General features: G+C 41.7%; 1 protein-coding gene across 7 annotated transcripts; it reads right to left on the reverse strand.

Annotated features, from left to right (window-relative positions):
* Positions 1-11,919: 11,919 nt before the first annotated feature.
* CBLB (Cbl proto-oncogene B) lies at positions 11,920-221,757 on the reverse strand. Of its 7 annotated transcripts, none has more exons than XM_054045325.1 (19): positions 221,500-221,757; positions 220,345-220,524; positions 208,506-208,756; positions 124,403-124,549; positions 99,486-99,642; positions 92,814-92,935; positions 89,913-90,050; positions 88,174-88,261; positions 83,722-83,853; positions 78,622-78,825; positions 61,636-61,821; positions 52,826-53,191; positions 47,295-47,389; positions 34,559-34,702; positions 30,142-30,230; positions 29,902-30,033; positions 27,584-27,724; positions 23,198-23,317; positions 11,920-14,953 (listed from the first exon to the last, which is right to left on the reverse strand). In XM_054045325.1, exons 2-19 carry the CDS (start codon positions 220,510-220,512, stop codon positions 14,691-14,693), a joined length of 2,943 nt encoding a protein of 980 aa, XP_053901300.1. In that variant the 5' UTR covers positions 220,513-220,524; positions 221,500-221,757; the 3' UTR covers positions 11,920-14,690. The 7 variants fall into 7 exon arrangements, with proteins under 7 accessions (XP_053901300.1, XP_053901325.1, XP_053901333.1 ...); XM_054045350.1 differs by having other exon boundaries at positions 221,405-221,598; XM_054045358.1 differs by lacking the exon at positions 221,500-221,757 and adding an exon at positions 221,172-221,357.
* Positions 221,758-288,358: the final 66,601 nt, after the last annotated feature.

Raw genomic sequence — 288,358 nt, forward strand, 5'->3', positions numbered from 1 at the left:
CCAGGCATCCCTGCCTGGCAGTCCTACTCTCAGGAGATCCACCCTATTGCAACAACCTTCTTGCTGGATCAGCCTGACCAAACTGGATCTGCCTCTTTTTCCTAAGGACCCTCCCCCCCACCCATCTGCTTGTCGGAGTCCCTGGCTTTAGTCAGTTCTCACCAATGTTCCTGTCAAAGCTCCCATCCAAATTCAGCAATCTCCATTGGGTTTCCTGAAGCTCTCTCCCAAGCAACTCTTACCTGCTGTTTCCTGTGTCTCTCAACTCTCACCTGCAGCTCCAGTGTGTCTAACTCCAGGTCTCTGACTTTTCCTAAAGGGAAGGAGAATGGAAATGGGTGCCCTCTCAAGCCTAATTGGAGGGGTAGGGAAGGGGTCAACTAACCAGTCACAGGAGCACTGGCCTTTTCCCTTTTAACGGACCAGCGTCATCCTGTGACAACCCATATATTATGGGATGTTTCTCTTTCTCTCTCTCAAATCAGGTATTAAGGAACCCTCTGAAAATAGACTTCAGACCTGATGGACCAATATTCAATCTATTATGGCAATACTACGGGGTCCCACTCAGTGGGCACTGGGGGAAATGCTCCTCAACAGTGTTTTTGAGGGAAGACTGGTACAATTTCACATCATTTTAGAGTCCAATATAATTAGCAAAGTCCTTTTTTCTCCCCGTTGCTCTTTGCCCCACATCAGCTTTTCACCTTACATTTCCCCACCATTCTGCACAGCAGCCCCACACTTGCCCTGTTCAACTTGACTCTTCTGTTCCTCCCTGTGGTCTAACAAGCCCTTTGTAAAGTGCATTTATGTCTGCTGCTGAGAGGAATGCTGACCTAGGGCAGTAGGAGCAAGGACAAAAGCTAATGGACAAGACTGCCACTGGTTTAGGTACTTAAAATTTCAAGAAGAGAAGCGACAAAAAAAAAAAAAAAAAAGGAGGAGGAGGAGAACAGCTATGGAGGAAAGGGAAGGAGAAAAATATGAGACAACCTTTTGAAGAAAGGCCATGCCCCTCAGCACAGTCAATTTGGACTGCGAGTACAATAGGGTAAGCGTCATTAGCATCACCTATCTATTCAACACTTCACTGGTGATCATAATAGCATAATCTACAATAGTTTGACTTTCGTTTGAACTAAGTTGATCTAATTTACATTGTGTGGAGATGAGATGTTTTGCTGAAGTTAATGAGAGAATTTGGACTGAAATCAGTACGTGATGTGCCAAGGTTTGGTCCATCACTTCTATGCTGCACGGTGACCAGGTGCTACAGAGCAGTGGTTTTCAACCTGTGGTCCGCAGATCCTTGGAGGGACGCAGATTCTGTCTAAGGGGTCCATGAAAGGTTGTCGTTACCATAGAACAGTGGTTTTCAACCTGTGGTCTACGGATGCCTCGGGGGCCACAGACTATGTCTATGATTTCCAAAGGGGTTCTCACCTCCATTCAACATTTGTTAGGGGTACACCAATGAAAAAAGTTTAAAATCACTGCTATAGAGTTTTAAATAATCTAGAATAAGGAACAAGTATTCTACAGATTTCTATAACCACCACTTTGCACAAAATATACAACCCAACCTCCAATATCAAGAGTACAAGTAAATTGTAGTTACACTTTATATTGTGTAGTTACATTTCAATTACAGTGTAATTCAAAGGTGGCTGTGCCTCCCACTAACTACCACCAATTAACATAACCAGAAGTTTAGCTACATGATTGAATTGTAGCCTATTGGATAGAGCACCAGGCAGAGACTCAGGAGATTGGAGTTCCATTCCTGGCTTTGCCACTGGCTTGCCAACTGACCTTGGGCAAGTCACTTCACCCCATAAGTGCCTCAGTTTCCCCATATGTAAAATGGGGATAATAGTACTAACATCTTTTGTGAAGTGCTTTGAGACTTATGGATGAAAATCGCTACATAAAAATTAGGTATTATCATCATCTCTATGGTGTTATTCTGAATACATACATTTTAAAAATCCAAGATTATCAAAAGTGATCTGTGATTTTGGGTGCTCTACTAGATACACCTTAAAGGAGGCTGAGTGCTCAGCAAATCAGGCCTCAGATTGAGTGTCCAAAAACAGAGGCACCCAAAATCATCAGTGTTGGCCAAAATGCATGAGCATTAGTGACATTGTATTTACACTAATTTTTCTCAGTTATGTAGTTAGCTTTCTCTAATCATGAGCTAGTGGGTAATGATAGGTATCAAAAAAGCAATCCCACAGCATGAGTACAATGTTATTGCTTTGCAATTACAATCATTGCCCTGAAAATGAAACCTAGATTTCTATACAGAGGGGGGGAAAAAATCTTCCATTTGAAGTTTTGCATGGAGGAGGAGGAGGAAATGGTTAACAGTGGCATACAGTACAATATATGGGATAGGCAAATCCTTGATAAATTGTGTGAGCAATGTGTCTTGATAAAGCTAAATGATGTCCCTCTGACACCTAAGATTCCAGATCCAAATACAGTGCCACCACACTAACCCATATGCTGTTCTGAAGTGGGGGTCTCAATGTTTAGATTTCATAGGTTCTACAAAACTATAGCGTGTTTAGGTTATAAGACAATTGACAAACTAAGGAGCAAAATACATTTTGTCATGTGTTACCATGGTTTGCTTCCTTATCATTCACTCATCATTCATTTAATCATTCATTTGTGGGATTCAGTAAATTGCAGGTTTTCCAGTGATTAAGTTAAAAATATCACTACATTTTATGAATATTTCCTAATCCTAGCTAAATATTTTATCTGGAACAAATAAAAAGCTGTTGCCTTTCTGTACTGTGGCTTGGAGTTAATATGATTCAAATATCCCCTTTTAATTATGTTTTTAATTAGCTACTCATTTAATTGCTTGCATTAAAAATTATTTACATTTCCCATTTACCGCCATTGAAAAAAAAATTCATACCAGGCTTTGTGCTACATTTCCTATTAACATCTTTACTATTTTTTCAGGAGGGAACATTTGCTTCATCTTTCTTCATTTTTATTCCTTTTCTCTCACTCTTTGCAGCTTCCGCTGTCTCCCCGCCCCCATTTCCTCTGATTTACAGTTTTGTGTTTTGTTTTTTTAAGGGTTTTTCCCCCCAGTCATTGGCTTACCACCCAGAGATGGATAATGTCTGGTTGAAACACTGTAATTGCTATGTCAAAAAGACAGCACGGGTAAGCTGGTATGATTTCAGTAACTGACTAGAGAGCAGAAGATTTGTCAGCTGTTGATTAATCAAGGAGGAAAAAAACAGCTGGAGAGCACTTCTCTTTCAAACCCACCCACCACCCTATTCCACAGATGTATAGATAAAATCCATTTGATTTTAACAGCTTTTTTCCTTCCATTAAAAGAGTTTGAGATAGTTTCCAAAAAGTGAAAAGTGATTGATAAAGCCTTGCCACTAGAACAAGAATGGCACTCACAAAATCAACACACTTCCAGCTCACTCGCCTTTCCCTTACAAAAAAATATGTGATGACAATCAACGATGCAGCCCCCACACCCGAAGGCACACCTTTCAATAATCCAAATAGGGAGGAGAACCTGAAACTCCCTGTGGTCTACTGGGAACTGCGTCACTGCCATTGATTTTACATGGAAAATGCCCAGATACCACAGCAACAGGCAACAATATGAAACCCTCAGATAGACAGATTGTTTAAATATGAACTGCAACCCCACCAAAACAAGAAAAAAATGTTTTATAGTCAGTCATTCGCCTTTCCCTGCAAATTCAATACTAATTATTAATGGGAAACGTTACATTTAGCTGTTAGTACACAGAAAAGGTGGGAGCACTGAGGGCCAGATCCCAAATGTATTTAGGTCCTAAATAGCTTTGAGGGTCTGGACCCAATTTCTTATCATTAGGGTTAGAGAGAAGTTATAAAGACCTGTGTAGGACACCCTCACTCATGCTGAGCAGTATCTTACTCCTCTAGTAATTCCATTGAAACCCATGGAACTCTCAGAGGAGTATGGTATTACTCTTTGTGTCCACCATGACAATTCCTGGTCCTTGGAATCCCTTATGGCTACAGCCAATAGAAGTCTAACATTTTGACGCTGCTGCAAAATTAGATGCTGAACTAAAGTCAGGAACATTTTTGATGATCTTTTCACCATTTTTTGCCCTCTCCCCAAACCAGCTGTAGCTTACCAAATATAAACTTGTCCCATCCTCACAGTTCTGTTTATCTTCTGGAAAAAGAGGCTTCCCTTCCCCAGGAAGCCCCTTGTGTCCCAGGCTGCCTGCAGTCCTCAGGCTTTATAAATCCAGTTCCTTCTGATACCCTGGCAGCCCTATTTTCCCTGAGCAGGGCAGTCCCCTACAGGAGCTGTTCTCTCTTTTACTCTGTTACTTACCTGATTATTTACTGCAGCTGGAGGGCCTTCCCCTCCCTGCAGGCTTGATTCTGGCAGGTGTTAGGGGGGCTGGAGTGATTTAATTCCCTGTCTCCAGGGCAGAAAATTAACTTTCCTACTCTGGCTCAACCTGCAGTCTGTCTACCCTATCATGGAAAACTAGTGTAGTTGGTAGAGCACAGGATACAACACGCTCAGTACTGTCTCACTCTACTAAGCAAGGGCCCAGTGCATGTTCTGCATTACCGGAAGTGTTTGAGGGTATGGCTTCTGGAATGCTTTGTAGCCATCCAGCTTGGATCTGACAAAGACCTAGGTGAATATGGCAAGGGCCAGAAAAAGCGAAGGAAGATCACAACTGCAGATTTCAATAATAAAAGGAGTCACCTAGGACTACAAGAGTATTGCACTCTTGGGATGCTCTTTGGCAGATGCGATCCACCAACAGATAGATCAACCTCAGTTTCCTTCCCTTACCAGTTATCAGGTCCATCTTTCCCAGACTGAGCCTCAGCCAGCTCATTCAAGTCCCTGTCTCAGCTAGGTCCTGGGAAAAAGAACCAGCAACAGCAGATCTGGTTAAAAGCAGAGAGAACTTAAGAGTCAACTTAGAGTAAATAACTTAACCACAAATAACTTGCACAACGAGGTGACCCAAGAACAAGGAGGATCCTAAAAGTTTCACCACCCATTGGCAAAATAATCCAGAAGTTATATATTACCTTCTGTGACATTGCACCCCATAATGCTTTATAGAAATATGCTTGAGTGTAAATGTGACATAACTGGAATATGTTTTATGCTAGATATGCCATGTAACATATCTTTGCAAAGGTTATGATCTACTGAATATATTCATTCTATTTGTATGCATGTATCATTTTTATATCTGAAGTTATGAGCGTTGGCTTTGTGCTTGTATTTAAAGTATTTGCTGTAGAAAGCACATAAAGCAAATTTCGTCAATGTAGTGTGAAGGGGCTATTCAAGTAATTGGGAATACTTAACTAGAAATGGACTTTGTGAGATGCCAATCCACATCAGAGCTTTCTTGGGAACGTTCAAACTAACATGTAAAAACAATGGCATCTGCCTGCAAAAAACTGAATCATTCATAGAGATGAGACTTGCCCAGGTGGCTACAGACTCCATCTTGTTGCTGTTATTTTGCACAGGAGAACAAAGGGGTTTCTGCCCACAAGAGAAAGAATATAAAAAGCCCTGGAAACCCCCCAATTTGTCTTCAGCTGACTCCGAAGATAGCCTCTCCATCCCAAATAGATGCCTGATCGAAACTGGAACAAAGGACAGTAACTACAGGGGTGTGAGTGATTGCTGGACCCAGACTAGGAAGGAGTCTAGTCTGTGAAAGAAGCTTATTGGAACATCTCTGAGGGTGAGATTTACCTGCATTTAGTTTTCTACTGTATTAGGCTTAGACTTGCATGTTTTTTATTTTGCTTGGTAATTTACTTTGTTCTATTACTTGGAACCACTTAATCCTTAATAAAATCACTTTTTGCTTATTAATTAACCCAGAGCAAGTAATACATACCTGGGGGAGCAAACGGCTGTGCATCTCTCTCTATCATTGTTATAGAGGGTAAACAATTTATGAGTTTACCCTGTATAAGCTTTATACAGAGCAAAACAGATTTATTTGGCGTTTGGATCCCATTGGGAACTGGGTGTCTGGGTGCTAGAGACAGGAGCACTTCTTAAACTGTTTTCAGTTAAGTCTGCAGCTTGTGGGGGACGTGGTTCAGACCTGGGTCTGTGTTTGTAGCAGGCTAGCGTGTCTGGCTCAACAAGACGGGGTACTGAAATCCCAAGTTGCCAGGGAAAACGGGCTAAGAGGTAGTCTCAGCACATCAGGTGGCAGTCCCAAGGGGGTCTCTGTGACCCAACCCATCACACCTTCCCTCTAAGAGAACTTTGAAGCCTTGTTGTATCCACCAATCCCTGACATCAGACCTCTGAAATCAACTCTTTTGCGCTAACCAGTCAGGATAAGCACCCACCTCAGTCTAATGATTTCATTTCAAATTAATGAGGCAGCATGACCTAGTGGATAGATCACTGGACTAAGACTTGGGTTCCATTCCTGGCCTGCTGGGTGACCTGGGGCAAGTCACACCACCTCTGTGCCTCAGTTTCCCCATCTGTAAAATGGGGATAATGGTACTGATCCTCCTTTGCCAAGCGCTTTGAGATGTACTGATACAAGTGCTATATGAGAGCTAGGTATTACTATTAATTGATCTGCTTTATGAAATTAAGCTTTTCTTCCTCTCCTCCTCCAACACTGGAAGTAATGAGCTCCAAACAGGTCTTGAAATATAGTAAAAGGTCAGATTTACATGTGATCCCTCCACCCAACCTCCCTGCAGTTCAGGAAACTATAAACCATGTTTGCAAGGCAAGCGCCATACTCTCTAATGCAGAAACTGGCCATCTCAAACAGGAGGGCTGTTATTGGGATTCTCCATTAGCTGTTTTGAGCATCCCAGAAATGTTTTAATTACCTGCCCCAAACAAGAAAAGACCTCATCCCTGCCTGGAAGAGCTTACAGCTCAAACTCAGCATGACACCTCCCGAGAGTTATAAATGGGGTGGGGATGAGGGTGACAGCAATAAAATGAGGGGGGTTACTCAATTAGACACATACACCTTTTGATTACTGTATTTTTTTTTCTAAGCAGGAGAGATTTGAAGGAGGTGACAGAGGAGTCCTGACAAACAGTTCCAGGGGGGTATTCTAAACATAAAGGGGAGCATGAAAGGAGGCCCAGAGGTGATGAGAATAGCGCGGCTGGTGTCATGGGCAGACGGAATTGGGAGGAAAAAGGGAAAGGATCAGAAATGTGGACAGGTGTTGTGTGGTCTTGAAGACCAGCACCGGACGTTACATATGGGGTAATAGTCAATGGAGTGTCTCAAAGGTCATGAGAGCAAGGGGTCTTAAAAAGGGTTTTGCCAGCAACATTTTGGGTGGTCTGAAGCAGAACAAGAGTGGTAGCAAAGAGACCCAAAGAGGAGGAGGCTGCAGTATTTGAGGAGAATGAATCAACAGGTGACCCCAGCCTGAACATGGGGGAAGGAGCGGGAAGTGTCAAATATAACCCCCAGCTTATGGGCCTGCGTAATAGGGAAGATTGTGGTGTTAACAGCCATAGTAAGGAATGTAGGTAGCAGAGGGAGTTGGGGGACACTATTTTGCCCTGATTGAGTTTGAGATGATGGTGAATGCTCCGAGAAGAAGTGTCTGAAAGGCAAAATTTATGCAAAGTTGAATTACAGGAGCAGATCTAGGGCAAAGAGGTATATTTGGACACCTGATGATACAAGCACTTCCCAATCCTGGGAGTTTGGAATATTTAACCAGCAGATGAAAAATAAGCCTTCCTTATTGCACTTTTATTCTGAGGATAAAGAGTTACAGGACAATCTGAAGATGGTGAAATCATCATTTCCAGCGTCTTCCTCCCAATCATTATACAGATGGACAGAGAAGGGCAAGCATATGCATCTTCTGTAGGGTGACCAGACAGCAAGTGTGAAAAATCGGGACAGGAGGTGGGAGGTAATAGGCACCTATATAAGACAAAGCCCCAAATATCGGGACTGTCCCGGTAAAACCAGGACAGCTGATCACCCTAATCTCCCATTCTATCTGGGGAGAAAACTTGGCCCTTGGCATTGACCCGGACTACTATAGAAGCTTGATTACTACGCACACTCCGTTCAGCTGTCCAGATGGAACAGATGTTTAACAAAGGGAAATACAGCAGCCTAGTTTTTTACTCCAAGTCTAATTCTTTAGCAGGCATTGGTTGATTCTCTTCCCTCCCTTCCATTTCATTAGATTAACATACACACAACCTACACACAAATCAATAAACTGAGCTTTTTACCAGGAGGATTCCCTCCAATACACTATCAGGCTCCTGGTTATTTTGCTAGGATTTTCAGGTATTCTACCACTTAGCATTTTTGTCTGACGCTTTTAATGCCATGACATTCTGTTGCACAGCAGACATCTCTTCAAAGAAGATCTCTTTGAGGGAAGATGCACTAATTCAGGATTGGAGCATTTATGCCAGATATTCTCTAAGAAGTTCCAGATACTCAGGCATTTCAAAACAGTTCATGATGAAACATTTATACTTGAAAATATGCCCATTGCAACAGCTATATTTTGTATGCATGTGAGCGAGACAGGCCTAGGGACCTTAATACAGGATTCTCCTTCTTCTGTGTGAATACCTTCTCTCCCACAGGCTGCTAGTTACCAAAGCAGTTATCTCAAACAGAAAAGGCCGACTGATTTATCTGAAACCAATGCCAATGTAGTTACATTGGCTGGTTCCTATATGGTAGCTGTGGGAAGTTCAAAGTCTCATTTAGGGTGATGATTTTTTTTTTTTTTTTTTTTTTTTTAAAGTAGGCCTAGGAAGAAACAGCCTCCTGCATACAATCTCATAGCCCTGAAATTCCTTCCGTCCTGCAGGGAAGGAGTGGGATTATTTATTAGTTTTTGAATAGGAACTCAATGAAATTCACCTTAAGGGGCAGGAAATATCCCTTGAAGGCAAGTGTAATTTTTAAAGCTCCAGGATAGCACATTTTATTTCCAAACCTAAATAATGCAGGATTGCAGTCATTTCATCGTAGGGGAAAGTGGATCCAGTCACTTCATCCAGAATAAACTGACTGGGTTTCCAACCTCAAAATCTACCTAAAAGATTCCAAGTGGCCTCAATTGCTCACACTTATCAGAGGCAAAACAGAGGAAGTGACAGAAAATGAAAACATGAAAAAACACTTCACTAAAAATATAAACCAAACAGGCTAATATCTTTGATATTGTATTAATATGGCCAGTGAACTACAGCATCCTCACCTCTGAAAATGGCTGAGCACGTGCAGGTGGAACCATTGAAATCTCAGCATTCCAGGCCTCAGAGTACCTGTGTAACTGGCAAAGTGGCAAATGTTGAGTTAATGGAGATAAATCACATTTTCCTCTCCAGAGTGTATCTTCTATAACATTTTCAGAATTTGAATGCTATGTAAAGGGGAAATCCAGCTCACCTATGTGCACAGGCTATTTTTTTCAAATGGGACCTGTGTAGTAAAGCAAGCAGGATTTGATGCTAAAATTTTATTACAGCAACAATAGTGGTCTCTGGTGCACTTTTGCTCAGCAAAAATCCAGTTACCTCATTGTGATAAAGTACTTTGTTTTTGGCATTATAGCTTCTTCACTTTGGAATTTCATTAGCACCTCAGCAAACAGAATAATAATAATGATGCTTAAATAAACCACTAAGTATTTATGATTCAATAGCCTTCTACTGTAAAGATATGTTCATTCTGCAGTGCTTTTAAGTTGTAAAATGTCATTTTAGGTTGTGGGATTTTTTTTTTAATTTATTAGCTGAATTTGGAAAGTGAAATAACTGGAATGTAGTTGATACACTAGCAATGGGGGTGGTTTTAAATACTTTTGATTCACCGTATTTTAATACCATTTCACTTGTCTTTCTGGCTTTAAGACAGTGCCCAACCTCTATAAAGTGTAATCTAGGATAACTATGTTCTTCTGAAGCCACAAGCAGCAATATTCAGGATCAGAGCCAAACCATTGAAAATCAAAGACAAACTTGGCATTCTGTTAACATTAATTTTATAAAATATCTTACAAGAACAGATAAAGTACTTGAGGTTACATAATAACCAGAATTGAAAAAGAATGTTGAATAAAATATAAATTAATTGAACACATCACTATGTTTATCACGTTAGACAAGTTTATAAAAGGCATTTTCTGATAAAATAGTTACTTGGAAGAAAACCCTTCAAAACGGAAACTATTGCAGTCCTTTTCAGGAAATTATTCCTAGAAGCACTAAATTCCAGGTCAACAAGCAGTACCTGAATCTGTTTAAAATACACCATTCATCTGCTTCCAAATTTGTCCAAATTCAAATGGTTACCAGTTCAGAATAATCAGTGCAAAGTAAAGCTTCAAGCTGAAATTATGAGAGGAAATGATTCGGATACAAAAATCTAAATTCACATTATGAAAAAGTCTTTGCCAGATGTGCACTTGGATTATGAAACATTGACCCATTTGATCAGTGGCCATTTTAGGTTTCCATTCTAGCCAACCCATTAATTGGTTAATCACATGGAATTCATTTATTTCAGCGCAGTTTCAGTTTTTAACCTATCATCTTTGGAAAGGATCCATGCTGCTGATGTTCATTAGTATTGCTCACCTTCTGATTCAGCATATCTGGTTAAAATGCAGCAATTTTGCATCAAGGAAATAAATGCAGATATTGGCATGATGGTCTTACAGAGGCTATTGTAGAAAATAGATCCATAAGCCCCACTTTTACATGCACACAAGCATTTGAGCAACTTCATTCATTCGAGTATACCCACTACAGTCAGTCGTGTGCTTAAAGTTACATATGTTCACAGGCATTTGCAAGATTAAACCTTTATTTTTTAAATTGTTAAAGACATTTTAGGGAACCAAATTATTGTCAGATTTACCACTCTTAAGCCCATCAAGTCCTGTGCAGTAAACATCAACAGTCTAGCAAGGCAATTTCACTCAATTTGGCTTTAAAGCTATTAACTGAAACCGGTCTGAGGCATCTCATGTTCCATTATGTAAGAGTGTCTGATTTGCTTTATCGTCTAAAAATCATAGAATCATAGACTTTAAGGTCAGAAGGGACCATTATGATCATCTATTCTGACCTCCTGCATAATGCAGGCCACAGAATCTCACCCACCCACTCCTGTAACAAACCCCTGACTTATATCTGAGCCACTGAAGTCCTCAAATCATGGTTTAAAGACTTCAGGGTGTAGAGAATCCTCCAGCAAGTGACCCGTGCCCCACGCTACAGAGGAAGGCAAAAAAAAAAAACCACAGGGCCTCTGCCAATCTGAATGGAATTTTTAGTCTGTAAAGCCACTACCTATGCTATTACATTATAAAGGTTTTTAAACACACGTACAAAAAACAAGTCATACCAAACAGGCTGGGAATGGTATTCAAAAAACTAGAAAGAGCTTGTGTAGAAATAATTTTAAAATATTTTACATGACTGTTCATCTTGCTTCTTAATTGAAACACGGTGGTGTCATTTATTCTAAGATCCTGAATAAAATTTAGAAAATGAGAGCATCTGTGCCAGTTTTATCCAATATGATTGGAAATTCCAACACATGATCTGCAGACTGTTTGCTTCTCTGCGCAATGCATTTTTTCCATCGTTGCTATTACTGGCAGTTATGTTAGAGCTATAATTAAGCAATTCTAATAAAATTGCAACATTTACCTTAACAGCATGTATCATTTTGAATTAACATTCTAGCATTTCAGCCAAATATAATCAATATGATGCAAGAAAGAAACCAATTAAAAGAGCTGAAAACAGTGTACTTTGCAACAAAAAAAAAAGGGGGGGGGGGATTTACTTAAACAGAGAGCACTGAGTAAAACTTCAGCCAGAAGCTTTTATTATTCCTACCCAAAGAATGAACACAAAGGAAGCTGCAAATGCCCTTTTCTAGTACATGAAATCATTTGCTTAGATTGAAATAGAACAGAAACTCATCCCTGTAGCTCAAATACCTCTGATCATCTTGTTTCACTGGACCAAAATAGATTAATGATGGCCATCTTGCCATGCTTTGTGATCCTGAAAAGGAATGATTTCTTTAAAAAAAAAAAAAGAAAAAAAGAATAAGCTGTTAATGAAATGGAGGTCTAGATATGATAATGGTAATTTCCACTTGGTTTTCTCAGTGACTTTGAATTCCTTACTTGAGATGTTTGGTTGTCCTTAAATCTTTAAAATAAATCCATGTGGTGGGGCAGTTGCCCTACCCCCATGCGAGAGGGGATTAAAGTAGACCAGAGCAGCTGCACAGGCCAGCAGCCAATCAGGGACGGGCCTACTCAAAGCCAATCAGGGCTAGGCTAGGCCCTATAAAAAGGCTGCCTAGGAGAGGAGCAGGGAGTCTCTCCTAGGCCTTCAAAGGGTGAAGGTCTGTCTCCTGCATGAGGAAACTAGTACCTGGGACAGCGCAATGCTGGGCAGGCTCAGGGGAGCCGAAAGGACCTCCAGCCCGGTGTCTGCCAGGCTGCAAGCCCTGAGGGAAGGGCCTAGCCGGTGCAAAGGGGCCGAAGGGGAAGCGGCCCAGGGAGAGAGATACACAGGGGGAGAGGAGGAGGGCAGGAAGGCTGCCACCAAAGGGTCCCTGGGTTAGGACCCAGTGTAGAGAGCAGGCCTGGGTCCCCCTCTTGCACGTACACCCAGCCATTGGACGTGGCAGTAGCGAACTGCACCGGACCCCTGACGCAAGGGGTTAGACTTTGGGGTGTGGTTGTCCACTGTGGCTGGCGTGCAGAGAAAGACTGCTGTTAACTCTTTTCCCTTCCCCCTTGCCCCCCTCCCCAGAAGGGGGTGAGGATGGACTAAGGGGCACTGCCGGAGGGCAGTGGCCTGAAACAGACGTCACCGAGCAGGGAGCAACGCAGGTCCAGACACCAGCAGCGAACAGACGACGGATGCAACACTACCAGCAGAGGGCGCTCCCCATGGACTGAGCTAATACCCAGAGCGACCAGTGGGAGGCGCCACGGTGTTGAGTCCCAACCTCCTCACAATCCATTTGTCGCTCAGATCTGATCTAAGTGGTGTAACTTTTACAATTTGCCATGAGTAAAGAAGAAAACCGAAAGATAAAAAGGAAATAAATATATACCGCAACCGAAGTTTATCACAACTTGCAAGATTATGTACTGGCCATATTTTAAAATACTGAAACTACTCTACCCTCCACATGGTTCATCTGCTCAACAGTAAGAGGAGGGGGAAAAAGAGTGAATTTCAGTGTTTTACACAAACAGGAAAGCAGCAATATGAGAATTACTGTGGAAGGTCTGGACTCAATTTGAGAGTCTAGCAAGAACAAAAAATAAAGGACTTGATTTGGCTTGCATCAATCTGTGCTTTAAATTTAAAAAAAAGGCAGACTAAGGTAACACTGTTCCACCCATGGCAAACAGATTTAAGATGTTTCCATCGATGCAGGAATAGTGAATGAGTGAATTTGGGGTATGAAACATATAGTCTAATGCAATAGGGTGAACAGAGATTACTAAAGAGCTTTGTAAAAAGTATTCCTACAGTAGCATTAGGACTTAACAGTGCATCAAAGATTTAAAGTTCCCATATCAATATGAACTGGTCCCTAAAGTCATGATGAACCAGAGGACAATCACTCAAACAGGAAATTAACTATCATCCACTCTGCAGACGATAGGACTGAAATTTACCTGATCATTAATATAATTCAGCGAGATTCCCCATTATTCACCACGCCTAAGGATACTTAAGGCGTGAACAACAGGTGCCCTTGGTATGTAACTTAAGTACAACATCAACATCTGCATTCAAATTTTTAAAAGTTGTCATGTCATGTTCTTTCGTTTCATTACTGCATGTGTGTTTTTTTTTTTTTTTTTTTAAACTGGAAACTACATGGATCAAGACCTTGAAGACAATAGGTCACAAAATCCATAATAAAAAGAAAAGCTGCCCAACGTCACTGTCAAAATACCTTTAAAAAGGCAGTTCATAGACAAAAAATAATGCATTATACATTCAGATTTTTTTCCTCTCTCAATAACAAAGCAATCTCAGAAGAAAACGCTCAGTAGTGAAGGCCACATACTTTTTTTTTTTTTTTTTTTTTGCATTTGTTTGATAAATTGAAATGCAAAAACCATTAAAGCCTCTTATAAAAGGAGAAATGGAAATACAGAGCTTCTGGAAAAAACGATTTAGTTGATGGGGCGGTCAGCATGGAAAATGTTGCAAATGCTACAGCTGAGCTGACCACCGTACAAGGGAATCTAAACAGGAACAAAGTACAGGTGTCCACTTGCCAACTTGTAAACAAGAAAAAAGCATTTCACAGATTCAAAGTTCAAGGGAAGTAAACTTCTTAAAATAATTTTGTCAGTTCAACCCTGATTTTAAAAGTATGGCTAGCAAAAATACAGAAGCCTCAGCCCATCTATGAGTCTTGATCAGAGTAGCCATCTTCCTCTGATAAACTACTGGAAACAGACCCTCTTCTAAGGATGACAAGAGAAGAAAACTTCTCTCTCAAATTCTCTTGCTCTCAGTTCCACACACACACACACACACACACACACACACACATCCATGGAATTCATCTGCTGCAGGGACTTGCACGCTGCTATAGATTGAGACGTGGGGAGACTGGTGGAGGAAAGCAGGCAAATTCTCTTAAAATACTACGAGCCACATCAACATTATTCTGGGCTATTTCAAGTGCCCTCTTCACTTCTTCAAAAGAAAAGCCCTCTCCCATAAGTTTTGCAATTTTTGCATCCACATTTTCCAAGGAGGTGTCAGAGTTGTATGCTTTCCTGTGGTGGATTTCTGGTGCAGTCCTGCGAGGAAGTGGTTTAGGGGGTCGGGCTGGTGCTTGTGAACCATCTGTTTAAAAAAAACACCAGAGAGACAATCACTACAAACTGGTTTAAACATGATGTAACAAGGCAGTGCTCAGTAGTTCAGGCCTCAAGTTAAGGGAGAACTCAAAACCAAGTTTTATGAAGCGTATTAAGAGGACTGTTTTAATGAATTCCTTTCTTCAGCTTTGAAATTCTGGTGGAAACTGTATTAGAACATTTGCCAGAAGTGTTCACAACTAAATAGTGCAGCCTTGTGTTAATAATGCAGTAACAATCTGAAAGTGGAAGTGACTAGTCTAGTGGTTCTCAAACTTTTGTACTGGTGACCCCTTTCACATAGCAAGCCTCTGAGTGCGACCCCCCCTATAAATTAAAAATACTTTTAAATATATTTAACATCATTATAAATGCTGGAGGCAAAAGCAGATTTTGGGGTGGAGGCTGACCGCTCGCAACTCCCTATGTAATAGCCTCGTGACCCCCTGAGGGGTCCTGACCCCCAGTTTGAGAACCCCTGGATTAGTCTATATTTGTATTGTCCAAACTAGGCAAAAAAGTATAAAAACAGCATAAGTGGTAAAAATTAAATCTGAATTTTAATTGTCATTTACTCTCAACAATGAGATTTTATTAATATCACCAAGAAGGATTTAGTCAGTTTTATTCAGGAAATTGCACAAATCAGTAAACTATGTAAAAGAACACTCTCACCAAATAAACCTGAAGAGGAGAAACTAGCACTCATTTGTACATCATGAGAACATATTTCAGTCATTTGTAGTTTATTTCATGCATGTCAAGGGTGCTTGCTACATAGGAAAATCATTATTTCCTCATTCTGTCCCCCCCAAAAAATTAATAGGTCCAATAAATTTCAGTGGTGAGAAAAAGATCCCTAATTTTTTCTCCCCAAATATCACAGTTCACACATTTCAGATGTTGGCTGGGTATGCTACAGCCTGTCTGCAGTGCTTCATAGGAATGTTAACCTTCACAGTTAACACTGCCGCTAAGAATCATGATGTGCTGATGCAAAGAGCTAATAACTACAGCTTCTAATCTTCTCAGAGTCAAGGGGTTAGGACTCAAGTAAACTTGGTACTTTGCCCAAACCCCTTTATCCTTGCTGAGGCTACACTAAGAAGCTTGAATACAAGATGGCATACAGCAAAAATGCTTTGAGTGGAACATTTGTGGTGTTTTTTTTAGGCTTTCAATCCTTTGAAAAGAATTCTGAAAAGTTCTACTGACAATAAATAGTGCTCCAATGATATGTAATTAGAGAAAGCTTATGGCAATAACATTTTCCAGTTTATTTATACTGGTGGCAATAGCATTTTGTTTTTTTCAAATCTTCCAGCTATATCTTGTAATGCAAAGGAGCATAATAATTTCATTATCAAAGTTATACCGCTATTCAATTTTATACAGAGAGAATATCTGGATTGTAATCCCACAGAGCACGTTAAACATCTTCAACGGATCAACCTAGTCATTTATGTTGATCTTTCAAGATGCATTTCCTGACTCAGTTTTAATGCTAACAAGCTTTTCTGAACGCATCAGTATGGGAAATCTATTGTTAAGTCAGACAAGCTCCAGGAAATATTTTTCTAGAAAGATGGTGGGGTTAATGTAACAAATAGATGAGAGTAATTTTATTCAGATTTCACATTAAAAGACTGGGTTTAATCTTGTGCTGGAAACATTGCTTATTTTCTACACAACATGCTGATGAGAAAAACAGCAGATAGGATTATTTTGTCTTTATAAAGGACACTGAAGATGAAAAGTGCTATATAAATGCTAATGATAAAAAGACAATACAAGGCAGGATTGATCTTACTGGAGAAAGGGGTGTGAAATACTTGTAGGATTAGGTGATTAGCAATATTTCAAGAAATTTAGTTACCAGTAAGAGAGAGGAATAAGTAAAATCAAGAATTCAGACTTATTTTACAAAACTCAGTTTACAGTATTATTGAAGAATACGGCCCATAATTAAAATCAAAGTATGTACAATACTAGAAAGTTGCAAGACAAATAATGTAACATATGTAAATCTGAGGCAAAAAATATGATTATCAAAGCAATTTTAGAAAGACTATTATGGAAGAAAAGTATCTAAAGAACAAAATACAATTAAATTTGATACCGTTTTGGGGGCGGGGGTCTGAGTGGTGTGAGAGAGAGAGAGACAGAGAGACAGACTAGTTCTGGCAGCTCCAATCTGAACCCAAACCTGGAGGTTTTTTCTTGACTAAAAACTTCATGTTGCCTAAAACCTGCTGAAGTAATCATGTCATTTAGGCAGACCATTTTTAATTCTTTTTGAAGATTTGCAACACATGCGTTTTCTTCTCACTCCACCAATGTCTCTATAGCACAGGTCTTTTTAAATCTCCAGCCCTCACTCTCTTCGTAACTCAATTCCCTGTTTTTTTAAAATGCTGACATGTCTCTCAATATCTTCACATCCATATAAAATTTTAGTGGAATATGAGTATCCTGTTAGATTCTGAGCTTAAAAATACTAAGCTTAAACTGCACTTCCATCTGGACACAGAGAGTCAGAGGCATTTAAACAGGCCTTTCTTTCCTGCCACACACACTGATGTGTCAGCCACCTTGGATTCTTAAAAAAAAAAAAAAAATCTCTAGCTGAATTTTCAGTTAATTGAAATATACGAATATACAATTAACTGTTTCAGCCTCTGAGCAGGCAGCCTCAATCATGGACACTTCTGTTTCCATGCTGCCTTCAACCCTTAGGAAACTAGCTAATCCCAAAGCAGATAACGCCTGGGGACTGGCTAATTTAATAAACGACTATGGTTCACTAGCAGAAGGTGAGGGGGAGAAGTCTGTGCCGGGGAGAAAGAGGCCTCCTAGGCTGCTAAGAGGCAGGGATAAATCAGGACTCTTGCTGCCCGGGTAATGATGCCAAATAGCTTCATTTCCCCCTGCAGTGAGCCACCCCTTCTGTTCCCTTCCTACTTTTTAAACATGTCCCATCAGCTGCTGCTACCAGTCTAGGAAGCAGCAGGGATAAGCGGCACCATGCAAGCACGCCTGCTGGTGGGTGAGAGTGAGGAAGCAGGCTTGTCATGTGAGGGTCTCTGTGGAGTGGAGGAAGGCAGACAAGTCTATTTGGGGGAGAGGAAAAAACACCTTCAAAGGGATATTAGAGAGCCAAGGGGATCTCGCATTTTGAGGAGCTCAAGGAGCCCGAGTGAAGAACTTCAGTGCCTCACTGTAGGATGCTAAGAACGTGTAAATCTTCCTCAGAGCCCTAAAGCCTGGGGCTCTACAAGGCATTTCAGTGCTCATGCAGATGCTTGCAGACAAGATGAGTCTGAACTATATTTAAATCAACGTTTAAGTATGTAACAATAGCAAAAATGCACTGAGCCAGATGAATTTTTCCTCTCATTTATAAATAATGTAAAGAGGGCAAAGCATGATTTTACATTTATATTTATTAGCGCACCCCGGAGCAATGTGGACAATGACATGACAGTGCATTAAAAAGGCCAGATCATAGGCAGGGCTCTGAAAGGCACACAGCTTTAAACCCATTTCGCACAGAGCATATAAGTGAAATGCTAAGGAGATACAATAAATGTATACACAAGGGGCCTGATTCTCCTCTACCTTGCACCTTGGGTAGTCATTTACATTTGAGCAAAGTGAGTGCAGAAGTCAGACTGCTCCATTCACTCATACCAGTTGTAGCATGTTACACCCACTTTCCACAGGTGTAACTGACTGCACAAAGGTCCAAGGCAGTGGAAATCGCAGCTGAGTAAAAGAAGAAGAGGTGATGGGTGGGGGTGTGAGTGTGAGAGAAAGAGAGAGTGTGTGTGTGTTTGTTCTAGAATTAGCGATTTCTCCCCTCTCATTATTTTTACCTGAATTCCCTCAGAATGTATACCATCACATAATGTTTGTGATATATATATTGTTCCTCTGGAACAATGAAAAAGTGAAAAATTGAGAGGCATTTTTAAAATTTTCAGTGCTAAATAAATTGCTGTGTTTGGTACTTAGATACCACAGTGATAGGTGTCAGAGACAAACAACATATACTATATTTCACCATATGCAACCTACTTTCTTGATATTAAAGAATTCTAAAGGGCTGTCATTCAAAATATACCTGATCGATACATTTTCCCTTAGAAGTCAGCAATTAAGCTGAACGTTATAGTGAAGCAGGTATTATTCCCATTTTATAAATAGATAGCCTGAGGCACAGAGAGGTTAAGTGCCAAGGTGTACAGTGAGTCAGTGGCAGTGCTAGGAATAGAATTTACTCTAATGAGTGGACTACATTCACTTCCTTTCTAACACAGATCCAACAGCAATCCTAAAACAGGTTTGGAATGAACAACTGCTGGCTATTAGAAATGAATGGTTAAGGAATAACTCAAACACTAAGTTATATTCTCCATACAAGGTTGTCTTTTGGAAACCTGAAGTAAATGGAATCCGTTCATTCTGAAACTTATTAATTCCAAAGGATGGAATTACAACCACTACAAAGACAACTTTCCAATTATAGCATAGCATGATTTAACAAACAGTTGTCATTTAATTCAAATTAAATTGAAAACTTTTATGTACATAGCATGCTGGATTAGTATATTTATAGCAGAGGTTAAAGCATATGGATATTTTAGAAGATGGTTATGCAAAACATCTAAGTAATGAAGTATTTACTAAGCAATATCAAGAAAACTATTTGAAATCTTAAATAGCAAGCATCTTGCAATCATTTTGCAGAATTAAAAACTTCTCTACATCAGCTTCCTTTGTGGAGGGCTTTCAAATACACCAGGTCCCATGAAAAAAAGCATATCCATTAAAAGACTATGCAGAAATGTAAATTACCGTGTGAAAAGCAAGCAAGCAAGTCCTTTTTAAGTGAGCTTTAAAGAAAAGTCTTAGAAATAATATAAAAGTCACTACCTTCTATTTTGAATGGATGAAGCAACCATTGTGTTTTTATATTGGCACAGAGGGAAAATTGTGGTGTTGTAGCTGCGTCAATCCCAGGATATTAGAGAGACAAGGTGGGTGAGGTAATATCTTCTTCAGAAGAGCTCTGTGTAAGTTCAAAAGCTTGTCTCACTAACCAACAGAAGTTTGTCCAATAAAAGGTAATACCTGACCTACCTTGTCTCTCTAATACCTTTAAGATAATCAGCTTGTTTAATATGTATATTAAAACAGCACCTAGAAGCCCTTTAGTCAGAATCAGGGCCCCATTCTGCTCGACAGAAAGACAACAGCCCTGTCCTGAAGATTTTATAAACACAAGCGCTATAAATGTTTTCAATGCTATTTAAATAGCGAGCACCAGCATTCTGTTAGGGGAATTGTAGTCTTGAAAACGTTATCATTTATTTGAGACATCAAACTGAGGTTCTAAACAGTGGTGATCATTAAAGATCCCCCTGGCACTTTTCATGCTTAATCCTGCCTGTAGTTTCAATTGGAAAGTGTTCTTCACTTCCTGATCTATATTGCAGTATACTGGTGTAACATACAGTTAAAGGAACAATGTCAACTTTACCGTTTATATTATTAAAAAAACACAAAAACAAAAAAAACCCAGACACCACACTTTGGTTGGAAAATCTATCACCTACTGTTGTTGCAAGTAGCACCTACAATTACTAAAACTGACAGACAAGAGGGAAAAAAAATCATGTTTTTCAATGTGTTTACTTTGTGCATTTGAGAATAGTTTACAATTTCACTGTTTGCCCTGAACAGTTCATCATGGTCCAATCTTAATAGCTACATGCACACAACTCAGTGAAACTACTCACATGATTAGCTCAGGCCTCTGTTGGCCAGTTTCCCCTGATTGTACGGGCTTTCATGCAGCAAAAGGAGAGAAAATACACTTGTAAAGAACAGGAAAACTGACTGCAAATAGGCTAAGGACTCAGGGATTGGGGTAATAATGAAACTACTTTTACTTTATTTCTTTTTAACTGACTAGGTTTATAGTTGACAGTGTCCCTTTAAATAGCTGTGGTCTTGTACTGCAAAGGTGAGTACATTCATTGGTGTATTAAGTGATTTCTACTGTACATAAAAGGATAGACTCAAAGGACTAGGAGGGACCTCGAGAGGTCATCTAGTCCAGTCCCCTGCACTCATGGCAGGACTATTATCTAGACTCTCCCTGATGGGTGATTGTCTAACCTGTTCTTAAAAATCTCTAACGATGGAGATTTCCACAACCTTCTCCTATGCAATTTATTCCAGTGTTTAACCTCCCCAACAGCAAGTTTTTCCTAATGTCCAACCTAAACCTCCCTTGCTGCAATTTAAGCCCATTGCTTCTTGTCCTATCCTCAGTGGTTAACCAAAAAAAAGTCACCCTCCTACTTGTAACAACCTTTTATGTACTTGAAAACTTATCACATTCACTCAGTCTTTTCTTCTCCAGACTAAACAAACCCAGTTTTTTCAATCTTCCCTCTTAGGTCATGTTTTCTAGACCTTTAATCATTTTGTTGCTCTTCTCTGGACTCTCTCCAATTTGTCCACATCTTTTCTGAAATGTGGCACCCAGAACTGGGCACAATACTCCAGTTAAGGCCTAATTAGCGCAGAGTAGTGTCTTGCTTACAACACTCTTGCTAATACATCCCAGAATGAGGTTTGCTTTTTTTGAAACTGTGTTACGCTGTTGACTCATATTTAGCTTGTGGTCCACTATGACCCCAGATCCCTTTTCGCAGTACTCCTTCCTAGGCAGTCATTTCCCATTTTGTATGTGTGCAAATGATTGTTCCTTCCTAAGTGAAGTACTTCGCATTTGACCTTATTGAATTTCATCCTATTTACTTCAGATCATTTAAGCAGTTTGTCCAGTTCATTTTGAATTTCAATCCTATCCTCCAAAGCACTTGAACCGCCTCCCAGCTTGGTATCATCCGCAAACTTTTAAGTGTATTCTCTATGCCATTATCAAAATCATTGATGAAGATATTGAATAGAACCTGCGGGAACCCACTTGATATGCCCTTCCAGCTTGACTGTGAACCACTGATGATTACTCTCTGGGAACAATTTTCCAACCAGTTATACACCCACTTTAAAGTAGCTCCTTATAGACTTTCAATCTGTCATTGGATCTGTGTGGGGGCAAGGGTCCAGCCAGGTGAATCCAATTGCAGGATTGGATACATTATAACTAGACCGGGGTCGGCAATGTTTGGCTTGCCAGGGTAAGCACCTGGAGGGCCGGGCCATTTATTTACCTGCTGACGCGGCAGGTTCGGCCGATCGCGGCCCCCACTGGCTGCGGCTTGCCGTCCCGGGCCAATGGGGGCGGTGAGAAGCTGCGACCAGCACATCGCTTGCCCGCGCCGCTTCTCGCTGCCCCCATTGGCCCACGACGGCAAACCGCGGCCAGTGGGGGCCGTGATCGGCTGAACCTGCCACGTCAGCAGGTAAATAAACTGGCCCGGCCCACCAGGGTGCTTACCCTGGCGAGCCGCGTGCCGAACGTTGCCGACCCCTGAACTAGACTGTGAAACATTTGAGGTTCCTCCTCGATCAGAGATGTTATATATTATGGCCATCTTTTCAATTTGTTACATTATGTTGACTAGGCTGTTACAAACTGGATATGGCATTTTAGTTGCTTTTGGGTTTCCTGTGTATTTTTAAAATGTTTTACAGTGCCCAGAGCCATGGAAGTCACATTGGTACATATCTGAGAGAACAATATAGAGGTTTAAGTTATATTTTGTCCACAGAGCAATACAAGGAGAATAAAATTGGAACCAAGAGGCACAGTGGCCCCTGCATGACTTCTGACCTCTTGTGATCTCCAAAAGAACAGGGAAAATCCCTTATCTTAAAAAAAGAAGAGAAAAAAAAAGGGATACCAGAATTCACATAAGCATTTAATGTCTATGGCTAGGATTAAAAGGACTCACCTTTAAAAGGGAAAAGAATTTTCCTTTTAGTCTACCCAACCCTACAGATCATAAGATGGACCAGCCACTCTGGGATTTTATGTCCTTTCAGAAGATCCATCTCCATTGTTCCTCTGATGGTTACCTATCTGTTTTTTGTAGGAAGAGAATTGCCAGCTCTTGTTGTGAATAACAGCAGCCTTTCCTCACAAACAGGATAGCGATGCATGCGCACTGGCTGATGTCTGCCAGTTTGTATGAGCTAAGATTACTTGCTTTCTTAGGCCGGTACTTTGTCTAAGCATGGTTTTTCTTCTTACCTGAGGAGGATGGAAGCGGATCGTAGTCCTGGGATGTTCTATTAGTTTTGACATTTTCCACTGTTACTCTTCGAGCAGGAGGCAAAGGAATTACACTAGTAGCCGGATCAAAAAAGAGATCTATAAAAACGAGAGGATACTTAAAGTTAAAAATGTCTGCAAGGTTCATGCACATGGGGCCAGATTAGAGCTGTATGAACAAGAAGCTTCAGGAGAGAAGGGATTGTGAATGCAAACAGGAGTGTTCCTGACACTGAGAGACACACGCATTCATGCAGTGGGGATGTAACTATGCCTAGAGATAACCAGGGGAGGTGGTTAACTTAATATAGTCTCCCTCCCTAACACATATTAAAGAAACTAGTGATGGGGTAAGCAAGCTTTGTGTCTGTCTTTGCTAATTACTGAAGGCAGATTAAAAAGTCAAAGCAGAAAATTAGAACATTCTCTCTTCTCCATTTTTAGGCCCCTATTGAAGGCAGTACTTCAGCAAGTGCTTAACTTTAAGCAATGCTTAAGAGCTGTCTTGAACAGGTTGCTTTCCTCAACTGACTCTTCAATCCATTTACCACAGTGGATGCAGGGATATGTATGTTTTTTTGTGGTGATCAAGTCCTGGCTGTACACTCATTAGATCTGTTGCATGGCTGTGAAATCACCTGAAGGCTTGTACTGTCACCAATCATAAGGCTTTGGAAATCAGTGTCTAAAGAAATATTAAAAAAAAGAACGAAATATCAATCTACACAAGCATGTGTCTCCGTGTAGTCAAAGGCACTTATAAGATTAATGAACAGTGACAGTACAGATCATAGCTAATACGTATATATGGAAAATGTTAAGTGACCATAAAATGTACTTTCCAGATTTTATGTGAACATTTATAAATTATATTAAATTATTGTTATGTTATTTCCAAATAATTTTCCACATAACCTTGTGACTTGCAGATAACATTCGTTTATCTTCAGTACTCAATTTTAGAGTAATTTCTGTCCCTGCAATTCACAAGCATGAACCTTTGATTCTTGTAACTTGCGAAATCATCCATATGCAGTGGCTTATTTGACAAGATGGATGGTGAATTGAACTGTGTCAAGAAAAGTACAGAGTACTAGCACATTATTCAACATTCAGATCTTGACAGATAGCAGAAAACGTCAGAAAGTGTCTCTTGGGTTCATCTAATTACTCTCAGGTACTTGTACTGCAACACATTTACTTGAAGCTTTTAGTTGAGGGGTATTTTTTAAATGAGCTTGCCATTTCAGAAGAGTAGTTAAAAGACGAAAACACTGTATTTTTATGCTTTGTTATTTTTTGCAATGTGTTATGGTAAATCTGCCATATTTCATTGTGATTGATACTACTCCTTGCAATAGTGTGATGTAAACTTGATTTCTAAATGTTTCAGATAATGTTTTTTTGCCCCCCCCCGTGTTTTTTTTTTTTTTTTTTGCTGATCAAAAGGAATACAACATTTAAACAAACAAAAAGTGCAACAACCCATTTGTAGTATGTAGCGATGTTAGAAGTATTGAAAATACTATTTTACCTGACTGTTTGGTAGACCCTGTAAATAACTTTTTTGCTAAAGCATGTCTACACCTCTAGAGCCATGTCTCTTTCAATGTGATATTTCATAGAGAAACATTTAAATATCCAAATACATACATGACTTTTGGGCTGACCCTTACAGTGACAGTTCATGCCCCAGACAGCTCACAGTCTAGCTTTTTGTTCTGTGTTTGTACAGCGTGTAGCACAACAGGGTCCTAGTCCATGCCTGGGGCCCCTAGGCACTACTGCAATACAAATAAATGACAACACTATAATCATCAATGCCAAGATTTTTCAAACATGTGTTCTCTTAGGCTCCTCATTCAATATTTGGGCACCTAAATTGACATTGGGTACAACAGGAGCTGCTGTGAGCTCTACCCTTTTGAAAAATCCGGTGAGTTTAAGTGCCTGGATTTAGAAGTCTAATTTTGCTACCTATGTTTGAAAACGTTGGCTCACTAACTACTGTCCCTGGGAGACAAAACACTACAGAGGATCGTTCCAAAAACAACAAAAAGTTCCAAAACCCAGTTCAGGTTGCTAAGTGACAACGTCCTTTACGTATGACAACAGTAACAAAACCCGAGCCAGAGGTTCCCCAACTCACCCACCTTTGGAGATTTATGTCCTAGGCATGCCTCCCATTGGCACAAGGGAAGGGGAATCTGGATGGTGCAGAGAGTGCGGGTGGGGGGCATTAAATCTCCACGTGACCAGCACGTGTTGGGAGAAGGCTCATGTGCTCCACTTGTAATCCCGCTGCCAGAAGCAGCACTAGTGCATGTGTGAGGTGGCTCTGCCTTCTCCCCGTGTGCACATGCGCATGCTGGGGGCAAAGACACATGTGTGGTAGTGTTGCTACCATGCTGACTCCCAGCACAGCCAGAGGGTGTGCGTGTGCATTTGTGAATGAGACACCGTGTGAGTGGCGAAAGGGAAGTGAGTTCACACAAGGATCTGCTGTTCCTGTGGGAGCTGGCCTGCATCAGGTTCTTTGGCCCTGCTGAAAGCTTCAGTGCACCCCCCACAGGAGGTGCATACCCCACAGTTTGAAAACTAATGACCTAAGCACTTAAATGTAAGGAATGAATAGTTAAGGACATAATAAACCCTACACTGTCCACATAATGAATAAGTTATTGTAAAGGAATCCACATTTAACACAACACAACTACCACAACTCTGAACCATGGATTCTTATTGCGTATTCTATTTTATCATCTTGATTTTGGAATTTAACTATTTTCTTTTAAGTGATGTAGTTAAGTGGGAAATATTATCCAAATTTAAGGTGCCAAATTATAGTAGAATTTTTCAGTAAAGTATTTCTATAATTGCTGTTCCTGGAGAATAATGTGTCTAAGGAAAGGAAAAGTACATTTGTTGATTTATGGTAAAAATTATGCACTTATATCGACTCGCAGTGGAGGCAGATCAATGTGTATTATCAATGTGGACACATAACATGTTTCTTTTTCAAACAGATTTTTCATTGAGTTTATATTTTGGGATTACCGGTAAAAGAACAGTATTCTGAATCAGGGCTAAGGGTGTGGGGTTGTGTTAAAAATAAAATAAAGTTTAACTAATTATCTATCTTGGCAGGATGGTGGAGATGGGGTCCAAGAGTACCTCTTAATTTGTGAGCCTATTAGACAAGAGAAGGACAACCAAAAACCTCTCTGACAGGAAAGCAAACCATCTTTCGGGATCATTTCTGCCACCCACTAGCATCACGGCTAATTTGTCTGGAGCCTCAGCCAGTTGCTCTCAATGTAACAACCAATGCCATCCATGCGCTGGGAAAGCAAAGACTACACACCAGCAGGGTGTGATGAAAACAAGACAGAACTGCCTGTCAACTGCATACTGCTGACACCACTGCCCAAAATCCTTACTGTATCCCTCAGGAGCTGCTGAAAGAAGAGACGTGACAATACAGAGCCTTGCAGATCACCACAAAACAGAATCCTTAGGGTAGGTAGATAACTGGCCAAAAACATCCTCTGAAACCTCCCAAAGAAGAAAGAAGGGAACCCCTCAACAGCTATAGTATGTACCCCAGCCCACAAGTAAGTCCACAATCATTTTGGGAGCAATCTATATCAGAGGCAGCAAACAGAACCAACTTAATCAGCATGGAGCCCCAACTACTGTACATTAACAGGAGGAAACCAATCAAGACAGTAGCACAGTTTCTGTGCCATATGCAGGCTGAAAACCGGACTGAAAGACAGACAATGATTTGGGGATATGAATTTCATGAACAAAAATGGGATGAGCTGCAGTTCCTTGCAATCGGGGGGGGGGGGGGGGGAGGAGGGGGGGTTACAATTTATATAGTTTAGAAGAAAGATTTGACAGTGACAGTTCTATCAACTATAAGTTGTTGTTCTTTGCCCTTCTTTTCTGGTGTTGTCCCCAGTCAAAAACAATTTAGTCTTCTATATTGTATAGTCCTATAGAAACTAATACTCTGTGGTGATATGACAAATGATGAACACTGGCAACACAGAACTCAATGAAAAACTTGGCACTTCAAAATAACTATTCCTATTAGAAAAATGTTATTTACCAAAATGTCATGTCTAGTATGAAAATATTGATTTTATCTATTACATGGGGAAAAGAAAAGTAGAGACTATTTTATATTCTCTGAGATGTTTCATCTCTATAGTTTTAAAAACTAACCTCTCCAGTTTTTAGACAGTTAGCTATGGGCAAAGGTATTTCTAACAGGCAATGACAACTTTATCAGCTCATATAAGCTTCTGCTGTAAATGAAAATACATTAAAAAACTTGGTTTGCTTGGCAACTCTTACCCGAAGGAGGAAGGAACAGTTCATGTCCTGAAGAGGGTCTGTTTCCTGAGCCCAGAGGTTTGGAATGCTCAGTGAGGCTGTGCCGAGCGGGAGGTGGAGGTGGAGGAAGTGATGGTGGGGAGTTGTCAAATGCATCTTCGCCTGCATTTAAAGAGCAAAACTTCATTAAGAATAGTACAAAAAAAAAGACTGAAGCTTAAAATTGATTTTCCATGGCTGCTAACAGAGGCTCTCACTCCTAGGGTTTTCCAGAAGTTCAGTGACTCCAATAATGAAATTGTAAGACTGGCTCTTATTATGCACAACTGAATGCTTTAAATGACCTTTTAGTGTACTCAGTTTGGGATTTTTTTTATTTTTTTTAAAAGATTTACTCTAGGTTATAAAATAATCAGCGTGTTGGTGGCCAGTCTGTAGATGTTGCACCTGAGTGAAATAAAAGAGCACACTGAAAATTACTGTAGGATGATCGCTACGTACTAGTAGCTCAGTGAAATAAAATTAAAAAAAAAAATGTTCTAACCATGCTGGATTTGACGTATACTGTATGTCACCTTATACAGGGATAAGCAGATCTGGCCTAAGAGGCCAAGAAGTGCAGTCCTGGGGATTCATGGGAAACCTCACCCTCTACATTATGAGAGAGGAGCAGGCAGGTGTAAATTCAAGGCTGTCAAGGGGTGCAATTCCCACCCCTCCCCTTTGTGCTGCTCTCTGCACTCTCTGTTACTGCACTATTAAATTGGAGCGTGAGCTAAGACACCTTATAATGCATAGTGGGTTAGCATACTGAAATCAAAGAGTGAAAGCAATCAGAAAAAAAAAAATGGGTGGCATGCATAGTGGAGCCAACACTTCACAACTGAGCTCTGGGTAGGCTATATAACAGAGGTGGGCAAACTACGGCCCATGAGACCATTCTGCTCGGCCCCTGAGCTCCTGGCCCAAGAGGCTCGCCCCCGGCCCCTCCCCCACTGTCCTCCATCCCCCACAGCCTCAGCTCACTGCGCCGCAGGCTGCAAGCTCCTGGGGTAATGCAGCTGCAGAGCCCGGCCTGACCCAGTGCTCTGTGCTGCGCGGTGTATGGCCGGCACGGCTGCCTGCCCTGGTGCAGCCACGCCACCAGCCACCGGTGCTCCAGGCAGCGCAGTAAGGGGGTGGGGATTGGATAGAGGGCAGGGGAGTTCAGGGGGTGGTCAGGGGCTGGGGGTATGGATAGGGGTGGGGTCAGTCAGACGGTGGGGAACAGGGAGGTTGAATGGGGGTGGCGGGGGTGGTCAGGGAGAAGGGGTGGTTGGATGGTGCAGGGGTCGGGGGGGCAGTCAGGAAGGAGAAGGGGGGTTGGACGGGGTGGTGGGGGCAGTCAGGGGTGGGGGTTCTGGGGGTGGTCGGGGACAGACAGCGGGGGGGGGGCAGGAGTCCCGGGGGAGGGCGTCAGGGGGCGCGAAGCGGGGGGGGAGTCAGATAGGGGGCAGGGGCCAGGCCTCCCCTAACCAGCCCTCCATACAATTTCTGAAACCTGATGCAGCCCTCAAACCAAAAAGTTTGCCTGCCCCTCCTATAGAAGGTGGCAGAGGGCAAGCATAAGACTCCCAGCATGGCTGAGAGGGTGGCTTGGTTAGTGTCTGCTGAACTGGAGAAGTTGACGGGCTCTAGGAGAGGGAACTGGGGACTAGGATTGGGAATGGCAACATTTGATGATTCTGGACACTGATCGTACTCTGCCTTAGACCTTAGTCTCTTGATGTAAAGGAAACAAACTCCAGATTTATTATCTCCAATGGTGCTATTAGTCACTCCCTTTTATATAATAAAATGAAAACTCAAATTAGCACATAAAAAGTCAGCCCCTTCCCCAAATTTAGAGAACTTGAAATTTGACTAATTCCAATATTAAGTGACTAAAATCTGATTTTTAGAGTAAAAGGTTTCTCTACTGTTTACCATCAGAAGACGAATTTAAACTGCCATTGCATCTGTTTCTGGCATGACACTAAATCCTGACACAACCATGGTAAACTTTCCCATTTTGCAGGGAACGGGTGAGCACCTACTATGATGGGATCAGTCTTCACCAACTGACTAATGTTGGGATTTGGATGTTAATGGGTAAAGGCGAAAGAGCTCAGTGCCTGGACTGAGACAGGCACTGACTGCAGATCACTGCATAATTACACTCACTTGTTTTCTTCAAATAATCTAGCCCACATCATTTGAAACTCTTAATAAACTTATGAATTTATTTATTTTGTTTTGCAATAAGCTTGGTATTTGGTTGATTTTAACTATTAAAGATTTAACAGCGAAAGATCTGCTACCTAAAGGGGGCACCAGAAGATCATAATCGGAGGGCGTCCTGTTGAGCAAAGAGCTGTGTTTTGGGTTGTCTCTGGTAGGAGGCCGTGCAGGCGGTAAAGATACTGGAGCAGTGGATGCATCAAAGGCGTCTCCTGAATAACAAAGCAACAACAAGAAGTTAATGCTTTCTTATGGCACCTCTAATTGTGTCAGACTGGTTGTCTTCTTCTAGAGTTAAAAACAACTAAATAAAAACATACCTAACTCCGGGGTTTTGGATTTCTTCATCTCTGAAGCAGCATTGTGTGTTCCATTCATTATACCAGCACACTGACCATTCTCACACACCCTTAAAGCAGAGATCAAAGGAAGAAATCAACCAACCACCCAAGTTTTCATCCCCCAAATCACAAAATGAATGCTACAGCACTACATAGACTACATCAAAACAAACGGAGGAATGCAAGTAGTAACAACTCTAAGCACTCATATAGTGTTTTTCACTTTCAAAGCATATTAAACACAGTAACAGATTAATCCTTACAACAGCCTTCTGAGAAACTACTCTATTCTGCTGATGGGGAAACTGAGGCACAGAAATTAAGTAATTTACGTACGTCTCCATCGCAAAATAGTGGAAGAGCTGGGATTAGACTTTAGCTGGCTCTCAACCCAAAGCTCAGTCTACTAGAATATGCTACTTCTCCATATTGTAAAGTTAAGTATGTAAATTCATCCTAATTTTATTACTGAAATCAAACAGTAAATATATTGGAAATAAAACCCTTTAAACAAGAACAAACCCATGGAAATAGTGCATGTCCGTAATATTCCTAGTCAAACTCTTAAAATAAAAGAATTAACTCTGCCCAAAACAATTTAGTGGGTCTCCATTAGATCCTCTGTTGTCAAAAAAGTGGTGTATTGCTTTGTCTTTTATATTCAATTTTATCCTTTCCTCCAAAGGGAAACAAATTGTTCTGTACAAAGAAGCCTAAGTGTCAAATTGGTTGCTAAAACTTCCCAGAACTAGCAATCCTGGTGATTCAGGCAGTAAAGTACAAAGCTACGGAAAATCCTGGCATAAAAATACAAATTATCCTTAGTGGATAATATATGATAACTCTGCTAAAAGGCTCAGGATACTAACAGGAAACCAATAGTGAATGATGTGCTATTTGAACAAGTGTTAAAAACCAACAGGGGAATGGAGGCACCTCAACTCTATGACAAGAACTGCAAAGTTTGTATAGGTAGGAATGATCAAAATAAGCTTCTTCAGTTAGGGGAAGGCTATAGGTCACATTACATACACCATTCTCACAAATCATTGACCCTTTCAAGATAGAGAGATCTAGAGTTTCGTCATTAACAGGAATGTAAATAAATCTATACATGCTGGCCATATGGAAGGGATGGATGAATAAAGCATGTGCAGTTATTTAAAGCATATAAACAGGAAAAAGGAAATGGAATTGTGTGTGGTCCCAGGAGCTATAAATAGGAATAATGAAATGAAAATAAAGAATAATTATTTTCCTGACTATCTGAAGAAAAACCTTCCTATTGGTGAGACCTATTATATTGTGGAACAGTCTTCCAATGGAAGCAGAGAACAAAACATTGCGTGAGTCCCTTGAAGCTAGACTGATTAAGTCACTTGAAAATATACTGTATGGAATAATCCACCCTTGACTCCTTATCAAGGAGGAAAAACGACTTGCCACAGACAACAAAAAGTGTCCTAACACAACTCCCTGCCAATGAGGAAGTCTTCAGTGTGACCAGGCCATAACAGCGTATCCTTTGCACTAGAAATACAAGGCAAGCAAGTATTAAACACCTCACATCCTACATCCCAGCTACTTTTTTTTCCTTCTTTAAGGAAATCTTTTTGGAGAAACATTATAAACAGAATGATACAATTGTGTTATATTAGTAGGGGCCTAATTAGACTGTTATACTGAGATACTCGTCTTTTCTCTCCTTTCCTTTCCACAACAGACACAAATCTGGCAATAAAATAAAGTCAGCTACAAAACAAATCAATTGACTAAAGCAATCCATTTGGTATATTATAGTATGACTTTTGGAAGTGTACTATAATACTAGTACAGTGGCACAAAGTCTTAAATTAAACATGTATTCAAAAAGTGCAGAATGGGACGCTGGAATTCAATAGCCACAGAACTACATGACATCCACAACAACAACTGCAGTCTCTATCTCCTTTAAAGTATCTGGGCTCAATCCAGAATTTTAATGAAGTCATCCCAAGATTATTTTGGCCCCTTATGAAGTCCTTGTCACTGCCAGAAAACTACGCATTCTCATGAGGCAGCCAGCCAGAGTGTAAAATCTCCAATTTAACTTCAAAATGGAGAGGCCAATAGGCATACCCATGCTTACCAAACATTTGTGATGCGTTTTGAAGGTGAAAACGGGAATTTGGTACGACTCCATAAAAAGTTACAAACTCTTTCAGCAAGTAAAATGTATACTAGTTACACAGCTGAATAAATTCATTCATTTATGAAAAACACACTGAAAAAGCTCCTAATAGAGCTTGCTGAAAAACAAGAGCTGAGAAGGGGTGCCAAAAATTTTTTTATGAAAACAAAAAATCATTTTTAATTTTTCTAATTTTTGTGAAAAAAATGAAATTTTCAGACACTGAAAAAGATTTCAGTTTTTGTATTTTCAACAGCAACAAAAATTAAAGGAAGAGCGATTTTCCACAAAAATTGTCATTTCTACAGAATAAGTCCTTTTTTGAATGAAAAACCTTTTTTGAATGAAAAATATTGCCTAGCTCCAGTTCTTAAGTATATGCTGTTGGTCGGAATCAAGGTTGTTTGTGAAACATATAATTTTGAATGTTTACACTTCAGCACTGACATTAGCTAACAGCAGAAAGTTAATGTAACATTTGGAATATTTATATAAATTCATTCAACAGGTCATTTCCGTACTTTCTTAAGTGTCACAGGTTTTTATTTTAGGCCTCACTTCCTTGTTATGTATGTAATTTGTACAAGGGTTATTACATGAAATCATTGCAGCAACTCTAACGATCAATTAAGGACGTTTTCTGTGTGGGATGTCCGGGATTAGCGCTAAGCTAGCACTATTGGTCCAAAGGACCCATGACCTGCTGAAGGTAATCTCTCTTATGGCTCAACAAGGCTAAAAACAAATGGCCAGATGGAATGATGGGAAAGTCAGCTTTGAAATGTATAACTGTTATGGTTTGCGAAAGACTGAACAACATTCTCAGCCCCACTCCACTCCTTTTGTGCCACACAGGAGGTACTAAGGGAGTGGAAACTTCCTATAATTCTCTATCTGGGGACTTCCCCTAGTGTAGGAGCCCTAACCAGCTGTAGAGCCAATGGAGTTTATTCCTATGCAGCACTCTCCTTCTTTCCTGCAGGTTCACGTTTCATCCATTCTTCCTCCATTCATATAGGCAACTCATCTCTCTACTACATGGCTGACTTTGTGGAGAGGTTCCCAAGTGGGACAAACAAAACCAAACCCCTGATAAATAGGCCCATACATGTAAAGTCTTAAAATCCTGTCTGTCCCATAAAGTCAATTCTATTAACATTGAATGTCTATTAAAAAAATCAAAACATCTTTCCCCAGAAGAATAGGTGGGAGTTTAAGGGTACATGAATAGAAAACACTCAAAGACTAGTGGAACATTCACATCTATGCACAGAAGGTCGTGTCTGCATTTCTGTTAATAACAATAGACTATATTTCTAGGAATTTATAACTTCGACAGATGAAGTAGTCAGAACCTGACCTTTCCACCACACTGGGCTGAATCTCTTATTAAATGTGTAAAATCAGACCTTAATTGGTTAAGTCTGGAATGAGGAGGAAGTTGAGTTTTATTGCATTGACATCACATTCTGAAAGGAAAAAAAGTTCTAATGTATCAATGAATTTTAGGCTGCAGAAGAGTCAGAATTTAGTAGATCAATAATTGATTTGAAGATAGTACTTTTGACCTACAAGACTACTAGTAATTGGTCCCTTCTGATATTTCAGCCTCTCTCCTGATTATTATCTTCATTCCGCACACTCAGATTAGCTTTATGAGTCAGGGACCAAGAGGTTCGCCATGAGCCACACAGCCTTCATCTGCAATTTCTCTTGACTCCAAATCTACTTGCCACAACCCATTAATGATTCAGAGACTGTGACAGTTCGGGGATATTATTTTAAGATCTATTTAAAGTGCAAGAGAGATATTAAGTCTGAATGAAAAATGTTTTCTCCCTGTGAAACACAAAGAAAGGTTTTCTGTGAAATGGGCTCTAAAAGTTTAAAGACGTTGCTATAACTGGTACACAGGAGACAAGGAGAGAGTGAAACCATGGGAAGTACTGCTGTATTTTGATAGTCACAGTGTATTGATTCAACTGTGTTCTGCATTTTGTTACTTAAATTCTGAACCACCGTGTTTTATGGCTTCTATTCTCCTTCAACTCCACCAGGGGAATAAAAGGGCATGAATAACCCAAGCATGAAAAGATTAGACATTCAGAAGGCAGGCAGCTTCACCATGATTATAACCAATTAGATTTTAGAAAACCTGTCAAAAGTTCATTCTAAAATGATTTTATTCTCCTCTCCAAAGCAGTGCAATGCTGCAAACTACCTTACCTAATATGAGGTTTTATATTATGACAGTGAGGTGGTTGGGAGCTCAGGGATACAGGATGGGATGAAGGAATCTTGTACTCATCATCTTCTTCTACATGTTCCCTTGATTTCTCAGCAAGGGAATTTGTTACAGGAATGACACACCTAAGAGAGGGTAAAAGAAACCCATGCCCAGCATCAGTTTATCTGTTGAAGAACCATGCTTGATCCAACACTAAAGACGACAATTTCTCGTAAATGTCACCAGTTTATAGTAACTGTAACACAGAGATATCCTGTCAGACTAAACAAAATTATGAGATTGTTTTTCCCTTCTCATATCACCCATTCTTAAAACTGTACAGCGGAGCAGGCGGTCAGCCTTGGACAGCTGGAGAGCTACTTTGTCATCAAATGGAGTAGCAGAGAGCCATGCAGAATTAAATAGATTTAGAATACAAAACATCCATGTAAGAAGCTTAACCTGATTATATTTATCAAAGGAGCTAAATGAAGGTTACAGTAAGGCAACAGTATTTTGAAGGACTCAACGAGAGAGCTGACATTCACAGTATGCCGCCAGTTTTGTGAAGTCTGATTCTAGCAACGTTACTGCCCCCGTCACATGTTTGTCTGTGTTTTTCAGATTTAGTTTTTGAATGGTCATTTTATCTTTCCAGACAACTGCCCTCATTGTTACTAGGATGTGGAGCATTCTAGTATGTCTATGAAGATGTCATTTGTAGTTGAGGAGCTACAGGTTGGAAATCAGTGCTGGTGTGTGGCCTGACTTACAAGATTTGGCTGCAGATCCAAACTTTCCCAGAACTCAGGTTTTGATTCAGGCCACGCATGCTATTGAAGCAATAAAGAGACCTGCTTTTTCTGATCAGACTGAACATGTGCTACACTGGAGTTAACAATAAAAATACAGGCACTTCTAGGACCCCGTCCCTTTCATCTGTCACCCCCCTATTCTGATGCAGAAGGCCCCGACCCCAGCAAATCCAATTTAGTCATAATGAATTGTGGAGGAGAAGCACAGAAGTACTTTCTGGGGAGTGCACACTCCTTGTACTTGGCAAAACTCAGCTCAATGGAATCTCCTTTTACACTCATGTGGATGGGATTGGATCGGGTACGAATAAGCAGGAACACCGGCAGTGGGTCAGTAGCCACGCAAATCCAACAAGCCCCCTGCTAAAGGAAGAGGGATAAACACAAACAAAGCAATCGCTATTGCAGTGCTGGAGGTTGCAAAAGCAGTCAATTACCACCACTGCACAGCTTGGGAAAGAGGTTTCCTCCCATACAGTCAGTTCCATGTCCTTCTACCTGGCCTTGGTAACAAATATGCAATTGACTTTAAAAATACAAAAACAGAAAAAAAAAGTACTCTACTCATAAACTGAGTATAAACAAAATTATACACAAAATGTAATTCCCTCAGCTAGCAGCAACACATGGAAAGTGCCACTATGAAAAGATAAAATCTTTACAAATAAGGCTGATATTCTGTCCTTTGTTCTTGGTAAGCGATGACTAGACACGTTCCATCTCTAGCGAACAACAATTTTTTTTTGGTCTCCACTCCTTACTGTAAACCTATGTTTATAATGATTACATTACAAATCTAATAAAAGAAATTCACAAAACACCCTGAGTAGGAAATGGTAAAGCTTTATTACAGTTGTCATTTACTTCCAACATTAAATGAAATTATCATGGACAATGCTTGAGTCTTAAACTAATTGAATAATAATGGTAAGGAGTGAACTGCCTTAAAATAATCTGGATATCAGGTTATGAAATATCATGCATTCAATAATGGTTGTACCACTCATTCTGAAAAGGTGCACAATTAAATTAAGAGACCTAGAACAAATGCACATATGTTCCTGACCATTTTTATGCATTGTATCACTACATGGTCTACAAAATCTCAAATCTATTGACCTTAAAGGCACACTACAAGGCACATCTGTTTAATGGGGTACTGCGGGAGGGTTGAGAGTCACAGAGAGACTTAAGTTTGAAAGGGGAGTGGGCTTCTGGTCCAGCTGATTTTGTTATGGGAACAGAGCTGAACTGTACTCCCTATCAAGCCATGCCTGTGTCCCGTTTTCACACACCAAAAAAAAAAAAAAATGAAAAAACCCCCCACCAAACAAGAAGTATTGAAGCATCTGGCACATAGTGCACTTCTACTTGATGGAAAGTGGTGTTTTTCATCGTTTATACTAAATAGTGCCACATGACTACCAAACTCCAGATGCTACTTTAAAAGGGTAAGTGTGGCCACTATAGCAGGTCATGAGCCTGCAAAAGCCGAGAGAAAGCAAAAGGATTGCTGCACTAGAGTGATGTATGTGCTGCATTTGCTAAATATATTCAAAGTCTGGAGCTTCTTAGTTCTCAGCTATTCTTTCCTGCAATCATTAATATACTTTTGACTTTAAAAAACAATCTGTGAATGGCAGGAATCCAATTTATTTTGTGAACACAGTAACCGAGGGCAGATCTCTACTGAAAAACAGAAGAAGATTTATAGAACTAAGCTCTATAGGTGTCCGGACTGTAGTTTTCAACCACCTTCTGTAGAGGGAGCAAAAGGCCTTTTGTAAATAAAGCAGTGCAGGCTAAAATGACTTTTTCCAATCTTTGATTTCATATTCCTAGTTAAAATTGACAAGATGTTTGTGTCACTGCCCTGTGCCCACCACACAAGGGATAGAAAAATGTAACAGAAGGATCAGGAAAGGTCAGAATCCATAGAGAGGAAGTTCAAAGACCTGCACAAGAGGACTTCTCTCAGATTTGTGGATCAGTAGGTACTGCTACCTTGAAGCCCAAGTTCCTCTGAAGACTATTTTATATTTTTTAACCTTTAAAACCACTCTAAGTTAAACGCTTGCAACACCATGGTTTGAAAAAAAGATGTAATAGTTTGCTATTCTTTGTTTTATGAAATCATATTCGACTTCTGGTTTATACTCCACGTACTATAAATTAACCGAGAATACTATAGAAAGAACAGAAGGCTATTCTTGAGTAAAAAAACTGCCTGTTACTAAGCCTTCATTATTCTACTATTAGCATAACGCTATTCTAATGAGATAGGTATACAGAATCAAAGCAGGCAGATATTTCTATGGAATTCGTAATTGTTAGATAAAAATTATCTTGTGTTTCACTGACAGACTCTTATGCTCAGAGCTGGATTTTATAATATGGATATCTACTAACAACTTATTTTAAATTATCCAAGATTTATTTATTTGACACTTTAAGACAGGGCTTTGATTGCTTCCTTCAGGTATAGTTCTAGACATTGTTCAGAGATTTAATTACAAAACTGCTTAAATCAGATGTACACTCCATTGTAACCTGTGCTATGAAGTATGTAGAGTGCCTATATTTGGAAAGGTTATTTCTAAAATTTATTTTTGATACTTACATTTTGTTAAGATTACTACTACTTTGAAAGTTCTGGAAAGATTTGTGTACAGGTAAAGAGAAGCAAAGGAATCAAACAACAAAACCCACTGAAGTAATCTTTAGACCCACCCCGCCTGCCCCGCATTTGGCAATGTTTGTCATTTGAAAGGTTGAGTCAAATCCTTATCAATGGCGTCTCAATATTTTCTGGTTGTTTGAAAAGAAGCCAGCTGTCACTCTCTCTTTCATGAAGAGTATTGATGGCCAAAGGCAAATCAGGGAAAGCTATTAAATCAAAATAGGTTTTTGTCACTAGTTCTCAAGTCATTCTGAGGCTCTCTCAGTTTTACTGGAGGAACTCTGAGCACACTGACAGTTCACAATTATTTACATTGCAAGCCTTTTCTCACAGAGAAAAATCTGCTGTGATATACCACATATTACTAGCAGAAAGGCAAAAATGACTTAACTCACGTAAGTAAGGCAAGCATGATTTTGCTAGAAATTGGACAGCTTTTTGAGCAAAGATGTCTTATTGTATACATGATTTGAAAAATTACTTTCATAACTTTCTTCAATGCAAACTAGCCCATTAATCGAAATAGCTAAAAAAGAAAAAGCAGATTTTTGAGGGCATGCAAGTCATAGGAAAGGGTAAAAAAGTTCACACTAAATTCCACTTAACAAGGAACACTGAGGCATAAAAATAATGCAGTTCATTAGTGATCCATACAATAATATGGATTTTGAACTGTCCAATACCAACATAATTATTTTCGCACTTTGGGTCAGAATTCAGTCACAGATTGGAAAATCCAAATTAATGCAAGCCATGTGCTTCATGAAGGTGCTACCAGTGGGGTATGCATTTTACTTAATTATGAGGGGAATGTTCTTTTGCAATATAAAGTCAACTCAACATGTTCAAAGGGCATTAGACAAAACTTGCGATTCTGCAGGAAGATCAAGGACCTAAGATGAAGATGAATTAGCAGGACACGTAGAAATCATAAAGTTAACAGCAACCCAAATGATATGGTAGCACATCTAGTGAAAAAAAAAAAAAAATCACAGACAAGGGAAAATATAAACCCTTCTGCAACTATTAACAATTGTTTGCAACTGCAAAACATTGTTGTCAAGTTTTTCTGTACTTTTTTTAGAATACTTAAGACTACTGTATTCAAATATGGCAGAGGCAGGGAAAGTGAGACATATGGGAATATCATCCCAAAGCTGTAGGAAAGGTACAAATGGATGAGGGATATACAAAATATATGAAATTTCAAAAGGGAGATAGTGCGACCTAGTGGATGAAGCACTGAATTGGATCTAAGGAGGCCTGGCTCCTATTCCTGGCTCTGCCAGATGACCATGGGCAATACATGTCGCTCCTCTGCGCCTTTGTTTCCCCATCTATAAAATGGGGATAGTGATACTGACCTCCTTTGTGAAGCACTACGAGATCTACCAATTAAAATGCTACATATGACAGCTATTATTATTGAGCAGCTTATTTTAATCACCTTTTTCTTTTAATGAATTAATCATAGCATTTTGGTCTCAACAAGTGTTTATTTTAACCTGTTTCTAAGACAATTAGCCACAAGTTTTTCAAAGAGCCTTGATTTGTTCATTTTGTGCCCCCCCAATATTTTTCATTACAACTAGACAGTTTAAAAATTCAATCAATTTGTTTTTAAAAAGGCTCTCTCTCGCAACAAATAGCAGTGGTGATTTTTATCTTAATGATACTTAATACTTGGTAAAAATATTTTCAAAATATTTCCTGAATTTCTATGTAAATTTACTTGGATATCTGACACTTCAGGGGGCGCACATTGAGCCCAACTTCTCCTTTACATATGGCAGTGGAAAGGGGTTTTCGTGTATATGAGATCAGGCTCCAAGAACAGTGAATTAAAATCCCCAGTTCAGGACCTTGCAAGATCTGGTTTCTAACTGGGAACAGAAAATAGTAAAAGGAAAGGATCTTAGTGTCTGTAGTCCTGACGCTGGAATTACTTTGGTGAAAATAATAGAAAAAACCCGCTTTTCTGTATCATGTGACCTCACTGCCAGCCATGGCTAAACAGAGGCCTGAGAATAGGAAAGATGGGGGATTTAGGTCGGACTGCAGCAGAACAGCTATGGGATGACAGAATATCTTTGACCAAACAGAAACAGTCTGACATATTTACGGGGGCTAATGGCTCTCAAATTTTAGAGAAAAAAAAAAATCTGTAAAAATATTCTCTCAACCATTTCAAGTTACATCAGGCTCAACATTATCCATGTTATATGCTTGAAAGCAATTTTTGTTGTTGCAAATATGGTCTGCGTTTCTTAAGCTGATTAGTTTTAAAAAGTGCAACACCAATGTCAACCTGGTTTCACATAATAATCTAGACCCAAGCTTGACAAAGTAAGATCTTTGATTGGGTCAATTTAAAATGGGACATATGTAGTTTTTGCTATTATGCACAGTGATAATTTTTCTGCCTTAACACCCATACCATGCGGCACAATTATAGTTGTTGTATGGATATCCAAAATTTTCTTAACATAAAACCTTCTACAGACCAAGGTAACGTTTTTAGTTTAAAATGTGTTTGGTTTTTATTTATTTTAAAAACCAAAGTGAGTCATCATGAAATAAACTAGAGCTGGGTGTGTATTTTCCATCAATTTTTTTTTTTTTTGGTGGAAAATATTTCTGCAAAAGGGAAATTATCTATGGTAATATTTCTATTTTCCATCAGTAGAACTGAAACAATATAGTTTCTGGTCAGATTAACCTAAACTGAAATGTTTCTGTTTGTCAAACCAAATTGACACATTTCATTTTGCATCAATTCAACATTAATTTTTGTCTGCCTGAGCTACTGCGGTGCCTCCGGGAAGCTGTAGTTTGGACGCTCATGCTCCCATTCGCCTCTGTCTATCAGACTCTCTGGTGAGACTACAACTCCCATGACACACCACAATCTCATTTCTGGCTGACCTGCAGTGGTGCATCATGGGAGATGTGGTCCAGCCAGGGAGCCCAGCCCATAGAAGAGAATGGGGCCCTGAGGCACCAGTGACAATTTCAGCAGAAACAGATTAATGTCAAACTAAGCCAAAACTAAACATTTTGACATTTCCAAATTTAGTCATTTATGAACTTTCTGTTCAGTATGAAAATAAATGCTGAAATATCACAATTTCCTCTGGAACAAAAATTTCAATTTTTAACTACCTCTGAAATGGTCACTCTACCAAATATTCTCTCTCACACAGTCTATGGGAATCAAACATTCAAATATTTGTATGTACTGTGCTGTGTTTATTTGAAACTATTATTGGAATATATATATGCCTGCATTTATTTCAATCATACAGATGTCCAGTTTCAATATTGAGATATCTAGCTATAAGCAAGCTTCCCTCTCTTTCCTATACTCAAACTCAAAAGCTCAAACAACAACGAAAATGGCTTGAGTATATTGTCCAAAATATATTCACCTTTGAACTTGGATTAAATACAAACAATTTCAACTCAAAGTGTGACTTTTCTAGAAAGTCGTGACCAAATGAAAATGTGTTATAATTAAGGCTGCAAGTTTGTCACAGAGGTCACAGAAGTCACGGATTCCGTGACTTTCTGTGACTTCCATGACTTCTGCAGCAGCCGGTACGCCTGGTCCGGTGGCCGCCTGAGCAGCTCAGGCAGCCCCTGGGCCAGTTGCACTGGCCGCTGCTGGGGCAAGTCTCAGACCACCGCGATCCCCTATCCCCCAAGCAACAGCAGCAGGAGTGTGGGTGTGGGAGGGGACTGGGGGTTGGGGCACAGGACAGGGTGAGGGCTCCGGGTGGTGCTTACCTCAGGGGGCTCCCCGGAAACTGCGACATCTCCCTCCCTGAGCTCCTACACAGAGGAGTGGCCAGGCAGCTCTGCACACTGCCTCCGCCTGCAGACACCACCCCCGCAGCTCCCAGGTGAAGGCAGCGCGTGACCTGTTCATGACTTTTACTAAAATATCCATGACTAAAATGTATCCTTAGTTACAGTGAAAGTGTCTCCTATCAATTGCAGCTTTATTATAACCTTTATGCTTTGGTAAAGAGTGGCAGAACAATGACATTCTGAGCTACATTCACCCTTAACGCTGTTCTCTTCCTGCTGTGTCTAAATATAACAGCAAATTGGGTTTACAAAGATTTCAAAAGACTCGGCAATGTCACATTCTACTGTTACAATTCTTTTTGTTTCAATAGGTGCCATGTTGACAGATGTGATTATTTTATTACACAACTACAGCTACGCTATTTCAGTGCCGAAGGAGGAACTACATATTGTAGGGGGCTGTGATGTGTCATTCCATATTCTTTATGAAAATATGCTTATGAAATTAATATGACATAACAGATATACTTTATGCAAGATGGGTCATATGAGATATCATTGGAAATGTTATGATTTACTGAATGTGATTATCCTATTTGTATGCCTGTATCATTTCTGTATCTGAAATTAGGAATATTGACTATGTATCTGTATTTCAACTATGCTACTTTGGGTGACACCCACTGCCAACCCTTCAACAATAGAAAAGCCGGACAGAGCAGATGGCCGTCAACAAGGACAATGGACTGTAAAAGAGCTTAGTCTTCCTGTGAACCTGTGGATCAGCCTGTGAAGAATAGCTACAAGGGCCCTACAGAGTCAAATGGTCTTGTCACCAGATATTAAAACATTACCGGGGACTTCTAACTTTCCACTGTTAAGGGAAGGGGGCAGGGGGTGTCAAACTAGGGAAACAAAGGACTCCTGGACTCCCGCCTTATGCAAATCCTATTTAAGGGTGAGGAGTGAGGTAATCCGGGCCATCAGTTCTCCCCTGCTATCCCACCCAAGATGACTGCTGGAAACAACTAAGACTGAACTGGGGGAAAGAACTGAGCCCAAGCTGGAAGGGCATCTGGCCTGTGAAGAAGATTATTAGAACCACATTTAGGGTGATTATTTACATGTAACCAGTTTCCTTTAGTGTATTAAGCTTAGTTTGCGCGGTCAGTTTTATTTTCTTAGTAATCTGCTTTGTTCTGTCTGCTACCACCTTAACTACTTAAAGTACACATTTATAGTTAATACATTTATTTCTGGTTTATAATATTACCCAGTTTATATGATTTCTAACTGGAGGGGGGCGAGAAATTGTGCATACCCTCTTCCACATTGAGGGAAGAGGCGACTATAAAAGACGGTTACTCACCTTTGTAACTATTGTTCTTCGAGATGTGTTGCTCATATCCATTCCAATTAGGTGTGCGCGCACGCACCGCATGCACAATCGTCGGAAGATTTTTACCCTAGCGACACTCGGTGGGTCGGCTGAGGCGCCCCCTGGAATGGCGCCCTTATGGCGCTGGATATATGCCCCTGCCAACCCAGCACCCCCTCAGTTCCTTCTTGCCGGCTACTCCGACAGCGGGGAAGGATGGCGGGTTTGGAATGGATATGAGCAACACATCTCAAAGAACTACAGTTACAAAGGTGAGTAACCGTCTTTTCTTCTTCAAGTGCTTGCTCATATGGATTCCAATTAGGCGACTCCCAAGCCTTACCTAGGTGGTGGGGTCGGAGTTAGAAGTCGGGGGATGGAGGACCACTGAACCAAATGCAGCATCGCCCCTGGACTGCTGCACTATGGCATAGTGGGAAGTGAAGGTATGTACTGATGACCAAGTTGCTGCCCTACACATCTCCTGTATGGGCACATGAGCCAGGAAGGCGGAGGACGAAGCTTGAGCCCGAGTAGAGTGGGCAGTGAGGGGGGTAGTTGGGACACCAGCCAAGTCATAGCACGCATGGATGCCTGATGTGATCCAAGACGAGATTTGCTGCGAGGAGACCAGAAGGCCCTTCATCCGGTCTGCCACCGCTACGAACAGCTGGGACGTCTTCCTAAAAGGTTTTGTTCGTTCGATGTAAAAGGCGAGAGCCCTACAAACGTCTAGGGAATGCAGCTGTTGCTCTCGTCACGAAGCGTGTGGCTTCGGAAAGACGACCAGGAGGAAGATGTCTTGGTTGACATGGAAGGCAGACACCACCTTAGGGAGGAAGGCGGGGAGTGGTTGCAGCTGTACCTTGTCCTTATGGAACACCGTATACGGTGGGTCCGATGTGAGGGCCCGAAGTTCCGACACTCGTCTCGCCGATGTGAAAGCGATGAGGAAAGCAGTTTTCCAGGAAAGGTACAGAAGCGAGCAGGTGGCCATCGGCTCAAAGGGGGCACCCATGAGTCTAGCTAGGACCAGATTGAGGTCCCACGTAGGGGCCAGATGATGAATTTGCGGGTACAGATGTTCCAAACCCTTGAGGAACCTGCTGACCATGGGATTGGAGAAAACCGAGCGCCTGTTTTCACCAGGGTGGAAGGCTGAAATTGCTGCTAGGTGTACTCTGATGGATTAGACAGGTAGGCCTTGCTATTTCAGGGACCAGAGATACTCTAGGATGGTAGGTACTGGCACTTCCAGAGGGACAGTATTGCTCAGGGCACACCAGCAGGAGACATGCTTCCATTTGGCCAGGTATGTGGACCTAGTGGAGGGCTTTCTGCTACCCAAGAGTACTTGCTGCACCGAACTGCAGCAACACAGCTCAGATTGAGTTAGCCATGCAGTATCCATGCTGAGAGATGGAGGGACTGCAGGTCCAGATGACATAACCTGCTGTGGTCCTAGGTGATCAGATCCGGCCACAATGGTAGAGAAATTGGTTTGGTTTCCGACAGATCGAGGAATGTGGTGTACCAATGTTGTCTGGGCCACGCCGGAGTGATCAAGATTAAGCGGGCCTTGTCTCTGCGTAACTTGAGAAGGACCTTGTGGACCAACGGAAACAAAGGAAAGGCACAGAGCAGGTGGTCTTTCCACGGTATCAGGAAAGCGTCCGACAGGGAGCCCAGGGAGCGTCCCTGGAGAGAGCAGAACACCTGGCACTTCTGATTCTCGCGAGAGGCAAAAAGGTCTATGTGGGGAAATCCCCACTTCTGGAAAACAGAATGGATAATGTCCGGACGTATCGACCATTCGTGAGGCAGGAAGGACCTGCTGAGGTGATCTGCCAAGGTGTTCTGGACTCCTGGGAGAAACGACGCCACCAGGTCGATTGAGTGGGCTATGCAATATTCCCAGAGGTGTATGGCTTCCTGACAGAGGAGGGACGACCACGCTCTGCCTTGCTTGTTGATGTAAAACATAGCCGTTGTGTTGTCTGTGAAGACTGTGACACAACGGCCCTGAAGGTATTCGCGGAATACCTGACACGCCAGGCGTACTGCTCTCAGTTCCCTTATGTTGACGTGCAGGGTTATTTCTAGTGCGGACCAAAGACCTTGTGTGTGAAGGTCTGCGAGATGAGCGCCCCAGCCCAGAGATGACGCGTCCGTGGTCAGGATTAGAGATGGCTGTGGGGCATGGAATGGCATCCCCCCGCAAACAAAGCTGGGGCTTAGCTACCAACCCAGAGACCCTCCGTGGGCACCGTGAGTACTGTGTCCAAACTGTCTCGGCCTGGACGGTACACTGACAAGAGCCAGGTCTGAAGCAGATGGAGGCATAGTCTGGCACATCTGGTCACGAAGGTGCACAAGGCCATACGGCCCAAAAGACCGAGACACGTGCATGCTGTCACGGTCGGGAAGCTTTGGAGGCCATGAATAATGGTCATCATGTGGTAGGCACGCCCTGGCGAGATTCGAGTCCAGGATCGCCCCAATGAAGTCTATTCTTTGGGTTGGCTCCAAAGTGGACTTTTCGGTGTTGAGCAGCAGGCCCAGTTGCCTGAACAAGTTCATGACGAACCGAACATGAGACCGCACCTGTAGCTCGGAATGACCCTGAATGAGCCAGTCGTTGAGGTACGGAAACACTTGGATCCGATGTCGGCAGAGCGGGGCTGCTACAACAGCCATACAAAACTTACTATTAACTACACTATAACTGTTAAAACTATTAAAAACTACACTAAACAACTATCTACAGTACACCGAGTAAGAGCTAGGGATGTGGAGATCAGCTATGCCGCGCTCCACAGTTCCAATGACTGTCACGGGCGCTGGGTCGGCAGGGGCATATATCCGGCACCATAAGGGCGCCACTCCCGGGGGCTCCTCAGCCAACCCACCAAGTGTTGCTAGGGTAAAAAATCTTCCAACGATCGTGCGTGCACACCTAATTGGAATCGATATGAGCAAGCACTCAAAGAAGAATATATCTTTCGGTCTGTACTCCAAGGGAGGTGGACATCTAAGTGCTGGAGCAAGTCCCTTAAGCTGAGTCTTCCCAGAGCTGATCTGCAACTGGGTGTGGCCCTGCCTGTGTGTGTGTTAGAGGAGGTTTTAAGAGCCTGGCTCAGCAATACAGGTAAAAGGAGGCCCAGGCTGGGAGAACAGGTAAACTCAGTGGTATCTCAGCACATCAGGTGACTTCCCAAGGGGTCCAACCCATCACAGGGGCCAAGTAACGTAGGATAATACAATTTATAAAGAAAAAAAAAATCCATAGAGTACAACTCGTTTACAAAAGATGGTTTAGAGTGCCGTAGAATCCATTGCTTCTGTAGAAAATCACAGCCTAACCAGAAGATTCACTTGTTGCCGAGAACAACATCTTGGCATCGAATAACAAATCATACAACTCAAAGCTCAAGAGTAGCTTACATCTTGAAATGACAACATTCATCAGGCCACATTCTGGCTAGTGCGAGGAAAGTGACATCTGTTGATCCCAACTAAATGGGTGCCCATACGGTACTCTGCAACAACAGCCATACTGTGGGATCATTGTCTGGCCAGCAGCAACCCCAGGTAAAGCAGCAGATGCAGGAACGAGCACAGAAAATATAAACACCATTGCTGGGTTGGGGGTGACTCACCCCCCCCCACCCTCTCTTTACCTCTAGACCTTGTCCTACATCTCCTCTAATGAATGACTTTCAGTAGCTTCTCTGTGGGCTTAGGAGGGGAACTGAAATAGGAATGACTAACTTCCATTCTGCACTCCCACTGCCAGGAGCCTATACACAATGCCTGCCAGAATTCATCCCATTTTACTATAAAATGTATGTGACATGTTAAATTAGCATTACAATTGCTCCCATTTAGTCAACACAATTTACCTTTGAAAAAGCCCATTCAAGTCCATGGGAAATGTATCCACTAGGAGAACTTAGTTAATTCTCTTTTTTACAGTGGTTCAGAATCAGTGCAATTGTCTATGTAATTAATGCATTTCTCTTATAATAGAACACCAGATAAAGATAACTTACTTCATACTAGGGAGGATGGAGGCAGCTGTGAGAGGGGGAGAAAGTCGAGGAGGGATATCATATTCTTCATTTCCTAGATGGCCATTTGAAAATACCTGAAAAATGGACAGAAATGTTACTCGGATATTGTTACTTATACAGCATCACAGGAATGTACTGCTTTACAAGTTCAGAAAGGTCTACTCGCCCACCCGCCAGGAGCCTGAAGTCTAAACTGATGGACACAGCGCAAACACTTGCTGCAGACTTGTGTTCCTGAATCTTAGCTTCCATTAAATTATACATAAAGACTGAAACATTAATCAAGTATTAAAACTCATGCAATGTTAACTTTGAGAACTGGCAGACTTAAAACAGCAATGCAGAGGTGTGAATGGCCTTGTTTATCCAAATGGGTTAAGCCTGAAACCTAAAGATGACAATTTAGATGTCAACTGGTGAAAGGGCAGTATATGGCCTCTCCAGAGCTCAATGGCATGGCATTTTCACATTGGCTGGCTACTCAGATTGAGTAACATGACACCAGCCATGAGACTGGACCCATGAGACTGGACCCATGAAACATTACTACCAAGCTCTAATCGGAACTGTAAATGTAAACCCAATACTCTCTTAAAATTTGACTCAAATTAAAGGGCTTTCAACAAGAGTCTAGCTGGATGTAAGGGTTGGTGCTTTCTGTGTGTGAATTTGGATGGGAAAATAGTCACTCTAAACAATATCATGGAATTCTAGAGCTCCTTGCACTGGATCATGTCAAAGCACTTTACCAGCACTTATTAAATTCCAACTTCACCCCTTTGAAGTATATATAATATCCACTTTACGAAATGGAGACACAGAGGTTAAACAGCTTGTCCAAGGTCACACAGCAAACAGACAGAAGAGGCAACGCATGTCTTTCAACTGTAGTGAGTTAAATCACATATCCATCCTCTCTCTCTTCATAATACAAGTTATATATTTTCCAAGCTAAAGAAAGTTAAATTACAGTAGAGCAGCTCAGAGTTAATAGACTGGTCTAAGAATCATTACTGAACCTCTTGATAAAACTGATTTACAGTGGAATCAAGAATATTTTTCTTAGGTCATTGCTAGGGCCACAGCTATCCAATGTCTTTAAATCTATAGCTGAACAGCTTTAAATCAGCATCTTCTACTTATGGAAAAGATTTCTCAGTTTTCATGAAAATCAGGTGAAGATTGTTAAGAGTAAAGAGGTTTTAGGGCAAGATACAAAGCCCACTCACCCCAATGGCCTTAGAATAGGGCCGTCAGTCAATAAAATCTCCAAGCTATATGTTTAAGTAATTTTAAATACAATTTTAATAAAAGTAGTAATATGTGCTGGCAATCAGTATTTTCAACTTGTGTGCCTTCCTGCAAATAAACACTGACAATACAAAAATGGTATTTTTTTCAGTTTTAAAAGGCAAAGCTATACAATGGTCAGGCAATAGATTTTAAGCTCCAGAGGCATTAAAAAGACTTATTAACTCGGGGTACATCTACACTAGGGGGGGGAGTCGATTTAAGATACGCAAATTCAGCTACGTGAATAGCGTAGCTGAATTCGACGTATCGCAGCCGACTTACCCTGCTGTGAGGACGGCGGCAAAATCGACTTCTGCGGCTTTCTGTCGACGGCGCTTACTCCCACCTCCGCTGGTGGAGTAAGAGCGCCAATTCGGGGATCGATTGTCGCGTCCCAACGGGACGCGATTAATCGATCCCCGAGAGGTCGATTTCTACCCGCCGATTCAGGCGGGTAGTGTAGACCTAGCCTCACATGAAAAAGGTAGTCTCTGATATCAGTAGGGAAGTCGAACATTCCACTCTGACGAAGGGCATGTTCATTGCCTTGATGCCTAATTTTAGAACCTACAGTTTTCAGGCATATACAGCGGGTGAAAACCAACTCCTCAGAAATAATATTTTCCTAATTAAAAATACAACATGTTTTCACCTGCTTGAAAAGCAAATGGAGTAATTCAAATAGCCTTTATTGGAGAAAGTCTCAAATTAGTAATTTTAAGTACTTGAGAAGTTCTCTATTTTACATGTGCAAAGATGATCTCCAGTAATTACTGGAAAATTATGCAAGTTCTCTTTATTCCTCTAAGGCATTCTATGACCATCTTAATTTTCAAATCCATTTTTTAACCTTTGAAACTAGTTGTTCAAGTACTACAATATAGGATTTTAGCTATTTGTTTTGTCTTGTTTTAAAAATAGAGTTAGCAAAGAATTAATGGATATACTCTGTTTTCATGAAAGTATTCCTCTGACCTGTCTTAAAGGACCGAGAAATTCAAGCTAAAAAACCTGAATACACAAATACCTGTTAATCAAAAAACAAAACCAAGCACTAAAAGGGAGGGCTCGATGTAAGTTAGGATACACACTTTTCCAGTTATATTGGCAATAACCACAAGGCCAAGTGACTTTAATTACCAAAGCATTGTATTTTGGGAATACAGTGTACCTAGTTTGTCATTTTAGTCTTAAACTGAGTTTAGAGACTAAAAATAAGAGGAAGGGTCAGAACTGTGCATTACTCACATAGATATAACACATTAAGAGCAAATGAAAAAACTTCATTAATGCTCAATTTCCTATTGTCACTTTACAAAATCAACTGTAATGTTAAGAAATCCCTTGAGGATGGATGTTTTGTGGGGTTTTTTTGGTACCATGTCAATTGTTTATTTTAATCCCACTTTTATTTGAGAGTGGTTTGCTGATGTGTGACTACAACAATAATGGAACAGTACGCAAAGATACAACATAAAAAAAAGACATTGCTTAAGGGACAAATTTTAAGCCAGTCCTCCACATTATTTATTATGTGCTGGCTCTGAACTTATTCATGTGTGAAACTGCATATACATACATGCCTCTGCACTTTACATGTACAAACATTTGCAATGTATATATTAAAAATTCTAACATCTACATGCACCATTATTAGAATTTGTACCTGCAAAACCCAGCAGCACAGATGCATGAAAGCACCCACATAATTTTCCACATGCACAAATTGAGGCCTAATGGCTGAAAGCCATATCCTAATATTCCAATGAACGAAAAGCTCTGCATAATGTATTAATTTTCCTGAAGGATGCAACTACACCTTTTGTGAAAGCTGTATTTTATGACCGACAACCACAATGATACTCATGTAATGCATAAACTTGGACTTCTGACAAGTTTTATGATGTGCTCTACATTGATGCTGGCCACAGAGATGCGATATGTTTGCTTTAGGTACCATGTACTAGCAATCAACTGGGTAAATCCCTAAGACTCTGTCTGATGTTCTATATTCACTGAAAGTATATTACCAAAAATAGTTTTTGCTGACTTGTGTGCATGCAAGTTTGCCATAGGAGTCATGGACATGCATCTGAGGGCAACATTTGACCCTTATGGAAGAGATATTCTATTATTTTGAAATATCTAAAAATAACCCTACATCAAACCATTATAGAGGACAAGACTCACAATCACACTGCAGCAAGAGAATTAACTTTCAATCATTACTAATATAGAAGAACAGCTCCAATATGGGATATTTACTCTTGTATAAGAGGCAAACTATATCTGACCTTCTACCTCCAATACCAGCTACTGGCCTTTAGATGGCCCTATACATAACTGTTCTCAGGAAAGATGCTAATAGTACAGTAAAATGTGTATCATTTCTTTTAGGAAGCTTGTAAGACAGTGAAAGGTAGTTAAAATAGAAGCACATTCTCCAACTTAACAACTATGCTGGATATTGTTTCCCGTTAAGATTCATTAAGATGTCAGCAGAGATTTCACTAGATTTTCACTGCTTTGGGTACTTTTTCTAGAGTGATTTTTGATCACATCAGAATATCTGCTATAATGTGGCTCTGCCTCACCCACCAATTTCATAACTTTCAATATCAGGACTCTAGTACTAAAAAGCAGCATTAGACATCTGTTCCATTTTCAAAATTAATCACATTTATTTGGACATATTATATGCAATTGTCCAGAGCTGCCATAATGGATTCTGAGCCTACTTGCAGTTTTGGAGGCAGAACTCACTGGCTCAAAATGCTAGTGGAGTTAAAAATAATTTGAACAGATTCGTGCCATACTTGTGGACAGGGGAAGTTGCCCATGCCACACCATACTACTCAGCCCGGCCCAGGAGAAAATCACACAGGCCTCTCCCTTCGTCGGGCCACAAGAAAGCCAGGGCCTCGAAGGGAAGTTGCAAATAGCATCATCCTCCATCTCCCAATCCCCTTCACCATAGAGAGCTGATGAGGCATCCTCTAAGCCTGGCTCCTTCGCATCAAAAATTGCTACCTCCAAGCTACCCATGTCTGCCCTACCAGCCACTGCTGGTTACTGCAGCTCCAACAGCAGGTACCCTGCATCTCCCTATTCAAGTCCACAGGAGTACAGAGAACCAGACAAAGATCCAGCTGCAAAAATGGATGTTATTGCAATTAACTGCAACAAGAACGAGCAGAGATACAATAGCTCAATTCTAGTTATGCTAATACTGCAACCTTATGGCTTTCCTTCAAAGAGGTTTACAGGAGTGATAATATCAAATTGAGGATTGCAGCACATGGAGTCGTGACTAAGGGCACTTTGGGTACGTCTACACTGTGATAAAATACCCGTGGCAAGGCGGCAGCTGGCCTGGATCAGTTGACTCGGGCTTGTGGGTAGAGGGCTGCAGGGCTATAAAATTGCAGTACAGATGCTAGGGCTTAGGGTGGAGCCTGGGCTCTGAGACCTTACAATAGGGGAGGGTCTTGGAGCTTGGTCTCCAGTCCGAGCATGTACACCGCAGTTTTATAGGTGCGCAGCCTGGGCCCTGCAAGCCCAAGTCAGCTGACCCAGGCTCTGAGACTAGATGCTGTGGGTTTTTTAATCACAATATCGATGTGCTCTTTTTACTGTAAAAAAAAGGCAATTTATACATTTGATTTATACATATATATATATATACACACACACACACACACACCCCGGTATACAAGGTATCTGACTTATAATTTGTTCTCCCTTTTTTTAAATGTATAAGCTATGACACGTGCATTTATTATTTACACATATTTTCGTGGTTTGCTGTGGTTACAGAGTCTGCATCTCATCTAAGACTGGAGCATTTACCAATAAATGCATATGTAACTTTAATATGGTATTTCCAAAGACAACATATAACTGAAGTCAGTAACAGCATCAACTCTAAGGATCATTTGCTAGAAGAATATAGCAAATCTAGAATAGTTTTTCCTGCGCTGCCATTTTTGTGATGGCTTCAAGTTAAAATTAAATCCTAACTGAACCTCATTTACTGCTTCTTTAAATTAGAGTTTAATGAGCCTCTCTTATTTACAGCCTATTAAGTATCGCCAGGAAAGCTTCAAATGAAGCAGATTGACATCAGCCAACATAAATGGCACTTTAACCAATGTGAGACTTCGCGTTGGATTAACACATAAAATTAGGCTTCACGCTTTGTGCCCTGCATCTCTTACCTTGGCACCTTCTAAAGGCAAATCATGGCGTCTATGTTTTCTCATAAATCCTGGGTCAGAACCCATTCGGTTGTGCCTTCCATTTATATTCGAACTTGCAGTGAGTCCTGGTTTGGGGGAACTGTCATTTAAGATTCGACATCCTATTAATGGACTTGTCCCAAACACATCTCTGGGGCACCAGGCTTCAAGTGGCACAGGCTGGTCTCTGGAAGGCACACTTTCAGGATGATGCAAATGTCTACTTATCCTGTTGTCCGGCGGGATAGGAGGGGGTCTCTCAGGTGGAGGCGGAGGAGGATCTCGCAAGGGAGGTGGTGGTGCAGGGAGGGGTTTATCCTGTTTCCTCACCATACATGGAGAAGACTAAACAAAACCAGAAATTAAAATAAATTAAGTCTATGGATGTACAACTCATGAAAATGTACCGCTTTACCTTTTTTGTCTAAGGGACAAACTTCAGGCAGAGGCTAAGTAGGCATTTGTTTAAGATGCGAGATCTTAAGGTGGCATCATAATAGTATTGGGACGCATCAATATGCCAATCCCAACCCCCCTCTGCTCCACCAGTGGGGTTCTTGATCAGCAACTCTCCCTTCAGAAAACATATTCCCATTTCCGCAGGGGTGGAGGGGATTGGGGGGAGGAAGGGCTGGCATCTCTGGGTGATGAAACTTCTCCAGAATCCTCCTTTGCTCTGGCTTCCACAATACCTTCTTTGAAGCACTGCTACAGGCCATGCAAAGGATTCTGGGACATATTTGGGAGCTCAAAATGTCTTCTGCAGAAAAAAAACACATTTTTGGAGTGGGGAATAACACAGTAAAATGGACTGGGTGGCGAGGGAGGGAGAAAAGGAGCATGGAGCAGCAGTGGTTAGGGACCAGGAGGCAGAATGGATAAGTCCCATTTTTGTTTAGGACACATATGCATCTATGGTCAACTCTGCTCTTTACATGTCATCTACTACTAGAACAAACTTGTTCAAGTCACTCAGGTGACATGCTCACTGTATACTTGCAGTTCACACACAGTACATTTCCTCTCTCAGAGCATTTCCTTGTTCAGATTTGAACAGCATTAGAAATTAAATGAAATATATTTTAAAACTGTTTGCAAAAATAATGAACCCAAGCATATTTTAAAAAGCAGGAAACTGGTCAAAGGAATATATCTAGGGAGTTATAATGCTTCTATAAGCGTAGTATATGAGAAAAAAAGGCATTTTCATAAGAATTAGATTATCAACACCACCTTGCAAAATTACGCTCCTCAAGTCATCTGAGGTGTCCACCCACACAAAAATCATTACTATTAATCATCATGGTAAAAGGTAAACAAATTTTGTGCCTGGATGGTATAGAATTTTGCAAGGCTGCATTGTTTTTCTGAAAGATATGCTCTAGGAATTATTTTGGCTAAGTTTTATAGCTTGTATTACAGTAGAACCTCAGACTTATGAACACCAGAATTATGAACTGACCAGTCAACCACACACCTCATTTTGAACCAGAAGAATGCAATCAGGTAGCAGCAAAGCCAAGAGACAGACACACATACACACGCACAAAAAAACAAATACAGTACAATACTGCATTAAACAAACTACTAAAAAAAATAAAGGGAAAGCAGAATTTTTCTTCTGCATAGTAAAGTTTCAAAGCTGCATTAAATCAATCTTCAGTTGTGAACTTTTGAAAGAATAACCTAACGTTTTGTTCAGAGTTATAAAACATTTCAGAGTTACGAACAACCTCCATTCCCAACGTGTTCGTAACTCTGATGTTCTCCTGTATAGAGCATGCCAGACTAGATCACAATGGTCCTTTCTGGCCGGGGGATCTAGGAATATTAACACTACAAGAAAAATAACCCACAATTTTGCTGAAAGGAAGAAAGCACTGCATTTAGCCTTACACTGCAGGTACTCCCTCAATGAATTTCTAGGGCAACAGTCTAACTCCTTTAATCACACTAAATACTAACTTATTCCACTAGTAGACCGCCACTGAAATAAGTGGAACTACTTCTCAGGTGCTATTCAACATGAGTAAAAGTGGCTAAATCTAGCTTCTACTTAATGAACTTTTCCAAGAAGGCTACAAGGTAGGGCTGGTCAAAAAATTTCTGTCAAAATTGTTTTTCAAAGAAAATTGGGTTTTTGATAAACATTTTTTGTGGTAAGGGTCTTTCTGTGAAAAATTGCAACTTTTCATTGCAAACCTGGAAATTCAGTGTTGGGTTTTTGTTTTTCAACTAAAAATCAACTTTTTTTCAAACAGCTTTACTGCGAAGTTTTTAACAAAATATAATTTTCTAGTAAATAGTGGTACACCTCTACCCAGATATAACGCTGTCCTCGGGAGCCAAAAAATCTTACTGCATTATAGGTGAAACCTTGTTATATCAAACTTGCTTTGATCCACCGGAGTGCGCTTTACCTGGTTATATCCGAATTCGTGTTATATCGGGGTAGAGGTGTATTTGGCGGAGGTAGCTGAAATTTTTTGATTTCACAGAAGAACAGTGGACTATATACAATATTGAAAAATACATTTTCTGTGTGGGGTGCAAAGAATTCAATATATACTCCAAAAGAAGGAGTAGTGTGTTTCTTTCCCTTTGTGCTACACTAAAGAGTAGGGCACTCCTCGACCCCTTGATCTGAGATTTTCAGTTAGTGTTCATTCGGCCCATGCATGGGCCTTATGCCTCCTTGTGACAGATACGTAGCGGTGCACAGGTGAATTGCCCTTAGTTCCTTCTCCACTCAAACATCCCGTTATGAAGAGTCTGAAGCAGAGGGGAAATAGGACAGGTAGTGGCGAACCCACAGGGGGACACATCTCAACGAACAATTATTGCACAAAATGAGTAACCTCTTCTTCTTTGAGTAGTGTCCCTATGGGTGTTCCACTTCAGGTGACTTCCAAACAGTAACCACAAATGGCAGAGGAAACTTCACAGTAGAGTTCAGAACTGCAGAACCAAGTGCCGCATCAAATGTGACAGCATGGCTCTGGGCATAATGATTTGAAAGAGTATATACTGAAGCCCATGTAGCGGCCCTACATATTTCAGATACTGGTACATTCTTCAGTAATGCCATAGGGCAGGGGTGGCCAAACTGTGGCTCGTGAACCACATGAAGCTCTTTTTTCATTGAAGTGCGGCTTGTGGAGCTCCCTAGCGCCCCCCCCCCCGCTTTCCTCCCCCCATTCCCACGTACCAGCCCGGGGGACTTTTGCCCAGAGATCCAGTCTTTTCTGGGCCTTGTCATATGGTATAGACTTAGACAAGTGCTGCCTACCCTACTACTGTTTCCTGCATCCAGGAAGTTAGGTTGAGGGTCAGGTTAAGTCAGAATCCTTAGGTGGAACATGCTTCTTCTTTCGTATGGCTTGGGTAGGTAGCAACAACTACAAATTTATATCTAAAGTTTGAGAACCAGCACACTGCCAGCAAAGGAACGAATGGGACATTCAGATATGATGTGCTCTATTGCTTGACCAGTCGCATACCCAGTGTTTGCCTCATTTTCCATTTAAAGAGGGTTTGTCCACATCTCCCATGAGATGTCCTGATGTAATTCAATCTGCCAGAGTCTGACATGAATCAAACCCCGGTGGTTCCTCAACAGGATGAGCAATGAGCTGTTTGTTTTGAGAGGTCGAATTGCTCCATGTGACTCTCCATTGAGCCTCAGCATCAAAGTTGGGTGAAAGGATCTTAATACGGTTCCATAGAGGGTTGCAGGATTTTAATCTCGTCTTTGGCGGTTCTGCAGGTCACAGTGCAGTGGGATTTCCGTATTTGCATTGACATGATTAAGAAAGCGAGATGTCTGAGCAGCTCTTCTAATCTGTGGAGGCTGGATGTGCGATAGGACCGGGAGCCAGTCAACTGGAGTAGATTTGAGTGTCTTCAACACTATGCACATAGCATTATTGAGTTGAGCGTCAAGGAGTTTAGTTTCACAGTGGTAGCTGTGTTAGTCTGTATCAGCAAAAACAATGATGAGTACTTGTGGCCCCTTAGAGGCTAACAAATTTATTTGGGCATAAGCTTTCGTGGGTTAAAGCCCACTTCATCAGATGCATGGAGTGAAAAATACAGTAGGAAGATATATATAGCAGTACATGATGGGAGTTGTCTTACCAAGTGGGACAATTATCAACAGGATGAAAAAACACTTTTGTAGTGGTAATCCGGGTGGCTCAATTCAAACAGTTAACAAGAACGTGTGAGTAACAGGAGGGGCAAATTGGCATGAGGAAATTAGGGGTTTTTTTTGTTTTTTTTTTCTTGTAGTCTTTATTCAGGCCTAATTGATGATGGTATATATCACACTAGTAGATGTGCAGGTGAACGAGTGCCTGATGGTGTGGCTGATGTGATTAGGTCCTATGATGGTGTCCCTTGAATAGATATGGAGTTTAGTGTGACTGCTATGAGACCACACTGCACAATATTCAGCTGCAGAACATACCAAGTTAATTGTTGCAGTTTGTAAGGTCCATGGACTGGAGCCCCATGATGTTCCGGTCAATTTTCTGATAAGCGCAACATGAGAACTGACCTTATCGCAAGTGTTCTTGAGGTGTTGTCAAAAGGTCAAACTCCAGTCCAGTATAATGTCAAGATACTTTGGATTAGCTTCATGGCTGACGCTCTCACTGCAGAACTGCACATCAAGTTTGGTATTAGCCATTTTATTGTTCAGATGGAAAGCAGTTACCATGGATCTCTTTTGGATTAGGCGTACATTTCCAGCATTGGAAATAATCAGCCATTGTGCTAAGATCTCGGGTTAGGGTGCAGCTGATGATATGGAGGCTTGTATGCTGAACTGCTAGGGCAATATAATCCGCATACATTAATTTATTTGACTCCGTCGCTGGTATATCCACAGTGTATAGATTAAAAAGTATTGGGGCCAGGACAGAGGCCTGAGGGATGCCCAAGTTAAAAGTTCTTGGTCTAGTGATCTGGCCATTGAGGTGTACCTTACAGCAGTGGTCCCCAGTCATTGCCGGGATCGTTCATTGGCAGAGAATGACACAGGAGACCTTGAAGAGGAGACCCTGCCTCCAGACAGTGTTGTATACTGAGGACAGATCAACAAGGGTCATTCCTGTCTTCAACCTGCATTGGAATCCTGATTCAATGTGGCTGGTAAGTGAAGCTATGGTGGTTTTACAAACATCCTAAAAATCGACAGGTAAGAAGTACATCCCATGTGGCCACCGCAAGGCTTTCACCCCCTGCTGGACAAAAGAATTCGAGTCTCTCCTGAGGGAATAAAAAAAAGAGCAGCAACCCAGATTAAGCCATTGCAGTGCTTGAGTCCTTGAATTCGGCAAGCCTAGAAAGGTGGAAAGACCACTGAAAGCCTTGATTTCACCCATTTGAGCCTTAAGGCATGGGATCCCAGGCAGTAACGCACAACTCAGCCAAGGTGACAGCAAATGCTGTTGCCTCATTTTCTTTCTAACAGCAAGACACTGACAGACAAGATTACACGCCAGGAGGTCCAGTGGGAACTCCACAGAAGATTTCAACAATGCCCAGAAGAATCCCCACTCTCCTCCCCATATTCTGTCGAGGAGATCAATGTTGCACTGTTGGAAACCATAACGCTTTTTACCCACCTGTTTACACGTGGGTGGAATAGTGGCAGGTGTCTGCCACACTGTCTTAGTCTGATCTAGGAGCTCCTCGCCGATGGGTGATGCCACCCTGGAGAGTGTTGCTGACTGCAAGGTAGTTGTGCTGCGAATCCTTGATCTCAGAGGAATTTGAAGAATGACAGCAATCCTTTTTATGAGGTCTTGAAATTGTTGAAAATAATCTACTATGGATAGTGGTGGAGGCATAATCACCTCGTCCGGAGATGAGGATAAAATATGTGTTTGAGGAGTGGCCTCCTTACCTGCCTTAGCTTCCTGCTCCTCAAATGTCTCCTCCTGTGGGGGAGCAGGTTGGGAAGGAAAGTGCTGTACAACTCTGGCCTCCCTGAGACAGTACCAGTGGTCTGGCAAATTGCTGTCAATAGGCAACACACGGGTCCCAGGGTAGCCATTGCAGTGGGGGAAGGGGCAATATGGAAGTGAAGGTGGCATGCAGTGGAGGTTCCACCACCCTTGATAATAAGCCTGATTTTCCCTATGACTTTCAGAGAATGGATTCCTGAAGGGATATGTTGGAGAATCCTCAAAAGAAATAGAGGATATTAACTGGAGGTCTCCTTCATTCTCCTCTATCTCATCTAAAGGAGGCGCACCCACAGAAAACAGCGAAGAGTCCTGTGGTACCAGATGAGGTAGTCCAGGGATCCAGTCTCAGTATCGAAAGAGACTCAGTACCCAGGAGTGGGTTCATCCATTATTAAGAGGTCCTTAGTACATCTCAACTCCTGCGGTACCAAATAGGGGACTGGCACTGATTTGGAAGCCGAGGCCACAGTCACCAAAGCTGATGATACCGCCGATAGTGGGCGTACCAAAGCAGGCACTGATGGTGTCTAGTGCCATTCCTTGCTCAGTGCAGAGGGTGCTGCATGCCTGGGTACCGACAGCTGAGCTGAATGCATGGGTACCGACATTTGGCTGGACTCAACGGTGCCAGTCACAAGTGTCTATGCTTGCCCTCCTTGCTGGTAAAAGGTAGCAAGGCCCTAACGAAGCCATCTCTCACCTCATGCTCTGGGATTTTACTGCCCCATTCATACCAGAGGGGTGTCCTTCAACTCAATAGTACCAAGTTGAGAGATTAAGTCTTCAGAGACTGTAGATCTCTCCAGGAACCTGGACTTTTTCTGAGCTGGCTCCTTAAAGTGACTGTCGGTGCTCCTCTTTTTGGAAGTCTTCCCTGAAGCCTCCAAAGTCTCACCTTTCTTAGGGGAAGTCTGCGCCGATGTAGAAGAGACATTGGATCTGTCAGGAGACAGATGTACCGAGGAGCGGGGAGTCCTCTTGATGTGACTCAGAAGCTGGCCAAAGAGAGCAATCCATCATTAGGGATCTAAGTTTAATCTCCGTGTTTTTCCTTACCCTGGACTTGAGGGCCAGGCAGAAGTTGCACTTCTGGGAGACGTGGGACTCCCCCAAGCAACGGACACACTTAAAGTGGCCATTTTAAAGAGGTATAGCCTCTCGGCAAAAGAGGCAACATTTGAAACCAAGCCAGGCATGTCCTGCCAGGAAAAAAAAAAAAAAATCCTCTCACAGCTTATCTAGCTAACTATAACAACTAACTATAAAAACTATCGTAACCACTATAGAAATATTAGAAAAGCCAAGGAGCGCTCAAGGAGAACACGCTAGGGCTGAGTCTCAGGCTGAGGCAGCTGAGAAGGAACATAGGATGGTTCGCCCTTGCACACCTATATAGCCTCAGTAACCAGCACAAGGAGGTATAGGACGCGTGCATGGGCTGAATGGACACTAACTAAAAATATGCACACCTGAAGTGGAGCCCACAGGGCCGTTACTCAAAGAAGTTTGTGCTACTGAGTGAATTTGAGCACTAGCTGTAAGACCATAGCCTCTTTAGCTCCAGTTTAAGTTAAATGACAGAGTTAATTAAAAATGCTAGGGATGAGGAAACATTTTTATATACCTCATTTGTTTTGGCTAAGTATTATGCTACTAGAATTAAATTTAATTTCAAAAGAAAGCTGAGCGTCAAGTGTAAAGGCAAAATATTGAGAAAATAAATAGTGTGTTTATCATTGGACTGCCATGCACACATACATGCTAATACAGATTTCAAAACATGCCTTCAACATTTAAGCGAATTCTTACATTTGTACACCAATTACAATAAAATGGTTCTCTCATAATAGAGAAAATTCAAGACACTTAAATCCAGTATTTTATATATATTTTCCTTCAGACTTTCAAATACATCATTTTTAAAACTGTTCTAAATCACCAGTTTTCTTCATACACAAATACGGTATGTATTCATTGTGTACACATTTATTATTTCCTTTTCTAAACCATTTGAAAAATGGATCCTAATTTATCACACCTTAAGTTTTTGATAGCTAGATATTTGCATATTTTTTTCTTGCTAGGACATTATGGAAAAGAGTGTAAATCATCATTTGATTACAGCATGCAATTTTAATGCAGATAATGATCTTTTAAATGTACTTTAGAGTACTTTCAGTTGCTGTTTAATGTTGCAAATCAGGGACTATTAGAGGGACTTGTTCCATCAGAGTATGTCAATACCATAGTTTTAAAATAGTGAAATATAAGCATGGGGCTAATCACATGTAATACTGCAATCAAAACAGCGAAATATAAGCTTGGAGCTAAGCCGGTGTGACACTGCCATCAAAGAAATCATGTTTGTGTCATTAGCTTAGGGTGACCAGACAGCAAGTGTGAAAAATCGGGACAGGGTGTGTGCGTGTGTGTGTGGGGGGGGTAATAGGAGCCCATATTAAAAAAGCCCCAAATACTGGGACTGTCCCTATAAAATTGGGACATCTGGTCACCCTACATTAGCTGACTCTGCAAGATGTCATATAGGGGGACGGCCATAGGCTCTGATCCCAGGTTCACTGAAGGCAACAAGTCTTTCCACTGATTTAAAGGAGGCTTTGATCAGGACCTTATTTAGTGAATTGGGACATGTTAGAATTACATAGGGACTTGGTAGAAGGCCTAGGGGATATTTTGGATGTAGCCAACTTTAAAAAAATGCACTAGCCAATCTCTAAAAAAATGCACCCTAAAACTAACAAGCATCATTTCTCATAATTCAGTTAGACAGAAACATGGTAAAATAAGATTTACCTTTGGTGAGCCAGTAGGGCTGACACAAGGTGACCGTGCTACCCCCTTCTGAATGAGATCCAGACGAGGAGGCACCGGTGGGAGACTAAGATGGGGAATTTGCAGGGGGTCTGGAGGTGGCTTTCTTCTCTGTGTAAGCGGAGAGGATCCTGGAGAAGTCACTGGTGAATTCTGTCTTTCATTGCACTTCAATACAAAAAAGAGCACATTACTAGTGTTTACCTGATCCCATTAAGATTACAGCTTTCATTGCTTGATTAAGGCATTTGATATTTGGAAGGTGCTCTAGTCATCTGCTAGAAGTGCTCACCACCCCGCTTCTCTTGATTAACTGACACTCACTTTGCAAGGACAGCGTTATTTAATGAACTGCTGCAATGTCATTCTTACTCCAACTTTTACTGAGACACAGTTTAAGTAAGATTATTGAAAGATTTAAAAATAGACACAAAGAAATTAAATTATGTATTATTGCAGTAGCAGAAAGAGAAAAGAGGTTTATATAGAGGAACAGGGATGGCAAGTTCACTACAGTACTTGTATTTTCCTCTTGGTACATGTTTATTTTATACGCAGCATTCCATTTAGGATTCTATTTATTATTTTTAAAAGCTATTCAATGAAGACTGAATCTTTCACTTACCACACTGCATCATAGGTCATTTTAAAATCACACTTCAATATAAAGCTGAATAAGTTCTTCTAAGCTTTCAGTAAACAAAATCTTCAAGCCAGGATGCATCAGAACAATCATTTCTGATTCATTTGATTTATAAATTTCCCTTGACCAAATTCAATTTATGTAAACCAATATTACATTTAGTATACTTTTTTTTAAATGTCCACAAGTGACAAATGTTAAGCTTATTTTTGTCTCAGCCACTGCTTCACAAAATACACATTGACATTGCAAATTAAGTAGTTCTCTTTTAAAAGGCTAATCTAAATATAGAAAAAGGAATGCAAATGTACCCTGTAATCTAAAAGATAAATCCAATTCCCAGGATTTCAATTCTCATATTAGGCCCTGTCTGTGCTACTAATATATTCAGTTTTGCAACTGTTTTTGAAACTCATCTAATTTATAACACGTTGCCAACTCTGTCCACATACAGTATCTATTCAAGGGACACCATCATAGGACATAACCACATCAGTCACACCATCCGGGGCTCTACCAATGTGATATATGCCATCATCTGCCTGCAATGCCCCTCTGCCATGTACCTTGGCCAAACTGGACAGTCTCTACGCAAAAGAATAAATGGACACAAATCTGACATCAGGAATCATAACATTCAAAAACTAGTAGGAGAACACTTCAATCTCTCTGGTCACTCAATAACAGATCTCAAAGTGGCAAGTCTTCAACAAAAAAACTTCGAAAACAGACTCCAACGTGAAGCTGCAGAACTGGAATTAATTTGCAAACTAGATACCATCAGATTAGGCCTGAATAAAGACTAGGAGTGGTTGGGTCATTACAAAACCTAAACTTAATTTCCCCAATACTAATTTCTTCCTACTGTTACTCTCACCTTCTTGTCAACTGTCTGTAATGGGCCACACTATCACCACTTCAAAAGTTATTTTTCCTCCCTTGGTATCCTGCTGGTTAACTGATTTATCTTATTAGACTGACCTCACACTTGGTAAAACAACCCCAATCCTTTCATGTATTTATACCTGCTCCTGTATTTTTCACTTCATGCATCTGATGAAGTGGGTTCTAGCCCATGAAAGCTTATGCTCAAATAAATGTGTTAGTCTCTAAGGTGCCACAAGGACTCCTCGTTGTTTTTGCTGATACAAACTAACATGGCTACCACTCTGAAACAGACATTTTAGTTATATCTATACAACATCTTTATTCAAAACACAAATGTGTGTAATGCTTGTAACAGCACACTCTGGAAGGAAGAGAGAGAATACTTGGGCGATATGCACACAGAGCAGCAGCACCTGGAGTTCTGGTGCACTTTGGAACTCGTACCACACAGAGAACCGGGAGCCCAAACGAGTTACAGACGCATAAATGAACACTCCCACCCCACGTCTACAATGAATACATAAAGACAAACACTTTTCAGCGTAGTCTGCTGGCAGAAGTGAAATACCAAATCGCTAAGACAGATCAATTAGCTGTAAAGTTGTTTTTCTGTGTTTTGTTTTCATCTAATCTGCTCTTAGGTAACAATCTTACACATGCTGAGATACTGACAAAGGCTAGATAACCTATCTTCCATCATGAACTCAGGACTTGTCTACTCTTGAAACCCTGCAGCGCCGAGACATGGTAGCTAGGTCAACGGAAGAATTCTTCCATTGACCTAGCACTGTCTACACTGGGGTTAGGTCAACTGAACTATAATGCTCCAGGGGTGTAGATTTTTCACACCTCTGAACAATGTAACTGGGTTGCCGTAACTTTTTAGTGTAGACAAGGCTTCAAGAACCTATTCAGGAAAGCACTTGAGTATGTGTTTAAGCTCATTAATTAAATGGGACTTGAGCACATGCTTAAAAATCATGCACGTAACTACACTCCTCACTTTGGAATCATAATTTAAAAAATCCATTTTACTAGAACAGAGGCATTCAATATTGCAGGAAACAAGTTTATTCTCAGTCTTTTTACCAGAAAATCCAGTGTTGTGTTAAAATTGAATTGTTTGGTAACTTCAAATAAAGTATTCAATTATTGTGTATTGACCCTTGTACATGGGGCAAGGGCTCTCCAATATTTGAACTGTCCAGGAGAGATCTGGGTAGTGCAGAACACATGCTTTTGGGGAAAATCAGGGACTGGGAGTGTTTTGGGTTCACCCTGAAGGTAGTAACCAAGGCTGTTGGGAGCCAGAGTGTGGCTGGTGTGTTGTTGACAGGCTGCTGGGGTCAGAGTGGCTGGATCAGGGCTGTAGCTATACACAGACACTCAGGGACTGACCTGCATGGTGTTTGTGAGAGGCCCAGGTTGGAAGCTACAACAACAAAGCATTGTGAGGCACTCAAGGTTGCAGGGCGGGTGGTGACACCCCTCACTGGTCTGGATGGCACCCTAGAATGTGACACCTGTATGCCTTGAGGCCATACTGGTCAGAACCACCATCTTCAGAATGCATCTCCAAGAACACTCATCACAGTTTCTCTTGTAATGGCCTTCTCTCACATGGTTCTACTCTGACAAGTGACTATGTAAAATGACTCCTCCTTATTTGCTCATTGTGGCCTCATTTGCATTGCACTTTTTTCACCCTCCGTATCTACCTGCAGCTCCACCAATGATAGGGACATCATTGCAGAAAGGTCACTGGAAGCTGATGGTGTTTTAACCACTGCCTCATGTAGATCAACTCTGAGCTGTGGTCCCAACACAACAGTTAATATGCCAGTAGTCAGTTAATACTAGCACTCATGCCTTTGCTACCACTGGGGAAGACTTTTACCGTGCTATCGTATCAACAGTTGGGGCGGAGGGAGAATGGTTAAGAAAGAATGACTAGCACACAGTTTGCCTAAATAAGTGAGAAGAGTGTTTGCTTCTGTTAGCCCTGTCAAACTTAGCACAGCTAAGAGGGAATGAACTGGTTATTCTACTTTCTGGCATACCATACTAAACAATTATGTTTAAGTTCTAAACAATTATACCTGTGGAAGCCTAATTTGAAGATAATAGGGTTGCACAAGCATCAATAAGATTTGGCCAGCAGAATCTTTATTGGAGGTGATGATACATAACAAAGGAAGAACCCAGCATGATTCTCAGATTTCGGTTTGTGCTTAAGAGTTAGGGGGGTGGGAAAAACACCTGAATTGTACATTGAGCAAATCCGAAGTTAAAATCAGTCACATATAAAAACTAAGGTTAGAATAAGTTTTCAGAGTTGCACTTTCAGTATACCATTACATTAACTTAGCTGAATAAACTTTTTAAATTTTTGTGTGAAAAGAACTCTAATATGAGAGTGATGAGCACTGTATCAAATGCCTAAACAGATGACAGCAGAAAATCTGTGTGCAGTGAATTATTTCTGATAGCAACATGACCTGGGTTTTGTACGTGCCACCTTACAGTCTATTATACTACATGAATCTTTTTCTAGTGCTTCTATGTGAAAGATTTTTTTTTTTTTTGAGCACACTATTGTGAATGCGCCTCAATTTTTTCTTGACTCATCAGCCCAACACTTTATTATCTTCAGAATTCAAGAGGTTTTTCCCATCTGTTATGTTATTCTCCCATTTCACTGTGTGATAAGCTTTAAGCTCCATATTTATTTGTTATGTGACTATTTCTACTCCATATGCCATGGCTGGTAACCCACAAGTGTCAAAGTATTAAGGAAGTTTGTTCTGACCCTTCAGGCTTTGGTCAGCCTGGCTGTTTGAAGTCTCTGAGTGGATAATCACTACCTGATGGTGGGAGGCGGAGCCGAGTTGAGCTAAACTAAGCAGGGAGACTTGGTATATAAAGTCATTTGCTAGGCCAGGGATCAGCAACCTTTGGCACGCGGCCCGCCAGGGCAAGCACCCTGGCGGGCCGGGCCAGTTTGTTTACCTGCCATGTCCACAGGTTCGGCTGATTGCGGCTCCCACTGGCAGCAGTTTGCCGCTCCAGACCAACGGGGGCTGCGGGAAGCAGCGCGGGACAAGGGATGTGCTGGCCGCCGCTTCCCGCAGCCTGCACTGGCCTGGAGCGGGGATGGAATCGTGATGATGACCTGCAATGGATGCACCATGTTTTCTCCCCTGCCTGAAACCAGAAGATACTTCCTGTGCAAGAAGTGCAAGGTGGTGACTGTGCTGGAGGAAAAGATTCTAGGTTTGAAGGGGCAAACAGAGAAACTGAAGAGTTCCAAGACAGCCAGGTTTGGGAAACATCAGTACGTCAGGTTCAAGGAAGAAAGGAGCCAGCCACCAAAGAGTCAGAAAGAGAGGATGTCAGAGTGGGCCTGGCAGTTTGTAAATCATACTGGCATTCCAAATGGCTGGGGACAGGCAAGATTGGACAGGCTGTGAGTACTAGAAAGAAGAGAAGCAGGAGAAATTCCACCTAGCTGGAAGTTTCCAGTCAATAACAAGTCCTCACATGGAAACTGTGGAAAATACTTCTCAAGATTCAGCTGTTTCAAGGAAATGGTGATATGTACAGAACACACCTCTCAATGGTAGCTCGGCCCAACCTATAAGGAAAGCAAGCGTACCCACAAAGCATTCTCCAGCCACGCAAGGAAGAGAGACCATCTTTGCTGGGGATTCAATACTCAGAAGAATCGAAAGAACATTCTACAAAGGACAGGTGGATAATAAGACAGTATGCTACCTTCCTGGAACCAAGACACGAAATGTCACTTGGATAGTATTCTGAAGCTGATGGGCCAGGATCCATTGGGGATGGTACATATAGGCACTAATGACATTGCATCATGGGATATCTCAGATAATAGGTGACTTCAGAGAACTGACCCCGGCACCGACTGTGGCGCCGTCGCTCCTTGCCCACGGGATCCCAGAAGAGCAGAGGGCAGTGGTCAGACCCCAGTACCAGCTGTCTTTTCATCCTTTTCGTCGTCGGATGAGGTGGTGGCAAGTACCTCGACCGCTCCGGTCTTAGAGGACACTAGGGTCTTTTGACTCACATTACACTGGTAAACATTTTTTTTAAATGGCAAGTTTTTTCAGGGCTTATATCTCAGCACTGGTTCACATGTCAACAGTGCCGGTGTGCTGCGCACTGAGAATGTGGTGCTTGAGGCTGGGTCAGGTACGGCGTGCTCGAACTGGGGCCGAAGAAGAAGTAGAACTCTGAAGCGCTGCTCTCTGTCCTTAAGGATTCTGGGGCAAAAACCCTTACAGATCGTACAGCGGTCTCTGAGATGCCCCTCACCCAGACACTTAAGGCACGACGAGTGTGGGTCACTACTTGGCATAACCTGCCACAGACCGATTATGGTTTAAAGCCCAGGGACAGAGGCATACCCTGGTGCCAGGGAAAAATGTTGGGAGGGAAGACCCCTTCCCCCAGAGGAAACCTATAAGAAAAAACTACACTAACTAACTACATACACAGGGATAGAGATGCTGCGAAGCACATGCTTGCCGAGGCAAGAGCGGTAGGGAGTTCCAGCTAGCTGTCATGGGCAGTAAGAAGGAACTGAGTGGGGGTCGGGTTGGCAGGGCCCTATATTGGGCACCATGAAGGCATGAGTCGAGGGGATGTCCAGGCCGACCCTACGGTTACTGCTAAGGGAAAAATCTTCCGGGTGTCAAACATGTTGCGTGCGCACACCTGATTGGAATGGACATGAACAAGCACTCGAAGAACTGACCATTTATTCCTAGCATTTGTTTCCTATCTTTTAATCAGTTACTGATCCATGAGAGGACCTTCCCTCTTATCTCATGACTGCTTATTTTGCTTAAGAGCCTTGGTGTCAGACCTGCCAAAGGCTTTCTGAAAGTCCAAGTACACTATATTTACTGGATCACTCTTCCCCCCATGCTTGCTGAAACCCTCAAAGAATTCTAATAGATTTGATTACTGTACTTGATTACTTTCCACACATACCTACATGGGGAACAAATCTTTAATAATGGGCTCTCCAATCTAGCAGAGAAAGGTATAACATGATCCAATGGCTGGAAGTTGAAGCTTGACAAATTTAAACTGGAAATAAAGTATACATTTTTAACAATTAGGGTAATTAACCACTGGAACAATTTACAGGGGTCATGGTGAATTCTCCATCACTGGCGATTTTTAAATCAAGATGGGATGTTGTTCCTAAAATATGTGCTCTAGGAATTATTTTGTGGAAGTTCTATGTCCTGTGGTAGACTGGAGGTAAGACTAGATGATCACAATGGTCCCTTCTGGCCTTGAAATTTATGCATCTATGGAAATCTTCATACCATCATTAAGTCTGCTAAAGGCTCTCATTGATTTTTACTTCAATTTCCTGGTTGAAAATAGCAGAAAAATTATTCAGCCTATCTGAAACTGTCATTGTTTATAGCCTTACTATTACCACCAAATACACGAGACCTCAGACTAAAGTGAGCTGGTGTTAGCCAGAAGTTGGATGATGAAGGAAAATCCAGGTGCTGCAAAAATACTGTTTCTCTTCCCTCCAAGGCAGCACTAAGTAAACATTACTACATGGTGCTAAGAAAAGGGAGACTGGAATGTTGGATAAGTCTCAAAGTTGAGGTCCTGACTATTTATAAATCAAAGATCCCAGGGTACTTTAGCCAGGACAGGCTGTGGCGCCAAGTGTTCTCACAAAATTCTAATTTCTGTAATTACATTAACAGTGTTCTCTGGCTATATGGCTGTTTGATGTTAAACTTTGTGACATTCCACTACAGAGATGGCTGCATTGCATTTGCATGTCAAGTAATTATAACTGTACATAGATATCCGTGCATTTTAAATAAAAGTTGATGGGTATGCAGACCAAGGCTATTGGTCATAGCATGAGTACATATATGAAGCTAGTAGATGAGCTTTTTCAAAATGCTTTCTTAAAAGTAGACACACAAAATCTGGAATTCCCATTGCCTTGTATGTTACTCACTGGAGATTTCGGTGTATATGTTACTCAGCGAAAGGAATAGAGGGAGTAATCAGCTTAGTCTAGGAAACAGTATATAAAATAACAAGTGATTAATAGACAAACAAGCACAAATAAATCTGGCAATGAAACTGCAGAAATCCTTACCCCTCAGAGGCCCTGCTGCAATATAGACCTGTGCAATAAATATTATATTAAGGAAAAGAGCAGACTCCTTTGTTACAATATGAGTTTCATCAATAAGGCACAAGTGCTGCAAAAGGAAAGCAGTTACAACTTAATTTGCAATAGTACTGCAGAATGATCTTTCAGGCTTGCAGTGAACCAAAACTGTGCTACTCGGTCAGATATGTTAATTAGCAGCAAAATGGGATGTCTATTCTCTCTTAGTGGATGCAAACCTAAGGCAAGAATAAGAATGCTACTATTACTGGCTACAACAACTCCTGAAGGATCTCGTTCTGATCCAATTGCTAAAGTAGGGTTACCATATCTCATAAATAAAAAAAGAGGACCCTCCACGGGCCATGGCCCCGCCCATTTCCCCACCCCTAGCCCCGCCCCAACTCCGCCCCTTCCCCCACCCTAACTCCGCCCCCTCCTCCCTCCCACTCCCAGCCAGGGGGAAAGGGCTGCCCCAGTGCTACCAGCATCACGGTTTCCCGGGCAGCCCCCAGACCCTGCGCCCCCAGCCGGCGCTTCCCCAGCGCAGCTGGTGCCCAGGAGGGGAAGCGCCCAGCTGGGGGCGCAGGGTCTGGAGGCTGCCCAGCAAACCGTGAAGCCGGTAGCGCTCGGGCTTTTGGCAGCCCCCATGCCTCCGGACCCTGTGCCCCCAGCCGGGCACTTCCCCTCCGGGGCTCCGGCGGCTCTGCGTAACTTACACTGTATAAGTTACACAGAGCCGAAGAGGAGCAGAGCCCCCGCAGCTGGAGGCTCTGCTCCTCTTAGGCTCTGTTTAAGAGCTGAGCTGCCCCAGCGCTACCGGCTTTGGGCAGCCCCCGTGCCTCCGGACCCTGCGCCGCCGGAGCCCGGGAGGGGAAGTGCCCGGCTGGGGGCGCAGGGTCCGGAGGCAAGGGGGCTGCCCGAAGCCGGTAGCTCTCGGGCAGCCCGGTTCTTAAACAGAGCCTCCAGCGGCTGGGGCTCTGTGTAACTGACACTGTGTCAGTTTCACACAGCCCCGGGGGCTGGAGGCTTTTCTCCTCTTTGGCTCTGTGTAACTGACACTGGGTCAGTTACACAGAGCCCCGGGGGCTGGAGGCTCCAGCCGCCCCCGCTCTGTTTAAGAGCTGGGCTGCCCGAGCGCTACCGGCTTCGGGCAGCCCCCGTGCCTCCAGATCCTGCGCCCCCAGCCGGGCACTTCCCCTCCTGGGCTCCGGCGGCACAGGGTCCGGAGGCACGGGGCTGCCCGAAGCCGGTAGCGCTCGGGCAGCCCGGCTCTTAAATAGAGACGCGGGGACTGGAGCCTCCAGCCGCCGGGGCTGTGTGTAACTGACACAGTGTCAGTTACACAGAGCCGGGCTGCCCGAGAGCTACTGGCTTCGGGCAGCCCCGTGCCTGGAGACCCTGCGCCGCCGGAGCCCGGGAGGGGAAGTGCCCGGCTGGGGGCGCAGGGTCTGGAGGCGGGGCTGCCCGAAGCTGGTAGCGCTCGGGCAGCCCGGCTCTTAAACAGAGCCTCCAGCGGCCGGGGCTCTGTGTAACTGACACTGTGTCAGTTACACAGAGCCCCGGGGGCTGGAGGCTTCAGCCGCCCCCGCTCTGTTTAAGAGCCGGGCTGCCCGAGCGCTACCGGCTTCGGGCAGCCCCGTGCCTCCAGACCCTGCGCCCCCAGCCGGGCACTTCCCCTCCCGGGCTCCGGCGGCGCAGGGTCTCCAGGCACGGGGCTGCCCGAAGCCGGGAGCGTTCAGGCAGCCGGGCTCTTAAACAGAGCCGCCATTTTCCCGGACATGTTCCGCTTTTTGGCAATTCCCCCCGGACGGGGGTTTGACTGCCGAAAAGCCGGACATGTCCGGGAAAAAGAGGACGTATGGTAACCCTAGCTAAAGCAGCTGCTTTTGAATCCAAGAGTCTTTTTTACAAATCCTAGCATGAGACACTTTTTTTAAAGCCTGAAAACATGATTGATTCAGTACAATTGTGAGGATCACAATGTACCGCAAGGAGCCACAATAATATTTTAAGAATTGCATCAAGAAATGTCCAAGACGTTCTGAGCAGATCTGCACCAGCACTGGACTTTTTGGGATTCCTAAATGAGTAAATTTCCTTGAATCTTCATTAACCTACTGGAAACTTGGCTTATTTAGAGCAGCTCATGTTGTTTTCATAAGGATGATTATGCCCCAGTTGCATTAATATCATCTGGAATTACTTCAAGGGTTGTATGAGGACTTAAAACTACATAGAAACAACACGGCTAGGTACACATTCGTCTACGTAAATAGGGCTGCCAATTTGATCTTTCCCAGTCAGTCCAACAAAATGCATTATTTATAATGTCTTCGGTTTAGTATATTAATTAAATTAACTCTAATCCAGAGTTTAAGGTCTGTTAATATCTAGCATTTCTGGTTAGAGATCACCTATATTTTGTAACTCTGAGCATTTCCTTCTTTCTGAATCTATAGCCATGTAGCCTTGGAATAGCACCACTAAAGTAGTTAACATCACCATTAATCTTAACTGGCTTGTGAACTTCAAAACCTACTGGTCACTATGTGAATCTAAACACTATTAAATGAGAAACAATAAAAATCAAACTCCGCCCCACCTCTTGAAGTAATTTAACTGTAAAAAGGACAGCTGGATCAGATTGTTCTATCTGCTCTGAGGTCTCATGTGAGCAAAACAAAACCGGCACAGAATGAGATCCAGCTGTCTACTACAGCCTGCCAGACCCATTCATTCATTTATTTATTTTTTTTTAAATAAAACCTTATAAAAGTTTTTAAAGTTGTGCAATTGATGTGCAGGTTAGCCAGCCTGCAGTAAATTAAAAACAAGTGGCACACATTTGGTTTATGCTACATCAGAAAGCAGAGAGGGTCTGCACACCTGAAATGCCCCTATTGAAATTTATTTTATTACCCCTTTCAAAGAGTATATTTGAATCCTGTGCCCCTGACTTTTTATGTCAGAAGACAGAATGGCCTGAGGGAGGGAAGGGGTAATTTAAAAAGTTAATCATCATTTAACTTTTATATAGCACTGTAAATTTCGATGGGGCTTTGCAGAATTAGGAAAAAAAAGCGAAGTCCCCATCCTAAAGTATTTACAGTCCAAGGTCATGATCCTGCAAACACAGGCTTAACTTTAAGTGCATGAGTAGAACCATGGAATTACTTACACACTTAAGTTAATATGTACGGCTCAGATTTTTAAAGGCATTTAGGCATCACTGTGCTTAGCGTCAGAATGCTCAGCTGACTTAGGAGCCGAAACCTCATTTTCAAAAGGTATTTAAGCACTTAGGAGTTTGAAGTTCATTGACAGTCCCTTTCGAAAATGAATTCTGGGCTCCTAAATAAGCTAGGGGTTGAAATGCTGAGCACAGCCAGGCCAAACTACCTTTTAAAATCTGGGCCTATGTGCCTCAAAGGTAGAAGGACTGAGGCCAAAATTAGACAAGACAGAAAATAAATAATAAATAAGACACAACCACCAAAAAAATGACAGAGGAAGGAGTGGAAGAAGGTTAATTACAAATACAAGTGGTGGGAGCCTTAAGGAGGGATAAATTGAGCCTGTTAGTCAGAGCCCACTGTAAGGGGCAGCACAATCAGGGCCGGCTCTAGGCACCAGCAAAACAAGCTGGTGCTTGGGGCGACACATTTTTAGGGGCGGCATTCTGGCGCGTGCCATGCCGCCCCTAAAAATGTGCCCCAGCCGCCCTAACTCACCTCCGCTGCTGCCGCTCGCGCGCCACTGCGCGTGAAACAGCTGATTCGCGCGCCGCGGCCGCTCGGGATCTCCCCCTCCCTCCCAGGTTTGAGAGCCTGGGAGGGAGGGGGAGCAGCGGCGCGCGAATCAGCTGTTTCGCACACCGCAGCCACTCGGGGTCTCCCCCTCCCTCCCAGGCTCTCAAACCTGGGAGGGAGGGGGAGACCCCGAGTGCCCGCGGCGCACGCGCTGCTTCTCCCTCTCCCTCCCTCCCAGGCTTGAGAGCCTGGGGGGAGAAGGCAGGGCTGGGGATTTGGGGAAGGGGCCGGGGGTGGCGTAAGAAAAAAACAGGGGGTGGGAATTGTTTTTGCTTGGGGTGGCAAAAATCCTAGAGCCGGCCCTGAGCACAATGCCTCCTGAAACTCCCCAGTTGCTCTCAGACACTGAACTATGAAGTCAAAGATTTTCCAGTTCTTTGGTATAATCTTTGGATCAAAACTACAATAAAATAAGCGAGTCATCAAGAAGGCACTGACCTGTGAGGAGGCAGGAAGTTAGCTAAGGTAAATGTTTGAGTCCATTTTTTTCCCCATTGTTTTCTCTTACACATTGTGTCAAAGTTGAAACTCTAGCATTATGGCAATACAACATTTCAGAACATAAATGTCACCTCAATTAAGATTGAATTAATAATGCACAAACAATAGTTTGCCATCAGTTCAAGGGGAAGTAAAAAACCCTCCAAATCCTTGAGAGCCAAGATCTTTAGGTCATGCATGATTCATTAAACACACACTTACTCATCCTCTGTACAGAGCCTGCTCTCATGACAAATTGCAGCTTTCAGTCTTGCTGACTTCTCGTAACTACTCGGAGGACAACAGTGTGAACCAAAGTCAGTTTTTGGTGCATTGAGACAACTATCAAATTAATTCTAGAGAACTGCAGATATCCCCAGACAAAGTAACTTTTCACATGGTTTTGGAGCAGAAAATGTGCCCACCGCATATTAATTTACTTTGACCTACTAAAATCTGCATGGAGCTCCTATTCTCTTAGTGCTTTCCCCTCTGTGGTTTACCATAACAGTAATGTTTTTATTCAGCTGATACAATTATCCTAGCATCTATAAATCTAAATTATTTTTTCCTAACCATAAACTCTATTTGGACTTTTTTCCTGTTTTGTTTTATTTTATTTTTCTCAGCCAGCCTGCAAATCAAGCCAGGTCTGGTGAAGATAATATGGCAGATAACTCATTTTTATTTCAACCATTGTGACAATGGAGTACTAAAGATTATTCCCAACTTCAAACCACCTATTGGAGATTCAAGTATCTTCTTTACAGGGATTATTTATTCTAAATGTAAAAAGAGAAACAGTGTTTTATGTTTACCCAGACCTGTATCATACACATTTATAAAGGTATATTTCCTGATATACATCTAAAGAAGATAAAGAAAGAAAGAAAAAAAAGGTCAGACAAAGTTTAATTACAACAAACAAAACACTGGTGAGAAAAGGAATGTTGCAAGCAGTGACTGATTTAGTTGTTCTGATTCCATGGAGGCTCCATAGCCTAGAGTCACAATGGACACAGCATTACCTCCCATCAGCATTTCGTAGCGATGCGATCTAATGATCTCAACACACCTTGGAAACATTAATGAATTAAGCTTCCTGGTGAGGCAGACAGACTAGATGAACACTAATTTTATTGGATCTTTCAGCAGACTTTAGTACAACTGATGCTGAGGATTCATTTGCAATACAGCAGATCCTCAATTTTATGAGCACCAATCTTACAAAAGACCAATTATATGAACCATTTTGATGTTGATGAACAAGTCAACATCCCTTCACATTCCATTGCCTTAAATGCATTGGAAATTACCTTGCAATGGTTCAAAGATTATGAAGAAAGTGATGTAAAACATCATATGGCTTATGCACCGCACCTGCTGTAATTTTGAGATGTTCAATTTTATAAACCTTTTCAAAATTATGAATTTCTCAATACCCAATTAGTTTGGAAAAATAGGAGCTCTACTGTACCTACCTAAGATGACTGGATCCACAGAAAAGTGAACTGTTTATTACACTCATTCCTTTAGGAAGACCAAGGTGGTTTGCGATAAGCAACTACTCTTCTTCCCCACAGAATCTCTACTGAGAGGTTCTGGGGGATTTTATCTTGCCACCTCCACCTGGTCAAAACATGTATGTCAAAGCTGCTAGGTCATGGTGAGCAATTCTGCGTTGCAGTATCATCAACATGCTGCTTCCTTACTGCACTATGATTCTGTGTTCTCTTTGCTTCCACACTGCTCAGCAGCAATAGGGCTTTGGAAGACAGATGACTTACCTTCAATACAGATAAGATGGAGCTGGCAATGGTGGTTGGAAAATATATCATGAGGGAATCACAAAGGCTATAATGACTATTTCCTCAGCTTAGAGGCCTTAGCAGATTCCCCAAAAACAGTTCCAAGTGTTTAACCATCTTTGGCTGGCCAGAGACTGCAGACTTTGTCACAGTACACTGGCCTTTCTTACCTCTAGGCTGAACAACTGCAATGTGCTCTATTCAGAGTTCCCAAAGGAGACCACTCAGGAGCTTCAGTTAATGATGAACGTGCCCACCCATCCTTTCTCAGAGCAGGATGATATGAGCATATAGCATCTGTGATTCATATTCTATGCTATCTCATAATATGCTGCCAAGTGCAATTCATGGGCTTCATCCTGGTGGCTTAGGACTGTGCTTAGCTCTAAGACTGCCTCTACTTCGATACAGCACCAGGATATTAGTGGTCAAACAGAATGCTCTTGCTGTTTACTCTCAGGGATGAATGCCAGGGGCAGTTGAGCCTTCCCAGTGGAGTGGACATATCTCTGGAAGTTGCCTCCGCCGGTGTGCCTGCCACAGCTCACATCTGGCCACTGCTAGGACATGCGGCAAGATAGTTTAAAAATAAAATAACTGCAGCGTTCTCAGCTAGGTGAGCTTTACTGGCCAGTGTGTGATTTAGGACACAGTCAATTTATTAGCTCTTCAGGGACGATGCGTTTGTGCTTTAATTTAATGGTGCATGAGTAGGGAGCTATGGAGAGGCAGCCCCTACAAATCCCTGTAATAAATGAACATGTGTGAATGAAGTAGTAAGAGCTAGATTTATGCTGCTGCATTTCATATTCACAATAAGTACCCTAAACTTGCAGGAGTCTGGATCAGCAATGTAGATTTGACTTAAAATCCCATATATTGGGAGGCCAACCAACAAATTGAAATAATAAGACAATAGAAAAAACACAATAGTGTTAGTTAAAGAAAGCAAGTATCCCAATGCAGCAATATTCTACAGCAGTAAGAAGAAAGTCATTACTACCTTATGTGATGTCCTGCAAAAAGCAAATGGATCATAGTGATTTTAAATTTCTAGGAGCAGACAGAAGGAATGGGTGGTCACAGTTCAGCCACAGAGATAGGAATAACAGTAAAATCAGTTTCAGTGCCTATAAGCTGCTCTTCAATTTTCTGGAAATACACATGATCTGTTCTGAGACACTTACCTTTAGAGTATGGGAAGGCACATGCATGGACTGGCTGAAAGAACTAAATGAATGAGTTTACCATCTCATCTCCACTGCACAAGCACCTCAAGTGACATTGTGCAATAGAGCCATGAGGGACAGAGCCATCATGTAGCCTCAAACACATTAAAAAGCACTTACTGAAACCAATAAAGAATGCAAAAAGAATAAAACCTATGTAATGCCACAGGGAAAAGTGTTTCTTCTAACAGGCTCAGAAGAAATGTTGAATATGAAAAGATTTGAAGAGAGAAGCAAACTTTTGAAAGAGCACTACCAAAAGGCTCTGTATAAACCCTGAAACTGTCCCCCCCTCCCATCCCCCAACCTTGCAGGGACCTTGGGACTCCCTCTCTCTTGCTCCGGAACTGTGTGGGTAACACTCCAGACCGTTCCTGTAGCAGCTGCATTGATAGATTGATACTGTATTGATAAAAGTGGTTGAACCATGTCCTGTCTCTGGCTTTGCAACCCAGGAAGACTTGGAGCAAGTGCAAAAACCACGGGGAAAAGGGTATTTGCACCCCTTAACTGGCACGGAATCCAAGCAGAGGCCTCAGTTGCAAGAACACCTTCCAGATCAAGAGGGAACACTGGGCTGAAATTCATCCAACTCACTTTACAATTCTGCATTTTCCACTTGAAATTTCAGGGGCAAACAAGAATGGAAAAAGGCTGGAGTCACTTTGGAAAGAATGTTTCCAGTCTTCAGAACTAAAATGATTAGCATCTAGCCTTTGCTGAATGTAAGGTAAGATTCATGGGCAGTCGGGAGGATGAATTTGAAAGCTTTTAAAATACTTTTAAAGCAACAGAGTGAAATGCTGAACACAGACTATTCAAATTAACTAATCTAGTTTATGCCTTGCTCTTCACTGTACTATATACTACTGTAGGGTACTTAATGGTTTGTGATTGTTTTTTAATCAATTTATCTCTGATAAAAGCTTATTGTATTATACCTGGTCATAAAAGTAATATTATGAAAGCCCATCAACTTAAGGCTACAAGTTCTTTAGTACCACATACAGCAGTTAGGGTATGGTTGGCAATAAAAAGGCAGAGAGGTGGTGGTGAATAGGTTCCCACCATCAGGCAGTTTTTCAACAGAGAGAGATAATGATGCTTCTGACACAAGAGGTCTGGAAGAGTACCAGAAATGGCAGATAAAATCCAAAACATACTGTATGTAAATGAGGACACTGATTGACATACAATCTGGGATAAAAGAATGGAGTGCTCTTTAATAAAAGCAAACACAATGATTGGGAAATGATAAATTAAGATGTTATAGGTTGAAGAAATAATTCCAAAATGAATATTTGATCTAGTATGTGGCCTTTGTACAAGGCTTTGTAAAAAAAAAAAAAAAAAGCCCATTTTAAAAGACAGTGATGCAAAAAAGATAGCATTCCATGAGAGTACCTGGACCACAGTATAGTAATAAAATCTGAATACTACCAATTTAAAATAAATTGGCATAAACGTTTAAATAAAAAAGCAGTAAGGTCCACAATATCCAGCCAATTATACCAAAAACAAGGAGTACAAAGGATTCCAACTAAGGTCAATGATTAAGGGTGAGAAGAGCCAAAGACAAACCGGCTACAAGTTGATATATTTTTTAAAAGCCTAATACCAAACCAGGGCCAGATTCTTAGCTGGTATAAACTGATGTAGCTCCGCTTTACTCAAACGAGTTAACCCAATTTACCAAATATGGTAAGGTGACCCATTTTCCCCATTCAATAGACAAGAATATTCTACTCTTGTTTCGATTCATTTTTATGGCTACAGTTTTTATGAAATGCATAGTGCTTCACCATCCTGACATCTATTCAGTAAACTACAAGAACTTTTAATGTGCAATTACACTGCTCACTGGTTACTACAGATTTACAAATGTATTTGACTCAGCATGATGCAATTGTTAAACATTTACCTTTCGTACTGAAGCCAACCGATTCATCATTAAAGATTCTTCTCTGTCATCATCATCGTCCAAGTCTAGCATGGGCATACTAAAACTATCTATAATACTGCAGCACCTGGAGTTTTCATCCCTTGGATCAAAAGGGTCTACAATTATTGGTTCAGTTCCTTTGATTTCACATCGGCAGAAAGGACAGCCCTGACCATCAGATTCCTGCACAAAAACAAAAGTATTCTTTTAGATAGAGGGTCATATCCTTGTTTATGCTAAGGTCCCTCTATTGGATTCTGTCAATGTGTAAAGAGGTCTTGGTGCAAATCAGAAACACGTCCACAGATATTTTACTGGACCAAGTAATTCATTCCTTCCTTCCACTACTGGCCTGAATTTTATACATACATACATACATTTTATTTAATTTTTATATATATATATAAAAATATATAAAAAACTAATATATTATATATATATTTATATTTATTATAACATGGTCATTATTGCAAATGAGTTTTTTTTTTTAAAGTTGACTTTTAAATAAAATAATCAAAACATAACAATTCTCTAAATTGTTAACTTAAAACCACCAAAATGCCAAATATAACACTTTGCCTTTTAGGCTTACATTTCAATGCTCATTCACAGATAGACATCAGAAAATCCAAAACCATAGTTCTCAGTGATGTTTGACTGCATTGTTAACAAACACATGAACAGAAGCTTTTCTGTTTGTTACCTCTGCAAGAAATTAGATCAAGAGCTTTTCATACACATGATTTTTGTGTGTCAGTCATCAAAATCTTTGATAAAACATCTCTAAGAAATGCCAAGGTAGTATGCCAAGTGGCTTTCAAAGAGCCAGATTCTGTTTGCCTTTCGCATTTGAGTAATCCCATAGACTTCACTGGTGAGTAAAGCAAGCAAGATTTGGCCCTTCAACTTTTTCAAACTCTAACGGACAAGATCACATTACAGAGTAGTAGTAAAAGTAACTTTAAAAAAAAATTGATTTTGACTGGCATGATGCGTATGTGACCACTACTGCATTGTATTAATTCAGATCTGCATCTGAACTGTAGAAGTTGAAACTAATTTGATTTAAATTCAGAAATTATGTCAAGGTTTCAGAGCTTCCTATCTATAATTTTGACACCTTTTATTTGTAACGTTAGATAAAGAGTTGGCTAAAGAGTGATAAGGGCATCAGTATTAACTCACCGCTTACAAAACACTATCCTGAAAGGCAAGAAAACTAGAGTGCTGCATCATGACTGCAGTAACTTTTTTCCCCAAGTGCTTCCATTTACAAGCTTAATGCTAAATTTCACTTCTGTATCTGAAGATCCAATACATTAATTACTATGGGGAGTAGGCATGTTACTCACTGACTAAGCAGAGTTATGTAAAGCAAGCATGGATACTTATCCTTTAATGCGAAATAAAAAATAAATAAAGACTTTCATCCTTGTCCTATTTTCTGAGATAGTATCCCACACATTCCTTGATTTATTGGGCTGACATCAGTACTAGGGCCCAAAATCCTAACCGATAGTTTAAACACAACTTCATTTCGAGGGAATCTCTTTTGTGGTTGGATCTATCATGCATTCCTTTTACTTTTCTAGACAACTAACATGTTGCAGAGCAGCCCCCCCATCCCCCTCCAAAAAAAGTTTAATTACTACTCTGTTTTCTCTACCTACCTACCAATGTCAGTAGTTTGCACAGCGGACTGTAGACCTACTATGTGCCCCACCTAGTCAGGGGATGCTTCCGGTCAAACTAGTTTCTCTTCGCCAAGCTAACTAAACAGTACAAAGTGTCAACATTTTTCATGTACAAAACTGCACATGACCATTGTGTTGCTGAATATGAGCAAAAACTTTTAATATTAATATACTGTACAAAGTAATACACGCGCATAGAATTTACAAATTCAACGTACAAACCCCTATTCAGGAAGATATTTAAGCACCTACCTTTAAAAGCACATGGAGTTCTCCTATTGAAATCAAAGGTCCTACTCATGAGCTTGAAGTTCAGGGTGTGCTTACATATCTTCCTGAACAGGGTCCTACAGACCTAAAATTGAACATTTTTCTGACTGCAGCCAATTATACTATAAAAATATATGCCACAAAACAAAACCGTTTTACATAAATGGTAATACCAGGAGACACAAGTATGGTGCATCTCAGAAATAATCAGCTAAGGAAACGGCCTTGAAATATGTAGCCTTTCACCTTCAGTAGGGTTACCATATCTCATAAATAAAAAAAGAGGACCCTCCACGGGCCCTGGCCCTGCCCATTTCCCCACCCCTAGCCCCGCCCCAACTCAGCCCCCTCCTCCCTTCCACTCCCAGCCAGGGGGAAAGGGCTGCCCCAGTGCTACCAGCTTCAGGATTTGCCGGGCAGCCCCCAGACCCTGCGCCCCCAGCCGGCGCTTCCCCAGTGCAGCTGGAGCCCGGGAGGGGAAGCGCCCAGCCGGGGGCGCAGGGTCTGGAGGCTGCCCGGCAAACCCTGAAGCCGGTAGCACTGGGGCTTTGGGCAGCCCCTATGCCTCCGGACCCTGTGCCCCCAGCCGGGCACTTCCCCTCCCGGGCTCCGGCGGCGCAGGGTCCGGAGGCAGGGGGCTGCCCGAAGCCGGTAGCGCTCGGGCAGCCCGGCTCTTAAACAGAGCCAAAGAGTCGGGGAGGAGCAGAGCCGCCATTTTCCCGGACATGTTCGGCTTTTTGGCAATTCCCCCCGGACGGGGGTTTGACTGCCGAAAAGCCGGACATGTCCGGGAAAAAGAGGACGTATGGTAACCCTACCTTCAGAACACTGGTTTCAATCGAATCCAATTTGTGTTGAATGTAAATTGTCATCTAAGTACCACTGGGCTCCCTTTGTGAAATAAGTTGAACTAATTACTTCTGATCGCATTTGTGGCCATATCACAAAAGAAACCATCACAATGGTCATCATTGTTGAAAGTCTGAGGAGAGATGCTATGAACTGCATGGAACTACAGTGGTTACCATTATACAGTCAACAGAAATATCTCCGTAGGCCTAGCATCCCTTGCATAGTTATACCATAGAAGTAGCCCTACAGAACAGGGTTGGTGCATGCTAAAATGGCAGTGCTTGTACTGTACTTGGCTTGTCAGAGAATTCCATTTTCCATGACTGCCAGTCTGCCCTCACCTTTTCCAAAATATTAAATCATGTCAAGTAACACAAAAATAAAATTACCATCAGCCGAGCTTTGCATGCTACAATAGTAAATGAAAACAAGAAGTGATATCTACAGGCATACACATGCCAAAATATACCTACCCATGCATAAACATGTATGTAGCTATGTTATTGCAAAAACTAAATATGCAGCTCCCATACTCTGCATAAGTTTAGACATGATGCAGAATAATGCAATTTTGTATACATATACACTCCTAACAGAACAGACTGTTACAATTCAGAAAAAATAGTTTTCTGGGGGGAAAGAATTGTTAATGACCCTTTTACAGTCTGTGTAATGTAAAAGTAATAAGCTAAATTAAAGATTCCCAAATAAAAGACTGTTGCAAACTGACTTCCACTGTATCATGTTTAGCATTCTATGAAGATTTGAAGTTGCTTATTCAATTTATTAAATAACACAGATGTTTCACTATGAGGGAAAAATGTATTGGAAATCTCTCCTGAGGCATGTCTAATGAGCCATTATGACAGCAATTAAACACTAACCCACTGGCAGCCTGTAACAACTGACATTGCTACAGTATGTTTCTTCATCTTCTCATTAATTATACAGGAGTTAAATCTGCAATGAAGTTTGATTAAATTGAAAATGTAATTGCTAATGGAAGAAAAACCCAGTGCTCATTTTTTCATTAAGAGTTGCCTTGCTAATGATTACACTGTAGCTGGGAATCTGAAAAAGATTTCTGATCAGATTTTGAGCCAGAAGGAGCTCCACTGAAGTTAGTGGGGGTATGCTGGCATAAAACCAATGAAAATGAGACGAATCAGCGCCTCTATTTCTATTCTTCTTATTCATTATTTGTATTACAGTTGCACCCCAAGACTGGCACCTCATTGTGGTACACAGTGTACAAACACATTAGGAGACAGCAAAACAGAGACAGAGGAAAGGTGAGGCAACTTGCTCAAAGTAGTAATACTGAAAAGATTCATTTTCAAAAGAACCATCAGGAGAAATCCTAAAGCTGTGATCTGTAATGAGGAATAACCTCTCTCTGCATTTTTAAAGGGTTTGCAACCCGCTCTCTCTGCAATTTTTTAAATCATCCTGTTTATTAAATATGCTGAACTAAAGGCACTAATGCTCTTTTTCCACAGAACTGATATAGCGTGGACAGGAGCTGGGCAGCCTTCCCCAAATTGTGCCACCACAAGCTCTTTCCAGCACATTCACTTCTGTAAGTGAGAGAATAATTTCACAGATGGCCAACAACTGTAATAAAAAACCGTGGAGGTGGGTTTTTGTGATGCTGGCACCGTCCACTGGGAAGTGGACCGAGATCATGAACTCATTTTTCACAGGCCAATCACTATCAGAAGGTAAACGTGTTGTTACTACCATCATGAGTGCAATCTGAACCAATGACCTAGTGGTTAAAAACTCTCAAACGCATTTTGTCCCCTCATTCAAGTGAGCTGATCACTAGGGAACACTATAAAGACCTCATGCATCACAAAACTCTGTACAGTCAATTATATAACTCCCAGCTGCTGCTTGCCCTCACCTTTCCGTCAGTTCACTTCATAAAGCAACCCACGTGGTTGAGTGGGCAACCAGGGGCCCAGCATTCATCTCCTCACTAGACCCTGATCTGGCAAAAGGTTTCTAATAGCAGCAATCAGCAAATGCAGTCACCAAGCCACGCAGCTCAGATGCTAAGGATTCCTGTATTAGCTTTCTCAGATGCAAGAATTAAGCCCATAAATTATACTGAGTTTACCATTTTAAAAGTGTATCACTGGTTGTGACCTCATTGAATGCCAGAAAAGGATGAGGTGAACAGGAAAGACACACTGAAAACAGCAAGGGGAATAATAAAACAATCCATCCTTATTGTCTGCTGCTTGAATTATGACTGTACCTGCCATGCTGTAAGACAAGAAGTGCACATGAGATGTCCACAAGGCTCAATCTTCACATCTTTATCATTCTCTGCACAGATTTTACACAGCTGGAAAGTGGAACCCATTTCACAGTACAATTCATATTGTTCCTGGAACAAGAGAAAGTCAAGGTCAGTGTCACTAGTATGATCAGTAAATAGTGAAATATGCTTAAATACTACTTATGGCAAGCACATTATACTGGACTTCCCACCTGGCTTACCTTTCTTAGTAGTACACAGCACTATTGTAACATCTATTTGACAGCCATATGCAGGTTACAGACAATCCAATTTTTTTTTTTTTGCTTCTTAAAAAATACATTTAATAGTCCTGTTCTTCTAATGCCATTTCTATAAACATTATCAATAAAATAAAACTTGTGTTTCTAAATTATCTCACTATTAGAAATATATTCAAATTATAAAAAAGGAACATTTATTAACTCCATCATCAACTTTTAGGACAACAAGTTACTTTGGAAAATTTAGGGGGGACGGGTCCAGAATCTAATAATAAGTTTCATTAATAAAATCAGAAACATGAAAAAAAAACTGGATTGCACAGCTCTGTTCCTGGCTCTCAAGTTTTATGTGTGTAAGTAGCTTTGACGTTGCTTTAACTCCATCATTCCACAGCTTGGAGTTTGGGAAGCTGTGACCTGGCTTCTCCACGTAATCAGTTATTACAGGGGGCTGTGCCTTTCTCGATCGTCATTTCAATGCCAAGGACAGGATACTGCCTTCCTTGTTTGTAATTTAGAAGAGGAAAATGAACAAGGGTCTGGAGGTCACAGGGGAGGATGAATAGGAGGTAAATTATGACTCACAGTAACAGTGATTTTTATGTAGTTTATTTTTAGTGTGAATCTAGTGCTGATGCAAACTGCTAGGCTGACAGCTGTGAGGAGCCAATTCCTTTATTTAGCCACAGAACTGATACAGTATGGTCAATGGAAACGTGAGCTTCCCCAATCTGCCCTCATGTGCCTCAACACACATACAGAGAGACCACCCCTTACAGACACGCTGAAAACAGCAAGGGGAATAATAACAAGGGGAATAGCGTAACAAGAGAAGCTCATTCTGCACATCTCATTCAGTCTTTAGCCTCCCCATAAGAGTGCCAACGTGGGTGCCATCTGCTATGGTGATTATGGGGATGTGCTCACCGTCTATTTGGGATGGAGATTGAACTTCATTTCTTGTATGCTGCTGAATAATAACTGATGGCACAGACTCGCTGAATGGCATTTACCTCATCCCCTCCCACCTGTCTATTTCAATTGGAAGCTCTTGGAGGAAGGAGTCTCTTTCTAGCACTGTGTATTTGTTCAGTAATCATCATAATAGGGCCCTGATCCCAGTAGAGGCCACTAGGAGCTACTGTAACACAAACAACTCAAGTTTATGGCTTCATGGTGAGTATTTGGGTAACGTGCGTACCAATTTTATAGCTGTGTGTGTCTGGAAGTATTATGTGTGCTCGCTGTGCTGTTGGGGCAGACAATGCTGCCTGACTGCCCAGGCAGCCAACTGTAACAAACTATAAACTGATGACTTGGGCAAGTGTGTATAGTGGGGAAGGATAGCTCAGTGGTTTGAGCCTTGGCCTGCTAAACCCAGGGTTGTGAGTTCAATCCTTGAGGGGGCCACTTAGGGATCTGGAGCAAAATCAGTACTTGGTCCTGCTAGTGAAGGCAGGGGGCTAGACTCGATGACCTTTCAAGGTCCCTTCCAGTTCTAGGCAATAGGATATCTCCATTAATTTAATGTTAATTTAATTTAGTTCTGGGAGATTTTTGCTGATTTGTGCAGGTGAATGAAAGGTGTGTGCTGAGGTGAGAGGCTACATGTATTTGGTGTTACTCTGTGTGTGTGATTGTGTTCATTTGTCGTGGTAGCGAAAGAGGGGTGTGTGCTGCAGTGATGGAGTGTGTGTTTGGGGTCATTTTGTGTGCTAGTTCAGATGATTTGTGTCTACAGGTATGCTGGGAGATGTGTTGCCCTGGGAGGTTTCTGTTTAGTTGTGCAGGAGGCGAATGAGGGGTGTGTGCTGCAGTAAGGGGCTATTGTGGGTCCTGGTTGTGTTGATTTGTGTGGGTGGCAAATAAAGGGGCATGCTGCAGTGAGCGGCTACTGTGTGGGGGTTGGTGTCTGGGGGTTGTGCTGGGGAATTTTGCATTGATTTGTGCAGGTGGGGAATGTGCTGTGGTGAGGGGCTGTGTTATATAGAGGGGTATGTTGTGTGGTTCTGTGGGTGGTTTTGGAGAACTATGGCAGTTGGGCCAGGTAAATTGGCTGTAAAGTGAGCATGGTGATTGGTTGAGTTACCTCTGATATCACAATGGTCTAGGACTCTCGGCATGGCATAGATACACGCTTTACTGCCGCTATACACAGCCTGGGTGTAATACTTAAGGTCAAAATGACTGTGAAATTAAAAATTGGATGATAACAGACCACAAAGCCCACTGATGATTAAACCTGGTGATATTCTGAACAAAACGCACTCAACCATGCTGGTAGCGTTTCCATCACTTCACACTGACTCAACGGACATTCTATCTTCAGAGTGATAAGACAGACAAGATAAGACAACCCTGGAATCTTTATATATAATAGATGAAACACAGATATAGTAAAAGATTCCAGAATTGAGAAAGGGTTTGAAGGTTGGCAGGCAAATTATTTACACTGTGATACAGTTTTTAGTACTAAGGAAAGAAGGTACACAAGTTTAGGAAAAATGGAATAAATTAAGGACCCAAGTCAGATGGCAATAAGGTACTGGGAAAAAGTAAAGAGCATGCCCCAGACTCTCAGCTGCTGCCAGTATGCACCAAGCACAGTTGTGGTGCTTCCCCACAGATGAGCCATGAGCAGCAACTTGCTCCTGGAGCCAGTTCTACATTACCTGTGTCATAGTTTCTAGTAACCCCAGCGGTGTTCTAACCTACACCAGTTAGGTATGCTTGAAGGGATCCCGGGTTCATGGACAACAGCAGCATTCCAGCCACATCCCCAGTACTGGAGAAGGTGACTGGGAGGTTCTAGAATAGAGCCAGCTATGCTGGATTTATGCCACCTAGGGATTCCCTCATACCAGGGGAATCAGCAGCAGTCAGTTAAACCAGCTTTCCAGCTGCCAGAGCCAAGCAATGCAGCTAGAATAAGAGGTGAGGATTTGCCCCTTTGACTTCAACATACATCAAGACTGACCTTTGGAGAAGAAAGGAACTATGCAGAAGAGCAGTAGGGGGTTCTTAAACGATCAAAAAGGGCAAGAATTTTGGGCCACGTGGCCTTTTCCTGCATGTAAAAACATCTACATAGCTCTAGGCTTCATTCTTTCAACATTAGTATAAAGAACACAGGGAGAAGAAGGGTGTCAGCCTTCTGGAAGCTTCCACACATTCCTCAGACAATCATTTTAGAAGGTCTCCTACTCAGGGATAGACATTTTAATAATGAATTCCCACTAATCCGACGTGTTGCAAATAACATTTTTCTTCCTGTAAATTCTGTAAACGTGGTACACAAACAGCATTTAGAACTGCCAAAGACCCAATAGGTCATCTGGGCCTTCCTCTGCAGTCAACGCAAGAATATTTCATCAAACATTGTATAAAGTTGTGTCTGGTCAATATAAGCGCTTTCCAGCTCTTCCACAACTTCCCCAGAGACTATCCCAAAGTTTATAGATGTCGCTGTCAGGAAGATTCTCCTAATAACTAGCCTATAATCTTCCTTTCCTTCTAATTGTGTACCATTGTACAAAGGGGTATAATTCCCTTTCCTCTAGTTTCAAATATCTGCAGACTGGTGTCACGCCATTGCTAAGCCAAACTATACATATATTTAGGTATTTTAAGTTTCCCAAATAAGTCATTCCCTTCAGCCTTTTAATAATGTGTTCCTTTCCCCTGAATTCCCTCCAGTTTGTACAGCACACACAGGGGAAAATAAGACACACACTAGGAAATGGTAACCTTCCGATAATACCCCATGTACTTTCTTTCTGCAAGCTCTATACAGTTGGATATTCTGACTTCAAAGTGACTTCCAAGCCTTACTTTACTTCCCAGCCCACACATCACTATTACACAATATTAAACTTCAGAACCCTTCAGCACACAATGTACAAAAATGTTCAGCAGCTGTGAAAATTTCCCCCTCCCAAAACATGGTTAAAACAAAACAACTTAAAAAAAAAAAAAAAAAAAAAAAAAAAAAAAAAAAAAAAGAGAGAGACATCTGAATTACCATTATCTTTAGATTTTAAGACTTGCCATCCAATTCTTTTTCAAACCCCTTTTTGGTCAACCACGTAATCTTAATAATGTTTCTCTAATATTTTAAATAAAAACTTATCACTGGCGGATAGGGCACCAAGCAAACAGGGAACAGAATTTGTAACATGCAACATACCTGTGTAACTTTTATGTGATCATGTGGAGTAGGTTCACATAATCCTGTCAGATCAGGATTATAACTTCGTCCATCTGGGTACAGATAGCTGAATTACACAAATTATTATTAAGATTTATATGCCCACAATTTTCATGGTTAAAGTAAATCTATGAAATTCTGGATAGCCAATAAGGAAATATCGGATACTGATTAAAATGTATCTTATCTCTCCTGAGCATACTCCCAATTTCTTTGAACAACTGGCAATTGATTAAACAGAATTGAATTATACTAAAATTATCCTTGGCACTATCTTAGGTCATCTTGAAACAGAATATGCTTAGTTGGGCCCGCATATCCACACAGAGTCTCAGTGATCTCAACACCATCTGAACAGTTCTAGTTGCTCAGTGTGATGCATGTAGCGGAGAATTCAGCACAATGGAACACAAATGATAGCAAGGGAAGAATATTGTATCTATGTTTATATTTAAGTAAATAATGAAATGAGACTATATTTAGAATGCATGGTGCATGGGCTTAAAATGAGAATAGCTAGGGATATTAAAATAGTAGGGTAAGGAAGAAAATTATTTTGATGTTAGTTAAGGTTCAATTGAGTTTCATACCGAAAGCAGGGATTCAACCTCATTGTGACATGAGTTATTTAAAACACACACCCACCCACACCTTTGAAAATCAGTTTAATCTCATCTGGGACCATATATTAAAATGGATAACTCATAATGATATCATTATTGCATGGTGCTACTAAAGGGCAGAGTTAAAGTTGCCTGGGTCTCCTGACCGGGTATTTCCATACCTTAACATATCTGGGTTTAAAACACTTGGATTTGGGATAATTACAACATTCCTGTAATGCACTCACCCTAAATGACTGATATGTATACTCAACCTTAAGTCTATTTTTCTGTTGTTCTTGTCTAGAAATGTTATAGTAGCAACAATAAAACACATCTTCTGTTTTACAAGACAGGAATCCTGATACTTTGCTCAGATAAAGCCACTTAGCATTCAACATTTTAAATTATCCTTTTAATTGAATTAATTGGGTGATGAAGTAGAGCAGCAAACTTAGATTTACTTTTAAAAGTAATCCAAAAGTGTAAAAACACACACCCCGCAAGAGTGATACAGATGCCTATTTGTGACACTCAGCACATAGAACCGATGTACTCTTAGAAAAGTTACAATTTTGCACAGAACTTTTACATTCCTGAGACCTTTATAAAAAGATCAAACTTCTCAGGGAAAACCCCAGAAAACCTGAAGTTTGGTGCGTGCGCAAACACACACACACACACACACACACACACACACACAAAATTAAAAACTTGGGACATTTCTGGCCTACAAGGCATAGGCAAAGCTATCAAATATATTTAATATCCATTGTCCAGTATTACACAGGAGCAATTAGCAGAACTAACTGCATGATCAGCTTACGCACTTGTGACTTTTATATTAAACAAACTTTAAATTATAACTCCCCAATCTCATTTCCCCCTGGAATTTATCTGCCATAAAATATGGTCAACTTTGGTTAACTGCATTACCTTGAAATAAGTGTCTTATAGATGAATAAAAATAATAGTCATGGATTTCCAAATGACTACAAAACAGCCATCTCATCTATTACTTCTAATACTTCAAAGCATCTTTTGATGCTTTAAATTATGAATTAGCAAAGCAATACATCAGTATTTTATAAAATGAAAGTTATCATTTGTACTCACAATCCCTCCCGGCTGCCATCAATTAGAGCTTGAAATAAAGGCTTATTGTGAGGTATAGTCTGCAAAATGTTTCCATCACCAGTTACGTATCCAATGGCCCACTGCCCCAGTCGAGTGCAACTCAGTCTGAAAATGTAGCTGGAGGACAATGGGTTACAAAGTCAATTCTAATAAAAATGCTTGGCAAAACAAATGGAAAGGAAAGGTGGTCTTGTGGTTAAGGCACTGGATTGGGATTCTGGGACTTAAAATTCACTTCAAAAAATCCCGATCAGCCCCAATGTTTATATAGCCTATTTTATTCTGAAGTACTGTACTCAGAAGAGCTTCTCTGATAACATATATACAGCATGACTGAAATTCAGCCACTTTTGTATAGAACAGGTGGCAGACAGGAGTACAAACCATGCATAGCACATTGCACAATAGAAGAGAAAGGAAAATTATAGGCAAGAATGCGGGAGCAAATTCTTGCTCTTACTAAAAAATATGGAATCTTCAATGTCAGACAGCAACTCAGTTTTTAATTGCTCAAACAGGAAAACCAGCCACAGAGAGGTGATCGGATTTGTACTGTGAAATATCACTGCTGAAAGTTGTACCTCCTCCACAATAAATATAAAATGTGAAATTCTGGCCTTATTGAAGTTAATGACAAAACACCCATTGACTTCAATGAGGCCAAGATTTCTGGAGGAGTAACTTGTTTCTATTTATTGGCTTTTGAACAAAAACTTAAGAATTGCCAGAACATTTTAAAGTGAACAAACAAGCAATTTCACTTTATATCAGCTATTTCTCTCTGGAAGGTTTAATATTTCACGTAAGTAACCTAACAAGTTCCCTAGTGATACTAATCAGAGAGAGAGAAGTTGGTCTTAAAATTAATTCTATGTAACACGGAACATTAAAGCAGTTTTGGATAAGATTTTCTTTTGAAGTCTTCAGTTCAAGATTGGATGCCTTTCTGGAAGATATGCTTTAGCTAATCACTAGTTATTGGACACTTTAAAGGGATAACAATTAAATTCTATGGCCTATGTGCTACGGAAGGTCAGACTAAATGATCTAATAATCCCTTTTGGCCTAAAAAAAAAAAATCTAGGAATCTAAGACCTTTTTTTTCTTTATAACCCCACAGTCATTATTTTTACTTCATTAATGATCAACTAAAACACACTGCTCTGAAAATCATCATGACATTTTTATTTGGGTTTTATCATACGTGCATGAGATCAGTATCATCTTGTTATCTAAACTGGTAAAGCAAGATTCCTTTACAGGCCAGGTAACAAGATATAATTTAGGTTTTGTTAAAAGAGACAATCCAATATTGGAAATTATTCTCCAATACATTCCCCTCATCCTGCCAATTTTCAGGAGATTTCTTTGGTCAGACATAAGTGTGCCCCTAAAGAGTTTGAAATCTAAACATTAGAACATGAAAGATGAGAAAAAGAAAGTGAAACTGGCTTATTTTGGCTGGGACAGTCCCTTTTTTAAGCCCTATCCCGGCTGTCCTGACCTTTTGGGCAAAAGCGGGCATTTGTCCCATTTGCTTATGCCAACTGATGATCAGTTCAGAAGAGCAAACAGGACAAATGCCCAGTTTTGTCAAAAAAGTGGTGTGGGGGGGGAGCGGCAATGCCAGCTTCGCAAGGGTGAGAGGAGAGGCCGGGCTCAGGCAGGGGTATGGCTTGAGCGAGCAGCGACACTAGTCCCAACCCCATGCGAGGGGCAGGCAGAGCTCGGCAATGATGCCAGCTGAGGGGTGGACGACGCAGGGCTCAGGCAAGGGGCTCAGGCCAGCCCGCTGTGTGGGGTGGAGGAAAGCGGGGAGCCTGGGCTAGCCCCATGCGGTGTCCCGTTTTTCCTTTGGGAAATATGGTCACTCCAAACTGGCTAGAAAACAACTGAACAAGAATGAAGTGAATCGTATTTGCATTTGCCAAAACTGAGTGAAGGGGAAAGCACAAATAGTACAAAGTATAAACATAAATAGTGAAAGTTAGCTCAGCTGAATAATTCAATAGGTACAGTAACACAAGTTATTTAAAATTACACACACACACACACACAAATTTGATCCTTTTTAACTTTGTCAATGTACAGCTCCTCTGATATCAGACAATTAGTGATGAGGCAAGTATGTGCTTTTCACACAACATATTGTAAGTAATACTGATTAAACTACAACAGTGGCACTGGAACACTTTTTACAGTGGGGGTTCTGAAAGCCAATGGTCCCCAAACATTTTACTTTGCACCCCCTTACCCATCCACGCCTCCTCTTCCCAGAGCTGGGGCCAGGACCAGGTTGTGGCTCCAGGAGCGTGGGGGGGATGCAGATGAGTAAGGGGGTGCAAAGTAAAAAGTTTTGGGGACCACTGGCTTTCAACACAACTTGTCATTTTAAACCCCAGATGCATGATCAGTCATTCCCCATGTTACTAACTCTCCTGATGTTATCCCAAGCCTCAAGATGTTGTTACTATTTATTTATATTAGATAGATCCATTTGGTGTTTCTTAAAGTGAGGGGAATTTCTCAGCATTTTCTCAAAGTAAGTTTCTACCCCTTGAGGGTGCAGAGAAAAAAAGCTTGAGGCTGACTCTTGTTTTTTGAGCATTCGGGGTGGCAAAACTGCATCCCATTACAAAAAAAAGGGCTTGAAGTTTGCTTCAGCTACAGTCTTTATATAGAAACTGCTACATATTAGAGATCATACAGCTTTACTTTGACAAACGGAAAAAAAAAGATGTTGGCTAATCAAGTTATGAATTCACTTCCCCAGAACCAGACAACAAATGGATGTGACCCAGGAATATGGATCCAGTATAATTACTTAGCTTTAGAGGCAGCAATTTTATTTGTAAAGCAGTAATCAGTGAAACCGCTTACCTCCCAGGTTTGGTGCTGTATTTCTGTAACCTTGCTTTGACTTCATCATATGTTAGGAATGCCATATACCCAGGGTGTGTCACAGCTAAGAAGTTCCAGTTCCTTAAGATTGAACCCCAAGGCTAAAAAGAACACACAAATATCCAGTTAGATAATTATAAGTATGTGTTAGAATAAAACTCAAGACTACTTGTGACAAAAACTGAAATTATTTCAGACCATTTCACTTAAAATGTACATATCTGATTCAATATAGCTGTTTAAGGCCCTGATCCTTCAAAGACTTTCACATGTGCTTAACTTTATGCATTGTGAGGAGTCCTTCAAAGTATCAAGTTAAGCACGTGTGTAAGATTTTTGTAGGATCAGTATCTCAGGGTTCAATGATGATAACATATGTAGTCGCAGTAAAGTTAAGTGTTATGACATAGTAAGTGTTTGCAGAATTGGGTCCCAAAATAGCATGGAAAGTCTCTCATGAAAGCTACACAGTTTGTATGAATGCACAGCAAAGAGGCATGTTACAGCTTTACTTTTTCATACAAGACCCTGCATTATTATACTAAAAGACTAAGTCTAGTGAAGCACTGATTGTTGAACTGTCATCCTTTTTATTATTCTACACTTCTTGATCCTGTCAGTTGTCATACTAGTATTATGGCCAGGGAATGAGATGAACAGTGACAGTGTTACTTTCAGGGTATTGATGAATTATCATTGCCACTTCACTTGAGTCACAATTACTTCAAAGAGCTGGCACTGAAGCACACCTGACATGCCACATTATTACCTCAATCAAAATAAAACATCTTTTATTTAGGTATTTCAGGTACAAACATAAAAATAGTGAGTGTTCAACAACCAACATTTTGAAAGACAATAGTGCCTCTAAGTGGCTAAAGGATTTGTGTGGGGGGGTGGGGTGGGGCATGTTGAGGAACAGAACAGAAGAGGGAAATCGGGATGAGACCGTCTATCTTGAGACTCTATTCAACTCTTTCTTATGCAAATTCCACTTACAGGTGACTTTTTTAGAAACATGCTGCTTGTGCTAAGAAAGTGGGGATAAAATGTGTCAGTTATGAAGGTTTTTGTCAGCCTCTCTCTGCCACAGAGTAACAATTCTTCAGATGAGCTCTCCAGTTCACAAGTCAAACAGCTCTTAACCACACTTAACCTCCCACTATTTAAAACAACAGAACGCAAACATTTTTATTTAGAACTTTTCATGTTGGATATTCCAAGATGAAACTGGATTTTTTAAATAGATGCCTAAGAAAGTTTAAATGCTTTCAATATGATTAATTTCTTTAAAAATAAATTTGCGCAAAATGGCACAGGCAAGAGAATTCCATAATCCAAATGCAATGCTGAGAAAAGTTCTTGCATTTTGTCAAACTTCAGTTTTCCTCCCTACATCCTTATTTTCAGTGAGAGCAGAATCCAGAAGTTGAATGCCATCATGCCTAACCAGGAGGAGAAAGTTAGTTGTAAAAAAATTAAGGGAAGAAGGATATGCAAATACCTTGTACTACAAAAAGACTATACTTCGTGGGACCAGCTTACATTGACAGAATAAAGGCTCTATTGTTTTAAAGCATCCAAAATGTAAAATACCAACTGTAGCGCTACATTTATAGTGACGCTCTTGCATGGGGAGAAAAAAAAAGCAACTTAACTTTTAACACTGTTGATACATATACAAATTAGTTAGAGAAGTATCTTAAAAATCTGGGGAAGTACATGTAGCATCTTGGCCAGATTCACGGCCAGCATAAATTGATTTCAATAAAATGACACAGATATACAATAGCTGAGAATCTCACCCCTCTAAGGCAAGAGTTCTCTCTGCTTCTTTTAAAAGGATTGTACTTAAATTAAAAATTAGCCAATCTTCTGTCCTTACATAAATTGGTCTTGCTGATCCGCTTTATCTAATAGTAAGCAAGGTAATGAACCATAGAGGCAATGCTCAGATAATATAGTAAACAGAAACTAATATAATCAGTTATTTGTTGGTATATGGATCAAAGAAAATAAATCCTATTTCAGACTGTCAGCCTCAACTCCGCAGTGTAACACAATCTACAAGACACCGCAGGGCCAGAACAAAATATATTTCTCAGCTCACTGCCTTCCGTTTTCATAATTATAGAGCAAAAAGGAATGTTTGTGTCAGATTTGTGTCAGATTTGTAAGCAGAGCAGGAAAAACAGGATAGCTTTCTTACAAAGAGTAATTGTATGTTACCCCAAACTATATTAATTTATGGTATAGTTAGTAGGAGTGTTCCTCTTAGAACCTCTTGTAGTCAAACCTCCAAACCAAGGTTTGGGTTTGTTTACTGTGATCCTAGGCACCCCTGTATTCACACCCTACACCGGGGCGGGCAAACTTTTTGGCCTGAGGATTGCATCGGGTTTCTGAAGTTGTACGGAGGGTTGGTTAGGGGAGGCTGTACCTCCCCAAACAGCCAGGCATGGCCCAGCCCCCGCCCCCTATCTGACTCCCCCTGCTTCTCACCCCCGACAGCCCTCCCGGGACTCCTGCCCCATCCAAACCCCCTTTTCCCTGATGGTCCCCCAAGGACCCCTGCCCCCTGACTGCCCCCCCGGGACCCCTGCCCCATATACCCCCCCTTCCCTGTCCCCTGACTGCCTCCGGAACCCCCGCCCCTGACTGCCTCCCGCCACCCAAACTAACCACGTCCCTTCCTGACTGCCCCCCGGCACCCTTACTCCCATTCAACCCCCGTTCCCTGCCCTATGACCACCCCAACCCCAACCCCTATCCACAACCACGCCCCCTGACCGCCACCACCCAGAACTCCTCTGCCCCCTTACCACACAGCCTAGAGCACCGGTGGCTGGCGGTGCTACAGCCACGCTGCCCAGCGGGAGCCAACCACGCCACTGCGCAGCAGAGAGCACCAGGTCAGGCTGGGCTCTGCAGTTGCGCTGCCCCAGGAGCTCACATCCCTGCCGCACAGAGCATTGCGCCAGCGGTGCAGCGAGCTGAGGCTGCGGGGAAAGGGCAACAGTGGGGAGGGGCCGGTGGCTAGCCTCCCAGGCCAGGAGCTCAGGGGCCGGGCAGGAGGGTCCCGTGGGCCAGATGTGGCCCGCAGGCCATAGTTTGCCCACCTCTGCCCTACACACTACTGCAGTATTTGTACAAAATATGTTTTGTGAGGTATTACATCAAAGCTAGTAACATGCTAGTTATCAATATCATTGTAAAATGAATGTGCTAACCATATATATGAAGTTATGAATTCTCTCTGTATGTTGTTACTGGAACATGTTTAAGACCTAACAGTTTAGCCTAGGGAAAGGTGATAAACACATCTGTACTAGATAAAGGAGTGTGGGTTTACCTCAATTTACATATTAGTCAAACAAAAGTACGACGCTAAACCTGCCTGAACTCGAGAGACAGAATTAACATGGCTCCTGCATCCTAGAGAGACTCAGAGCCTGAATCCCCAGGAAGCCTTCCTGACTTGTAAGACAAAGGCAATCCCTTAGGGAACAGAGAGAGAATCCTGTGACATCCTGTATCCCATGTTCACCATATTTATAAGGTTATGATATATTTTGTACAAAGTATGCCTTGTGAGGCATGTGAAAACTCAATCTACTGAATATTAGTATCCTGTTGAAATGTGTGTAACATTACTGCATATAAAATTATGAGATTTTGCTATATCATTGTTACTGAAAAATGTTGTAAGTTCGGGTAACAGTTTTCAGAGACACACTAGCAACCCCAGACAGGTATCAAAGTCAAGTGGACTATCGTTTACTTAAGCAGACATTCTTCAGCAACGGAGAGATGTAAACAAGAAATGTACATTTCACCCCAGATATGGTTCAGATCTCAAGTACACAGGGAACTGTTTGTCTACACCCCGGCAGGGGGTAATCCTCAAAGAAAGGAGGAGAGTATAAAAATAAGAGACAGTGACCTTTACGTAACCCCTCTCTTCCTCCCATCCCTCTGCTCATGACAATGACTCTCAAAGAACTGAACAAAGGGGGGGGGAGCGCGAAGGGAAGAGTGGTCCCAAACTGGAAAGAGATGCAGCATGTGAAATGTATTACAGCTGAGGGTGAGGTAACCCTTTTTTGCTTTTAAACCTATTAGCCTTGGTAAAGTTTAGAAATTAATTTGTGTGTTTATCCATTTGTTTCTTTTGTAAGCAATCCTGACTTATATGCATCTCTACCTGTAATCATGTAATATCTATATTTCTTATCATTAATAAACTTGTTTTAAAGTTTTATCTAAACCAGTGTAGTTTGGTTGAAGTGTTTGGAAATCTCGACTTCAGCTGGTGCATAATCATTACCCAGTGTTGGAATGATGGAGTTACTATGAGCTTATACTGTCCAGGAGGGTACTGAGCAGTGCAAGATGCACATTTCTGGGGAACTAGGCTTGGATTAAATATGTGGGTGTCACCCTGTGTGTAATTCATGAATGACTGGGACAGCATTCATGTAACACAGCTAGGAGTGATTTTACATGCTGGTGTCTGTATATGAGCAGGACAGGAGTGGCTGTTCTGGCAGCAAAGCAGTGTAAAAGGAACCCCAGGCTATAGAATTAAGGGGACACTACTATTCAATTGTCCAGCTTGTACCTTGGGGAATGTCTCAACTCCATCTTTATCCTTCACCTAAAAGACAAAGCCAGGTGATTCGATCTTTGGCTCCTGGCCTGGCCGGACAGTAAAAAGCTGCAAAGGAGACTATTGGTGAGAGAAACCATCTTGAACAAAGACAGTATCTGCTAGATGAAGTTTTAGACTTTTAGATGGGTTTTCACTTTTATTTGCTTGTAAGCATCTCTATCTTTATCTCTTTTACTTGGTATCACTTTATCCTTGCTCTTTTGTTGAACTTGTTTTACTAGAGGCCAATTCAGTGCCGTGTTTAAAGGGAAGAGTGTATTTAATAAATTGTGATGTGCTGATTAACAGAGCAGCAACCTTAATATATTCTGCAAATGCACAGCAGAAGGGCTGAGGATTGCAGAGAAACATCTCTGAGGAGCTCATGGGCTGGAATGCTCCAATTGTTACCTACTAGCAATGTTTGGGCCAGGAGAGCCTTGAGAGGTTTGCTGGTGAAAAAGACAGACTGGAGGGGCAAGTAGCTGACACAGTCTAGTTGCCAGCAAAACGCATTCTTAATGAGGCAGAAAGGTAACACAATGCCCCCACAGCTCTTGGTATCCCCAGGAGACTTTTACAGTTACCAACCTGAAAACCAGTTCAGCTTCAACAAAAAAGTTTCAGAATTTTCTACTGAACACAGAAGTTTTTGTTTGGAATAGAAACTTATTCAAACCAGGCAAAGCTTAGGTGTTTCAACCGAATTCTGCCATGAGTGTTTTGTCTAACTCAAACCCCAAACTCAAAAGCAAAGCTCAGAAAGTACAAAACCATATGGGCCAAAGACTCTCACAAATCCTTGAAATTCAAAATAGCTGAGTTTTGCACTAGCTCTAGCAAAGGCACCAGTAAAACAAAACAAAACACAAACCCTCAAAAAGCTTGAAATATATGATAAAAGATGCATTTGGTTATTTCTGTAAGGGGAATGCTTTGACTGTGTTTTGAGACTCTGAGTTTGGCCTCAGAATAGCTTAAACAGAGATGGGTTACACCTGAACAATTTTAACTTTGACTTTTATTGGTTCTGGCAATTTCACTTGGTGAAAATAAGAGATGATAAAGAAGCAAAAGCCCTGGATTCAACATACCCTACTATCATCCAACTTTTGCAAATGGTCCTAGCCCAAATCCCCAGAAATGAACATGCCAGAATATTGTGCGTGTTCAAAAACAACAGATCTGGATCCAAATTTCACAGTTTGAACACATCTTTAACAAAATAATTTTCACAAACAATGTACACTTCAGACAAAGAGAAAAACAGCCAATGCCTGAATAAGTGAGAGCCTTCATTTCCCAGAATTGCATCCTAATAATTACTCCTATATACAAAGGAGAGGCTAAAGTGAGGAAATTTAAGAATTAATATATCTATATGGATATTTTTATCCAGTCCTCAGAAAACTCAGACATTAGAATGGTGTCCACATTAAAGTACATAATGTAGAATGGATATACCATTCAAAAGTTGTATAGCATATGTACAAAATTAGTTGTATTAGTTTAGTTTAGACAGACAGTAAAACTCTCAGCAATTCTTCAGCAACTAAAATGACATTGCCAAACATGACTTGATCCTACTCCCATTCAACTCAATGGCAAAAATACTATTATTAACTTCAACAGGAGCAGAAACAGGCCCATATTTAGAATTGATATGATGTATATGCCACATTAATTATACATTTATATACACATTTTAGATTAGCAACCCAGGCCCACATTTTGAGAAATCTGAATGCAGGAAAAAATGCATGAGTTGCCACAACTGCATCAGAATTAGGGTAGCCATATCCACAAACTATGCACATATTGTTTCATGGGTGTATCTTTTATAATTTAGGCTTTGATACCAAAAAAACAAAAAATAAAGTTAGTTGCACGGTCTAATGTTTGAGTTATTCACGATTTTCCAACCATCTGACTTTTGTTGTCCATTTGGTGAATTACAGATCTAAGTTCTTCCATAATGCTGAATACTTTAAAAATCTTACCTGAAATAGTCTAGTGAAGATATCAAATTCAAAAATTGAAATGTAGTCATTGCAGGTCAAGTCAATGGTAGACTTAAGAGCCATTGCTTCCAAACCAGAGCTTATCTGATGAATCTCATGAAGGCACTGCCGGAACACTTTCCATGGCACTATAGTTCTGGGAGGGGGAGAGAAATGATTTAATAAGATGCCATATTGAAAACATTTTCTTATTTAGACAGCACAACTCAAGCCTGACATTAATTTAATTATGTTTGATTTTGCTACAAAAACTAAAGCTCAGTTTTCTGCAAGGATTCAATTGGGGGGAAGGGAGGGGGGACTGTGCACTCCTGCGGATCAAAGCAAATTCGATATAATGCAGTAAGATTTTTTGGCTCCCGAGGACAGCATTATATCGGGGTAGAGGTGTACAGCAAACCACCCCACATGATCCCAATCTTGACTTGAAGGAAACACCTCTGGAATGGACAGGAAGTTCTGTCTTCATGGTCCTGGGCCTCTGTGCAGACTAACGGGCATGCTACTTAGTGCTTACAGTGATTGCAGTTTTTGTAATTAAGGCTCATTTATACCAGCTCACTTTATACAGGCTAACAACCTTCAGATAATAACTGCTATGACATCATTACTCAAGGCTTAGTTCAGATCAGCGACCTAAGGAAGGGAAAGGTTCTTTAACTTATTGCCCACGAGTGTAGCTTGCTCTATTTGACTATACGGCTGTTCTCCCGACCCCCACCTCCTCCCAAAGAAATTGCTTTTATAAATGAGAAAATTGTTACAGAATTGAGTAGTAGTGACAAACAAAGGAAAAACTGCAGGATGATAGCAATGGTAATGGGTTATAACAGTTACATGGATATTAGAGTGCAGCTCTTACCATGTCTACATTTGCACAAATTTGAAAGCTCTTTCATAAATAATCCAAACTATACTTTTCTAAATCCAATTTAGTAGCTAACTTTGAAGCAATGTTTGAGACTTTATTCAATGATCTTGCTCTATTCTCCAGACTAGAAACAAGGTCTACCTGAGCATTTAAGGAAGGGATTTGGTACTTGAGGAATCAACAGTTCAAGATATTACTAGGCTGGGAGCCTGCTACTGGGGGTGGGGGGAAATCCTGCCTCCTTTCTGAAGAATGCAACAAGAACTGGGGGAAGGCACCCCTCAGCCCCAAGTCCTAGCAGCATGGAGAAAAAGGAGCCTGTTGATGAAAACTAATTCAACTGAGGATGAACAGGTGCTACCATTAAGGAGGAAGGACAGCTGAAATGCGCTGAAGGCCTCATTCGGCTAGACAGAGGCCGGCTGAGTGCTTTGACATATCCTGTCAGCCACTGGCAGTACCTACCCCTGCTTTTATTTGTAGCTCTGGAGCAGAGTGTGGCAGGCGTGGAAAGAGCAATTCAGAACGAAGACATGCTAAACTGATCCTCTTTAGTAGAGTTGCATTTTGTTCACCTCAGTTCCCCTCCCCATCCTTCTGTATCCCACGTCCCTTTGAACTCATCTGCCGACACAAACTGGCAGGTTCTTCTGCCAACCACTATCAATGAAGATGGTGAGATTTGGGACCCGACCCAGTGCCCATCACTTGGAGGTATGGAACCCTTTACAAGCCATGGCATACCATCTGTCAACAGCTACTGCTTCCTCTTCCCCCAGATGTCATTATAAAGGTTACTATCTAAATTCTGCGAGCCATTAAACCCCTTACTGACCTCAATGCCCAGTAGGAGTAGAGAAGGGCCTACTTTACAGAATCACATTCTAGATGATCTGTAGTTATTTGCAGGACTTCAAAATGTGTAAGATTTTGTGTTTTTAAAGCTAGTTTGTGTGCATATGGATGCTAAAAAAGTCTAAAGAGCCACAGCCACAATCCTCACACATGCTACAGATAAGCTTCTGCTCTTTACACTGTCTAACTTTAGAAAAGCCCCACAACATTTTTATTCCACAAATATTTTCACATCTCCTTTTCACATGTACAAAGTAATTCAGATTACTTAGTAATATGGAGTTGTATAAAAGAATGATAGTTATACACCTCTACCCCGATTGAACGCTGTCCTTGGGAGCCAAAAAATCTTACCGCGTTATAGGTGAAACCGCGTTGTATCGAACTTGCTTTGATCCGCCGGAGCACACAGCCCCGCCCCCCTGGAACGCTGCTTTACCGTTTTATATCCGAATTTGTGTTATATCAAGTCGCGTTATAGTGGGGTAGAGGTATATCTGATTGCTCTGCACTAAATAAATATTTGCCAATTCATCTAAATTTAAAAAAAGAGCTTTCAGCTGAAAAGCAGAATGTTGCGGACTTGAGTTCATATTTCTGCTGCAGGGAAAAATCCTAATCTGGCCTTTACTGTATTCATAAAAGCCTTTGGACCTGGAAATCTAAATGTCATTTTGATGCTTGTATTGAGAAAATCATAAATGATAATATATGATGAAGCTGAACAGATCTCATCAGATACGTTCATCTGTGTATGAAAAACAGGAAACCACAAAGAACTGAAGAGAGATACCACATCAGATGCCATTTAAAAAAAGAATGCACATCAAATTTTGCTCACGGTAAAGAAAGAACAAAATGTTGCCCTGACTTTAAAGTACAAAGATGGAAAACCTCTGTGCATCCGTGGTGTTAAAAACTACAGTTATGTATGAATTTAGGTGTCACAATTACAGGAATTAAACAGGTAATCATAAATTAGACTTCCTCTTTGATTCTCTCATTAAACTTTCTGAATGGTAACAGCATCAAGGTCATAGTACTAGAGTAACAAGGGTTAGAAGAGGAAATCCAAACCCTTAAAGCTAAAATTAATCTCATATGCAATTGTAATCTCAATACGATGCAAGCAAAAACTAGTGATATGACAGGATTGTCAGAACTCCCTCTTGGTTCTTCATCTGTGATAGTTTCATGAAGAAGAAATTATTGGATGTGACTGATGTACAGGACCTACCATTCTCTATTCACTTAATGCTATTACCCCTCACCTGATTAAAAAATAAAATAGATACAAAATTTTGAGGTCAGACACCTTTATGCACAATTCAGCTCATCTGCAACTCAGCTTATGACAGAAATGTTCACAGTAGAGTGAAATAACGTTTGAATTTTTTTGTGATAATCTTCCAGAACAGGTGTTTTTTTAAAAAAAAGGTTGTTCCTCATCTATAGTCCACTGAAATCCATCTGAGCCCTTTCCAGTTATTTCAATGAGTTTTGGATCTGGCCTGTTGTGCTTTGACCATCATTTACTGTCCCCAGGAAAGCTGAGAACAGTTTATTGTTGAAATATTCTCATTTCTGCTTCTGATAAAGTCACTATGCAGCTTTTGGCACTAACCAGCTTGGGACCAGCCTACCTGAGGGACTTCCTCTTTCCCAATGCCATACTGACAGCTGAGGACAACCGAAGTCCTTGATTTGGAGCCCTCCTTGTTTGCTAGCAGGGTGTTCTCTGTGAGGTCTACAGGACTATGGAACTTGTTCCTCTCTCTCCCCCCCCCCCCCCCCCCCAGCACTACTTTAGTCCAAAGTAGCCTGAATTTGGCAACCTCCCAGGCACACTGCAAAAGATGTGGATATGAGAGTATTTAGAAAAGGCTGAGAGTAAACTTCCCACAACAGTAAAGCGGTGGAAAGGAGCTTTGGTAGGTGGCTGTCAGATTGAGTTCCTGTTTGAATGATCATTTTAATGCTGTTGTGATTTCTCGTATATTATTACATGTTAGGGGCCTACAATTTTGTACAGGTGTCTTTATTATTTAAATCCAAACACATTACTTCAAATGCTGGTGTGGAAACTGAGGAAACTAATGCTGAGGTAAGGATTTATAGAGAACAGTATGTTTGTCAAGCCTCCTAAATAATGTTAGAGAAAGCTTGTTGCCTTTACAATAAAAGAAAACAGGATCCGGTGTACAACCAAATGTAGTCTGCCTCTTTTCTGCCTTGAATTGTACAAGGTATTTACAGCTAATGCTTTCCAGGCTCTTTGTCCTTGTTTTGTTTGTTGCATCATGCCACTAATGATGCCCAGCATTAGATGTTGGCAGGTATTTCTGCACATGCCTGATAAGATGAGGCAGATCAGTGGGAACTTGTCTGGAGAGGGAGGGGTTACGCACCTCTGATGTGTTCATCAGGGAGATGCAATATGACACCCCCTACCATGTTAGGCTCTCTGTAGAATTAGGTTGAATAAGTACATTCTCTGTTTCTTATATTTAATAATTATATAAGCTGTCATTGGCTGTATGCTGTACTGTTAGTGAGGCATTATTCTGTGGAGTATTTCATATTAGGAATATACTATCCTCACTATAAATTCACTCAAATTGCTGCTCAAAAAATGGGCTTTTTCTTTTTTAAACATATGCTTAGCAACAGTTTGTGTCTTTTCTGATGTCTTCCGGGAAGCAGTACTAATTTCAGGAAGTATCAGGCTGTATGTTTGTTTTCGTTTGTTTACAGAAACATGTATTACATGTGCTATTTTGTTATGGTCTTGGATGTGCTGTTGTATAATTAATTAAAATCAGAGAGAAAATACATAAGAAAGGAATAAATGTGACACGGCTTGAAATGTACACCTGAATTAAAACACTAGGGAGCTAAGGAAGGCCATCTGTTATGTATTTAGGTGTGTTTTATTTATTTATTTGAAACCGAACTTTTCTAAATTGAAAGAATTTAAAGCTCATTTAGGGTCTGATCCAACTCGCACTGAAATCAATGGGAGTCTATGCACTGATTTCCCTTTCAGTTGCAGTCAGAGTGTACCCCTGCTGGTTTAGCAACAACAAAATGGTCCTCTTTCAAGCTTCAGGAAGCTTGTGTTTGACCCCAATGCAGAAAAAGTTTCTCATATACACTGTCCCTCACTGCAGACCTGACTGTATCTTGATAATCACCTCTGGTCTTCCTCTCATCTGAGGCTCCCACTAGAAGAAAACACTCCCTTTCTATTTTCTCTGATAGAGTGTCAGTCGTAATTGCATTTAAACAAATTGGTGGCTTGAGGTGTGTTCTGGGCAGAGTAAAAGCTTTGTTTTAGACACCTTCTTATGTAAAAAGGAGCTTCAATAAGCATTTGCCCCTAAGGGTAGGGTTATTCAAGATTCCAAGATATATCATACTCTAAAACACCAAGCCAAGCTTCCTCCAAGCCATTTGAAGCAACAGAGTTAGAGCTCAGCAAGTAATTCACAACAAATAATTTAACAGATGGATTTAGCTTCTTTTTCTGCTCATGGAATACCCAGGAACAGACCAGGATTTTCTGAAACTTTTAAGCAAAACACGCAAATACTTAAAAAGAACCAACAACTATGGATTAAAAACTAAATTATCTCTGTGAACTTTCAATGTACAATATCTGAGCTGCATTGATCAGATAGGCACATGCCATTGTTTCCCCTCTCTCAAAATAGAGGAGCTCAGAAGCACCTCTGGTGTGAAAATGTATATGCGTAACTTGGAAACTGACATTCTGCCAACATCCGTGCCAGCACGACTCTCTCAGAAATGCTGCAGAACTCAAACACAAAAGGGGCATGACTGTGTCCAAAGCGAATTCATTTAAAAATTCAAGCAGTCACCCAGATCTAAACAAAATTCTTTGAATGTCTGAGGCAACTGATGTGGGTTTCAGTTTATCATCACTGAACACAGCTCTTTCCTAGAATATTGCTCTGAACACCCTCCAGTACAAAAAATGGACCTCATGCTTCCATTAGTTCTGAAGCTCAGAGCAAACAACTGTACAAGTCAGTACAAAGAAGGCCTGAGAAGATCAGTCACAAGGGGGGAAAAGCACTTCTGCTCCACCATGCCATCCCATTCTATACAACAGTTACAATAATGACCCCATGTGTCAGAAATACAACACAGGAGGGTAGGGAAGGGACAGGAGGGTAAGGCTCTGGGAATAAAGAAGGAGTAAGGAAATATGTATCCCATGCCTAAGCAGTCTCTCTTTGGAGACTACATATCAGTATTTCCTGAGGCAGCACAGCGCATAGCTGTACAGAGCTGTCTACACACCATGGCTTCACTAGTGAACAATGGGTTCCAAACACCCACAGTCATCAAGGGCCACAACCATCTGTGGACGGGCATGCTCTGGAACAGCCAGGGGCTGGAAAAAAAAGAGCCTTCTATATTTACGTGGGGTCGGCCCCCATTTCTCCAAATTCCTTTCTCTGTCTACATCAGGGATTGCAACACACGCTACCAGGGATCCAAGTTAGGCCTTCTGCAAAGTCAGTCTCAGATCACTGTGTTTTTCTGGCCATACTCCTGTTCCACTTGAAAGTATTTGGGGAACCCTTGTAAGTGGCTGATCTACTCATTCAGTACAAAGATTTTTTTAAAAGGTCGGGAAGAGGCCGTGCTAGCCGCCTCCATGCTAATTTACATGAATACGATCCCAACAAGGAATCCACCCCATCACACAGAACTATAGGCCTAGTGACATCAAGACCTTAGTGCAATGACTGACTGGGAAATGGCATAACAACAGACCTAGTCATATTTAGTCAAAGCAGCAGTGTGTTAAAACAAATTTGTTCAAGGCTTGTCTCTCTGGTTTTACAAACATTTTCAAGTTCAAACTCAATGTGACATAGTGTAAAACAACCCACTGGTGCATTACAGGTTCCCCTCTGTGCCCAATTCATAGAAGAAATAAATCTAATATAGCTTAAAATTAGCATATCGTGCTTTTAGATCTGGAGATTGGTTCAATCTCCAGTGTCAGCCAATACAGTGACCAACACAATATTTACTCCAGTTTTTAAGTATCGAGAAGGCGGCACGAAAGTTGGGATTTTTTTGGTTGAAAAGTTGCAGCCAGCTTGTTAAACTTGCGGTATCATTAAAAAAATGTTTAAAAAACAAACAAAAACCCCTGCAAACCATAAAACCCCAAATCTGAGTGGCACTGTAATCCTGTGCACCAGGTCGCAATGCCACTCAAACTTGCAGAAACTATAAAAAGTTGCAGCGTGTGTTAAAAATTGTGGTTTCTGCAACAAAAAATTGTGGCCCACCATTTTCTTATAGCCTTAAATATCAATTCAGAAGACCCTACTTATCTACCATTGAGAAGTCAATAACCACAATTTTTCTAGTCCCACGGAAAAAAAATCTGGTCTCGTAGAAGCGGCAATTACTTATTTTTCTCAAAGCCGTAATGGCAGCAGTAATGTACATGCCCAAAGTAGCAAAGAACCAAGTCTGTTCCATTTCCATTAAAACCACAAGAAGGGGGGAAATAACCATTTGCCTGATTAAAAAAATAACAAAAATCCATATGACTAAAATGCAGGTTTTTGTGAAGGTTTAGCAATAAAGATAAAAGCTGAAAGGATATCAAATAGTAGAATTATAGAGAAATGAAAATCTGAAGAACACTGACATTTATGCTACTGATTAGTTTTGCAATATAAAAAGAGTCATAAATCAGAGACTTCAATCACGCGGAAGCACTGTGTGACTTCACAGTAGCTTAGTAATTAGGAGACTGAAAAAAATCTGTTAGGTCCTCTAGCCCACTTTCCTTATCATTTCAGGATTGCTCTCTATCGTGTTCTGAACATTTTTGCAAAGAGCAAAAACTAAATAAAAGCTTCAAAAACACTATTAAAATGAGTGAGGAACTGGAAAAAATTAACTTCAAGTGCTATGGAGTAATAAAATATATATATATAATGCAAAATTATCAGACTAGGTTTCATGTGCATGTTTAAAACCCATCTGGGGTTACTAAAGTAGCTGTAAACAAATGGAACTGCTGATTACACGCCCTACAATTTCCCGGTTTCATTTAATGTTACTATTTAAGCTGTACATTTAGCTTCACTGTAAATAAAACAAACTAGGGGAAAAGATGCTTTCACACTACTGAAACTACTTGCTTCAAGATCTCCAACTATCCCCTGGATCACCAAGTCTCTATTCCACCCTTATCATACATTGACATAATCGATAAACACCTTCCTTATTGAAATCTTTTCCTATCTCAGCTCTTGTGAATCTGTCCACTGGTTCTTCTCCCAACAGCTCCATCAGCTCCTTTCAGGGATGCTCCACCTCCTCCTCTCCCAACTTCTGTGGGTATTCCACAAGGACCTCTCCTTGGCTAAACACTTCATATCTTCAACTATCTCCACACAGATGACCCACAAATTACTCTCTCAAGTCGTGACTTATCTCCATCTATCCAATCCTGCATCTCAGCCTGTCTCTCTTGGATATCTTGCCATCATTAAAACTTATGTAAAAAACAACTCTTGATATACCATCCCTAAAACTCCCCTTAGCCATCACAGGACACAATCACCATCATTCTTGTCACACAGTCCCTTAACCTGGATACCAGCTTTGACTGTGCTCTCTTTCTAGACTAAGATATATAAATAGTATGCCTGTTTGTCATTTCTTCTTCTGTAACGCCTCTAAGACCCAGCCCTTTCTCTCTCTCCACACATCAGCATTCTCACCTTCATTAACTCCCATCTTGATTAATGCATCTTACTTCTCCTTGGCCTGCCTGACATCCACTTTGCTCCCTGCAGGCCCATTCCAAACACTGTCACTAAGATCATCTTCTTGCCCCCATTCTGACCACATCAACCCTTTGAGTCCCTGCACTGGCTTGACTTTCCCCATTGCATCATATAAAAGGTTCTGATCCTTACATTTAAGCTCCTTCAATACTTAGCCCTGATCTGTAATTGTCTTTATTATTTAATGTGCCACAAACCTTCCACTCACTTTAGTCCATGAAGGATGGCAGCCTCCATTGCCTTTTTGCCTGTTTCTCCCACAAGCATCTTCACACATTCTTCCATGCAGAAGTCTTTCATGGCCATTTATCTGGCCACTATCATTTGGCAGTTTCCTTTAAGAACCATAGAAATGGATCTTGAGGAGGGATTTGTTTGTTTGTTATTTTCTGTTTGCTTATTTCGGGTAAGGGAAATAGGGACAGAAAAGGAAGCAAAGTAAGTAAGAGTGAAGATCAGAAGAAGCTAGAACTGCACGTTGCAAATTGCCCAGAAAGGCTGAACACTGGGCGCTGGGAAAGTCTCTGTTAACTAGGAAGCCCCTGAGCTGAGTGCATCCCAGTTTCAGTGAACTGCAGAAGGGGTATGGCCCAGCACAAGAAAGCAGGAAACTGACTACCAGTGAAACAGCTACTAAACTAGAGCTGGCTAGACTGGAAGTAGAAGAGAAGGAAAAGGACCGGGAGTTTCAATTGAAACGAAGGGTACATCCAGACTACCCGCTGTATCGGTGGGTAGCGATCGATTTATCGGGGATCGATATATCGTGTCTCGTTAAGACGCAATATATCGATCCCCGAACTCCACCGGAGCGAGCGGCGGTAGCGGAGTCGACGGGGGAGCCGCGGCAGTCGATCCCACACCGTGAGGACCCAAGGTAAATCGATCTAAGATACTTTGACTTCAGCTACGCTATTCATGTAGCTGAAGTTAGCTCGATCCCCCCCTCCGCCCCCCCCAGTGTAGACCAGCCTTCAAAGAAGCAGAGGCAACTGCACACAGAAGAGGTATGGAGGCAGAAACAGCTAGGGAGGAGGCTGCCCACAAAAGAGCCCTGGAGTTAAGAGACAAAGAAATACAGGCCCAGATGGAGGCCTAGATTGAGGCCCAGAAGCATGAACTGGCTGTTATGGAGCTGAAGAGACAAAACTAGGGTTACCATACATCCGGTTTTTCCAGGACATGTCTGGCTTTTTGATAATCAAACCCCCGTCCGGGAGGAATTGCCAGAAAGCCGAACATGTCCGGGAAAATACCGGCCGGGCACTTCCCCTCCTGGGCTCCAGCTGCTCTGCTCCTCCCCGACTCTTCGGCTCTGTTTAAGAGCCGAGCTGCTCGAGCACTACCGGCTTCGGGCAGCCCCCTTGCCTCCGGACCCCAGTTGCCGGCCAGGCACTTCCCCTCCCGGGCTCCAGCTGCTCTGCTCCGAAGCCGGTAGCGCTCGGGCAGCTTGGCTCTTAAACAGAGCCGAAGAGTCAGGGGAGGAGCAGAGCAGCTGGAGCCCGGGAGGGGAAGTGCCTGGCCAGGGGCGCAGGGTCCGGAGGCATGGGGGCTGCCCAAAGCCCAAGCACTACCGGCTTCACGGTTTGCCAGGCAGCCTCCAGACCCTGCGCCCCTGGCTGGGCGCCTCCCCTCCCGGGCTCCAGCTGCGCTGGGGAAGCACCGGCCAGGGGCACAGAGTCTGGGGGCTGCCCGGCAAACCGTGAAGCTGGTAGTGCTTGGACAGCCCTTTTCGCGTGGCTGGGAGGGAGGAGGAGGGGGAGTTAGGGCGGGGACTTTGGGGAATGGGCGGAGTTGGGGCGGGGCTGGAGATGGGAAAGGGGCGGGGCCAGGGCCCCGTGGAGTGTCCTCTTTTTTTATTTTTTAAATATGGTAACCCTAGACAAAACCCTCCAAGCTGCTGGTGCCACTTCCCCAAAAATCCACAAATGGGAGCAACTATGTCCACAGTATAATGAATCCAGTGATATTGCTGAATATTTCATCACCTTTGAGACACTGTGCCCCCTCCATGCAATCCCTGAAGATCAAAAGATGACCACATTGATAACAAAATTGACTGGCAGAGCTCTGGACATAAGATGCCTACTGATGATGCTTCAAACTATGGTAAATTTAAGGAACTTGTTTTGAAACAGTTTCAGATTACACTTGAAACCTACAGGGTTAAATTCAGGAGTCTTAAGAGGGGATCTGGTTTGAGTAATGTGGCTTATGTAAATGAAATGAGAGATTTGGTAGATAAGTGGGTGAGGGGGAAAGGCATTATAAGCTTTGAAGGAATGTATGATTTGGTTACTCAGGAACAATTCCTGAATATGTGCAGTGATGATGTAAAACAGTATTTGTGGGGGGAAAGGTGGTTGCAGTGGGAGAATTAGCTGAGTTTCAGACTCTTACGAGCAGTCACAAGCTGCAGTTAAACATAAACCACTGGCAGAGGGGTACAGGGTTGGTGGAAAACAGAATCACTGTTTTACCCCTGGGAAAAAGGAGGCTGGGCGTCCACCTCCCCGTTGCCCTGTTACTCGTCCCAAATCTCCTGTACAAGCTGAGGAGCCCAAGAGGTGCTATCATTGTAAGTCCACTGAGCACCTGAGGAATAAATGTCCCTTGCTGAGTGGAAACAGGCAGCAAGTAACACATGAAGTTCCTGCTTCTCAGATCCCGGCTGCTGCCTCTTTCCACACAGGGTTTGTAAAGGTTGCTTCCACACAACCAAGCAATGAACATATGCGTGCTGTTAAACTCAATGGTGAAGTTCTTCTTGGATTGAGGGACACCGGTGCAGAGATTTCTGTGGTCAGGAGGGATCTGATCCAGGAGAAGGATTTGTTGCCAGGGAAAATGGCAGAATTAGAACTGGTGGGAGGTTACAAAGTCCTTGCACCTTTAGCTAAAGTACACATGCAAACTAGTAATTTGCAGGCTGAGCTGACGTTGCAACAGTTGCACACAATTTTTCACTGTTTCTACTAGGGAATGATTTCTTTCACGTGGCAGAATCTGTCCCAGGGTTGGTTAGCAATGAGAAGGAATCTTGTGCTAAAAGTCCCTGGGGGAGTGTGGGGGGGGGGGGGTGAGGGTGTCACATGGACTGCTGGGGAAACAGGAGGGTGCCTCTTAAATTCCTTTGTAGCAGTGAAAAATGCAGCTTTGGGGGCAGTGATGAATGTAGCCAGTTCCCGTAGCCCCGGGGCTCGAGGCAAGTCCCAGTAGGACGGGCTGGATGAAGCCAACTCCTGTCCCATGATCATCTGCCCAGGGGAGGGGAATGTTCCAACTTGTATCAGGGGAGCCACCCTATCTGCTAACTGCCAAGAAGTTGCAGGTCAGCAGGGGACAGGGCCTGCCCTGGGGTGCACAGAGACATGTGTCCCGAAGGTGGAAGTTGGGGTCCTGGTGACAGCTGCGGTGGGAACAGACCCCAGGGATTCTATAGCTGGAAGCAAGCCCAACCTGAGTGGAAGGGAGGGAATTTTGCTGGCCAGTGAATAGTCTGTCAGCTGGTAGCTGTGAGCCCACAGCCGGACCAGGGTCATCTTCCCTTTTGGGGGAAACAGGAGGAGTGTCTGATCCAGAGGGGAGCTCAGAAAGGGAAGTCCAGACGGAAGGTGGGGGGGACGGGAGAGGGGGGGGCGGAGAGTCAGCCCACCTTTTGTAGGGAGCAGGGCCGGCTCCAGGTTTTTTGCCGCCCCCAAGCAGGGGGAAAAAAAAAAAAAGCCGTGGCAGCGCGATCGCACCGCTCCACTCTTCGGCGGCAATTCAGCAGCAGGTCCTTCGCTCCGAGAGGGACTGAGGGACCCGCCACCGAAGACCCGGATGTGCTGCCCCAGTAGCGGCCGGAGTGCCGCCCCTTGGTATTGGCCGCCCCAAGCACCTGCTTCTTAGCACTTAGCTGGTGCCTGGAGCTGCCCTGGTAGGGAGGATCTATCCCAGGAGGAGGGTGAAAAATCTGCATTTAAAATGCCAGACCCCGCTCCTGTGGATCAGGGTTTAAGGGAAAACTGGGGGTCCGGTCTCCTGGAGGGGAGCGCCCTCCCAGCTAACCTTTTGGGAACAGAGAGTGGGGTATCCAAGGGGATCTTACCAATCCAAAGCACCCCATTGAAAGATGTTGTTCTTCCTACCCTTATAAGAGATAAAACTATCTTCAAGGCAGGAGGGGAAAAAATCTCTGCATGGGTAAAGCTTCACAAGGGAGTGGGGTCCAGCCCAGAAAAATTCCAGAGGGAGGGGGCGAGGGCAGGCATGGCTGCAGTACACCCTTTCCTTTGCAAAGCCTCAAACTCATACCTAAATTAAAAGCCTTCCCCAAAGAGGCAGAAGAATCTGCATCAGAGTGTCTACCAGGGTGCACAAAGAAGTGAGAAAATGCAGTAGACACTAAACAAGCTAAATCATGTGAACAAAGCCTGTCCACCATAGATTTGCTGTTAATCTTGTCTCTTTTGCTACTTCATCAAGACAAAGGAGTCTTGGGTCAAGACAAAGGGGTTAATACTAGTGGTAAACCCTTTAAAGATGTGGAACATACATGATTTGTGGAAGAAACTTTTGTACATGTTAGGGTTGGTGCCAAGACAGTCCCCCGAGCCGGTTACTTTTCAGCTTATACCCGTAAACAGGCTGGAAGCTTGGCACAGCAGCAAAAGCATAACAGGCCAATGCTGCTGTGTGGAAGGAGAAACTGAGGCACACTGCCTCATGGCATTGGTGGCTAAATGCCATGACACCTACACTTTAACAGATATTGCCGTCTGCATTCTGTTAACAATACTACACCCCAATCTTTTTTCAGGCACCTGGGGACCAGAAACCCCAAAACTTGCTAGAACACTTATGAATGACATCATATGGTTTAAAGGTACTGAAAGGGAGTGTGAACAAAGACAAACAGGGATTTTACATGTACTGCCTCCGCCATGGACAGTGTCCAAGTCTCTGGCAGTAAGTTCAGGAGGAGGGTGTGATGGTGCACCCCAGAAAGCTTTATGGAAATATGCTTATGAATGTATCTATGACATAACTGGAATATGTTTTATGCTACATATGCCATGTAACATATGAATATATTCATCCTAGCTGTATGCATGTGTCATTGTTGTATTTGAAGTTATGAATACTAGCTGTATACTTGTTTGATTTAAATAGCCTTAGTAAGGCATTTGGCCAGCTTCTTGAGAAAGGAATGTGCAAATTAAGTGCCCAATCAAGAAACACTTAACGAACAATGAACAGGAGTACTTGTGGCACCTTAGACACTAACAAATTTATTAGAGCATAAGCTTTCGTGGACTACAGCCCACTTCTTCGGATGCATACAGAGTCTCTGTATGCATCCGAAGAAGTGGGCTGTAGTCCACGAAAGCTTATGCTCTAATAAATTTGTTAGTCTCTAAGGTGCCACAAGTACTCCTGTTCTTTTTGCGGATACAGACTAACACGGCTGCTACTCTGAAACCTGTCATTAACGAACAATGGATCTTGGAAGGCTCCAATCCATATAAGAAGTCTTCCTGGAGACATTCAAGATAGCATGTGGGTGCCTGTAAAAACTGAGTCATGCATGGACATGTGACTTGCCCTTGTGACTCCAAAACTCCATCCTGGAGCTGGACTTTGCATAGGAGAGAGGAGGGGGTCTCCACCCGTAAGAGAAAGTCTATTTAAGCCCATGGGAGACCCCTCAGCTGGCTCAAGAGATAGCCTCTCCACCCCCAAAGGATACCTGAAAGAAACTGGAACAAAAGGACAGTAATTACAGGGGGTGTGAGTGATTGCTGGACCCAGACTAGAAGGAGACTAGTCTGTAAAAGCAATCTTACTGGAACACCTCTGAGGGGGAGGTTTTATCTGTATTCAGTTTTCTCACTGTATTAGGCATAGGCTTTTATTTTATTTTGCTTGGTATTTCACTTTGTTGTGTCTGTTACTACTTGGAACCACTTAAAACCTACTTTCTGTATTTAATAAAATCACTTTTTACTCATTATTTAACCCAGAGTATGTATTAATACCTTGGGGGAGGAGGGGCAAACAGCTGTGCATCTCTCTATATATCAGTGTTATAGAGGGCGAACAATACAGGGTAAAACGATTTGGGGTTTGGACCCCACTGGGAGTTGGGCATCTGAGTGTTAAAGACAGGAACACTTTCTAAGCTGCTTTCAGTTAAGCTTGCAGTTTGTGGGACGTAGTTCAGAGCTGGGTCTGTGTTTGTGGCCGGCAAGGGTGTCTGGTGCAACCAGGCAAAGCTCTGGAGTCCCAAACTGGCAGGGAAAGCAGGGGCAGTAGTAGTAGTCTTGGCACATCAGTTGGCAGCCCCCAGGGCGTTTCTGTGATCCAACCCATCACAGAGGGAAATTAATGGAATGCCCTCCATGAATGAATCTGTTAAACCCTGTCTTCCTTCAAATACTCCCGTGAGACCCACTTCTGTGTGGGTAAGGGAAATTGTCAACTGATGATGGCTAGATAAATGGTCAGTAGGAACTTCTAATAGTTATCTTAGCTATTAATGTATTTTTAATTAAACAATTTGAAACCATCTGGCTGTGCACATAGCTGGCTGTAAATTCTGAAGGAAGACAAGCATGCTATGATGCATATATTGGTAACCCGCAGAATGTGCCTTAAAGTGGTTGTAGCGGCCCTGATGGTTGTAAAAATAATTACAGCAACACATGTTCTTGGAAAAATAACACTTTGCTTATTATACAACAACAAAATAAAAAGTTTCCAATTCATTTGGGAAGAGCAGTCAAAGAGAAAAATAAGTGTTCAGCACAGACTGGATGCCAGGAATTGATCTTTGAGAATTTACTTTATATCCACATTAAAAAAAAAAAAAAAAAAAAAAAAAAGCAGTATGTCTTACTTTGCTGCTAGACAAAACCCAAAGGGCACAATAATCTAAAGAGCAGGCCTAGGACATAATGAATCATGACTTTTGTTAAAGCTTCATTTATGATATTTCAAATTAAGTCAGAAAAAAAAAAAAAACCCTGATGTGCTTCCAGCAACAAAACAAGGTGGAAAGGGGATTGTGCGATGGTTTCCAATTGTTTTTTTTTTCTTCAGAGAAACTAGAAAACGTTTATATTTGTATTCTGAAAAATCCTAACATGATCAGCTATAAACAAAGAAATAATTCCATCTCTCTGCTCAGGTGACACAAAACAAACATAATTATTTCCATGTTTCTCATTTTAACTGCCTATTATTTCTCTAGGAAATCTCAAGGTAATTTACTTAGTGTTTACCTGAGCCAACTCCCATTGTCCTCAGAATAAGGGCTAAGTAAAAATGAGTAAAAGATCTCTGGATAAGGCGTTCCATGAATTACGCTCATACCAGAATCCTCATACTGTATGTATCTGACAGCCCAAATTCAGGAAGGCAATTAAATAGATGCTTACCATGAAGCACGTGCATACGTGCTGCCCTGAATAGTGCCGTTTTCCTAAATTTTAATTTGTTTAAACAAAAAAATAAGATTTTTGTTCAAGAAGTTATTGGAGTTTTTCCCTCTGCAATTAAAATCTCACTCGCAATGTGCCCTCTTTAAAAGTGCTGATGCAAAAGGAGCTGGACACAGGAGGTCAATGAACCAGTATCCATCAAGGCAGCTATATCTATGTTGAAGCAACATACTAATATGCTTACAATGCATATGTCTGTAATAGTTCTGAAGGGCACCTCACTGAAGTTGGTTATATGGGCCAAAATTTTGATATCTAGGTGCCTAAAGTTAGGCTTCTAAATCTGTATTTGGAAACCTAAATATGTGGGCTGTTTTTTGGGGTCCTGCAGCTGCATAGGTCCTGCAACTCCCACCGACTTCAATGGGATTTTTGGGTGGCCAGCAATCCTGAAAAATCCTATCACTTTTATTTCAGTCTCTAAGGCCCCAATCCTGTCATTTGTTCTCCAGAGGTAGACCTTTGATCACCTGCAGATCCCCATTCACTTCAATGGGGTTCAGCATTGACAAAGGAATCTGACAGCAGGGAGCCAGTTGCAGAATTAGGACCTAAATTTAGGTCTAAGGGGCCAAACTTTGGCATGTGAATTTGAAAATACTGTCTGTGTTTGAGCAATGAATTAAATATTGAACATATTTACTAGTATGAACACTGGAGATTTTATCATTTATTACATCGTGTGCAGCACCCTAAAACTTGAAGTATGCACTATGTTTAGGAAAGGGATACTTAAGTATTTGCAGACCAATTTGTCATAACACGCCACTTTAAAAGGATGTGACCCCCAAAGGCATATCACCGTGTGTTACTCAATGAATTAAAAGACAATTCATGCCTACAAGGCTTCAGGCATTTCATTTCATAAAGAGATTAAATGGTAATGCAAGACAATAACTTTTACTCATCTATGTATTCAACATTCATGCTGTTACATGCTTTACAGTTACTTAAACACAATTAACTAAACCTGGGCGAATGCCAAGGACAATGAGTGCAGATTAACTGTTTACTACTGAGAAGTGAGGTTGTTAATCACAGGCAAGTGTCAGTTTCTTAAAAAGTCAGCCTACTAACAATAGCAGCGATTTATTGAGATCCGTCTATGCTTGGCACCATGCAAAACATAACACACATGGTTCCAGTTCCAAGGAATTTACAGTCTAAATTAGAATCCACCTGGAAAGATTTTTTGTTTTTGTTTTTTTAACTAGAGAAATTAGGATCACCAGTAAAGTGTGGCACAAAAAGAGGCATAAAGACAAGAAGGAGAAGAGAGGCACTAAGTCAGGTGGTTCAGGAAAAGCAGAGAAAGAGGAGGGGTCAGAAGGAAATGAACAAGGCAAGGGTGGAGTTAGAGTTGGATTTAGATTTATGGTTGTGATCTGCAAGTATTCAACAAAGAAATGGAAGTTGCAGCCAGGCCAGCAGGTGAAGTTATCCAAGGATAGCGCATAAAAGGAAAAAAGGGGAAGGGATCAAGGATCAAACTCTAAGGATAACTAAGAAAAGAAGGACACACTAAATGAAAAGTAGAAGATGTGCAGGCATTTTAAAACTTGATATTTACCACTTGGCGTTTTTTAATTGACTTTTTTTAAAAAAAGGGGTGCTCTATCACAAGAAGTTTTAAGTAACATGCCTTGAGCCTTTGAAAATAAAAATCCTTAAAAAAATACATTTTTTTCTGACCATTGATGATGTTTTGAAAGATCTTTTGAGCAGGGCCAATGGCAGCATAAAACATGCTCAGGTTCACCTCCCTTAACAAAGAGAGGATTAAGAGGTGGCTTGATCAGGGTCTGTAAGAACTTATTTGGGGAGATGATTTGAGATAGAAGACTATTTTAGCAGGCAAAGGTCTAATAAGATCCACTGGCTGGAAGCTGAAACTAGACAAAAGTCAGATGAGAAATAAGGGCAATTTACCAGCAATTAAACACTAGAACCATTACCTACGGCCATAGCAGACTACCCATCCTTTGACGTCTCTTAAATCAAGACTGGGTGTCTTTCTAAGGCCTTGTCTACACTACGAGAGTAGTTCGATTTTACTTAAATCGAATTTTTGGAATCGATATTGCAAAGTCGAACGTGTGTGTCCACACTAAGGACAGTAATTCGACTTTGTGAGTCCACACTAACGGGGAAAGCGTCGACATTGGAAGTGGTGCACTGTGGTCAGCTATCCCACAGTTCCCGGAGTCCCCGCTGCCCATTGGAATTCTGGGTGGAGCCGCAAATGCCTTCTGGGTAAAAAAAATGTGTCCAGGGTGCTTTTGGGTAACTGTCGTCATCCGTCCATCACTCCCGCCCTCCCTCCCTGAAAGCGCCGGCGGGAAATCAGTTCGCGCACTTTTCTAGTCAGTGACAGCGCGGACGCCACAGCACTGCGAGCATGGAGCCTGCTGCAACCATCACTGCAGTTGTGGCCGCTCTCAACGCCTCGCAACTTATCATACACCTTTCCCTGAGGCAGATGCAGAAAAGTCAGGCGAGGAGGCTACGTCAACGCGGTGATGGCCTGAAGTCTGAGAGTAGCACAGACCTCTCAGAAAGCAGGGGACCCAGCGCCGAGAACATCACGGTGGCAATGGGTCATGTTGATGCCGTCGAAAGGAGATTCTGGGCACGGGAAACAAGCACTGAGTGGTGGGACCGCATAGTGCTGCAGGTCTGGGATGAATCCCAGTGGCTGCGAAACTATCGCATGCGGAAGGGAACTTTCCTGGAACTTTGTGAGTTGCTGTCCCCTGCCCTGAAGCGCAATGACACCCGGATGCGAGCAGCCCTGACTGTCCAGAAGCGAGTGGCCATAGCCCTGTGGAAGCTTGCAACGCCAGACAGCTACCGGTCAGTCGCGAACCAGTTTGGGGTGGGCAAATCTACCGTGGGGGTTGTTGTGATGCAAGTAGCCAAGGCAATCGTTGATGTACTGCTGCCAAAGGTAGTCACCCTGGGAAACGTGGAGGCGATCATAGATGGCTTCGCAGCGATGGGATTCCCAAACTGCGGTGGGGCCATAGATGGAACTCACATCCCTATCCTGGCACCGGAACACCAGGCCAGCCAGTACATTAACAGAAAGGGCTACTTTTCCATGGTGCTGCAAGCACTGGTGGACCACAGGGGACGTTTTACCAACATCTACGTGGGATGGCCGGGCAAGGTTCATGACGCTCGTGTTTTCAGGAACTCTGGTCTGTTTAGACGGCTGCAGCAAGGTATTTACTTCCCGGACCACAAAATAACTCTTGGGGATGTGGAGATGCCTATAGTCATCCTCGGGGACCCAGCCTACCCGCTAATGCCCTGGCTCATGAAGCCCTATACTGGCGCCCTGGACACTGAAAAAGAACTCTTCAACTACCGGCTGAGCAAGTGCAGAATGGTGGTGAAGTGTGCTTTTGGACGTCTCAAGGGGAGATGGAGAAGCTTACTGACTCGCTGTGATCTCAGCGAAACCAATATCCCCATTGTTATTGCAGCTTGCTGTGTGCTCCACAATCTCTGTGAGAGCAAGGGGGAGACCTTTATGGCGGGGTGGGAGGTTGAGGAAAATAGCCTGGCTGCTGATTACTCACAGCCAGACAGCCGGGCGATTAGAAGAGACCAGCGGGAAGCGCTGTGCATCCGGAAGGCTTTGAAAGCAAAGTTCCTGAGTGAGCAGGGTAACCTGTGACTTTAAAGTTTGTGTATTGAGAAGCTAAACCTGCCCCCGTTTCTTTGCCCAGTTAATGTTGACTATCCTATCCAGTTACATACCCCCTTCACCCCACTTCCAACACACGTTTCAAAATAAAAATAGTTCTACTTTGTTAAAGCACACCGTTTTCTTTAATACTGTATTCGCGGGAATTTTTTAAAACTGGGACGCAGACTGTGGTGCGGAGCGGGTGTACTGTAGTGGCGCGAATGCAGCTTCTAAACTCAAGGATTGACAGGCTCCGCTGCGGTGGGATGGTTGTTTCAACGGAGCCTGTCACCCCTCCTGATAGGGACTGTGTGTATGGGGGGGGTCTATGTGACTTTGTGGCAGGGGGAGGACGGTTACAGATCCCCTGCTGTGTGGCTCTGTGATCCTGCCTAAGGACCGCCGCTTAAGATCTGTAACTGCCCTCCCCTGCCACAAAGTCACAGAGCAACCCACCCCCCACCACATAACATGAAAACAACCTCCCAGACTAACCAGGGTAACTAGTCACTGCATCACTGCACTATGTATGTGCCCTGCTGCTGTGCCTGCCCCCGACTATATACCCTGCCAAAGGTGACTGTCCTGTCGAATTACCAACCCCCTATCCCCCCCTCCTCCAAAAGAACATGATGGAAACAGTAGTTAACAGAAACGTATTTTTTATTATCAACCAAACATGGAACTGGGAAAGTGAAACTTGGACGGGGGCTTGTGTCAGGCGGGAAGGAAAGAACTTGCCAAATTTTGGGGAATGAGAGCCTTCTGCTGCTCGAGCTCTCTGCAGGGGTGGAGTGAGAGTTAGCAGGGACTCTGCCGCCTCTCCTTCTGTGCACTTTGGGTGAGGGGAGTATGGGACTTGGTGGCGGGGGAGGGCGGTTAGAGATGGACTGCAGCGGGGCTCTGTCCTCCTGCCTCCGTTCCTGCAGAACATCCACAAGGCGCCGGAGCGTGTCCGTTTGCTCCCTCATTAGTCCAAGCAGGGTTTGAGTCGCCTGCTGGTCTTCCTGACGCCACCTCTCCTCCCGATCCATGTTGGCTTGGTGCATTCGGGTCAAGTTCTCCCGCCACTGGGTCTGCTGTGCTGCCTGGGCTCTGGAGCAGGCTATAAGCTCCGAGAACATGTCCTCCCGTGTCCTCTTCTTCTTATGCCTAATCCGCGCTAGCCTCTGGGAGTGTGATGACAGGCTAGGTTGTGAGACAGTCGCAGATGGGGCTGTGGGAATGGGAAAAAGGGAGTGAATTCCTCAGAAAGATAAATGTAGTTGTGAACAAAGAACATAGTCTTTCTCTGTTAACAAGACCATGCACAGCACCTATCACATGCGCACTCAGCACAAGGTCGAATTCTCGGCCTTCGCATTCAGTGCCTGGGGTCTTCTACAGCACATTTGAGAAGCCTCTCAGGAGAACGGAATTTCTGTTGCAGGCAGACATGGTAAGCCGTAGACTTGTGGCAGCTTAAAACTTTAATATTAGCAATGGCCTCATTTCACATTGAAATCAATGTCGGTCCCTGCTGCCAGCAATTCGGCAAGCAGGAAGTCTGCTCCTGTCCCACACCCTCGCGGCTGTCCCCGGGAACGATCCCTTTCGGCTGCCCCTCTCCCGCCTCCACCGCGTGGCTGCAAACCAGCGGTTACAGTTCTGTAAAGGAACGGCAAAGCAGTCCCAACACTAACATTCCCCTACCTCATTCAAAGCAGGTCATCATGAGCGACATCACCCTCATGAGGATCTCTGACAGCGAGAAAGAGAGAATGCTCCGGGAAAGCCTGCAAAGACCAGGGCCGTATGCCGCCATGCTGTGCAGAGCAATGATTCCAGAGTACTTGATAGTCTCGTGGCGTGGCAACGTGTCCTACTACGGAGGACCCAATAAGGCCGCTCTCCCCAAGAACCTAATGCAGCGGATTTCCAATTACCTCCAGGAGAGCTTCCTCGAGATGTCACAGGAGGATTTCTGCTCCATCCCCGGACATATAGACCGCATTTTACTGTAGCTGCTGTAGCAGTGACTAACCAGTAGAGCGGCTTGGGCAGGACAATCATGCAAAACCGGACATTGCTAGATTTTTTTTCAATAGTTGCACTGCCCATGACTGAACCGTTAAGCTAATCAAACTAATCATGAGAAACCCATTTTTTAAATTGTTAATATTCCTGTTCTGTTACAAATAAATGTTTAGATTTTTACAACACTTACTGGCTGATCCTTCCCCAGATTCTGTGTCCGGGGTAACGGCTGGGGAGGGTTGGTAGGGAATCTCTGTAAGGGTGATGAAGAGATCCTGGCTGTCGGGGAAATCAGCGTTGTGAGCGCTGTCGACTGCCTCGTCCTCCTCATCTCCTTCCTCATCTTCCCCGTCCGCTAACATGTCCGAGGATCCAGCCGTGGACACTATCCCATCCTCAGAGTCCACGGTCACTGGTGGGGTAGTGGTGGCGGCCGCACCGAGGATGGAATGCAGTGCCTCGTAGAAACGGGATGTCTGGGGATGGGATCCGGAGCGTCCGTTTGCCTCTTTGGTCTTCTGGTAGCCTTGTCTCAGCTCCTTGATTTTCACGCGGCACTGCGTTACATCCCGGCTGTATCCTCTCTCTGCCATGTCTTTAGAGATCTTCTCGTAGATCTTTGCATTCCGTCTTTTGGATCGCAGCTCGGAAAGCACGGACTCATCGCCCCACACAGCGATGAGATCCAAGACTTCCCGATCAGTCCATGCTGGGGCCCTCTTTCTATTCTGAGATTGCACGGCCATCACTGCTGGAGAGCTCTGCATCGTTGCCAGTGCTGCTGAGCTCGCCACGATGTCCAGACAGGAAATGAGATTCAAACTGGCCAGACAGGAAAAGGAATTCAAATTCAAATTTTCCCGGGGCTTTTCCTGTGTGGCAGTTCAGAGCATCCGAGCTCGTACTGCTGTCCAGAGCGTCAACAGAGTGGTGCACTGTGGGATAGCTCCCGGAGCTATTAGCGTCGATTTCCATCCACACCTAGCCTAATTCGACATGGCCATGTCGAATTTAGCGCTACTCCCCTCGTCGGGGAGGAGTACAGAAGTCGAATTAAAGAGACCTCTATGTCGAACTAAATACCTTCGCGGTGTGGACGGGTGCAGGGTTAATTCGATGTAACGGCGCTAACTTCGACATAAACGCCTAGTGTAGACCAGGCCTAAAAGACATGCTCTAGCTCAAGTAGAAGTTAGAGGCTTGACTCAGGAACTGTTTGGTGAAATGCTATGGCCTGTGTTATGCAGGAAGTCAAACTAGATGATCATAATGGTCCCTTGTGACCTTAAAAATCTATGAATCTCGCCAACCTCTTTTTCTGTTCCTGCCACTATAAATGTTTTGTAATGATAAATACTGATAATGAAGGCGTGACAAGACTGTATCACATATTCATCTACAGTCTGTGTAAAGCCCATAAAGTATTTAAAAAATAATGTTACAACTTGTGTTTGACATGTTCTATTTAGTTGCCAGTTTTTTAAACAATCCTGTATGCTCACAACCCCCTCCTTCTTGTACAGCATATTCTTCTAAAAACTCGCTTCTTTCATTAAGCCTCCCAGAACTCATCTACACAGATGTGTTATTTCCATCTATTCCTGCACTTTAACTGTTATTCCACCTGTCATATCAGAATTGGACTCTAGGGACCTCAGTGCAGGGACTCCATCTTAACATATTTGTAAAGTAGCACACAAATATAGTCAAACATTACTAAACTAAGAGTATGCGTTAGGCCGTAAACTTGTTCACTGAAAATGTAACAATATGGGGAGGGAACATCAGATTCAGTTAAAGTTCCTAATTCAGTCTATGGTAATTCTCTTGTAGCAGGACATGTATATTGTTCTTGCCTACATTATACGATGCATTGTGTTCCCCCCTCCCCCCCAACATATCGTAAAATTCACCCTAGACGCAATGGCCCATCAAAAATGAGTAATTGTATTTATTCTACTCCAAGAGTATCAATTAACTTAAATTATATGGTTTAGACAATCTTTGGAGTGCCAGTATCTAATTAAGGTGAAACTATCTTTTTCTGATGGTTTGGAGCAAGTGCCCTTTAGTTTACTAGAAGGATAGAAAATATTTCTGGAGTGATGAGACAGCAGCTTCTCACCCTCACCTTCAAGGGCCTAAATCATCTCACCTCCACCTGTGTATCTTCTCTCATTTTGACACATTTAGCAGTAGGTGTTTGCAGGATCAGAACCAAAGTATTCATATTCACCTTCAAATTTAATTTCTCAGATGTAAAAGAATGATGAAATAATTTAACATACTGTGTCAATGTTTAAGTGAAAACAATTCTTTAAACTAAAATGAAAGGGATTATGGACAGGAGTAAGTGTGGTATTCTTTTCACTATGGGCCTCTAATGTTACACTGGTTAGCAGAAGAGGATTTTGAGACAAGTAGTGGTTTTAGTCTGAGATTAGAGGAGAGTATTGTAATTTCTGTAACATGGAACTATAAAGCATAAGTATAGGCCAGTATTTTCAAAACAACTTAAGTATTATGCAATTTAGCACATGACAGCAGCACCTGCATCTTCTGCTGGTCACCCTAGATTCTCTGCTCTCTCTTGCCTACAGAGATTAACAAGAAAAAAAAATTATATTCCTATCTTGCTTGAAAATTTGGTCTTAGCCTTACTTTCCAAATTTAAGATTTTGCTTAACACATGGAAGGATAAACTAGAAATGGAAACCACCAGGAAAGTGAAAAGCAGACAGGACTTGTTTGTGGGATTTGGAGAAAAGGATCAAAATTCATATTAATTTTAAGAAAATGAAAAAAATATTGGATCATAGGTTTTGCACCCTCCACAGCAATACAATTTTAAAGATTAAAAGAAAGACAAAACTTTCTTCCTAATTTTCCCTTTATGCCACCCATAGTTAATTTTTCTTTGTGTATTTTACCTACAGAAGCAAAACTAATGTACCCAACCTTTAATCTTGAAACTAATAACCATAAAGAAATTAAACAAAATCATCATTATGGCATCTCTGGCAAAAAATAATTATATCTATTCTATTTGCATTCTTTAAAACAGTACTTCTCCGTATGCATGTTATAAGACAGAATTCACAATCCTTCTAACCAGCAATACTTACTTGTCTCCAAAAAATTTTCTCCAGAATTCTGCAGCATCTGCTTTTGTGATACGGAAGTTGTCACCCTGGAATTGGCCATTAGGAAATATTGCTTTGATTTCCGCCAGCATGTGGCTGAAGATCAGGGACAGCTTTGTAAGGTTTCGCCTGCAATTATAAAAAAAATAAAGAGGGAAAACCTTAAAACCATTAATAGGTCTTTCAACTTGCTGTTTATATTATTGTCTGATAAAAGGGAAACAAAGAACCCCCAATTCAAGCCCCAGTAACTGACTATCACATTTTATTATATTTTTTCATATGTTTTAACATACATTCCACTGACAATTTATACTTAGCTTTAAGCTACAACTTTCAACAACAGAATATAATTTGATTCTGTTTAGCATCTGTTTGTGAAAGTTCATGGGACCTCAAAGTTCTTTAATCAAAAGATATCTTAGGATTGCCTACAAGCAGGAGCGCCGCCAGCTTTTCTGCCGCCCTAGGCAGCAGAAGGTCCCGCCCTGAAATGCCGCCCCCCACAGAGGCAGCGGAAGGTCCCCCCGCCAAAATACTGCCACCCCCCAAATTGTAGCGCCTTAGGCGACCACCTAGCTCGCCTAATAGGTTGTGCCGGCCCTGCCTACAAGCCCCATCCTTGTACTGTTTAATTGCTGAATATTAGACAGACAACTACTATGGACTTGGGTAATCACTAAATACATTTTCATGTGTGACATACCACCTTTCAATCCCGTTTTCCAGAGGTGTAAGGACAGTGTTAACGGTCCACTCGTCCCATTCATTCTGCCTGACACTTTTATTCTCTTTTCTGCAGATACTTCCTATTTCTTGTTTTCTTTAATATGCCTCCTCTAGTATTAATGTTTCCTTCAAGTTTTCAGTGGCAAACAAAATCAAGACTTTTGCTACTAGTTCACTTCTGTAAATTTTCAGGTTTCATATCAGTTCATTACCAGCAGCAATTTAGTTTTGGTGACAAAAAATCCCATTTAGTATAGTGAAAAGAACAATGCATCCTTCAAAATCAGATCATCCTTTCTTGTGAGTTTGTGAGAAGAGGCTTTAGGAAGAAAAACTCCCCCACAGCTTTCATTGGGTGGGGGGGGGGGGGGGAGGAGAATATCCTTAATCACCCTAGAAAGATCCAGGGTTTTTAACTCTGTGGTAAAGGCCTCAGGGCCACCCCACAAATGTAGCAGATCTCTGGATAAATTTTTTGTATCTAATTAATCTTTAAAAATTAAGGGAAGAACCATTTTTAACTACACAAATTAAAAGCCTCCCTTACAACTCTATAGTGCTGAAAACAATTAAACCAAGACATAATAAAATCTGTTTACTGACTATGTGTAACCATTTTGTAATTGCTTGTAGCTTTTTTTTGAGAGAAAATTTCAAAGTTTAAGTTACAAAGTTACTTTTCTAGATACACAAGAAGTACAATTGATGAAGTTACCCATGACAAAATAAAATATTTTTCAGAATAGGAAAAATATATTTTCCCTGATCACCTAACTCAAATAGTTGAATTGATTTCCCAAAGCCTTCCCAAAAGGAAATGCAACTTAGGACTGAAAATAAACATGGAAAATTTCAGCCCAAATAGAAGAATACTGAAGAACTCATGAGCAATTGAAAATAGAGAGTTAGAATGGAAGCTGAACTGAAGCTTTAACTATAGGTTTTGCTATCAGGGAAGCGATGATAAAAAGAATTACAATAAAAGCACAAGTCTTTAAAAAAAAAAAGTAATTAATATACTGCCTTGCCTCACCCTCCCAAATGGCTGTGGGGTTAGTTCTTCTGCAGTCTCTAATTAATCCAGTAAAATCAGATGCCTATAATTAGGGTGTTCAACTGTTTCTTATTTTCTGGATTTGTTCCCCTCCATCTCCTCCACTCCCTAGTTCCTTTGTTCTTTAATTAGGCCCATATGTTCTTTATTTTTACTTCTTAGGACTCAGGCCTGAAACACAGTGCAAGCAACGATCATCTACAGTGACCTTTTCAACCACCAGGGTCCTCCTCAGCGTAAATTATATTTTTTAAGTCATATCTTCCTCCCACTTCCCATCTGCTCTCCACATCTGGAGGACTGATGCCCATTACAGATTCAACCAGTTCGGGAAGAGCTAAATGGACAGACTGTTTGACATGGTCAAACAGTGCATTGATTTCAATAAGACAAGTTGCGCTGAAAGTGAGGCAAGTGATAAAGTATCATGCTGAACACAGGACAAGTATTAGTGTCTGTTCTATGATCAGGCAGCCATTTAATTATACAACAGTGGCTCTGACCTGCAAACAACTCAAGTCAGAGGCATTATTTTCAAAGGAAAAAGTTTTTCTTTGATTTCACTGAAAATATATTAATGCCCATCTCTTATTTAGTGTTTTCATCAGTAAACTTTTGAAGCACAATTAGTGCAACAGATACTTAATACATATTTTACAGAAGAATCCATAGTAGATAGCGGCAGCCCCACTGCACCACCGGAAACCACGATCGACTGGGAGAGTCTCCAGGATCGACCAGTAGATCCCGAACGACTGGTTGGTGACCACTGGCCTAAGCTAAGGCAGGCTCCCTGTGTGCCCTGATCCCACGCTGCTCCCAAAAGCAGCCAGCACACCCCCGTGGCCCTGGGAGAAGGGATCTCCGCACACGGCTCCTGCCTGCAAGCACCACCCCTGCAGTTCCTATTGGCCGGGAACAGGGAACTGTGGCCAATGGGAGCTGTGGGGGTGGTGCCAGTAGAGAGAGGCAGTGGACGGAGCCACATGACCCCCCCCCCCCAGGGGCTGCAGAGGAGCGTTGGCTCCTTCCAGGAGTGGCATGGGGCTGGGGCAAGAAGGGAGCCTATCTAAGCCCTGCTGCGCCGTCTACCGGGAGCCACCGGAAGTGCCGCCAGGCGGAAGGCAACACCCCAACCCCCCTCCAGAGCCAGCACCCCGAACCGCAGCCAGCACCCCAAACCCCTGCCCCAGCCCGGTGAAAGTGAGTGAGGGTGGGGGAGAGCGAGCGACGGAGGGAGGAGGATGGAGTGAGTGGGGCGGGGCTTCGGGGAAGGGTGGGGTAGATCATGGATTGCCCTTAAATTCAAAAAGTGATCTTGGGCGTAAAAAGGTTGGAGACCACTGGCTTAGGCCATGCTGATTAGGCCTCAACTGGAGTATTGTGTCCAGTTCTGGGTGCCACATTTCAGGGAAGATGTGGACAAATTAGAGAAAGTCTGGGGGGAGGAACAAAAACAATTAAAAGGTCTAGAAAACATGACCTATATGAGGGAAGATTGAAAAAATTGGGTTTATTTAGTCTGGAGAAGAGAAGACTGAGGGGGTGTGTGTTAAATGAAGGGGAGGAGGGGTAGCTCCTTCTAACGAACACCCAGCCAGCAGCTATAAAATCCCTCTTAGTAGCTGTTCTCTAATTGCTCTACCTGTAAAGGGTTAAAAAGTCTCACTGCTATGCATAGGTAAAAAGAAGTGAGTGGGCACCTGGCCAAAAGAGCAATGGGAAGGCTAGAACTTTTTAAAATTCAAAGAGTCCTTTTTTGTCTGTCTGTTGTTCTCGGGGAGAAGCAGACGGGGCAGTTATGCTGTGAGTAGCTTGGGCCAGGTATGAAAAATTATCAGCATCATACCTAGAAACTGCTCATCTAAAACTCCAGATATGTAAGTAGATCAGGAAATGTCTAGGAAGACGTGATTAGGTTTATCCCTTTTATTTCTTTATGGCTTGTGGATTCCTCTGTGCTAAGCCCAGGTGCTTTTGTTTTGCTTGTAACCTTGAAGCTGGACCTCAAGAGAGCTATTCTTGATGCTTAATCCTTGTAATTTTTTTTTAATCTAGCAAAAGCCTAAATCCCAGATGTATTTTCTTTTTTTTTTATTAATAAAATTTACCTTTTTTAAGAACAGAATTGGATTTGTGTGTCCTAAGAGGTTTGTGCCCATGTTTAATTAACTGGTGGCAACAGCTGATTTCCTTCGTTTTTCTTCTCAGCTCTTCCCCGGTGGAGGGGTGACAGGTCTTGAGGGTACCCCACAGGAAGGAATTCTCAAGTGCGCCTTCCTGGGTTCTCAAAGGGGTTTTGCACTTGTGGGGTGGCAGCATCTACCAATCCAAGGTCAGAGAAAAGCTGTAACCTTGGGAGTTTAATACAAGCTGGGAATTGCCAGTATTAATTTTTAGAGTCCTTGCAGACCTCCACCTTCTGCACTTGAAGTGCCAGAGTGGGGAATCAGCCTTGACAGGGGGACATAACAGTTTTCAAGTGCATAAAAGGTTGTTACAAGGAGGAGGGAGAAACATTGTTCTCTTTAACCTCTGGGGATAGGACAAGAAGCAATGTGCTTAAATTGCAGCAAGTTCAGTTTAGGTTGGACAATTAGGAAAAACTTCATAACTGTCAGGGTAGTTAGGTAATGGAATAAATTGTCTAGGGACGTTGTGGAGTATCCATCATTGGAGGTTTTTAAGAACAGGTTAGACAAACACCTGTCAGGGATGGTCTAGAGAATACTTAGTCCTGCCTTGAATGCGGGGAACTGGACTAGAAGACCTCTTGAGGTCCCTGCTAATCCTAAAATTCTATGATTCTAAATAAAAACTTGTAGTCAGGGCATTGGAATGAGAGAGAAAACAGTAACATTAGTGGGCAAAATTGTCTACCATATACATCTACAAATACATCGTATGAAAGAAAGCAATACATTGTCACCATCACTGCATGATAAAGGACTAGTAATCTTATACCAAAATTAGAGTGATGTTTTTACGGACCCAAACACAACAGGGGTTGTAATTCACTTTAATGATTTTTCCATTAATAACTTTTCAGGTTATATAACATTTCCCCCAAAGTGACAGCACCATAAGGAGTTATAAATGTAAGATGCCTCACTTAAAATCTGGTATGAATTCCCTTATATTAAAAAAGGCAAACTAATCTCATTCTTGTTTACACAGACAAATGCAAACCAAAGTCGATTCCCTTCTAATAATTTAACCAACTTGAAAAATGAAGGAAAAACAAACCTGAAATACTACACAAGAAATGTGTACCAATTAAGGGACAACCCTGCCAAAGCTTACTATCAACTGTAGAGCTAGCGTCTCTGCTGCGCTCAGCACAGCTAAGAGTGGCAAGGCAGAAAGGTCTCTACATCAACCGTCGCTTTTCCCTAATGTTGGGGCAGCTCTAAATCATGCTCAGTTGCACAGTCCCCCTTACAGGTTCTACTACAGCAGGGGATTGCCAGAGTGTGGCAGAACTCCAGCCATTACTTCACCACTATGCTCCCAATATGCCCCCTATGTTGTGGCCAGAAGGAAAGAGGCACCACAAAGCCAAGTATACAGATTCTACATCATCTGGGGATTCCTCTATGTTAGAGGAATAGCTGAATAAGATGGTTTTCTGCCTGCCTTATACCACCAATGCAGCCCTCAGCAGATGGATCAGGTGGCCAGAATCTTGCTTATGGTATTTATATTTGAAGGATCAGAAGCTAAAACTGAGATGGGGTGTAATGTGTTATCTAAGGGCGGTACATAGAAGTAAGACTGGACTTTAGTGCTTCTTGTTTTCTTCTCTGGGGGGTGCAATTCACCTTGATTTGGAAAATCTGTTACCACCCTCATCCCCCCCCACCCCCCAGAGGAGCTACACATAGGATCTCCCTAGGGAGTTGCTCTACCGAAATGGCTGCGCACTCCCTGAATGCTGTGGGAAGGCTCTCCATGACAGCCAAGTAGCCACATACTAAGTGCAGACCAGAAAAGAGAGGCTTCAAACCACATTTATGTGGCTCCAGAAGTAACTGGCTTGCAGGGTCTACAACTACTATTTAAGCACACGGGCACCCTGGTACTGGCTTGGAGGTGTTAATTTCCTCTCCCGAACAGTCCCACGCTCCATTTGTATAGAGCCTAAATATCCCTGCTTTTTGTGAGTGCAGTGAATTTCACCCTGGATGAAAATGTCTTTTCTTCTTTCAGGAACTGAAGCTGTGGTGATGGGCTGGAAAACTGAACTGTCATCTTATAAACAGAGCACAGTTCATTATAATACATGATTGCAGTTCCTCTGCATTAATTAGGGTTAATAAACCATAGTGTAAGGAAGATAGTCTAGTGGCTAAGGGACTGGACAGATTCCAAAGACCTGTTCTCATTTCTCAGCTCAGCCACCAATGTCCTGTATGACACTGGGCAAATCACTTGATTTTTAATACATCCCTACCTCACAGGAGTGTTGCGAGGAGTTCTATTAATGACTGTGAGGTGCTCAAATGCTAAGGACCCAAATACTGAACTATTTTAATAATGAACTGGTGTAGAAGATAACACTTGGGTTTTTAAGTTCTCTATAGATCCAGACTGCCCTTCTTTCCAAAGTCCCAAATTCATATAGGAATCCCATATTGTACTTCACAGAAGGCACAATGCAAGTGAGAACATGACGGTATGCCTATTCTACAAGCACTACACTGGCACAGCTGCTGCACTCCACCCACACTGCTGTAGCCCTGTAGCATGCACTTACGACAGCGACAGAGGGCTTTTCCGTCACTGCAGTAAATCCACCCCCTTGAGAGACAGTAGCAGGATCAATGGAAGAATTCTTCTTTTGACCTAGCTGTGTCTACGCTGGGGGTGAAGTTGACCTAACTACATTGCACAGGGTATGGCATTTCTCACAGCCCTCACTGACGTTGCTAGGTCAAGTTAAGTTTTAGGTGTAGACCAAGTAATCCATGGGAGAACAGAGGAAGCCATGATGCAGGAAGGGAATCACATCCTTTTTCTGGATTGCCACACTGAAATCAGAAGTACAAATTTCAATCATCTTATACCAGAAAACAGTTACTCTGTGGTAATACTTAGGAATATCTTGCCACTATTTAACTGTATATAGACTGCATTTTATAGGCCTCATGACTCACTCCTCCCCCGTATCATCTGCCACCTGCCCAACACCTACTGTAGATGCACATACTCCTCTGCTGGATCAGCCTGATCTCCAACACATAGACAATTAGACTTTTCCATTCCCAGTTCAGACTGAGTTTCCACAGCCCACCTGAACCCACTCAGTACCTTCAACTTCTACACAGAGATAGAGTCCTAAAGCATTGACACAGAATCAATGAGCATTCTGGAAACATGTTTTGACAAAAACCCTGTATGCTGCAGTAAAGGCTGTATTTTGTTCGCATTGAACATATACATTTAACTATAGATAATCTATGGAGGGTCAAATTTTCAGTTGGTAGCGTTCCAGAGCAGTCAAGGGATATCCATGATGGTCAATGGAGCTCTGCTGACCTGCACCAATTGAGGATCTTCTCCAGAGACTATACTTTTTTTCATGTCTAACTGTAAGAGTATATAAATGTTCAAAGCAATTAGCCTACATTATGAAGCAATTCCTTGTCAGAAGCAGTTTTCTAAAACAAATCCCTTTGGGGGAGGGATAGCTCAGTGGTTTGAGCATTGGCCTGCTAAACCAATGTGAGTTGTGAGTTCAATCCTTGAGGGGGCCACTTAGGGATCTGGGGCAAAATCAGTACTTGGTCCTGCTAGTGAAGGCAGGGGGCTGGACTCGATGACCTTTCAAGGTCCCTTCCAGTTCTAGGAGACAGGATATCTCCATTAATTTATTTATTTTTTATATTTAATAAATCCATCTGAGATACATACACTTCAGCCCAGAAGGAATTTTCATCACTCCATTATAATCATCTGAAAATAGGGCTTAATAAAGAAAGCTTAATCATCTGAAAATAGGGCTTAATAAAGAAATAAAGAAAATATTATGGTATGTCAACTGTAATAGCTAGAGTGGCACTAGCAAGTAATAAAGATTTGTAAAGAGAAGTTCTACCCCTCAGTCTCTATAAAATAGGAAATTTAAGCATGCTTGGCATGGAACAACATTAAAAACTTGGCTGTGCCAACATTTATTCCTGGTCCTGCCACTGATGTGCTGTATGTTTGATAAACTAGTACACTTTTGTGCCTCTGTTTCCCAGTTTCTGAAATGGGAACAATGATAAACACTCTTGAGATCTACAGATCAAAAAGCCCCAGAGAATACACTCGTCATCATAGTCATTAGATAGGACCATTATGTACCTAAATATACAAAGCGAAACAGAGGTCCCCATGTCTTCCTCCATCTTTGTAATCACTAAATGTCCCATAAAATAAATCAGATAATTTTTACTACAAAGTCACACTGATAAACTGAAACACCACACATCTGCCTCCCTATTACACCTCTACTTCAATATAATGTTGTCCTCGAGTTCCAAAAAAATCTTACCACGTTATAGGTGAAACCTGCTTTGATCTGCCGGAGTGCGCAGCCCCGCCCCCCCGGAGCACTGCTTTACCGCCTTATATCAGAACTCGTGTTATATCGAGTCGCGTTATATCGGAGTCGAGGTGTATTTTCTTTAGAGTCCATTCTTGTCACTTCTGTGCAGACAGCTTTTATTGTATGTGACCAGTTGCCTCGATTAAAGTAACTGCACTACCTCTCGTTTTGCAGTAAATGTCTATATAGTCCTAGAAATCTCTAAGGGTGTGCAAGAGAAGTCAGATTCTCTAAGAGGTACACCATGAATGACAGACTGTTTAATTGTGCAGTTACGTCATGCTGAAAATTAGATTACTATGAGGTTGCTTCCTTTGATGCATTTAATAAATGATTTTTATCTTTGCACAAGAGTACATATTTGTTAGGCAGCAATCTGCCACAGTAAGTTATGTGATCACTCATGCTGCCAGGTTTTCAAGTTTAAAAAATGCAACACAATCCCCCTTTCATAAGGAAAGCACCAGAATGAAGTCTATTAGATCTAGAATGTCCTTATATCAAGACTAATCAGCAAACACTCTTTTGTAAATCATGTCTAAAACAAAAGTAGTTCAATCTACTATTAAAGAAAAAATAAGCCACTGTATAATATTTCTATTTAGAATACACACACACACACACACTAAGAAAGCTCAGTTAACTTGGAAACTTGCAAGTCATAAGTGTTTATGAATTTAGAAGCAAGTTTGGAGAACATTCATAAGGTGAACTGATGATTTTTTTTTAAACTCTAAAATATAAAAAGCAAGCTGATCAAGCTTTAAAATCCAAAGCACACAAAGTTCATTTCCCATGATCAGTTATATTTAAAATAAACATTTCAGATCCGCGTGTTCCGGATACAGTAAGACTCACAGGATATTGCACTCAGCAACAGTAAGGGAGGAAGGATGGTCTTGGGGTTAGGGAACAGGCCTTGGAGTCAGGAAGGCTTGGGTTCTCTCTCCCTGGCTCTGCTATCCACCATCCCTGTGTGACCATGTATGTCACTTAGCCTTTGTTCCTCAGTTTCCCAATCTGTAAAGAGGGGAAAACACTTCCTTATCTCGCAGAATCATTAATGAAGAAGAATTCGGTGTAAGCTAGAAAGCTTGTCTTTCACTAACAGAAGCTGGTCAAATAAAAGATATTACCTCACCCACCTTGTCTCTCTTCATTAATATAGTATTTTTAGATGTTCCATTACCATGGTGGTTAGAACCACAGACATGCCAATAAAACTAACTGTGCCTCTTCTATAAATGCTGAGTATCTCTTCCTTCCCCTTCAACTCCAAATTAACACATTTCTTCAATACCTGACAGCTTTCCTCCTGCAAAGAATGAAATATGATCTCCTTCTGACATGAGTGCCAGGCTGTCAATCACCAACTGCCAATGCTGTAAGAAATGCTATGATCAGGACTGCACTGGAGTTTTATCCATAAATTACCTAGGACGAATGTCAGAAGATATACATAATGGGGCTGCCACCATCTGTGATACCAGCCAGTAACATTTCACTTTCTGCAACCTGATGCCACTCTGGCCCCAGCTTCATTCCTTCCTCCTACTCCCCTAGAACTTTCTTCTTGTCTTATAGACAGAAAACGGGTGGGGGAGAGGGAGACAACAGGGGACAAAACCAAAGGTGGACCAGTGTCCCATTCTAGGTAAATGTAGATTATTGGTGTGTGGGATACATCCATTTAATGTTAAATTATCCCTACTTAATGCATTGAGGGAAGTAAAAACCACTGAAGATCGTTGCCAGTATGCCCTGTGAGAGAAAATGGTTTCTAGCCTCTGGGGGTCAGTTCAACTCTGAGATATGTGTAGAAATCACTTTTAAAAGTACGGGAAGGGAGGGAGCATGGTCCGGTGTCTGAAATATGGGTCTGGGAGTCAGAATAATTGGGGTGCTAATTCCTAGTTCTGCCAAAACACCATGGGAAAGTCATTTAAACTCTCTCTGCCTCAGTTTATCCACCTGTAAAGTGGAAAGGAGAATACCTCCTTCCCTCGGGTACTGTGAGGTTTAACAAACGAATAAATACTCTGAGGATTTTGAATGAAAAGCACTGCATAAATGTAAATTGTATTGTGTCATCTCATATATGCATAACGAGTCATTTATACACAATTACCATTTTTTCATGAATCCTGGAAAAGCTGAGTTTGCCAACAACAGGAAAGAACTTACTCATACATTTATCCTCTGGGTAAATGCTTAGCCAGTCCTTTTCTGCCAAATGCTGAGAGAGCATCATACAATCTCAGTGCTTGAAGAACTGGAAGTTTCCTAAGGGGGCGGGGGATTGCTGAAACAAAAGAAGTTGCTTACAAGTGTTACCTCACACCTTCATTCTTCCCCTCATAATTTAAAAATAATTTTAAAGCCTCCCCTATTGGTGTTCCTTCCCTTTTCTTGTTTCTATAGGAGGAATGATGAAAAGAAAAAAACAAGGTAGGTAAAGAATGAAAATCCTTGCCATTGGAAACTCTTAGACCACAAGTACTACTTCTAGAGTACTGCTTCTTTCCTTAGCAGCTCTTCCCCTCTCGCCTCTTCTCCAGTTAGAAACTGCTGTGGTATGTAACTGTCTAATTCCCGATCCGGTCTTCTATCAATGGACTATATTTGGGGTGGCTAAAAAGCAGCCACTGAATACCCAAAATAAGCTGACCTTGGTTAACAATAAGCACTAAAGGTTCTCCAGATGTCTGAGGCTGTGCAGTCCACAAGCCAAAAAGCTGGTTACCCAGACAGTAAACATTACACAGCTCCCCCAGTACAAAAATTGAGGTTGTTGAGGTAGTGCCTAATGTGAATAGGCCTCATTGCCACTATACCACAAGACTATCCATGGGATGAAAATATGTAATCACTATTATCGCAAAGAAAGAACCGTAACCAAAGTTAAACTTAGTCCTTACAAAATAGAATAGCTAATTCAGAGGAATTGGATTTTTAAAATGAGATCAGTTTTGTGCTATTATCCAAAAGCCTGAATCATTTCCCCACAAGTGGCCATAAACTCTGTATGCTTATACAGAGCTCAGCATCAAGCTAACAAAAAAATCTAGAGAGCACTAGCATAAATATGAAGTGTTGACTAACATTGATTTTGTGGGCAGACTTCATAGCTCATGTACTAGGTAATACATATGGAACCTTTCATCTTTAAGTCTCCAGTTTAAATCCAGCCCATAAAACGTGTCCTACCTATCTGATGTTCTATGTGATACTGGTTAGCAGCCTTAGTTCGGCGTAATGGTAAGCATCCACATCAATAAAACCTGATTAGTCTTCAAACCCATATCAATAGTGTAAAGAAGACAAACACTGAATGTCTATGGAAACCAAAGTGTGTGCTCATCTCTCAGGTCACACTAAGAAACAATGATGGAGTAAGGTGGGGAAAAACAAACAATGCCATGACATGTGTTGTAGCTTTAATGTGTGTATACCAGGAGTAGGCAACCTATGGCATGCATGCCAAAGGCGGCACACGAGCTGATTTTCAGTGGCACTCACACTGCCCGGGTCCTGGCTACCCGTCCAGGGGGCTCTGCATTTTAATTTAATTTTAAATGAAGCTTCTTAAATATTTTAAAAACCTTATTTACGTAACATACAACAATAGTTTAGTTATATGTTATAAACTTATAGAAAGAGACCTTCTAAAAACATTAAAATGTATTACTGGCACGTGAAACCTTGAATTAGAGTGAATAAATGAAGACTCAGCACACCACTTCTGAAAGGTTGCTGACCCCTGGTATATACATATATACACACACACACACACACACACATCACATATTCTATATACATCTCCATTCCCCATATAGATGAAGAGATACCATACACAAAGTCATGTTGAACAAGTCCCAAAGACTTACTTTAGAACACTCAGTAAGTCAGTATGTTAGGTAGGTAACAGTTTACAAAGACGACAGTTGATGATCAGCCAAAATTAACATCCTAGTTAAAATGGGGGGGGCGCAACTCAAATCCACTAATTCACACTGACTAAATAAATGGTTTAATATTTACAAATCTAAATATTCTAAACAGTTAATCTCGTTACATATTTATTGATTTTACCACAGTAGCTCTTAATTGAGCTATTAAATTGTCGGCAGAAAAAACATGATTTAATGTAACTAAAGCTTATGTGTCTAGAAGCAAATCATGGTGGATGTTAATTTGTCTAGTTCTATTCACCAATCAACCATTATTACACCCGTCTACTCATGAACAGTTGCTTAGAATCACTCTTTCTGCTCCTTTGGCACTCCTCTAGACAGCCTTGTTTAAAATGAATACTAAGACCTGAATGCATTAATTTAATATTGATTTAGGTCATAGGCCAAATGATGCATCTATAAACAGTTCTGAAGTTTGTCCCAAGTGCCTGAAAACTAGGATAGGTGCTTTCTATTTATATATTAATTGAAATAAATAATGAATATGTAGAGATGTGACAATCATGTTGTTTGCAGTGGGCTTTAAAAATGTTTATTTACAATTATCACGACCAGCAAGAAAAAAGATTTCCCTAACATGCTCTCAGCTCACAAGAGAGCTGTACTTCACTAAACACAATATAAAACCTTTCAAACAGCATTGCTGAAGTGAATTATGTTGACGTGGCAGAGACCACGTCTACCTATGTGTTTTTACAGTAAGTGCCTCGCCCAATGGTGCCCTGATCTTAACTGGGGTGCTACAAATACTACATGCTACCAATATATTATAGTCAGGGCTGGCAGTACCAGTTGCTTATAACTTTGCCAGATTAGCTGCTCAAAAATGTTACAGACCAGGTGTCTCCCTTAGTAAATTTTTGGGGCAAAATTTAAACCAAAATGGTTAAGTCATTTCCAAGAATGCAGCAAAGGTAAAGGAGCTCACTGAGGACCTTGCTGGACCATTAATGCTGATTTTCGGTAAGTCTTGGAGCACAGGGACGTTCCAGAAGAATGGAAGAAAGCTAATGTTGTGCCAATTTGTAAAAAGGGTAAACAGGATGACACAAGCAATTATAGAACCATCAGCCTGAAATGGGTCACAGGCAATATAATGGAGCAGCTGATCTGGGACTTGATAAATAATTAACTAAAGGAGGGTCATATAATTAATGACAATCAACATGGAAACTAGATTCTGTCAAACTAACTTGATTGTTTGTTTTGTTTGATAATAGTAATAGCATTCATATAATAGACTTCTGCTAGGTGTTTTGACTTGGAGCTAAAAACTAGAACAATATAAAATTAACATGGCACACATTAAATGGATTAAAAACTGGTTAACTGATAGCGTAAGTGGGGAATAGTCACTGATGTGGTCTGTTTCCAGAGGGGTCCCACAGGGATCAGTTCTTAGTCTATACTATTTAAACTTTTTTTATCAATGACCTGGAAGAAAACAAAAATAATCACTGATAAAGTTCACAAATGACACATAAATTGGGGGAGTGATGAATAATGGAGAACAGGTCACTGATTTAGAGTGATCTAAATCACTTGGTAAACTGGACATAAGGAAACAATATGCATTTTAATACAGCTAAATGTAAATGTATATATCTGGGAACAAAGATTGTAGGCTATACTTACAGCATCGGGGCTCTATCCTAGGAAGCAGTGACTGAAAAAGATTTGAGGGGGTGGCTCCCAGTGTGATGCTGTGGCCAAAAGAGCTAATGTGATTCTGGGATGCATGACCAGAGGAATCACAAGTAGGAGTAAAGAAGTTTTTTCACCTCTTTATTTGGCACTGGTGCGACTGCCGCTGGAATAGTATCCATTTCTGGTGTCCACAATTCAAAAAGGATGTTGATAAATGGGAGAGGATTCAGAGAAGATGCAAAAACAATGATTAAAGGATTATAAAGTATGCCTTATAGTGACCGGTTCAAGAAGCCCAAGCTATTTAGTTTAAAGAGAATATTAAGGGATGACATGATGATAGTCTATAAGTAACTCTTCAGGGGACAAATATTGAACAATGAGCTCTTCAATTTAGCAGAGAAAGGTATAACAATCAATGTCAGAAAGTTGAAGCTAGACAAATTCAGACTGGAAATAAGGTGCAAAATTTTAATGGTGATGTGACCTTGTGCAGTCTATATGGTTTTATAAAAACATGATAAGTGAATATAATGTAACTGGGATATGCTTCATGCAAAAGGTCTCTTGTAAGGTATCATTACAAAGCTTATAATCTACTGAGTGTAATCATCCCATTTGTATAAATGTACCACTCTTGTATCTAAAACTAGAAATATGAAATATAACTGAGGCCTATTGTAATTATGTAAAGTGTGGGCCATTAATGATGGTTTAGAATCTTGATGACTCCCATTAACAAGGACCATTATCCGCAGATGGCTGTGTTTACCTGTGAGTCTTCCTGTATGTGTGTGTGCTGGCAAGTGGGCAATGAAGTCTTGCAGTGACATATGATCATGTCACCTGAACTGGAATCCATCTTTAACCTGGTGCTTTTCCAGTGAGGTGGGCTGGAAACCCAGAGGGACAAAGTGTTCCCGCCTTATGCAAAAGATATATAAAGGGGTGGAACAGAACAAAGGAGGGAGGGGAGCCATCATGAAGAATCCCCTAGCTAACACCTAAGCTGGAACAAGAGCTGTACCAGGGGAAAGAATTGTGCCCAGGCCTGGAAGGTGTCCAGTCTGAGAAAAAAAACTTACTGAAGCATCTTTGAGGGTGAGATTATCTGTATTCAGTTTGATTAAGCATAGATTTGCGCATTTTATTTTATTTTGCTTGGTGACTTACTTTGTTCTGTCGGATACTACTTGGAACCACTTAAATCCTACTGTCTGTATTTAATAAAATCACTTTTTATTTAGTAATTTACTCAGAGTATGTATTAATACCTGGGGGAGCAAACAACTGTGCATATCTCTCTATCAGTGTTATAGAGGGCGAACAATTTATGAGTTTACTCTGCATAAGCTTTATGCAGGGTAAAACGGATTTATCTGGGTTTAGACCCCATTGGGAGTTGGGCATCTGAGTGCTAAAGACAAGCACACTTCTGTGAGCAGTTTTCAGGTAAACTTGCAGCTTTGGGGCAAGTGATTCAGACCCTGGGTCTGTGTTGGAGCAGACGGGAGTGTCTGGCTCAGCAAGACAGGGTGCTGGAGTCCTGAGCTGGCAGGGAAAACAGGAACAGAGGTAGTCTTTGCACATCAGGTGGCAGCTCCCAAGGAGGTTTCTGTGATCCAACCTGTCACAGGTGAGAGTAGCTAGCCAGTGCAACAATTTATGAAGGGTTGTGGTGGATTATCCATTACTGACCATTTTTAAATCAAGACTGGATATTTTTCTGTAAGATACACTCTAGGAATTACTTCGGGGATGTTGCATGACCTGTGTTATTCAGAAAGTTAAACTAGATTACCACAATGGTCCCTCCCAGTCTTAAAATCTATGGAAGTTTTTGAATCAATGAAAGAATCATTTTACAAAAGATCTGGGGAGGTTTTTGTTTGTTAGGGAGGGTGGAGGAATTTAAGCTTTGCAGCAAGGACCTGAAGTTTGGCAGTCGGTGGCCTTTGTGTCAGGGGTGTGCCTTTTGCTATCCCTGACACAATATGCTCAAATCTGGTCAAATTTAGAAGCCCTTGAAAAACCGCAGTTCACACACACTCTGTAGAGACCTTCAAAGATTCCTTCCTGACAGAGGAAGCTCAAGTCTCTGACAGTTCCTAATGCTGACCAGACTGTTCATGCTCCCAGCCAGAGTGACTGAACATGCTCCAGCTCAGGGCTACAGAATCAGGAGTAAAAAGAGTGGGGTTAGAAAAATACTGGAGCAAGAGCAAGTCTTGTGGAATCTGTTAACAGTATCAGGCAGAGGAAAGTTCCAAGCCATGAGGTGACATGGAGCAGTCTGAGATGCAGTTTCTCCTGTGAGGCTTATATACCTGCCCTGAGAGTCACCAGACCAGCTTTGCATTGGCTGGAGTCTAGCACAAGAATGATTCAACACATGTGGCTTAATTTTAGGCTCTAGTTCAGGGATGATCCATCACCTTACAGGTTGGGCAAGAAGAAAATGGGGACTGGATCTGGGAAGGAGGAGAGTCTGGGAGCAAGTGTGGGGGATTTGGACAGTGTAAGCCCAGAGGAGGAAAGACTAGGATGGTTGCACAAGGCGTCGGGCATGAGAAGCTTGAGGAGTGGAGATGGAAGGGATGTGGCGGAAGGGATGTGGCAGAAGGGGCCGAGTCTGAAGGTAATGGGCAGAAAAGTGAGTGTGCCCACTAATGCACACTCCCCTCTAGAGCCTGGACTGAAACCCAAGATTCATAAGTCTCACCATTCCTCTTGCTGTCAGTAGTGAAACACTACGGCCAAGTATGTTCCTCATCCCCTTCTGATTCTGTTCTTTACAGAGGATGACAATCTGCTACTGCTAAAAGTTAGTCCATTTGCTCAAGCAGCAGAGGTCTGTGCAGTGCATCTAAAGGTTCCAGCCCTGCTGATGAACTATGTGGGTGTCAATATGATGCTACATGATCTGGAATTTCTGGTTTTTCAGTTTTCTTAAAAAAAAAAAAAAAAAAACAGCAGCAGCTAGCAAATCACACACAAAACTATTCTAAATGAAATCAAGTTTGCCAAGTCAAATATTCAAAAGATAGGAAACAGCAGAATTAAGGTTGCCCATGCAACCTTAATTTAGCTGCCTTGTGTGTAGGTATTATGATACAGTCTTTAATTATATGCTCACATCCTATTTTTTGCCACAAGATCCCTGCCTCATTCAATGTGTAAGATGGATCAGGCACACAAGATCAATCAGAGATATGCAGTGAAGGAAACTGTTCTCTGTAGGACCCCAGCCTCATTTGTTGCAGAATCTGGAAGGTGTACAGTAAATGAGGCAGGGCATTTCAAGAAGAGAAAGGAAAATCTCATGGCTAAGGTAGCTGAATGCTGTTCTGGAGAACTGAATTCCCTCCTTACCTATGCCTTGTGATATTGGGCAAGTCACTCAAGACAGCTTTTCACAGGTGGTCACTAGTAGTGTGCTCCTAATTTTTTTGGTGCCCAAAGATCCTGAGGTCTGATCTGCAGAAGTGCTGGGCACTCACAGCTGAAACTGAAGTTGATGGGAGCTGTGCTCTGAACATAAAGGGCTATATAATTCTAGGTATTCTGAAAAGTCAGGTCCTAGGCATCTCAAGTTGAGGACCCAAAGTTAATGGAAACTTTTGAGCTCAATTGTTCTGTGCCTCAGTTCTCAGTCTGCAAAGTCGGGATAAAACAACCCCCTCATCTCGCAGGAATATTGTGAAGATAAATTCATTAATGTTTGTGAGGCACTCAGATACTATAATCATAAGCACCATAGAAAAGTCCATGAGAAAATTAATAATTAACTTCAGAGCAGGGTTTGAATAGCATGTAGTAAATAAGCCCAGGGCCCACGCATTGAACAAGGAGGGGAAAAAAAAATCTAGTAGTTGCTCATAAGTTGAGCACCCGGAATCCTGGGCGCTAAATGAGGCAGACTCCTGGAGGTAATATTGTATGACATCATGAAACTGAACCCTATCATAATGCATATGCACAAGGTGGGCAAATAAAGGTTGCACAGGCAATCTTAACTCTGGCATCTCCTAACTTTTGAGAACTTGATTTTGTAACCTTAATGTTCTATTAACAAAGAATGTGTAATAATAATTATAAAAGTTCTTTTACCCAGATCGTATCCACTGCTGGACCTCGATAAAGCTTCTGAATAAGGCTTGGGTGGAAGAAATACTCCCATCCATGATAGGCTCTTCAGTTTGAAAGATCTACTTTTATACAAGTCCTTACTACAATATGCTGTATATTTGGGAAGGTGGGTCTTAAAAAAAAAAAAAAGCCTTATCCAAAAGGTGCTGATAACCCACTGTGGTTTGCAGTTACAGTTTCCACTGAGTTCAAGTCAACAGAATTTGTAGTTGTTCAACATTAAGGGTCTGGCCCGAAGAGATTATTACGGGAATATTCCTGGGGTTTGATCTAGAGATGGATCTGAGCTGCAAATTTTGGCTCGGGAGCTGAACTTCTCCAAAGTTCCGCCGTTTTGGTGTAAGTCTCTATAAGTAGTAAGTGGTATTGCATTAGTGTCAAGAGGCCCCAATCAGGATCAGAGGCATGTACAGTGCTTAAAACATTGAGCTCCGTCTAGTAGATTTTTTTTGTTCATTCACCTATGTTCATTAAGTGGACAACAAATACATCCCCTTCCCCCATTTATGCCCCTTACAATTCTAAGTGTTTTGCATCATTCTTGATTTCTACATATTTTTTGAAGTTTAAAAATGCTTACACCAGAGCTAGAATCTTTGTTTTCACCCAGACCAACGTTTTGTATTGTGCTTTCAAGAGGAAAAGTGCTAAGTTTGTGGTATAACACCTGCTCCCTTGAATTGCACCCAGTGTCTGACTGAGTTCTAGGAAGTGTGAAAACATTTCGAAACCTTACAGAATAGATTATCTTTAGCCCAACAGAGCAGATCTAATAGATCAAATTAATTTGATTTTGCCTTTACTTAGAATTGCTGCTGCTACTACTATAGAATTACTTCCCTCCATCAAGGGACTTTTGTATTGCAGCTGCCAATTTGAAACCTATTCTAGAAATATCTGTAATTCTCCTTTCAATAGCTTTTACTACCGTTTCTGTTTTGTTACACATAGTAATGATATAACCCATCATGTGGATGTAGTTTGTGAGGCAATTTACATGGAATCTGGTTTATGTTTACTCTATTTTTAATCAATGTTTACATATAAAAGAGTACTAGTGGCCTATGTCTAAGTACCAGAGATTCTGTTTTGGCACCATCACTATACTACAATTTTCAATAATACTTATAGCCATACTGTTACATTTCAAGAGATCCATTTTTATTTCAAAATTCCTCTGTTCCTCTTTCACATCATGGAGACAACCCAGCCAATGAACTACACACATATGGTACTGTAATAGGAGTGCTTCATCTTTTTCCCATGGTCTAGAATACATTACGTTTACCATAATAAGAGTCCAAATGAGTAAAAAATTTTGCCAAGTAACTCATAGAAATACAATAACTGTCCAGCACGCCACACTCCTACATTCTAGAGTCAAAGGTTATAAGACAGCTATCAAATATACATAAAATTTCCCATTGTTCAGATCTACATTTATTATAATCGAATCCACTTGAAATCATTCATTTACAGTTATTTAAACAAACATTTTCCCCATTACATTTTATGGGGTTTGGCTGAAGTGTGTGTGTTAAATTCAGTAACAAAAATCTATGGGTATTGCATGTATTGCATGAAAAGGCACAAAATAAAAGATATATTTAGGGTAAGAACTGTGTTTTGGTCACAGAATGATCATCATGTATTTTTGCTGAAAAAATATAACTGGCTCTCATTCAATGAATAATATTTGTTACAGCTCTCTCCACCAAAACAATCTTAATCAGCCAGATTGTTACTTCCCTGTGATATTGAACAGATATACCTTGTACCATTCTCCTGTCCCTTCAGATGTTGAAGTTTACTTAAATCTTTAAAATCAGAAATGTTGCTTCCAGGTTCCACTGTGAGCACTACATACACAGCATACCAAGAATGGTAACTCAAATGTTTCAACAGCCATCAACAACTTCAAGCTACATCTGCTAAAAAGTTATTTTATGATGGCATGGCCAACAGAATTCTCCTACAAGTTGCCAAATTGCCCTGTAATTTTCACCCCCAAAATCTACATGTCACTCTCAGAACATTCAGTGTTTCATGAGAGCTCCCTCATCTAACAGGGTTTCAGATGGCTGTGGTAGAATGGGGCAACCAGCAATGAAAAGTTCTACAGAAGTAACAGAGGTATGCTATGTTTGAACACAATAGCTGCAGCAAGGTCCAGTTGACATTCTGTAATCTGAGACTTGAGAAATGGGCAGCGTTAAGGGAAGAGGGCTGACCAGCTTTATTTCCTCCAAGAGATACCTACAGTCGAAGTGATGGGTATAGTGGGCAGACCAAGGGGATGCATGATGGTAAGGGATATGGTAGCTGGGAGTTGCTGGGAAAGGGAGCTGCCTGGGGAAAACAGAGTCCCAAGAACCATAGGGAGAAAAAGTTGCTGCCTGAGGGTCAGGGGCAGACACAAAAATCCAGAGTTACTAACTGGGAACTTCTGAGTTGTATCCATTGCTAATTCTAATATGTGAAGTTATTAAAAATGATATGCTCTAATATGAACACAATTTTTTAAAAAGCCATAAAAATTACCCGGAATAAAATTCTTTCAATAAAAATCAAAAAAAGCATTAAACTTGTAAGAGTTGCACCTAATTCTTACTTCCATGAGGTAAAACACTATTTCAGTTTTGGTCAGCATTAAACTTTACTTTGATACTTCCCTTTTAAAAGTAAACACTTTGTGGTGATTATGGACTCCTGGGTGTATTAGCTAACCTCTCTCAATCAACACAAATTGTTCTGAAACAGGACCTTAAAACCAAGGATGACAGAATTTTCTGTCAAAAGCCCAAAACATTTTAGCTCTCGCTACCAAGGCAAACAAAAGCAGGGAAAGTATCAGACATCAAATCATGTGCTTCAGGCTAAAAGTAAAAACATGAAATCTCTAGGTACTGTAAAATCCAGCAATCAGTTTCTAAACAGCAACAATTCTGTGGATCGCCTTAAGCTTGCTTTCGTTCTTTTGCATATTCTGCATAGAACTACTTCCCGTCACCTGCAAAGTATGGGAAAACATATTATTTAGGTTAAAATTATGGCAAGTGATATATAACCATGGGTCTTGTTCTGTTTTTTGAAGAAGTTTCATTGCAATTTCTCCAAATTGCTTTTGTGTTGTGGTTAAAGCAGCAAAGAAGTGTGTGTACTTTAGTAACAAGGGGATGAATAATGTTATGATCAACATTTTCAGTTATATGCACTAACAAGAGCGTATCATGCTTCAGGGCATCACCACTGAGGTGAGGAAGGAATGTTAATTCCCCATCTACACTGTGCATTCAATTCACGCATTTACTTTGTATACAGGGAAGGCCACTATGTTTGTTGCATGCGATGACAAAAGTAGCTGAGGGTCTTCCTATCTGCCATATCTGGAATAGGTTTTTGCATCATGGCAGACGCACAAAGACTGTGAGGGGACCACACCATATTTTACACCTTAGTGCACCAGCAGTATTCCCAGATACTGCTCAAGAGAGCCATGGGGGTTGGTTAGCATGCTAAGGAGGATGGCCTGCTAGTTAAGGGGCATGGAACACAGACACCTTGGTCCTGTTCCTAGCTCTCCGACTCGCATGCTGTGTGACCTGGGTCAAGTCACTTTACCTCTCCGTGCCAGTTTCCCTTCCCATCCTTTTTTAGCCAGTGAGCCCTTTGGGGTAGGACTGTTTCTTTCTGTATGTTTATACAGTGCCCAGTGCAACAGGGCTCTGATCCTTGGTGTGCCTCTAGACATAGTGTAATATATATTATTATTATTATAATGGTCAGCCACGGTGCATATATTACAGCACACACTGGTAGGAACCAGCGCAGCTCCTTTCTGGTACAGAGGTGAAATAAGATCACATCACACATTCCCTATGCCAACAGGCAGTTTCTGGGAATTTTATCACAGTTCAGACCACTCTGTTCAAAATAATAAGGGCAAGATTTTGCCTAATATATTTTCAAACAGTTGTTTGATTATGACAATCTAAATATTTTATCCTATTTTCCATTGTGTTAACACTCATCTGTCAAGTAACTAAGCAAAAACCACCGTGCAGGGCATTTCCTGTGATTTAATGAACTGACTAGTTAATTAGCTGACAGCCAGGAAATGCCAAATTGTGATTATTATAAGCAGTGCAAACACAAAATAAGATAAAAAGCTAACCTGTATTCCTGGTCTGTTGCCTCTTGAGGTGTTTGTACTGCCGGAAGTATACTACTGTTCTGCTAGTGAGATCAGGGCATTTTTAGCTATACTTAGCACTTATATAGAGCTTGGCAACTTCAAAGCACTGTAAAAATAATAATTCACTCTTCGTAACACCTCTGAGGTAGGTAACAATTATCTCCATTCTACATAGTGATTTTTTGGGGGGAGCAACAGACCCCCAGGGTTGTCAGCAGGGGTTGGTCCCTACCCTTTTGGAGCCACAAACACTGTAAAAGCAGGCAACCAGTGTGAGTTCCCCACCTTCCTGGGGGCATTGGGGTGTGGGGCTGCAGGCAGGGCCGGCTTTAGGAAGTGCGGGGCCCGATTCGAACAGTTTTGACGGGGCCCCAGCAGGGATGACTAAAATAAAAAACCACGTAAACAAACACGTGGGGCTTGTACTCACCGGGCGGCGCTCCTAGTCTTCGGCGGTGGGTCCTTCACTCACTCCGGGTCTTCGGTGGCACTGAAGGACCTGCCGCTGAAGTGCTTCCGAAGACCCAGAGTGAGCGAAGGACCCGCCGCTGAAGTGCTGCTGAAGATCCGGAGTGCTGCCGGGTGAGTAAAAATTAAAAAGGAGCCTCTAGCCAGGGAAGGGATTCTCGGCCACTTGCCCCCACACCGGCGGCTCTGCCACTGGGCGCGGGGCCCTCTTAGGCGTGGGGCCCGATTCGGGGGAATTGGTGGAATTGGCCTAAAGCCAGCCCTGGCTGCAGCCCTTGGGTGGTGGGCTGCAGGCTCTGGCCATGCGACAGCAAACTCTGTCCCCCAGCCGCAGGGCTTCAAGCTCTGGCCTACTGAGGGAAGAAAATCAAGCTATCCATAAATGTTGTCAGTTAAAACTACATTAAAGAATGTCACAGTTGCAAAGTGAAACACGTGAACTTGCCAGTTTCTCTGTGCATATCTCATTGCAGGATCTAGTTTTGATTATGTATTGTGGGGGCCTGATTCCCCACTGTCTTATACCTGCGCAATCATTTACATCTGTTCAAAATGAGTGCAAAGCAAATGTAAAAGTCTACCATTCCAACTTTGGGCCTGATTCTCCACTAAGCTGCACCTGTGTAGTTATTTACAGCTGTACAAGTCTTTCATTGCATGATCACATGCTACTATTGCAGCAGGAACCTTCCTCACTCAGTGCACATGTTGGACTGTGCACAGTGAATATTTAAACATATACAATTTTGATTTTTTATCATCACTGCTCAATGACACCTTTAAGACGAACAGAAGTATTGAGAGCATAAGCTTTCATGGGTAAGAACCTCACTTCTTCAGATGCACAGTGCACAGTGAAGGTCCAAATCTCCTTTCATTTACAGCATGGCAATTATTAAGTACGTTGGTTTGCACTTGTTTACAGTGCACCCAAGGTGTGGCTCAAAATGATATGCACACTTGCAGACCAAATCTCTCTTCCGCTACATCCCCCTGCCTCATTCACTATGTAAAATCCAATCTGTGCACTGAATGAAGCAGGGTGCTGCAGAAATAATACTATATGATGATGGAATTCAAAACTATATCAATAATGCACGTCCCACCCAGTAGGGGCTGGGTTACTCCATCATGTGGAACTATTTGCTAGATAACATTAGAACATCCCATCCTAAAGATGCAAATTTATTGAGTCAAGTCTTCCTGAGGAACCTCTGTCTTATTTAATACACATATTAAAAGATTGAATAGAAACAATCTGGAACCCAAACTCTTTCAATAGGCACCTTTTCCAATTTTCCATATTTTGCCTGATCTAAAATTCCACTCTTCTGCACATGTGACCAGTGTCATTATACTACTATATAATTTTTTAAAAAATCTATTTAAAAGTTAGTACACATGCATGCTGCAAGTTATACTTGACCCAAATCAGAACAGATTTTTCAGAAGAACACCAAAAGGCACATATCCCAATCGCAGATTTTCTCCTTGGTGGATTTCAGCTTTCTATCCCAACCCAGTGTTGCCACATAAAATTCCACTTAAAAAAAAAAAGGTTTTCCACACCGTTTCCCCCATGAAAAATGGACAGGTGATTTTTGCTTAAGCGAAAAACGTCTGGAAAATTTCAGGCCAAACAAGTAAAAACTGAAGAAAGTTATAAGCAAATAAGAAGATGGCTTTAGAATGGAAGTGATCAGACAAACTAAATTACAGCTGTAGCTATACGCTCCAGCTACAATTTACAAAACTAAATTTTGGCAGTCTAGATGTGCTTGTTAATTCTACTGGTTTAAGGAAACCTTAGAAAAAGTGTTGAAGGAGACCTTTCAATTACTTGCATCAGTTACATTTTGTAATATTTCTGTCAGTATAACTAAATCTGGGTAGGACATACTGTCTAGGCCAACATTTTCAACAGTGACCAGAAATTTTGGGTACTTCAGTTTTAGGGTACCCAACTAGAGACATCGTGGACAGGATTTTTAGACATATAGATTACATACTTCTCTCACAGACATGAAATGAGGTAATGATTGATCAGCGCTTTCTGAAAATCCATGCACTCAAAAAAAAGCACTACTGAAGGCAGGGTGCAAGTTGCTTGATGCAGTGTTCTGCAAGTACATGTCTGGTAAATGGAAAAACAAACTCAAAACAGGCAAGAAAATTGTTTTCACACTCTGAGAAGGGTATTACAGCAATGGAAATATAAACACAATTGAAGAAGTTAGTTGAAAGCAAGCATCCCTTCATGAAGGAAAACACCTATTTAGCACAATCCATTAGTTCAAATACAGGTAGGTAAGAAACACTCACTCAACATGAAGACACTAAGTAAATTTATTTTGAAGTTAAATTTTTTTAAATGATGTTTGGCTTTTCTGGGCTTCAGGCTAGATGCCAGAGTGAACCTGTGACAGCTATAACATCTATCAAATATGAAGCCTTGCCCACATTGGAATTACTATAGAATCGTGCCATCTGCAAGGATTGCTAATGGCTGACAGCTTTCTAACTGTTAGCACGGTTCAGTATACAGGCTCTTTCTTTTAAAGAACTGTGTTAGCTGAAGCCATGGTATAGACTATTCCTCAAGTTCCAGGAAGACACCACTTTGAGCCTTATCTTATCTGTGTGTACACACGCCCTGTTTACAAACTCATTTCATCATTGCAATATTTGTGAATAGTTTCAAATACAAAGACAAACCCTGGTGTGGGCAAGACTTCAACAACTGTAAGCAACTTTACAGCTTACTCCATTAATAGAGTAGTGATGATAGTATTTGCAATTTAAACATTATCCAAGAAAACAAACAATGATCAATGCCTCACAACTAGTTCACAGGAGAATATGCTTAATTACAGACCAAGCGGATAGGGGCAACCTGACTATTTTAATGGCAGCCAGGAAATTAAGGAGATGTAGAAAGGATTTGAGGATAAGTATTAAAGTGACAAAGGTGCAGTATGAGGCTTTGTTTTCACTGTTAAAAAACAGGAGTGTTTTACCTCAGGTTAACTAATTTACAGTACCGATCCCTCTGTAAAGTTCCTAGTAGAGTCAAGGCACTGTAGATTTTACTACAAGGTAAACTAGGCAAGGACAACCTCAGATGGGAGAGGGGAGGTATAGTGCTGACCTTAAAATCTACAGGTGCCCTGTCTCCACCAGGATTTTACAATGAGGTAACTATCCCGTTAGTTATCTTGCTGTAAAATCCCCGCCTTTTTTGACAGCAAAGAGATAGGCTAATCCTGTTCCCATAGAATTCTACAGCGCAAAATTGCCCCATTGAAATCCACCCTGTACATAACCCTGTACATACAAGGCAAGTCAATCCTCTGCCCCCACTTTCCGCAGTGAAAAGGCAGAGTCCATGAGTCAGCACCCCTACAGACCCTTAAAGGATAACATCTGGAAGGCACAATGCATGTGCAGAGTCTCTTGATTCCAAAATGATAGTTCTGCAAAGATGACTTGGTCAGCTGCAGTACTGTTGAAAGGGCCACAATGCCCAAACAGCAGGCCCCGCTGGCTATTGCAATGTCCCATAGGGCAACCAGAGAAGGGATCAGAGGGAAGAAGTCGTCCCCAGGCTCTCTATTATGCCAATAAAGATTACTTAATTCCCCCATCTCTAATACCATCTTCCCTACCCAATCCCCAGTTTACTACCCACACAGTTTTTCAGGGCTTAATCCAGCCCCAGGCCTGCAGGAGTCTGCAGGGGAAAAGGGGGACCAAATGCACAAAGGCTCAATCAGTGGTGGGGAGTTCATTTGTTGTGGGATCTGATCACAGAGACCCTGTGCACCCCTTCAGTGCCAGCCTTACTGTCCTAGAGATATGTGACATCAGAAAAGCTCTCCTGCACTTGGGAATAAGAGGCCTTTCATTCCTGTTTAGCATAGGGTCAGGATTTCACCATAATAATCCTGCAGCCTTTATTCATACATATATAGTAGAATCTCAGAGTTACGAACACCAGAGTTACAAACTGACCAGTCAACCACACACCTCATTTGGAACCGGAAATACACACTCAGCAGCAGCAGCAGAGAGACACAAAAAAGCAAATATAATACCGTGTTAAATGTAAACAACTAAAAAACAAAGGGAAAGTTAAAAAAAGATTTGACAAGGTAAGGAAACTTTCTGTGCTTAATTTAAATGAAGCAAGATGGTTAAAAGCAGCATTTTTCTTCTGCATAGTAAAGTTTCAAAGCTGTAGGTCATGTAATGCCAAGCATTGGAAATGCACCTAAAACACTCATGAAAATGTAAGAAAACTCCCCTCTTCCCTGTTCTTCTGTACAAAGTTCAACCATTATAGCAGTACATGTGCTTTTGGAAGCACAGGGTGCTAGTTTATTTTCACTCCAGGGGTGCAGGGCACCAAAAGGAGGTCAGGGCCCCATAGCTCCATCCCTGCAACAGACTATGGAACAGAATCAAGTTCATTGGGGAAAATATCTGATCTAACAGAACTTAAAAGATTTCACAGGAAAATTTGACTCATTTTACACATAACATTCTTCTTATAATTATATAGATAACACATCTGAAGTGTGGTGAGGACTCTATATTCTCAAACAGTTCCAGTGATATTGAGCTGAAACTAAACGGTTTAAAAGTTTGTCAAGATAAATACATTGATACCAGTTTCATACCAGTTTTACCTAAACATTGATACCAGTACTTTTGATATGTTTTGGAGTAAATAATAATAAAAAGATTTAGTTCCTAAACATTATGGAAGTGAGGAGTTTAAACAAGATTTCAACAGTTAAAGCAAGTTAACAATTTGGTCATATTAAACCAGGATAGTGAAAAACCACGGAAGATACATCTGTGCTGAATTGAGCACGAAGGCCCCAATTCAGCAAAGTACTTAAGCGCATGCCTCAATTATTTAAATGTGAATTTAGTATATAGCGCTAACCACTAGAGAGGAATTTAAACACATGCTTAAATAGTTTGCTAAATTAAAGTGCAAACATTTCCAGACTCACCCATAACAAAGTAAATACTAATTCAACTCAAACTTCTGTCGTTACTGACTCAACTCTTGGTGCTCAGACCCACAGTACTGGTATCAACAGAAAAATAATAAAACAGAAGGGGGGGACGGGGACAACTTGTATTTTTAATTAGTGGGTGTGAAATGTTGGCGTTCACCTATTCCAATAAAAACCTACTGGAAGTTCTCCAGTACAAAATTGGATTGAATATTTGTTCTAAACATCACTTAAGCAGCCATTTAAAATGCTGCATTATTCCAGTTAAGATAAAATGTAGGTTTTGTGACACAAATATGCAGTATTGTAAGTAAAATTACATATGTACCTCATCAAGACATTATGTAAGAAACTATCAAAACCAGGAGGAAAACATCAGGTTTTGATAAAGGTGGAAACAGTCTAGGATTTACATTGTATTAAATTCTGTTTTAAATTGAACCAGACCAGCTTCTATCATCAAAAAGGAGAAATGCCAAGCCTCCAAGCAGTCCATATGGGATTCATTATTGCTATTGATTTTACATGGAAGGTGCTCAGATAATATAGCAATGGGTGGCAGTATAAAATCCTAAAACGGAGGATGGATAGATGTTTTCTCCATTAGACGCACAGATAGATGCACAGGCACAATTTCTGATCCAATTTCTGATCCAATTATCCTTAATGAATTTTTAAAAGGATTAATGCAAACCAAACTCTAAATAGCAACAGTACCTACCATAAGAGTTATTATAAAAGCAACATTATGAGATAAAATAGTTCTTCAACTGTTAAGGCTGTATGTTATTGGAGCACATTTACTGAAACACTTGTCAGAAAAGACTAACAAGCCCTCTTTCTCCAAAATGACACGGTCATTTAATCATATCATATGTATCAATGTCCTCATTCCAACGATTTGCCCCAACATGCATGCTGTTTGAAAACACATACCATTTAAAAAGTAGTAGTAACAAAGGCTTGGCTTTCCAAGGGAGATCAAGGGAATTAGATACCCAACTCAAACTGAATCTCTTGAAAATTTGATCATTTATTATTTGTATTACTGTACTGCCTAGAAGCACCAGTCATGGTTGAGGGTTCTGTACAAACACAGAACAAAAGAGATGGTCCTAGCTCCAAAGTGCTTACCAGAGACAACCGATGAATAGAGACAAACAGGGGAGCACATGTGAATAATAAGACAATACTGGTCAGCAAGAAAGATGATCACAGAGCCCACTGCCTATCACTTTAACTTCAACTTGTATTAGCAGCTGAAACAAACTCAGAAATATGGCATCCTTTTTTGTGACACTTAGCATTTTAAATCAATAGTAGTTTTCATACTGAAACCTAATATATGAAACCCTGGTCCCATTTATGTCAATGGCAAAACTTCAATAGGGTCAGGATTTCACCAAGTATGTTATATACCAAGCAATGCATTTTTACTGGAAGGTAAGTAAGCACTGTAGAAGTAGCTAGTCACTTTCCCATATGAAATAACTTCAAACAATACCTGAAGGTTTTAGAAAGCTTCAACTAAATCAACTGTTAAGTCACAATGTATTTGTTATATGGTACTATTAAGAGCTTTCAGCCCAAATAAAATGCTTACAAGCCATCTATATTTCTCTTTTGATGAATAATATATACACAACTTCTTAAGTGCTCCAGACCAAAAACAACACACCAAAAAACACACTGTACATGGAGTGATATCATGGGTAAATTACAGTGCACAGCTTTCTTGACTTTCCCCACTCCAAATGAGTCAGGCACATCCCAGAAATCACATTGAAGTTGTCACAACATGGTCTATAGTAAAAAGAAAACCGCTCTGAAGATTAGGCTTTTACCTTCGGAGACAAACATGTCAAGACAAGAAATTAGGATAAGGAGAGATTTTAAATTGAAACAAAACGTTATTTAAATTTCTGTGCTACAGTGAATGTTTGAGTGTACCAACTTCCAATTTTCCCTTCTGCATTTTTGTAAGCAATGCAAAAACTGCTGTTTTTCCCTGTAGTCTTACTACCAAGTTGCAAACTTCTGAATACAGAAGCATCTAATGGAAACTATTACATACCCTTAATTACAGCCACACTGGACAGCTTGGCTATATTGCTTTGTGAGAATTTTCCATTTAAAGGAAGTTTTCTTCCTTCATGCATAAAAGATTTTCTCTGTAAAATTCTATGTATCCATAGGACATTTATTTTTCTGTGTGTTTAAAACCGTTGATAGTGCTTTTGCCCTCAGGCAGGTTGAGGGCTATAATGCAGATAAAAAAAAGTATATTTATAAATAAAGAAAAAACATTTGAATGTGTTTATGTATATATTTAGCCATAAGAAATGAGAAAAGTAAGATCTGATCCTCCACTGCCCTGCATTTCTGTGCAACATGAGTGCACAGAGAGGATGTAAGACACTCGTCAATTTAAAATGGTATGATTTTATATGCCCACCTTGCACAAATGTAGTTACCAACACTAAATGGCAGAGAAATAGGCTCTCAAAGTCCATGTTGAGGATTCACGTGAGACTCCTAAATTTCCTACACACCAACAGGAGAATACTTCCTTAAATATGTTCTGCATCAGCAAGTCACCAAAAGGTGGATCACCTTATGAGTGTGTTCATTGCTGACGGTCTCGGTCAATATCAGGAAATAAAACTAAGTCTCCAACTACAAGATGATTGCCTTTGCCGATGAATAATTTTTATAAATTATAAAATTTAGTAGAAAATATAAGGCAGTGAAAACTAAAGCATGGCTTTCTCCCATACTCAATTAACATTAAATCTAAGGAGACAACCTACTAGTTTTCTAATCTTTCATAAATCCTGACTGGAAATGTCTTTCAAAGTACCTTTTTTATGCACAGATAGGGCTGTGAAGGCAGTTCATTTAAAACTCACATAAGGGAGAGAGGGACTTGCTTTTCATGTTGAAAAGTTTGACCAGCCCTTTGATCAGTTAAGGAACATCCAAGACTGCTCATCTTTGTGTACATAGAAAGATCCCCATTATTGATTATGAAATGAAAAATAGATGGTTCCTACTTACACTGTCAGTTTGCAATGAGACACAGACGATCACTAGAAATATATATTTTGCAGAGTCCTTGTTTCTATGACAAAAAATACATGAACATTGCTGTGTGCTAGCTGTGTAAGCAAGCCAAGGCATTCTAAGATCTACCTGCTCTAAAGCCAGGCAGTTGCTTTTCTGTTTTATATTCTGACTGAAACATACCAGTGTTTGTAAATCAGTGTTTACTTAGGAAAAAACAATACACAAACACAGCTACTATCTCAGAACACAGAACAACTTTTCTGGTGCAGCTGAACTTCCTGTTGACATCTCATAGCTGAACTTTCAGAGTTAGGAAATTTTTATGTTACAAAAATTGCTTTATGTAGTCTTGATTTGTGCGCAATAAAAAGATACCACTGAAACAAAATTTTGAATCCCATTTTTTAGTCATTATTTGAATGCTAAATTGACTTCTGAAATCTTTTAAAAAAAGCTGACCTTTAAAAATCTACTTTTTATTCCTCTGACAGAGAACACATAAAAGAAATGCACAGCAACCCCAACAGAACTGAGTTGAGGTATAGGAAAAATGCATTGGGATGGGGGGGGGGGGGGGAGAGTAAAACTATTCCTGAAGTTCAGACTCTCAGCTGGGCAGAATTTTCCATTTATTCCTTTTCAGTGATTGACATCTTGAATTTAGGAAAGTCCTTAAGTCTGATCTAGACTGACTCAAAAGGACCGAGCTGGGAGGTAAACAGTTGATGCCTAGCCTCTGTGGCCTAGTCTACACTTAAAAATTTAGGTAGCTGTACCTATGGCACTCAAAAATGTGAAAAATCCACACCCCTGAGCAGGGCAGTTAAGCCAACCTAACCCCTGTAGATGCAGCTAGGTAAATGGAAGAATGCTTCAAGTGACCTTGCTACCACCACTCAGGTAAGTGGTTTTCCTACAGTGATGAAAACCCCCTTCCATCTCTGTAGGCTGCATGTACTTCATGGTATTATGTGGGCATAGTTACAGCATCACAGCTATGCTGCTATAGTCCCCAGTGTGTAGAAATGACCCATGTCTCTGTTACTTTTACCAGCTTCTTCAAGGTATCTTGGTCTGTACCATGTATAAGTGGTGTGAATAGAAAAATCATACTGTAACTTTATCTGTAGCTTCCAAGAGGCATGTTTCCAAGTCGCATAGCATTAGGCAGTGCAGAATACTAACCTCAGAAAACTCATGCCCTTGGAGAGGGTCAGCTCTACCACATAGGTAAATACAGGTGATTTTCCCCAGCAAAGTTTTCAGAGCAAGTGCAGGAATGTAAGGGGTTGTAGGCTGGTCTAGAGCAGCTACAAAGTTTAGCATTATCCCCGACAGACACATTTGCTGTCTCATCCCTAGGGTGACAGACATTCTCCAGGGAAACTGATAGAACAGGAGATAATTTTAAGAAGTCCATCTCAGGAGAAATCCTCCTCATCTCCTCCCCCTTCTCCCCCCCAGAACACCTCTATTGTTTTCAAATATTTCAGAAAGGGAATATGTGGCAGAAGAGACTGACAAGTCACTCATACATTTTTCCAAGCTGAGGTGGTATCTGAAACAATTTCCTTTCAAATCTCCTTAGGAAAATATTCTTTGAAGCTTGGAGACTAGTCTAAAACAAGTGCTGCACTTGAGTACAGATCCCTGAAACAAGGAAAGACAAACCTTTCCTTCCAGAATAAGAGCCAGGGGCTCTAGAATGTTAAGCCTAGTGATGTCCAGAGTGGAACAAACCAAAGAGAAAGTGGAAAATGGCTAGTGACCAAAAAGGAGAGGAAACACCTCTCAGAAAAATCAAGAATTGCTTGGGAATTGGAAGCAGTTAAGGGTGAAGGCCTTCTCTCATTACGCCTCCAGGAGGGAGGTTAGAAGCTTAATATTTGCGTTTTACAAGCAAGAAGCATCAAGCAGTGACATTCCTGCCATTGGGGCAGCCAAGGTTCCAAATCATTCAGAAAAGAATTAGAAGAGAGTAAAATAAACTAACCTTCATTCCAATTCTTTGCCCCATTTACAGCTATTTAACAGAATCTTCCCTCCAAGGTAAAAGATCTAAGTGGGGCCAACTGTTCGGATGCCCAAGTCTGCATATTCCAGTCTACATTCCAGTAGGAGCAAAGCACCAATGAATGGATTTCACTGGTCCCACCAAGAATTTTGATGTAGTGATGCCACTATTACAGAGGAAGCTTGACCAAGAGTTGCCCGGAGGCTGACTGGGGAGAACCTGACGGTTCTATGCTCTCTAATCTTGAAAAAAGTGACTGTATTTGATAAGGCGTTCAGACCCTCGCTATTGAAAACTGAGCGCTGACCTGCAAAAAGAATCACTCCCTGTAAAGCTGGTTTTTCACCATGATATATGAAGTATGGCTGATGTTCACAGAGACTGAAAAAGGACCAGAGAGATCCAAAGGAAGAAGCCAATTAGGCACCACTTAGCTAGAAGGTCTGGATGCCTGTTTAACAGAAGCCTAAAAAGTTCCCACTGGTATAGGGAATATGTATCCATATATGAAGAATAGTATCTGCATACCTGTTTGTATACAGAAAGCATTAAATGAAAGTAACCTTATCGGTTTACCTAAAACAGATCTGTCAAACTACTGTTGCTTTATGCAAATACGCTAAATGCATTTCAGTCAAAATGAGGTAAAAATGAAAGTGAACATACCAATTTCAAGAGATGCTCACCACAAAATAATCCAGCAAGTGAAAAGCAAAGTTCCCAGTACCACCACTACTATAAGTACCTAGCTCTTATCTAGTGTTTTTCATCCGTAGGTCTCAAAGTGCTTTACAAAGGACGTCAGTATCATTATCTCCATTTTACAGATGGGGAAACTGAGGCACAAAGAAGTGACGCGACCTGCATGAGGTCACCTAGTAGGCTGGTGGCCGAGCCAGGAATAGAACCCAGGTGTTTTGAGTCCCAGTCCAGTGCTCTACCCGCTAGGCAGCATTTACTGGAAAAGAAAAGTACGATTTATATTGTTCTTTGCAAATGACAGCCAGAATCTAGTCACTTGTATGTTAATGCTAACAATGGGAAAATTCCTGATATTTGTATAAAGTTAAAAAAAATCAAAATGACGACAAGTGGGAATCTCATTTATCCATGCTGTAATATAAACTCTCAGTGTGAGTTTTAAAAGATAAATATCCTCAAATAAAGTTAAATGATTATTAAATTGATACTCACATATTAAGGCAACAGGTGCTTTAGATAGTTAAGATAACTAAATCTGATAATATTCCTGTTATTTCCACTTCAACAACAAAAGGTTTTCAAGACTAATATCAGAGAAAGTCAAACTACATTCACAAGCTTTCATATGCTGGCTTTACATCATAGGTTAAGCAAAAATAGTTAATGATTTTGAATAAAATTAAGTATACATTACTTTCATCACATCCTTTAATGGTCATGAAGGAAAAAGTTATAACAAGCATCTAGCTATTTTAATGCAAGAGAACAAAAACTTTTTTCCACGCAGTTTTTAAAAAGATAAGAGAACAGGAATAATAGCTACTAAGGGTATAACAAGCTTAAATATAGCAAACTATTCAAATCACTTAGTGATCTGATACTGATCCCTTATTAGTTACATGAATATCCATGAATACCCTTATAACTGCACCCGTTCTTTGATAAGCCATACCTGTCCATTTAGGTCAAATTATGGCTTCAGATTTCAAGTAAAAAAAATCCATTCTGAAAACATTACAAAAGTACAACCGTGATCAGTTTCATACATTTAAAAGTGCTATTCAAGCTGCAGATGTACATTTTATAAAGTGTGATCTCATTGGCATATGTAAAATTAACTTTAAATTAGTACCATTAAATGCTATTGAGCTAAATCTTGAATCCAGTACTGACTGAGCAAAGAGCCCAATCAGGGCCTCGTGGCTTGGCTTGAGTCCACTGCCAAAGTGCTAATCAAATCCAACGGCGGGAAATCCATCCATCCCAGTAGTCAGCAGCACACGCAAAACAACTCCAAAGCTAAAATTTCTCCTCCACACCCACCCACTTCTCCACAGGTGGGATTCAATGTTCAATCCTCCAGCCCCACCCTCCCACATTTCTGCATGAAGGCAAAGACTCCCAAGTTCACTGGTGTGGAATTCCACCAGGGACAGTGCTATTGAGCTACCCCATCTAGTCTACAGTGAGACAGCTGTCAGACAGGGGCGATGGGACTACATATCATGCCACCCAAACACTTGGGGGTGTGGACAGGAAAGACAAAGACCTGCCTGCACATGCTGCGTCAGACACACTCCATTTCCCCTTCCACACTATACTGACTCTCTTGAAGACTAGTCAGGACATCATGGAGCTCTGCTACAGAGAAGTTAGGGAGCTGGTACCCCAAATTGAGGGGCATATCTATTATTCATCAGACTGCAGCAGCATTCTTGCACAGTCAAAAATCAGTTTAAATTAATGAATTAAAACAATACATAATTTAATTCGTTTTAATTAATTTATAGAACCAACCTGCAAAGTAGGCTATTCACAGAAAGGACATGTTCCTGCCACTTGCAGAGAATGTTTTAAGGACTAGACTGTGCAATGTTTACTCATGACTGAATTAATTTACACTACTCATGTGAGTAAATGCACACTAGCATAAGGGAGGATTACACAATCTTGACCTACTCAATGGACTTGGCAGACTGTTGAGGATATAACGTACACCAGGAAGGAAAAGGACAGGAGTTATGGATATGATTAAGTGGTTGCACAGTTTTAACACATGTATGTCTTGATGGTACAACTGCTTTTGTAATGGGACCACTATGTCCACATCCATTTTTAAGGTTATTTCTCAGAAGTATCACCCAGTTTTTAAAAATATGTTTATTTTTAATACCATTGTCTGCTTTTGGGACCTGAAAAGAGCACTTTCCCCGTCAGAACTTTCTTCCCGATTCAAATTACATTATTTTGCTGTTTATTTTCTTTCTTTAGCCGCGCAAACAATTACTTAGGTTTTACTGCTTGGTTCCAAGAGGTCAGAGTCTAGGTCACCAGAAATGTCCACAATCTCAGCCATGTACTAGCCAACTGACACACATAGAGAACTTATTGTTTTGTTTTTATAAGTGTTTCCTAGTTAGCTACTGCTGTGGAGCAGTAGATGGAGCTCAGGCAGTGACAGTATCCTGCACATGATACAAATGGACAGTCACGCACAAAATGTAGCAATTTTATCAACTATATATATAAATAAAACAGTAAGTATTTAGAGTCTCCAAGGATTATAGTTCACTTAAGAACTGCAATTTCATAAATTACCTCTAAACATTGAGTCCAAGAGTGTTTCTAGGAAACATAACTGTAATAAACTTACACAAAAACAAGTCAAATAATGTTAAGGTTGAGACAACTTTCAACTCGGAAAAAAATGAAAATTATTATACATTAAAGTTCTCATGGCACTCTTAACTTACCCTATGGTGCCTACGTATTACTGCACATGCTGTGTCAGAAGCGACCCTCTGATTAAAGTGACCTATAGTTGCTGCATACAGAGCAAGATAAGATGCAGCAACTTTAGTTCAGTTTCCTAACTTTTATTGATTGGTGCTTAAAACAATTTCCAAAAGGAGGGTTGCCTTCTCTGAATTTAGTGCCCATAATGTATAAATATATATTTGAGTGAATACGGATATTTGTCCTAGTGAAAGTTGTAGCTTTATTTATTCCATATTAAGTACTAGAAATTTATTGGCCCTAAACAGTTTCCATGGTGAGCAAATACAGGGGGTTTCCTTGCAAAATAAGAATCGAGTTGCCAGAAATACTATTAAACTTTAGATTTTTTTTTTTTTACCCTGAGCTCTGTGCAATTTGAAAATCTCTGCTCCCATTTTATCTAAATTAGATGAGAAACTGTATTTGAAAGTTATACTGCATGTGCAATTCTAGTATATTGATTTGAATAAACTTGTGAAATAATTATTCAGGTACTTAAGTTACTTCTGTGATTCAAGTAAAGCTAGCACTAATATTACTGCTTATAGGAGGTTGAAATTAGCAGGGTATTACCCTGTAAACAGACAGTATCAACTACTAGAACTTTATTCTTTTTGTACAGACTTAATTATTCTAACAGCATTTCAGAGCTCCCGCGTGTGTATTTGGAATCATAGGAGAGAATTTGAAGTCAGCTCCAACTACATCTTGTTTATATTTGCCCTTTAAAACAGCTAACTTTCTTCAAACATAGTTGTTTTGAAATATCCTGATGTGGCTGAACTGTGGCTTTTTGGGGTGCGGTGGGGGGGGGGGAAGAGAGAGGGAGGTAAGAAATGTTTTCTATCAGATTAGCACATAACAGGTCTTGCCTCACATTAAAAGGAACAGAATATTGTTTTAGCTGAAACAGCACTTCATTACTTGTATCAATCTATTAGTCAGTTTCCTATATAAATGAGATTTCTAAACATGCTTACTTTAACTTTAAAAAAGAAAATCTCTGTTAAGTCAGTCAAAGTTTGGCACAGAAAATGAATGACTCCTTACTTTAACTTTTTCTGTGTTAAGAAAGCTTTGGCAATAGATAGGCTAATTTAAAAAAAAAAAAAAAAAAGGAACTCCAGAGAACATTTTAGTCAAACTTGTGCCTATAATAACCAATTTTTTCCTTCTATGTGATAAATGAAAGCATGAAACAGTAGAGGACAAATCAGCTCTATAAAACAGGATGTTCAGCTTCATAACCATGTAACATGGCCTCCCTCAGCAACATTCAACATAAATGTCAGAAAACTCATCATCCATTGTTTGAGGTAGATTATTAAAACCTGTAGCTGGCTGCGACAAATTTACAATCAAGAAAAAATTAGTCACAATGCTGTTGCTATCATCCGTTTTAAAATGTTTTACAAAAGTATTGTAGACAAACTGCTGTACTTAAATTCAAAGTGAATTTTAATTTGATAATGCTGAATCCCTCTCTTCTTTACTTCTGTTATGGATTAAAGTACAGCAAAAAATCCACTTAAATAACTGGCTGGCGGGTTAAGTCTCTTAAGAATGTTTACCTCCCGAAGAAAAATATAATAAAACTCCTATCACCTTACTATTTGGTAATAAAGCAACAGACCACTAAAAATAATCACTGTCCAATGCAACTAAAGTTAAAATAGAAATGTCTAATATGTATAGTATTCAGGCAAAGTTATGTGAAAAAGGGTAAAACTTTCTTTCATTAAAAATACTTCTGGATAGTTGAAGCAAGATGAATATTTAATACCTGAAAAGCCCTCGGCATACATTAAATTATGTAGCAAGAAGGTTTACAGAGCAAACAATGAGCCATTTCAGCCTATCCTCAATCTGTTATGGGAACTGCTGCATCAGTGTTTGTATTTCATTTGGAAGGTAGCCCTAGGAGTTAGGGTGCTAGCCTGGGACACAAAGGCCCAGAGTTAATTCCCTGCTTCACCATAGACTTGCATGACCTTGCACAAGTCACTGTGGGTATGTCTACACTGCAATCAGACACCCACAGCTGTCCCAGGCTCACAGGGCTGTTCAATTGCAGTGTAGATATTTGAACTCGGGCCCAAGCCAGGGCGCTAGGAACCTGCGAGGTGGTAGGGTCCAAGAGTTTAGGCTCCAGCCTGAGCCTGAACATCTACAACTGCAATTAAACAGCCCTTAGCCCGAGTCAGCTGGCACAGGCCAGCTGCAGGTCTCTAATTGCCATGTAAACATACCCTCAGTGTGTCTGGGACCCAGTTTTACCCCCATCTGTAACATGGGGATTACAGTACTCTTTCTGGTTTATCCTCCCAACACCCTGGGGAGATAAACACATTACAGACTGTGAAATGCTCAGAAGCTATGTTAATAGATGCTATTACAAGTATGTAATACAGACTCAAAAACGAAACCCCTCAACTATGTCTCATTCATTTTCCTTCTAAGAGACAAAGCCTGCTTCTGAGGGTTTTATTCATAGACTAGGACTGGAAGGGATCTCGAGAGGTCATCGAGTCCAGTCCCCTGCCCTCATGGCAGGACCAAATACTGTCTAGACCATCCCAGATAGACATTTATCTAACCTACTCTTAAATATCTCCAGAGATGGCAATTCCACAACCTCCCTAGGCAATTTATTCCAATGTTTAACCACCCTGACAGTTAGGAACTTTTTCCTACTGTCCAACTTAAACCTCCCTTGCTGCAATTTAAGCCCATTGTTTCTTGTTCTATCTTTAGAGGCTACAGTGAACAAGTTTTCTCCCTCCTCCTTATGACACCCTTTTAGATACCTGAAAACTGCTATCATATCCCCCCTTAGTCTTGTTTTTTCCAAACTAAAAAAACCCAATTCTTTCAGCCTTCCTTCATAGGTCATGTTCTCTAGACCTTTAATCATTCTTGTTGCTCTTCTCTGGACCCTCTCCAATTTCTCCACATCTTCCTTCAAATGTGGTGCCCAGAACTGGACACAATACTCCAGCTAAGGCCTAACCAGCGCAGAGTACAGCAGAAGAATGACTTCTCATGTCTTGCTCACAACACACCTGTTAATGCATCCCAGAATCACGTTTGCTTTTTTTTGCAACAGCATCACACTGTTGACTCATATTTAGCTTGTGGTCCACTATAACCCCCAGATCCCTTTCTGCCATACTTCTTCCTAGACTGTCTCTTCCCATTCTGTATGTGTGAAACTGATTGTTCCTTCCTAAGTGGAGCACTTTGCATTTGTCTTTATTAAGTTGTCTTCATTAGGTTGTTCAGATGTTGCCCTCTTTTAAAGCATGATACAATTTGCAGACCCTGCAGGGAGTCACCACAGTTTTCCTTTCAGAAACCTCCCACATGCATATTTTGGTAGGATTTACCTACTTTTGCAAAAACGAGGAATCTGGTGGTCTTTAAGGTACCACCAGACTCCTTGTTGTTTTTGTGGATACAGACTAACATGGCTACCCCTCGGATACTTAGTACTTTTGCAGTACAAGCTAAGGCCACCAGACGTCTGCTGAATCTCCTGCCAAAGCATATGATGCTTTCCTGTATAATTTATTTAAACGGAGATAGATAATGGTGAAAAAGGGCTTTGCAGTAGCTGGAATGTAAAATATATGTTCATTATAACTGTCACAAGTGTAATAAAGTAAATAGGCCTGCAAGTTAGTCTCGTAAAAGTTTATGTAACGAGGTGGAAAAACTGACAAGTACAAAATTATATCTGCATTCCCAGGTTGCCTCAATATTTTTAGGATATTGCACTATCCATTGGGTACTTCATGCTTCCATTCTTTCGGATATTAGCGTCAGCCAAGGATTCTTTCACTTTTCTTACTCTCAGACAACACCTTGCTGCTAGTGTCTCTTTTCCTGAAGTATGGAATGCTTAGACCAATAGAACGAATCCACAATTCTGATCAAGAGTGCTCCTGCAGAAATATCACTGATTCTGTCCTCTAATCTCTTGTGCATTTGTGCAGGTTGTCCTTCCAAGACTCCAAAACTGTGTAACAGTTCACTTGTTAAGTCGCACACAAAAGAACACGCGTCTTAAATCTGATTACTACCTCCACCCTCTCCCGCAAAAAAAATTATCAAATCCATTGTCCATGGCAGCAGCAACAAACATTCCTTCTCAATAATAAAGCTATTGGCATATTTTCTATATTAGTCTGGGATTGCCATTTTTTGTCATTTCCCATGGGGCATTTGGTCTCATGTCTACAGGTCATTATATGGGGCTCCATTTTCCTCTGTCTGAACTTTGGTAGACAACTTTATATTAATCCCTTTCTTACTTTTCTAGTCTGTCTAAAGTTTTGGGAAATGCTAAGTGAATTCCAGTCTTTTAACATAAGTATTTTCATTCTGATTTCTTCTCAAAAATAAATATAATTATACCTGCCAGCATTTGAAAGCATCACTCTGAAATCCATTGATTGAAAAGCTCTGTTAAAGGGAGAAATTGGAAAATTGAGATATTTTGCTTAATAAATAGGGACAGTTCCTCTGAAATAAACATCAATGCCATTTTTAGAATTAATTTGATAGGACAGCAAAGCACAGAGGTTTTCCTTTTTATTACATTCTCTCTTTTTTTCATCTTAATTTATTAAGTTTAGCTTACAGCAAATATTTAGTTTAATTTATTTGTGGATCCTAGTAAGAAGTCATTTTTCCATTATAACTATTTGCATCCATTAGTAGTTATTTACTTCCTCTTTCATAAATGTAAACTTGTGTTGTTTCTTGGCCAGTATCAAAGTACAAAAAAAAAAAAAAAAAAAGAGGAACACTAATGAAAAACATTTTCCTGTCTACCAGATTAAAAGCCATTTTATACCACAATGCAACCTCCTACACAAAACATCTGTTACATACACTTCTTCAGAAAAAGCTGTGGAGGTCTTTCATAACATGAATAGGTTTCCACGGCACATGTGAGATATTAAGCTTCCTTGAAGTTACTGAGAAGAGTTTATTAATATGTTATTTCTTTAAATGCAAAGCAGTTAGCAACATTAGAAAGCAACCATTCCCCCCATACTCACACACTTCATATATACACAGGCTTAATCATCCACTTTCATGTGAAAAGGTATGCTGGGGAGAGAGGATGTATTACACTAGGGGAACATTATATACATCTCCCTGCATCAAGCTCAGGTAGCCAGCTAGCCAGGCTTCAGTGGGAGTGACTGAAAACAGTTTTCCATGGTTATGGAAGTATGGAGAGCAGTGTATGAAGGAGATATCAGCAATGGGGAAATTCCCTTGACTAGCTCATTTTCAAATCACTATTAGAAAAGGGAGCAAGCTATAATGGGACACTTGGCAGCACTCTAGACCCTGGTGGAAAGGAAACAGTGCCCACAGTAGTACAGAATCAGTGACACCCATTGAGGGTGCCATTAGCCAACAGACTTGTGCAGTAGAACCCATTACAGAAGTCGTGCCAGGAACCAGTATCTATACAACAGCACAGCCAGAAAACAACAGCAACGGTTAATGCAGAGCAACACTCTTACACACTTCCTGGGAGGTCAAATAAAATTAACAAAAAAAACAAATTCACAGCAGCCTGAACGTGCTTTACTCTCCAAGCTCCTTTATATCGTATTCTGGTGTGAACATATCAGAGTCTGTACACGTTTCTGTGCCACTTGGCTAAGCATCACGTGTGGCAGAACCCGGTTCTCTTGGCCATGCCTCAGATTTCCATAGCCACTTCCGCCATTTCAGGATGAAGATGATTTTGGCACATTAAAGACAGACTTCCAGAAGCTCCTACCCCAGTACTCACAAGGACATAACAGTGCTCCCACTCATTTGCTTTGAATATTGTTTTAACTTGGTGTCTCACTTCCTTTCTGGTCCCATCAGATCAGTGGTTCCCAAACTTTAACAACCTGCGAACCCCTTTCACTAAAATGTCAAGTCTCGCGAACCCCCTCCTAAAAATGAATATTTCCAGGGATTTTCTCCTTTACCGGAGTATAAATTATAAAAGCAGTGATCTTGGAAATATAAAGAGTGTGTCATAATCATGTCAAAAACAAATTTTATTATTAATTTTTATCATTACAGTATTTTTATTACATTATGAAAAAGCAACACTCTTCCAAGATCTCACTTTCGTAGCTTATAGCACTTTGAATAAGCCTGTTATAAAAGACAAGGCTCCTATGTTTCATCAAGGAGTATCAGATGTGAAACAGCATGAAGATATTTAAGAAGCCAACTCAAAGAGCTCCTCCTACACAAGCATTCAGGTCTTGAGCAGTCCAGGCAATCAATGCACGTTACAACAAAACTTAAACTTGTTCTTCATAATAATTTTAAAAACAATAGTAGCTGCCTATTTAATTTTAAAAACAGCAAAAAATATCCACCTCCCTTTCTATTTCTTATAAGGAGCTTGAAGTTTAAATCTCAGTGTGATAGATATGCTTGCTTTGATCGGCTTAGCTCTTAGCAGTCCAGGGGCTCCGGGCTGCTGGCCACGTGCTGCCTGGAGTCCCTAGGGACAGCTCTGTCCGCCATTAGGGAATTTCCCCCACCTCCCCCCGAGAATCCCCTGTAACATTTTGCAAACCCCAGATTGGGAACCACTGCACCATATACTACCCAGAAAAACTGGCCCTCAAATTCTACCTTTAAAAATTTTGTACCAGTAAAACTACAGGGACTCCAAAAAGATGTTCACACATCAAGTTCTCAATATATAGTTTTAAAATAAAGGTCAGTAAGTAAGACTGTAAACTCTTCAGAACAGAAATGATGTCTATCCATGTGCTTCCATAGGGCCTAACACGTTGAGGCACCAAGTCTCACTGGGGTCTTTGGCCTCTGCCTCATTAAGTTCACAGAATAGATGTACTCTGGAGATGAATCAAGGTTGTGTAGTGAAGGAGGATATTGTCCATAGGGCCCCGTCTAATAGGATTCAGAAGTTGGAAGGTGTACAGTACACCATGCAGGGGATCTGCCCTGCAGAATTCTATTCTATCCCTGCCTCTGCCACAGAAGTTCCTATGTGATGCTGGGCAAGTCACTTAAAAATAACGTTTTCGCAGCTGGTCACTGTATTTTGTTTTTTTGATACCAAATACGAGACACCTCGGGCCAAAATAGCTGAAGTGCCAAGCACTCTCAACTACAACTGAAATAAATTAGAGCTATGGTTTTAATATATGACATGCTATAAAAATTTTAAATATTCTGGGAGGTGGGAGAAGGGGAGACAGACTCTTGTTCAGTGGTTCTCAACCCATTGTGGGCCGCATATGCAGCTATGTGTTATGTGGGGCACAACCACACAATATATACTCTACCTATAAGGCCCTGAGGATGTCACATGAGTCGCAGTTTTGTGCTGATTGGACTGCAAGCAGCCCGTGGGTTGAGAACCACTGCTCCAGTTGGGTCTTTAAAATTAGCAGATACCTGATAATTTTGCCCTTAATCGCTCTGTGCCTCCGTTTCCCACTTACAAAATGGGTAGAATACCAATACCTAACCTCCTCACAGGGATGCTGTGAAGATAAACTCATTAACATTTGCTAAGCACTCAGATATTACAATGACAATGCCAGACATATGTCCACAAGGAAATTATTGTATATAGCTTCGTTGTAGCCATGTTGGTCCTAGGTCTCATCCGTCTTGTCTCCATGAGGAAATTATTAATTTCATATTCAGTGCAGGGTTTGGATGGTATGTTGTAAATAAGACATGGGGCGACACATTGAAGGAGGAAAATGAAGTACTCAGTAACTAATCAGTCACTGAATGAGGCAGGAATAGTGTGGAAAAAATAGTATGTGTTCATGTAATTTTAAACTGGATCATAATGCATATTTATAAATTGGCTGAATTAAGATTGAACAGGCAACCTCATTTCTGGCATTTCCTACGTTTTGAGTACTTGACTTTGCAACCTTAATGCTCTTTTCACTTTTTTTTTTTTAAATAGTATTACAGTAGGAGAACCACCCCTACCAAAACCAGAGGCGCATTGTGCAAAGTGCCCTGCATATAATAGAAAGCCAGTCCCTGCCCTGAACAGCTTACATTCTAAATAGACAAAGGGAGGGAGAAAAATTATTTCCCCATTTTACAGATGGTAAATTACACAATAAAGAGATAAGTGACTTACCCAAGCTCACACACAAGTCAGTGGCAAAGCAAGGACTTGAACCCCAATCTCCTGAGTTTCAATCCAGTGTTTTAAGCTCCAAACCTCCCCTTTCTCTCTTTGCTTAAAGAAGAAGATTTAAACATAAAAGGTACGTAAATACTCAGCCTGAAATAATCACATAGAACCATACCCTGCCTTCGCAGGGAGATGGATACTAATAAGTATTTTCCATCTAATTATGAGTCTACTTGACAGTACCTATTTTAAATAATTCCTATTTTATAATATGGTATGCATCTTGCTATGAGAGAGATTGGCTTTTGTGCCTGACCACGCAAGCTGATTGAAATTTCAGAGATTCATCAGCCAAGCCCAAAAGCAAAGCAGTTTTTACAGAAGTCAGTCCCGATATATAGAAAATTATCTAGTTCTCAAGAAAAGGTGTAAGCATGTTTGCCTATGGGATATAAAGTAACTCTACCTGAAAAATCTTTCCTGAGTAAACTGGTTCAGGACTGGGATCACTTCACATAGTAGCCACACTGCACGACTTGGGGACCAGAAACAAAAATGGTTAGCTTAAGATATTTCCAACACCTTTTCTACTCCTGCTATTTAGGGCACTTAGTACATACAACTGGATGTTTAGCAGGTTTTTTTAAATATGTATTTACAGTTCAGCTTCATAAGTATATATAACGAAAAAGAAAGCTGGCTGAAGGGAGGTCTTGTGGTTAAGGCACTGGCTAGGACTAAGATCAGGCTCAGTTCCTGTGTCTGCCACAGGCTTCCTGTGCAACCTTGGACAAGTCACTTAGTCTTTCCATGCCTCAGTTCCTCCTCTGTAAAATAAGACAAAATGCTTTCTTGCCCTCCCATCAACCCAGTGAGGTACGTACATTGGATGGCTATCCAGGGCTCAGATATTGCAGGGATGGAGCCATTTAGTGCCGATATAGAAATAGCGAGATAGGTAAGGCAAACTAGTTTGAATGTATTAGATCTTGGAACAAACACACACAACTGGATCACCAACTCACTCCAACAGTAATCACAAAATAAATATTAGTGTGCCCTGATTCTGATGAGTTATAAATAGCAATTGGCATTGCTGGTAACTACTGCAGATCTGAGGCTGTTACAAAAGAGAACTGATGAAAGTATAAATATTTATATCAAGAGGGTTTTTTCTTTTGTATTGTTTGTTTTTTTTGGAGGGTGGGAAGGGGAATCAAAGTGAGTTAAGATTGAAAATTATTTTAATATTTGTTTAAAGAAATTTATGTTGAACGAAAGTGCGGTGCTCATTGGGACCTAATCCCACACACATACACATGAATAGTCCCACTGAAGTTAGTGTGTTTACTCATATCAGTGTGTTTTTGCAGGACTGGAGCCTCAGTCAGAAGAAATGTTTATTTTATTTAGGCCCCTGATTTAGCAAAGCATGTACTTAACTTTAAGTATGTGAGCAAGCTAACTGACTTCAAACGGGACTGCTCATATGCTTAAGAGTCTTGCTGAAGGAAAGACTTGCATGCTTGAAGTTAAGCAAAGTCTTAAACGCTTTGCTGAATTAAGGTCTTAACTGCTAAAGAGACATTTCAAAAAGAGCAGTACCCCTCCTCATGTGTACCTTGGATCTCAGCTTTTCTGTAGCCTTCTCGCTCCTGCCCCCAATATTAAGAACATTTTAACATTAATTCACTTCAAGAATAGCCATGAATCAAATGTATCAGCAAGATCTCAGTTTTAATTATATTTTAAAACCTTTGGCTGTTTATGAATACTAGACATATGAAAATGGACTTAACCTAGGAGATAATGAGCAAGGGAAAGGAGAGTTACAAGAGGAAAAAAAAAACAGACAGGGATGCTTTGCTGGCATACAGAAATGAAAAAAGGTAGAATTTTTCATGAAAGAAATATGAGAAAAAGAAAAAGCCAAACCTGTCCACATTGGGCTTTTAGGTTAAGATTTCTATTTTAATTTATCCATTCACTCTGTTTCCTAGGCTTAATTTTTTCTGGGAGAAAGCCCACTACTTCACAACATTGGGGAAGTGATTCAAATTATTGCTCTTGAGACTTAGTTCATATTGCTGCTTATTGTTGCACAGGTAAGTAGATCAATGTAGTTTTAAAGATCTTAAGATGGGAAAAATGTCTCTTGTCCCCTTTCAAATTTGAAGCTCTGCAGGCCATGCGGGTTTGGAGTGGAGTGCTAGTAAGGGCCAAACTCGGAGAGAATTTTGTTAAATTCATGTCTGTACACAACGTATTAGCCAAAAAAAAAGCCAGAAGAGTATTGGTTTAAAAAAATATGGAAGTTCTATTTAAATTCAATCCATTTTCCTCCTCATTATAATGAATAAGCTATTTTACGAAGATTTTTAATGTTCTAATAGGTTTCAGAGTAGCAGCTGTGTTAGTCTGTATCCGCAAAAAGAACAGGAGTACTTGTGGCACCTTATGCTCTAATAAATTTGTTAGTCTCTAAGGTGCCACAAGTACTAATGTTCTAATAGGAAGAAGTTGTTGGTGGAAGGAACTGATAAAGTAGAAATGAGATAAAGGGAAAATATTTAGTGTACTACAAAATTCTTCTCAGGCTGTGTAAATTTTGCTGGATCTTAAATTAAGGTGGATACACAAAATTATTTTGCAGTCTGAATAACACCAACATGCAGAATATATGTTCAGTTTACACCAGACACACTCAGTTTAAAAAAAAAGATTAATGAGTTCTTCTCTGAAAGCTTCCAATAATAATATAATTTGTTACTGTAAAAAATGTATTTGTTTTCTTCCATCACAAGCAAACCTTACCATTTTATTATTGATTTTAAATACTGAACTTATAGCTTTGATGGAAGAAAAGAAAGCAATGAAGCATTTACTGTGTCCCTTCCACACATAACCAGTCTAAACTGAAGTGAGGTTTAACATTTTTAAATCCCTGTTCCTTTCACCTATAGCAACTGTAATTAAGGTTGCGAGTCTGTCACGGATGTCACCGATTCCATGACTTCTGCAGAGGCTGGTGCCCTGGGCCAGCAACAGCAACAGTTTGGGTTTGTGGGAGGGGGCGAGGGGCAGGGGTTTTGGAGTGTGGGGCGTGCTTACCTGGGGTGGGAGCCCCCCTACAGCTCCTAGGTAGCAGGGGCAGAGGGGTCTCCACACCACGCGCTGTGCACACCCGCAGCTCCCATTGGCTGGGGTTCCCCCCCCAGCGGGTGTCCCAGGCCATGTGCCATGACCTGGACCCCCTCTCCCCCAGCACCCTCGGCACCCCTGGACCGCCACCCCCCGCCCCCGAACAAACCCCCCCGCCCCCAAAGTTCTAGTCATGGCAGATATTTTTAGTAAAAGTCATGGACCAGTCACGGGCCCATGACTTTTTGTTTACAGCCCGTGACTGGTCCATGACTTTTACTAAAAATACCTGTGACTAAAACGTAACCTTAACTATAATTAAGGCTAAGACCCCTAGGGCTATTTTTTCATAAAAGTAATGGAGAGGTCACCAGCTGTAAACAAAAATTAATGGCCCATGACCTGTCCATGACTTTTACTATAAACACTCCTGACTAAATCTTAGCTGCCCCAGAGCGCCGCTGCTCTGAGGGGGCCCTCGAGCCAGCTCCCTTAGCCGCTGTTCAGGCAGTCCCCAGAGCCAGGCGCACTGGCCAGTTGCTCGGGTGGCCCTGGGCTCAGCCACACCAGACATTGCAGCTGTCGAATTTCATAGAGGTCACAAGAAGTCACAGAATCCGTGACTTTTGCAACCTCCATGACAGACTCACAGCCTTAACTATAATCTCTAAGGTAGACACACCTATCTAGTTACAGACCTAGCAAAATTTTGGGTGTTTTGTAAATGATACATTAGGCCAGAGAAACCGCTTTAGAACCTTTCCAGAAACAATCAGGCTGAAACATATGGAACAGATTGCTATGTAAACATCCAATACCACTTCACTAGCTAACAGAGCAAATTAGCTACCCTGACTTCTTTAGGTTCTAAGAACAGCAAAGGGAGCGTTTAAAAGGTCAGAGTTACCCACCCTATAGTATTAAGCGACTTTACATTATCCACAGAGAAGTGGCAGTAGCAAATATACAAATGCAAATGGCACTTGTCACAGGCCCCCAAAAGATCTTTTTGTTAACAGTAAACATCCTTTCAAAAAAGTTATGAACCCAAAAAATTAGATCTAGTGCAACGTCCCGACAACACAATCTCACTCTGAATGACCAGTTAAATTAAAATACAACATAGTTCTGACTTTTGTCTTCCAGTTCTAGTAGGAGAGAGGAAGTTGGGAACTGAGACATGTACATTAGGATCAGTATGTACCATAACAACGGATTAATAGCAGGTTGTCCTTACAGCATCAAGATTTACACAACGATATTTGGACTGCAATGCTAACTGCAATGCTAGCAGAATTCACCAAAACATGTTACAGAGAGGAAGCCAACCATGAAAAATATTTCTCTTTTTACTGGCACCATACATAGTGATGAACAGCTGTTGTGGTGAAGTACAAACTTGCCTTCTATTTTAGGCAGTAGCAGAAGGAATGCAAGAGTTTTTCTGAGCTGTATGACCTCTCCAAAAGGCAGAAGAAGTTGCAATAACTTCTTCTGTGCTGCTGTTTGGCACAATTTCAGTGTCTGCAAAACACTAGTTTTCCAGCTTCAACTAACTTGACCTTTTTCTAGAATTAGGAGCACACTGGAGAGATTCTATAAACAGACTATTATAATCAATGAAATGTAAGCAAATAGCACAACGTTAACAGCATGTCAATAACACACTGAATATGAAATTAAGATGAGCCAGCACTGACAAGACCCAGGCGGATACACAACCCCAACTGATCATGTCCAGACTACAGAATCATCCAGCAAGTATGGGAACTGAAGGCACTCTCTCACTTAGGGGCAACAGACGGCAGTCCTGCTCACTTACCCTCCTATTCTAGTGGGAGTTGCTGCAGCACTGGGAGGCAAATGCGATCACACTTACTATTTTAGTCAACTCTGCACTTTTAGGCCATTGATTCTCTCACAACCTGCTTGCACGAATGATCTGCTTGTTGCAGCATATTTGGAAAGGATTTTCATGCTTGTGAAAAGAACCACATAAACAATTATTGTGATTATTTGTTGCTTAGAAAGTAAGAGTGTACAACAGAAGAGCTACTGATTTTAAAAGAAGCGTGCTTTGCTAGGGAGCACCAGCAATGAAGCCTGCAAGTTACTGAGCACAAGAGATTTCAGATGTTTTCAGGGAACATGGAAAATTATATTAAAAGAAGCACCAAAAAAAAGTTGTAAGTGACCCAAGTGTTCTAATACACCACAACACACAATATTAATAAGCATTAAACTAGAACTCTATACTGTAGCCTGAGTGGTTATATTTATTCAAAGGCTGGGAATTATGCCTGCCCTGCAGAATGAATTCTTTTAATAGCACAGAAAATCCTGTTAAAATGCATATTCCCATGTTTGATATTGTAAGTATTGTACTGTCCACAGATTGCCAAACAGGCATATGGGTGCTAAATTTCTCAAGTTAAGGATGGAAAAATAAACTGAACAGCAGCTACAGATCTGGAGTGATGATTCTTACAAAGGTCATAGCTTTTAACCAGCAAAGTGTTAAATGATATTATTTATTCTAAGTATATGCGTTGAGAAAGAAAAATACTTTTATCCAATTGATCCTAACTATCTCATAGCAAAAAGGGCATTTTTTCTTTGCAATAAAACATTCAAGTTGAAGGAATTTTTCATAGCATTCTAGCATAAGGAAAACATCACCTTATATGCTGAGCCCAAGGCACTCGGAGATTGCCTGGAAAGAGATATTCAGTTTTATTACATCCGGAAATTAGGAATCTTTAAGGAAAAGTGTCATTTGGAGTAGGATATAATCGGTAAAAGGTATATTTATTTTTAAACAAAGGAGTCTGTTAATTGGCTTTAAAATAAAGTAAATGAGACAGAATAAGTACATTTCTTCATGGGAGAAAATAAAATTAATGTAAATAAATTATTTACAATAATAATTAATTTACTGTGGGCACATTTTCAAAGTTAAGTTCCTACAAGTTGCACATACGTTTGTGTTCATCTTACTTACACAGACACACACATGCCTACACCCCCCAATGTGTGTACAAATGTAAATCACATATTTGTCCATACATACAGCTAGTTTGGTAGTTAGCCAGCAATGCATGAGCACATGTAACCTGATTTTCTTACATACTTATTTATATTGTGGTAGCTTCTATAAACTCCAACCAGGGATTCCATTGTGGTAGACACCATACACACATGTAGTGAAGAGGTGGTTCCTTCCCCAAAGAGCTTTGAATTTCCGTACATGTCTAGGTACAACACATCGATGCAGACAGTTGGGGAAACAAGGTAATAGCGAGACATGCACACACTGTAAATTAGGCACCTGCAAAACTATGCACTCAGTTGTGCAGGTGTAACTTTGAAAAGCTGGCTTTTAATTTTTCTTAACCAAATGCATTTTTGACCAAAATGACCATCATATGTTATGTACATATCTCTGAGGACCAATGATCTAACGCATGGGTTCTCAGTCTTTTTCTTTCTGAGCCCCCCCCCCCCCCCCCCCAAACATGCTATAAAAACTCCACAGCCCACCTGATCCACAACAACTTTCTCTGCGTATCCAGTAGATTAAAAGCCAGAGCTGGCATTAGGGGTAGCAAGCAGGGCAATTGCGTGGGACCCCACGCCACAGGGGACCCGCAAAGCTAAGTTGTTTGAGCTTCGGCTTCAGCCCAGGCAGTGGGGCTCAGGCTTCAGCTTAGCCCCAGGTCCCAGTGAGTCTAACACCTGCCCTACTCAGATTTATTTTGGCGGACCCCCTGAAACCTGCTCATGTCCCCCTATTGCACCCCGGACCCCTGGTTGAGAACCACTGATCTAAAACTGTTGTGATCTCATGTCAGTACAAGTTCAAACCAATCTGCAAGCTCAAAACCTTTATGAATTTATTGATTTTTAATGAAAAAATTATAGTATACACAAGAGACTATATCTTGACCTTTAAAGTGTCTTTTTTCCTCCCACCAACCAAAACAGTTGGAACATTTAAGAAATGTCAAGGTCTGATCTATAAATCTCCAATTACATTTTTTCTAAATTAAATGACTATTTTGAATTGGGCAGGGCCCCCCCCCAAAGCTCTCAATGACTATTGCTCTATCACACTAATTTCTTACCCTCAAGTATTCCCTTCCCTGAAAAACTCCAACATTTAATTCAAACTAAAATAAAATAAAGCCAGTTTAAATTTCCCCTTCCATGTCCAAAGTCCAAATTTCTCACTTCTTTCAGGGCACAAACGAGATCACATGATGATTTACACAATTCCCTTCTCTCCGAACTATAGGGGGAAACTGTTACCCTGTTCCACCGCTCTTGCTCCATCTGTGGCTCTTGGAAGCTACAAAGTCCAATTCAGAACAGTGAGACATGATATCCTTTTTAAGGCTTGCACGCATGCACATACACATACTGCACAATCAAAAATGTATGAAAACTACACTGATTGTAGCTCCCAATCTTACATGTGTAATGGATTTGCCTGAATTAAAGTGCATACACCTTTCTGTATGCAACAGATATAAATTAAGCAGACAAAATCAATTTAACCAAAAATTATGTCACTTGCCTCTCCCCCTAAAATGTAATTGTAAATATTTAACAGCTTTTACAGTTTGTAGATTGCATAAGAATTATGCTGCCTGAGCCACTTGTTCATCACTATGGAACATTTTTTTAAATATATCTTCTCCCACACACAACAGTTTCCTCTGTTCCCACAGCACTCATTTCTCATAAGTCACATTAGTCAGTCTAAAGATTGCAGTGAAGGGTCCTATCCAGCCATTTGAAGCTCAGGCCTAAAATATCCCCATGTGGTTAAGTGAGTTTTCACCAGTATGTATATGATGGGATACTGATGTCCAGCTGGCCTCTATTAACACATGTAACAGATGATTGGTCAGCGAAGGCTACAACAGTCCTCCTTCAACCCCAACCTCTCTACCCAGGCAGGCGGGGGAAGGGGTGGGGGGGGAGAAGAGAGACAGGAAATCTCTGTTATCAATAGACTACATCCTGTTTAACCTCACTCACACAAGTCTAAATAATACACAGTTCGAGTAAGAGTTAAACAGAGATCCAAATTCTATGAAAGTCTTCAATCTGAGGACCGGCTGGTGTTTTTTTTTTTATAACAAAACACAGTACATTTGAAAAGCCAATATTTGCGAACACATTTATACACCACTATAAACTGTTCCTTGTAAGCAATGAGATCATGTGAAAGCACTGGATCTTTCCCCACCCCCAGGAAGACAACTCATTCTCAGTTATACAGAGCTCTAACACCAGCATGTATATTTGAAATGCAAATCTTCCACAATGCAAAATGGAAACACTAAGTTCTCCAGCACTAAAAGGAATGAGGTGTGTGGGGAATGGACAAACTTCCACTCATCAAAAAAGTCATCTTAAGTCACACTGGGCTGAAAACACAAACTTTGAATTCAAGTTTAAAACCCCACTATCCCCTCCTCCCATGCAGAAGGTCAGATGGCATAAACTTTGGTTCTGTATTTACTAGACTTAAAAAAAAAAAAAAAAAAAAAAAAAAAAAAAAAGATTATAGAGCAATCTTAGTGAGAGTAACATTCAAAATCCCCATAATGGTTTTCAAAAGAACTAAACTGGCTTTTATTTAATTCATAGGGTTAAATCCATGACAGGAACTTAGCAGAGCACTGCAACACATAACTTTAAGCACCTGCTGCCCAGTGGAATTCACAGCCTCAAGTTAGGTGCCCAGGCTCCCTAGTCCGTGCAGAAAGTTAGACTCTTCATAATGGGATTCACAAAAGCTAGCAAGCTGACTGGTGAGCTGTCTAAACTAGCCCGGAGAAAATGCAGAGGAGAGCAATGGTGCCTAAGATCAAGCCACAAAGGTGAGAGAGATGAGGGAACACTTAATTTTTTAATCCAGCCAGGGGTTAGACATGAGCTAAGCAGCTTGGTTACATTGGGGAGCTTTGTGCACACATATTAGCAAAAGTTTACGCACTCAGAGAAATTAGCCAACTATATGGTTAATTTGAAGTTGGTCAGAGGTTTTAGCAGCATAGTTAGGGTCCCCTAACTAATATAAGCTATGGCTATGTCTACAGTATAAGTGCGACAGCTACACTACTGTAAGCATAGGTGCTTCCTATATCTGTGGAAGAAGTTTTTCCTGTTGATGTAATTAATCCCCCTCTCGGAGAGGCAGCAGAGGTAGGTTGATGGAAGAATGTTTTCATCATTTTAGCTTCATCTACACTGCGGGGTTAGCGGGACCTAACTACAGCTCTCAGGGTGCAAAATTTTCACAGCCCTGAGTGATGTAGCTAGGTCGATCTCACTGTTAATTGTAGACCAGGCCTATGCCAGTACAATTACTTTTATATCACTATAACTGTGTCTATACTTGGGCTTATACAGGCACATCTATATCAGCAAGAAGACATAAGAAATCTCACCCTCCCCATACCAGTAAAACTTAAATGTAGAGCAAGCATTAGTCAAGATAAGACCCAAATGATTTATAACCACTAATTAAGCCCTGCCCCAGAGATAAACAGATATTGTACCATTGCAAAAATATGTAAACTTAGGTACAGAAAGGTTGAGAGACTGTCCCAGGTCTTACAATTAGTGGCATAACATTAAAACCCAGAACTTTCTTCTCAGTACTAGTCATTAGACCACATTCCCTCTTCCCATAAATGACACACTTTTTCCTCCATACGTGTTTGCCAAAACCCAAATAGAGGTTTCTCTGTGTCCCCTTTAAGTACTGAGAGCAGCACTAACATCTGAAGAGTGGGTGAAAACCTCCCTTTGCAGGGAAAACCCCACTGAATTCCTGATAAATTATCCCAGGGCACAGCCTCAAAAGGCCATTGAGCAGTACAGGAAGAGCACCAAGAGAGTCTTCTAGGACCTCATTATTTCTGAAGCAGCAAAGAATGGTGGAAGCAAAGGATACCCTCCCACTTCCCCGCCATTAAAGAACAGCATATGCATGGGGTTTGGTCCCTCTGTGAATGTGTCCTCATAGAAGACATTCAGGCTCAGAATGAGAAACTGCAGCTCCCTAAACCCTTTCAAACAATTTCGTGTTGTCAGCAATTAAAGCAGGGATAAAGACCGCTGCTCTCAGAGCCTATGGGTACATCTATATTACAAAATAAATAAATAAATTGGTGGAAACTGAATCGGGCTCACGTTACAAGGCTAAAAATAGCAGAGCAGACATTCCTGCTCAGGCTGGAACCTGGGCTCCGAGACCCATCCCACTTGCTAGATTTCAGAGCCTGGGCTCTACCCTGAGCAGGACTGTCTACCCTCCCACAGTGCAAGTCTTGCAAGCCCGAGTCAGTTGATCTGTATTCGGACTCACTGCCAGGGAGGCTCGGTTTTTTTCCCCCTCAATGTACACATACCTTAAATGTTTCTCAGGCTTGGTCTACACTAGAAAATTAGGTCGGCATAACCACATCACTCAGAGGTGTGAAAATTCCACACCCCTGAGCAGTGTAGTTAAGCCAATTTAAGTCCCTGCGTAGACAGTGCTAGGTCAATGGAAGAATCCATCTCGTGGGGAGATGGATTACTTATGCCAATGGGAGAACCCCTCCTATTAGCTTAGGTAGTATCTACACGGAAGCACTGCAACAGCACAGCTGCAATGGCACAGCTATGCTGCTCTAGTGTTTTAAGACCTACCCTCAGACAAGCTAGCCATAAATCCCATAATCAGGTTGGACAGCACCACTGCTTTTCACAATGTGGTTGGCAAAGTCAAAACCCAATATAATTTTAGGAATTCAGACCTTTCAAGCAAGTTGACACCACAAAATGTTTTTGACCTATTACCATTTGTTTTTAAAACCCTTTTTTCTTCCTCAGTAGACATGTTTGCTTTTGCAAAAGGTCAATAGTTACAGTTTTCATCATAAAAAGAACTGCTGTCAATGCTTGCTGCTCCACTTTGTTTCCTTAATATGTAAAAGTTTTGTACATGTTTAGTGTGAAAATTTCACAAAGTATAGCTTAAAAGACACCTCCCCATCTACTGAATATAATTTAACTCCAAAACTGATGGATTTTCATTCATTGCAACAGACACTAAAGTTTCTCCCTCTCAGGGGACCGGTTCATAGATGGTCTGTCCTAGTGGTCAGAGCAGGAGGTCAGAACCGAGTCAAAGTGTGAATACCAGAGCCAAGGCAGAGTCGGAGCCAAGAACCAGGACCAAGGGTCAGAAGAGTAATCGTAGCCAAGGGGTGAGAGAGTCAGAGTCAGGAATCAGAGCTACAAGTCAAAACCAGGTTAGCTGGAATCATGCAAGTCTGGTGCAGGGCTGGTGCTGAGGCAGAAGCAAGGCCAGTTGCAAGGCAAGGTCTAGGCTGGAGCAGGAGCGAAGCAAGGAAGGAGAAGGGCTAGGAGTGAGGCAAGCACAGGAAAACAGAGAATCCACAGGCATGTACGTTGAGCATCTGGTGCTGAGCTACTGTTGCACTGGGCTTATAAATCAAACAGCTGATCCTATAGCCAATCAGGCACTGCAATTAATCAGAGTTCCAGGGCAGTGCAGCTGGACCGATTAGTTGCCTAGCAGCAAAGTTAGCAAGAGAGCAGGCCAGTAGCTGGTCTGACCTGGCCTGACCCCTGACACTCCCTAAAGTCCTCTTGCATAACAATTAAAAACAGCCACTTTAAAAGCATCCCAAGTCATCTCACTATGCTGCTAAAGGGAAGACATTAGAAAAATCCACAGGTTCTTCGGAATTTCTGCTTTGTTGTTCTACTTTTAATGATTATGCACCACCATGTGTGTGCATGGCACTTTATAGACACAGTCCATATATGCAAGTGTATAAAGTAAGTTACATTTTTGGCAATCATCCACATAAATTGCAATTCTCCTCTGCTAAAGATACATCTGATGTGCTTCTCTATTACCTTCTCTAACCCTTCTGAAAAGATCTGGAAAGAGTTTTGCTTTGGACTCACTTTATAATCGGATCCTACATCAGTAATGTTTGTCAAGTTCAGTATTCCGAGTTGAAAGCAGGTAACTCCTAACTCATCCTGTCCTTCCATGTCCTAAACCTATGTAGATAAAAAAAATTCTCAGCATGGTCCCGTAGTAGGATGCTAGACTAGGAATCTGAAGACCTGCATTCTGTTCCTGGCTGTATCACTGATCTGCTTGTGACCTTGGACAAGTCACTTAATCTCTCTATGCTTCAGTTTACCCATTTTTCAAATAAAGAAAAGAATACTTTACCCTCCATTGTGAAATGCTTTGAAATTCAAGGATGAAAAGTGCTACAGAAAGTGAATTATGGGCAAATCCATAGTTCCATTTACTTCAGTAAGGCCAGTATTCCACCTTATATGTTATTAATGGACGGTCCCTCACTCGAGCTATCAAGTATACTGAAGAATTAAACAAGTCAACTGTTTGCAACAAGTTCAAGGTTATTAGATATTAATTTACTATAGTTTAGTATGGTGAGAAAGCAGTATAATACAAAAATTATATATTTCAAATAAATCAATTTTTGCAGCAGACTAAATTAAAAAAGTAAACAAGGTAATATTGTAGACAGTATGTACCCATGAATCTTGATAAAATTTAATAAAAGCTAAATTTAGATGTAGAGTCACTATTTACTAAATATTCTAAAATGGAATAAAGATATACAGGTTATTTGACTGTAAATTTATCACTGTGCATTAGTTGCAAAAATATGGGCAAAAAAAAAAAAATCTAGAGACAACCACTAGTTACAGTTATCAACAAGGTCTTCCCATTTACATTTCTTTCTCCCTCTCCACCCTCTCACCACTAGATTTTGTCCCTCACCCTTAGCTTCGGAGATTCCAACAATCCAGAGGATGAGTGGGCTGATGGCATCAATCCAGTTGTGACCTATCCCCCAAGACATAACACTCAACTTTTCTGGCTGAGTCCTCCCTCAAGCCAGCTCTACAACGAGGCACACACGGAAAGATACCAGTCAACAATCCTGAGACACTAAACTAAAGATTGTTGGGGAAATTCCAATTAAATCAGACCAATTAGCAGGTACACAGCAGACTTGTGCACAGATGCCCACAATGGAACCACCAACCATTTTTAAAACAAACATTTCTTGTATCCTTCAGGCAACAATTATGGGACAGCTGACCGGGTCTAGCAGCTTTCGTTTCCTTTGAAAATAGGGGTCCTAACAATTTCTACTTCATCCTCCTCCTGATGCAGTAACAGCAGGAGGAACGGAATTTTGTTCTCACTGATTTACGGGATGCCTTGGTTCCCATGCTGTAGATTAAGAGTAGCAAGACCTAGGTTATCTCAAAAACTAAAATCTTTAAAACAGCCAGCCAAAAATGGAGCTTTTTTCTTTTAAATTAACTTGTAAAGGATCCTCTGATCTGAAACATATGGTTCCAAGAGGTGTTTCCATGAGATGGGGAATGGGTAAAGAGAACTCTTGCTATACGTGACACTAATGACTCTAGAACTAGTTCTACCATTTTTGTTTATTTTTAAAAACAGACAACCCCAAAAACTAGATTTACTGAGAACTCTCATCTGCCATCATGCCCACTTTGTAGACAAGTCAAATAGTAACTTAAGAATAAGTCAAAATGCCAACTGTAGCAATATTTTCCTTATATTTGGAGAAAGAAGTTTTTTTTTTTTTTTTTAAACACATATACTGCTTCTCCCTCCTTGGCTTGAAAATGTAGAGTGTACATTTCAAGGCTGTGCAAAGCAGCTACAATCTTGCAGTTCACTTATGGATTTATGCACATAATGCCCCAAGAGTTGGTAACACTATGCTCACCTCTAACACAGAAGCGTAAGAAAGCACCTAAGGATCAGAATCAAGAGGGTGCATTTCTAGTGGGGTCCTACAGGGATCTGTTCTTGGCCCTAAGATATTTTACATTTCTATCAATGACCTGGGAGAGAACTTAAAATCATCACTGACAAAGTTTGCATATATGACATAAAAATTGCAGGAGTAGCAAATAAAGAGGACAAGTCACAGATTCAGAACATCTGGATTACTTGGTAACTGGACACAAGCAAACTGTGTTTTAATACAGCTAAATGTAAAAGTATACATCTAAAACAGAGAATGTAGGCCATACTCACAGGGTGGGGAACTCTATCCTGGGAAGCTGTGACTGAAAAGATTTGGGGTTCGTGGTGGATCGTCTGCTGAACATGAACTCACAGTGAGACAATGTGGCCACGAGGGCTAATGAGATCCTGGGATATATAACCATAAGAATCTTCAGTAGAAGGAGTTATTTTATCTCTGTATTTGGCACTGGTGCGATTGCTGCTGGAATACTGCTGAATCTATCGTTATCTTTATATCTTTTAATAATACGATGGCAAAGCCTTAATGTTGTTTGAGACTGCTGTCAATTGGTGATGTTTTTGTAGTGGATGATTCTGGGACAATGTACACAAATATGACCACTATGCATCTGAAATAAGAATTAACTATGTAGTGGTATTCTAATATAGTCCTATTTCTATACAGTTTTGTTAAAAGGAGCTCAAAGCATTGACAAACCATGAATACATTAAGCCTCATGATAACTAAGTATTATCACAATTTGCAGATAGGGAAACTGGGATACAGACTGCCTAAATGTTTGATGCTAATCCTGTGACCATAAGTATTAGCGGTGGCACACGGTGCCTTTTCCCCCCCATCTATAGTTAAGGTTGAATCTACCACTCTCCAACACAGACCTTTACACAAAATCTTGTGTCTTTGTGACTGTCAGACTACATTACTGTCATGTGTTCTCCTTAGGGCTATCTCTGAAAGGGACTCAACCTTCCACTAGTGCAGAATATAGTGATTCACTCACCTCAGAGGGCAATCTGCTTGTGAGCACAGAATATCGATGTACTGTGACTTGAATTGGCTGCCCAATCACTCCCCAGTGCAGTTCTGAGAATAGGTTCTAGTCATTAAAAACCTAAGTGGTCTCAGACCCAATTATCCAAGATCACCTTTTCCTCTATTAAAGTTACAGTCAAAGAGGCTCCCCTACTCTTTGTTCCAGGGTTTAAATCACATGCAACTCCATTCAAGGGTTCAAGCAACCTATGCAACGTTTGTCCAGAAAAAGCTCATTCCATATGCAACAATACTGCAACCTGGGAGCACCCAACAAGATACTTGGTAATGTGAACATACTGATTGTAAGGCAGAATGGATCTTATCTGCAGATGCTGCATTCTGCTAAGCCAGCCTTTCCTATCAGAGACTTACAGAGGAGCTGCTTCCAGCAGTGCCAACTCTGAATTAAAAAGATTTTAGAAACTGGAAGAACCTTGATCTACTTATTATATTGCACGTTTGTCTAGTCTGCCTGCTGTTGCTGAAATCCATACCCACAAAAAGACCACTTCAAACAGTGCTAAAACCATACTAGTTTAAAACAAAACACTGTTGAGCAAGTATAAGCAGACTGATGCAATTCCCAGACGTAAGACTTCATATAAGTAAGAACAGATAGACCATTATAAAAAACATTATTGTATTTTAAAAAATGATCTACAATTAAATGCGAGGTCAGTTGCTTAAATCACAGCAAAAAACAGCCTTAATCCTTTCTCATTTAAGTCACCCACAGATTACAGACTCAACATAAATTGCCACACTTAAATTGCCCTACTGACTGTATTAATTCCATCAAGTTAGTCTTTAGTTGTGCGATAACCCACATCCATTCTGCTGGATTATATCTCATATAGAAAGACCTCTGCAATGTATCAAAAGAATGTCAAGACTTTTTAGGATATGAATGATTTTTTAAAAAACAAATTCTCACTATTCAGTGAGTTTCTAATGATTAATTTGATGTGCAAGAGAGACTTCAATTAATTCTGAACTATTGATATGATAAATATAAAAGATGTCCTTCATGTCAGTAAATTAGCAGTAGTGGAATCCTCAGTGTTATTTTATATAGTTTGAAGTTCCTGAGAATCAGATACAATATACAATTGTTAGAGAATCAATACACTCCTCTAGAACAAGTAAAAATCATATTAATGAGGCATGCCAGTCATTGGCATGAGTTCAGTATTAACCAAAGATATATTTAATTTGGAGGACTCACTCATATCTTACCTCAGCATATTCAAAAGCTGAAGATTTGATGAAGTGTAGCTACTGGAATTTATGCAATTCCTTTCATCCTGAGACACCCTTCCAAAACACTTGACAAACCAATTACACACTAGACAGGCATCCCCTTTGCACAGTCACCACAGAAATACAGCTAACAAGGGAGAGTGGGAGCAGTGAATGAAAGATGACAGAATTTAATTAATACATACCAGAGAAAGTTCAGGTCAGAAAGTGAAACACTGAATCTACCTGAATCTACTGAGGAATTTTAGGAAGGCACAATGCAATTTCCAATTGGAATTTGGGCAGAACACCAAGGGTAATGCCTCCTCCTCTACTAAAAGTGTTTTAGAGCTCTTTGAAAAGATGGCATCTTCTACAAAATTTCCTTCACATAGATGCAGGTGTGCTGATTCAGTACTAAACTGCAGGAAGAGGGTCACCTACTGAATCACCAGTTCTTGTTTGGGGGTATTTCAATCAAATAAACTAGATTAGATTGGGTCTGGTCTCTACGTAATCTAACAAGATTTACAAACAAAGATAGAATGGCTGTGACTGTACATCACGCATCAACCCAGAGACAATTTTTGTAACTAAAACAAGGCTCTTAAAACAGGGAGTTATTCTGGAAATGCTGACACATCTTTAGGAGTGAGAGTGGGCGCCAGTACAATATACACATTGTGTAGACATATGTTGCTGTCTTCATGGGAAGTTTAGCGCAAAGCCAGCTGGTTGATGTGGGACAGCAGGAATGCCTCTTAAAACACTCGTCTGGCCAGTTCATAATCTCAAATGAATCTCCATACATATGCTACAACAAAGAGTGGGCATGACAATTAATCCTTTTGAATTAAGATTTAGCCCTGACACTTCAGAGCATACCAGATTGTGGGTGCATTTTGAAGCCTTAAATGTGTCAATCTTCATTAAACATATTGGAGGAAAAATCAGAGAGAAAGGTAGGAGTTTTTCAGCTAATCAGTACAGTTTACTAAATTAAATTGCACCCATTAAATAAACAATGTTCTGTTATTTTTAGTTGTTTTTGCTACAGTACACACCCACTACAGTGGGCCAGACTCCCAGAAGACTAGTGGAATAATAGAAAGACCATCTGCTACAAAGCAAACTGAAAAGCCAAGAGCTACAGTACTTCTGTTAATAGCCCACACCAAGTGCAGCAGGACCAATACAATAAGCAATACCTGTATATTTTCTCCCACACAAGATTCCCATCTCAGTTGAGCTTTAAAGACTGAAAAGGTCATATGTTTCCAGGCATAAATGCACAAGATAAAATAGAAAAAGAGGACATGTTCTTTGAAGAATGAAAGAACAAACAAGAGAAGAAATGCAATTAAGACAGAAAGGGTCAAATAATTACTATTTCTTCATGTTTAATGGGACAGTTCACAGATATCTGCATAATTCTGACGTAAGATCATGCATGGATTTTACAGGTGTTGCATGACTACACAGCACAGTACAGACTCACAATTTCATCACAGTTGTCAATTCATAGCACCATACAAGGCTCTTTAAAACACTGCTTATTTGTACAGGTTAATATTTAGGGCAGATAGTATTTCTTGTCAACGACAAAGTCAAGCACTAACAAACAATAGCCTGAAGCTTTCCTGGAAAAGGAGAAATATAAAGAACAGATGACACAGACTTTTATAATAGAGTATTCAGCTGATACTGATTTTACACTTGTGTAGCCACAATGCATCCAAAAGCATTGCTCAAACTGCTATACATACCAGTGGTTACCACCATTCCTGCGTTCCATTGGATTGGCACATGGGTACCTTCCACCGTATCCTGACAGAGGCCAGTGTTCATTTTCTCTCTTCTAAGTTTTGTGTACGTTTCCCCTCCTTTCCTAATATTTTTGATAACTTCCCTCCCACTCGCCCTCCTGTAGCTGGATTGAGCCTGTAATTCCAGGGAATCTAATTATAGCAAACCTCTTTCAGTCTCCCCTCCAGTAATGCATTACATCTATAGAAATCTCCAATTTTAACTTTATTGCCTTTTTAAACATAAGAGTAATCATGTGCCTGCACACAGTTAACATAAAAAGAGTTTTGCTTATTCATGCTATATTCACACACTACAGAGGACAAGTACAAAAAAACCCTAACATGTATAAATCTTTCAGAGGGGCACTCTATGCAAATACTTTTACCAGCCAGCTCTAAAAACCACGCTAAATCCAAACTCACTCCTTTACTGGAGTTCGGCGTGATTAAAGATTAGCTCAATCTATTTGACCAGGAGTGGCTGCTCAGCAATCACCTGAAATCTTCTCCCCCATGCCCACCCCCCCAGAGAGCCACAGCCACTGCCAATTCCCTTTATCCAAATGGGAAAATGAATCACCTGCCTTAATGAGTAAGGAAAACCTACTGAGCCCTTTCTCAGCAGGATCACACTTTTTAACAAGGCACATGTCTCAGGCAAACCTTGCTGGGCTGCTACAAGCATATAAGTAGGTGGCTAATGGCCGCATTTATGAGCCTACTGGAGGCCAGCTGTTTACAGGGCCGGCTCCAGGGTTTTGGCCACCCCAAGCAGCCAAAACAAAAAACAAAAAAAAGCCACGATCGCGATCTGCAGCGGCAATTCGGCGGGAGGTCCTTCACTCCCAGGCGGAGTGAGGGACTGTTCGCCGAATTGCCGCCGAATACCTGGACATGCCGCCCCAAGCACCTGCTTGAGAAGCTGGTGCCTGGAGCTAGCCCTGGCTGTTTACCAACTGGCATCCTAGTGAACCCTACTGCTGAACACCTCCCACTTGAGCACTGTCCTTTTACATTACTGTGCTCTGTAAGTGATTAGAACCCATTCCTCATAGGGAATTCATTAAGAGGATTAACAGAAGAAGGAAACACATGAACAGGATGTTGCTTACTTTTTCCTTCTAATCTTTATTTGCTTATACTGTAAATTACAGAGGAAAAAAAGAGAGATGCAAACTGAATTGCAAATCAAATAAAGTAATTCTAACCTGCTATTATCCTACTTTAAAACAAAGAGAAAATTATTTCAGTCTGGCAATAGGCAACTCTCTCATTTAGACAGAAAACAGTTTAGAATATAGTTCCCCATGTTATTTCCTTGTGGAAAATCTGTTTTACATTGCACACAACATGCATCATACAGACTAGAGGGTATACACCATTCTAAAAAATTGAAGAATTCAGCCAATAAAGAGGTGCTGCTAGTTCCTGCTTGGAAGATATTTATTCATTAAGCAGGAACGCAAATATGAAAATTGTGAAGTTATTACAGTCCTGGGACTGAACTGTGTAAATTGTGCCTGTTTTTCCTACTATTTGGTTACCACAGCAATGATCACATCACATTTGGTATACCACTGTATCAAAGAGTACATTATTAAAACAATACTGTGTTAATAAAAATACTTTTATCACTCCGTATACAAGGTCCTAGAAGTGCCTTACAAACAATTAAGCCTCATAATAATAGTTAGGTTTACAGAGGGATAATTTATAGACAGATTTACCTGTGATTGTTCGAGATCAAATAGTGAGTGGCACAGCTAGGAAAAAGACCCAGGAGTCCAGAGTCCCTGCTCTAACAATTAGACAGCACTCCCTTCTGCTTTATTATTCTGTGTTATTGATAACAGAATTAGGGCAATGTATCAACTATACACATGTCCTGCAGTTTCCAGTGATAATTTTTAATAGATGAAAGTACACCTGTACCCCGAGATAACGGTGTCCACGGGAGCCAAAAAAATCTTACCACGTTATAGATGAATCTGTGTTATATCAAACTTGCTTTGATCCGGCGGAGCATGCAGCCCCACCCCTCCGGAACGCTGCTTTACCGCATTATAGCCGAATTCATGTTATATCGGGGTACAGGTGTAATTAGCACAATATTTATTTAATTGTTAAAAATAGTTTCCCCCCTCATATTAACATTTTGGTAAAATAAACGACTGGTAAATGGGGGGAATGGATGCAATTAAAAGCTAAAATACGATGGCATTGTCTTCTGTATTACTAATGTGTGGCTGCACCAGAGATGATTGCAACAACGTAGTGGCTGATAGTATTTGAAGAGCTCACAAATATGCCAGTTGAGAGCAGTGAAGAATGCATAACTAGAGATTATCACCTTTATATTCTTTTTTGGATTTCCACAAGGGAAAAAGTGCTCTCAGAAAAGTCCATTCTCTGCTATGCACCTGCGTGAATATAAAGGGGGATTAGCTAAGAAAAGATAGCAGAATCTTCTTTCTATGAACAGAGTCGAAAAGCAACTGGCTACATTTAAACTGCAATGTCTACTTTTGGCAGGATTTCATCCTTAGTAAAGTATGGTAAGAGACTCCCAATGTACTTCCATTGCCATAATCAAGGCTTGTACGTTCTATGGATTCAAAACTAGTCGAACCATTTATTAAATGGGTATCTAAACCTAAACTATCCCGGCATAAATCACGCTTTTCTATTGGGCAGATTCAACTTATGCATCCCTACATTCAGTAATCACTTTAGCAAAAGATCCACCCATTACTTTGGCTAAATTAAAACTAGTGAGTTTGCAAGAATTGTTGGCTTTTCTTCCTTCAAAACTAGGTACTAGATCTCCTGAAAGACAGTTTGCCTGAAAGATTCAGTGCATGGCAAATTTGGACTCAAAAAACAGCCTGAACAAAAAAATAGAATGATTATACAATTTTTTTTATATAACATTTACAGAATCTCACATTTAACCCTTTGAAGCTATTTTAAAAATTGAACACAAAACCAAATAACTTCTGGATGTTTATCAACCCCACCTATTCAATAACATATCATTTTAAGTGTATTCATGTATTATACCTGCTGAGGGTTTGCTTCAACTTGCAGGTTCTTATCATACACTGTGTCAAAACTGAATAAACAAATAGCCTAAATTCTGCCCTCGGGTACATATCTATAGCTCCCACTAATGTGAAAGCAGATTTGGTTTGGTGATGTTACTTGAAAACAAATCTTAGATGTTTAAATAAAACAGGTTTCATTATTAATCTTACATTTTTATACTATTCTGCTATTGATATTTATGACTAGGAACCAACTCTGAGATGGATAAATTGAATGTTTTGTTTACTAACCTACTCCATTGCAAAACAGTCCAGAAACAACAGAAATGAATACAAGCATGTCTGAGTTGCATTCATTCTCCTTAATTCGTAATAATGCACAGATTTTTCTAGTTTAGTCATTTTGGAAACAATTCAATACAGATAAGGAATGTCCTGTTTTAAGCAAGATAACTTCTAGAGCTTGAAATCAGGTTCCTAACAGTATAATGCAAGTAAACCTCCTTAAATGTGCTGATAGAAGGTAAAATGCCACTGATGTCTGGTACCAAAAAAAAATAGGAACATAGTAAACTTATTTAAAAGGTTTCTCAATTTCTTTTTCATGTGAGTCTAAAATTTCCAACAGCAAATTTTCCTACCCAGATACAGAAGCCATTAGGGCTGAGCTATCAGAGGATCAATAACAGTTCATCTAGAGATCATGTGACTTTCACGAACTATGACTCTGGCTGCTGTTTTCCCTCCCATATAGTAAGTGTTAGTAGTCTCTTGGTCTATCCAAGGCCGTGATCAAGTGTCTTGATGTTTTTGGTCTTTTGGCCTCGGGATGAAAACCTTGCCTCTGCTTCTGGGACCTCGAAGTGAAAAAAATTCTCTAAGTTAATCTCGCATTTCGATGCAAATCTAAGGCCAGCATGATAAACAAGATAAGGTTGTGGGTTTGGTTTTGTATGTAACCTGTTTAGCACCAAAGCTCCAGAAGAAAGTATCTGAACCCAGTTTTATCTGTTTAGTAGAGGCATACTAGGATTACAGAATGAAGGGGGCAATTCTGAAGACAAAACTCTTCTGATTATTAATTTTTACCTAAAACCTCAAAACCATGTAGTTTTGTTATTTTATCCTAGGAGAACGGAGAGAAGAGTCTTGTGAATTACCTCCGCAATTCTAGTGAATTGTGTAACAGTCCTGATTGCTTGTTATGGAGAGAGATTTTTCTGTGCCAGTACAGTTACAAGGCTCTTATAGGATCATCGAGATGGAAGAGACTGGCTAGGTCAGAGTCCATCCCTCAGAGGATACATACAATGTAGTCACCCAGAAGAGGATGCACCAGACACTAAATTGAAATTACACTTCATCTGAATAGTTCCAAAAATACTCTATACTTGCTCAAGAGCCCTTTATAAACAATATCCCTATAGTGGGAAAATGGAACATGAGACCATTAAAATCTCACCTGCACAGAAGCTGCCCTATTAAATTTAGTTGAGCTGGATAAACATAATACCTGCCACCCTTAATCATAATCTCCTTTTATTACAGGTTTCAGTGCCTCAAAAGGTTTGTGTTTCTCACTAATAATGTATACCTGCAATATTTAAGATTCCTCTTCAGTGTACAACACTACATCATATCAAGAAGAGCCCATTGAATTTCACATATGCTAGAAAATTGGTAAAATAATAAAAATAACCAATTTTTATGACTAAATATTATTTAATAAACAATTGTTTTAATTTAATTCTGGTAGGTCAAAACCTTACTAATTTCACAAGGTCAGTTCACTTTTCTGTATCAACTCAGTCATATGGAAGTACACCCTGAAAAGAATTTAGGTAGTGAACAGAGATCATGGTTAAAAGTCTTTTAGTACAATATAGGACCACTTAACAATACCCTCTCAGGTAATCTGATCAAATTATGGCTGAAATGCACAGTGTTTTATAATATGCCAGAGACAAATCCAAGAACATCTAAATAATAAAAATCCTTTAGCGCCACATCGGCTGCAAAACAAAAATGCCCTGAAATGTATTATTCATGTTCATTACAAAATGAAACAGTGATGACAGTAAATCGTCTCACTGCTTGCTATGTTCTCTGTTCCATAAAAAAGGGACAACCTATCAATTTGTTTTTCATTTTTTATGTAGTTAAAAATACTCAAAAAAAAAAAATTCTTAAGAGTTGCTTTCCTTACTCTTTCCATTACATTATTTTCTGCAAATAGCACTTTTCCCTTTAATGCTGATCTAGCAAACAAAACAATGTTCCTACTAGACAGAAAGTATATTGTTAAAAATATATAACATATTTGGAATTGTTCAACGAAGTAAATGAAGGGTGAATGAGAAAAGGATGAAAAATGCCAACATATTAATCTCACCACCTGTGTAAAATAACACAGCTGTAAAAGAGATAGTGTCAGTTTTATACACAAAATGTTATTACATCTTGATATTCTGAATTTTAACGCAAGAAAAGTCTCTATTAGATAAATATTTAAAATTTGATGCGATGGTAAGACCTACAAAAACAAGGCTACCCTGCGTATGTGTGGACATCATCAATAATGCAGGTGCACAAAATAAAGTTGCTCTGCCATAAAAGAATCCTTGGAATTTGACTTGTTAGACAGTAACAGCTATGATAACTCAAGCCCTATTTAAAAAAATGGTAAAAGAAAAGAACATTCACTTAATGTTAAACAGGGGCGGCTCTATTTATTTTGCTGCCCCAAGCACGGCGGTCAGGCGGCTTTTGGAGGCATGCCTGCGGGAGATCCGCCGGTCCCGCGCCTTCGTCGTACCCGCCGCTGAATTGCCGCCGAAACCGCGGGACCGGCGGACCTCCCGCAGGCATGCCGCCGAAGGCAGCCTGACTGCCACTCTCACGGCAACCAGTACGCCGCCCCCCGCGGCTTGCTGCCCCAGGCACACGCTTCTGCGCTGGTGCCTGGAGCTGCCCTGATGTTAAAGGACATAACGGGGAAATGTTTTGTCACATTATTATAGGACATTTTTTAAGAAACAATACTTAATAGTACCTTTAAACTTTCTTGCACATTATATTTCAGTAAACAGAACGGTCAATCCCTAAAATTTTCCATCATTAGATTCCCCCCTCCCCCCTCAACTTTCTTTCTCCATTTGTATGGATCATTTTGACAGATGGTATATAATTCCATTCCTTTTCAGATAAGGGTTATTTTGGACTTTGTATGGCTTCCTGGTGGCACCTGTTCTGATTAGTTAAATTTCTAACAAAAAAAAGTATATTCCTAGCCTGACTTCTGACCAGGAATTCTTTGGGCAACAGAATTATCATTGCAGTGTATCTGTTTTTATAAACAATATTTACTTTATTTTTGTTGAAGGGTGCCAAAAGAGCTTTTATAAACTATACAGCAAATGCGCCACTGAAGAGTGATTATTCACCAACTTCTTTTGTATTTTTTTTAAATAAAAACTGACGTCATTCTTTCGTGTTTCTAGATTGTAATTAAAAACAATGTCAAGATGCAGAGGGTGGGGAGGGAGAAGAGGGCAGTGAAGGAAAACATTTAAACAGCCTAAAAATGAAATTAGATAATGCTAAAAATATTTCAGCACATAGCCCAGATTTATGAAAAGTATCTTTTCTTATGGGTTTTCTCAGTGTATCCTGATGTCTGGCAGGACTAGGTGCTCACACTAGGACCACTGACCAGATTAAAGATATTATAGGCCTATACATAGAACACTGCCTAAGGCAGAAATCTTCTGAGGTAGAAAAACGAGAAGCAGTCTTTCCTCAAAAATCATCCACACAATTGACTGTGGGTGAAGGGAGCATCTTCATGAGAGAGGTAGAAAACCCAAGGGCCTGCTCCAGTTTCCGATAAATTTACAAGTCAGTTCTGTCTACACTACTAGGCCACAGTATGTTGTCACCACCGCTCTGACCAAATCCCAGAACACAACAGTATTTGTAGTGAGCATTTGGCCACCATCAGAAGACAAGATACTAGGCTAGATGGACCATTAGTTTGACCCAGTGTGGCAATTCCTATATTCATCTGTGGCTCTAGGTAGAGGCACATTTGCACAAGCACAGGTTAGTCTTGGATGGAGCTATTCTGGTGTGTGCCATGGGAAGAGGTAGCAAGGGCTGCCACAGATCAAGAACAGGTATGGGCACTTCAAGCCCCAAACCAGATTTAAACATAATTGAGTAACCAAGAAAGTGTCATTGTGACACTGGTGAGCTAAATGCCAGCTCTGGCCAAGGCCATAGGCTTTAGTTAAGAATTGACAAACTCATAGCTGGAAACTAACATACAGATGACCTGTATTAAGTTCAAAAGAGCTATCAGTCTTATAAGAATGTATTTAGTGTTTAGACTCTATGAAATGCTTGTGAATTGCTGCATGCATCAATCTCACTTGTAATGTCTGTGTTCCATAGAAGAAAAAAATATAAGCTTGTTTTATAATTGTAAAAATGTCTGCTCTGCACTTGTCAACTCTTCCTGTAGATCCAAGAGGACTATCAAAAATTAAATGGGCCATTATAGGACAAAAGCTTTGACAGCCCCATACGCCCATGGGCAAGTACATGCAAAAGGCCTCGTCCCATTAGGCTGAATGCTGGAAGAGGGAAATTAAAAACAGCTAACATGAAGACTTTTACATCTCTTTGCTATTTGGAGTATCTCACAGGAGGGAGCTAAGAAACAAAAAGCAGAGATCCCCAGGGAAGACTCCGGGTTAAGCTGTGAAAGACATTCACTATTGACAGATCACTAAATCTCTGTAACCTTTTCGAAACATAGACTGAACTAATTTGTGTATATATGCTGCCTACTTTAACTCCCCCTCCCCCCTAATTACAAAATCTATAGTTAGTTTATTACAGGACTAGCGACAAGCATTGTCTTTGGTGTGAGATCTAAGGTACAAATTGATCTTGGGTAAGTGACTGGTCTCTTAGGACTGGATACATCCTGAATATTTTGTGATTTTTGGTGCAAGGGACCATTTATCACCAAGTCCATCTTGTCTGGGTGGCAAGAGAGACTGGAGATCCCAAGGAGCCATAGACTGACTCCATGGTAAAACTGTTACTGTGGTCTAGGAGTTCACATTTATTACTGGATTGGTGAAGTCTAATTATAGAACATAGCATGAGTTTGGGATGTCTGCCCTGCTTTTGACAGTCTACCCGGAGGTTGGCACTCTCGATTATAGAATCATAGGACTGGAAGGCACCTCAAGAGGTCTACTAGTCCAGACCCCTGCACTCATGGCAGGACGAAGTATTATTTTCCTGGGGTTCTCAAACTTCATTGCACCACGACCCCCTTCTGACGACAAAAATTACTGCGTGACCCTGGGTGGGGGCAGAGCTTGAGCCCCAGGCTAAAGCACTCAGGCTTCATCCCCAGATCCGAGGTAGTCTAATGCTAGCCGTGGCGACCCCATTAAAATGGGGTTCTGACCCACAGTTTGAGAACTGCTGATCTAAACCATCCCTGACAGGTGTGTGTCTAACCTGCTCTTTAAAATCTCCAATGACAGAGATTCCACAACCTCCCCTTATGCAATTTATTCCAGTGCTTAAGCACCGTGATGGTTAGGAAGTTTTTCCTAGTGTCCAAACTAAACCACCCTTGCTTAAACCCATTGCTTCTTGTCCTATCCGCAGAGGTTAAGGACAACAATTTTTCTCCCTCCTCCTTGTAGCAACCTTTTATGTACTTGAAAACTGTTATGTCCCCTTCTCAGTCTTCTCTTGACTAAACAAACCAATTTTTGTTTTCAATCTTCCCTCACAGATCATGTTTTCTAGACATTCAATTTTTGTTGCTCTTCTCTGGACTTTCTCCATTTATCTACCTCTCTCCTGGAATGTGGCACCCAAAACTGGACACAATATTCCAATTGAAGACTTATCATGGATTAGAGTGGAAGAATTACTTTTCGTGTCATGCTTACAACACTGCTAATACATCCCAGAACGATATTCGCTTTTTTTGCCACAGTGTTACACTGTTGACTCATATTTAGCTTGTGATCCACTACAATCTCCAGGTCCCTTTCTGCAGCTCTCCTTCATAGGCAGTCACTTCCCATTTTGTATGTGTGCAACTGATTACTCCACTTCGGAAGAACTACTTTGCATTTGTCCTTATTGAATTTCATCCTATTTACTTCAGACCAGTTCTCCAGTTTGCCCAGATCGTTTTGTATTTTAATCCTATCCTCCAAAGCACTTGCAACCCCTCCCAGCTTGGTGGTATCTGCCAACTTTGTGTGTGTGCTCTGTGACATTATCTAAATCATGTATGAAGATACTGAACAGAATTGGACCCAGGAACAATCCTTGTGGGACCCCACTCATTATGCCCTTCCAGCCTGACTGTGAACCCACTGATAACTACTCTCTGGGAACGGTTTTCCAACAGTCATGAGCCACTCCAGGCAGCATGACAGTCATACCCCAGAAAACCACCCATTTTTCTCAAGCTGAAACCCTCTCAAATACCTCCTTTTCTCTGCTGAAACTACACAACTAGGATGGACATCAAATTAGTTGCCTTTCTTAGTCCTAAAGCGAGCAATAGCTCTGCATCTATCATTAAAGGAGATTAACAAATAGCAAATGGAGAGTCTAGCCAGGGCCCAATTACGCACTGCTGTGTGAGAACACTTATTTATACCTGTGCAAAGTGGGTGTATAATGCTACCATTCTGATTTGACAGCATTTTATACCCACTTAGCACAGTGTAAGTGATTACGCAAGGTGCAACCAGTGGAGAATTAGGCCCTGGATTTCCCACCAGAGATGACTGAACTGTGCTCAGTTTTGATCATCAATACCATATTCAGGAAAACTCTTAAAGGAGAGTTTATATTAAAGCTGAAAATGCTGCCTCATGTTTACAATAAAGTTCCATATGAAAACAACAATTAGACAAATGTACCATCTGCCCTTCTGGATCTGGAGTTAAGGCAATAAAAACATTTTCAAATCAAAAAGATCTGTGGTTTTAAACCTTGTTCTTCCTTCTCTCCAATTTGAATTAATAACTACCATTTGGTTATTTTTGCTATTAATACGTTGTTCTCATTTTGTAATGTACTCTAAGTAGTGAAAGGGATCAAAAACTCTACACTGAGGAACTGAAAAATTGCTTTATAACTGGGGCAATGTAGCCTACCTGTCCATATGTAGGCTAGAAATTGTCTATTTTGTGGCCTCCCCATGCTCTCACCTGCCCTCTGCAATAAAACTCTCTTTTTTTCTGGCTCTCTGAAGAGCAAATAAATAACCTTTCTTGTTTCATTTAGATTAATGCTATAGAAAACAGCAAGTAATTTTTACTTCTGCAAAATTCAAATTCAATTATTCACATGCTTAAGGTATGCAAATGTTGAGTCTGAACTTTTGATGAGCTTAAACTTAACCCAGACTTGATGTCTCTGTCTGAACTTTTAACCAAAGCTCTGACCTGCGAACTACTCATGACACCCCCCCCTCCCCTTAAGTAGCCATCTCCCCTTATCTCTTTTTGAATATACATTTTAACCTGTTTTATCCTGTAAAATCTTGTTTGATTATGCATGACCATTATGATCTGTTAATCACTTTGTTTACTTCTGTGTATAAATATTGATGCTCACCCCTAATAAATTTGCCACACTTACTCTGAAGCCTTTCAAGCTAAGGATAGTGTGAGCCCGTTGATCAACGAATTGGTGTCTGGTCTCTGACAGATTGTGAGCCCCATACCAACTCCGCACGAACTCGGGTGCTGGAGAGGTGAGTGAGGACTTGCTTTTTACCTAACAATTTGGGGGCTCGTCCGGGATTTCCTTCTGGTGCGGTGCCTCTGTCCAGTGGTCAGACCACTCATATACGAATTGGCAGGCGCCACGGGAGATTTCTCCCAGCCAATTCAATATTGAGGGGTCGTGTACTGGACAGCAGGGTAAACGCCAGTTGGAGGGCTCCTGTCAGACACCATGGGTCAAGGGACTAGTGTGCCTCTTGAGAGTCCGTTGGGGATTGTAAATAAGTTATGGAACGAAGGGAAACTCCCAGTACAGACAGGAATGTCTAGGAGAAAGTTGTACACACTGTGTGTAAGGAATTGGACTGGGTATACCGCGGTATTGGCCAACCCGGAGATGAGGTGGCCTTCGTATGGCTCTTTCGAACAGGCTGCCTTAAGAGGAGTAAGGAGCCAGATCGAAAAAGACCATCCGGGACAGTTATGTTACTGGTTTTGTTGGGACACAGCAGCAGAGCTGTGGAAATCTTTAAAAATTATGGCAGTCAGGTATTCTCCCGAGAGTGAACCTCCCTCCTTGTTATTTCGATGAAGGGTGTAAACCACGGCGTGTTTTGACTCGTCAGTTGGTCCCCACTGCACCTGCCCCTATTCCTCCGCAGGGGGACTCTGTCCAGGGTGCAGAGGGGAATCTGCAGGACTCCAGATCGGAATCTCTGCAGAGGGATAAGGGGGAAATGGAAGGGCACACCTCGGGAGGAGTAATTACTAGGCAAAAGATCAAGCAGATGCAGCAGGTTGCATACCCCTCCCCTGGGGACGCCCAGAGGGTGCGGTCGCATCCGCAGATACTTACACCAGGGACGAATACATCCCTGCACCACCAGCTCAGCCCGTTCCCCAGGCCTGGATCAACTACGGGCAACAGCAGCAGCTGCAGCAAACTCAGCCTCCTCAATGACGGTACCCCGGGGGCGAAGGCAAACAATGTGATGGTCTTATTTCCTTAATGTCTTTAGCAGGCTCCTTCCTCACTTTCTCCCCTCCCAGCAAAGAGCCTCGTCTAACCCTTTCAGTCCAGGGACTGCCTGTCTCCTTCCTCAATGATACTGGAGCTACTTTCTCTCTTTTAAATCATGCCCCCTCTCCCTGGCTATCCTCTGAGGTTAAAACTGCAACTGGGGTGGAGGGCAACCCAGTCTCTGGGACTCACTTTGCCTCTAAATGTTATTTATGCTGATAAATGTTTTTCTCACCATTTTCTTTTTTCCCCAGCTTGTCCGATCCCTTTGATGGGCCGGGATTTACTCTGTAAGCTTCAGGCTACTTTAACCTGCACTCCTGAAGGGGTAGGATTATTGATGACAGTGTTAGGAGATTCGGCCCCAACTCAGGGTAATTGGGATCACCCCCCCCCCCCTCCCCTGACCTCACTGACTTGCCTTTAACCCTCTGGGGAATTTCTGACACTGATGTTGGCCTGCTCCTTTCAGCAGAGCCAGTAAGGATTCAAGTGAAGCCCTCCTTAACCCCCCCGTCAGTCCCTCAATACCCCCTGTCGCTGGAAGCCCGGGAGGGCATCCGCCCCATTATCGAGGGATTCATTGCACAAAAGCTAGTCCGCCCTCAGCGCACTCCCTGTAACACCCCTATACTGCCTGTCAAAAAGCCTCCTAAAAAGAACGGAGACCCTATTCGTTGGCGCTTTGTACAGGATCTACGGGTTGTTAATCAGTAGGTGGTCCCTCTTCATGCAGTAGTTCCTGATCCAGCTACTATCATCAGCCAAATCCCCTGGGATGCTAAGTGGTTCACTGTTATTGACTTAAAATCAGCCTTTTTCAGCATTCCTGTGCACCCAGACTCTCAGTATCTCTTTGGTTTCACCTGGGAGGGACAAAGTTATGTCTGGCAACGACTTCCTCAAGGCTACAGAGACAGCCCCATGATTTTCAGCCAATGCCTCCGCCACTACTTGGAAGGCTTCACCAGTCCGCAGGGATCCACGTTAGTCCTATACGTAGATGACATCCTATTAGGTAACCGCGAAGAAGCTGCCCTCCGCATCGATGGTAAGGCACTTTTATTATACCTACACACCAGAGGCCACAAGATAGACCCTAACAAGATTCAGTGGGTCTCACAGAAGGTCCGATATCTGGGCTTCCTGTTAACCCCAGAGGGGAGACAAATGGACCCAGTCCGCATAAAGACTATCCAAAACTGCCCTCTGCCAAACACCAAGAAACAACTTCAAGGTTTCTTAGAATTAATTGGCTTCTGTCACCCCTGGTTGCCGTCCTGCGGGGAGTTAAGCAAACCACTCCACCGACTCACTGCTAACCTTGCTCCTGACCCTTTGCAGTGGTCCCCGGACACAATCCAAGCCTTTCAGTTACTCAAGGACAGTGTGGCCTCCTCCATGTCTCTCCGCCCCCCCAATTACAGCAAACCCTTTCACCTTTTTGTCCACGAGAGGGGCGGAATTGCTAGTGGCGTCCTTACCCAGCTGAGCGGGCCCCACCATTTCCCGCTTGCTTTTTACTCTCAGCAGATCGACCCTGTCGCTCAGGGAACCCCATCCTGCACCCGGACTCTGGCAGCAGCTGCCCTGCTGATCACAAAGGCAAAGAGCCTGACCCTGGGTCATTTTACCACGGTTTGGACCTCTCATGCCTTGTCAGCCCTTCTGCGTAGGGGCACAACCCAAGTCTTTTCGGCCCATCGTCAGCAACAGCTAGAGGCCGAACTCTTAGAAGACACTAACCTAATTTTTGAAAGGTGTGGGCCCCTTAATCCAGCTACCTTGCTTCCTGACCTGCCAGTCCTCCAGGATCAGCACGACTGTTTGGAAGTAGTTTATAGCATCTTACAAATAAGGGACCTGGCTTATGCCGGATGGCTGAGCCTGCCTCCCTCGCTCCACATACCCCATGGCAGTTCACTGGCACCATGATAAGGGGGGTCACTACGGCACGCACGCCCTTGTGGACACCATCGCTCGCTTTTGGTATGCTCCAGGCATTCAACCCTACTTCCTGTCAATAGTGAAAGCATGCAGCACATGTCAGCGTAATGGACCTGCTCCGCCTCTTAAAAAATTAAGGGTGGAAGACCTCCGCCTGCTGCTCCATTTCAACATCTTCAAATTGACTTTGCAGATATGCCAAAGGCTTTTGGAAAAAAGCACCTCCTTGTTTTGGTTTGCCCTCTGACTTCCTGGGTCGAAGCTTTTCCTACTGCTAATTGTACTGCTGCCACAGTGGCGAAGATTCTCCTTAGAGACATTGTACCCCGTTTTGGCATCCCTCTCGTGCTTGACTCAGATCACGGACCTCACTTTACTGGTCATGTCCTTGGCCGTTTAGAACAAGGACTGGGCATTTCACACTCCTTTCATACACCCTACCACCCCCAGTCTGGCGGGAAAGTTGAGCGTATGAATAGGGAGCTTAAGTTTACATTGGCTAAATACAGTCAGGAAACAGGGTTAAAGTGGCCTCAGGTACTTCCCTTGGTCCTGTTTCACCTTCGTACTCGCCCAACCCGTGTATTGGGATTATCCCCCTTTGAACTGCTCTATGGACACCCCTCTTTCAAAGGCAGGGCGCTACCACGTGCTGATGTTTCACTATTGGGAGGGGATCATATGACCGCGTGCCAGTTTCTCTCCCTACAGGCTCGCCTCCGTACCCTTTGGAAAGCCTCGCAGTTTTCCCAGACCGTGCCGCTGGAAGAACAGATCCACCCGTTCCAACCAGGGGACTTCGTCTGGGCCAAAAAGTTCATTCGTGGCGACACCCTCCAGCCGAGGTTTACTGGACCCCACCAGGTTCTTTTAACAACCCAGACTGCAGTGTTCCTGGAAGGATGCAAATCCTGGATCCACCACTCCCACGTCAAGCCAGCCGTAGTGGACCACAGTGACGGACCAGCAGCTCTTGCCACCACTGAGGACACTGCCTCCAACCAGTGGACCAGCTTACCTCTTTCAGACATCAGACTTAAATTGACTCGGCAAAAATGAGAGGACCTTTTATTCTGACAACTGTATGTTTTTTATTATGCCTTTTTAGTTTATTTTCTACTTATGAAGATAATGCTTTTATTAGATATTCCCACAAGGTTAAAACTCGTATTTTAGGAAATAGAAGTAATTGCTGGGTATGTACTCAATTTCCAGTAAATGCAGAACAGGGACTACTAGAATCTTTAACCAATGAAACCGTGACCCTATTTGAGAATCAGGCCGGGGAAATGTCCCAGCTGCGCCAGTTAGCTTTGCAAAACCACATGGCTTTAGACATAATGTTAGCAGCCCAGGGAGGAACTTGTGCCCTCATAAATGAAGAATGCTGTGTTTTTGTAAATGACACCTACTCTGACACTTTTCAATGTACCAAACATCTAAGGGAAATGGCTAAGAACTACTCCTCTGGCCAGCCACCTTATAATTGGTGGGGAGCCTTATGAAATTGGCTGCCTGGATTTGGGTGGGTTAAAAAAACTCTTGGTGGGTATTGTTGGGGCCATAGTAATCCTTATAATACTGTGTTGCTGTATTCAGTGTGTCCCCTCCCTCATAAACTCATGTAGGTCAGTTTATTCTTTTCCTACTTCAGCCAAGGGCCTTACTCTCTTCAAGTTGGCCGAGGCTGAAATTGCCAAGCGGCCCTTGGCTCCTTTAAATGGGGTGTAGCTTTTGGTAAATAGTTATCCCAAAGCTACAAATGGAGGAATGTTGAGTCTGAACTTTTGATGAGCTTAAACTTAACCCAGACTTGATGTCTCTGTCTGAACTTTTAACCAAAGCTCTGACCTGCGAACTACTCATGACACCCCCCCCTCCCCTTAAGTAGCCATCTCCCCTTATCTCTTTTTGAATATACATTTTAACCTGTTTTATCCTGTAAAATCTTGTTTGATTATGCATGACCATTATGATCTGTTAATCACTTTGTTTACTTCTGTGTATAAATATTGATGCTCACCCCTAATAAATTTGCCACACTTACTCTGAAGCCTTTCAAGCTAAGGATAGTGTGAGCCCGTTGATCAACGAATTGGTGTCTGGTCTCTGACAGATTGTGAGCCCCATACCAACTCCGCACGAACTCGGGTGCTGGAGAGGTGAGTGAGGACTTGCTTTTTACCTAACACAAAAATGCTTTCTTACATTGTTTTGTTTCAGGTCAGGTTTCGGGGAGGGAGTGGAAACTCACTGCAACCTAAAAACTTTCAGAGAATCTAATTTCCATTTTCACCTCCTGCATACCCACCCACCTGCCCTCCTACCTCAAAAGAGGTTTTCTTCACCTTGCAGTTTTATTTTGCAAAGTAACATTGCTAATAATCTTCCAGTTACTAATCTATTTTAAAATGGATATAGAAAATCTTGCCTGTGGTACTGAAAACGAATTCAAGATGTTGATAAATATCCAAAATGGGGGAGGCGGCGTGGGAGGCGGACAACTGAGATAAACATATAAAAATGGCAGGTGACTACTTAAATCACAGGGAAGGGCTTTGAAGCCTAGATTCCAGTGAAAGCTGCTCTGATTTCTTTTCAAAGCTTCTCTTTCTGAACTGATCAGAATAAAACATGTGTTTCAGAAATAACATTTAATTTTTAGACTTAGCCTCAATATAGGAATTGCCAGATCACAACAGACCACAGATTCATCCTACTTTATGCTATGTAACTCTGGACTAAACAGTTCAGTCCAGGATTTACTGAAGACAAAAGACATCACCTGTCTGGAAAACCGGATGGCTCAGGGGACTGCTAATGGGATGTGGAATTTTTCATCTCAAGGTCACCGATTCAAATCCAGTCTAGGTTGACAGACAGCAAATTTCATTACCTTTCAACAGCTGCTCAGCAGTCGATGTGAAATGAACTGGTGGCCAAACACTATTTCTCTAAGTACAGCTGTGAGCATCCCAATTAGTGTCTTTCTTGAATGTCTGTATTCCATTAATATAATGAATCTGTTGATCAACGTCTAGGCGCCTTTACTAAAACAAAAACCACCAGCCAATCAATTTGAACTTGAATTTTGAACTCCCCGAAACTTGAGATACCTTCGTAAACATCTCAACACCAAACTCTAACTTTGCCACAGTAGGGAAGGAGAGGAGGACAGTAATTTCCAAAGTAAGAACATAAGAACGGCCGTACCGGGTCAGACCAAAGGTCCATCTAGCCCAGTATCCCGTCTACTGACAGTGGCCAATGCCAGGTGCCCCAGAGGGAGTGAACCTAACAGGTAATGATCAAGTGATCTCTCTCCTGCCATCCATCTCCACCCTCTGACAAACAGAGTGTAGGGACACCACTCCTTACCCATCGTGGCTAATAGCCATTAATGGACTTAACCTCCATGAATTTATCCAGTTCTCTTTTCAACGCTGTTATAGTCCTAGCCTTCACAACCTTCTCAGGTAAGGAGTTCCACAAGTTGACTGTGAGCTGTGTGAAGAAGAACTTCCTTTTATTTGTTTTAAACCTGCTGCCTATTAGTTTTATTTGATGACCCCTAGTTCTTGTATTATGGGAATAAGTAAATAACTTTTCCTTATCCACTTTCTCCACATCACTCATAATTTTATATACCTCTATCATATCCCCCCTTAGTCTCCTCTTTTCCAAGCTGAAAGTCCTAGCCTCTTTAATCTCTCCTCATATGGGACCCTCTCCAAACCCCTAATCATTTTAGTTGCCCTTCTCTGGACCTTTTCTAGTGCCAGTATATCTTTTTTGAGATGAGGAGACCACATCTGTACGCAGTATTCGAGATGGGGGCGTACCATCGATTTATATAAGGGCAATAATATATTATCTGTCTTATTCTCTATCCCCTTTTTAATGATTCCTAACATCCTGTTTGCTTTTTTGACCGCCTCTGCACACTGCATGGACATCTTCAGAGAACTATCCACGATGACTCCAAGATCTTTTTCCTGATTTGTTGTAGCTAAATTAGCCCCCATCATATTGTATGTATAGTTGGGGTTATTTTTTCCAATGTGCATTACTTTACATTTATCCACATTAAATTTCATTTGCCATTTTGTTGCCCAATCACTTAGTTTTGTGAGATCTTTTTGAAGTTCTTCACAGTCTGCTTTGGTCTTAACTATCTTGAGCAGTTTAGTATCATCTGCAAACTTTGCCACCTCACTGTTTACCCCTTTCTCCAGATCATTTATGAATAAGTTGAATAGGATTGGTCCTAGGACTGACCCTTGGGGAACACCACTAGTTACCCCTCTCCATTCTGAGAATTTACCATTAATTCCTACTCTTTGTTCCCTGTCTTTTAACCAGTTCTCAGTCCATGAAAGGACCTTCCCTTTTATCCCATGACAACTTAATTTATGTAAGAGCCTTTGGTGAAGGACCTTGTCAAAGGCTTTCTGGAAATGTAAGTACACTATGTCCACTGGATCCCCCTCGTCCACATGTTTGTTGACCCCTTCAAAGAACTCTAATAGATTAGTAAGACACGATTTCCCTTTAGAGAAAGGATGTTGACTTTTGCCCAACAATTTATGTTCTTCTATGTGTCTGACAATTTTATTCTCTACTATTGTTTCAACTAATTTGCCCGGTACCAATGTTAGACTTACTGGTCTGTAATTGCCGGGATCACCTCTAGAGCCCTTTTTAAATATTGGCATTACCTTAACTGGGTACAGAAGCCAATTTAAAGGACAGGTTATAAACTCTACTTAATAGTTCTGCAATTTAGAAAGCTTTCCACTGAGAATACATGTCATCAATAACTGGATGTTCCAGTTCAAGGTCTGTTAATTCAACTATCCTAGGCTGTGTCTACACTGCCACTTTCAGTGCTAAAACTTTAGTCGTTCAGGGGTGTGGAAAAACGCTCCCCCCACCACCTCCAAGCAATAAAAGTTTTAGCACTAAAAAGCTACTACTTTTTTGGTTTTTTTTTTTTTAAATCACCGGGAGAGCTCTCCCCCAGCAAACACTGCCCACGTCACAGCGCTGGCGTGGCTGTGCTGCCGCATCCGCGCTCTAAAGTGGACAGTGTAGATGTACCCTTAGTTGATCTCAACTATCAATAGAGACAGCATGGAGAGAAGAGGAATACTCTACAAAGATCCTAAACCACTGATCTCTTTATAGGGCACACCACCATCTAGAAACAAAATGGAAGCTTTTCTAGTGCATGAAGTACACACATAATGAAAAGGCACCAGCAAATAACAGTTAGTGCAGAATGCAACTGCAAGTGTCCAAGTGGGTTGCCTGTCTGAAAGTGCTAAGCCTCTTCAAAGAAGCCAAAAGACTAAGTGGCCATGGGAACTGAGAGGGATTTTGTCCTTGCCTTTGAAGTCCTACATAATTCTACTCCTCCCTAGTTACTAACTTGTCTCTTCTCACCTCACCCCAGCCGCCCCTACCAATAATACCAGCCACAACCCTCTCTCACCCAGTCTCCCCATTTGTCTCAACCATTTTCACACCTTCCCATTACCCCGGGGGCACCCTATTTCAGCTAATCTCCAAAGACCACCAGCTTCTCCTCCACACCCACTTTTGTTGTGTCGCCTACAAGAGAGTAGCTGACATTGGCTAGACCAGTGGTCTCCAACCTTTTTACGCACGAGATCACTTTTTAAATTTAAGTGCAACCCAGGATCTACTCCACCCCTTCCCCAAGGCCCCACTCACTCCACCCCCCCTCCCTCCATTGCTCACTCTCCCCCACCCTCACTCACTTTCATCGGGCTGGGGCGCGGGCTCTGGGCTAGGGCCGAGGTATTCTGAGTGTGGGAGAGGGCTCCGGGCTGAGCCTGGGGCTTGCGTGCAAGCTCTAAGAGGCAGTTTGGATGCAGTAGGGGACTCCGGGATGGGGCAGGGGGTTGGGGTGCAGGCTCTGGGAGGAGGCTCAAGGCTGGGGCAGGGAGTACAGGTGGAAGTATGGGGTGCTGACTCCGGGAGGGGGCTCAGAGCTGGGCCAGGGGTTGGGGTGCAGGAGGGGTGCGGGCTCCCACCAGGCAGCGGCACAGCAGGGCTAAGGCAGACTCCCTGCCTGCTCTGGCCCCGTGCCACTCCCGGAAGCTGATTGCACGTCTCTGTGTCTGTCTGGTGGGCGGTCTCCACGCACTCCCCCCTCCCTGCAGGCAGTCCTCACGACAGTTCCCCATTCATGGCCAATGGGAGCTGTGGGGGCGGTGCCTACAGGCAGGAGTAGTGTCCTCCCTCTCCTTCCCCTCCCATGCAGGGAAGTTCCGGCCACTTCCAGAAGCGGTGCTGGGCCAGGGAGCCTGCCTTAGCCCTGCTGCACTTCCGGATTTTTAGTGGCCGGAGACTGCAACCTACCGGCAGAGGCTCCACGATCAACCAGTCGATCGCGACCTACCAACCTAGACTGAAGGGCAGTGAGGGATTTATAAAAATAAGTATATATTTTGATTGTATAGTTTATCCCTCTCAGTTACTCTTCACTTGCTGTTTGTCCTCTCAGACTGCCAGGTATGCATACACAGCACAAACTGAAAGGAGGGCACTGCTGGAATATAAGTAACTTATATCACTAGGATTCAGCTCTTCCAGGACATGATTTGCAGGGTACTGGAGGAAACTCATCCTGTCATCTCTCATACTACACTGAAACTAAGTGGTTTTAACCTCCAGTTCAACATCTTTAATGAACATAAATGTAACTTGCCCTTTACCCCTTTTCAAAACCCCTTCTTTCTTTCTATGGTAACTCAAATTCTGTGCCTGACTAGCATAACTGTCTGAAAAAACAGACAGCCTGCAGAAGTCTTATTTTTTCTGGACGGACAACTCTAAAAATACAACATCTTGTGTTTGTTTGAATTAATCTAAAGAATATTCCAATGAAGATTCTTGCATTACGGAAGCAGACCCATGATACAAGTGCGCCCCCATACATATCTTTTCTAAACCAGAAGTGAGCACCCAGTAAAACTGAAGAAGGTAAAAGCTAACAAGTAAGCGCATACTGACTGCTACACACAAACAGGACAACAGTGTCCCGTTAACAGCACCAGCTCTCAGCAAAGCAGAAATCAATTAGACCTTTCAAAAGGCTTCTCAGCACCACTCTGAAGGATCAGCACCCTACGCAACCCGTGATCTCTCCAAGAGTTCTAAGCATCGCACAGTTTTGTTCCATTTTATTACTGGGGAAAATGTCAGTCAATATCCATAGTGGATCTCTCAATTTCTCTTTGTAAGCAGTAGATTACATTGGCAATGCTCTAACTAGAGGGTCTCTCTCTCTTAGGAAAGGAGCTACATACTGTAGGTCAGCTGAACGAGTAATTCTTAAGAAATACATGTTTTATATAGGAAATGCCCTTAGTTATAAATTCCTGTACAGTGACACATAAAGAGTACCTAGTAGAACAAAACCAGTGAATTACTGATTGACTTGCAGGGTCACTGCATCCAAGCAATAAATATTTTCCTCTTTAAATAACTAAAATGTCAAAACATTGTGGATATAAATAAACAATGTTAAAAATGCGGACAAGCAAGACAATCTACATTGATATGTAAATATTTCTCTTACCTGTCCTGAGACTGTTCCTCATACATTCGCTCCTTGCCTTCTTTAAAGAGTCTTATAGCCCGTTTTGATTTTTTCATGAGACTGTCAATGTAGATTTTAAAATATTCATTCTCACTGAGTTGTGCAAGTTTCTGGTTGTCGTCACAGTTGCCCAGTATAAGTCGCAAATGTTGATAAGTGTCTGGTAAAATGTCAAGTATGTAAGGTGGGCTGTTTTTCAATTGAAGTTTGGGATTTTGGCACAGTCTGACCTAGAAGCAAAAACCACAATGTTTAAAAAGGCACTTTCTGATCACTGCACATCTGAAAAAAATATGTAGGGGCAAAAAGTGATTTGACATCTTGAAATAAGCAGAGGCAAGTATACTTCTCAGGCCTCCAAGCAGGGAGGTCTAAAAATTCTGCTTTGACTTATATCCCTGCAATGCCACTGATGTCATTGTTATTTTCTAGTTTATGGAGAACTTAACCTTCTATTGGCATTTGTAAGAATCATCAAGTAGTCCTAGCCACTCCTCTCCGCATTTTATGCATGTGTTCTTTTAATAGGAGCACCTTTGCCTGCCTGCTCTGCACCACATATACTACAGAGACCCTAAAAAATGCATTATTATAAACTCAACATTTGCAACTTCAGGGTTCTACTAAAAGATGGCATCTACATGTACCTTGAGTCATTACATTTTTAACTGTGACCCATTTATATTTATTATTAATTATTATTATTATATATATATATATATATATATATATAATTTCCTTTTAAAAACAAATGACAAACAGAATAAGCTTCAAATGAATAGTTAAATTTCTATTTTGTACATATTTATTTGAATCAAACCTACCATGCAAAGTGCTTCTTACACCAACCACGACAGCCTGCTCCTCAATGGGGAATGTATGCACGTATTTAAAATACTGCCTTCACAATTTAATTGACTTTTTTAAACCATCTTGTGATCTTGTTAGATCTCATGACTAAGTAGGTTTAGGCCTGACCAGTCTTGGATTAAAAAAAAAAAAAAATCCAGGTAAATCCAGGTGCAGTAAGAAATTGTGTTAACGACCCAGTGAGCACCATTCTTCACTCCAAGCTAGAACTAAACTAATGTCCCATATGTTCGCAGGGGACACTGTGCCACTAAAGATGCAAACTTCAAGATGACCCTTATTATCCACTTTGAAAGAGCAGAATGTTAGTCCTGTGTTCTGACCATATACCAATTAAAGGCAGTTCTATTCTGGCTACCTAAATTCTCCTATGATTTCAATTGAAGATGATATTTTACTGTTCTAAACTATTGTATAGACTTGACATACAGTTCCCTAGAGCTGCTGCATTCCACCCTACAGATGGTTGTATTTCACTGATGAACTAAGTGGTCCTCATATGTGTGATTCTATACAGAATTACTGTGGTACATATGCAGACACTCTACATATGTATATGTAGTAAATCAATGAAAATACTTATAAAAAAATAAATTGTAGTGTGATATACAGGTTTTATAGGCATGAGTTGAGGATTGCCTTTTTGGGGGGTAATGTGACTAAATCACTAATATGTAACTGTGATGGGGTGGACTAGGCCGAAAGGCCCCCGGCTGGAGCCTCAGGGGCCTGCCACACCCATCCCAAGAAAGGAGCAGTGGAGAGGTCCTCCAAGCAGGCTACAGTGGCTGCAGGAGAAGCAGCCAATCAGAGAAGCTGCAGGGAGCAGCGAGTGAGAGCCCAGCAGGCTCATATAAAAGGAGCTGTAGGGCCAGAGTGAGTGCAGTCTGCTTGCAGGGACTGGGGGAGCTAGAGGTGCTCCTGGCTGGCTGCGAGGGCTAAGGCGGATATCAATAGCAGGGACCAGGGAAGCGAGGAAATAGCTTCTGGCCAGCCACCAGGACTCACTGAAGACAGGCCCAGGGAAGAGACTGTCTGTAGAACTGCTAACCCCGGAAGGGAACTGATCTAGATTGACCCAGCTGGAGAGCCAGGGTCAGAGAACTAAAGGGCAGGCAACAAGCCCCCAGGGAGGAAACCATGGGGGTGCTGCTCCACCCCAGAGTAGGAACCTTCATATGCTTACTAACTAGAGTACTGAGATAGTCTGACCAACAGGGCCTGAGGACCAGAGCCCAGGGAGGCCTACAGGGATAGTGTAGGTGGCAGGGCCAGAGGACCGATTCGCTGAAGACCCGCCAAGAGATGCGTGCCGCCCTGCTTAACCGAACTGAAAGATTGCAGGCACTGAGAAAGGGAGTACTCAAGAGAAAGAGGGTGCTCACCCTGTTATAGTAATTAAACATGTTTTTTAACCTTCAAATATTGCCTGGGACAGATTTTCTATTCATACTAATGTCATGACTTCAAAATCCAATATCTTGGACAATTCCAGGGGAAGAGGCATCCCCCTAGAAACGCTAACCTATTTTCTGTGGTACAAAGCCTGAATTCTAGCCCTCCAAAGTCTTGAGATACCAACCATATCTTAAAATTGTCACTAATTCCTTGCTGCAACATAAACAGAGTGGAAAATTCCGTATTTGGCAGGAGTGGAGACAGAAGGAAAGCACATTGCAGTTTTTCTGAATGGAAGTGTTATGTACATATATTGTAATTAGGTCTAGGGTGGTTTTTGTACAGGTAAAACAGGTCAAAATTTAATTCAGTTCTGACTTTTAAAACTTATTACTAACCCAAGTAGGACACAACAACAGAACTCAAACTGGCAACCGTTGATGAGAAATTTTTATATTACAGAGGGGAAAGCATTTAAACACAAGATTTGTATGGGTTTTCTCCCTTATTTTTCTTGGCCCTCATTCACTGTGTATTTTTCAGTTGTAGTTTTCCTCTTTCCACCCTTTCACTTTATCTGAAGTAAAAAACGATTTGTGTCATCAGTTACTTTTTATGGGAGGGATTTTAGAATCACAAATAGAGGGTGATGATGTTCTTGAAGCATCTAGCCCGAGAAAGAGTGCTTATTCGGACAAAATATCAGCAAAAAACAAACCCAGAAAGTTACAATCATGCTAAATTGATCCACTTTTTAAAAATTAAACTGAAATTATCAACTCCTAACTCCTCCTAAGGAAACCAGATAATTAAAATAATTAGTTCTTATGTGGAAAGACACGCTGCACAAAGAGAAAAATCATACTAGTATAAGTGAAAGAAAGATGGCTTTATGTATACCAGAAAGGTGAACACACTATTTCACAGGGTATGCTGCCTGTATATACACAAGTTGCTTATTTTGGTTGAGGATTTTCTATGGCTGGATGGCCAGACAGTTGAACAAAGGGGACACTGTGAAAAAACAAGACTCAGTTCCTCTTTCAGGTACTTTAGAAAGTCTCTTTTAGTCCAATACAGTCATATATAGCTAACAACAGGATTCTGTGGTTGGTCTGGTTTACCATGCATCACTTTCTGCAGACTACATGGAGACCAATTACAGAACAGTACTAGACACCTCAAGATTAGCACTAGCCCTTCAGTTATATGAAAATATTTCAACAATAAAACTCAACTCCTCTTAAACTTATTAAAATGATAAAGTTATCACAAAACACGTGCTGGAGTTTAGTTCAAATGCTTAAAAGTCCAAGCACCCACTCACTAAGGTTGTGAAGGATTTTCTACACTTATTTTTATAGTGGACCAGATTTCAGTATGGAGGAAATGTGTCTGTAAAGAGATGGTTGTATAAACCATATGGCTCCTAGAGTCAGGATGTCCTGAGACTTACCACAAGGGTTCACATTAACAGTAAGCAACAAGAAATGACAACAGCTGACGTAAAAGGCTTCCTAAAGCAACCGAGCTCTCGTAGTACATACCTTTCTGAAAAACAAAGTCACACCACACTGAGCTTTATGACGCAAACCTTACATTAGCAATAGCACTGGGTATGAATCATCCCGGTTATTTTTTTTTATTGTGATTTGGATTAAGCATGTAAGCATTTAGTCTATCAAAGAAAAAAGAAACATTCATTCAGCAAGTTGAAAAAGAAACTTTTCCTTGACTGAGGCAAGTCAATGTGTATATAAGATCCTTGAGGTATCCTACGCATAACAGGATATCAACATATTATACCATGTTTATCACTGTGATACTGGGGCACCTTCTTCCTCTAGTGCATGGCCACAGTATGCAACCCATCCCATCAGAAACAAATTTCGTCATAATGACCCTTATATCTGTAATCTCCAGGCTTGACTACTGCAGTTCACATGGAATGAAACTCTCACCCTGAAAAACCATCTCTAGATAGCACAAAAATGCAACAACCCATCTACTCATCAACATGGCTCACTGTGAACACATTGCAACAATTCTCCATGTTCTCCATTAGATATAAAGGGCAGACTGTGATATCCTCTCTCACATTGGGATGTATCTTAACTCCAACAATGAAATAAACAGGATTACATTATTAGTAAGATGCTACCTAAATTGCAGAATTAAATGGGGTCCTTATATTCAAAGGTTTCCATGGGACTGCTCAGAGCTACCCTAGACATCACATCCTTTTTCCCCCCACCACTCTGACTTCCCTTCACAGCTTCTCTTCACTGGCTCAAACAGTCAACGGTGTGGGAGACCCTCATAAGGCAAACTTTCAGGGGAACTGGACCTAGACTATGGAATTTCTCTCTGCAAGAGACAAGGAATACAAACTTCAAGGGCCACAGGCCCAAATGCAAAGCCTATTTTTTCCATGTAGCTTTCCCTCCCAATAGCTCTTCTCAAAAAAAATCAATTCTACACATACAAAAAAAGGTGATACCTATTCAAGTTCTATCTTAATGGCAGGGAAAGGAGAGAGAGCATTCACTTTATTTTTCTCTAACTACATGGGAGGTGCTCAGTAAGTATGCTGATGAGGGTCATACACAGTAAGTACCTAGACAGATAACATTTTGAAGTAGTAGGATAAAAAAATTTAAGCAAATATGACTAAGTTAGACAATATTTTAAAGTATCTGCAGATTAGAGGGAAGAGATTTCCATTGCATGTATTTAGCCATTTGATTTCATGTAGAAAACTGTGTGTTCTGTTTGTTCCATGATGATCTTTCTGAAAAATTGTTTTTAAAAGTCACAGGTTTAATGCTTTGATAAAACAGCTGTACACTGCCAAGCAAAGCACAGCAACACTTACACACCAGGATATGTTTAAATGCCACAATGCTGGTCAAGGCCCATGTGAAAAAAGTTACTAATGGCAACAGAATAAGTATCTGCTGACTATGACTCCTACTAAATTCTCAATAATCAGCTGAACCCAATGGACGTGACAATTAGAGTATCAGTGACTAGTACATTTCCAAGGTTACAATTTGAAAGGCTCTACTTAACCAGCATCTTCTGCCACACAGTGCAGAAACATCACAAGATGCAAACAAATTGGCTCAGAATACCATACACGGATTGAAAGTGGCTATGCAGCAAGATATTGTAACATTTCTGATCTCCAGAAAGCCACAGCGCTCACAATCCTAAAGAATGAATCTTGAAGAACGAAATGGCGGATTGGATACTGGGAAAATCACAAGGTGCAGAATCACCCATCAAAGCCCACTGCCCCCAAGACAGCATTAACTATCAATGCATTGGCATTGTACATTGCAGATGGGTATATTACCAAAAGGTAGAAAAAGACATCTGGAAGAGGCCATCTCACCAGAATGGATGAAGAGGCCTTTGCTAGGTGACTTCCACCCGTGGGAACAGTGGGTTGTCGAAGCTTCCATACCGTACCGGTGCGTGTTTTAATAAGGGCACGGGGATGCAAACGTAGCAGTGTTACTTTAAAAACAAAAAGTGCAGTGCTTTGATACGCTATTCATGCCATGTATCTGCCACATAGATATTCAGAAACAGGCAAAGGGACGCTCCCCTGGTTTTTCACTTGATTGCCTGTGTAACTAATTTTTTTTTATTTTGATCCTTTCTTTCTCCACAAGAGAGGTGTGTGGCCATAAGACTTTCAATCGATATTTAAAACACAGTGTAAGGACCAGTTCATATACCAAAGAACTCTGTGGTTATGATTTACTTAATTGGTTCCTTTGTGGTACTGTGAAGTTAAGTGACTTGGAAGGTTATACATTTCAAATGTTATATTGAGTGTTATAAAGAAGAAAGAATGTACACATTGGGTTTCACACTCGTTAACTGTACTCAATAGAGAGACACTGAATGTTAGAGAAAAATTGGATTTTGGCATCCCCTCATTTTAAAAAATGCATCACTGCTATAACTCTTTTAGTAATGTGGTTCTGCATAATCACAAAGCCAATAGTGCAAGCTTTGGGTACACATTGTGCTTTGCTCTTAGACTATATTAAACAGCAAATTAAATTGCTCTTCCTGCTTTCCATTATCTGGATAAAATTTATGGTGTGGACCATGATAAAACAACAATACAGTTTATACATGAATTTTACTTTCTATCACACTGCTTAACCATACTTCCCCCTAGTACTTCAGAGTACCCTATAGTGATTGAAAGTTGAAGCACTCATACATGGGAGCACAAATACAATCTTCTTTCAAAACATTTCACAATTTCACTAACTTGAAACACTTCAAATTAATGTGAACTCTCAGCTCTGAATAGCCAGACTATTAAAGGTGTTAATCTACTCTCACATTTACTTGGTAGGTGTTTTCCCCCTGCTACTCTCAAGTTAAAGCAGGGATGGGCAAACTTTTTGACCCGAGGGCTACATTGGGGTTGTAAAACTGGATGGAGGGCCAGGTAGGGAAGACAGTGCCTCCCCAAACACCCTGGCCCCCACCTCCTATCTGCCCACTTCCCGCCCCCAACTGCCCCCCTCAGAATCCCCGACCCATCCAACCCCCCCACTCCTTGTCCCTTAACTGCCCCCTCCCAGGACCCTCTGCCCCTAACTGCCCCCTGGGACCCCACCCCCATCCAACCCCCCTGCTCCCTGTCCCCTGATCCCATCCACACCCCCGCCCCTAGACAGGACCCCTGGAACCCCACACCTATCCAACCCCCCATTCCCCGTCCCCTGACCGCCCCCTCCCCCCCCATTCATCCGCCCCCTACACCCTGTCCCCTGACTGCTCCCGGGGCCCCCCGCCCCTTATACAACCCCCCGGCACCGGCCCACTTACCATGCCGAGCAGAGCATGCAGAGCAGCATGTCTGGCTGCTGCGCCAGCCGAAGCCAGACACGCTGCCGCGCTGCTCGACAGGAGCATGCAGCTCCGCTGCCCAGAGTGCTGCCCGCGCGGCAGCGTAGGTCTGCGGGGGAGGGGAGACAGCAGGGGAGGGGCCGGGGGCTAGCCTCCCCAGTCGGGTGCTCAGGGACCGGGCAGGACAGTCCCACGGGCTGGATGTGGCCCACGGGCCGCAGTTTACCCACCTCTGAGATAAAGGCATGCCCCTTATAGGAATGTACTTTTGTTTTCTAGATTTTGAAATCTATTATACTTATGATTTTGCTGCAATATCATCAGATGTTAGAAGGCCTTTCCAATGTATCTTCAATATACTTTATAGAAAGTAAAATTAATAATTACAAATCATTAAAGTCTATCACACCAATATTAACCAAATCTGAAATTTATTCTCATATGTAGGTGCTGCATTTTATTTTGGGAAAAAAAAAAAAAAAAACAGTCATACACTATATCAAAGAATTAACTTTATTATGAGTCCAAAGCTATCGGATGTATTCACTAGCACAAAACTACCACTGGAAATTATGTCCAGCTTTCTGGAACATGAAACAGGAGCATCACCCAAAGCGTGGTATTATGCGAGGTAATGACATAAACCAATGCTCAAAAACATTTTGATGTAACTACTGCTTATCCATTCAAAAATAGGAGTTTGTACAGAAATATAAAAAATTGATTGATATTAAATCTATTGTTAATCAGGAGTTGTTAAACATATAACTTAACTCTCTTTATTGTGTATCAGTAAACTTTATAAAAAGTAAGTTTAGATTCAGCTTGACACTGCCCCATATGCACTGATGTGTTTACTTGTAACTACAAGACTCAGTAGAGACTCGGTAGAGACTGGATCAGGAACAATTAATTTTATATTTTTCGCAAGTATTCTCAGTAGTAAATATTTACCAGAGGGGACTTTATCTAGAATGTCATGCCATCACATTTTGTTCTATCAATTTTGACAGAGTTCTTTCAACTACCAAAGGAAAGCTGTGGGTTTTTTTTAAAACTGGTACCAAAGAGATTTCAAGGTGAGATACTGTATATGAAGTTGCAGCCTTAATCCTGTTCTCATAGCTAAAATATAAAACCATGAAAAACAGAGTAATCATGAAGTCTCAAAATTGACAGACCCTTAACTATAACAATTCCAAGTCATGGCAGGTAATATACATATGTAGATTTGCATGATGTTGCTAATGAACTTTACATACAGCATTATGTATTCTCCAAAAACCCTAATCCCACAATATAGTTATTTTACTTTGCATGATTTTATCAAGAGTGATTTGTAGTTTTGGATAATCCCACAATGCTTGTAAATAGAGCAACAAATATGTTTTGCTACTCAAGTTACTTCATATATGGAATCTCAACCAGTGAGAAAGAGCAGGGACAGCATGGTGATGAGCATAGGAAACAGAAACCAGAAAAATCTGAGATCTAAACCCAGTCTTGACTGTGGCTCTCTGTGTCCTTGGGCAAAACAACCTCTCTGTCTTGTTCTCTACAGATAGGGGAAGAGGAGAGATTATAGTTAAAGACAAATATTACCACTAGTAATTTAGGCCTTGAAACCACAGTCTGATCGCTGAGTGGGGACCCCTATGATTATGCAGAGACCCACTGAGTTCACTGGGACACTGTGTGGGCATGCATATGCTAAGGTTCACCAGACTGCAGGGTACAGGCCTACAACAGTATTTAAATGAACAGTTACTTGGGAAGGTTTCTAACTATTTCTGGTTTTAATCCCTGTTTTTGATTTAGATAGAGGAGAAATTTACCTTCCATTGCCTACTGCTGAGAAGGCAAATAAAGTCTAACACATTATGTTTATTCAAATGTGCTCTCTTCACTACAAGTACCAAATGCTTAACTTGAGTAAGTTACAGCATTTGGACACCATTACATCACCCTGTCTGGTATACTTTAATGTAATTTGGAAATAAAATTTGATTAACTGACAGCATCTTAAAGAGGATACATTGAAGATCAAAATTGAGGACACTTATTCAGTGAAACCAAAAAGAAAACAAGTGCAGCCTTTCCAAATAATTCTGCAGAACAGGCCACACAGTCTGTTTTGATGCACTGATGTAATAATGATGAAGTTATTCTATGAAAACTGAGTGACAGCAATCCATAATTCTAAACAATGAGATTAAGATTCAAACTAACCAAAGGAAAAACGCACTGTAAGGCTTTTGCATGGTCTGCCATACTATTGCAAAGAGGGAAATATCAAACTACATTCCCTGTATTGTTTCAAACATGATATAGACAGATGCCATCTTTTCAAGATGAAAACATCTTGCTACTGAAGAGTAGTGTCTGCCTCCAAGTGCCTATATTTGTTATATTAATTATGACACATTCCCTGTTTACAGAACTCAACCAAATTCAGATCTGGCAGCAATAGAAACAACTCCACTAAGTCTTTGGAGTAGCACCCATTTACATCACAGTTTAGAATTGTATTTATTAAAACAGCCCCTAAAGCTAAGTAATATTCTAGTGCAGTGGTTCCCAAACTTTTGTACTGGTGACCCCTTTCAAATAGCAAGCCTCTGAGTGCGACCCCCCCCCCCTTATAAATATATAAAAAAGTGTTTTTAATTTAACACCATTATAAACGCTGGATGCAAAGCAGGGTTTGGGGTGGAGGCTGACAGCTCGTGACCCCCTGAGGGGTCCTGACCCCAAGTTTGAGAAACTCACACCTTCTTGTCTAACTGTCTTAAATGAGCTATCTTGATTATCAGTACAAAAGATTTTTTCTCCTGCTAATAGCTCATCTTAATTAATTAGCCTCTTAGAGCAACTCCCACCTTTTCATGTTCTCTGTATATATATATATATATATATATATATATATCTCCTCACTGTATGTTCCATTCTATGCATCCGATCAAGTGGGCTGTAGCCCATTAAAGCTTATGCTCAAATAAATGTGTTAGTCTCTAAGGTGCCACACGTACTCCTGTTCTTTTTGCGGATACAGACTAACACGGCTGCTACTCTGAAACTTAACACCAGAGTTAGATCCTTAGGACATGTCTACACTACAATCTTAAATCAATCCAAGTTACATTGACTTACAGCCACCACAGCACTTCCACCAACTTACAAGGGGCAGTATGTGGTGGGGGGGTTGGGAGGGGGAGGCCCTGAGAGCCTGCCCAGACCCAACTGCCCTCCGGGGCTTCTTGCCTTCCTGCTCCCAGCTGGGAGTGAGGGGAAGCTACCGGGGGCTTCTCATCTCTGGTGGGGACATCCGCAGCTGGAGTCCGGCTGCTGTGCTCCTGGCAGGGTGCGGGGATCCCGGGAGACAGTAGGGCTCCCAGTGGGGAGCTTGGGTGACAGCCCAAGCGGGGAGCCTGGGTGGCAGCTCAGCTTGGAGCAGAGACAGCAGCCTGGCCCAGAGCCATAAAATTGACAAGAATGACAGCCAACAGCCGATGTAAAGAAGACACTGTGTTGCCCTAACTACACCAACATAAGCCCTACGGCTCTGTGGAGGTGGAGTTTTATGTCTGTGTAGTAGGGCACTTACATCTGCTGTAGTGTAGGCACTGCACTTACACTGTAGCGTAGCTGCCTTATGTCGACTTAACTCTGTAGAGTAGACCAAGCCTTAGGGTCACGTCTCCCTTGGTTCTAGGGCCTGATACTATCAGGTATTAAAACCTCAATCGTCAATGATCTCAAAGGAAAGCTTCCCTGTGCTGATTATCCTCAAAAATCAAGCCCTTTCCTACCTAATCACTCTGCCTCCTGAGACTTTTACCCAGACCGTAAGCAAACTATTCCTAACTTTAGTACAGCACCTTTTTAGCTAATTTGTACTTAGTTTATAGAAAGCTGTCACTTCCATTGTGTAGTATTTAATAAAATGTGTGACTTTGAGAAAGCAACATGTAGATGCTACAAGATCTATAAACCAACGTTCCATATCCCAACCCACAATAACTGTCAATAAAATACATTTCCAAATCAAAAATAAATAGTTGAGCAAAGAAGATGTAAGAGTACTTTTAAAAAAATCCACGGAAAATGCAGACAAAAGATTTAAAAATCAAGGATTTCTTACTAATCTGTTTACTCCATTAAGGGATAATCAGAGAGTGATTTTCTCCTCAGGCACAATTCTTACAAACAAACATGTATGCATATGACTGTCATGAGAGTGCTTTATAGGATGATTAGCTTAACTGAAGTTTCATGCTCAAGAGGTTTTGTTTGCAGACTGACTAAACGGGACCCACGTTGAAACATAAGGAATATTTGATGCAAAAGAAATAAATTAAGCAGTTTTTTCCCCAACAGGTTTACAAGTCTGAGTTATTCTGACGGACTCTGACCAACAAGAGCAGCAGGACTTAAGGCAAACATGTACATTTCCCCACTCAAACAAGATTTTAAAAAAAACATAGCCAGAGGCCAGAAAAATGAACAAATAGGTTTATCTGACCTAAAATGCAAGTCCGTCTCTTTTCAAAGAAGGACACACATGGCAAAAGAATAAAATCTGCAGGAAGATGTAGATTCTCACATGGACCCACGTAAATAACTTCCTTCCCCAACAGGAGAATACAATATGTACACAGACAAAACTTACCACTTTGTCCATTAGCTTCCAAGTCTTCTCCACAGTTCTGCGGTCAGCAGCTGCTTGCTTGGGGGGCCCCACAACATCCTGAATAGCATCTATGATGCCCAGAATACGCCCTTTGCGGGGGTTTCCTCCTCGGCCACCTGGGTTCCGGCCATTCAGGGAATTAGCCATCTGGGATCCGATCTTAACAAAAATAAAGAAATAAGAGAATTATCATAAGGTGTCCTAAAGACATTTTGTCATAAAAAAAAAAAACATACAGTGAAGTACCATTTTCTTTCCCCACTCAGAAAACAACAAGAGTATGTTTGGGAACTGGCTTAACTTTTTATGATGAAGAGTATAAATCCAACTGGGCTGAGTTTACACTGACAAGTAACCCTGGATTTGTTGTCAATGTATATATAAACAAGTTGAGGGAAATTTATACTTGTGAGTGGACTGACATAGACTTGATTTCACCCTATAAACAAAAACAACAAACCCATACGTACACAGTTGGGAGTACACACTTTCTGCTTCCACCCTCCCTAGACTCCTCATAAAGAAATAAAAGCGACTAGTAAACCTAACACTATTGAAGATCACTTACACTCCCCTGTTTGGTTTTCCAAAGACTCCAATAAACATACAGATGATCATGTACACTCACAGCTCACCAGGGACACAAGCTTGTCACCAGACAACAAAGGCATATGGACTTCCATTTGCCACGTTAAAAAAAAAAAGCCAACATGCCTGCGACGAGCAAATGTTTAGGACAACAAAATGAGCCATACATACGGTGTATTATCTCGTATAAAGAGTGAGAAACTGAAGAAGGGGAAAACCTTAAGGAGCAGGAAGGAAATTTCTTCTGAAAATCCAAGCTCCCTGAAGCTTTGTTTCACAGGAGAGACAGTTTTGCCCCCTTCTCTGTCCAATCTGAGCGGCTGGTGGTGGGGGGTAGAAAGCCAAAAAAGAAGTGCCCCCAATAAGTCTTCCCCTCCTTCTTTTCTCCCTCCCACCTTGTGCGCCTAGCTTCAGTCCCAGAGGCAAGGCAAGGACGCGTCCGTCCACCCACCCAGCAGCGTGTTAAATCCCAGTCGCGTTCCTGGTTCCGGAGGTTAGCTCTCTGCCCCTCGACAGCCACACATGCTCCCGTCTCTTTGCACGCACCGGCAGGCAGCAGAGCAGTGGGACTCTCCGGGGTGTCGCTTGTTGCTCGGGGGCGGCCGCTGCCCCCACAGGAAAACAGGAGAGTTAATTCATCATGGCCCGTATCTCGCTAGTCACCCAGGGGGCAGGGCTGGGGGCGTGCATGAAACAGGAGACAGCGCACAGAAATCCCCCCGCAGGCTGTGCTACCCCGCTCCTGGAAAGCGAGGCGCGCGCACCCGGGCAGGCTTCAGCGAAAGCTCCGCTCCCCCGCTGGGCTCCACTCTGCCCTTCCCTCCTCCCCCTCCTGCTGCTGCAGCAGCTGCTGCTCCGCTCCTTGAAACATACACACACTCCCCGACCCCAAGTCACTCCCACGCATGCGCACGGGAGAGGAGGCGGTAGGAAGGGGAGAATGGGCGCTTTTCCAGGGGGGCGGGACCCCAAGGCTCAGAACGTTAGCCAATCGGAAGGAGAAAAGGGCTTGCTTGAGAGGTCAGACAGCAAATGGGTGAGAGGCAAGGCTGGGCTGAACGGGCTAGAGCCCTCGGAAGGCAAGGGGGGGCGGGGGCAGAATAGGCTGGCCTCCAGAGTAGGATTGATGAGGGAATGGGCCAATGAAAGGGCTAGCCTGGGAGAGGCGGGGCTTCCGGTGCCGCCTCTTTCCCCCTGGTTTCTATCTGTCTGCTTCTTGATTTGGGGGGCGAGGAGAAGCAGCGGATAAGGGGAAGTGAAGGGGCAAGTGGAAGGGTGGGGGAGGAAAGGAAAGAGGAAGGAAAGAAGGGGTGGGTGAACTAGAGAGCCAGGGAGCTGCAGGAGAGGGAAAGGTGAATTGGGGAAGAGGGGACAGAAAGGAAGAGGAAGGAGTTGATGGGGATAGATCTAGGTTTTCTATAGGGCGTGGGAGTCAGTCCTTTCTTAATTATAAGTTCCAGGACAGTTAAGAAAAACACCAAATATTGTGAGACTTGTAATAAAAATTTTGATAGGTAATAACAGTGAATACATAAAAACCTGTTCCACATATTTATTTGAAAATTTCTCTTTTACATCTATATCCCTTGATTCCCACCAGAGCTGTCTCTGAAGGTTTAGTACTAGTAGTGAAAACTTCTTATCCTCACATTAACTAAATTGTATGTCTCTGAAACATGAGCTTCATGCATAGGATGGATGCAGAATATTGGAATTCAGACTTACCATGGAGATCTGAGAGCAGAATTGTTTCCTTAGACTGTTACTCTTAGGATGAAATATCCGTTGCAGACACTAAAAGTTAAACATTCAATATTTTGATGCAAATTTTGTTTTCATGGAAGTCATTTATTTTTGGGATGATTTATTTCCAAGCTTTAGTTTTCTTTTTCTGAAAATTAACTTCAAAATATGTTTTTTCCTGATTGCCCCCTCCCTCAGGATTAAAAAACTTTCTGCCATTTTTCTCAATTTAGCTATTAAAATAGTAATATTGGTCAGGAAGAATGACTGGAGGAAGCTCTTGACAACAGCTGTATTTCAAAACAGAGGTCTGCCTCATCATCATTCTTATTTACATTGTCATTTATTAAATACTGTAAATACAGGTGTCCTTTCTGTTTATTTAAAATGTGTCTAGTTATTGCTTTAGGCACATGGACAACTATAAAATCCTATTAATAAAATCTGTGCTCAGTGGTTATTGTTTCTCTGCATCTTTAAAATGGAAACTGGGAAACACAGTCCTAAGTGCATTGAAAGGTTTCTCGTTTCACTATCACCTCTGCAAATAACTCTGCTTCCTGTGTTGAAATCCTGGTTTATGACTTGCTCTATAGATGTCGTTTCTAACTTTTTTTTTTTCTGTTGGAGCCCTGCGTAGGATGAAAGGTGTCACCAGGCAGCGTATAACTACCCCCTATTATTACTGCCACCGTCTCTTGTTTTGGTTAAATTTTATTATATATTTTTGGCCTCGTATATTTTATTTTTTGCTGTTTTCTTGTGTAGTTTGGTTCTGTGGTTCCTTTCATGTTCTCTTTGCAGGAAAAAAGCTACATGCTATGGGTTGCCAATTGTTAGCTCCATGGGATTGGGTCATATTCCTTTGCAGTTTATATGAGTGCCTATGTAACCCACAAAAAGAAGAACAGGAGTACTTGTGGCACCTTAGAGACTGTGCCACAAGTACTCCTGTTCTTCTTTTTGCGGATACAGACTAACACGGCTGTTACTCTGAAATATGTAACCCACACATCTCCTGGGTGTGGTGTTCTGTCCCAGCTAGTGGCACCGAGACCACTTAGAGAAAGAGAGATTAATGAGTCTGCTCTACAGCCTTGGCTAATAGGCCTATGGCTTTTGGCTGATGCACTAAGCTCCAGAGTCTCCAGGTTCGATCCTGCCAGCTGACGACCAGGGTCTGTCATTATTACACCTGGCAGCAGAGGTAAGAGACTTGGTTCTATGGGCTGCAGCCCTATACATGTGTGTTGCTTTGTTAGGAGAATTGCCAGCTTCATTAGGAGAGTCATTGGGATTGCTACAAGGTGTGTGGTTTTCAAGGCCTCGGCCACTTACTTTTCACTGTAAAACAGTGTGTACTGTACTGTCCCCTTTAGGACAGGTATTGGATCGCTGCTGTATGTTCTGGTCCTGAAAGTCCAGTCCTCAGAGGGTCATGTGAATGTGGGTTAGAAGCAAGGCCTGCTGGGAGATGGGAGTTAACCTATAAAAAGATGCACAAGAGAAATTAGCGTTGAGGCAAGATCTGGTTTGTTTCATTGTAGGAAAGCTAGAAGGTACAGCAGTAGCTTGCTGGTGTGAGTACTGATTCCCCTGTGGGATAGGCATACTGAAAGGGCCCTGGAGGGGGTTGGTGGAGGACTGCTAGGAAGATGGCTGAAAGGAAGATGGATGGACAGACCAGCAGACAGCTGCCCTGTGATTGCAGGGTCCAGGGCTATGTAGTGTATCAGAGGAGAACATAAGTCCTGCCTATAATGCCAATTAGACTGGTAGTGCAGAAACCCTTGTATGTCAGGAGTGAAAAAGTTGGGGAACCTGCCAGCAGAGATCTTCACCTACTCCAGGCTACTGATGGAGTCCTGAAGAGCCCATCGAACAGCAAAGAACTGATGGAATCCTGCAACCAAGGAAGGACTCCAGCTGGAGAAAATGAGGGACCATTTGTAGAAGCCTTGTTTAACTTCTTATTTGGCCTGGGTGCAGAGGCCTCTTGACTTAGCCACTTGGCTGGAACGCCAAATTGCTGCCTGATTGAAATATCCAACTGTTCAAGAGCAAGTGGGAACTGAGGCTCAGAAATTTGACTTGATGTTAGATGAGGTAAGCCAGCCTTGTTACATTCACCAGAGCTGCAACAGTAATATAGCTGCCTTGGGGGTGAATATAACTTCATTAGAAGTCATTCAACTTTCTCTCACCACCCCAATGTTTTTCTTCTCTACCCATAACACCTACCACCTCTGAGACTACTCTGTGATCCCTTCAGTCTGCAAGATGAAGGTTTACAGTTGTATTCCTAAGTGAATCTCATCAGAGATTATATCTCATCAGATACCTTCTAAGGTGGCAGGGAGCTAGATAAATATATCCTCTTACCAGCAGTTTTAAAATGCTATTAAAGTACTAGGTGCAGCTAATCAGTGTATGTGGTTTGAAAGCCTTTCCTCCTTATCCCCAGTCCTGATGGGGTAGCTTTTGGCAAGTACAGTCAACTAAAGATGAAGGGGCTTCATACCCCTGTCAATAAGATTGTATGCTGGCCCTGTGAATGTTTCCTAAAGAGCATAGCTACTAGAGCATACAGTAGATTGATTTAAGCCCTTATGAGAGTACTCTTGTACGACTAATATCAATGATTTCAAAATCAGAATATTAAGAGCTGCTCCTTTCTAATTAAAACACTGATTACTCCATTAAGCATCCAAACACCTTTACATTTTCAAAGGCATTTGTCAATGTTTCGACTGGATATGCAGAGTATTTCCAAGCAACAATGAGAGTACCCCTTTTAGGATGTATGGATTCTGCAGTGCACTGTGCAATGGCAGCTCAACAGGTTACATGTTTAAAAAGGTCAAGCACTTACACAGTGCTTTTCACTCACCAGTCATTGTGCACTAATGAGTCCAGATTCCAGATCAAGAGAGAGACTATAAATAAGTGCTTTTTCCAGAGCCTTAAAATCCCACCTTTCTGCAAGAAAGGGAACTCTCCCTACAGGTGTTTTACAGCTCCGGGACTATTTTTTTTTCAAATATATTTTAATTATTCAGTTATAGAAAAAGGTATAATGTAATGCCTTACACTTAAAAATACATAATATGTTACTGTGTCCATAAACAGTACATAATGTCACGTTACTGTGTCTAGTCATGCAGTCACCATTATGAACCTTTAATTGGCTCAATAAGTAACAAAAAACACTTTTTATATTATCATTAACTATTTTGTAATGCCTCTAGCTGTGCTAGATTATTCAGACCTATAAAGGCATAAGAAAATGTAATCTGTTTGTTTATGTTTTGGGAGTAGTTCGGCTGCCAGCCAGTATTAAGTATAATTATACCTGACTATGCATTTAGAGTAGAACATATTTACATGTTTTAGTGCAGTGAATTTATAGAGACAGCAAACAAAACTAATCACCTGTGGTATTAAGGATTATCTCTTACCCATTATTAATGCTGGTATTAATAATAGACTCAATGTCTATTACAGAGGCTAAATATTTCAAGAGAGAAATCCAGTAATAACAATGGTAAACTTGGCTTTACATTGCCACTGTAACTTGATAAGTATTAAAACCAAATTCTTAAAAAGAAATCGTGGGCTAAATATCTGCACATCTTCTCCTTTCTAGCTCTCAAATACTCAGTTCTAGTTTGTTTGTTTTTAATTTGTGTTTTTAATGCTTTTGAGAAATTTCAAAGCTGACTTTCAATGATAGCATAGAAATGTCTTTTCCTTATAGCTTGATCTAAAGCTTTTCCACAGGACCACTGCATCAAAGCTGTCTCTTTTAATCTTTATACAGTGGCCTGCACAATAGGGACCCATGCTTGTTTGGACATAACAAACTACTGAAATGCAAATAATAATAATCAATACAGTAATGCAACATTAATTCCCTCTGATAAAGACTCACTTGCCTCCCTTTTCCTTGACTGGGATGTTGGGTCAAATTCAGGAATCTTTTATCTATGTATTGTAATATGGATCCTCTTACCTGTAGGTCAACTCTGGCTGGATTCAAGATGGTAAAACTTATTATCTCATAGCTGTTTAGTGTCACCTATGTGAAATGAGCTGATTGTCAGTCCAGTTCCTCAGGTACAAATATCCACATCACAAAACACTATTGTGTTTGATGCTCACTGGCAGGGCCAGTCTTAGGGGTGGTTCACCCAGATGACCGCCCAGGAGCGCCATGATCAAGAGGGCACCATGCGGCAACGCAGAGGTGCACGCTGCTGGTGTAGTGTCTGAAACTGCTTCAGGCTGGCAGGAGAGCGTCGAGTCGGGGGGCACGGAGATTTCTCCATGCTTCTTCCTGGAGGAATATGGGGGGGGGGTAAGCGATAATGCAGATACTGCTCACACACCCCCAACGTTTGGGGGCTGTGAGAGGGGGAGCGAGGAGCATCATCATGTGCTCCCTGCATCCAGGTTACTTCCCCACTTGGGTTGCATAAGGGGAGAACCGGAGGAGAGCCCAGGTGGGGAAAGTGACCTGGATGCAGGGAGCACATGATGTTGCTCCTCGCTCCCCCTCTCACAGCCCCCTAAGGGGGTGCAGAGGAGAAACATTTGAGATATAGTGTAGTGAGGCAGTCACCCCGCTCCGGCCCTGAAGGGGTTAAAACAGCCCTGGGAAAGGGCTGCCCCTGGGGAGCCAATAGGGTAGGCTGATTGGGAAGGCAGCCACAGCTGGGGCCATACCCAATTAGGAGATAGCTGGCCCTATAAAAGGACTGTGAGCCAGGAGCTGGGCAGTTTTTCTTTAGCACAGGGGTGGGCAAACTTTTTGGGCTAAGGGTCACAGCTGAGTGGGAATATTGTATGCAGGGCTGTGGCAGGGGGTTGGGGCGCAGGAGGGAGTGTGGAAAGCGGCTCAGGGCAAGGGATTGGGACACAGGAGGGGTGTGGGGTGTATGAGGGGAATCAGGAAAGGGGGTTGGGGCGCAGGAGGGGGCTCAGGGCAGGAGGTTGGGGTGCAGGAGGCATGCGGGGTGTACGAGGGGGCTCAGGGCAGGCTGTTGGGATGTATGAGGAGGCTCAGGGCAGGCCGTTGAGGTGCAGGAGGAGTGCGGGGTGTACGAGGGGGTTTAGGGCGGGGTGCAGGAGGGATGGAAGGTGCAGGCAGGGGGCTTAGGGCAGGGAGTTGGGGTGGGGTGCAGGCTTATCTAAAGCGGCTCCAGAGTGGCAGCAGCACACACCGGGGCCAGGGCAGGCTCCCTGCCCTGTCCCTGGCCCCAGCCCCGTGCCACTCCAGGAAGTCCTGCGGCCTCTGGGGGTGGGGCAGAGGGCTCCACGTGCACTGCCCTTGCTGCGCCTCCAGGTACCTCCCCCGAAGCTCCCATTGGCCATGGTTCCCCGTTCCCAGCCAATGGAAGCTGCAGGGGGTGGGGTCTGGAGGCAAGGGCAATGCATGGAGCCCTCTGTCCCCCTGCCCAGGAATCACAGGGATGTGGTGCCAGCCGCTTCTGAGAGCGGCGTGGGGCCCACGGCGGGCAATCCCGCGGGCCAGATCCAAAGCCCTGATGGGCCGGATCTGGGACGTAGTTTGCCCATCCCTGCTCTAGCAGTGGAGATAGAAGGACCTAGCTGCCTGGGAGCAGGGTATCAGAGGTAGAACAGTGCTGGGGAAAGGCAAGACGAGCTGGGGAGCTCCAGCCTGGGAACTCTCCTGGCTGCAGGCCTTCTGCAAGGCCTAGAGAAGGTACTGGGGCTGCAGAGGTGCAGTCTGGGGTTAGGCAAAGGCATCTGGTCCAAACCCGATGATGAGTGGCCATGATGGGCTGCAGTTTGCCCCGGTGAGAGGGGGCTAGATGATGACTGGCAGTAGCCACTGAGGCAAGGGGGGTGTAGAGGGTGGGGGTTTCCCTGGGAGGGGAGACCCAGAGCAGGGGTACTGCAGGGGCAGAACCCTGAGGTAAAGGGGTCCGAGAGGGACACGGGAGCCCTAAGGCAGGCGAGACACCAGCCGGCAGAGAGTGCTCTGGAGCTGGAGAAGAGCTAATTCCCAGGACGACAAGCAGGAGATGCTGTGCCAGTGAGCTACAGGCAGCAATGCCAGCTGCTCCATGTATCCAGGTCAGTTTCCCCACACGGGCACAGGAAGGAGATGCAGGTGTTAGGGGCACAGTGCAGGAGTTAGGGGTGAAGGGAGGATGGGAAGTCTGGAGAGCCACAGGGGTCAGAATACAAGTTCACCCAGGGCGTCATTTTCCCTAAGGCTGGCCCTGCTAAATGGCGTGGTCCTTGGCAGTCTCAACAAAACATCACTGATCAAATGGACATAGACTTGGAGCCTGAACTACTAAGAGGAGAGCTGTAAAGAACAAATTTAAGGCAGAGTGGCAAGCCAGAGTGATAAAACTTGTGCTTCCACAGTCTATGCTGTACCTATTTTGTAGTTAGAAGTCCTATGGCTTAAGGTCTGTTTGTTTTCACAAGGATTGCATTTCCTTCCATTTTGTCTGGTGCAAGTTAAAAGGATAAACCAAAGTAGTTACTATATTGTTTTCTAATTTGCTTTACTACAAGGCAGTATAAAATATAGCAGCTCTTTGCAGGATACTGAAAATGAAAACTAAATAATACAGGGCAAGACCTGTGTGGCTACACCTCACTGAGCTGATAGCTGTAAACTTGACAAAAGGACAACCTACTTCAGAGCACCTCTCCTTAATATATTAAAATGTATGTCAGCTTAATTTTGAAACCAACTACCCAGAGGGAGTAATTTCATATGCATTGTTATGTTTCATTTCTGGGTTTAATTGAATCCAGTTGCTGAAGTGGGTGCAAAGGGCTGCAACCAAGACTTGTCATTCTAACACTAACTCTTGAATTTGCCCCATCTGTGCTGTGACATAAAAATCCATCAATCTGAAAATCTTTTTTTTTTTTTTTTTTCTTTTCTGGCAACTGCATCATCTTTTTATAATGTCTGGCTGATAAACATTGGTCATGGTATTTCCTCTCTTCTCTTTCCTATAGCTTGTATGGTTCCCTCCAGCATCCTATTTAATATCCTGTACCAATTAGATTGATTGGAACATTTTCTACTTTAAGAATCAGAAAGCATCACCCTTTCCATCAAATCTCTGCTTCATCCAAACTTTCCAAAATTATGAAATTGTGGTAAGCACTGTGGTAAATACGGTCTTTGTGGCTGGACTTTCCCTGGCCATTTTGCTGTGGTATAGTAGCTGCTTTTTTAATTTTTTTTTTTTAAAGTCTTCATGAGACCAATTAATAATCAAAGGACCCAACTCTGTCTTCATTCCTCTGGTGTAAATCTGGAGTAAACCACTTAGCCAGATTTTGGGCCCTATATTACTACTAGAGCTTGTCAAAATCTTTTGAATAAGATTCTCTTTTATTAATCAAACTTGGAATAAATTTCAATTTAAAAAAATATAATTTTTTTAAAAATCAATGAAATTTGGAAAACAACAAATGAATCCTAAAACAACTTCAGCATTTTGAAATTTGTTGTAAAAATATTTTTCACTCTTGGATCAACTATAAGTCATGGTTTAAATATAATTTTTTTTCATATCTGCCAGAGAGGAGAAGATATCTTGCACTCTAACTTGCTTGGTCACTTATATGATGTATGTAACACTGTATCTTTTGTGTCTTCCTGTTTACTTTAAATTTCTGAGAACTGTGGCTGTGGGTAGAGACTGCCACCATTTTGTTACAGGAGACACACGCTGTTCTCTATGGAGACTTTACTTTTGTTCTTCCTTATTTGCCTTAATCTAAAATAAAAGCTCCTCCAGACTGAAAGTATATGGATGATCTTTTGTATGGCAAAAGCTGTTCAAATACAATTCAATTGTTTTGTTTTGTTTTATAGCATTAGTAAACATTAGCTGTGAATGTACATAATATTGCAAGTATTTGCTGAATACTTCAGCAGTGCTGGCTCCAGGCACCAGCTTGTCAAGCAGGTGCTTGGGGCGGCCGCTCCAGAGAGGGGCGGCACGTCCAGGTATTCGGCGGCAATGCGGTGGACGGTCCCTCACTCCACCTCTGAGCAAAGGACCTCCCACCGAATTGCCGCCACAGATCGCGATTGCGGCTTTTTTTGGGGGGGGGGGGGGATGCTTGGGGTGGCCAAAACCCTGGAGCCGGCCCTGTACTTCAGATGAATAATTTTCATACTGAGTTCAAACTGTTCGCATCAGCTAATCATTACTGGTAGTGTGATTGGTCAAATTGCACTCTTTGCTCCATGATTGGGAAGATTGACAATTAGTGAATAGGATGCTTCTGACAAAAACTTGATTCTTGCATCTGTGGAACATTCATTTTATTGGATACCAGGTAGTCAGCCAAATATGACTATTTGTTGTTTGCATATATTAATAACAGTGAGTGCTATTTGTGAATATATTTTTCATTATTCAACTAATTTCTAGTGGGAGAACATAACACCTTGAATTTCCAGTAGGTCTCAGATAAAGGCAGTGATGAGCTGCCAAAATCTTAACCGGTTCCCTATAAAAAGTTCTGATTTAAGGGATGTGCCACAGTATGTATTTTTTGTACCAATAGGGTTACCATACATCCGTATTTTCCCGGGAGGAATTTTTAAATATTCCTCCCTGACGGCGATTTAAGAACCAAAAAGCCTGACATGTCCAGGAAAATATGGATGTATGTTAACCCTACCTGAAGTTCTTTTTTAAAAGATGGGCCTGCACTAGAAATGAGCTCCGTTTCACATGTGTGGGTCCCAGCTGCTCCCTGCTCCCCTCATTGAAGCAGGTGTGCAGGGTTACTGCCCTGGGAACTGCAGGGCACCAGTGGATGTGGGGCCGGCTGCAGACAGGGGCATGGGGCAGGGCTAGTTGGAGGCAGGGGGTGTGGGGCTGGATGGCTTCGGGCAGGGACGCAGGGGGGTGCGGCAGGGGTTGGCTGGGCTGGAGACAGGAGTGCGGGGCTGGCTGGCTTCGGGCAGGGGGATGCGGCAGGGATTGGCTGGAGACAGGGCAGGGGGTGCAGCAGGGTCTGGCAGGGGGTGTGGGACTGGCTGGCTTCAGGCAGGGCCGTAAGGGGATGCGGCAGGGGTTGGCTGGAGACAGAGGAGTGCAGGGCTGGCTCGCTTCGGGCAGGGATTGGCTGGAGACAGGGCAGGGGGTGCAGCAGGGTATGGCTGCAGGCAGGGGGTGTGGGACTGGCTGGCTTCAGGCAGGGCCGTAAGGGGATGTGGCAGGGGTTGGCTGGAGACAGAGGAGTGCGGGGCTGGCTGGCTTCGGGCAGGGGGGTAAGGCAGGGATTGGCTGGAGACAGGGCAGGGGGTGCGGGGCCGGCTGAAGACCGGGACTGGCTGAGGGCAGGGGGTGCAGGTACTCACAGGGAGAGCGGCTCGGCGCAGCCCAAGCAGCAGGACACAGCCCAGGCCCAGCAGAGCAGCCGGGGACCCACCAGGCAGCAGCAGGAGCCCCAGGGTCAGGGGAGCAGCAGCAGCAACAGAGCCAGGCGGTGGCTCACATGGCTCCTGCAGCGCCCCCGGCGGCCGGAGGAGGAATTACACACTTCCCGGCCAGAGCCCATCAAAGCCGCAGCACCCCCTTGCAGGGAAGCGGGTTAACAACCGGTTCTATAACTGCTTCAAAATTTAACAACCAGTTCGCGTGAACTGGTGCATACCAGCTGCAGCTCACCACTGGATAAAGGTATGATAAGACTTGAAGAGGTCATATTGGATCTAATAACAGAAGTGGATTTTGAAATTCCTGTTTTCTATTTTCTCCCTTAAGTTTTCAACATATCCACTGCTACTTGCAGGTCCTTACTGTTTCAGCAGTGAATAGATGTCCAGCAGAACAGTTTCACTCTCTCCAGGAAACTGCTTAAAGGCGTCATGCATATTGAAGATACAAATTATACTGATGCATCTGCAGATTGTCAACTGAACTATACTCGCCAGTTTTGCTATTGAGTTGCCATTCACTTGCAAGGAAACACAAAGCAGAGTTATACTGGCCTATAAGCTCGTATTACCAGCAGCTTACTTGTTTTCATGCTTATTTTTAAGAATTTTGGCTTTATACAAAATTTCCAGTGCAGCATCAAACTAATTATCAGGCATAGCCAAACATTTTCTTCTCTAATTGTGGTATAGCTCAATTCTTCCATGAAATTATGTCTGTCTTGGCAGAGATAAAAATAAACAAATTGTGTAGGACCATTCCCCTGCACAGCCAACAATCATGGCAGATCCTTACGTGCTTTATCCTCCTCTTGCTGGAATTAGCAAAATTGTGTACTAAGTCCTGCTCCTTGTTGAAGTATAGAAATGCTCATGATTACAGTCGTGCATCTCTGAGAACAGATGGATAATTTTGGCACAATGTACAATACCCATTGATACACAATACGTAGTCTATTGGTCCAGGTGGAATGATCTCTTTAGCAGCTAGTTTTGACATGAGGATCTGATGGGGAAGTTTCTGGCCAGAAATTGGCTAGATTGCCATCAGTTTTTAAGCATACTTCCTCTGTTTGTTTTTGTCTGGGTGAAGGAGGGAGGACAGTCTAAATGATGCTGCATTTCTGAAGAAATGTTTGCAGCGTGCTTAGATTCTATTTGTGCTAGCTTCTGTGGTATAATGAACTTATCCATCCTGCTGTAAGCACATATAAGCAACTGGCCATTATGAATTCTGGTACTCTGGCCCAATCTGATAAAGGGAGTCTAAGAACCACACACACACACACCCCCGGAGTTGGCTTAGTGGATTCATGTACTTTTTGCTTATATAGGGATCATGGCTCATTTTTCAAAAGTGAATAGTGGACTTTTTGCGGGGGAGGGTGCCTCATTGTTTAGATGACTAATTTGAGACCCCTTAAAAAGGGTGTGATTTTTTTCAGAGGATGCAAGCTTGGTAATTTCTGAAAATAGGCCGTTTTAAGAGTACCTCAACTGAGCTACCCAATACAAAATCTTAGCTTCCTCCTTCTGACAGGCTGTCCTTCTGAAATGGGAATCTTGAGAAGGCTATAAAGAACATAGACATTCATCTCTGGTTTGGACATGGAGGCTTTTAGGAAAAACAAATTTTCTATTTGAAATGAGCTTGCACTTTTCAACAGATCAAAGCCAAAGGAAAACTGGCTTTAAATGGATTACACCATTCCAGTCATGCTCATGTGAAATTGGTAGTAGTCCACACCCAAGACCCATTATGGATTATTTCCTGTCTGCTCCATGACAGTGATCTAAATTGGTGACAGAGAGCACAACCATGCCATTTAAGCATATAGCCATTCTCGGAGCGGTGTGGATGTGTGTGTGTGTGCATACTTACATGATGCAGGAGAGATCTCAAGAGGGGATTCTGATGCATGGAAGCAGAATTCGTCAAAGCGCAACCAAGCTTGTAGAGGGGGGAACATGAGACTGGATAGCTTCCTCCCCCCAAACACTGATGAGGTCCAGCGACTCACCATTGCTCCATGCTGGGGCTCACTTGGCGCATGGAGGCATGGTCACCTGGAAAGATTCGCTGATAGCACTCCACGCCACGCCTGGCTGAGCAAACAGGAAGGGATTTTTAAAATTCCCGGGGAATTTTAAGGGCGGGTCACATGGTTGGTTACCTGAGGCCAGGGCAGTAGAATTTGAACTGATGACCAGAGTGGCTAGTACAGGCATTGTGGGATACTGCCGAATACTTCTGGAGGCAAGTCACAGTGCATTGGGCGGCCACACTGGCACTGCAGCGGCGGCGCAATACATGATTGTATTGGGGGAGGTGGAGTACATGCAGCACTGCAACCACGGAGATACAGCGCTGCAAATGCCTTGCCAGTGTGGACGGGGAGTGAGTTACAGCGCTGGGGGAGGCTTTATTGTGCTGTAACTCGCAAGTGTAGCCAAGGCCTTAGGCTCCTTTGCTACTCATGAGGACTCAAACTGCAGTGGATGCATACATCTTCACTCAAAGTTGTACCAATCCTCCATGCAAAAGAAAAAGTGGGGTGGAGTGTGGTAGGGCAAGGGAATCAGAAGAGGAGAAGACAGGAAATTGTTGCTCTATGCAGCAAGTTTTCTAAGCTCCACAGATTAAAAAAGATAAGGCTAGATCCTAGGCTGCTGTAAATTGGTATGGCTCCATTGACTTCAGTGTAAGGGTGTCACCCTTAGGACTTTTCCAAGCAGGGTCTTGCACCTTCTGACTACTCTTGGAGGAATCACAGAGCCAGGACCTTAGCTGATGTTAACTGATACTGCACTGAAACTAATGAAAGAGCTGTGCTGATTTATACCAGTTGAGGATTTGGCCCTCCCAGTTTGGCAACACGGTCAGTCCTCCTGATTATATGAAGGGAGAATCAAGTGCAGTATGGAGGGAGAGTCCTTGCATGAAGCTAACTAGGGTCCATGGATTTGGAAACTAGATTTTCCAGGGATCCTAAAGTCTCCTTGACAGACAGAAGGGCCAAAAACTGTCCACAGCAGTCCTGGTTTTTATTTTCTCCCACCACCCTCCTGTGAATTCATATATATGGTGTTTTTGTTTGGTTGGTTGGTTTTTTTTGTCCAAAAGAAATGCAGGGACCTTCATTACCGCTTACTAGCTTTGTCTCCAGGTCAGATCCTCAGCAGGTGTAAATCAGTATAGCTCCTTTGAAAATGTAGCCCTACATTAATTTCTATTAAGTTTACTTACTTTGCCCCTAGGTTTAAATGAAGTTTGGCCTCCATTAAGTGCAATCACTTTCTCTTGCTACTTTCACTGTATGGCCCTAATTCAGCAAAGCAGATTTGCACCTGTTTAAACTTAATGTTTAAGTGCTTTACTAAAATGGGACCTAAAGGAAGACAATAAAAAGTTACACCCAGTACCCAAAAACCTTCTAGGGTGAAGGGGTCCTCAGTTTATGAGTAGGCCCCAGTTTCACATGTAACACTAGAGTGTTACACTCACTCGACATGTGAGTTCTAAAATCTTAACCATAGAGGCAGAACCACAGCCTGAGCAGAGTAGCCATGTTTGGCTCAGGCTCCAGAGCTTTTCATAGTTTTAGTTTGCTGAAATGCAACTTAAACTGCTCACTGCTTTGCTGAAGTTGTCTCTAGTGACTTAATTTAACGTGGATGTTTTTTTTGGTTGCTTAAAAGTAAAGCTGACTCAGCTTCTCAAGGAGATGGTCTTAAAGCTAAAACTCTGCCCAAGCGGCCAAATAAGTCCGTTCCCTTTCCCCCGTATGTAGATAGTGGGATGAAAAGAAATGATCGTTTGGATATCGCCATCATTTCCATGGGAGAGTGTCATGGCTACTATAACAGCCTAAATGAAAGAGAAAAACAAAGGACAGGGCTGGGTCTGGGCTGGAGGTAACTAGAAACTTGACTACTTATAGCAAAGACACTGAAAAGAAAGTTTTGCCTCCAATAAAAATCTTAACATTACCAGTCCTAGCTTCCGATTAAAGGGTGACATCTGGGCTGTGAAAACATGAATATGTGAAATGCACTAAGGGCTTGTCAAGACTACAAATATTTTGCCGGTGTAACTATGCTAGCAGAACCTAGTGTAGTGTAGACGCAGACCAGGCTGACAAGAAGAAGTTTTTCTGTTGGCGTAGTAAAGTCATCTCCCTGAATAATGTTAGCTACAATGATAGAAGCACTCTTCTGTCCACCTAGTTGCATCTCCAGTGAGATTTTTGCTGACATAGTTATGTCTGTTGCAGCACTGGCTCTCAACCTTTCCAGACTACTGTAACTTTTTCAGGAGTCTGATTTGTCTTGCGTACCCCCAAGTTTCACCTCATTTGAAAACTGTTTTCTTACAAAATCAGATAAAAAATACAAAAATGTTACCACCCATTACTGAAAAATGGCTTATTTTCTCATTGTTACCATATAAATATCATCAATTGGAATATAAATATTATTCTTACATTTCGGTGTATAGTATATAGAGAGCAGTATAAACAAGTCATTGTCTGTATGAAATTTTAGTTTGTACTGACTTCGCTAGTGCTTTTTCTGTAGCTTGTTGTAAAACTAGGCAAATTGCTAGATGAGTTGAGCTACTCCCTGGAAGACTGCTGCGTACCCTTAGGGGTATGTGTACTCGCGGTTGAGAACCACGGGATGTGGTGGGGGAGGGAGGTTGTTTGTGTGAGTGTGTGTTTTTTGTTTTTTGTTTTGTTGTTTTTGTTCTTCTCCACACTGCTAGCCAACATAGCTTTGCTGGCCAAATCTTCCAAGTGTTGACTAAACCTTGGTATTTTAATTAGGCTTCTATGATCTGGTAGAGTACTGAGTGACAGATGAGCTTTTTTTCAATAATAGATGCACAGCTCAGCTGGGAGCATGACTGAAATATTGAGTTTTTAAATCACCTACAGCTTGTTTTAAAAGCAATGAAGTTTGCCTCTTAGTGAGAGTGCTATTTCCAAGTGTCAAAGATATATGGGTAATCCTCTTCCATTGACTACACTGAGAGCAAAAATGGGTCCATTTGTTACACATCATACAAAGTTCAGTAACAGTGGTATCTGATCCTCCTTTGAGAGTGTGAACATGATTCTCTGCTGTTCCCACAGCTGTATTCTCAGTTTCTTTTACTGCACCTCCGTGAGGCACGGAACCAGCAGATCACTCACAGAAACGCTGCCGAATCCATGTGACCAGCGGACCGAAGGCCGCCTGACTGCTGTGCTTGGGGTGGTAAAAAAGCATAGAGCTGCCCCTGCTAGAGATGGCTCTCTTTAAGTAATGGTTAAATACTTACTAGTACTTTCACCAAAGATCTTCCAATAAGGAACTGGACAAAATTGTACCTCACACTTCATTTTAAAGTGAACTTCAACAAAATTCCTAACCTTCAAATGTCAGTGTGCAGGCTATTAGATCCTAAAAAACAACCAGCCACCCTTTGCTTCTGTTGCTGCTTGATCTTTAGAATTTGTATTTCTGATATACCCTTTTATTCTTCACTCCCCAGGAATCTTTGCTTACAGGGTGATAGTGACATTGTGACTATCAAGGACAAGCACATACAGTAGATTAGTTTACAGGTTACAGCTGATCTGCCCACACAGTTTCTCTCTTCCCCTAAGTCTGAAAATTTTGAAGGACAAGTAATGCAAAGTGGAAAGCCACACTGCCAGATCCCTCGTTGACCCTCTCATCCTTTTGTTTTGGTATGGGGGATGCAAATATGCTCCTTTTCCACATACACAATAGGAATCTGGGAGCAATTCTTCAGACTTCCTATTGTTACTTCTTGAGAGGAAGTCTTAGGGCCTGATATTTCTTTCTCATCACCCCATTCCTTGCAAAGTGCTGAGCACACATTCCCTTCATTGGGCTAGATGGTGGAGCGATCTCTAGCCATGAGTAAGGGACAGTACATAGTTATGCTGCCCCAAGTGTAGACCAGAGATTAGATAGTGACTTGCTTCAGGGAGGATCTTGTAAACTGTACCAGCCCTACACCTTGCACAAGCTACATCCCATGCCACACGGGCTTACTTGTACTGGCTGGAGCTAAGGCTTCACTGCCCTTGTCTGTCCATTAACCACCCATGCAATAGTAACACCTCATGGCAGCTGCTCTTCCTTTGTGCACAGACTAGCAAGAGGGCACTTCGCATTTTGTTCCACTGCACACGTGAGTAAGGTGGCTTATAACTGAACCTATGCTTTGCACTGTTGGAAAATTGGGCATCTGGTTACTACCCCCTGCTCCTTGGGGATCTTGTATTTGGTTATCACATTCCCCCATTCTGCTGCTACGCTATCAGGAGATGTAGTGAGATGCCTTCCTCTCAGCAGGGCCAATCAGAGGGTGGGCCAGGAAGGCCATTTGGCGTGGGCCTCACTCTCAAAGGGATCCTCAAATTTAGACACTTGTTAATTTTTTGGCATTTGATAAGTTTCGCAACTTGTTTTTATGCGCATCCCTATTGGACCAAAATGTGACGCAGCTCTAAGCTGAGAGTGTAAATTTAAGCAAATAAGAGACGTGATTTGGTAAAAGACATAATTTTTTTAACTGATATAGATTTTGTCATATTAAAAGTTAAAAATGTTCATTAATATTAATAAAATATCAGTTCTGATGGCACAAGATTAGACCGTGATGAATGTGTCCTCTCAGATCAGCTGATTATATAAACTGCTACTAGTGGCTGGTGCTGGATCAAGTGCGTGTTGAAAGGTAGAGAATTGTTACATTTTAGTGTCTTTATAGTTTTACGTTTCGTTGACTAAGGAATTATTTGTGTGAGAATTCCTCATTCTTATCTTCATATGGTCGCTAAAAGAGGTGACTGGTTGGCTGAGCCCTAGCTTGGGACCTTGAACATCATAATAGGCTTTTGTAGTCTATAGGCCCAGATTCAAGGTGAAAATTTGTGAGGACAATCTTGTACAGTGAGTTTTGTAAGGAGACATGTTTGAAATTTTTGGACATTATCCGTGTCTGTTTACACTAACTCTCTCTATATATAAATGTCAGCCTTTTATATTATACCTTACATGCTTGAGTTTTGATTCAGTGAGGATAATAACCTGTCTGTTTCATTTTGTGTTCTTAATTAGTATTCCTTCATTTTAAATCTTTGCAGCATTTATGTACCATTCAGCATTTGTGTACATGTTTACAGTAGAAGATTTCAAGTGTAGATAAGCTACTTATTCACAGCAGAATACTTCAAGTATGGATTGGCTCCATATTGACCAGATAGATCACTATGAATTGGAGATTTGAAAGTGGTGCAAGCAAGAGATGGCGAAAACTGAGTGAAGCGGCAGCTAAGAGCTGAAAGCCAATAACTTCATTTCATTTTTCAAACCACTGGAAAACGCACCTCACCCAACAAACAATGCTACAGATAATGAAAACACTGCAACAGGTGATATTTCAATGCCAATACCTGAACATGAGGACAGTAGTCAAGAAGATGTGCCAATAGTAACAGATGCAGCAGAAGATCCTGTGTACGATCAAGAAACTCAACAGCAACAGGAAGCTGTAGATTTTACACAGCAAGAGCAATTCATGAGTACTACAGGTTTGACTGTGACTGACATTGGAATTATTGACAAGGGCAATCTTTTCTTCAAATTAGTTGTTTTGAAATTCCAAGTAACATTCCACAAGATGCTGATAATCATGCTTTCCCTACTCATCTGCTGACAAAAACTCTTCCAAATGGTGAGACCTGCACAAGAGACTGTTTTTTTTTTTTTTTCCATACTCCAACATAACCAATCTCTGTACTGTGCACCTTGCTTCATTTTGAACAAAAGTGCTGCAAATGCATCAGTTCTCTCTGATCAATCAGGATGGAACATCAACAGAGGTTGGAGGAAGTTGAAAGAACGAATACCATCACATGAGAGTTCAACATCACACAAAGAAAACTATGTTGCATGGAAATCAGCCAGTAGGGCAGCATCAGCTGAAAGTTCAGTTGAGAATTTTATGCTTGACTGAACTCTCTACAGAAATTAATAACTGGAAAAAAACTTCTTGAGTGCATCCTGAATGTCATCCTTTTTTCTTTTCGAGTGGGGATTGACTTTCCTTGGTTCCAGTCAACGTATTGGTGATCCTGCAAATGAAAACTTTCTAGGAATAGTTGAGCTCCTCAGCAAATATGACTCACGTGTTTAAACGTGTTCGAGAATCGCAAGATAGTCAAAAGCACATGCAAGTCCATTATCTCTCCATCTGCATACAAAACGTGTTTATTGAGCTATGTGGGTCATTCATACAAACAACAATTCTTGAGGAGATTCAAAATGCCAAGTATTTTTCAATCATTGTTGATGCCACTCCAGATTGTTCTCACAAGGAACAGACTACTATGGTTATTCGACATGTTAAGATTGTAGACAGCTCACATATTTTCAATTGAAAGGTTTATTTTCTTTGATAATTTCACGAGACACTGGAAAAGAAATTGCTGCTTGAGTACTAGCAGTTCTAGAAGGTTTTAAGTTAGATTTTCAAGTCTGCATTGATCAAGCTAATGACAATGGATCTAATATGGCTGGGGAAGTACAAAGGTGTGCAAGGAGTTCTGCTTGAGCATAATTCACACTGTTTTTTCTCCAGCTGTGGAAACCAGACACTAAACCTTGTACATGTTGACTGTGCTGAATAATGCAAGGAGGCAATTACTTACTTTGGAACTATTCAGCAAATGTACAATATCTTCGGTAGCAGTCCACAAAGGTGGGAAAATTTGAAGCAATATCTTCCTGTCTCACTGCATGGGGTGTCCAAAACTAGATGGTCTGAACGGATTGATGGTGTTCAACCAGTTGTGCAGCATTTGAATTCAGTGAGACAGGCTTTAAATGAGCTCGAATCTCACTGCACAGGCTTGAACTGAACTTCAGTCTATTCAGAAACGCATGTCCAAATTTGAATGCATTCTGATGTCATCTTTGTGGATGAAGCTACTTACAACGATTCCACCAAACTAATCTGGTAATTGAAGCATGCAGTGCTACACTTGATGTTCAGAGGGATAAGAATGAAAGTCTTTTCAATGACATTCAACAGATTCATGAACAATGGGATGCGATCCTGACTGAATCCAAATTAGTAATACAGAATATTGGCATTTCATCTGAGTTCTCCACCAATCGCAATTTAGCTACTGAATCTGATGCCAAGCAGCATTATAGGGGTCAATGTCTTCTTCATTGTCATTGACTCTCTTCAATCAGGTCTTACACGTCAATTTGAGTCACTGTGACTAATTTGTACCCTCTTTGGATTTCTTTGGCAGTTCAGCAGACTGAGTAATGAAGATCTACTTTCTGCAGCTGAACAGTTTCAGCAACAGTACAACAAAGAAATCTCAAAAGATCTGTGTCGAGGTCATCTTCCTCAAACAAATATATTCCACAAACTTTAAATTGGATTGCAAGCCAAAAGAATTGCTTCAAGAAATACTCGAACTTGGACTCTCTGAGGTGTTTCCTTATATCACAATTGCAGTGCGTATTTTTGTCAGTTTGCCTGCATCAGTGGCTTCAGGTAAACACACCTTCAACCTGTTGAAGCAGGTAAAGAACTATCACCATTCAACTATGGGATGAGCGTTTGAATGGGCTCGCCATGCTTAATATCAACTGTGACATTACACGAAAGCTAGATTTTTTTTTTTCTCCTCCCCTCCCCCCCCCCAATAATTAGTGCATTTGCACAGAGAGGCTAGAAAAGCATTTGTTAAATAAAAATATATTCAAATTATGTCTCTCTTTTTTTTTTTTTTTTTGTGCCTTATTTTATTTTTATGTGTCATTTTTTATTTGTATTATGGCTAGGGAACTCAAAAGTTGGAAGTGGCCTGTGCGCCTCTGGACCTCTGAGAGGGCCTGCCTCTCAGCCAATGTAGGACCACCCCATGTACTACCTGATGCTACGAAGTGAACCCTGTTCTCCACCCTACCTCACCAGTGTGCTGATTCCCACAGAATGCATCAAATTGGGGGAAGGATACTGTAGGAAACAATGTTAGGTTTATACATGTTATTTCTTTGATAATCTACTTCAATACATTGCATGGCTTTGGGGGTTGTTGGTTGGTTTGTTTAAAAGTGGACTCCTATGATTAGAGCTCTCAGGTTTGATTTAAGTGCATCATTCTTTCTCTCTGCTCCTTCTCCACCATCTAGTGATGATTCAAGCATTGTCACCTATCCTTACCACCATTGGCCAGTTAATCATAACCGGTGTAAGATACCATCTATCTCTGATCTACAAGTACAGTGCCACTATTGTGGCTTGCATTCCTCAGAACCAGTTGAAAATTATAACCGTGATCCCATTCTCCTACTATAACTCACACTTAGTACTACCTTACTCTGTGAGTAAACCCCCGGATTTCAATCAGGTTACAGAGCAGAGTACTACTCCGTATGAATAAGGGTGGCAGACTCAAGCCCTACATAATTTTGCATGAACCAAGAAGACTGGAAAGTTTCTGCTCTGACTCTGTTGAGGGAAGTGGCTATTTCTCTGCTTTGTTCTTTGTGGTTTTGATCTGGTTCAAGCTGTGTACCCTTCCTTCCTGCTGCCTAACTCGCTGTTATTAGCAAGCATGTTTGGTGCACAAATGGAATTAACATGAAAAGGAGCATAGTAACGTAAGATTGAGTGTCCTCCATTCTCTCTCACTTCAATCAGCCTTTTCCTTGACTGGCCAATGTCCAGATTAGATTTTATTTAAAATTTGTGCAAGAGATATTTTTTGCCCTCAAAAACAAGAGGCAGAGGTAAGTAAAATCACAACGCACCTGTTCCATTTCACTTTTCACATGTGCCAGTTTACTGGAGGCTTTCCTTACTGCAGACTTTACTCAATCTGAAGGAACTTTGACGTGATGGTTTCATATCCTGAGCATATATGGCAGTACTTGTGTGCTCCAACAGTCTAGTGGAGTGATGTATTATTAACTACTACTCGAGAGAGAGAGAGGTAGGCAGGGCGGGAGTAGGTTGGAATTGTTCTGGCTGAAATACTAGGAAGTAGTTGGCTGCTTATTGTACAACAGTAGATACCATACAGAATGGTACCATACAGCCTCAGAAATAGACCCCAGCTATCATCAGATGCTGCATCTTTGCTTACACCTTTTTGTTTCTTTGCTAACATCACAGGCCAAATACTCTTTGAGCTTAACTCCATTGAAATTGATGGCCCTAAAATTTCCCCCCTGAGGTTTTAGATAAGGCGAAGAGGTCATCTAGTGGCCTTAGCATGTGTCCCAAAAGCAAGAAACGTTTTAAAGTATTTTGTTTTGCTATCATCTTAGATCAAGTTTAAACTGTGGAGAGGGGATCAAGGAAAAAAGAGAGATGGGGGTTGAGTGTGCCACCTTTTATTGCTCCAGGGGGAAACCCTGTCTGAATCTAAAGTTGCACCTGAATAAAAGCATACAGTGCAGTTCCAGCGGTCATGAAGAATCTGCACTGTACCTGGAATCGCCAGCATCGCTTATGAGACTATCATTCAGGAATCCATTTAGTATCCACAGTCACAGAATAATACTTCACTGTAGGTAACTCAAACCAAAACCAGAGACTCCATTCAACAACTTCCTTTAATTCTGAGTGTTTCCCTATAGAAAGCACGGACATTACAACCCCTGCTGTAAGCATCTCTCTATGTGTGAAAGGAGCACATGATATGGCAATTGAAATGTAAAGTTTCAGAGCAGTACTGGGAGAGAATAGTAATCGAGAGGTAATTTTGAAATATGAAAGTAGAGTGGAAAAGGGGTGGCTCTGTGACCTGCAGAAATTATCATTGTGTGTTGCTTCTAAATAATGCTAATGTTAAGTTTTCTAGTGTTTTAAACGGTATATATGCTTGTTTTGGGTTTTTTTTTTTTTTCTTTAATCCTGAAATTTTATATGGACCCTCGAACACTCTGCTGCAACTGCCTGTCATGCCAGGTCTGGTGGTGGCTTTGGTGATATTGATAATCATCCATGATGGGTTATATAATTACTTCAAGCATACTCCTGGCGTGGAGCTGTGTGTAAGCCCAGTTACCTCAGGAGTAGCCCTGGGAAGCACTGTGACTCATACACACAATTGAGTCAACATTTCTCTCATTTCCTTCCTGCTCCCTGGTGGTAGTAATTTACCTATGACTTAGACCAGCAGCAATAAACTTCTGCTCCTTCCCCCTGGCACCCTCTGCACTGTCTTGCTTGCTCTGATCAGCAGGTTGAGGGGATGGGTGGCAGTGTGCACACATAGCCAAGGTTCTGGTGCCTACCCCTTCTCATCCACCTACTCTGGGGAAAAGAGCAAGCAGATATGAAGCTAGCTTATTCCTGTGTGCCAAGGTTCAGGTAGTCTTTACAGAGTAAAAAGAGAGTTCTTATACTTTGCCTGTCTGCATATTAGAGAGAGAATCAAGTGACCATATACACTGATAGGAATTTGATGGAGGAAAATCAAAGGCTACACAATTTTTTTAAAATGTATAGTTGTAGGAGAGACTACACAAGCTCTTTCCCTGAAGGGTGCAGTGTTTTGCTTTGTTTTTTTGATTTTCTTTTCTCTCATTTCATGTTCAGTACTACAGCAGAACCTCAGAGTTGCGAACAGCTCAGGAATGGAGGTTGTTTGTAACTCTGAAATGCTCGTAACACAGAACAAAACATTATGGTGGTTCTTTCAAAAGTTTACAACTGAACATTGACTTACTACAGCTTTGAAACTTTACAATGCAGAAGAAAAATGGTGCTTTTAACCATTGTAATTTAAACGAAACAAGCACAGAAACAATTTCCTTACCTTGTTAAATCCTCTTCTTTTTAAACTTTATTTTTTTAGTAGTTTACATTTAATACCGTACTGTATTTGCTTTTTTTGGTCTCTGCTGCTGCCTAATTATGTACTTCCGGTTCCAAATGAGGTGAATGGTTGACCAGTCAGTTCGTAACTCTGAGGTTCTACTATATTGACATCTTTGTGATAACAGATTATTTAAGATTCTACTTTCATGCAACACTTTTTTAGAAATGTTTTGAAATTTCCTCTTGAATTCAAGCCTGCTTGATATATATTTTGTCCTGATCTATATGCAATATAAAAATAATTAGAACATCGTATGAAAATGCTTTGGCCTACATTATTTAAAAGTGATTAGTGCTTTTGGGTGTCTCAGTTCTTGGTTGCCTGACTTGACACCTTAGACGGGGGATCTGATTCTCAGAAGTGCTGAACAACCGCTCTTCTAAGCATTTCAAGTTGGGTATCCAAAATCAATAGTCACTTTTGAAAATGTAGGTCTCAATCTTTTGTATTAGTAAAATACCAATTTATGCTAACACTGAAAAAGGAATGGTCACTGCAAATAGGAAACCTGCATTATAGTGTATGTTTAGCCATCAGTAAGAAACAAAATGACTTGACAACAGCAGGAACAAATGGTCTGTGGTTAATTTAATCACTTCCTGTGTTATAAACAAAACAACTATCAAGTGATAGAAGTGTTATTCAAATCTAGTAAGGACAGCCCCTAAGCAAAAGCAGCAGGTACATCCACTGGTAATCATCTTATTTTGTCAGTCAAACACTCCAGTCTTGCTATTGTTCTGCTCACACCATGAAAATGAATGTCTTCAAAGGCAGTTTCATTTGAGCAATGATTGCAGGATTAAATAAGCAGAAATTCAACTGAAATATACCTTGCAAAACTTCTTAGAATCCTACTTAATCTTTATGAAAAAAAAAAAAAACAAAAATAAGTTGTAAAACAGATTGCCTAGCTAGCACACAGAAGACAGATGTTGTCTTTGCTTCTGGCTATGTAAAGCATAATCCTTTCTAAACTTATGAGTACTGGTTATTAAAAAAATACCTTTTGCTTTATCAGAAGAACAGTTTTTTTCTCTCTGCTAAACAGATAGGACTGAAACAGAATATCAACTCCAAAGGCCTGGCCCCCTTGGACTTTGATATGGTTTGAATCCAAATATACACCTACAAATTTGAAGCTGAGGAAGAAACAAAATTGTGTGGACATTATTTTATACAGGTGATGAAGTCCATCAAAAAAGGAACTACACTGAGTCTCTGTCTCCCAAGGGTTTGTATTTTGGATTGGTTCCAGAAGTTGGCAAAGTTTCTGAAATGTTAACTTGTTTTCTTCTTCTTCTTTGTTTTTCACTCTTCCCCACTGCTTCTACCACGTTTTATCAACCTTTGAGGTTCACCTAGCACTAATTATTTGTAAGAGAATATTTTTTTAGATATTTGTATACATAGCCATTCTTTATAACATAGGCGCTGATTAATAGATTTGTACATTGTCAGAATTTTACTCTTAGATTAGATGTGTGTATATTAGTTCAAGCTTTCACTATTTGCAATCTAAAACAATTCTTCTGTACCACTCATGAAATAATCAGGTCAGTAGTTAGTGATGTTTTTTCCCAGAAGGCCCAGCTTTGCAACAATATAGTTACTATAGTAACGGGGCACTTATCCACTTCACTGAATTATTTTATTTATGAGAAGCTTTCAGTAGTGGGCTGGAGGCATCTTATTCTGATTATCATTTTAAAAACAACATTTTTACAATCCTCAATGTGCTTTCAATACTATTATGCCTTGGAGCTATGAGCAAAAAGCTCTAGTGGAGATCAGTCATCTTATTTCTAGTTCAATGGTAAACTTTTCTACCTTTGATATCTTCAGGGGAACTCTTATTGACATACACTCCAGAACTTTGGCCATTATTTCTTTAAAGTTCTTTCACGGGTATTTGGGTATTCCTCCACATTAGAACATCCTGGGGAAATCCTGAGACATTGAGAATAGTTTGTGGAGCTCACCTCTGATGATGGCAATTGAATAATTGCCATAAGTTACAAAGTCAGGCATTTGTAATGGGGGCATTGCAGAACAGCAGAAAAATCTATTTTCTACTGTATCTAGTCCTGCATGTGCTAGGAATCCTAGAAAGCAAAGGTTGTTCTTGCTATGGGACAAAAATTTCAAAGGACAAACACCATTGTAGACCATACTAAAACCAAGGGAAGGATTCAGGTAGCCATATATATTATATATTTCCTTGTTATGTTTAACTTTTCAAGAAAATAAAATTGCATTGCAATTCTGGTAGGCTGTTTTTATATATTAAAAATCAGTGTTTCTGGAAATATTGATAGTACAGTATGTACAACTAAAATAATTAAGCTTAGCAGAATTCCATTTTTGTATGATTGATGGATCTGTTTAAAATAAACATTTTTTTTCAATTTTTATCCATTTAAATTTTCACAGTTGTAGGAAATCATGGGTGTTTGTGTGTCAGACAATGGAGAGTATGCAATGGTGGTGTAGCTATGTTGGTTGAAGGATATTAGCAAGACAAGGTGGGTGAGGTAATATCTTTTATTGGACCAAGCTCTCTTGGTGAGAGACAACCTTTCTGGAGACCTGAAGAAGAGCTCTGTGTAAGCTCAAAAGCACTCTCTCTCTCTCTCTCTCTCTCTCTCACCAACAGAAGTTGGACCAATAAAAGATATTCCCTCATCCACCTTGTCTCTCAGAGAATGGAGAGGCCAGACAATAACTTTAATGACAGTAGATGTTGGGATTAAAAAGTTAGCTTTATAACAGTTAAAACACAAATTGTTATCACGTGTCAAAATATACAAAGTAAATATCCTTAAATCCAAATTCTAATTTCTCAAGCAGCATTTTTCTTCTGCCTATCTGTAAATTTTGATTATCATCAATGGAAATATTTTTTTTGGTGTGTGTATGGTGAATTGACCTTGACTGACATCTAATAATAAAAACAATCAAATCCCTCGAAACCTACATATAAGTATTTCCCTGGAAATCATTTAACCGGGTTTCTGTGAATGGAATTGCCTTATGAAATATATTTTGCCAAGTATAAAGTATGTAAATTTATTCAGTTAAGAGGTATGCATTGTTTTATCCAATACATTTTGATTTGACACACAGAAAATGTATTTATTTAATAGATTATATTCCTTAGTCAACCCCATTTTCCAGTGTATTTTCTTTTCTGGTGTCCTTGCTGTACGTGCTATTAACAAGCTTTGGATCAAATTTTGCTCTTGGACACATGCTCATGTGTCCCGTAATACTGAAAAGGAGTCATGTGCATTCATAGCCAGGAATTTGTATCCTGCTTGGGTATAATATCTTAAAATGATTGTGTAATTGATTTTTGAGGTGATGTACAAGAAATGTATTTTTCTATAACTGGCATATTACTTGGTTTTCTTTTTAAATGGAGTCCCAGTCCTGGTTTGCTTATATTATATATGCAAAGAATGAAGTGAGGGAGCTTTCTGAGCTGTGGTAAATGATAGTAGCTGAAGTGGTCCTCCAGAGATGGAAGAACATATTTTTATTGGACCAAGAAGAAATAATACATTTGCAAGCCCCAAACATTCTTTAAGTATACAAGTGACAATATAGTAAGCTAATAATGAAATTGATAGTCCAGCCTAAGTTATGACTTTTTGGGGGGGAATGTGATTGTGTGCTGTTTTCTGTTTGAACTAGGCTACTGATTATATGGCTAAAATTCAATTTCTTATCCCATTTGCCAAAAAAAGCTATCCCTGTATGTATAATTTCATTGTGCACTTGTCAAACACTCATAGCGCTGAGTTTTATTACCTTTGGAAATGCAAGACTGAATTGCTCACATCCAGTAAAACAATTGGTGACCTTGAATGGTAGGAGTCAGCAAAGATAATACAGTGTGAGCTGACAAAATTCAGCAGCTATTTTAAAAAATATTACAAAGAAAAATATATATAGGTTTGCTTGTAGACTTTGGACAGTTGTCCTGATTTCAAACAGTCATTTCAGATTCCAATTATCCAAATCATTGAAGAAATTCTACTTGTTGTGCAGTGACAACCAGAGATCTTTCTATCCCTAAGAAAGATCATGGCCTCTTGTGCTAGGAGACACGGACTCTCATTTCCCTGGGGGTGCTTGACCCCTACTCTGCACCAGGCCACACCTCACTCCATCCCTTCCCCCAAGGCCCTGCCTCTTTCTGCCCCCTCCCCCACAGCACCTCCTGCACGCCGCTGAACAGCTGATCACCCAGCACCTCCCGCCTGTTGGAGGGGAGGAGGAGGAACTGATTGGCAGGGCCTGCTGGAGGGTGGGAGGCGTGGGGGGGGGAAGAGGGAGGAGCTGATTGTTGGGGCTGCAGGTGGGTGCTGAGCACCTGGAGCACCCACGGAGTCAGCAGCTATCCTTGAAAATTTAGGAAGACACAGCCTCTACCATGACGATCTTGGATTAAAATTTTCAAATGTGCCCAAGTCCCATTTTCTGAAAACTTGGGCATTTAGGAACCCAAGTTCCATTCAGTGATGCATAAGAACCTAAGCGCTTATTTTGTAGCTTTTGAAAATGGGAATTTGACTAAGTGATGTTAAAAACTTTATCCCTTATATTTTGTTCATAGTAGCTCATAAATGGGTGTAATATACCAATCCTGCAAAAAATTGCACATGTTTAACTTTAAGCACATGCACAGACTTATTGACTTCAGTGGGACTACTTGTGATTCAAGTTAAGCACATACCCTCCAAGTCCCAGTCTTGCAACCATGTAACAGTATTGGGAACATGTAGCTAAAGCTTTATTTAACTTATAAGATTATATATAAATAGAATGGATATTGCAATACCTACTGGCCACCTACCAGAACCGGTCTGTGATCAGAGGGGTGTTGCAGCTTCCTGGGAAAAGATGGAAAAATTGCCACACTTGCTTCTGCTCCTGGAAACATTGTTCCTGTCCAAGGAGCTCTTGCTACTCCATTGTTACTTTAAACTGACAGTTGAGCCCCTTATGTAATAAAGTGCTGGAAAATGCATGGTAATGCATTTTCACGATAATGCTTTCTGCTTTAGAAATTTGGAAAAGCTACAAGTAGCACACTCTGAGTGACAAGTACTCCATTCCAGTGTGTAGGCAAGGATGGGAAGAATTGTAATATACAAAGACAAAATTAATTAGAAGCCGCCTGATGTTCTGTCAGTTTGGTACTGGTATCAGAATGACAGCAGGAGAAACTGATATCTCCTTAACCACAGGATAGGGACTGGCAGCAGCAGCACAAGCTTCTTTGCACCAGTATATGACAATCTTGAACTAAAAAGGCAAACTTCAGGGTACTGTAGTCTCTGTGCCTAGTCTTTTGGCACTCTTGTTGTGACTGCTAACAAGGTGCCAATTGTTTTTATTGGAGCAGAATTTTCAACGCTGCTGAATGGTGCTAACCTGACAGCCTGAAATCTTCTGTTTATCCACAGGTCAGATACAGCATCGACAGCTGTAAGTATACGTTTCCTGACATTGTTCCACACGCTGTCAGCACCCTGGCTAAGAGGATAATTTAGTCTCCAGGCTTGTTCTGTCCTTGGACTCTAAGTGTGCAAGTTTATGCAAAATGTCATGGCACTATTGTCATAGCAATCCCATTCAGTAGAACCCTAGACTCTGACCACTAATGTCATATAATACTGATCATGGTCAAAGTTGGGCAGATTTGAGCTAGTAACCTAGAAATGAAAAGTAATGAAAATTATGCAAGTGCTGAGACACTGGTTCCTCTTTAACCAAAACTGTTCATTCCAACTCCCTGGAATGGGGTTTTCTTGCCCCTTCTACTTTGAAAGGGCCACTATATCCATTACAGTCTTGTATTTTATAATTAAATAAACACAAAGGCCCAGGAAATGGCCTGGTAATCGAAGAGAGTAATTAGGAGTTGGATGGGGGGAATTAGAGGTTGGGATGGGGAGAAAATCCAAGGACGCCATTCCTTTAAGGGCCTGGGTTAAGGGGCCCTATAGTGTAGAGTAAGGCAGGGGTCCCCTCTCTTCCAACCAATCTGGAGGAGCTCCCTGGAGGAAGACAGTATATAGTCTGCCTTGTCCCACAGAACAGGGGAGACACTGGCAAGAGAAGAAAGCCAGCAGGCTAAACTCCAGGGAGAGACAGCTAGGAGAGGCAACTCCATGAAGAGCAGGCTGTGGCAGGGGAAGCAGTCTGTGTGGATGGCAGAAGAGCACGAGGTAAGCCACATGAACCTTTGGATTGCAGTGATGGACTTTGTTGGTAGGTCTGTTTTGAAGACATTAAATCATCCCCCAGTGTTGGATGGTAGGACTGAAAAGAGAGGCTGCGGAGAGTCTGTAGGGTCTGAAAAAGTCTGAAAAAGAAGAACAGAAGAAGGCTGCTGCAAAGGGAACTCTGGCCATAAGGGACTGTTCAGGAAGTGGCAGTCCTGTTACAAAGACCTACAGTATAATATGAGAGACTAGAGTACCTAAATCTTAAGTGGTAGTAGTAGAAAGGACTCACAAAAAATAAGTCAGCACTTTAATTCCTTAATAAGCAGTTGCTCAAGTCTTCATTGGAAGGAGTGTGTAAAAATGACACTTATACTGGCAAGCTCTTTAGAACAGGGATCTTTCCACACATCTGTAAAATACCTAGCACATTTTTATATACTATGGGCTGGTTTCTGCCACTTTTTATTCATGATTGGTAGTACAGTATCTTATTCTGAAAAATCCCATTGAAATCAGAATAGTGAAATATCCCATATACACTTGAATACTTAATTCATTTAGTTTATTAAATGAATTAATTTGATCTCATAGTGATACTTAGCATTTTAAAGCACTTGGTAGGAGAAATGGGTTGAGGCAGCAGGAATTAAAGGGATACCGTAAATGTTGTTCCACCTACAATCTTTGCATCATAATCCACACTGATGTTTTAGGAGTATCCCTGTATCTGCTCCAGAGCTTCATGATTCATAGTTTAAAAAAACAACAACCATGTGCCCCCCTCCCGCTCCACTGACGTGAGGAACTATGTAATTTCTGAGCCTTGTAAGTATTTGGAATTGTTCCGTAAAACGTCTCATTCCCATGTGGTACATATTTCTACTCCTTTTTGTGAATGAGTGCCCCTTCCCCCTCTTTCCTCCGCCCCCCTTAACATTTACAGGAAAAGGAAACAATGCTGATGTTACTAATCTGGGTTTGGATATTCCCCCCCCCCTTCTTCCCCCCCCCCCCGACAGAACTCCCAACCATGAGAGTAAGTACGTCACATAGCAAATTTGATTGCCTTTCCATTCCTGGGGAATTTGAAACCTCAGGAAAAGCTTTACCTTCATGCAAGAGAAGTGACTTCCAGCAGCCTTATAAGGGCATGAGTTCTTTCTGTTGAGCAACAAGTTTTTGCTGGCATGGAATGTTATTTCTGTCTAATGTTAAAATGCTGCACATTCTAGTCAAATGACTGTTCATTTTTTCACAGTAATTTAGTGGATAGAGTGTCTAGACTGTTCTGATCTGAAAACTTGTAGCAAACTATATAGTTTAAAAAAATAGGAATAAAATCAATCTGTACTTCATCACTACCTCTCTAAAACTCCTAAATGTAACATATCAAGCTGGGCAATTTGTAGGCTTTAACTTTAATGCACTAGATTTTAAAGGTCTCTTTCTAAATCATGCTAGACTTTTTTAATTATTGAAGTCAAAATCATATTGTGTAAACATATTACCTGAGCCATTTGTAATAAATAAAAATAGCTTCTCTGCTTAAGATTTGTGCATATTAATTTTGAGTCTTGGTAAAAACTGCCCCTGGGATTCTAACTTAATCACGGTTCATAATTTTTTTTTCTGGTCACTTTTTTCTCCCCCCCCCCCCCTTCATAATAGTTTATACTAGAACAGGGTATCTTAATTTTTAATCAGATATGTTTTGGATTTGACCATTTCTCTTTTGATGCAAGTACATCAATGCAAAAAGTAGGGATTGAAAGCTTTACAAATATTTCAATTGCCATTTCAGCCTATAATAAAACAACTGTTTAGTAGCAGCAGAACAATGGCATTACACTTTAGGGAGGTTTTCACGTTCTCTCTTCTTTCCTTCCCTCATCTATCTTTCTTTCTTTATTTTTATTTATTTGCTCTAAACGTAAGGATTAAAAATTCCACTGAATCATGCCATGCAGGGCTAGGGTGACCAGATGTCCCGATTTTGAGGCCTTTTTCTTATATAGGTTCCTATTTTCCACTCCCTGCCCTCCCGCCCAATGTTCACACTTGCTGTCTGGTCACTCTATGCAGGCCAGTGACTCTATAGTCCTGGTTCACTGAAGTCCATTTAAAAATGTGTGACTAAGGGCCATAGCATACTGTCCACTGCAAGGAACAAAGGATAATGAACTAGCACAAATTCTGGCTATAAGCATGGAGCTGGGGGAGTAGCAAAACCTGTGAGGCATTCTTCACTCAAGACAGTAGAAGCCCCTTCTGAGATGCTCTGCTTTCATTGAAAACATAAAGTTTCTAGCTTTCACAGATACAGCAAAAGATCTGAAAGGTGACCCATAACCACTCCACCAGAAGGCAAATAAAAAAACAAACAATTTTTTTTTTTAATCTTGTAATATTTGAATACTTGGGGGGTGGCCATATTGGATCATCTATTCTGAAACCAAGAAATTAACCCCTAAATGTCCCTTGGATCAGGAAGTAATGGGCATTTGGAGCTGGATGACCAATGACAGTACATTTCTTTTGAGTGAGGCATGCTATAGCAAGTAACAATATGGAGGGACTGGAGGGGTGTGTGTGTGTGTGTGTGTGTGTCCTGACCTATGTAGATTTAATCATGGGTTATGGGGCAACTGCATGTAGTTTTTTCAGAAGAAGCCCCATAGCCACTCTATACAGCTGGAAACTCCTCCCTCGAGGAAAAAGAATGCGTTGGTGATATTTGTGCTCTTCTGTTCATATTAATGGGTCTTTTAATGGAGTATGAGCTCCTTCAAGTAACAGCGGTGTGTTCATCTGGTGGTGGCATGCTTCAGCCTCTTGTCTTAAAAGGGAACCAAAACCACAAGGCAGTCTCCAGGATAGATGCACCACGTTTAACTTATTTAATGAAGAGGGATTTTTCTCCTACTAGGATGTGAGTTAACTCAGTAGCCAAACATTTCTTTGGCTTTCACGAGATGATTTTTAACCAAGTGATCTTGCTTAAACAGAACCAGTCTCAAGCCTTTCTAAAATCAGTTCCCCAGGGCTAACCCCCATCTCATGTCTCTCTTGAAGGAGTCTTGGGGATTCTCACTCTCGCAGGATTCAGTACCTAGCCCTGCCTGTCACATTAAGGCCTAACAGAGTCTCCTCCTCCCCCAAATGAATGCAGGGAACAGTTCTGCTTGGTCTCAGACTTCTCACTAACTTTGATTTCTGTGCCCATTCTGGTCCATTACTACAGAGCCTAAGAAGCTTAGACCGCCATCTCTCTTTAACTGCAGTCTCTAAGGAAAAATCAGACCCAGACTGAAATTAGAATTAGGCACCTAGAAGATACTGGTGGAGTAAGTTTAGTGAACTGAGTTCACTTTGTCTATGTGCTATACAATAAATGGTGCTGGATTAGCCATTGGCTGCATTTCTAAAATCATGATGGGTGTGGAGAAAGTGAGTAAGGAAGTGTTATTTACTCCTCATAACACAAGCTCTAGGGGTCACCAAATGAAATTAATAGGCAGCAGGTTTAAAACAAACAAAAGGAAGTATTTCTTTACATGATGCACAGTCAACCTGTGGAACTCTTTGCCAGAGGATGTTGTGAAGGCCAAGACTATAACAGGATTCAAAAAAGAACTAGATGAATTCATGGAGGATAGATCCATCAATGTCTATTCACCACGGTGGGCAGGGACGCAACACCATGCTTTGAAATGTCCCTAGTCGTTGTTTGCCAGAAGCTGGGAATGGGCAATAGGGAATGGATCACTTGATGATTACCTGTTCTGTTCATTCCCTCTGAAGCATCTGGCATTGGCCACTGTCAGAAGACAGGATACTGGGCTAGATGGACCTTTGGTCTGACCCAGTATGGCCATTCTTATGAAAGATTTATTTCTCTTTACATGGTAAGAGAGGTCCTATTTAGCTCCCTGGGTAAACTTAGACCATGATCTGGAGAGGTGCTGAGCACCTGAAATCATTGCAGGCCTTGAATGCTAATGAGTAGGCCATTAGTGAAGACCTTTAAAGGTATAAATTGGTTGGAAGCAGTCTTGGCACCTCAAGCATTTTTGTCTCCCTGTTAATCTGGAATCTGGTTACAACTAAGTATTATATAGCTAGTCGAGTGTCCTGATTATAAAACATTGTCTTTTTATTTAAGCCAGATTTTTTTATAATCGGTCTTTTGATTCCAGTATTGGTGTAGGCCAGGACTCTCTAGCTGAGCTAATTGCTGCTGTTAGTGTCTGAGTGGATGCTAAAATATGTTTGATACCAGCAAATTGCCAAGTATAATTTCTTGAGGTTTTCATTGCAATAGCTCCAGGGTCTCTATTGAACCTGCAATAACATGAGGTGACTCATAAAAAAAAAAAATTAAAGGGAACTGAACTGGGAATTCACAGTAACAGCCCGAGGTGTTGCTTTTCCTTTCTGAAATGTGGGCTTGAGATTTTATGACTTGTATCACAGCTTAATCTTGCAGGGGTGGAGAATGCAGAGAAACTCCCCTGCCCCATTGTGCAGCTGTACAGAAAGCAGCCATGAACAGGGCTGCTTGTGTTTCTGGAGAACAAGAAGGGGCCCCACCCCAAACCTGGATATGGTGGGGGGCAGGGCCCAGCCACTTCTGAACCCACTACTACCCGAAAGCCAGCAATGGCATTGGGGAGGTTAAGGTGTACTTACACTCCTCCCCACACCCTAAGGATGTAGTAGTTGCCGCTTCTGTAGGCATTCTGCCTGCCTCAGCACTGATCAGATTGCCTCAGACACATGCTGCTCAGGCAATGCACCAGCATCCCTAACAGGGATGTGCCTGCAAAAGCCACAATCTAGCCTTATATGTCTTAGCCCTAACCAGCCTGAAGACTTCTTGTCAGTTTGAGCAGTACATGAATATACCCCAGCTGTTGCGCAAGAAGCAAAATATCAGAATAAAGCTAGGTATAAATTCTCATTAATGCAAAAAAAAAAATCTGCTGGAGTCTCTGCTAGCTTGTCTGAGATGTGCAGTCCCATTTTGGTAAGTGAGATGCTCTGTAGTCAGTAGGATTCAGGATGGATGATTATACTGAATAACTGTGCATGCCTTAACCATCCAGAGAAGGCATCAAGCACATAGAAAGAAACACAAGCATCCTATGAGTTCTAAGGAAACTTGTCAACTACAAGCCAGCAGGTGCTGGAGGGACTCCCTTCCTGCCTTCTATGTTGAGCTACATAAGCATAAGGGACTCTGTGTAGTAAGAAGCAACGGAGGGTCCTGTGGCACCTTTGAGACTAACAGAAGTATTGGGAGCATAACCTTTCGTGGGTAAGAACCTCACTTCTTCAGATGCAAGTGAGGTTCTTACCCACGAAAGCTTATGCTCCCAATACTTCTGTTAGTCTCAAAGGTGCCACAGGACCTTCTGTTGCTTTTTACAGATTCAGACTAACATGGCTACCCCTCTGATATCTGTGTAGTAAGGCTATGCATGGTCCTTACTAAGAGAATTCTCTCCCAGCCGTCTCCAGGGTTTGCACAGTGCCATACAGGGGTGATAGAGGAGGGGAGAATCCCTTCAAATAATATGCCTTGCAAATTGCATTGAACTAAAAAAACAGGCACAAATTTACTTCTACCCTTCCTCCTCGCTCCTCCTGCCAAGGTTAAAGAGATGGTGCCAACCTAAAAATCATGGGCCAGATCTTCAACTTTTCTGGGCAGTAATATCCAGGGTGGCTCCAGGCACCAGCGCACCAAGCACGTGCCTGGGGCGGCAAGCCACGGGGGGCGGCCTTCCAGGTGCCGTGAGGGGCAGCAGTCAGGCTGCTTTCGGCGGCATGCCTGTGTGAGGTCCGCTGGTCCCGCAGTTTCAGCGGCAATTTGGCGGTAGGTACGCCGAAGACATGGGACCGGCGGACCTCCCGCAGGCATGCTGCTGAAGGCTGCCTCACTGCCGTCCTTGGGGCAACAAAATACATAGAGCCGCCCCTGGCAATTTCCCCTCCCCCACATTTGCTCATATATCTCAAGTGTGCCTCAGTAATAGGGATGTCCTTTAGTTTGGACCAAATTATACCTCTGTACTGTGGAGTCTCTTTTATTACAGTAATTTATTTGACATCAGAATGAAATGCTGATTCATGAAACTTGGGTAATAGAAGATATTCCTGTCTTGGTATTTTTCAGCAGGGTTTTTAATCTCACATTTTAAAAATGAGGGTCATGCATTTTTGGCCCTTGGCACATTGACAAATATACTGAACAGTGGTATGCGGAGAGCATACTGGAATGTTTAACATTATGTAGATTACACTAGTATGAAATTCTGATTTTGTATCTTATGCAGTATTCAATTCCATATCTTCATGCTGCTGCAGCCTATAACTAACAGCCTAAAAAGTAACCTACGCCTCAGCTATTGTATTCATACCCTTGACTTTTGTCATTACTGTCAGTATAAGGGTAACTGCACTGGTAGTCTCCCTACGTAGTCATTTGAGGGCACCCACTTAAGGTTTCTGGTTCCCAGCCGTCACTTTTCTTCGGTGGAGACCCGTGTCTCCTTCCCTCTCCCAACCAGGGTTTTAAGGCTGCACAGGTCCTTGCCTTACGCGGTGATATCCCCAGCAAGCCAGTTTCCCTAAAGACCAGACTGTACTTTCCTTTCTCTCCAAGAGCTATGAACAGTATATTGCCAGCAGTAACGAGTTACTGCACAGATCTTTTTAAGCAAGCACATTTATTCTTAAGATTAAAACATTACAAAGAAAACATTAAAAAACAATAAACAGAATTAAATAAAAACTAAAAATACTAGGAGTCATCTGTCAATCTTGGGGGCCCTATAAACTAAAGTCTTGCCAACCCTTGTGCAAGGCTTTCCTTGGACAGAAGGTCCTGTCCAGTTGCTGGAGCAGAAAGAAGGCCATGTGTCAATTTAAACATAGCCTTTGTATGCCAAAAGCCCTTTGTCTACTGGTCTCTAGAAGACCCAGTTTGAACCAGTATATGCAAGACTCCCCAAGAGATGATCTCTCTCTGGAGGTGTTTACAACCTAAGTGATGAACCTTAATCACACACGCGCACACGCACACTCACACACACACACACACACGCGCGCGCGCGCTCTTTTTTGATCCCTGGAGAAGTTGTGATTATCCTTCCCATTGGAGTTGCGTATAATCCCTGGCTCAGAGTACATAAATTTAATACAAAATGGCTCCCAAAGATAATGCATGGGAGTGCAAGATCTGTCACAATTACATTTCTGGGTAATAGTCTTCAAAAGAAAGAGATGAAATTATTGTCTGAAGAGACAGGAAACAAGACTGCATATGTACAGCTGTTACATCATTCCCTCTGAAACCAAGGCAGAACATCCACTGACTTGAAGGGGAATAAGATTGGGCCCATACAGAGTGAAAAAACAAAACAGAATATGGTTGGTTAGGCCCAGATCATTAGGTGCCTAAATACCTTTGAGGATCTGAGCCTTAAATCTAAGGCAATAAGCTTCTGAAGAGATGAAAGTACATTGAACATGAGCCAAATTCTGCTCTCATTGAGACATAGCTAATTTGAAAATCTAGGTAGCTGCAGTAGTCTAAGGATTTAGGGTGAGATTTTTAAAGGCATTTAGGCACCCAAGGATGCTGATAGGCACATAAGCTGGAATCCACAAAGGGGCTTATGAATTACAACACTCAGCATCATGACTCCTAACTTTCAGGCTCCTAGAAAAATCACAGGAACAACAGCACAATCCACACCGCCTGAGTTAGACACCTAGACTCCCTATACAATGAGTGGGGAGAGGTATGCGCCTTAGAATGCAATTCAGAAAAGCCATCATGTTAGGCATGGAGCTGCTGACAAGAGGGGTGTGTTCTAAGCCCTACCCCTTCTTGAAACTAGGCGCATATCTCTTCTTCACGATCCATGGATGGGAACCCACTACCCAAAGTCAGATTGTTCAGACACCTAAGTGGTTAGAGTATTTGCCTCAGATGTGGGAGAGCCAGATTCAATCCCCCCATGCTAGAGGAGGAGAAAAGATTTGAATAGGGGTGTTTGTCCCCTCTAGAGTGCTCTGACCACTGGAGTTATAGGATGCTCTGCTGAGGGGCTCCCTCAGGCTCTGCTATCTAGGCTGTTCCACGGTGGATAAATAATGAAAGAGTGATTGCCCTATAATGTGACTTGCTTAAGTTCGCCCTTCTCATGATGAAATCCAAACTGTTTTTAGTCTCTTAACAAAGCTGTTCACCTCCTGGCTAATTACATTAAAATCAAAAGCTGTGAAACAAAATGTTACTGTATTCATTCTCCTGATAGCCATTTAGTCTCTAAAGAAAATGAAACTGCAGATGCCTTTGCTCATTACTATACAAAAGCTTTGTAAGTTAGAATCCCCTATAGACTCTCTTGTCTTCTTCCAAATACTTTGACACTTTCTTCCAAAAAACAAATGGACAAAAATCTTATTTCATTATAGTATTTTCCTATCACAGAAGGAGATATAATACAGGCAATTAAGTCACTAAAATCCCAAAAGCGTGAAGTCCATATGGCTTCCTTGCTGAATTTTACACACAATAAGTAAGATTTTTGTTTACAAAATGCTTAGAATAACTTCCAGATTAGAATACTGTTGTTCAAAAGCCAAACTAACCTAAAAGAAAGTTTTGCTGAAGATAGGTTCACCTTAATTCCCAAAACTGATCACACTCCCCTCTCTTTTAGTTTAATTTCTTTGATGAATTTTGATCCCAAAAATCCTGAGGCCAAATTCTAAACTTGTGAAAATTGCCATAGCTCAATGGAAGCGAATGGAGCTGCTACAATTGATACATTAGCTGAGCATCTGGCCCCTGGGCTCCAGATCAAAAAGGTCATCCCTCATTTCACAGTGTATCCCCGTACACATTAGATTGCCATGCACAGACAACACAAGAAAACTGGTCATTTAGGACTAAGTTTTTGCTTATGCACTATTGGGCTTATTTGAGGGTGTGAGGAGAGACCCAACAGCAGCAGGAGTTCCCAAGAGTTATTCTGGCCAACATCTGGAAAAATTCCTCCTGGTGGCTCCCCAGCAGAGAAAATGGGAATAGTAGCTACATCAGACTTAAAGAGAGTGCAGTATTGTTCCCACTCTGACTCTGGCCAACTATATTGGCTGGTGCATAATGAGTAGAGGACAGAGCAAATGCCATTCTTATCCTCCTCTTTTCATCTTTTTTAGAGTTACTAGACAGGAGCAGTGACTCCATTGCTCAGTGGGTTCTGGCCAAGACAGGCACAAGAAATGGGAAAGCTCTTTGTGTGGTCGTAACCATTCTATTTTTGCAAGGGCTGGCCCTTATATTTAAACATAAGTGATTAACCTTAATCACCCCCCCCACACACACACACACTCTTTTTTGATCCCTGGAGAAGTTGTGATTATCCTTCCCATTGGAGTTGCGTATAATCCCTGGCTCAGAGTACATAAATTTAATACAAAATGGCTCCCAAAGATAATGCATGGGATTGCAAGATCTGTCACAATTACATTTCTGGGTAATAGTCTTCAAAAGAAAGAGATGAAATTATTGTCTGAAGAGACAGGAAACAAGACTGCATATGTACAGCTGTTACATCACTCCCTCTGAAACCAAGGCAGAGATCCATTGACTTGAAGGGGAATAAGATTGGGCCCATACAGAGCCACTTATTGTGCCATAAAAGCACACCTTTCCTTGGGCCTCTTCATCAAAGTACATTTGATTGGGTGGAATGAAACCTCTTATTCCATATGTAGATACAACTAACCTCTCTTGTATACATATATGCATTGTAAGCAGTGCCCTAGGTTTTTTTTGCTTGTTTTCCCCCTTTCAGAAGCTTTAAAAAGCCATTCATATTACAGATAATACAAAATCAGAAGTGCAGATGGAAATAAAAGATGTTAGTCAAGTTAACACAAATTAAGTTCTTTTCATGGGTGTAAATCCAAGTTAGGATTCACTGGCACAGAACATGCAAAATAATTTCGGAGGTGCTGATCACCTTTGAGATCGTAACCATTTGACATAACTCTGGTACACATCTACTCAAGTTACAGCCTCCCTTTTTCTAGCATTTAGATGACTAAGGATATGTCTACAGTACGAAATTATTTCAAAATTATTCTATTCGAATTTTCAGAAGCGATTTTATACATTCGGTCTTGTGTATCCCCACTAAAGCGCGTCAATTTGGCATTCACAGTACCGAGGCTAACTTCGAATGTATGAGTGGTGCACTGTGGGTAGTTATCCCACAGTTCCCGCAGTCCCCGCTGCCCATTGGAATTCTGGTGGATCACAAGGCACATTTCACCGCGTGGCTCCAATCAGGCTCTCACTCACCAGAAGTGACTTCTCTAGGGTCATGGTCCAGGAGCCCGCCTTGGGAGAGGGAGGAGGCTATTGGCTCCAGCATTAAGAATAGTTCCCGGCTAGTGGGGAAAACAGATTCCCCACTTGCCGTCTGTGCACTGTCCTCCTCCTCCTCTTCGTCCTCCAATAACTCATCCTCCTCGCTCCGTGCAACTCCCCCCTTGCAGGTGTCAACGGACAATGGTGGGGTAGTGGTGGCGTCACCCCCCATAATTGCATGCAGCTCATGGTAGAAGCGGCATATATGGGGCTGTGACCCAGAGTGCCCATTCGCCTCCCTGGCTTTTTGGTATGCTTGCGTGAGCTCCTTGATTTTTGTACAACACTGCTATGTGTCCCTGGAGTAGCCTCTTTCTGTCATGGCCCTGGAGACTTTACATACGTATTTGCATTTCTTTTTTTGGGATGTAGTTCTTCCATAACAGATTCATCTCCCCGACATGTGATGAGATCCAGTACCTCCTGTTTGGACCATGCTGGAGCTCGTCTACGAATCCGGGACTGCGTGGTCTCTTGTGATGGTGGACTCTGTATGGTTGCCCGTGATGGTGGGCTGTACTGATGGTCACCTGTGCTCATGATGACCAAACTGGAAATGAAATTCAAAAGTTCCCAGGGCTTTTACTGCCTACCTGGCTAGTGCATCGGAGTTGAGAGTGTTGTCCAGAGCAGACACAAGGGAGCATTCTGGGATAGCTCCCGGAGGCCAATAATGTCGAATTGCGTCCACAGTACCTGTAACCCAGAACTGCGATCTCGATTTTAGCACTGCTACACTTGCCAAGGTGGAGTACAGAAATCGGATTAAAGAGCCCTTTAAATTGAAAAAACCGGTTTGGTTGTGTGGACGGAATCAGTTTTATTTTGAATTAACTTGGCTAATTCTGAAATAATCGCATACTGTAGACCAGTCCTAAGTGGAGTCAAGTACCTGGAGTGACATTCACCTCAGAGCAGAGGTACTGTATTTCAGCCCCACCATAAACATTAAAAAGGGGCCGTGTATGGGTGAGTGTCATCATTTTTGCGCAACTAATGAAGTCCAAATTAGTGCAATTTAGACTACTTTGCTGCTTTCCCTTATTTTTGGGCTGGTTGATGCATCTATTAAATTTACCCCATTGATAATTTTTTTTTTACACTAACACTCCCACTTCCATTGACCATCTCTTTGATCTGACAGAAACATTACCTCATGACTAAGTTAACGAGGACAAATGTGAAATACTTTTCCTATTAACTTTCCATAACTGCCCTTTATTATGTACTTAATTTCCCTATAAACAGATCTCTGTGGGTATTAAGTATCTGGATAACTAAGAATCTTTCAAATCTCAAAGCAACTCTTCAAAAAAAGCAGATTCAATTAATGCTAAGGTCAAATAAAGTATTTCTCATTGATAAGAACATAAGAACATAAGAACGGCCGTACCGGGTCAGACCAAAGGTCCATCTAGCCCAGTATCCTGTCTACCGATGGTGGCCAATGCCAGGTGCCCCAGAGGGAGTGGACCAACAGGCAATGATCAAGTGATCTCTCTCCTGCCATCCATCTCCATCCTCTGACAAACAGAGGCTAGGGACACCATTCCTTACCCATCCTGGCTACTAGCCATTAATGGACTTAACCACCATGAATTTATCCAGTTCTATTTTCAATGCTGTTATAGTCCTAGCCTTCACAACTCCTCAGGTAAGGAGTTCCACAAGTTGACTGTGCGCTGCGTGAAGAAGAACTTCCTTTTATTTGTTTTAAACCTGCTGCCTATTAGACTCATAGACTTTAAGGTCAGAAGGGACCATTATGATCATCTAGTCTGACCTCCCGCATGATGCAGGCCACAAAAGCTGACCCACCCCCTTTCCCTTAACTCAGCTGTTGAAGTCCCCAAATCCTGTGATTTAAAGACGTCAAGTCACAGAGAAACCTCCAGCTAGCGACCCCCGCCCCATGCTGCGGAGGAAGGCGAAAAACCTCCAGGGCCTCTGCCAATCTACCCTGGAGGAAAATTCCTTCCCGACCCCAAATATGGCGATCAGTAGAACCCTGAGCATGCAGGCAAGATTCTCCAGCCAGACCCTCATTGACCATTGATACTATTTACCAGCGATGGCACGTTGTTGACTAATTGACTAAAATCATGTTATCCCATCAAACCATTCCCTCCATAAACTTATCTAGCTTAATCTTAAAGCCAGAGAGGTCTTTCGTCCCCACTGTTTCCCTCGGAAGGCTGTTCCAAAATTTCACCCCTCTGATGGTTAGAAACCTTTGTCTAATTTCAAGCCTAAACTTCCCCACGGCCAGTTTATATCCATTCGTTCTCGTGTCCACATTAGTACTGAGCTGAAATAATTCCTCTCCCTCCCTGGTATTTATCCCTCTGATATATTTAAAGAGAGCAATCATATCCCCCCTCAGCCTTCTTTTGGTTAGGGTAAACAAACCGAGCTCCTTGAGTCTCCTTTCATACGACAGGTTTTCCATTCCTCTGATCATCCTAGTGGCCCTTCTCTGTACCTGTTCCAGTTTGAGTTCATCCTTTTTAAACATGGGAGACCAGAACTGCACACAGTACTCCAAATGAGGTCTCACCAGTGCCTTGTATAACGGAAGCAGCACCTCCTTATCCCTACTAGATATACCTCGCCTAATGCATCCCAAGACCACATTAGCTTTTTTCACGGCCACATCACATTGCCGACTCATAGTCATCCTGCGGTCAACCAGGACTCCAAGGTCCTTCTCCTCCTCTGTTACTCCCAACCGATGCGTCCCCAGCTTATAACTAAAATTCTTGTTAGTCATCCCTAAATGCATCACCTTACACTTTTCACTATTAAATTTCATCCTATTTCTATTACTCCAATTTACAAGGTCATCCAAGTCTCCCTGCAGGATATCCCGATCCTTCTCCGAATTGGCAATACCTCCCAACTTTGTGTCATCCGCAAACTTTATCAGCCCACTCCTACATTTTTTTCATTTGGTGACCCCTAGTTCTTGTATTATGGGAATAAGTAAATAACTTTTCCTTATCCACTTTCTCCACATCACTCATGATTTTATATACCTCTATCATATCCCCCCTTAGTCTCCTCTTTTCCAAGCTGAAGAATCCTAGCCTCTTTAATCTCTCCTCATATGGGACCCGTTCCAAACCCCTAATCATTTTAGTTGCCCTTTTCTAAACCTTTTCTAGTGCCAGTATATCTTTTTTGAGATGAAGAGACCACATCTGTACGCAGTATTCGAGATGTGGGCGTACCATCGATTTATATAAGGGCAATAATATATTCAGTCTTATTCTCTATCCCCTTTTTAATGATCCCTAACATCCTGTGTGCTTTTTTGACCGCCCCTGCACACTGCGCGGACATCTTCAGAGAACTATCCAGGATGACTCCAAGATCTTTTTCCTGACTTGTTGTAGCTAAATTAGCCCCCATCATATTGTATGTATAGTTGGGGTTATTTTTTCCAATGTGCATTACTTTACAATTATCCACATTAAATTTCATTTGCCATTTTGTTGCCCAATCATTTAGTTTTGTGAGATCTTTTTGAAGTTCATCACAGTCTGCTTTGGTCTTAACTATCTTGAGCAGTTTAGTATCATCTGCAAACTCTGCCACCTCACTGTTTACCCCTTTCTCCAGATCATTTATAAATAAGTCGAATAGGATTGGTCCGAGGACTGACCCTTGGGGAACAACACTAGTTACCCCTCTCCATAATGATCCCTCCTTAATCTGGCCTGGTTAGAAAGAGAGAAGAATCCATGATGATAAATATTGTCCCTCAGGCCGTCTTTATAATATGAGCAAAATTTAGGCCCCATTTCCTCACAATTAACATACAACTATTGCAGCAAAAGTAGGGCTATTGTGAACCAGTATCCCAGCTTTTAATAACACCCCTGTTCAGATTATTCCTAACAGATATGGGGAGCCAGATAAAGGAGCATACTTGTGAAAATGCCCTGACTGACTCCCTGATATTTAATTCCAGCCTGGATTAGCTCATCTGACTGGCAGTATGCACCTACAGGATTTGTTTCTGCAGGTTTTAGGGAAGTCAGCAACTGCTTCTTTTCCTACCTAGCCTTTCCTGCCAGAATGAGGACTGAATTTTTCAGCATGATAACAATACTTTTCCCTCCCAATTTCTATAAACGTGCATTTATTCAGACAAGCTACAAGCAGCATTAAATGTTGGTATCTTCCAATTAGAGGGGAACTTCGCTAGATCACACAAGAAATTAACAGACCTGTTGGATATTACTGAATTTTGCAACTTAACAAGTAAAGAATTGCAGTAAAATGCAAGAATGTCAAACAATATGTTTTATTCATCTATTTTAACACTTGTCATTTTAACTTTAATACTTTTAGATTGCTTCCTAACATAATAGGAAATGTATTTTATAAACATAGTTAAGTGATGGCTCTGAACCAAAAGCCTGAATCTGAGTCCTCCCAAACTTGGTGGGAATGTTTGAAATCCAAACCCAGATGTGGATTCAAATTTTGCTAATGGCGGAATCAAAAACTTGGATCTGACTTTTGGGCTTGAACCCATCTCTAACAATAATGAAGCATTATTAAGATGGGACTAGCTACAACTCCCTTCCTGCGATTAAAACTTTGCTAGGAAGCAGGGAGGGGAAGCCAATTTGTGTGTGTGTGAATCATCAAGCGAGTGGAATAATGAAGTAATTAAACCTGTTGCATTTATAGAAGAGTGAAGTCTCCTAACATTTCTCACTGTCATCTATCATTTAGTCCCATTAAGGAGTTAAGCAGTTTGATTATAATGTGATTGAACTAGTTTCTTTGGTCTTGTTATGGAAAGAAAATTGACTTCACCCTCTTTTCCTTCCCATCCCTCCATAATCTTCCCCTCTCATATGTACTCACAGAGAGACCCAACTCCTCAGCTGGAGTCAGTCAATTGGGTTCTACTGAAGTCTCTGGAGCTATGCTGATTTACACCAGCTGGTGCTCTGGCTTTGAATATTAAGACTTTTATGAAATCAGAGGCTGTTACTGTGTGCCCCCCCATCCCCTTGTCATTAAATGCACTTCTGAGACTTGACAAAGATCCCTTTGTTTGGAATGTTTGGCTAAAACAAGGTGTGAGTATGTTCTCTCCAGCCCCGGAAACCCCAGCTGATAAGCCCTCCTGGTGATTAAACAACACCCACACACATACCACTAGGTGCCTTCACCAAGGGTCTTTATTATTATTTCTTGCCTTATACCTCAGGTACAATGCAATCTAGTAACAGATAAAAGGGTCCCTGTTCCTTGGCTCAGCCTTTTATATTGCTTGCTTTCCTGTCCACACTATCCAGCTGGTGAGCTAATTACTTCATTAGCTCATCAGACTCCCTGAAGATGCAAGTGATCCACACTAACCTTCCAAACCAATCAGACTACCTAATTCCCTCGGATTCTAATTTACCCAATTCTCTGCATGTTTTAAGTGACCAGGGTGCTGGTTCCCAAAAGAGCCTGTATAGCTGCTAACAGTATACTGTCACACAAGCTATCCATTTTAATTGCTATCTGGATCACTTGTTGAAGCTATTCCACTGTGGATAAATAATGAAAGGGTGATTGGTGCAAAGGTACTGGACTGGAGATCTCCAACACATTCCAGGGGATGTCCTAACCACCGAACTACAGCATCTCAGTCTTGTCGCATCACTAGTTAGTTATTCACAGAGAAACAGCTTCAACAGGAGAGACTGAGGGAACCCCATGTCAGATTAGTCTGCAGCTCAGTGCTTCTGAGATGGATGATACGATTGTGCAAGTGTTTTATCTCCCTCAGGCAGGGGGGAATTGGGCTTGGGTCTCCCACATCCCAGGTGAATACTCTAGCCACTAGGCTAAAAATTATAAAATGGGCATCACCATCTAATCCTCCTCCGGCTGGATTTTGAATGGGACAGAATCCACTAGGCAGGCTGCGAGCACATCTGCCACACGTGACTTAGGCTGCTAAAAACCTGTCTTCTTCCAGTTTGTGTATAGCTCTTGAGTAAGACAGGAGCTAGGCATCTGAATGCATAGAGGGAGGCAGCAATGCACATGCCCAGAAACAGAAACCTAGGTAACTTTTATCCTGAAAACTTAGACACTGAGTGAGTTATCACTCACAGGGTTCAGCAGGATTTCTGTGGCTCACAGTGGAGCCAAAACTTGGATCTGAGGTATATAAACTCAAGACTTAGGCACCTAAGACTGAGGCTTAGGTGCTTAAGTAGCTTTATGGATCTGGGTCCTAGAACTTAAAGACATCTTTCACAGATTCTGATTATTTTGGTAAGTCAAAAGATTGCCTGATTTACAAAAAGGGCACATTTCTGAATTTAAAAAAAATTCACAAAAAGACATTTAACTATGATGCCTTCATGACATTATCTTCTTGAAGGTTGAACTATCATCTGATTATTTATGGCAAGGGATTATAATTTTGACAAAAAGATAAAACATGTTGATCATATATTTTCATGAACTTTTTTTTTTTAAGTTTAAAATAAGCCCCAAGGGGGAAAACAGAAATTGTCACGTTTCCTTTACAGGGAACGTCAGTTGCATTTATCGTATGCAGTGTTCTAGAAAATTACAGCCTCTATCACTTTTTGTTCATGCTCTCCACAGTTCATTCCTTAGTGGCACATAGCAGTAAGGGTTGTGTGAGGTTTATTTTCATAGGCTGCTGTACACCCTGTGGGAACACAGGTTGCAAACAATTAGTGTGACTGTTTAAAAGAGCATTTATAAATCATGTGTGTTTATTTTAGTGCTAATGAAATAACTGATTTCTGCCCAAAATTATGCAGTCAAATTCAAATAAACAGATATAAACTGAATATATTTGGAAAATACCAGGTGATGAAGTAGGTAAAAGTAAACATTAAAAATAGAAACCAAAACCTAGACTCGTACTAGGTCAGTGAGAGCTGTGGGAGTTCAAGCACTGTTAAAAAAGTTTAAAAGTTTGGCCTGGGCGTATGCTATCTTTTATGTTTATACAACACTAATAAAACCAGTTGTCAGCAAATAAAAATATATACAGCTTAAAGTTTGTATCTGCAGCCTTCTTTTCCATGAGCAACTCGCATTGGCTTCAAAAGGAGTAAAAGATCAGGCCCCGTCTCAGTGAAAATATATTGCTTGGGGAAAATGTATTGTTTTAAGCAATACATTTGTTGTAAAAAAATGTGTATAAGTTTCTTTGTTTAAAGTATGGAATAATAGTCTGAGTGCTCTGTGTATTCACTTTCAGCAGTGTAATATCTTCAATTAATATGCAAAACGTTAAACCACTTTAAAAAAAAATCCATTACTTCTAGAGTACTCAATTCCACAGAGTGCCCCCGCACAAACAGTATGTGATAAATTTCCAAAGTGGTGCTTAGGAATTACTGCACATACACATGCCAGCAGGCTCTGAGGTGGCACCAAGCATTCTGTCTGTCGTGTCTGGCTGCCTGGTTCTTGTTCACATGCTCAGAGTCTAACTGATCACCATATGTGGGGTTGGGAAGGACTTTTCCCCCTAGGTCAGATGACCTTAGGGTTTTTCCACCTTCCTTTGACGTGTGTGGGTGTGATTCCCATGCCAGGATTATCTGGTTATATCTCATTTAATTAATTCCCTGCCATTGCAGAGGCTTTGGGCATTAGTGCACCTCAGTTTCTCTTATTCTCTGCCTGTGATACATAGTAGTCCAGTATAGTCTCTTGTGGGCTGTAATACTTTGGTCTAATTTTGGTTATTGAGTTTAGTGTGTGAGTGCTGGGAGGTGTTGGTGGCATGTGATACAAAAGAGGTCAGACTATATGATCTGATGGTCCCTGCTGGCCTTAACCTCTATGACACTAAATCCTTGTGTGTTACAATCGGATTTGCTCATGCATTATTCTGAGAATTATTTTGAAAACATACTCCAGTAAGCTGATGTTTGTGTGACTTTAGGACACATGGCATGTATCCTGCCACCTCATGGAGAATAGTCAATTTTTCCTAAATGTTTATCCTGCAGCAGACTGAAGGGAGTGATGGTCATTGGGAAAAAGGATGCGGTTTAAGAGAGAATTTGTTGTTTATAAAAATGAGGCAGAAGAAAATGGGCCTCAGTAACAAATAAGAATGCAATCCATTTGTGAATGAAATTGTAATCATAGACTGGCTTCTGTATGCATATTTGTTTCAGTGACTCAGTATTATTGCTGCAGCAACAATGTGAATTGATGGATGTGCATAAAGTTACCCATGTGCATCAGAGTGTGGTGAAGGTTTAATTTCTGGCTCTGCCACTGACCTGCTGTGTAATGCTGAGCAAGTCATTTTCTCTACATATGCCTCAATTTTCATCTCTGTAAAACGACAATATTATTATTATCCTTAGAACGCTGTAGATGAAAAAATGCTCTACCAGTATTATTACATTAAATTTAAATACATTAAATATTACATTAAATAACACAACCCATTTTTCTAACATTAACTTCCAAACTGTGTAGCCATCTCAATGATAATATCATACTGTCACAGGGTAGCTGGTCTCTGTGGATAGACTGAGCCCAGCTCTCCTGGGCTGGATCAGGAGAACCTAATCCAGCTAAGTATAGAGGGTTGGGCTACACCTGGCCCTATAAAGGGCTGCTAGTAGGCAGGTGGGGAGGAAGGACTGAGACAGGCTAAGGCCATATTTAGGTCAGTAGATCCCTACTGGAGTAGAGCTAATTCCTGTGGTGGGTCCCTAGAGCAAGGGGAGCCAGGGGCTCATAGAAGCACCCCAGGGGTGTGGCTCCAACAGTGGAGCCGAGCTGGAGGAGATAAGGAAGCTGCCAGGAGCTGGAGAGCCATAGATACTGGGGAGGGGTGGCTCTGAAGCTTGGGAGGGACAGGTATTGATTTAAGATTGCCTTCTGTTTGTTGGTTAACCTTTGTTATAAGAGAATAAACCTCCTGGACCGGGACTGGGACTGGAACTTGGCATGGCAGGGCATGCTTGGAGACTGGGTGCAGTGGTGCCTCCCACTCTGATGACCCACCAAACACTTTTATGTTCATGTGTACTTACAAAAAATAAACAGCTTGAAAATATTTCAATAATAATGGGAATTGTTTTATAATAATACCTCTATAATAGAAATGGACTATATCATAAGTATAAGGAGATCTATATAAACATACATTCATCTTTTACCATAAATGTATTTTGCCTGGGCCAAATTCTAATAGCTGCTGAATTCAATGGAAATTACAGATCATCAGCACTCACTGCAATAACCCTTATGTACAAATAATAATTCTCTGCCCTTACACTATATAGCTGCATTCATCCCAGAATCTTAGAGATTTACAGTTATCAACGCTAATAACAGCACTTTGAGTGCTAGTGCCAGGAACAGAACCCAGAGTCTTGACTCCTAGTCCTAGGCTCTAACCTCTAGACCCAAGATTCCCTTTTCTTAATAAGTTTTGAACATGGAATGAAGAAGAAAAGAAAATTATAATAGAGTTTAAAGTAGAATAGCTCTACATATAATAGGAAGCAATGAATGATGAAAATTCTTGCTTACTCTTACATATTTTATTTCTTTCCCTATATAGAATTTTCACAAGTAGGAAGCAGAATCAGTTTTACTGTGGGCATAATTCTACAAGTCACAGTCCTAGCAAATGCACCAGCCTTCTTCACTTGGAGCTGTTGGCTGTGCAGCTGGTAGCTGCTAACACATAGGTCTTTTCCCCAGAAGAGGAAACAGCTGATTTACCTGTCTCCAGGAATTATCAACTAATCACGTGGAATTTTTTTTTTTAACAGTCATCTGGTGATTCTCTTTTCTTATCTAATTCCCATGTAGGTTTTAAAGTTGGAAAATTACCTATCTCCAGAGCTAGCAGCTAATTGGAAGGGATTTTTTTAACATTCATCTGGTAATTCTCTTCCGTCAGCAAATTCCCACATGAGCTTTAAAGTTGGAAAATTCTCTAGAATGTTATATAGATGGATGGGCTCAGTGTAGAAAAAACAAGGGTACATTTAAATACCTACCAGTATGGGGGGGGGGGGGAAAAAGACTTTTTACTTCCATTTTATAAGTGATTCTTTTAGAAGGTCGACACATAAATCTGTGCTACCTTTTTACTACTGTTCCTGAGGCCTTTGGGAAGGTGGTGCTGGCAGCAGCGATAAATATTAGAGATGTCCATTCTTCTCTTCAGTCTCATGCATAGTGAGGGGAGAATAGACTCCTTAGGAAATATTCATGAAATGACAACATAGTCTGCAATGTGCTGCATCTCTCTTTTATTCCATTGGCATAGCAGATAGAACTCCTTAAATGTGTCCTTCACCTACAAACAGCCTCGTGAGAGATGGGTATGAATTGGAACACAGGAACCAAATCACTCTGAACTTTGAGGGATCCCAAATCACGATGATAAGTTAGTAGATTTGCCCTGTCTCTAACCATTAGTTCTTTATTTTACAAATTGTTTGACTTTTTTACAAAAGGGTCTTCATTTAAATAAAATACAACACATGTCTGCAGATCTGTAATGGTGAAACTTTGTGGAGATCTTGGGTGAGATTTGCAAAAGCAATCAGCGTTAGTTTAGTGCTAATCCCATAGAAGTCAATGGTAAAACTCCTGAGTACTCTTGAAAATGTCATTCTATACTTACTCTAATTTTACATGGCTACATACAGACAGACACTGGGGAACAGTGTAAGTAGGGGAAAAATCCCTTAAAAATCAACAACGTTTATATTTACTTACTAGAGCTATATTTGGCCCACTGTTCCTCCACTAAATCACACACATGCAGAATTTACAAATGGAGAAGTCCTGTTACTATATGTCATCCAATCCTGGAATAGAATTTAGAGCCTTAAGTCATCTACATTAGAAACTGTGGTCAATATATGTTACATTGGCATGTAGCCACCAAAATTTATATATTGCTTGAGCGTGTGCTTGCGTCAATGCTGCATGTACTTACCAGAAGTGTTTGTGCTGATGTAAAATGCAGTGCACCATGGTTAGATATCTGTATGCCATGTGCCACCATCAGGCACAATGCCTCTTGGGAAACTTTCACTATGTGTTGTGGGATAGAAATGACTCACCCAGGGATCTTTGAGAATTAGGGTCAAGCATGGAACTTTCTCCATTCCATAATGCCATCCATATCCCATAATTTTTGTGCCTTTTTTAAAAAAAATCCCACAAACCCTTATAGCCCTTTTTGGTGGTGATCTCTAACAAAAACATGGAGCCCACAGAGCTCTGCACTATTCTCATGAATGTTGCAAATACATCTCCTTTATTTGCAGACCCACAGGAAGTACCACAACAACGGGGGACATGATGATTTCTTCAAGGACAGTTTCCTGTAGGGCATAGCAAAAAACATATTCAGGGTGGTTGGTGGTGGTTGTGGAACAACTGTAGATGATGGAGTGCTACTTCTGGTGCAAGTGTTCGGGGAACCAACTAGGGACCATGCTCCTCTTGACGTGCTGCTCAGAAACAGGGATTGGTTTGAAAAGTAAAAGTGGGTGGCAACCTGGGCAGCAGTGACCATGAGATGGTCGAGTTCAGGATCATGACAAAAGGAAGAAAGGAGAGCAGCAGAATACGGACCCCGGACTTCAGAAAAGCAGACTTTGACTCCCTCAGGGAACTGATGGGCAGGATCCCCTGACAGGCTAATATGAGGGGGAAAGGATTCCAAGAGAGCTGGCTGTATTTTGAAGAAGCCTTATTGAGGGCACAGGAACATACCATCCCGATGTGCAGAAAGAATAGCAAATATGGCAGGCGACCAGCTTTTCTTAACAGAGAAATCTTCGGTGAGATTAAACACAAAAAGAAAGCTCACAAGAAGTGGAAACTTGGACAGATGACTAGGGAGGAGTATAAAAATATTGCTCGAGCATGCAGGGTGTAATCAGGAAGGCCAAAGCACAACTGGAGTCCAAGGGCAAGTCATGCCTGACCAACTTGATTGCCTTCTACGATGAGATAACTGGATCTGCGGATATGGGGAAAGTGGTCAACGTGATATACCTTGACTTTAGCAAAGCTTTTGATACGGTCTCCCACAGTATTCTTGCCAGCAAGTGAAAGAAGTATGGAGTGGATGAATGGACTATAAGGTGGATAGAAAGCTGGCTAGATCGTCAGGCTCAATGGGTAGCAATCAATGGCTCGATGTCTAGTTGGCAGCCGGTATGAAGCGGAGTGCCCTAGGAGTCGGTCCTGGGGCCAGTTTTGTTCAACGTCTTCATTAATGATCTGGATGATGGGATGGATTGCACCCTCAGCAAGTTCATGGATGAGACTACGCTGGGGGAAGAGGTAGATATGCTAGAGGGTAGGGATAGGGTCCAGAGTGACCTAGACAAATTGGAGGATTGGGCCAAAACAAATCTGATGAGGTTCAACAAGGACAAGTGCAGAGTCCTGCACTTAGGACAGAAGAATCCGATGCACTGCTACAGGCTGGGGACCAAATAGCCAAGCGGCAGTTCTGCAGAAAAGGGAGTGGGGATTACAGAGGATGAGAAGTTGGATATGAGTCAACAGTGTGCCCTTGTTGCCAAGAAAGCTAATGTCATATTGGGCTTCATTAACAGGAGCATTGAAAGCAGATCCAGGGAAGTGATTATTCCCCTCTGTTCGGCATTGGTGAGGCCACATCTGGAGTATTGCGTCCAGTTTTGGGGCCCCCACTACAGAAAGGATGTGGACAAATTGGGGAGAGTCCAGCGGAGGGCAACAAAAATGTATAGGGGGCTGAGGCACATGACTTATGAGTAGAGGTTGAGGGAACTGGGATTATTTAGTCTGCAGAAGAGAAGAGTGAGGGGGGATTTGATAGCAGCCTTCAACTACCTGAAGGGGGGTTCCAAAGAGGATGGAGCTAGGCTGCTTTCAGTGATGGCAGATGACAGAACAAGGAGTAATGGTTTCAAGTGGCAGTGGGGGAGGTTTAGGTTGGATATTAGGAAAAACTATTTCAGTAGGAGGGTGGTGAAGCACTGGAATGGGTTACCTAGGGAGGTGGTGGAATCTCCATCTTTAGAGGTTTTTAAAACCCGGCTTGACAAAGCCTTGGCTGGGATGATTTAGTTGGGGTTGGTCCTGCTTTGAGCAGGGGTTGGACTAGATGACCTCCTGAGGTCTCTTCCAACCCTAATCTTCTATGATTCTGGGCCTGGGCATGAGCACTGACTGGTGGGATCATATCGTAATACAGGTTTGGGACGATAAGCAGTGGCTGTAGAACTCGAATGCGAAAGGCCACATTCCCAAATCTTTGTACTGAGTTTGCCCCAGCCCTTCAGCACAGGCACCAGGATGAGAGCTACATTGACAGTGGAGAAGTGAGTGGCAATCACATTCTGGAATTTTGCAATGCCGGATTGCTAACAATCAGTGGGAAATGATTTTGGATTTGAAAATCCACAGTGGGGGTTGTTGTCATGCAAATGTGCAGGCCATTAGTCATCTTATGCTTGCAGGACTGTGACTCTCAGTGATGTGCAGGACATAGTGGATGGCTATGCAGCAGTGGGGTTCCTAAACTGTGGAGGGGTGATAGATGGCATGCATATCCCTATTTTGCCACTAGTGCACCTTTCCACAGAGTACATCAACAGAAAGGGATACTTTTCTGTGGCTGTGGCACACATTGCTGGATCACTGGGGATGCTTCACCATTATCCGTGTGGGCTGGTCAGGGAAGGTGCCTGATGTTTGCTTTTTAAGAACACAGTACTATTCAGAAAGCTGCAAGCAAGAACAATATTTCCCAGCCAACACATTACCATCGGTGATACTGAAATGCCAATAGTTATTCTGGGGGATTCAGCCTGCCCATTGCTCCCCTGGCTCAGAATGCTATACACTGGCTATGCTGACAGTACCAAGGAAAGGTTCAGCAACCAGCTCAGCAATTGCAGAATGACTGTTGAATGTGGTTTTGGTGGATTGAAGGGACACTGGCTTTATTTAATCACTAGATTGAATCTCAGTGAGAAAAATATCTTAATGATTATAGCTGCCTGTTGTGTCCTGCATAATATCTGCAAGGCAAAGGAGGAAAAGCTGCCACCAGGGTGGAGGTGGGGCAGCAGTCTGCTGACACTTAACAGCCGGACAAATGGGTCATTACAAGAGCCCAACACTGAGCTATGTGATTGAGGGAAGGTTTTAAAGAGCAGCTTCACGTTCAGCCACAGGAGTGTGCTGGACTGTTCTCTGGGACTGGAGCTTTAGGTGCTGCTAAGAACTGTGTACTGCTTGCTGTATATTTTTAAATCTGCAAAGTACTCCACTTAGGAAGGAACAATCAATTGCACACATACAAAATGAGAAATGACTGCCTAGGTAGGAGTACTGCAGAAAAGGATCTGGGGGCTATAGTGGCTCTGTGACACAGTTGGGACTCACCACCGCAGCGCCTCCTACTGGTTGCCTCTGGGAATTAGCTCAGTCCCATGGAGCGCCCTCTCCTGGTGGTGTCCCACGCGTTGTCTTGCCCTTGGTTGGCGTCTGAGCACGCGTTGCTCTCCCGCTCGTGGTGTCCTCTTCAGGACCACTGCTTGCTCACCAGCTCATGGCGTCCTCTTCTGGACCAGTGCCCTCCGGCAGTGCCCCTCAGTCCATCCACACCCCCTTCCGGTGGGGTGATCAGCAGTCTTCCCACACCTCAGCCACCATGTCCAACCACACCCCCAAAGTCTAATCCCTCTTGTCAGGGATCTGGCATAGTCTATGACAGACAGGGATGAGAGGGGGAAGAATTTTCTTTTGAATGAAGCTATAAAATTAGGGTCTATATTCCATGGATATGAGCACTGGGGAATGGCACTGACTATTGGCATTAATTTCTGCAGGTGGTGGTGATTTATCTGATAGCTCACTTCTGAGGCATCCCAGTACTACCCGGGCCCATATGCCGCTATCCTGTTTAATGCAATGGTGCCAGCCAAACTCATCACAGAATGGCATGGGAAAAGTGTCGTACCATGGAGGAAGAAATAAGGTGGTCATCCTTAGAAACCTTCAGGAGAAGATTGCAGTATGAAAGTTTCATCAAGATTCTCAAATTAAAAGGGACATCCTTCTCATGTTCCTGTATGTGATATGGACTGCCTATGGAGCTGGCTTATACACACCAGATGCGTTGATCATAAGATCCTTTAATGCTCTGCTTGGTATGGCTGAGGTTCATTACACACAGTGAACAGTATAGCATAAAGAACAGGAGTACTTGTGGCACCTTAGAGACTAACAAATTTATTAGAGCATAAGCTTTCGTGGGCTACATATATGCATATATGCATCCGAAGAAGTGGGTTGTAGCCCACGAAAGCTTATGCTCTAATAAATTTGTTAGTCTCTAAGGTGCCACAAGTACTCCTGTTCTTTTTGAGGCTACAGACTAACACGACTGCTACTCTGAAACCTGTCATTATGGAAGGCACTGCATTTAGCCGTACGGAGTGGAAATCCATCAACTTAATGAAAAAACTCATAGGTTTTCACTCTATATGCATCCGAAGAAGTGGGTTGTAGCCCACGAAAGCTTATGCTCTAATAAATTTGTTAGTCTCTAAGGTGCCACAAGTACTCCTGTTCTTTTTGAGGATACAGACTAACACGGCTGCTACCCTGAAGTATAACATAGTTTAGCATTACATTACATCTCCCCGTTAAGTTCCACATTCCTGCCATTGACAATATTACACTATTACACTGTCTTTCAAGTTTAGTACATATCAGTCTGTTAAGTGTCTCTGAATCATACTGGTTTTCTATTTACACGACCCAACGTGTAACAACTTGGTCATCTGACTGTCTGTTAGGTGCAATGACTGCTTGTGGTCGGTTGGAATCCTTGAGTCATCGTCGTCTTATTTTACATCCGCCAACTGTAGAGTTTGCTGTGTTGATTGTTCTGTCTGAGGAATGAACTGTAGATGTCGACAGTTTCTGTTGAACTCTCCACTGTCAGTCTCAGTACCCAAATCATGTGAGATTAAATTATTTTTCTTCACAACAAGTGGAGTTGTCCATCCTTCTTCTCCCTCCAATTTGACATGAACACCAGTTCATGACAGTTGGCAGTTCTCCAACTGTCTGTTGTAAAAGTGTTCATAAGCTCTTTTAGCCTTTTTATCCTATTTGACTACTCTCTTCATGTCTGGCCACCATGGAAATAGGTTCTTTCCCAAAGATGGACAGTAGTTCTGAGTTGTCTTCCCATGAGAAGTTGTGCTGGACTATATCCAGTAGCCACCATTGGTGTTGATCTGTAACACAGAAGAGCAGGAGTAGGATTTTGTGGTTGTCTGTACAGCTCCCTCAGCCTCTTCATTTGCTTGTGGGTAATGTGGAATGACTTAAATTTTGCTGCAGTGAATTGTGGTCGGTTGTCTGTCCCTAGTTCTTCTGGAATACTGAAGTGAACAAAAGTGCACTTCAGTTTCTTGAGAAATTTTTGAAAGCATAATCTCCCAAAGGGTGTGATAAATATAGTCCACTTAGCACTTCCTTTGACTAAAGGAGTTTGCCAGAATCTGCTTGAGGCATCCAACTTGGTGAATACTTCAGCTTCTTTCGCTTTGGGGAGGAAGATATCCAGTATTGGGAGAATATATTTTTCTTTCACAACCACTTAGTCCTTAGACGTGTATTTTTCCATTTTTCTTTATAACTGGTATCATGGAGGCACACCATGCTGTTGACTCAGAGATTTTCTTGATTATGCCAGTCCTCTCCATTCTCTTTAACTTAGTTTCCACTTCATGAAGTAATGGGATAGGAATCATGCAAGGAATCATGTAGGGTGCTGGTGGGATTCAACCAAGTATGGCATGCAGCTCGTTGTAAAAATGGCAGGTCTGTGGTGAATCATCAGATCTAGTGTTGAACTCTCTGGCCTTGTGGTATCCTGGGAGAAGTTCCTTTGCTTTCGTGTGGAACTGCAGCTGATCCCTGTTGTATGCCTGTGCCTGCATCCACTGTGAAAACTCCTAGATATCCACGTTTTTATGGTTAGTCCATAGCTGTGCCTGCAGAGCTGCTCCTTCCCATAGGCCCAATATTTTGTCTACTCCAGACGGGAGCACGTCTAGTGTGTTGAGCGGGCATGTTTGGTTAAGCAGTTGCACACAACAAGGGCGAGCTGCTAGATATGCTTGCCAAGATGGGTAATCAAGAAAAGGCATTTCAAAAACATGTGTGGGGTTTTAAAGGGTGGGGTGGTTTCCACTCTCTGTGACCCCTGGGCAGCACTGTTTAAAATTGTGACCAGAGTGGTCACTGTCTCAGGGAATGCGGATAAATGGCTCTAGTTTTGTCCCATCTCTAAAGGGTAAACACTTTGGGGATGAAAAAAGTTATGAATAATGGCTATATCCCTTCTGATTGCCTGAAATTTTGAAATGGAAACAAAAGAAAGCTGATGAACAAGGAAGATATGCACCACCAAGCTGTATTTGTGTGACCATGGACTTCCAGTACATATAGAAGATCTGTTGCTTCTGTTTGATCAGTGGGTTTCTTTTCCCCCTTTCATGAATAGAGGTCTTTTTTTTTTTTTTTTTAAATATCATGAATGATATAATACAGAAATCAGAGTTAAATATTTAATAACACTTTGTATTTCTAAAGCCCCGTTCCATGTAAGGATCTCAAAGCACTGTACAAACATGATTTGTCTGATCCTGAACCCATCAGAGTCAATGGGAATTTTCCCGGCGGCGCAAAACCAGGCCCTCAGTCTCTCAAACTGTCTTAAGAACTAGGCAGCATTACACCTGTTTTTACTCATGTGTAAACTGAGGCAAAGAGAAGGTAAAGGATTGGGATCCAACTCTCATTAAAGTCAATCTTTCCTGAATTTAGTGATAGTTGCATCAGGCTATAAGTGACTTGTCTGAGGTAATGATGTGGGCAGGTTACAGAGGCAGGAATAGTAGCTCTGTGCTCTAACCACTCAAAAAACAAACTAAAACGTTAAAAGCATCCTTTGTTTTAACTGAATCCTTGTCTGCAGCTGGATTATTAAATGATTCCATGCCCTTGGTTTTATATATCAATTACAAACCATTTAAAATCTGAGGAGATGGAAGAGAAATAATGATTTTTATGTCTCATTTATATACTCTGTTGTTACAAATGTTAAGATTTAGGGGCAAAAGCTGCTCTTTGTTACTCAGGTGTAAATCCATTGAGATTGATGGATTTTATTCTGGATTTGTACCACGGTATTTGTCTCAATGTAAAAAATAAAATCCAATAATTTTATCTAAATGGATACAATACAATGCTCAACATCTTATTAGCAGTTTAATGATGTGCCGAAGGTTTGGAATAAAGGCTAAACTGTTATTAGTGACTCCCATTTGGCTGTAATATGGTAGCATTAAAATTAGTTTGTTCCCCATGCCTTTTTATCTGCATATATTTTACAAAGGACAGTATTTAGTGAGAAGGATAATGTAATGTTTGCTTTTGACAATCAAAGTGGGCCGAGTTTTTGATTCCAGCTCTCAGTTCCAATGAACTGCTGGAGGCAATACACATATAAGATGTGAAAAAAACTTCAAAAAGATTCAGAAATTATTTTGATACATCTGCGCTTCCTCACTTGCCTTGACAGTTTTATTTCATCCTAGTGCCACTGGCTACTGCTGTCTTTGATTCTGTCTCTCTATGCTTAATTCATTGTACTGCAGCAAAATATTTAAAAACAAATCCAAACTGTGTAACATTTTCCTAAGAAAGAAGACAAATCAAGAAGCAAAGATGTTGTGTTTAGTGGCAGCTGAAACTCGGTGGCTGTAGGGCTTTGGCTTTGGGTTCCTGGTGGGTCCAGTCCATGTGATAATTCAGATGTAAGCATCAGAAGTTCTGGGAGATGGTAACACGAAAGCCTCAAAGAAAGATACTCTGACATAAGGTTAAGCAGATTAAGCAGTGAACGGATATATACACAGCAGAAGAAAAATAGCAAGATGCTCCAGGACTACACACTTGATGGGTATTTGATCTATGGCGCCAGAACTGCAGAGTGGCTTTTGTTGAATCCAGATACTTGTTCAGAGCTCTTCTCACTCTGATCACACACCACACTTGCATTGTCCAGCACATGCATGATAGAGTGGGAAGTGATGAGTGAATGGTTCAGAGCTGCCAGATTGTCTCTGTCCCTTAAAACAGTCATGAATAGGTGTAATGGAGGGGTGCGGGGATGAGTGAAGATGGAAAACAGTACTTCAACTATTAGCAGCAGTAGAAGAGGTCAGGTTCAGTATATCTACAGTTACTGCTGGGATCCCTTTCCAAATAAATAAAATACTTGGAATCTTATTGGTCAGAAGATAAATCCTGTTTAGCCTCCCTCCTAGTGGCAAGAAGGAAAAGGTGGAGATGAGAGAGCTTGACATGTGAAACACTTACCAAAACAGTGGTGCCTTTTAAAAAACCCCGGGTGGCAGAATGGGGGGAGGAGCAGTGGGGGCTAGAGCCCTCACACTGGAAATATTGTGGGGGCTGATATATGTTTCTGCTCCCACAGTGTTTTCTACCCTCACAATATCTCGTGGAGATAACAGCAGGACCTAGAGGAGGGACTGGAGTGGCTGCCATGGCAACAGGATTGGGCTGGCTGCTAGGGAGCAGGTAGGAACAGCTCTCCTCTTCCCATCTTCTTTCACTTAGTTGGCTGTAGCAGCCATGCTGTCCAGGACTGGCATGCAGTGAGCACACAGGGACCACACCAGGAGAGGCAGCCACTCATGTGACTTCCCAGCCCAGTCCCACCTTCTAGCCACCGGGGGTCCTGGCAGAGATGCCTGGCCCAGGAGAGGGGCAGGAGCATGTGAGATAGCTACCAGGGTGAGGGAGGGGCAGGGGGCACTGGCGCGCAGGCAGCTACTGGGAGGCAGGGGAGGGGAGAGCACAGGGCTCCAGCCATAGAGGAAATGCCATAGGAATGGCCATAGGAACTGCTGGGATGCCCCTTCCGAGCCTGCAACTGGCTTTCCCCACTCCAAGTCTCAGTAGTTCCCCTCACTGCCCCTCCTAAGCCTCCCCCCTTTCACTATGAACTTCTGCCCCCCAATCTCCATTAACAACTATGTCTCTGTGTGGAGGTAGCAGCCATTTTGTCCCCGCTGTAGTGATGATGCGCACCTGGTGCTTTGTATTATGGAGATGTTATTGCACTCGTGTTGCTGCTTTCTGAAACAAATTCCATTTAGAGTGAAAGTTTACAGTTGCTCTTTGTGTCTGGGAAAACTTGACAGGCAGGAAAGGAGAAATGCCATTGTGGTGCATATAGATATGTTTTTGTTTTCCGTGCATTGGAGCTTTTAATGTAAGACATATGCCTGCTTCTGCTAGGGCAGTGAAGGGATTCAAGATGAAGGATTTTTGACATATGTACTCAGCTTGATCTCTCATATGGAGATTTTATGTCTTCTTTTCCTTAATCTGAAATAAAAGTAATTTGAAGTGAAATTATGTTTTGCTCTTTGTACATAGCCAGAAAACCAGGAAAAAGGAAAGAGATTTTACTGAATAAAATCACAGGCAGCCACAAAATAATCATGTTGCAAGGTCCTGTCATTTTGATGTTTGTACTATGGCAATGATTGCATCAATGTGTGATGACAAATCACATTACCTCTTTGTGCTTCAGTTTCCCCATCTAAATAGAGAGAATAAAAATACTTACTGTACCATACCTGCCTTACAGGAGTGCAAGGGGGGTTGGTATAAGAACTGAAAATTAATTGGGACTAGACTGTGCAATCCTCCCTCACACTGATGAGCAGTTCCTGAACACTAGTCCCAAAGAAGTCACTGAGTATATGTATTCGCCAGTAGTCCTCAATGTTTACAAGTCATTTTGACCATGGAGAGTACTGTGAAGTGGCAAGTACTGTAATTAGTAAACACTATATCAAACAATGGCCCTGTCGGTGCACCTCTCAATTTTGTTACTGCAGCTATCTCTGTATTGGCTCCAGTGCATTGGTTGCACAGTTCTCAGCACAAAAGAATGCCTATAAAGGCACTTCAAGTTGAGCAGAGTTTTTAATTGTAGGTAGTGGTTGGTGAGTTCCTTTTTATTGCAGTTCTATAAAATGAAACATCTTGGAACTGTAATGCCAACTGATCCAGTTACAGGGAATTCAGCAAAAGGAGGCTGCCTTCATCACTGCATAGTAGAGAGGGACTGTTTAGCTTCTAGACTGGAGGTAAGATAGGCTCAGCATCACTTTTAGTTCTTGTTAACGTTTTTGAACCCAAAAGGTTAAAAAAAGAACTAGATACATTCATGGAGGATAGGTCCATCAGTGGCTATTAGCCAGGATGGGCAGGGATGGTGTCCCTAGCCTCTGCTTGCCAGAAGCTGGGAATGGTTGACAAGGGATGCATTACTTGATGACCTGTTCTGTTCCTTCTCTCTGAAGCACATGCCATTAGCCACCATTGGAAGACAGGATCCTGGGCTAGATGGACCTTTGGTCTGACCAGTATGGACGTTCTGATGTTCTTATGCTGCTACTTCAGATGCCTGAAAACACCCAAATTTCTCTTATTAAGATACTGTCTTGCCTCAAATCCTGGCATCTAAAGAGCCAATCAACCTTATTAAACCTGAGGAAATACTGATGCATAAGGTGAAGAAATACTGCTGGTTACTGTCTTGTAGCAGAGTATGTAAACGGAACATTTCAGAGATGATCTAACTAACATCAGCACAAAGGATCTCCAGATCCTCAGACTTTTTCTATTAGGGAAAGTCTGCTGTGATTTCAAGAACATTTTATTACACTATTGCACCAAGTGTGTTCTGTACACGATGGGAGCACTGACTGTACAGAAATCATTTGCACACTGCTTTAAAGTATGCTTCAGTTACTTCTGCATTATCGATGGAATATGGAAAGTATTGTTAGGGGGTAGTGCTATCCTTTATCCTCGTGCAGAAATAAACTACTAGAAGGATGCTGTTGAGAGCATCAACAAATAGCTGCAGCACAGACCCATATCATTCTCCTCTTCCCTCAAGGATGAAACAGTAGGCCAGCCAAGGCAGAAGGAGTGACACCCATTTTTAAAAAATCTTGGCCTATTATATCAATATATATATGGCGAGTGTGGTTTGATGATGTGGATGACTGTATGGGATGCTGTATGGCACACTTCTCAAGGCTGTGTGAAGACCATGAAATGTGAAGGAATATAGCTGGTCAGTAACTCCCGTGTGGTATGTTTACTGTTCATTGTGATGTGACTCTATGGGGCTTTGCACTATGAGCAGATGTATGTATGTAATGTGACTGGAGGGAGCATGTATCCTTTCTGTACCATCTCCTAAATGAGATTAATAATTTCGTAGCTCAAAGGGTGATGTGTAGTTTAAATATGGTTTGCAAAGTGCTTTGAGATCCACCAATGAAAGACACTGTAGAAGTTCTAAAGGGTTTTTGTTTTTACTTTTCTGTATTGGAAAGACTGGTTACTCATGATGGAAGAGAAAAGACATACTGTTATTGTTAGCTATAGGGCATTAGATGGTTTCTTTTTTTTTCCATTGGTTTAGACTTCATATAGTGCTGTAACGGGGCCACATGCCGTGCCCCTCCAGTTCGGTCCTTCTCCCCCTCTTCTCAGAGACACTTCAAGCTGGTGTGACACCCCTGTTCTTTATTTGTGATCAAGTCCTCACCACCACTATATACAAGCTTTTTACAACAGCTTGGCCTACCACAGGCCTAGCCAGCAACAGATTAGCAGACTCCCCCCTCCCTCTGAGTCGAGTCTAGTCCGACCTCTACCCCTTTGCTCTCACTTCCTCCCAGCCTTATAGCTCCTGCTAATGAGGCTGGTAGGTGTGGTCATTTACCAGGCAAGCATCAGGCTATCTACCCAGCCCCAATCCAATCCCCCTGATTGGGGCTGGAGTGGCAGGAGATGATTAAGGCCTCTCTAGCAGTACCCTGCCACAGGCACTTAATAATGTGTAGCAGATGTGAAGGAAACCTTTGACTACCCTAGTCATTTCTCAGAAGAAAAACTCTAGCCATTTTCCTTTGTCCAGATGTCTGAAAGTTTAAAAGGTCAAAAGCTCATCTCACTATGAGTAAACTGAAGATGAAATAATGCATTTGAACATAAAGTTGGAAATGAAGGCTCTTCTGAGTTGGCATTTGGGGATGTCTTGCTTGCTGAAAAATAATGTGGGCCCTGATCCTGCAATGAACTCCAAACAGCTGGGTCTCTGTGCCTGTGAGGTTTTTACAGGGTTGTGACCATAGTTTGCATCAATGGCAGCATGGGAGCTGTTCCAAAGAGGGGAAATTGCCACTCTACTCCTGGGGGAATTTGGTGCCAAAAAATTAAATTCTGCGCACAATATTTTAAAATTCTGCAAAATTTTGCATATTCTATTTGTCAAAATAGCGCAATATAATCACTCTGGCTTCAGTTATTTCTGTAATTTATTTAAATCACAATTCAATGGATGGAGAATGCGAGGGGGAACATTGGAGGAAATACCCAAACCCCCTTGCCTCATAATAATATAGCTAGGTTTGATCCTTTATTTCTAGTTATTAGTCAACAAATATATGCAGCCTTATACTCAGTGTTACATGGTAGGCAAGTGAGGGCTGGGGAATCAAACTCACAATTTATATTGGCTACTGACCATCTCCAGAAAGATCAATAGCAAACAGTTCATGGAGCACATTGTGATAGGAAATGTTTTCAGTCCAAAAATTTAGACCAGTTCTAATAACTAAAGCACCATAAGCATTTATAAGGCCATACTATCTTTTATACCACTCTGGAAATGTAAAGAAGCCTTAAAACTTTTACACCTATTTTATACTCCTGTGGGCTTTCACATAGACAATGGGAACAATTCACTAAGCAGACAGGCCATCACATTCTCCTCTGACTGAGGGGACAGAGCCTGCCCCACACCTATCTCCTCAAAAACACTGCGAAGCCCTGCCCCTCCACGCAGAGCATGCTGCAATAGCGAGCAAGGAGGACAGAGTGTCTCTCTCGCTCTCTCACACACGCATGACTGCCACCCCACAATGGTGATTTATGTCTCTACTGGCTGCTCCAGGCACCCAAACCAACCTGCCTGTGCTGCCGGTGAGGGGCACAGGACTGCTTTTGTGCCTACCCTTTGCTTCCTCATCAGAAGTTATTTTTCTGCAAGGAAGCACAAAAATCTATGGGGGACATGAATTCTGCACACTCTCAGTGATGCAGAATTCCCCCAAGAGTAACTCTCAAGTAACTCCCTTGGATAGATGATCAGATAAATGCCAATAGGCTCTAATCTATCTCCTCTTAGCCAGACATAGTTTTCACAGCGTCGTACCTTTAAAGATGGTAGAAGGGAAATAAAAAGGGATATAAGTTGGTATGTGTTGAAAAATGGGCAAAGATCCAGAAGGAAGTCAAACAAATATAAAAAAGTACAGTATGTTTATATTGTGGGTCAGATTCTTGGCTAGTGTAAACTGATAAATCACCACTGAAGAAAATGGAGCTGTACCAATTTACACTAGCTGTGAATCCCATCCTATAAAATGAGCCTCATTAGTTAGGAGGAGAATGTAGTATCATTTACTGCTTGCAATGAAAACAAATTGGTAGCCCAGGAAATTCTTGTCTGTGAGGCAATCAGAATGCAAAGAAATTCAACCTATTCTGGTGTATTAGGTTGAAGCTGAGCAGCTGGAAAGATGAAAGGAAAATAAAGACTGTTTATTAAAGGTGTATACACAGTGGGTGAACTTAAGCAGTGAAATGCTGCTTAGATCTTTCTGGCTTCCAGATTTTGCACACAGGAATTTTAAAAGAATTGGCCAAGGAGCTCTCTGAACCATTGATATTCACTTTTAACAAACATAGAACACTGTCTGGAAAAGGCTAATTTTATGCCAATATTTTAAATGTAATTGGGATGCCCCAGGCAGCTGTAACCTACATAGCCTGACATCAGTTCCTGCCGGACTCATACAAATGCTGATTTGGGATGCAATCAATAAGGAGTTAATCGATGGTAGCATAAATAATGCTAGTCAACATAATTTTATGTAAAAATAGGACTTAAACTTGATATCATTTTGATGAGATTACAAGTTTGGTTGATACAGGTAACTTTGACGTAACTATGGAGGTGTTTTAAATTTTAACCTTAACTGTGAATTTCCTGGGTTTATATCACTTTTTTGAGGAGGTGGGGAAGGGGAGATAATTACTACATGCCTGTAATGTACTCTATTCTAAACTATTGATATGTACTCTCAACCTTAATTTGACCTTAATGTAGTATTTGTCTGGGAATATACCTAGACTTCTGTAAGACATTGACTTACCACAGTACAACATTCTGATGAAAAAATTAGCACAGTACAAAATCAATGTAGCACATATTAAATAGATAGATTTCAAAATAATTGTAAACCAGTATCTTCAGTGTTTTTTCAATAGGATCCTGCAGGAATCTGTTCTTGGCCCAATGCTATTCAATATCTTTTCAAGGATCCAGAAAAAATATAATTGCTGGTAAAATTTGCATATGACACAGAAATTGGTGGAATGATAACTAATGATACAGACAGGTCAGTTATACAGAGTGATCTAGGTTGCTTGGTAAGGTGGAACCATTTGAACAACATGCACTTTAATACAGCCAAATTCAAAGACATACATCTTTGAACTAAGAACACAGATTGCGGGATTGTATCCTTGTAAGAAGTGACTTTAAAAAGGGCTTAGGAGTCATTGTGGATAACTATCCAAATAGAAGCTCCAAGTATGATGCTGTGGCTGAGAATGTTTACACAACCCTTGTATGTTTAAGGAGGAGAATATCAAGTAGGAGTACGGAGCTGGTATTCTGTCTGTATACAGCATTAATGAGGTGTGGGACCTTTATTGGAATATTGTATGTCCAGTCCTGATGCCCAAAGGATGTCAAAAAATTGGGAAAGGGTTCAGAAAGGTGCTACAAGAATGATTCAAGGTCTAGAAAATCTGCCTTTCAGTGAGAGACCTAGAAAGTTAAATTCCGTGTGGTTTATCAAAAAGGTTCAGAGGGTCTTGATCACAGTCTACAAGTCCTTACATGGGGACAAAACTTTTGATAACAGAGGCTGCTTTAATCTAGCAGACAGAAGCATAATGAGATCCAATGGCTAGAAGATGAAGTTAGCCAATTTCAGCCTAGAAATAAGGCACACGTCATTGAAACTGAGGCTAATTAACCTTTGAAACAATTTAACAAAGGACATGATGGATTCTTTGTCACTTGTAGTCTTCAGATGCTGACTGAGTATTTTTCTAAAAGAGATGCTCTAGCTCAACCAGAAGTTATGAGTTTGGTGCAGGAATCGCTTGGCTTGTGTTGTACCAGGGCCGCCCAGAGGATTCAGGGGCCCTGGGGCAAAGCGGGGGAGCTTGTACTCACCTGGTGGCGCTCCAAGTCTGCAGCGCTGGTGGCGGCATTTTGGCAGCAGGGGACCCTTTA

The sequence above is a fragment of the Malaclemys terrapin genome, chromosome 1 (genome assembly GCF_027887155.1).
Source record: "Malaclemys terrapin pileata isolate rMalTer1 chromosome 1, rMalTer1.hap1, whole genome shotgun sequence".
In the NCBI taxonomy this organism is placed as follows: domain Eukaryota; kingdom Metazoa; phylum Chordata; order Testudines; family Emydidae; genus Malaclemys; species Malaclemys terrapin.

Excerpts from the sequence above, each read along its gene's own strand:
- CBLB (XM_054045325.1), bottom strand. The coding sequence starts at position 220,512 with ATGGCTAATTCCCTGAATGGCCGGAACCCAGGTGGCCGAGGAGGAAAC. Across the intron at positions 99,643-124,402 it reads AGAAAATTTTTTGGAGACAA|AACTATAGTGCCATGGAAAG; the intron begins GTAAGTATTGCT and ends TCCCCCTCCCAG. Across the intron at positions 27,725-29,901 it reads TCTTCTGGTGCCCCCTTTAG|GCGAAGATGCATTTGACAAC; the intron begins GTAGCAGATCTT and ends CTTTAAATGCAG.